Consider the following 288,358-nt stretch of genomic DNA (forward strand, 5'->3'; position numbering starts at 1 on the left):
GTTGATTTGGGGTGAACTTTTAATTTTAAAAATGCAATATCTCACAAATAGTCGAATGTAGTAACCAACTTGTGCCAGAAACCTGAGGATTTATTTCAAACATGAAAAAGAAACAGTAACATTTATATGGCTTAACAATATTTTCAGTCAAAGGTTTTTTTTATAAGGTTTCTGGGCTTTTTCTTCACAAAAATCAACAGATGGAAAAATAAAACGAACATGGTTGTTCAAATACACATAGACGGAATAAAAGGCAAATGTTTTAGATTTTCGCATAATTTATTAAGGTGATGTTCTGGAAGCACTGAAATGGTTTGTAACAGAACTGTCACATGGTGCTATAAAGGCGATTCTGAACGAAAATATGAAACTAATTATTTATAGATGGCGCTTTTATAATTTTTTCTTGAAAAATGCCATTTCTACATTTATTTTCAATGGAAATTTTACAAAACTTGTTTTGCGGAAAATTTACCCTAGATTGATTGTAGCAAATACCATAATATAATTTAAGTCCTTTCCTCAATATCGTGTACAAACCAAAAAATACGACAAGTATTTTTTTCTTTGTACACCATTTTGTGAAAAGGACTTAAATTATATTGTGGTATTTGTTACAATCAATATAGTGTAAAGTTTCAGCAAACCATGTTTTGTAAAATTCACATCAAAAATAAATATAAAAATTGCATTTTTTAATAAAAATATAAGAGCGCTATCTATAAATAATAAATTTCATATTTTCGCTTAGAATCACCTTAACCCTTTATAGCATCATGTGATAGTTCTGTTACAAACCATTTCAGTGCTTACAGAATCCAAAATAAACACCAAAGTTCATTTTAAATCAATGTTACACTACAGGTACACACCATTCAATGCAATAAAGTTTATTTCCTCAGATTATGTTGATTGCTAGAAAGTTCATTTGAGGTTAACCACTTGCCATGAAACTGACAGGGGGCGCTTAGTTGAAATATTCTAACAATCTAAAATAATATTTACAGTCCGATTTAGTACATATTTTGCGCTATGCTAAAACAAGCGAAACAGTTGTTTCAAAATATTTCATACTTCTTATACCTACGCTTGAAAATACTTTGAGGCATTATAACACAATGTGACAAATGTCACATTCCCCCTTTCTAGCATTTATTTGTACTGAAAATTTGAAGTGGCAAAAAAAAAGTGATATGTACTCGCGAAAAGCTATCAAAACATGCATTTAAAAAAAAGAAGTAACGTTATAAAGGTTAAAATATTAAAATACGTTTTTTAAGAAACTAAAAAAAATAAAAATAATAAGAACATCTATTTGCGTTAATTCAATGTTTAAGCCAATTAAATGGTAATTATAAATAATTTTTCAAATACATTTAAACGTAAAATCACAGCAGTAAAAATAATCAACTAGGGATATATACATACGCCTCGTGGTGTTGTGGTTGGCACGTTCGCCCATCATGTTTGAGGTTCCATGTTCAATTCCTGGCAAGACTGACATGAAATATTAAATTAAAATGTAGTTTTACACTGCAATATTTTATTTCTACGAAATCTCTTCTCTGAGAGAATGTGCAGAATGGTTGGTAAATTTTGTATATTGTCGAAGGAGTCCAATGTCTCTGGGTATGAACTGAACTAATATTTTTTTATTTTTTTATTTATTAAATCATACAATTTTTTTTTTGTACTCCCAGGACTTACAACAAACTCATTTTGGGACAGAAAAATATTTACATATAGGTATGGTAACAATAATAATATAGCAACAAATAGTAATAAAGTAACAAGTAATAATATGCACATAAAAACTGACATAAGATAGCAGGCAAATCATATATCTGCTTGCCATTCTTTGAACAATCCATAATAAAAATAAAAAATAAAAATTATATATTTACATATTGCAAGAAAGAAATATTTAAGGGAAAAAAAAGAACTTAAAACTAAATTTCACCCTCCACGTACCTCCTCAAGTAATAATTTTTTTAATGAATACAATTATTTATTGACGTTCTATAGGACTGCGGTAGCCTGTTGTACTCACTACAAGCAAGGTATAGCAGAGACCTTAGACCATACCTTGTCGTGCGTGATCCAGGTACGTGAATATTTTGACGCTGTCGCGTATTATACTGATTGACTTTTGTCTTTTTTTGACTGACTTTCAAAAGGAAATAGTGTTGCTTTTCAACCCCCTTTTTTAAGCCAAAGCCCTTATAGATTGGCATTAATGAGTAATACTTAATTTTAACAGTCTTAAAATCTACTTAAATTTACAAAATGTATAATTAACAAAATGTATAAATAGGTATGGCATAATCTATGCGAAAATGGCAAGTGTGACATCGCGCGTCAGGAGAGACAACATCGCTTGCTTCTTAAATGCCTGCCCCTGCTGTAGGAACACATCGACAGTACCGACTGTACAATACTTTGTCTCGAAATCGTCAAACGTAGTACCTGCTTACAATCATTTTACTGTGACTTAATTCAATTGGTGTAGTTCATAACTTTTAAATGAGCGGTGCATGCACGATTATAAAATTTATTTTTTGGTGACTTGTATGAATGGCGTTGGAGTTTAGACATTAATATAAAATTATAATAATCAGGTAATTTGATGGTATTAAATTTTATAAAAATACTGTAAATTACACCGTGAGGCATATTAATAATATTTAAAGCATTAACTTTGTGGTAAAACATTTTACAAAATGTTTTAAATATTTGGATATGCCGACTTACCGACTTTTCTATGTCTACCGGTTTTGAGACACCCGTCTCTTCGTCAAGACACCAATTAAACCAACATGCAAAACCCACTATACACCTTCACCATAGTTGTTGCACAAAAATATAAATCCAACACGACATTAATTTTAATACATGCGTCGTTGTTTTACGATCCCGACGATTTTATTGTAGGTACAGTGAAGTTTCTCAAAAATGTGTGAAAAAAATAATGAAAACCGTTTGAATAAAAATGAACTACTTTGAAATGTCACAGATTCTTGTGTGAACAATAACTTATTTTTTATGGCGTTATATGTGTGTGATAGATTTCCGATTCCCGGGTGGGTAGCTATGCTTTCAACATTTAGTGTGTTTTGACAGGTACGGGGTTCTTCTTTTAAATGTAATGAAAACTTACCGACTTAAATTAGCGACGTCACACATTTAAAAATTAAAAAAAACTTTAAAAATCATAGCGATGATAATAAGATACAAAAAAATTAAATACACATTTTTTTTCTTAGTTTCATAGTCTAAGTTATAGCAAATAAACAAAATAAAAAAACACTTAACTTTCTTATTGTTCAATAGTTTTTCGAAAATCATTTATCACACGGAAAATCTTCAAGTGAAAAAAAGAACCGTCAAAATACCAACTGAGTATAGGAAATGTTAATTATAAAGTGATTTTCTCAATCCTGGGTGTTCTGTAATATAATTCACCACTGGCCTCCTGGCCTGTAGTGGTGCAAAAAAAATGTAACCCGTTTAAAAAAATTGAGTCCCATCGAAAAAGCTTAGTAGGTAACTAAAATTATAGCGTGGTTCAAATATAATCAATAAATGCTTTTCTGCATCACCGAAATAAAAAAGAAACGCTATTTTATTGTTCACCCAATATCTTAATTCATTACGGTTAATAATGTCTTCACGTAGGTATTATAATTCACATTAGAAAAATGCCTTGTTCTACATTGAAATTCTTTTCATAGAACCTCTGCAAATGGGCACACAAATGCCAGTCATGCCAGACTTCGAGAATAATTATTATGAAATGACTTTCGGCATGGCCGTTGGTATCTACTTTTATTTCTACGAGCTAGTCACGGATGTGATTAGAATATGAAGTAGAAAATGTCCACTGTCCAACTATGATTCCTCAGAGTAGGTACCAATCCTACGTTCCATCCTTCCTAACGGATTATTCAAAGGCATGGGTGGTCAATCATTTCGAAGACCAAAAGTTTACGCGTAGAAAGTATAAACTCTTAAAAGGCTGTGCTACACAATTTATTTACACTAGGTGATGTAAAATCGTGTTACCTCGAGCAAAAGACAGAATATTCTGACGTTCAGACGTTAAAAAAAAAGGACGTACTGTTAAATAATTCCCTTTCGGTAATTTAGAAAAATTACAATAAAATTTTAGGTCTATTATATTAAAATAAATAAAAAACCATAAATACGCCGTTCATATAACTAGCGCGCACTCCCACTTACTTCCAATAACCGACTGATTGAACAAATTTCTCCTTTTGTTTTTGTCTCTTTCACACAAACACCGGCCACAGAAAAGCGTCTCTGTCTTTCTTGTTATAAATTCTATTCTCGTGTTGTTTCTAATACAATATAACATATTTATTGTGGCATTGGTATCATTTTCATTCGTATGATTATTCTTCGCATAGTAAGGATAAATATTTTTTGTATCAAAATCCAGCATGTTTACATTAATTTTTCGTTCCAAATTCGATGTGAAAATGTTCATTTATATAAATAAGAGAGACGTATCAAGTCTGGTATCCTATGTAGATTTGTTTTACACCACACCCACCTAAGAATTAATGTCTGCGTCCGTGGAGCATACCATGATTGCTGAATTTTATACTTAAATCAACTTAACTTTAAAAAAAAAAGATTTATTAATAAAATATGACACTCAAATACGTGTTTAAATTACAATGAGAAGTTAACAGAGTTATCTTCAGTTGTTCATAAACCTAATTTTGTACGAAAACGGGTAGGTACATATTTGTTTGAAAATAAAAAGTGTCTTTGTCGGTTATCTGTCTCATGTGAACAAAATATATTTATTATTTCAGATAGAAAAATAATTTTTACTATCGAAAATAATTGTGATGACTTTTAATTGTAATCAGGCGTCGTGTCGCAATTGGTTAGACGAACAACTGGGAAACTGGCGTCGCGGGTTCGATTCCCACCAGTTGCAAAAAATAATCAGAGAAATATTGTTTTCTCAAATGGTCTGGGTGTTGTGGCGTATTTTTTACGACTTTCTTCTACTTCATCTCATTCCTATCTGCTGACGAGCCTCTTAAAAATGAGGCTTAACGGGTTATTCCTATTAAAAAATGGAAAATTGATGATGGATACCTAATGAGTTTATGGTAAGAAAACGAGGAGGGATTATTTTAGGTTTACATCAGTGCGCAGTGTTTAAATTTAAGAAAACTTATTTTATTTAAAAAATAAACTAATTTGATAGGTACTGAAACAAATAAATTAACCTTTCTTTTTTTTAAATATGTAATTTAGGGCCACCAAATCATTCAAATTGTCATTTTACAAGACGTGTGTATGTTGGTGGGTTATTTGAAGATATTTGATGCTGTCGACCAAAACGGAGCGTGGAGGAGACGGTTAAACCATGAATTAAATGCATTGTACGGCGAACCCGACTTTGCACAATTCATAAAAGAAGAAGATTACAATGGTTGGGCATGTGCACAGAATGAATGATAGCCGTGTCCCAAAAAATATTATTTATTATTACCACTCCGGAAGGCAGACGAAGCAGAGGCAGACCAAAATTAAGATGGCTAGATAGTGTGGAAAGTGACATTAGAGCAATTGGTCTGACGAACTGGAGAAGAGCCGCAGGGTGCAGGAAGGAATGGACACATATTCTGGAGGAGGCCAGGGCCCACAAGGTAGCGCCTTCGAAGATGATGATGATGATTATGATGATGTATTATGGGTAGGTTGTGTTTTTAATATAGTTTTTATTCGAAGTTTATTCACAAATTACTACTTTGCCTTTAATCATTTCATTAATTTTAGGGTATCATCATGAATGGTACAAATTAAATTTTGTTTAAGTGCAGAAGATATTTTTTTTCTTTGGTTTTTTTCCCCTGCGGCACGTTTCCTAGGTCCTGTTGACTTTAGCGGCCTCACGAAATGGCAGCATATTCGTGGGAGCCGTTACGTCACAACCTTACAGCCAATCGTACACCTCCATCGTTGTGTCTCATAACCCGTCTTTGCAGGGTTGAACATTCTGTATTAACAAAAAATAAAATATCTGGAAAATTAAATTTCCATCTTAGGAAAACTAAAAAAAAAATTCTTAAAAAAGAATATATTAATGACGCCATTAATATCAAATCTAATACGCACTTAGACGTATCATATAATACTTTTATCAAATTACATCAGAGACGGAGAACACTTTGAAAATAAAATATGGAAGTCTAGGCATTTAAAAGGTTTGTGACCATTTGGCTTTGACGTATCATATAAAATTTTCGGTGGAATCCAGACAAGTTAAAGGCATATCAAATGCATATAACTCGCCTTACTGTTGATGCAAAATTGAATATATTGAAATATTAAAATCCTAACTAGGTGACAAGTATTTGGCATTGAAATTATTAAATAAAATATGGTTAAATTCAGAAACGTACAAATACAGACAAATTTAATATGGTAATGAATATGAATTTAACCCATAATAATGGAAAATTAGACACCCATACATTTTTTACAGTTTATACTGTTTTCACACTATTATTTTAATTGTAAAGATGAAAAAAAACAGATTAATATATTTATTCAAGCGATTGAAGAGGGTTAAATAATATTTTAATATCTTATATAAGGTTGTACAGTAAATATTATATTAAATTAGATAAAACTTAAGTTCAAAATTGTTATATTAGATAAGTACCAATCAAAATTATAAAGCTTAGCAAAATTGTACATTTACCTGTCAGGGGCGTACGGTGAGGTTTTCAATTAGGCAAGCAGTTAAAAGTTTCATATCGCCACGATTAACCACAAACTATTTTTAAAAAAATATTTGTCGTAGTCACTAAAGAGATTTGTATATAGATGATTCTTTTTACGTACAAAAAATCAGTACTGAGTGTTTAATCAAATTTTTAGGGAAGCATTGATTCTATACGTGATAAATATGAGTTGATTATTTATTTTTTTTATGTTTGTTCTACAAAGTGTAGTAAAAAATTTGATCATTTCATTACTTAAATTAAAACATGTCCTAATTATGACCATGAAAACACAAAAAAAACTATGTTTCAATTCAGAAGCTAGTAAGTCCACAGTCCACATGGAAATTGTGGTGAATTTTTGTAGACATACTGGCGTTTGATATTTATCAACTTATATATCTAATCTTTTAACGGATCACGTATAGTATATATCTATCTACAATAACATTGTATCGCTTTTTACTGATTTTGTAGTAATTTCTAGCGCCTAAGTTTTGCAAAATGCATAACATCAAAGAATTGTTACAGTTCTCAAAAAATCCCGAAACAAAATATTACAATATTATGTAGGTACTTACCGTTACTTTTTAAATGTAACTTTATTTTTTTCCAATAATTTCTCACAACCCTGACGTTTGTTTGATAGCGAAGTGCTTCACACGAGCCTCACTTTCTAAACACAAATCTTAATTCACAAGACACGTGAATGCCGACTGTTGACAGCATCACTGCACAGGGAAATGAAAAGTATTCACCATTACCATAAGGATGGGAATACGACGCGATGATAGCTCACGATTTGTTATTCTTGTGACAAGTTTATAACACGGTGGTTATGAAAAATAATCAACAATTTCTTGAAATGGTAACAATAAAATTCGTCGACGTTCGTTGTTATTTATATTTAGGAATAACAGGTTGATGATAAAATTAATTATTTTTAACCGCATCAACTGATTAACTCTGATTCCTTATTAGACTTAATCTAAAATCATTTTTACGAAATTAAAAAAAAAAAAAAACTTGCGATAAATGTTTCATTCAATCATTGAGGTTTACTCAATTAGAGTAAACATGAGCGTTAAAAATATGTTTCCCTCAACCTGCGGCCAATTGGCATATGTTTGATAGAACGGACTGTAGTCTTTTGCGAGCATTCTCTGGTTACTTTTCTTAAGATACTGCATAAATCGATCTGGAAAAGATAGAAAAAGCGATGTTATAACCTTTCACCGGTAACCGGTAAGCGATGTTTTTATCTTAATCAATACTTGTTTAAAACAGCTATTTAAATGCTAAAAAACGTTTTATTAATATGTTACCCATCGTAAGCTATTTCCTGTCTCTGTCCAGCTCAGTTAGTCGGGCGTATAGTGAAACGATAAACAAAAGTGACGCGTATGTGAAAGGGAGACATACTGAATAGAACTTACAGTAGACCGATGTAAACAGTCCGTGCTTTTTACTGTACTACTTGTTTTGCTCGTCAAAGTCAACGTGATTTGACGTGACAAGACTTACTGCCTCCGCTGGTCATTTCCTTTCCTTTGGGGACGACTTTTTAGCTAGGATTTATATGGAGTGTTATATCTATATATATTATATCTCAATGCATTCGATATCAAATTTATTAGCTGATTGATTTTGCTTCATTATTAGACTGAACTAGTTATTAATCACTGAAAATTAAATTCCAAGGCATTTTTTCCAAAATGTTTTTGATTTTAAATCAAAATTTACTTTGACCTAATATTATTATTTTAAATACTTTTTTGACTATTTACAACTAAACGCTGATCAAAAAAGCAACCACTTTACTTAACAAAAATATACAAATGTTTGAGTATGTCCAAATGACTGGATTTCTTCCCTAGGGAGTTATTCATATTTAAATTTATTTCAACAGAGAGGGAAAACATTTTTGAGAAGGGAATATGGAAGTCTAGGCATTTACAGGGCTTATGACCTGTCATTGGCTAGTTTAAGTGGCCACTTTACATACTGTGTAACATTCACCATTCTGCTCATGTTTCAACATCCACATTTCCTCAACTCTTCCATCTGTTGATTTTTGTGAAGTAAATGAGCTGAAACCTTTATCAATATCGTGTGTTAAGTGGCCACTTAAACCAGCCAATGACAGGTCATTAGCCCTGTAAATGCCTAGACTTCCATATTCCCCTTTCAATAATGTTTTCCCTCTCCGTTGAAATAAATTTAAAAACAAAAATATATTTGTACAATTTTATTATGTACATTTATTGAGAATAATACAAAATTGAATGAAACGTCTTTTACGCTAAAAAATAGGTTTTCAATATTTATTTGACAATTTTTGTTATTTAAATTATTTTTATTTTCTCTGTATGTATCTGAAACTATAAACAATACGGACATATTTTCAATAAGAATATGAAATAATTGTTGAAAAATATTGTTTTTTGGCATTTCTCAATTTATAAGCCTACTATGCATCATATAGTTATTAACTGTCGTGCATTTGAATGCAAACTATTCAGAGCCTACTTTTTATTCTACGTAAATGAAATCATGTTGAATTATTTTGATAAAAGCGATTATGTTATAATAATGTCTAATGGCGAATAGAAATGCCAAATGCAGACGTATAACATATAAATTTGAATTAACCACGTAACTTCGAGGCTCTGTAAAAGATACAGTATAGTATTTGGCATTGCTCTTTGTGCGCGTAAGTAGGAACGAGACAGAGCTTTTGATTCGTGTTTTGAAATTTGCAGCCGCGAGATTCCCGCCCAGCTAACTTCGTACATTCTCGCCAGTCGCCAAACAAACTCCGAGGCGCGTGTATCGCGCTACCGCCCAGACTTTTCCGCGAACTGTCTGGAAACTCGACCACCCTAAAACCGATTTGAAAATAATGTTTTCTAACCACGATAAGTTTCCCAACTCGTAAGCTCCGTGCACGTTCAGGTTCAAACATGCGTTATAAAGTTTAGTTTGGTATTTGTGCGACTTTCTGTGGGCCTAGCCATAAGTGGTCCGGCCAAAAGTAAATCAGTAGTTTACAGAAGTGAGATAGCGATTCAACAGGTGAAAGTCAATACGCGATTTCTTCCGATACTTCGAGACCGATTGGATACTTCGGCAGCTGATAGTGGCCGAAACTCCAGATCGAGTGTCCGAGTAAATACACAATTGGTGAGGACTTACTTTTAAATAAATACGATACACATAATCTTCAATTTCAAATTATGTCATTCTGAATTTTCCCTACCCTTCTTGCATTTGAAAAATCAAGAATAGATAAAAAGTATGTATTTGATAAAATTTTGGCATGGTTTTTCGCTATTGTTACATTCGTCTTATTATCCGCGTTAAAAAACATATATATCCATTAAGTAGGGTTAACATTATTAAGGATCTCGGGGTTTATTTTGACACAAAATGAAATTTTAAACATCATATAGATTACATAAATCGTAAGTCACTTAAGCTACTGGGGTTCCTTAAGAAAATAACCAAACCCTTTAAAAAACCGGAAACTGTTATATGTCTATATATGAGTTTGATTTGCAGTAATCTTGAGTATGCCTCATGCGTATGCAGTCCGCAATATCAAAATCATATAAATTCAATAGAATCTTTTCAAAAAAAGTTCTCAAAGTACCTTTTGGATAAGTTTCAAATTTCTAACCCACGTTCAGATTCAAATTAAGAGTAACTCTTTTTCATTTCAATTCTCTGATAAAACGCCGCGTTGTTTTCGATATAAAATTTCTGTATAAAATATTAAACTGTAAAGTAGATACTAACCTCCTAAATAAAATACAAATATATGCGGGATTGAGAACACTCAGACATCGAGAAATATTTAAACTGCCTTTATTTTCAAATAATGCTACATACAACACACCTATGGCCCGCATGTGTCGGGAATGTACTGCCGAAACAATAAAATCTCTTAGGAATAAATCTTATTTAATAAGTACACACGTACAACTTATTTTTTATTGCATTGTATCCTGTAGAAATTTAAAATATATATATATGTATTACATATTAATATATAAATCTATTTTGTGTAATTCTATAATTGAAGATATATATGCATGTAAAATTGTATCGACGAATGCTTTCAAATTGTATGTTTTCAAGTATGTATCTTTGTTGAATTACCTAGTAAAATAAAATTAAATAAAAATAAAAAAAATAATAAGTATTGTGTCATACCAAAAAATCACTCGGTAATGTGAATTATATATTATTACTTACGGTACTATAGGTTATAATTTTATAAATAGTATGTTTATAAATGCCATAAATACAGCTGTTAGAACTTTCACTAATCTCGTAGATTTATTTTATTTTGTTTGTTTACTTTTCGTATATGTAATGAATTCAATAAGTTTTAATTGTTGGGCAATCGTTCTATTTTACTACTGGAGGGAATTTACCCGATAAATATCAGTTTCGAAGTTAGGTATTCAATATTTATCCGGTTTCCTAACACCAGATTTATGATATTATACAAATAGGTATAATATCAGAAATGTATATTTTTATGTGTACTTGCGTAAATTTGTGTCATTATTTATTTTAAAATTATGTTGGAATTATTGCAGTATGCGAAATAAATAAATTGAAGAAAAACAGTGTTTTTATCAATTTTCTTTCTCAGTACTTAAAATGAAATGAATATTTTTACTTAATATGCAAAATCAATTATTTGACCGGAGAAAACTTCACTTGAATAAAATTTTAATTTTAGAATTTTGAGCATTGCATAGATCTTTCGGGCAGTTTATAAAAATGTATAACTTTATGGCTTATGAAATTATTAATATTAATTAATATGAAAGACTTTATAAGCGTTTACTTGAATTTTAAAAGGGTCAGTAATTATTAAAAGATTACCGAAAAAGAAAGTTGTTCCTTTTTTAAATACATACTTGTAAGGTTGTAAATTATATTATTTATCAATGGTTTTACAGATTTCCATAAAAAATAGCTGTCAAACCTTGTCTTTTTAAGTACTGACTGTTTTTAAAGTATCGTTAATTATACATCAAATTAAATTACTAGGGTCTTTAAAATGAAATTAAATCACCCGTTTTAAAAAATATTTTATATCAATCGGTAAACGAACACACTCACGTTTAATGAGTAGACTCTAGAGGTATCAGATGTAGGCAATATTGCATAGGTCATTAACAAAAAGTGTACAGTGAACGGTGTAATTTTTAGGAACTGTACTGCTTCAAATAATTGGCGAATTAACACGATCATGACATTTGAAATGGCACACGCTAAAAAGGTCAGATAATCAAGGTGTTTGTGAGCAATTGCATGGGTAGAAAATGAAGTATAAATAGCCTTTTTGACAGCAGCTGACTAGAGCCTTCCTTGATGACTCACGCAGTTTCATTATCCTTTGAATAAGAGTTGATTCTCGAGAGTCAGCCATGCCTTCACCCACAGAAAGTCGGCCTTGGTACAAATAATCCAACTCCAGACTCTTTTATGTCGCTTTTGTAACCTTTTGATATATACCCGGACACAAAACCCCAATGAAAAATGACGGCGACCTTCAGCTCAAGTTTTTGCTCCGGTTTGACAGTCGCCAGAACGCTTCATGCTTTCGTTTTTCACGATCAACTAAATAGTCATCGAATCACCATCTTAAATTTGAAATGACACAATTTATAAGTCGAAAAGAAAAAAAAAGAGAAATTGTGACTATTTAAATATTTGTATTTCTATGATGAATCGTTTTTCTATTAGTCATTCAATTCCCACGAATGGCAGTACATTTCACCTACAGCGTATTCATCTGGAGTGTTTGTTTTATTTGATATGAAAATTTTAATGATCGAATAGTTATCATCGAGTTAATGACACGCGTTTGCATATCGTCAATTAATTCGAAATATCATTAAATTATAATAATTTTTACTTTAAATTGAAAATTGAAACTTCAAGTATATTACTTAATTATCTCCCCCTAGACCTGGAGGCATCTTAACTTCCATCCCCTGTGTTTGCTTTCGTATATAATATGTATATTTCACTCCCCGCAATCTCTTTCCTGCACTCGTTTTCTATGCACCCCATCCCTAATTTTAGATTTTTTTCAAATTGAATTGTTTTTTTATTTACATTAAATGATGTTAGTCATGATTTAAAATAGTCAAAAAAATATTTTTGCTGACCGTTTGTTTTTCTTATTTACTTTAGTTTTGATTGGTTGAAAAAATCATTATATGTAGCAATAAACATGCCAAGTATTCTTCACTTCAAAAGAATCAAATAAAATAAAAGTTATTGCACACAAATCAGTTGAATGTTCTACAATGTTTGAGTATGCCCAAATGCTAGCAGACTGGCTGGATTTCCTCCCTAGAGAGTTATTCATATTTAAATTAATTGCAACAGAGAGGGAAACAATTATTGAGAAGGGAATATGGAAGTCTAGGCATTTACAGAGCTTTTGACCTGTCATTGGCTGGTTTAAGTGGCCACTTTACACACTGTGTAACATTCACCATTCTGCCCATCAATATGGGTTTCAATAAATATCCACATTTTTTCAACTATTCCATCTGTTGACTTTTGTGAAGTAAAAGAGCTGGAACCTTTATTATGTGGGTGAGTTTCAACATGGGCAGAATAGTGAATGTTACACAGTGTGTAAAGCGGCCACTTAAACCAGCCAACGACAGGTCATAAGCCCTGTATATGCCTAGACTTCCATATTCCTTTCTCAATAATGTTTTCCCTCTCTGTTGCAATTAATTAAAATTCATTTGAATATTTTTTAAATTTCAACCTTTTATTAGGTTATTTAGGTTTACCTTTTTAGATTAGTAATCAGCTGTGGCCGACTTGACAATACAATTTTAACAGACGAAAATGACTCTGATTTAGCGTTGATACCACGATACTAAAGCTCAAATTCCTGTGCGCGAGTATAAGGGACAGATGCAATCAATCAATTCTAGCGTATTAATATTATAGATAGTTCCATGTACGGGCAGATGTAAAATACAGTTCTGTTTGTGAAATAGAACAAGAATCCTGGAGGTATGTTTTGGACTCTATGGCTACTCACAAGTAAAAACAATAATAATAAAAGGAAATTGAGTAGTGGTAGGTAGTAGTGTAGTGTTGGCGCTTAGCTACAAACATGGAGCATAGCTTATGACAGGAATGGTTGACTGTACAGAGCTGCTTGGTTTAATAACAATACATGTGCCAGCCAGGATTTGTAGACGGTACCACCTGTTTCATGTACCAATAAGTAAAACATCGTATGTTAAAAATGCTTTTCTTCGTAGGACTTTTTCAGTGTTCAATACAAAATTTAAAAATATAGATTACACAAACATCACGTTGTCAGATTTAAAATTTACACTAAAAATGTATTATGTAACTTAGTAGACATTATAATAATAAATATGTACATCTCCCCTCCCCTCCTTATCCTCTCTTCAAGCATTTTTGTCCTTATCCCGCCCAATTTACAGTAACTTAATGTTCTTAAAATTAATATTTAAAAAAATCTTTGATTATTGAGTACATGAAAATAACATTTTTATTTGTATAAATTAAATGTATTTATTTGATATGTAATATATTTTCTTTACTAACTTTGTATACTATGTGGAAATCTATTATTAGTTGGCGGCCTCCGTGGTGTAGTGGTCAAGACGCTTGACTCACGCTCGGAAGGTTCCGGGTTCGATTCCCGGTGAGAACACAAAAATCAAAATGAATTTTTCTCAAGCCTGGGTGCTCTGTGATGTAATTCACCACTGTAATTGGGCCTACTGGCCTGTAGTGGTGCAAAAATAAATGAAAAATTAGTTCTGAGTTTATACACTATATCTGTTTGTTTACTAAAAATATGTATGTAGAACTGTTGATTTCCCTAATAAAATAAAATAAAATAAAATACATGATTACAAATTCATCACCTTCCCCATATGTAACAAAAATGATCAAGAAACGCAGCAGTTGGTACATCAATAAAAATAAATTTCATCCTTGTCACACCCAGTAGTGCATAGGGCACTGTGCTCATCATCATCCTTTTCCACATCGGATGGTGCATATGGCACGGAATTGGAATATCAATTGCAGCGTACGTGAATTGTTTATGTGAATTGTTCTTACGCTTCAGATGGTAGTTCATAGTAAAAATACCAAATAGTTATTACATTTTTTTGTCGTAATTGTATTTTAAATGTGCATTTATCAGATCTTTACTTTTGAATCTTTACTTTTTTATGATTTATGCGTACCCAGGGGTCATGGTCAAAACACAGTTAGACTTATGCAAGCGTGAAAATTATTTATAAGATTTCCTTTGCCGTTATACGATAATAAAACATCTTTTAATTACGCTTACTAGATTTCAATAAGATGAACTGATCGATTCGAGAAAGTCAACTTTCTCAGGGTCTGTAGCCTCACAAAGTGTGATTGTTTAAAAAAAACGTGAGATGTTTTTAATTATTCAGAAACAAAAAAATACAGAATTGTAATTTCAAAAGAGTGTAATGACAATCAAATTGTAAAAAATTACCGCTGTTTTTTCGCTTTCACGAGACATTAGACATAATACTCAAACGACACACATTTTGCGATTATGCTCTTAACACTTTTACATTTTTTGCCATTCGAAGGTAGTCAACAATCTTAACAACTAAAAAAGTGTGCTCATTTATAAACACGGAATTTAATAGTATAACTTTGTCCATATAAAATACATTACGAAAATAAACCATTTAAATTTTTGTGTTTGCTCTGCAACATGTATTAATTATACCTACTATAAAAATTCTGTAAACAACTAGATAAACTATCGTAGAGACTATCACTCGCTGTCATTTCTGTTCACTGTACTTCATCGTCCTAACGCACTAATATACCTCCGTGAAAATTAAAACGCTTATCATTTAATGGTTTATCTCTTCGTTCTAATTCTCAAAGCACTCTCTTAATACCCATCCACAATTCCTCTTACTTCTCTAACTCAGATACAATAAAGAGAGGTCTCAGCAAAATGTCCGTACAAGGTTTTCCCTGAACACGAATTATGTCATACCCAAAACCCGTAGAGATGTCTTTCTCATTGGTCGCACTTAGAATGTTAAATATTTTGGAAAAGAGTAGTAAGCTCTCAAGGACTCAAATAAGACAATTTTTGCTCAGCTTTTCAGGCTGAACTACTCGCAATACGAGAAACTCTCGAATGATTATTAAAAAAACCACCAGAGAGGTGGTTTATTGCAAAAATATTACCAGATTGTCGTTCGGGCGTTCAAGCTATAACTGATACTCGGTCGGTAAATCCATTAATTGTAGATATTTAGAGTATAATTAAGCATCTGAAAATCAGAGGCATGATTATGCAAATATGCTGGATAAGAGGACATGCTGGTATCGTAAGAAATGAGATAATGGATGAACGAGCAAAAGCCGCAACTTGTAAAAGAACAGCACATTTTTTCTCAAAATTTTCTCTTGGCTTTGCTAAACGCAGTATAAAACGAAATACGCAGCAGCGTTGGGAGGATCATTACCGCGCTTCTTCTACTGGTAAAATCACTCAAATGTTTTTACCAACGCTGGCTGATGCAGCAAACTTCCGTCGTCATCACCAAAGTACTTTCGAAACGACCCAAATTTTTACCGGACACAGAGCTATGAGAAGTTACCTATATAAGTTTAAGTTAAGGAATGATGACTATTGTCCATGCGATGATATTTTTTCACAGAGTATCGAACATCTGTTATTTTAGTGCCCATTTTTCAGTTTACAATGCCATAATCTTGAAGCAGAATGCAGGCAAGATAGAATATCCTTAACAGATATCCACACTGCTGTTAAAAGTAGCTATCACGCGCAATTGTTCTTGGACTTTGCAACAATGGTGATTGGACTCATAAAGGTAATAAACCAAAATCAGTGATCAAACATACCATTTCTAAGACAAACAAAAACGATTTTTTCCGAGAAACTTAGCCTTGTACATGACACGTAGGGTTACTTAATAAAGTGGTCCAAATATATATATATAAATATATAAAAACTCTCAAAGACAAAAACTGTTTTCAAGAGAGGAGTTAAGGACTAGATTTTCCTTAGTGGGAGGGATTTGAGCATGAAACTCCTTGATGATTTTCCAAATGTTTGAGTTTACTGTTTTTTTTATAATTTTTTGTATTTTTGATCCTATATTCGTGGTGATATACTCATGTGTCTGTGTCAACTAATTGCTCGTCTCATCTCATCACAGGACTTTTAGTCCCATGGAGTTGGGACTTATGTCTCAAATAATGTGTAATAAACTACATGCATGTAAATAAATAAATAAATATGATGTCCATGCGGCTTGACTGCGAAATCATCTCCCATGTACTATCAAAGATGTTAGTACAGTATCTCTGTTTAAATTGCGCCTGAAGAGATATCTCTCCTTCTTAATCTCTCCTTTCTTCTTTCCCCTTTCTTTCTTTTTCCCATTGAGTAAAATAATTTAAGGTAATTTATATGCAATAACAGTTATTTCTTGTTTTGTATTTCTTGAGCTTTTTATTTTACTATCTATTGTATATGTATTTTTACTTAAATTATGTAAATAAAACATTTAATTTATTGGTTGGTTGGAAGAAATTGCAATTTGGTAATAAGCTCGTTGTGTAAAAAATAAGGTTCTCATTTTTTTTTCAGATTTAAGTAATTTTTTATTTGAACTGAAAAACACATCATAGGAAAGCTTAATTTCTTAACTATTTTTCAACATAATCACTAGATTTTTCAACGTATTTTTGTTACGTATTTTTGTTGTGTTTTAAATCGAAACAATTTTTCCGCGTTCCTAGAGGAGTATAGCAATTTACGTCTAGTTGACGTGTATTTTGTATCTATTATATTTAATATATATATTTTTTAATGTAGTGTAATGAATTAAACGAAATATTTCAAATAATCACGAAACTTTAAAACAATAAATTTGAGTTAACATTTTTTGTGAGTAATTGTACTGAATCCTTCACACGTATGATCACATTGGTTCTTGCCATATACAAAGGTTAAATAAATTAATAAAAACTTGAATTACAACTTTTTTTATCAAATCATGACCTCTTACCGCAATGAACAAATAATAATGTTTTTTTTCGCATCAAAGAAACGGCACGTGGCTTTTTATGGCCTTCGTTTCTCCATTTGTTTTAAATTGAGAAATTTTAATTAACAGCTATCCACACGTTGCTAGCCATCACGTACCGTTTGTATATGCGATGGTATTTTCTGCATTATCATTGCAAAGCGTCGAAAACAGTTCACCATGTTTTTATGAACATGTCCAAAACAATCATCAACATGAGCCGAGTTGTGGTCCTGTGGTAGTGTTGTGGATTCACGTATCGATTCCGGATCCGAAGTTCAAATCCCACATTATTACATACCGAATCCCCATTTTTCCAGCGCGAGTTATTTACGACTTTTAGAAAATGGTCTGAAAATTAAAATATTCAGATAAATAACAAAAACTCAAATATTAAAAAATAAATTCGTCACCCCCCTTTCCGCATTCAGTGGTGCATAAGGCACTGCATTGTTTCTAAGATTGTCGCATATCTTCTGTGCTTTAGGGGTGCTATTCTGAACCGCTCTTACGGCACGAGAAAACGGTTTTTCTCGTGTATTTTGTACGTAAATGCGAGATAATACAGCCGTAAGAGCGTTTTGAATACCACCCCAGGTACCAGTCCAGGAACTAAATATCGCCAAATAAAAATGCCGTTTTAGATTAACATGTTTTTTTATTTATTAAATATTTTTTTGCATTTTATAGTATACATATGTTACAATTACAAAATACACTATCACATAAACACTAAAAAATCCACAAAGGTATGGCCTGTGTGCGGGAATACATTTTATTCTAAATTTTAATAAAGGCTACTGGAAGAATACGATATATATTAAAAAGCGATAATTTTCAAAATGGCGAAGTATCGGTTTCTTCCCTGTACCAATGACGCTATCAAGCCGAGTTATTCGGATATTAGTTCATCATTATAAACTTGCTCGAGGAACACTTGCCATTTCGCAACGAAAATGTACTTGATTACGAGTATTATGAAAACCTGATTTTACAGGCAAATAACTTTTAATGAACACACGAATGTAATATTTTGACTGCTAAAGATTACCACGACATAATAACATACAACTAGTAATAGGAATTATTAACTAGCAACATGAAGTATATAATTACCTGCCGATATTTTTGTGGCATTTAGGTAGAGTAACAAGTCACTTTTACTCACTTGCAAAGCAGCCATTAAAAGTTTCTTACTGATTCAACTATTTAATAATTACACAATTTTGGGTACAATCTTAGGTTAAATTTTAAATGCGTAAAATTAAGAATTAAGTAGCTCAAACGGTACAAATCTTACTGTGTTTTTTCTCATAATTTAAATTTCAATGTTGTCAAAGACAATTTTATTGCAAGATACGTGTATTTGTTTATCTAAAAGTACTTTTGAATTATAACGATTACGGTCAACTATTTGATTATTAAAATGAATATGAATTTCTTTAATTTATTTTATTTATTTTCCTCCAACCTTCTGTAGACTTGTATAGAGAAACGTTCTCAATTTTAGTGCTATGAACCTCTTAACTTAAATACCAAAGATTTTATATAACAGTCTTTGTTTAAAAAACCCACTGTCGGAAATAAGAAAAATTGTTTTTACGTATCGGCCAGTAAACTTTTTTTGTATGCACAATTAGTCACAGCAGTATTCAATACTTTTTGTAAAGGAATTACTTTGAACTGAGGACAATCGATAAAATATTATAAAAAAGAGGGTAAAAACGATTAATAGAAATCAATTGAAATAGAGAGTGCTTTTTTACTTTCTGTTTTATTATATTCGTTTATAAGAATTACAGTGAAATAAAAAGCTTTCGTTGAATATTGCTAGTGATATCGTATAAATCATTTATATAGAGCATCAAGAATGTTTGGTTATCATGATAAAATCAATCAATGTGTGTTAAAGCTCTTACCGTATACAGAGTCATATCTGATTGGAAGTATAAACGTGAATATGTATTTTTCTCTGTTCTCAATAAAACTATCGCGTTAGAATGTTATAATTGCCAAATTTGGGTTTTAAGTGTATGAAAGGCTATATATATCCTGATTTATTTTACTTCACAATCTTTTTAAAAATAAAAAACCAAATTGAATTATTTTTTCCATATCATTTCAAGTAAGAAAACCATGAAAAAAATCTGCATAATAATTGATAAAAATGTCAAATGGAAGGAGCCAACAAACAATATTGTAAATATAGACGTGTGCTGAAAATATGGCTTTTAGAACGTGGTTTTTTATATTGAATTTTTTAATGTTATTTTTTTTATTTGGACAAATTTTTTTTTTTCTAAGTGTAACATATTTTCGATGCACATGGGAATACATATTTTCTTTTTTTCCATAGTAATAAGAGTTTTAATATGTTATATAATTTAGAAGATAAGGTTATGTATATAAACTGGAACTTAATTATAAGCACTTGCTGACGAACTGCATTTTATGCAGTTTAGTAGCACTTGATAGTTTGTATTTTAGTTTTTATATTTATTTAAAAAAATTATATAATGCACAAAATACAAACATTTCTTTATCACAATAACAATTTTTTATGTCCCGACTTGTTAGAAAATTCCGTGTTAAGTCGGGACTCTCCTATTTATAAATCAAAATAATCATAAACGTATTAAACAATATACAAAATAATCAAAACAACATACAAAATAATAATAATAAAAAAAATACAAATAATTAAAATTTATTCAAGCCAAGAAAAGGAATGCAGATGTTTTTGAAAAATAATAATGAGAAACGTTATATACCTATGTATTTATTAAATAATGAAACAAATTAATAATCGAAAAATTAAAATCAATTTACTTTAAATCAGCCCAGAAACGTAAATACGAGTCCTCAAAATTAATACTTACATAGTAATATTTGTCTTAAATTAATTGAACAAATGAAATTAAAATGCAGCCAGGAATTCCACATATTTAATAAATAACTCAAAAATTATATTCATTACTATTTTTAATGTAACACTACGGAATGGAAAATAATTTAGTATCGTGTTATCTATGGAACCACGTAATGAACGGTTACAAATCTTTGGTTCCGCGTCAAAATAAGAGGATATAGAATTGAATATATTTTCCTAAGCGGAATGTTTCAAGGTTTGGCATTTTTCAGCTTCATTGTTTACAAATATCGCTGTTTAGTAGCGAGATGAACTAGGAAGGCAAAGTTAGCTATGGAAAATAAAATTTAAAGGTCAACTGAACTGCAGGAAGACAAAATAAACCAAGATGCCGTCACGGGAACAAATTAAACAATGATTTTTTTGCGGTTTACGTTTACAACGATTGTATGCAATTAATATTCTCCCTGCCAACTGCCTGTCAGCAGTTCGTTAAGTGTTAATTGCATCAAAAATTAACTTGAAAATCAACATACTAATGAAATTTTGAAATGTGTTTTCAAATCAATGTATGGTTCTTGTGTTTTAGTTTGAACGTTTGGCTACCACACATCAAGTCACGAAATCGATTACCTACTTGAAATGTTTCTTGTTTTTTTTCAACTTACATCAAAAGCGTAAGACTGAATTTTCCTTTACGACAAAAAATCCTGTTGGGTGGCCAGGTAAATTTATTTTTATGAAAGATTTTGTAAATAAATGTATTTTAATATTTTATTTTATGGAAAATTCAATAAACCTTTAAAGCAGATTTGGGATTCGATTATTATGTCATTATCGATTAGAATCAATCGTAAGCGCTTAATTTAATTTAATTTTAATTTAAACTTAATAAATACAACACCATTACACGAGATTCCTTCTATGATATTGTATTAATAAAATCTTTATTAAATCTAGCAGTTTAAACCGCTTTGTCTCGTTAAAAAGTAACCGCCATGAACCGAAGATTCTTCATTGTATTTCTAGCAAAAATACACGTTTCTCAACCAAACGTTTCCTCCTCGTGGTATTCGCTTTAATTTCCTGCGATTGTTAAATTGATTGAACCTGAGAAATCAAAAGTCCACGACTACACTGACCTAGTCCCCATTTCGATCTATTTTTGATCTCGGAATAGGGAATCTTGATAGCCAGTTCCTCAAAGAACAATGGCCTAAGGCTTGTGAAGATGGCGGTATTGTTTTCGCTAATAACTACATCCATTGAACCTATTGTGGCCAAAATACTCTGTTTCGTGAATGGAGAAACTAAAGCTGCTTGGTTTTTGTTCAATTGAATTCTATCACAAAACTGTAATGAATCAAAACCACAATGTTGATAGTAAAAGTGTGGGAGAAAGTTACCTAAAAATTTACCTTAGATCACGATTATAAGTACAAATGATTCTATTTTGATTTCGTTTACCTGTTTATTATCAATTCAATGAAAATAAATCGATTATGCACGATTGGAATAATAACGAATGTTTTTAGTATTCATAACTTTATTTGGTTATAATTGACTATGTATATAAAAATCTTGATGTTTTTTGTTGATATTTCTTGATAAAACTCCATAGTTAATGATTATGATAAAATTTTAAATAAACTTATCAATGAAACTTCTTGGTTTAGTTTTACATTTATTATTTTGACCAACGAGCGCTTTCGCCTAAGTAGGCATCTTCAAGACTGGTGACACCATTATATTTCACTGGATTCTACTATTTTTCTATCAGTTTTTACCTTCTTGGATTTTTTTCTACATATTTTTGTCAGTTTCATACACTTTGACAGTTCAATTTTTTAGCTACATATTTTTTGAATATTATTTCACCTTTTCGAAGACTTTCATATTTAAATCTTTGTTAAGACTACTAAACAATACCAAGACTAAATATGCTGTATTTTATAAAAATAAATAAATGCTACCTACCTTAGAGCAGGTTTTTAGCATACCTTGTGAGGATAGACAGTATCTAATATGTTTGCTTATAATTTAATTTCACATAATTCTAAAACATCAAATAATACTTAATTGTATTCTTTTTCACGGTTTTACAAACATAACATATTGTATTATTTACTATTATAAACGTCGATTTTCGGCACTGAAAAGAACTGACTTAAAGTTCTACATCTTATTCCGTGGAGTTTTCTTTTACTTTTTTTTTTATATTTGGTCTACTATTTAAAAAAAAATTGAAGTGTATTCTTTAATTTTTGAAGGTAAAATGTAAACAATAAGAATTTGTGACTTGGAGCTTATGCTAACTTTTCTCTATTAATTTCTTTTATTAAAACAAAAAGCTCAACTAAAAATTAATCAATCAACACAATTGTGCAAATATTTTTTTCTTCGGAAATATTCCAAGTAAACATCATCGTTTTTTCACCAACCGCACCTAATGGTGCATAGGGTACTGGATGCAAACAACAACTGCAGTGTATTTCTCGATATTTTTTTGTTACATGAATGTAAGATGATTTGTCTGATTACGCTCAGGTACCAGAACAGGGGACTGTGAAATATTCTTGTGTAGAACACTTTTTATAATAAATATTTAATGTTAACCGTCGCGGGAATTAAACTCGAGACCTTTTGCACGGTAAGTAAATGAGTTTATCACGTGACCACGAGGCGGACAATGAACAACATCTTTCTTTAATTATTTTTCGTACCTGCGTACATTTGTTTTCAACGTTTATTAATGCAAATTACCCGACTTTGAGATCGGTAAATAAACGTAATGAAACGTCATAAAGCGTACGAAGGTTTTCTAGATCTTTTTATTTCTTTCATTGTTATAATACAGTCGTTAACATTTTCCAAAAATAACAAGAAATTGAATGTGACACTGAACCGTGGGAACTTTTGCCATCGGTTACATACTAAATGAATGTTACAGTGAATTTGTGCGTATAGTACATTGACAACGTAACGACGGCTATAAAATGTTTTTGTTTGTGTTTAAAAAACACTGATTCTGTAATCTTGATTAAAATACTTTTTTAAATCGAAAAAATTGAAGATATCCAATTTTCTTTACAGCTGTAAACTAATTGATACATTGTAAAAAATTTTAATTGAAAGATATAAATAATGTAATTTTATTCCATTTCAAATGCCTTTAATTTATTAATTTTGTAGAAAAATCGTTAAAACGAAAGAATTAGTTGTTTCAGCTTATCAGGTTTTAGTGATATCAATATAATTTTTTGTCATATATTCGTCTGATGTGTGAGTGTATCCTACTTACAAGACTCATAGGTTTGAAAAAAATTAACTAATTATTAATAATTTACTTTTTAATTACACAGATAGGTTAACAAATACATTGTAACTGCGGGAGTTTAAATACACATTGTATGAATTGATTACTATGAAAATAATACAATTTAGGGTAATGTAACACCAAAATGTCTTGATTCTTATAAGATTTCACTTCACTAAAATCAACAAATGGAAGAATTCCAGTAATACGGATGTTCAAACATAAGCAAAATTGTGAATGTTACACAGTGTGTAAAGTGGCCACTTAAACCAGCCAATTTTTACATTTACATTTTTTTTGCACCACAACAGGCCAGGAGGCCTAATTACAGTGGTGAATTACATCGCAGAGCACCCAGGCTTGAGAAAAATCACATTTTAATATTTGTGTTCTCACCGGGAATCGATCCCGGAAGCTTCCGTGCGTGAATCAAGCTTCTTGATCACTACACCACGGAGGCCGCCAATGACAGGTCATAAGCCCTGTAAATGCCTAGATTTTCATATTACCTTATTTAAGGTATTCTCCATCCCTGTTGTAATTTGTTAATAAGTAAAACGTTATAATAGTAACATAAGTCGTACAGGGGAACTTACCGATTCTAACTTCAGTTTTAGTACCGTCAGACTGAAAGAATCAGGAAGTTATTAAAAAAAAATATAATTGTAATGTGCAACGAAAATCCAACAGGGTCTTAACAAGTTTTACTGACGTTAGACTGAAAAAATAAGGATTAAAAAAAAAATCTTTGTAGCACTAACTTTGTGGGTCATTGCTATATATATATACTATATATATACTATATATAGAACCGGGTTGTGGTAGTATTGTGGACTCACGGGCCACAGGTGCGAAGCTAAAATTCCACTCTGCCACAACTCGATTTTAAGGAAATAGTAAGAAAATAAACTTAAGTATTTCTCTTTCAAAAAAAAATGATATTGTTTTTGAGAGTTAATTTGATTTAAAAAAAAGGAATAACCCGCTAAGCCTCTATTTTGAGGCTTGTCAGCAGGCGTAAAAGGGGGATATGGAAGGAGGTAATAAAAAATACACCAATTGAGAAAAAAAAAATTCTTGGATTTTTTCTTGCAACTGGCGGGAATCGAACCAGTGAATGAAATAACTTTGTTTTATGAACCACTTCATTCATTTTCCAGAACCGACTAGTTTTGGCAACAACACATTGCACTCTTTGGGGTTGTTTAATAACTAAACATACATAATTTACTCGTATAAAAGAAACAGTGAACATACTAGTGGGTGTCGATAACGATAGAGGAGGGGATAATTATGTTTAAATATTAAAAATGGGTCTTTTACTTGAGTTTAATTGATTATTTACAATTTTGAAAAAAAAATTGGCGACTTTTTTTATTTACAGAATTTTCAAATAATTTAGTTTATCAGTTTAATAATTTAAAAGCAATATTTCGGCTCCACATTCAAAAGTAATGAAGTGGTTATTTGTCAAAATATGGTAGGCAAATTCCGAAAAATTGTTATTGTTGAGACATATCGTGGGTTTCTAATATTAAATGAACGCGATGTTTTTCCTATATAAAACATCACCATAAACCCCACCAGAAATTCCACCATCAACACAAATACCCCCTTCCCTATCCTCATCAACACCCACTAATATGTTCACCGTTTCTTTTATACATAATGTATGTTTAGTTAATATATAGCTCAGAAGAGGGCCACGTGTTATTGCCAAAACTAGTCGCTTCTGTAAATGGATAAAGTGGTTCATAAAACAAAGATATTTTTTTTAATTTTTTTTTATTTAAATCTTAAAATAGGGCACACATATCATACATATTGTTATGTGTGTTCTAATAATAACATTACAAATATATTTAATTTATAAATTGTTTATCACATATGTCTTGACCATTATTTTAAATTTTGATATGTTTTTTTCTTCATAAATATTTTTTTTCATTTCGTAATACTTTTTAATTGCTTTAAATAAAATTGAATTTTGTGACTTTGCCTTTTTCCTAAATGGAAGTCTAATTTTGTTCTTTTCTCTAGTATTGTGATTGTGTTCATGCTGGTTCCGATCAACTTTTTTCCAAAATTCTGTTCTATTTTATGTGTCTCTCAAAAATATTATCTATATAATCAGGTAGTTTTTGCGTTTTTCCGACTCTCGTATCTCGTCTTTCTTGTAAATAATTTTTACCGTCTGCGTCTGAAACATTTCTGTTGCTCTACATTACTTATCTGGAAAGTTTGATATAATGATTTTCGTATCGTCTTTTAACCGAAAATGATTTGTGTAAGAAAATAGAGAACTAATTGATTTTAAGTGCACGGTAATCGTATTTAACCACCTGTATGTGCATAGTATTTGATTTCAATTTAATAGCAATAGGAGAACTGGTGACCTGGTAAATTATTCCAAGCTTGTTTCTTTATTTATTTGTAATGCGTGCAAGAGAGAATGAGAACGAGTTGGTATTGCAAGTTATAAAGTTGTATGAAATCGGACACAGAGAGAGCCGTATGTATGGCACGCGAATATTAATTATATCACGACGATTGTATGTGTGTATTATCTACCAGCATAGTTAAATGTAGTATTTTTTATTCAATTATTTTTATAGAGTTAAAAGTATTCATTCATACGTTCAATGTGCTAATTTTTGCATCGTTATAAATTTAAAATTGATTAATTCTAATAAATAAATAATAAAATCTCTCACCAAACAGTTTATGGCATGTGTTTCTTATTCAAGATCTTGAATAATATAATTGAAAGTACTTATATCTTAAAAAAACATCAATCTAAACTGCCCTTCTATATTTACCAGACAAATCCGACTTTTTTACAATCCTTTTGCAATTAATAACTTCGCTCAAAATTCCTTCATTAACCGTAGCTGCACAGAATATAACAAAATTTGTTCCCTCCCTTCATATATTTGATTCATAATTTCATAATTTGAAAAAATACATATTAGAACTACTTTAATTAAATATGTATCACTATCACGTTATTCTCCTGTCTCTATTTTTTATAGGCATTTTAAGGGTAATCTCCTCAACAGAATCCCTCCTTTGTCCTATTTTATCCCAATCTTTTCATTTCTCCTAACGCTTTGGGAACAAAATAATTATTATTTCATTCAACGCTTTCGTATGATATTTTTAAACACTCGTACATATTTTTAATATGTTCATTAGTGTGTATAAAAAAAATATTTAGGCTGATTAATGTGCAATATTATTGTGTCTTAAAAGTGCGATATTAGTTTCAACTTTATCACGATTGTCAATTACACAAAACTGTAAGCTCGTAAATTATTTAACTCAATATTTTATATGTTTCTTAATAAGTTAAAACAGTGTAACATTTTAAAGCTTTGTTCAATTTTAAACTTTGCAAGATGCCACATCATTTGTTTTATTTAGCTATAGGTATTATTTTCACACCTTCGTCCTTTGTTGATCAATGAGATAGTTTTTTGTTTAAATATTCTAAATTATCAAAAGTCACATATCACTCGGATGTGAATTCCTTTTTTCTCTGTTGTATAAATAAAATAAATAGATGATTCGTTATATAATAACGAGTTATGAGTTCAGTAGGTTAACATTTCTAAAAGAGATGTAATAAAAAAATCTTTTAGTTGAAGTTTCTAATGAATATCCGGATTATATATAAATCATGCGTGTACATTATAATATTAAAGAAAAATATCACAATATTTACAAAAATGGTTACATAATCAATTTATCATTTTGGTTAAATAAAAAATTAGGTGCCTGCATATGTTCGCTACTACTGATTTACCTGATGACATAAGCAATTTTATTTGCTTTTATATATCTTGATATTATCATTCCAATTTTGTTTTTATGTGTATACTCTTTTTCTATTGATTTCAATGATTCTACTGTTTTGTTTTTTTTCAATACATATTATATATTTTACTATTATTTTGTTGATTTTGATGATACTATTATTTTGTATATTTGATTTTACATGAATCTAAATTTGTACAATTTATATTTGATTATCTTTTTTGCACTGTATTCATTGGAATTTTATTATTTATACCTTGTTTTTCTAGATTGTTATACTTTTGCATCCCATGTCATTATAATTTTATCTAATTAATTTGACTATGTATTTTTTATTGTTGATTATTATGGCTTGACACGGGCATTGCCTAAAACGCCTTATTAAGCTCATTAATATTTAAACGAGTGTAATTTTGAATTAATAAATAAATTGTCTTGCCACAAATTTGTATACTTATGCTGTGATTTAATTCTCTACATTGAACCGTTATAAAAAGCGAAATAGGTTAATGCAATATTTAACAGTTAGCCTTATCATTCTACCAATCGTGGTTCTATACCATTTCAAGTAAAAGCAATATTTCGTAATGGCGTAATGGACTGGATTCAGTGAATACTAGTCTTTTAGAATGCAACAGTGCTGAGATTTGTGGATTGATATGTTTGTAATCATAAATTGGTATTGTAAAGCAGTTGCGGTTTTTGTGAAACTAGCATTTTTATTCAACACAGTTGAAAATAAGAATTCGCTAGTTTTTAAATATAACTCGATATAACTTTCTAAGGCTAGTACATAATCATCATTATTATTCCCTTTTCGCACCCTATGGTGCTTAGGGCACTGCATTGGTACACAAATCGCAGCGTATCTTGATCATTTTTTGTCACACTTGTTACAGGTAAGATGATCAGTCTTACGCTTCAGGTACCAGTCCAGGGACTATGAAAAATTCTATTGCGAAAACACCTTTTTAATAAATATGTCATATCAAACATGTCGGGAATCGAACCCGATACCTCTTGCATGGTAGGCAAACGCGCCGACCGTTACTCCACGAGGCCAACACAATACCATTATTTATTTATTTAATTAAATACTCAAATTTCGTCAGTTTAGTTTCTGTCTCACTAAGTAAGGCAAGAATTGCGGACAGAAAATAATCTCATGCGGACATAAAATAATCTCACGCGGACATAAAATAATCTCATGCGGACATAAAATAATCTCATGCGGACATAAAATATTTTTTAGATATGTCCGCATGAGAGTATTCAATATTATCACTCGAGATATCATGTCTAATATCGTGAGGTAATTTCTGCAATTAGGAAACTTCTAAATCCGCATTTTTGAGTTATCCACTAAAAACATACATTTGAACCTTCCTCCATGAATGCTGCAAATAGAAAATAAGTGATTAATTACAATCATATATGGATGATTTTAATGCATGGCTTGTCTATTTGAGGCATTCATGTACGAGGATAAAAAAATGTGTCTCACAAATTCTGAATTTAAAGTTGAAGTAATTACCTCGCCATAAATTCTGCTAATTAGTCTGGTAGGCTGGCAATAGACTTCTGAGTACCATTTTTATACAAATATTTTTACGAGAGCTTATCGAAATAACGGGTAAAGTAATGTTTTACAATCTACATAAATAATATTTTTATGAAAATTATTCACATAAATCAAGAAAAAACATTAGTCTACAAGATACGAAGTAAGCTAGCTTTACATAAATGTGAGAGTTTTTTATGGTCAGGGGAGGAGTTTTGTTTTCAAGCCAGTTAACTTAGAATTTCATGAAACAAAAAATGTGTTACCGTAATTTTTTAATTGGTTTATTTCCATTTTTAAATAGATTTCCCACACATGCGCAATAGAATTGAGTAGTTGTTTAGAGTAAAGTATTTCTAAACGTGTCTTTTGTGCCTATATAGTACAGATAATATTTCATCGTGAGTATCTAGCTAGCGTTTCATATTATAATATGAAACGCCAGCTAGATACTTTTATCATCATTATCCACATTTCATAAAACGTTTAATCATGCTGCAATAAAAGTACTCGGAATCAAAATTTCAGTCATAATCTCTCGTAAGAACGAGAATATTTGCAATGAAATGTCTAAATACCAATTTTTGTATAAACTATGACGGCGCAAGACGTATAATTTGATCGCGTTGTGAAATTCCAACTGAGATGCGGAGAAACAGGTGAACTCGCCAAAAAAATGCGCATTCAGCCCGCGAGATTTAAGACCTGGCGACGATGATGTGACTCGTCGGTTCGTTACATCAAGATTGCTACTGCGGATTATGGTAAACTAACAGTCGTGTATTCGATACAAAGTAAGACGACCTACTTTTACTAGTAGAAGACTGCGGTTCTTTGAGGAAACCTTGAGTTGTATTGAGCATGCTCTTTTCTCCATAACATAAATATACTTGAACATCCTCTCGGAAGGTACCAACTTGATCTGGTTTTCAGATTACACTAAGATAAATTATGTCACGCAATTTTGAAGGTGGAGGTGTGCGCTATTCTCGGCTATCCATCATTGAAAACTGACTACCGAAATTTAATCTGTAATTCTTTCAAAATTTCGTTTACTAATATGTCAAATTGAAATGTTCATAAAAACCATTTATTTTACCAACTCCAACATGAAAAATCACAAATTTAAAACTTCAAATATTAATTTTAAATAATGATAATATCAGTTGAGGCATTTTTCTATTTTTACTAAAAAGTAAGCTCACGTATGTTTGAATATATTTTGGTAAAAACTGTTACCAATTTGATTTCATTTAGATTGACATCGCTGCAATAATAATAACTGGCAAATATGTATATATACATATTTAAATGTTGGTTATCTTTTAAATATTAGGAAAAATCATCACTTCAATACTGTTTTCCAATCGAGAAATTCAAAAATATATATCATGATAATAACTGAGGATCTTTTGTTTTATTAAAAGTATGATATAATCAACATAATCAATTATCAATTAGGTAAAATAGCGGACATAAATAAATAATTGACAGTAAAAAAGTAGGTAGTATTTTCATCGAATATTTATTCAAATTGTATCATTTGAATTATAAAGTATTATTTATCCATCAAATATACTTTTTCCGTTAAAATAAAATTGGTCGTGTAAATTAAGAGTTCATATGAAAAGTATCGCAAGTTTAATTTACATTTTTCAGTTATGCGCTTTTTTACGGTTATTTTTGATTGAAATAAGTTAGCCTCCATTTAACTATTTTAGAGGCTTCAGCTATGAAGGAAAGGTAGGAAAGAAAGGACATGTAAACAAGTTATGAATAATACGCCACAACACCCAGACAGATCCTGGAAAAATATTAGTGAGATATTTTCTAGTAACTGTCGAGAATTAAAATACTCGTACTATATCCAACTGCCATCCATGCTGCGTCTTTCTTATCCGCAAAGTGTACATAAGTACGAAAATATAACTTAATATTTACTGATAAAAAAGTATTTTCAATATATCTTTATATGTATAATTCTTCTGTACGTGTGATGTCACTGAACTCTTAAACGGCTTAACTGATTTACGTGCGGTTTTCAGCGAAATGTAGATCTTTGAGCTGCGCGTGTTTGCAAATATTAAATTTTTCAATCAAATCTGTAAAAAAAAAATAGAAGCTTAAATCTTTTTTTCATCGACCTACCAGGGTTGCATTTGAACAGAATGCACATACAAAAAAAACTGAAGGATGTTGTTTTTTGTGTTTAAAAAAAGTTTGTTTTTTAACGTTTACGAGCAACATTCACTTTTTATGGATCTTAATCAGATTATATCCTTACACTCCTTATAATTTCTTCCCATTTACGTATTTTTATTGGATTTTTGGTAATTCTAAAGCAATATTAACTGACATTCGATACTTTTTTTAAATCGCATTCATGAATAATGTGCACCCCTGTTGGTGAGAAGAGGCGAGTTTAACATTTGCAAAAAGGATTCTATATTTAAAAATAAAATTATTTTTATAAATATTCCAATTTATTAAGAGTCGTCAAATGAAGTCGGAAGATTCATAGACGAAAATAACAAATTTGCGCATGCAAGAATCACAGAAAAATAAGATGGCAGCATTTAAATACTGTTGTTTTTAAAAGGTTGTAACATGTTCACGTTGTGTAAATCGGTATTTAGGAATCGGTAAATATTTATTTAAAGGTTAAACAAAATATCAGTTCCCATAGAACATTTTAATTACTAAAGTGAGTTTTTGACGATCGAATTTATTGTAATAAACAGGTTGGCGCGTTCGTCTTACAAAGGTCATATTAATGTGTGGGCATCTTTACACTCACTCTTCTGAGGAACCTTCAAATTTTATTAAGCCTACACTTCAAAAATCTAGTTTATAAATAGATCTGTGTCCAGGCGGATGAAGAATACAGTTCTGTGTGCAATTTTCATGTATGTTTATATGTTTTTTACCACAACAGGCTAGGAGGCCCAATTACAGTGGTGAATGACAGCACAAAATACCCAGGCTTACGCAATATCATATTATTTTTTGTGTTGTCACTGGGAATCGTACCCAGAGTGTTCTGTACGTGAGTCAAGCGTCTTAGCCATTACACTGATAGAACCAATTTAAACCTTGGCGAGTTTTCGAAATGTTCTCAGATGAAAGTCCTGAATAAGTAAATCGAGTAGAGAGAAGTTCGCCTCGATGTGTAGAGGTTGAGGCGATTGACTACCATTCTTGAGGTTCTGGGTTCGATTCCTGGCACAGTGGACGTGAATTATAGATTACTAGCCTCTTTCATTAATAAAGGTAGTCTGAGTTTCATGTTTAAAGTTACCTCTCCGATTTTGTTCATTTATATGAAAAAGTAACTAAAACACATTGCAACAGAGACGGAGACCATTTTTGTGAAAAGAACATGGAAGTCTAGACATCACAGGGCTTATCAGTAACTTTGGCTTAACATCAACTAATTAGTTTTTTCAATATAAAAAACCATTTTTGTTGATTGCAAAATTATTATTATACTGGTTCTTTTACTTACGTAAATATTATTTATTATTTTATTGTTTTATATTTATTTATTATTGTACACAATACGGCACAACGCCGTTTATGTTACCAGCTATCTCCTGTCTCTGTCCTGTTTAGTTAGTTGGGTGTATGGTGAAACGATAAACAAAGGTGACGCGTATGCGGAAGGGAGCGAGATACTGAATAGAACTTACAGTAGACCGATGTGAACAGTCCGTGCTTTTTACTTTACTACTTGTTTTGCTTCTCAAAGTCGACGTGATATGACGTGATGATACTTGCTCCCTCGCTGGTCATTCATTTCCTTTGGGGACAACATTTTAGCTCAGATTTGTATGGAGTGTTACTGTGATCTGTATATATTATATCTCAATGGTTATCTATGGCTTACGTGTCACTTTTAAACTTCAATTTTATTCCGCTCTATATTGTTTATTGTCAAAATTGCTCCCTTCGGGTATTTTGTGTATGTTATACTTTTATGACAAAAGAAAAAGTCTTACTGAGACACAGCAACCCTCAACTCGATATAATACATATTGACATGTTATATGAAATATGTAATACCTATTTGTTTAATAGATTTTAAAAGTTTATTATTTACTTAAATTACATTATATTAACATATTACAACAGAAATGAAGAACATTTAAGAGAAGGTAACATGGAAGTCTAGGCATCTACAAGGCTTATGACCTGTCAATGGCTGGTTTAAGTGGTCAGTTTACACACTGTGTAACATTTCTGCCCATATTCGAACATCTATATTCCTTCAATTCTTTCATCTGTTGATGTTTGTTAAGTTAAAAAGACCTGAAACCTTTATTTATGCTTTTATCTACGCATGAATAAAAATTAATGCGTAGATAAAAGTATCGAGGGGCTCTAGACCCGTCGGTATAAAATGATGTACTTACATCAAAACTTGATGGTGGGGGGTATCGGTACTATACATTTGTAGTCGGTCGGGAGACTTTAATTTTCAACTTTGACATCATACTGAAGCTATGTCATTTTAGAGCGTAGATATGTGTACCGTGGCATACGCTTCCCCTTGTTTCATATCGATGTACTTACCCAAAACTTGAAGGGGGGGGGGTCGGTAGTTTATCTTTATAATCGCTAGAGGGAATTTATCATCAACTATACTGTCAAGGTGAAGGTATGTCGTCTTTATCTTCCCATCATAATCGAGGCCTAGGTATGACCTGGGTGCCGTTTCATATCTAGGAATAGTAATATTTTTTGCGGCCCTAGTAAATGAAAGGCTTTTTTTAAAAACTTTTTATTCATTATAATGAAAAAGAAACCATTAGTGAGTTTTTTGTCGTTGAATTGAATTTACTAAATCTTTAACTGAAGTTTGGTATTTAGAACATTTTAAACAAAAGCAAGCGTTACAAACTTCATCGGTTATTTGGTTTTAATTTTCCTACTTTTTTTATTTAAACTGATCAACAGGTTATTTAATAACTTTCCATTGTAATACTGGCCCTGGAACCTTTCGTGCGTAAGTCAAGAGTCTTAACCACGACACCCCGACACCACAAAGACTTAATACTTAATTAAGAACAAAACTTACTTATACCCACTTCCTTTTTATAAAATTTATGCTAAGTCATGATTCATAAGTCTATTCCTGATGCCAAATGCAGTTGAATCTAACTAATTATTATGCAACGCCACTGTTAACATTATTTAACAACGAACTTTCTTAACCTTTATTCGGATAAGAATACAAGTAGCCATTCATTTTAGGTTTCGTAATATTACGTAGCTGTAATATTTATTCTATGCTTAATTTAAATGGCTGAAAGTTCTGTAATTTTTTTAAAAATTCATATTTGTTTTTTATTTACGTAGCAAAGTTTCCAGGTAAATTAAAAAGTTTAGTGCTACGTGAAATTGGATACGAAAAATGTTTTTCCATACGCGATAAAAAATAAAGCATTAAATTGTTGTCGCACACATACATTTATGTAAACTCTTTCCTTATATTACATTATGTATTCTTAAATTAACCGTATTTATTTTTAATTAGTCCTTTTATTTTTATTAAATTTTTTCTATTGTTATGAAAAGCTTTAAATATCCTCATAAAAAAGCAAAATAAATTACATTCATTACTACGTTTATTAGAAAAATTTTCGATTTTTCCCTAAGGCAATTTTTTCCTCAAAATTCAAATGTTTTTTCAAAAGAAGGTAGATATTTTAAACATATTACGTTTTTTATTCACTACTGTACCACAAAACAACAAAAACTTAATTTAATCGAGAAGTTCTCTTTATTTTATTGAAAAACTGACTTTTTTTTTTTTTTAAACCCTATATAAATGTATATATTTGTGTATAATCATTTAAAACTTTTCTATGTCTACCGCTTTAAGACGAACCCGTTTTTTCTTCAGGACACAAATTAAATTACCATACAAACTCTAGTGTACACCTTCGCCATAGTGCCCATAGGCAGACAGAAAAGTCGTAATACAAAAATATTAATTAAAATTTATTAAGTTAAGTAACCAAAACGTTAACGCTCTAAATATGGATTAAACCAAAAATATTCATATTTTTAATTTAACTTCAAAGAGGAAGGATTTTATTCACGTTATATTTTATTTTCATAATGCTCATAAAAATTTAGTAATATTTTTTTTTGTGTAAATAAATTTCGTCGCGTAGCCAATTTTCTCAGTTAAAAATTTTAATGAAGGAAATTGAGTGGACAAACGTCCGCCTTGAAGTTTAGTCGTTGGTTTGTTTGCCTACCATGATTGAGGTCCCGGGTTGAATTCCTAGGAGGGATGACACCAAATATTTATTTTAAAAGTTGGCTTCACACTGTAGTATTTTAATGTTCCTAAAATCACACCTAAATCGTAAGACTTTTCACTTGACCTTCGTGTATCAGATGTTCGAGATACGCTGCATTTGATTTATTGATGCATTGTCCTATGCATCATCAGGGTTTGATGATGGTGACAATTTTAACTGTTTTTTAACAACGTTTATAACAAGCAGATTTTTATTACAAATTTTCATTTTATTTTTTATACTATTGTCAAATAGTAGACAGTGGGTATTACAAAATAAGCTTACAACAGAGCCTAGTTTTTCTTAAAAAAATATGCAAAAACGCAAACATCGTTACTCGGTTTTCATGTTTACAATTTCTTGCGTACCATAACTAATACAACAGCAAATACTCACAGTCCATGAAATCCGAGTAAATAACCCGAGTCGGTAGCCTTCTGCTGAATATATTTGTATGGAATCAAAGTAGACAAATCCAATATTGATGAAATGAAGATAGGTGAACGCTAGTGTTCTACTATTGCTGAAGCATACATTTACTTGTTTGCATATTAACATATCCACGCTGGAAAGGAAAAAGTTTCCAAGTGACATGTTGCAACTTTACAGAAGTTAAAATTAAGGTTTTTTAAATATTTTTTTACTATAAACAAATCTCATACAATCGTATTATTTTGGCGTGATTCCTAAATAATTTAAAATACGAGTCTTTATTTTTAATACTACAACTTTAATTGCCTCTTGTGTAAAGTTGCTACATGTCGGATGGTAACTTTTTCCTTTCTAGCGTCGATATTATGATTCTTTAATTTGCATCTAAATACTTCAATCAAAGATTATCACTAATCGTTTGAATATACAAAAAGTTTTACACATCAGGTGCCAGCCCAGGGAATATTAATCGGCATAGTGAAAAGCCATCAATTCAATGTTTTAAAGTAGAATTTTACATAAATATTTCAGTTTTGGTGCCATTTTCAATTAGTTGTGTACAACACACTTTAAGAAAATGGTAACCAAGTGGTGCTAGAGTAGGGTTCGAAGCTTTGATCCCTGAGTCCGCGACGTTAGCCACGGGACCATAACCCGATTAAACATTTCACGTCGACCTTTCGGGAATCGATTTCGAGACCTTATTCATGTTAGACAAACAACACGAACCCCCTGGACCACAAGGCGGTCAATCAAAGGAAATAATCACTATGCAAAATATTACAAATAATTATTCCTTTACATTCTATTGAATTAACTGCATTTCAGTCACCAGAATGTAAGAATGTAGAGGCAGCGAGGGCTGTATGCAAATAAAGAGTGATATAGCTTTCTATCCTTACTGCCTACCCCATCGGGGTGATGGTTTGCTTTGTTTGTATGTACATACGGTTGTCCAAATCCTAAAAAGTGTACATAAGTAATCAAAACTGAATTATAACATGTTACAACAGAGATAAAGAACATTTAAGAGAAGGTAATATAGAAGTCTAGGCATCTACAGGGCTTATGACCTGTCAATGGCTGGTTTAAGTGGCCACTTTACACACTGTGTAACATTCACCATTCTGCCCATATTTGAACATCTATATTCCTTCAATTCCTTCATCTGTTGATGTTTGTGAAGTTAAAGAGCTGAAATCTTTATTTATGCGGGTGAGATTCATCTAATTGAATTATTTCACCTACATACTAGGCAACGCCTGAAAATGTTATTTTTACAATTTCTATACTTCTCCATGGACCAGGTGCATTTATCAACAATATTTTGAGTTTGTCCAAATTTTTGTAGACAAGGACTGGATTCAACTCCCTAGGAAGCTGTTTATATTAACATATTACAACAGAGATAAAGAACATTTAAGATAAGGTAATATAGAAGTCTAGGCATCTACAGGGCTTATGACCCGTCAATGTTTGCTACTCTCTTGAAAAAAGATTTTGTCCGTAATCCATTAATTTTTTTTTTCGTCTAATTTTATTGCTTTTAAAATAAAACAGCCAATTAGAATCACATTGTAAACTTATTTAAAGCCAGCAAAGTTTATTGAACGATTAAATAAAAATTAAAAATCTCTCCTTTATTTTTTTTATTTCCTGATAACAATCTGGATATTTGGCAGTACGGTTGACTGGAGTTCGCATAAGCGGAGCTCTTCTGTACAAACATACATCAACTATCCGAAATCACCAACTCCATGTAAAAATTGTCTAAATAAAATGAATGTGCATTTAGCTTCAAGTTATTGGTGGCGGAAAGACCACAGGATTTAAGAAAAAAATAACACCAATCAACGGGAACACAACAATAACACAAAATTACCGCCATTGTGTTTTTACCTTCCACCTTCGGACATTAGGTATTAGATACATTGCATTCATACCATAACAAGTACTGTGTAGTTGTGTGCGAGTAGTCTAGTTTGATGTGGTGTGGGGAAGGGGATCATTATAGCAAGTGAGGTGAAGGAGGGGGGGACCCAAAAGTGAAAGTAATCGGCATTACAGAGAACTGGTTCTTTGCAGGCGGACCAAGGGAACTTGGACGCTGGCGCTGGTCAGCCAAGTGTGAATTCTGCTGTGCCACGTTTTTCAATGCCGACTTGAATTTTAAAATTTCAGTTTCTGCTTTTTTTTTGTTTATAGACTGCGAAACTAAGCCACAGTGTTTTTTTTAAATATATATATCGTATTATCAGCGCTACGATTTTTTAAAGTTTTGTATTTTTGAAATACTCCGCGTGTGACGTTTCAAGTTCTCTACCGCTTCTTCTCGGTCAGTTTTGCCGATCGGTCCGTTGACGGCAAGTAACCCGGAAACCTTCCACAACTCTTCTATCATTGGTTGATTCATACAAACTAGTGACGTCGCTCAAAGTAGTTCGTTTTTATTAAAATATTTCAAAATATTTTTTTCGTATATTTTCTTACTCAAATGAAAGACATAACCCCTACAATACATCAAATACAAATAATACAATCACTTGATCCTCAACACATAGACAACTTAAACAAACACAAACTAAAACCACTTTCGGACAAAGGGATTTTGAGTATTATTCAATTAAAATCCATAACCTACTTCTACTATCTATTAAAACAATAAATAACGAGAAAATATATAGAAAATATAAATGATTGTGGAGCTATGTAGAAGTAAAATGGATTGTCTCATTCGCCCAAACCAATATTGAATCAACTACTCCACAACTGTATAGCTTATGTTAGGTTTTTGTTATTTTCATTGTGTGTTTTGTAACATAAATATATAGATGTACATAAATACCTTGTTTTTAAAACTGTCTGAATTTTTGTTATTTATCTTCGTTTTTTTTAAGTAAGTCTTCTTTGTGTATTCTCAAGTGTAATTAAAAAAAGTATATTGTTAATTGTCCTCGGCACGGGAAACCCCAGTGAGGTCACATTATTTTTATTATTAATTATAGTTAGTAAGCAAAAAATATGAATAAATAAATAAAATGTAAAAGATCTTTCTTCATTTTTTATTTTTTCAGTTGAAGATCTTTCGTGTTAATGATGGTTTGAGGGAGATCATTGAACGGCCTTGGAACAACGCAATTTAATGTTCGCTCTCCGAAGTAATTTGTAATTCGGGAAACGATTAGGGAGCCTTTAGTTTTTAATCTAGTGTTGTGTATAATTTAATGCTCTTACTTTTAGCACGCGTATATATTTTGTATCCAATTTTCGGTTGGGCTAAACTTCCTCATTCAGGTTCATACGAGCTGTGCGTTTTATTGTTCAGGTCGGTTACAACTATTATGACATGTAAAAATATCGCAAATTTAGGTCTTCTGTAAAATACGTTAAAACCTGTAAAAATACCCAAAGCATAGAAATGCATTTGCAAATATGCAATTGCATATCATCCGGTGTCTAGCCATTACTATTGACGTATACAATGCCTACATTCAGATGGTTGTACAAAAAATAAACAACTAGTAATTAATTATTGGTAGAGAAAAATCTAAAAAAATGTTCAAACACATTCTCAAATAATAAATTATAGCATAAATTAATTGTATGATAGTACAATAAATTGACTAGTTCGTAGTTATTATTTAATTATTTTGGTTTACGCATAAGAAAGTCTCCCTTAAAACAGGTTGTATTGAGGCTGGCATTAAATAAAACATCTCGATAAAGAAAAAGACTGCCGGATAACAGGCTTTGAAGAGCGTCATATTTGTCATTCATACATACGTTTTTTTTTTTTTTTTTTTTTTTTCTTTTTAAAACTAGTATTTTAACCGTATCTTATTTTAAAAAAAAATTATAAATGGTATATTCTGTAATTTATTTTTGTTCTTCAATTTTTATTATTATCGGTATGTTTTCCAATTTATATTTTTGTTTAATTTCTTAATTACTCATTTTATATATTATAATGTGTATTTGTGGTTCAATTTTTATTATTATCGGTATGTTTTATAATTTATAATAATTGTGTCTCATTTATTTACTATTAATGGCATATTTTCTAATCTATTTTTATGATTCAATTTTTATTATTATTACTTGCATGTTTTCTAATTTAAATTTATATTGATTTTTTATATTGTTATTATTATTCTTTGAATTTATTAAGCATCATTTAATGAAATTAAAAATAAAAAAAACACATGAATAAAATAAGGTCCTTCCTAAACACAGGAATTTCCTAGCTAGTCGGGACCTGAAACAAATAAACTCTGTACATTTTAAAACTGTGAAATACTAAATAAATAAATAAAATAAAAATTTTAAAAAATACAGATACCGGACTCGTAGGACAGAGGCGACGCTCTACAAAGTCGGCTTCTGAAGCCCGGTGTACTTTATTTACTGCCGGGCGCTGTACCCAGTTAGGCCGACTGAATTTAATCTAGATAAGTTTATTACCAAAACCATGATGTTGATAAATCATCATTATATTTATATACATTTTTAATAAAAACCTTCATAAGCATAAATAAATAATACATTCAGTAAAAAAATGGAACACTTAAGGTTGAACTTGCCAAAAAAGAGTCTGGCTCTTGTGTTTGGCATGTTTACAAAATAACATAAAAAAGAAACAAAAAATGCGAAACAAAATAATAAAATAAATAAAAAATAAAAAAAATTTAAAAATTGAGAAAATGTAACACTAAAAAAATAATTAATTATATTATTATTTGTATAAACAATATTTTGTGGTCAAAATTTTATTTAATCTTTATATATAAGTCCTCTGTACGTGTGATGTCACCGAACTCCTCCTAAACAGCTTAACCGATTTTCGTGCGGTTCTCAGAGAAATGTAGATCTTTGCGCTCTGCGTGTTCGTATGTATTGAAATCGTCAATCTAATATGTAAAAAATAAGTAAGAACCATAAATGTTTTATTCATCGATCTACCAGGGTTGCATTCCAGAAGAATACATTCACAAAAAAATGGAAAGATATTGTTTTTTAGTGTATAAAAAAAGGTTGTTTTTTAATGTCGCCAGGACACTAATTACACCAACGTGAAATTCCCACTATACATAGTTGGAGTTACACAAACATATAAAACCAGCGTGCTGAAAGGAAACATGCCGTTAGTAACTGACAATAACGTTCATTATTGGTGTAATTATCATTTTTGTGTAGTAAAAAACCTGAAAATCAATTTCTTGAACCAGTCGGTTTAACCAATTATATTTTAAGTATGTCTAAATGTTTGTAGATAGATGCAGGATTTCGCATTCTCGACAGTTTGAAAAAAATGTTTAAAAATAAAAGATCTCTGTAAATACCAAGAAATATTTTTTCTTATGTTCTCTATCTCAGTAGAATATTTAAAAAAACGATAAACTCCCTAGGGATTCAAATCCAGTACGTGTCTACAAACATTTAGATATACTTTACATAAAATGGTATATGTTTCTAGGCATATTTAAATCTGACCAATAAAAAAATACAAGCAAATAGGGCGTGAAATTACCAAATACTCGTATGCGTGTTACAGAAAATAATTACACAGAAAAATCCAATCATTTACGCATGAGATTTCTTTTAGCCATATAATTTTGATAATTTGTACATAATTACTATTACAAAGTTCTAATATTTCAATGGAAATAGTGCCTTATCAAATAATATATTAGTACCTGTATATATTGAAAACGTTCACCTCAATATATATATATATAACCATTTTTTAACAGCTTTTAAGTAGGCTAAAGCAAATAGTAAATGTATTAGTGTAGAACAAAAAAAGGGGTTATCATCAGCTGGTTACCCTATTTTGGTGTATAATTTTTTTTATTTATCCCTAATGATCACATTGTACACTTGGTTTAAGTTTCAATGCTGCAGAGCAGCGTTTATTTTACAATTTAAAATACATAAAACAAATGGTTACCCACCAAGTCTAAAGACTTTTCGGTGGGACACATTTTTTTTTAATGACAGGTTTATTTTACATTATTTTATTTACGTTATAATTATTTATTTATTAACAGGCACTATAAAGCATTTAGAAGATATTTCTTCAGTTCTTTTTTTTAATTTGAAGATCCTTCATGTTAATGATGGTTTGTGGGAAATCATTGAACAACCTTGGAATAACGCAATTTAATGTTCGCTCTCCGAAGTAATTTGTAATTCGGGGAACGATCATGGAGCCCTTAGTTTTTAATCTAGTGTTGCTAGTGTGGGAAACTCTTTTTTTATATTCCGGATCAACAAAGTGATCTACAAACAATTTGTAGTCACAAAGTTGTTATACCGGCAGGACATAACAGAATTTAAAATGTACACCTATATAAATATACATTGATGGCTTAAGCTGTTTTATCTACCTGCTTGCAGAACCAGCCTGCCAATGGTAATGCCTGTAGGAAGAACAATGTCTTTACTCAACCGTATTTCTTTATGTATCGGTATAAGAGAGGATAGCTTAATTTTACTTTAATTACTAAGTATTTTCATTTAAACATTATTTCTATTTGCATTCTAAGAGGGAAATATCACATACAACGAACATCGATAAAAATATGTTAAATGCATTTAGAAAAAAAAATGTATTTTCAAAATCAATATAGATGTTATGAAGAAATGTTTTCATACATAACTTTCAAAATAAAAATGTTAAAAAACAAACTTCACAAAAACGCGACATGTTAAACATTGAGGATTGTGACGTCAAGATTCTTGACGATTTTCTATTTTAATTTAAACGGTCACAAACAAAGTTCAAATGTTAGCCAAATCGTTACGATTAGCGAAGTGGCCAAGGCAATGAATGTTTTGTAAATTAAAATATATTTTTTATGCTACTAATATGTACAAAAAAAAATTAGTTTTTACTCTACAGTATTTTATTGACCCTTATCAATTTAAAATTGTAAAAAAAAATCCTGGTAGTTCCCTATTGTCATCATCAACATTCACTTTCCGCACCTACTGGTGCATAGGGCACTCCATTAGTACACCAATCGCAGTGTATATTAATCTTTTTTTGTTACATGAAGGTAAGATGATCAGTCTTACGCTTCGGGTACCAGTCCTGGACTTTGAAATATTCTAGTGTGAAAAACACCTTTTAAATTAATATTTCATATCAACCATATCGGGAATCAAAACCGAGACCTCTCGCATAGTAGGCATTCGTACTGACTATTACACTACGAGGCCGAGTTATGTACGACATGAAATGTTTATTTTGGAATGAATGTAAAGTATTGAATAAATAAATAATTTGAAATCGAAAAGAAAATATGTATATAAATATTGATGAATAAAAAATAGATTTTCAAAAAATGGGGTTCATAAAATACCGAAGTTCTTAACAATTTACGTTCAACCTATGGTTATCATTATCACCATTTCTCTTTCACGCCCAGTGGTGCAAACGGCGCTGCATTGGAACTATGGAACATCAAATGCAGCACTGGATACTGATGAAAAACAAAAAATCCCGTTTAGAAACAAGCAAAGTGAGGTAGATCAAGAATTGTTAATAAATAACTTAAATCGAATAGTGAGGCAGGTTTATGCAACAAAAGAAATGGAAAAAACATATTATAAGTAATGAAGATCATTCTATGTCAAAAATCGGATGCCTTGTGAAGAAGTCGGTTGTTAGGGGGCATCCTCAATAAAATTGGAAAAAATACGATAGAGCATTTAGTTACAAAAATTATTTAATTTTATCATATATATTAAATGGCGAGAGAGTGATAAACTGACCGTAGATTTTGCTGTTATTATTGCATTCATTTATCGGTCGCAATACTTTGATAAAAAATTGGAGCAAATTATGTACCTACCTATAATTATATGCAATATTCGATTATGGATTTAATTGCCTGTTTCATATCGCTTTTGTTTTCTATATATGTATTCGTAGATGCAATAAATTATGAATAGAGATTATCTTTATTGAAATTTGAAGGATCAAAAAAAAACCTAATTGTTTCATTTTAATATGCCAGGACTACCTAGGTGAGTAAAAAATCAAAACAATAAAAAGTAATAATATATTTTAAGTAAATTGTGGGCCCAAATAAAGATTAAATCTTATTTTAATGCGGGCAAGGTCAAAGTAATAATTCTTGCGGGTAATGGGCACTTACTGAGGTAGAATTTTGCATGCGCTTTAAGTACGAGTATGTTATTATTGGCTAATTTATAAAGCGACGTTTTTTATGGAAAATTACTTCAATGTTGCTTTACAATACTAGTTTGCTAGTCATATATTATAAAAAACACTCAAATATAAAATGAAATAATTGAAGCGCTTTGCCAAAATAATTTGTGTCTTAAGCTTAAAGAATATTTAACAGATATGTAATTTAATTCTACGAGTACAAAAAATTAAGTAAATTAGTATTTTTATAGGTTTTATATACGATGTAAACATATTTTTTAAAGAATATTCCACTACACTTCTACTTTAAGAGGCTTGTCAGCAGATGGAAATTAAGAATATGAGAGGAAATTATGAAAAATATGCAAAACTTAAAACAACTGAAAAAAAACTTCTTATGTTTATTTTTCAAAATACTTAATATTAAAAGTGATGTGTCATCTATGTTGCCATCAATTTCTTTTTATGTTCCCAACCATGTCACCAGAAGGCAAAATTTGCCATTTAACTAATCTTCTGAGCAACATTTGTTTTTATTCCTCAATGTCCAGAATGTGCTGATTAGTCAATTTGTCTCACTTGGAATTCTTTGGGATGAACTTCCGGCTTTTCATAGATATGTTCGCCACTCAAAACAGTGTGGGATAAAAATGGATTGGCATGGTTATGCTCGAAGACTTGTATGTTTATCGTGTTTATGTTGGATATCATTATTTTTTTGCCTTTGTTTGTCTTTGCTTCGTAGTTTTATGTTCTTTTCGTTCAGTTTTTAGTACATATTATTATGTTTCTTTATATAACTGCTGTTGTTGGCTTAGGCTGTATATATAATAAATAAGTGTAACATCTATGGGTATAAATTAAGCATTTTCATTGTTTAACATACCCAGGTATATATTTATTTCATATATAGAAAAGAGCATAAATATAGGTGCAAAATTAAGAGAATTCTTTGGTGGGTATTCATTATTTCCATATTTAATATACAGCAGAACTACGTTTATCCGAACTTAAGCCAAATATCCGGATTGTTATCAGGAAATAAAAATAAAAGAGATGTTATAACAACCTCGCTGCTTGTAATCGAGTTTATTTGTCAGAGCAATTAACTTTTCTGGACAATTTGAAATAAGTTTTCAATGTGATTCCAATTAGCCGCATTATTTCAAAAGCAACGAAAAAGTAATCTTACAATAAAATTTGCATTTTCTTCTAAAACACTGCCTTAATTTACTATCTGGCAAGCATTAATCCGGATAGTTAGAGTTTTACTGTAATGAAAACAAACGCTCAGTCAAGCACTGAACTTTATATAGAGTAGGTAACCTTTTTCGCTGAAGAAAAAACTTGTTTGCAATTTTCTGTACACTTGGATCTACTGTTACAAATAAAAACCTTTTCACAGCATCTGCTAGTGAAAAGATGCAATTTAAACAAGGGTGACTTTCAAGAAATATAGCTCTCCGTTTATCTGAGGCATACCTGTCTAACTTAAATGGAAACCTTTTCTTTAAAAAAACATATAAATGACTACAATAGACGGTTTAAAAATATTAACTGAAATTTATTGTTGTATAATGATAATTTAAAATGAATTGTAGCTCCGTGGTAATGCTACGGACTTTGTATCAGGAGATTTAAGGTTCAAACACAGCTTCATAACAACATTTTTCCTATTTTAAACATAAATATAATATTCACAATTTAGAGACAAAATATTTTGAGGTTGTCCAAAAATTTGTAGACACGGATTAGATTTCACTACCTATCGAGCTATTTAGATTATTTTCAAGTCAGTAATACAAGGCTTATGACCTGTCATTTACTGTTTTTTTTTTTAATAGAAAAAATAAATATTTGCGTTCTTACGATTAACCCAAACATTTAATTTTGAGAGCCATTGTCAGCGAGTTGTAAATAACTCACTATTGGAAAATGGGAACCAAGTTGGGGTGGAGTGGGATTCGAACCACGGACCTTTGAGCCGTGGGTCCGAGACACTAGCCACGGGACCACAACCCGAATTAACATGTGGCTATTTTACACACTTTAACATTCACCATTCTACCTATGTTTGAACATCCATATTTCCACGATTAATATTGGATTTAGCCAAATGGTCCAAGAAAAAGCGTAAGAAAAAAGAAATATTTTCATGCGTTATTTATTATTATTATTTATTTTTTTATTTAACACTTTATATACATATACAATATATAAACGTATAAGGGTGGGCATATTGCTTTAAAGCCCTTTTTTCTACCTGCCCAAATCGTTTAGTTTGAGAAAATTACAAATACATGGACATATGGAACGTGGAATCTTACAATTTTATACAAAAATTAACAAAATAAAAATACATAAACAAATAACACTTTACTATGAAGAAAGGAGAGCATTGCATGGTAGGTATGTGAGTGAAATAATTAATTCGGATGAATATCACTCGTAACAATAAATTTTCCGCTCTTTAAGTTCACAAAAACAACAGTTGGAGTATTATATGTTAAAACATTGCAAACTGTTTGCAAAGATAGAGTGTTGTGGCGTTCTATCCTCTCTGCCTACCCTTACGGGGAAACGGCGTGATGGTTTGTTGTTGTTGTTGTTTTTTCATTGCAAGACGGGCTTAACTCTACACGATTTCCGTTTTCAGGAGAGCACTCATCGAGTCAAAATACTCCCGCAGGTAACTTACTATATTTCGCAAACAGGACTGTATTCGTTACCTGCCCGGAAAAAGATTTTTATAATGAAAAATAAATATTTTTTGAGTTCTTATTTACCCAAATATTTCGATTTTCAGACCAATTCCTTTAAATCGTAAATGACTAGGGCTAGAAAAATAGGAATCGAGTTGTGGTCGAGTGGGATTTGAACCTCGGACCTTTGATCTGTGGGTCCGCAACACTTACGCTGGACTACAACCCGGTTGTGTAATAATTTTGATTAATTATTCTGAACATTCAAATGGTTAATGGAGCGCCATAGGACTATTGTAACTTGACTAAACACGTAATCTAAACAACCCACGCCCACGTTACGACGGAAGAATTATCTCATATTCGTGACTTATGATTCCAATCAACTGTTTGCGAGCTTTTACAATCGTAAATTATATTATGTGTTACGAAATTCTAGCCTACGAACAATACAACGGTCATTTTTTATCTAACTAGGCCTTCACTCATATCAACAAGTTCTGACGTTATAAGATAATACTTCAAAAAGTTTCCTAATTAAAAAATATATCCACGTTATCAAAAACTCAGTGTTTAATTTATCTTATGTACATTACAAAAGATATAAAAATAATAATTACGTACACATTGAGTAAACACTTTGATAGACTTTGATAGGCCTCAATTTCATTACATAATACGTTTGTCAGAAGCCATTTGGAATTCGCATCTCAGATATGGAATCCCCAGTATGCCATAAATGTAAGAAGAATATAAAATATTTAAACCAAATTTATAAAGTATCTAAAATACAAACCGGTATTTATTATGTATCAACTCTCACTGCCTCCACCTACCATGGAATCACTTCCCTACAATACCGCAGAGTGTGTGCGGACCAACTACTGCTTCACAAAATTATGACAGGAATAGTTGACTGTACAGAACTACTTAGTTTAATAACAGTACATGTACCAGCCAGAATTTGTAGACGGTACCACTTGTTGCTCATTTGTGAATAGTTTAATCAGATTCAGTTTGATGCGGGTGTACGGTTTCTGGACTATTCTAATTCTATAATGGTAAAAACAATTATTTTTTATGTGTTTTGACAAAAAAACATACTTAAAAGTTTTATAATTATTTATTTATAATTTTACAATTTTGTATCAATTTTTTTTATCCAGAATAATGTTCCCTCGTTGGGATTGTCCGTGCCAAGGGAAACATTTTACAATAAGTAAAATGAAATATGCCTTAAATTAGTTTTTTGACATAGTTAACATAGTAAGAAAATAAAAACGTAATGTATCAAATTAATTTTATTATCATCGTTAACATAATAAGCAAAATAAACTAAAGCAATCATAAAAAACCTTAATAAATTCATATAAACTTGCAGAGAAAATTTCATAATCAGGAAACCATTTTTTATCTATTTGGCTTGATCCACTCATCGATCCGTGCGCAACCCACTTCCACTATCCATTTCTGAGTTGCAATTTTATATTGAGAGTACATACTTATTATCCGTATGGACCATAGAAGTAGATTGTACACTTAAACCGAGTATTAGGCCAATCCTCTTTGACCGAAAGTTGTATTAATCAGGGTGGAGTATCTAGTAACTCTTGCATTTGTGTAATGAGTTATGAAAGCTAGAGAATAATGTTTGGGTGCGTTCAGTAACTGAGCTTTTACATAAAGTTGTTTTACAGATGTAACATTAAGATTTACGAATATAAGAATAAAGATAATTTTTATTAAAGCATTTTGTGCAATGATTATTTGTTTGATCAATGTGTCATTAGCACATCCTCATCTAATTATTCCTTATTTCAAAACTAATAAGCTTATTACGTTATATATTTTTACAAGTTATTTAAGGCTGATTATATTTTTAACGCCTAACGGGCATTTTTAGGACATATGTATACATAGAAAACTATTATAAAATATAGTAGAAAGACACAATGGTATGTAGGTGACTTGGTGGGAGTGGAAGTAAGAGAGAGGTGTTTTTAATTAAATTTGATTTAGTGATCGTATGAAAAAAGACAACTTGTTATCAAAGAAATCAAGACTGGTATGTTTGTTGGCAGAACTAAGTATTCTGGCCATAGGGGAATGAAAACCATAGTTAGCTCTATGGATATCGGTATGAAAGAGTAAGTTTTGTCTGAGTTTTCTAGTTGGGATATTTAATTTTATTGAGCTCAATAGTTCAGGCACATCAAAAAGTGAGTAAACAATTTTAAGTAACACTAGAGGTTGAATTTGTTTCGACGGTCTTGAGGAGAAGATAAATTTAAGCTAGTTATATTGGACTCTGGATAAGCCCAACCTCCAGCCAATTTATATAATTGAAGTATAATTACCAATTGATCTGCAAATCTGCCTCTTCAAATTAAGACTAAATTTAGGTACCTACATTGATACTCATATAAAAACAAAGTATTTGAGTAATACAAAATCGAATGGTTTGAAGATAATGAATTGAACAGGAAAGTTGTAGAATAATAAACTTATATTTAAAAAAAAAAAAAAAAAGATACAAGTCGTTTTGGCCACACAAATAAGGTGGTATTTTTAAAAAATTGTTGATAAAATAATACCTTCAAAAATCTTGAAAATTTAAAATCAAAGTTTCTTAAATTTTAGGTCGCGAGGAAGGGTGATCGCCAGCTTTTTCTACTTATAAGGGTGTCGCGTATTCAAAAAGTTTAAAAAAATCTGATTTAAATTGTTTAAACAGTTTTGTTCATACCCTTTTCTATGGAATCAGTTTTATGTTTATTTTAGGAAGATTACTTTGATTGTAAATATTTCATTTATAAAGTGTATTTTTATCAAAATCTTAATGCCATCGAATGGCCGTTATGAATATTTTTTAGTATCTTTTTCATCGAAAATACCATAGAAATCGATTGTTTTTATTTTTTGATGTCGCCATTTTCAAAGGTCAGCGTTTTCAAATGGCCGAATCGTATGATTTTTTTTCTTTTTATTTGACTACAGCTTTTAATATCAATACTGGTAATAAAATCAATTAAACCTTGTATTTGTTTGCAATAAAATTAACTTTCTTACTCAAAATATGGCTGTTTTTTTCTCGTTTGTAACCTAGAAGTAATTGATATACTTTTCGTATTTTTTAAAAAAATATATAAAATTTCATAAATAACTGCAGTAATACGTCATTATATACTTATTTGACTTACGCTTAATTTAACATATCGTATACAACAATTCAACTACGTAATCGAACAGGAACCATTCTAAATTTAAATTTGACAACAAGAACACAACACACACATAAATACATTATATATTAATGTGTGCATTAGTAGTAAAATGTCGTTTGTCGCGGCAGTTCCCACATATTTATACCGGTTTTAATTCGCAAGCAGTCAACAAAAACACTCGGAGTAGCAAAATCGAAAGTGTAGCGAATCCCAAAAAACGAATGATTTGACCTTTTTACAACTTTGAGAATTTTACAAGGTTTTTATTGCTACAGTTCTGTACGTGTATTGAAACAATGTGGTTGTCCTCCGGATCTTTCCCCCACTAGTATTTTTGATAGCAGCTGTTTTCCCCTTCACCCAACTCCCTCCTTAATGACGTCATAATTAGCATTCACATTATGAACGATAAATTCAAAGTAGAAAAAGCATCTGCTCAATTAATTTGCTTGCTAATTTTAATGTTATTTTATTACAAAAAGTAAACAATAGCATTTTTTAACGAAGTTGATAACTCGTTATGATGTTAATAATAATATGATATATATCGTTTCCCTTTCCACACCCAGTGGTGTATAGGGTGCTGCATTGTAACATTAAATGCATCCTATCGCGATCGTCACGTGAAGTTAGGGAAATCAGTCTTACGATTCAGGTGCCAGTCTATTTTGCAATTTTAGCAATTTATTATAGCAAATGCAAAATTATAATTTTCGTTTGCTAAATTAAGTGAATTCCTTAATTATTAATTGCCTTCACTACTCCTTCTTATGCGAATGAACGATTTTCCCTCTCTTTCCAATAATACCCCCCACATTCTGAATTCTGAATCGTCCATTCGTACATCGACTTCATTCCAAGGTTGGCACCTAACTGCAGCGTGGGTGTTAGATGCACTAAACAAATCAAAATCAACTAATACAAAACACATCCTGCAAAAGGTTACATTAATTACTATTCACTGCTAAAGGATTTAATATAAACAATAACAAACTTTTGATTAATTTATTTTCGAGACGTCTGGTCGTGACTGGGTGGCTAGGGATTATAAAAAAACAAAAATCTACTCGAATGTCTCGATTTTCAGATTTGTATTGTGTATGATTGGCATTGGTCACATAAAGGTCAAATAACTGTTATTATATTATTGAGTTCCGCGTATACGAAAATACAAAATATTTGATAATAATTACATAATTATGTTGATTGTAATAGATATAGGCAATCTAAAGTATTCTTGTATTACAGTAGCTGGAGACTGTATGAAAAGGCGTTACTTCTCTGTTCTCGGAACATTAAAAATGAAAATCTAAGAGCTCTGGTACTGTAAAAATCCACAAAAATGGTCCGATGAGCATGACTGTTGTTTCGGGAGCTAGGCAAGCAAGCAAGCCAGTAGCAAGAAAAAGGAAGATTCTATTTCACTGCCTTATATTTTATTTTCATTTTATTTTATTAATTTTTCACGGCCATGAGGCTTTTACATGTATGGAAGTTATATGAAACATGGGTATATAAACAACATAAAATTGAAAAATACAATATAAAGCGATAAAAAATAGAACAGTGTTTAGAAGTAATGTTGGTATAAAAAATAAAATGAGTTTATAAACAACACGAATTTAAAATATTCAATGTAAAGAAATGAAAGATAGAAACAGTGTTAAGAAGTATAGTTGGTAAAAAATAAAAAGATGAGTGTATTAACAACAAAAATAAGAAAAAAAACAATTTAAAGAAATAAAATATAGAACTGTGTTAAGAAGTACATATAGTTGGTTTAGAAGTAGAAGCTAAATATTAAAAAAAAAAGAAAAACAAAGAAAAAAACAAATTAAATACAAACATATAAAAAAAATGCGGTTTAAAGGTTTAAAGCAACGATGATGTTATAAAATAGAGCGTCTGTGGGTAGCCTCACATAATAAACCAAAATATGTATCCAATGCACCGGAACCTACTCCCATCTGTGGGTAGCTTCCTCTGTTTCTGTGTACACCAAATCTAAAAAGGTAATAGGGAAATATCATGTTTTTTTGCTTACAATTTTTAATTGATAAGGGTCTATGAAATACCGAAGAGTCAAAATAAAAAATAAAAAATGTACTTAACAGTAGCATAAAAAATAATTTTTTAATATCGGTATTCGTAGTATGTGATATTTTCGTATTCTATTTGATTCTACTGGATCTGGATAATTAATGTCATTAACGAAATTAATAAACAATGAATAATTTTTATCATCATTGCTATTGCAAAAACATAGATTGAGTGCAAAAATCAAATAAATTCATAACAAAAACACGTTTTAAGTGTATCTTGAGGTAGGTAGGACGAAAAATTTTTATAGGGGTTTTACTTCATAGACCCTTAAATTATGCATTATCCTTATACGCGCTTTTTATAGGAACACAAATAATTTCACATTATTTTATATATTAATTTATTTAGTCGCATATCTCGATGATTTTTGCCATAAATTTATTTTACATCTACATAGTTTCCTTTTTTTCTTTTTAGTGTTTGATTTGATGTTGTTTTTATACTCATTTTTTATTTTCATTCTTAGGGGCGTGAAAATGTATAAAATAAAATTAATAATATATATACACTAAGACAAGGTGGTAAATTCTATGCCTTATGTGTCAGTCTATTAAAAAAAATAAACGCCTTTTAAAAAAAAAAAAAAAGACAACCACATCGGCAATCGAACCTGGCACCTCTTGCGTGGAAAGCAAATATACTGACCATTAGACTGTAACTGTAACAAATTAAAACTATTGTAATTCCATTCATTTACAAGTATTTATTAAGGTAATATTATTATTTTTGGGTGACTATCGCTGGACGGTCATTATATTTTTTAAAAAAAACGAGACGACCTTGCAATTTGCGCATATGAAAAAACGTAGATACAAGGAGTATGTAAGAATGTTGGTTAATAAAAATTCAGTCACAATGTTAAATACAGCAGTATAGATTATAAAAAAACGCCATGGTGATATTGCGTCATTTCTACTCTAGTGATCTTTTTCACAGTTTTACGAGTTAGATAAGTTTTTGCATGAAAATAGTTAGTGTTTTTGTTATTCAGGAGATGAAAATAAAATAATTTTTTTTTTTAATCGAAAAACATTGAAGTTTTATATGGTCAAATTGTGTGCAGTAAAAAAACACAAAATATTGCGTTCGTGGCACTTTGTATAAATTTATTGATTGGTCTTGTGAATGTCAAAATTATTATTTGTCATTTCAAAAAACATTTGCAGAGGTACAATGATATTGATCAATTGATTGTTGAAAAAGTAGTGGTCCTTTGTTTCCTTTTTTTTAAATTTTTTTTTTGCACCACAACAGGTCAGGAGGCCCAATTACAGTGGAGAATTACATCGCAGAACACCCAGGCTTGAGAAAAATCACAATTATTATTTTTTTGTGTTCCCACCGGGAATCGAACCCGGAACCTTCCGTGTGTAAGTCAAGCATCTTGACCACTACACCACAGAGGCCGCCGTGTTTCGTATGTATGTAAGTAATTCAGATAATCAAATAATTGATATAATTCAATGTGAGGATTACAGTGTTAATTCAATTAAACAATGTATTCTGGTAAAGTATTAAATAAATAGACAATTCGGTAGTCACAGAAATTACTGATAAAAACATTTATTATAAAAGTTCATTTGATTAAAAACTAATTCATAATAAATAACGTCTTGATTACAAACTGGCAATGCCAGTTTATCTTTGTTGTCATTAATTTTTAGGACATTTAGTTTATTTAACATTTACCAACTTATTATATAAATACCATTTCATACTGTATTTCTGTAAAGATCCATATCGCAATAGAGCGATTAAAGATATACCATTTTTGTCGATATTTTGCCCCAAATTAGTTAAGAAAACCGTATCGGTAAAGGCAACTCTACAAGGCAACTCTGCACATTGGCCAGTACGCTGGCGTGCGTATTGGCAACGAAATCGCTAAACTACCCAAACGTTGGCGAGTCGTTCAGTATCTGTCAGTGCGGGTTAATGTATTTTAGGTATCATCATTCTTCTATTCACACAGTGGTGCACAGGGCACTGTATTCATATATCAAACGCAATGTATCGAAGGTAAGGTGATCGCTTCAACTACCTGTCCAGTAAAAATGAAATAGTGCAGAGAAGAACTGCCTTGAAAATCAATATTACACACCCATCCTGCCAGGAATCGAACCTAGAACCTCAAGCATGGTTGGCAAACTCGCTCCACTCGACTTTCAGTTTTCAGGATTTTTGCCTGAAAGCAGCTAACGAGTCAATAACATAAGTGCACGTTTGTGGTTCTATTTCACTTACAGAACTGTATTCTTCGTTCATCTGTAAACAAACAATATTTTTAGGTATTCAATTGATTGTTATTAGTATTTTTTAAAAGAAATGTTTGCATTCTCATTATCTACCCAAATATTAAAAAACTTGGGGTCATTTTTAATGAGTTGTACACAACTCAATATTAGAAGATGGGAATAAAGTTGGGGTAGAGGGAAGTTTGAACCTCGGACCCCTGATCCTTGAGTCCGCAAACCCAACTACAAAATTACAACCTGGTTCATTATTCGTAAATTTATTTTAATTCCACTGTAATATATAATTTGCCCCTAATTTGTTCAGATATTATTATTTTGGCAAGGAAATGATATGTGCAGGTAAGTATTCACTAATTTCGGTGTCATAAAATTGCCAATCCAACAATGTTACCAGATGTGATTCGAAATGATTACCTTACTAAAATAACATCTAAAAAAATACCGGCTCAGCCACCTTGTATGCATATATGAGTATGTGTATGTAACGCAATTGTGGATGTATGGTACAGTAATTGTTTGAAAGCCACCCTGTTTGTCATTGGACCAACTTCCGTAAGGTATCAAGGTCTTCAGCCTTTCTTGGCCACCGAGTACCTTTCTACCACACCTACGTATTGTTAAAGGTAACCTCATGTAATGCACAAACACAATCGACACTTCTTACTTTAAAGATTTATTGGATGTCCAATTTCAAAAAATGCCTAAGTCCATTTTTGTAGTTCTGAGATATTTCATGTGTAAGTGTTTATTTTGTTTCTGAAATGTTAAATGACAGAATTTAAAAAAATTGAAAACACGTACTGTTAAGTTTTTCTTCTTCTTGATTTAAAGATTTAAAAAAATATAAAACTGTTACATATTAAGTCACAAAATTATTGCTTTTAAAAAAAGTGGACTTAAGCCTAAGGTACGGAGAGATTTTTTTAACGTATTTAAAGAACTGAGGGATTTTTTCTCAGGGAAAAAACTCTTGGACTAAGAGATTTTTTGGACTAAGGGATTTTCCGAAATTGAATTAATATATTTTAAATCATTTTTCCAACACCAAATTCAATATAAGTATTCTTTATTAAAAAATGAATTAGATAAATGTATAGTTTACAAAATGCTCTACATGGCAGTGTTGCAAACTCAGAACCGATCAAATTGGACTTGGCATTTTTAAAAATTTCATTGAGGCATCCAATTATACATAACACGTTAACGTTTGTACATACGAATACTATAACTGAGATCTAAATTTGTTGCAGCAGAGAGGAAAAACAGTTTTGAGAATGGAATATGGAAGTCTAGGCATTTACAGGACTTATGACCTGTCATTGGCTAGTTTAGGTGGCCACTTTACACACTGCAACATTTACTATTCTGCCTATGTTTAAACATCCATGTTTCCTAAACTCTTACATATGTTGACATTTGTGAAGTAAATGAGCTAAATCTTTTATTATGTGGTTGAGAGAAAAAAAAATCGTTTTTACTGTCCCAGGAATCGAACCTAGGACCTCAATCCATTGCAAGCCAACGCGCCAACATACTTCACTACAAGACGGACTTTTTTCACTCGGTTTTCCTTTTCTATCACAATCTACTTTTATATACTTAGTTAATTTTATAACTGTTATTTTCCAAAAAAGTGCATGGAGAGTGACTTATGTTCACTGTTTTAGTTATTTAATAATTTGAAGTTATTTAATTTCAAATATACACGAGGAAAAATATAAAATAAACGAAGAAAAAATAAAAGTAAAATAACAGTAATTATAATCAAAAAATAAATACTGTTTTTACTTAGGTTCGAAAAATTCTTTGAACTTTGAATTAACTTAGTGATATATTCGTTTTAATAGTTTTTAGTTTGTTGGGGAGATTAATATAAATATTTTTCCCTTTGAAAACAAAACTGTTTTGACCATGACTGGTGTAGAATGTAGGAAAATGTGTCTGAGTGACTTATTCATGTCAGAATTTTTTTTTCTTCGTTGTAAATGTATATAATATAATTAATTTCGTAAATAGTGTCTACTGTATGAACTTAAAATAATATATTCAGATTTTCCGTACTGAATGTTGAGGGTTTCTTTAAAATTACTTTAATAATTTATATTTGTACTATTTCAAAAGGGTTTAGTATTTGGCATATGAACCACAATAATTGAAATAGTAAAAATAATAAAAATTATTGTTTATTATTACCCCTACATATTTGATTTCTTTTACTTCATCTGTATTTTCCACGTGAATCTTAAATTCATTACATTCCTTATTCTTTTTATTTTTATTTTTTACCATCATATTTTTACTTTTTGAAACATGTAATGTTAATTTATTTTTATCCAACCATTAATAATACTATATTTGCTATTATGGAGGCACATTCTCCACATATTTGAAAACCATTTTAAAGACCGAGGGTCTACCTATTAGTTTCGCTTATACCAAAAGATTTTTTTTTTGCCATCTAACGATTTACCTTTTGAATTTTTTATTTGATACACCGCGATTATAATTAACTTCTCTCTATTGCTTTCATTGTGTTTGAAAAATTGTATAGTAGGCTTATGTCGGATAAAAGTGTTGTCGTTCTTCCTCGTGACCATATTGCAATTACACAGATAATATCAAAAACTGTCGTAATTCACTAATTTGATTTATTTGATTAAAAACTACAAGATATAATTAGTATTATAGAGTAAATAAAGACCATTAAATACATAAATATTCGGTTTCTATAAAAGGCGGCACTATGTTTCACGGAAATAACGTATTATTTTGTTATAGTTTGAATTGACAAAATATCTTTACATTTTTAAGCTCATAAACCAACTTACCTCGCACAAATATCAATTACTTCCTCGCCCACGTTATCTAGGTACAGGAAATAGTTAAAATTATAATTCAAAATTCAATTTATCATTACTGGTTGTATTTTGCTAAATACATTCAAGAAAAGTTTATGAAAATCGTTCATCATTCCTTGATATGCTCCTTAACCTTTCCGGGCCTAAGCGTGAAAAAAATTCGCGTGTTCTTGAGGAGGTTACTAAAAATACCTCAGCTAAATTGGTATAAATACGACTCGTTATGATTGCCATGGTAGTGTTTATAAAACTTTTTCAAAATATTTCGAGTTTTCTTTAAAATTCATACATTTTTTCATAAATACTGTTGCGAAAGGATGTTTTTATATATACTCTATACATATATATAAATAAAATAAAAAAAATATAGTAAAAAAAACTGTATCTATACTTTTAAAAGTATTCTATTTTCGTGAAATTTATACTAAGTAGCTACCTTTTTATTTATATCCTACCTATATGTCAATTGTCTTTAATTCTCCAAATTACAATTTATCAGATTATATAGAATAAATAACATTTTGATATTTTAGAAGACAAATTTCTAAATTAAAATAATCGAATTATACTCGTAGTAACCTATTCGTGGAATTAAAAAAAAAAGTTAGAGAAAAAAAAATTGGCGTAATATTATAAATACATACTAAAAACTTTTGGCTATGGGATATTTATTTATTTAAAAAAAAAAAAAAAGTAAACATACAAAAATATTCTTATAAATGCTCTTATGAAAATTTTCTTAATTTCATTTATAAGTTGTTTAACACATTTTTCTAAACCTTCCGCTTAAATTTCGTTTTTTTTCTTCTCATATCATATTTTTTGTCTTATTTAAAATTGTATTTTGTGATTTCACCTTTTTTCTAAACGCGATTCGAATTTTCATATTTTCTTAGGTATTGTGATCGTGTTTATGTTGGCATTGATATATATATTTTTTAAATTCTGTGTTTTAAATTTTTTAACATATTTATCTTTCTACTAATATTACTTATCATACATTTACACGGAATTTTAGTTCATTCGCTCGCGGGTTTGTGTCTTGTTCTACCGGCGCGGTCACCGTATATGAATGCATTTTGTTACTCCATACTTGGTCAGACCGTTGCGTCGCGTCAGACGGGACTAGAATAGGATGACAAAAAAGCAGAGAGATATTGACATAATAATTAATTATGTTTTTAACAAGATATTAAAACTTCATTTTTTATACAGGGTGTTCGTTGAACCCTGTCACATCCGAACCCACGATGATCAGTATGAGCAAGAAGACAAATTGGCAAATTAAAATATTTTTTTAGAACGAACAAAATTTAAAAAAATAAAATATCAAAAAAGCAAATGGTTGTTAACTTCTGCAGGGGTGAAACGAGGAGGAGGAGGGGGGAGTCTGATACTGCTACTTTTTTCCTGCAGAAGTAAGCAACCGTTTGTTTTTTTAAACATTTTATTTAAAAAAAAATTCTTTGCTCTAAATATTTTTTTATAATGTGCTAATATGTCTTCTCGCCCATACTGATCATCGTGGTTTTGGATGTGATAGAGTTTAAAGAACACACAGTATGAAGTAAATATCTTTTGGTAAAAAAAAACATAAAACTAATAACTTAAATCCCTGTTTTGAGTTAGAACACAATATACCACAAAAAGAACTAGAGATATGAGTCATAAAAATATATTTTTTAAAATCGGCTGTGTTTAAGACAAAGGCTGCCAATAAAAGGTAATTCTAAACGAAAATATGAATCTAATTATTCATAGATGGCGCTTTTATAAATTTTTACGTTTATTTTCAATGGAAATTTTACAAAACTTGATTTGCGGAATTTTTACACCATATTGATTGTCACAAATACCATAACAGGAACAACATTTTTTTTCTGTAGAAATTGTAAAAAGTAGAAATATAGAGATATTATAAAGAATGAAGCATATAAAAATTTCAACCTAAGTTAAAAATCATCATTCCTTTTTCTCACCCAATGGTACATTTTAACCTCTTCGTTCTAATTCTCAAGGCACTCTCTTAATACCTATCCACAATTCCTCTTTCATCTCTAACTCATATCGTGTCCATGCGGCTCGACTGTGGAATCATCTCCCACCCACCATCAAAGATGTTACTACATTATCTCTGTTTAAATCACGTCTGAAAAAACATCTTCTTTCTCTTTCTTAATCTCTTCTCCTTTCCTTTTTCTTCTTTCCTCTTTTTTCCTTTTTCCCATTGAGTAATAGTTTTGATTTAAGGTAACTTATAAACAAATACGTTTATTTCTATTTTTATATACTTTTAGCTTTTTAATCTTTTTTTTTCTATTGAATATGTTCTGTAACTTGAATTATAAAAATAAAACTTTTATTTTATTGGTTGGTTGGAAGAAATTGCCATTTGGTAATAAGCCCGCCAATGTACAAATAACATTATGTACAAAAGTTAAATAAATAAATAAATAAAAATACATAGGGCACTAAATCGGTACACATTTTTGTTACATAAAGATAAGATATTTGGTTTTACTCTTCAGGTGCCAGTTCAGGGACCATGATATTTAAGATTAAAAACGCAATTTTAAAAATAGTTTCTTTGATGAAAAAAGAAACATAGGCAAAGATAGTATTTTTTTGGAAAATAACAACTTTTAAATTTAAAAGAATATTAAAAAAATACACTGTATACTAAAGAAAACATGTATCAGTTATGTAATCATGTAAAAATCAAGAATTAAAATAATTTTCAAAACGCCCTTCAGGTACTCTAGCGTCAAGTTATTTGAGGTCTTAGATAAAAGGCAATTATATATTTTTAGAATAATAATGTTTGTAAAAACAAATTATTTTACCAAATCCCAAAAAGAACACTCCCACACTACTAAAAGTCAAACTAGAGGATAGGTCATAGGGTCTAGCACAAATGCTGAATTCGGGCGAAATAAAATCAGGTTTTTGGGCCCCAAAATATTTAATATGTTACCCAAACATTGCAAATTAAATCAATTAGTCAAAAAATTGGTTACTGGGTTAAGGTCGAGAAAAATCGGAAAATTTACTCAAAAACATTCTTAAATAGTAAATAGTAAAAGTTTATATTGTATAACTGTATAATATATTAACTAGTAGGTAGTAATATTATTGTTTGTTTTGCATAACAATGTCTGCCTTAAAACAGGTTGAACCTAGTTAGGCAGACTAGACGTGATCCAGAGAAATCTATTATCTAAGTATTTATGAAATAGATAAAGTAATTGTTATTTTTGTTAATAAACCATGATGATTATTATTATTATTATTAATTATATAAATTAATAAAAAACTGCGAAAAAGTAGTTAATTTAATGGAAAAATTGAATTATCACTTTTTGTACACTAGTAATTAGATAGTATGGTCACCCTATAATCAAGCCACAGTGAGTCGGGGTGTCTTTGTCATTACATTGCTATTCACACAGCGCCTCTTACGTCAGACTTCCCCACTTGCTTTTGGTCAATTAATTCCATAAGGTGAATTTTGTTAGAGGTTATTCCCATTTCACTTAATAATATTTTGTCGGTCAATAATTAATAATGAAAAATATCCTTGGTAGATTAATGAAAAATATTTCATATTAAAATTAAAAAATAAACAATAAAATGAAAAATTCGCATAACTCATCATCAAAATAGATTTGTTTTCAAAAGAATAGAAAATTATAATAATCTCCCCAATGAACTAAAACTATTTAAAGATGTAAAAAATATTATCATTAACAGTAGAATGTGAATTTTGTAAAATGTTTTGTTAAATGAATGTAACCTGTAAGGGTTTATCAATTAAATTTTAAAATATTTTATTTTTTTTAATATACAAAATTTTGGGGGCATTATCAACGAGTTATAAATAACTTAGTATAAGAAAAGGGTAATCATGTTGGTTAGAGTGGGGATTGATCCTCGGATCTCTGATCCGTGAGTACGCAACACTAGCCACTGGACCACAACCCAATTCAATTAATTTTTACTGTTACTTTCCCCGATCACTGGACTACCCAGTTTATATCAGGTCATGGTAAATTTAATCAAAAATTATTTGTTTTTAATATTATTGACTCCTCTTCGTGCTGCTGCGGATATCCTAACGAATCTTCTTAACACATCCTGTGGTCTTGTCTCTTTCCCCATTTCTATGATTACCGAATGGAGCTTCTCGCTATTATCCGTGGCCCTGTTATAGATTCTGTCAGATATACGGATCTAGTGGCTTCTAAAAAGAATTTCAAAGCTTTTAAAAAGTTTTGTAATCATTTCGGCGAATTGATCATGTCCAATTAATTTAATCCTTGTTTGTGAAAAATTCACTTTCCTCTCTTCTCAATCCAATGAAGTACAGAAGTACTTCTGGATTACTTTATTTCAGCACAAAGATGCTATTTCAGAGAGCTCCTTCGGGCAACTTTTCTCGTTTGACAACGAGCAAATTTTTCGTGTATGTGGGCACCACCAAGGAGACTCATGTCCTCAGATGCGGTGTGCGGTATGTGGTGGGCAAGCTGTTACTTTTAATTTTTAACTTTTACCAACGATCAAACTACCCGGCTTTACAGGGTTTGAGTACAATTGACGAGGTACAAAACAGATCTGAATCATCAACATATTGATTTGAAATTTTGTTATTCTTAAAATCACATGTCATGATTACTTTATACCTTTAGTATAATATATGTTGTTATTGTATAATACATAAAAATGATGAGATTCCTCAATGTAAATTCTTAGGTGACCTTTGACGACGCACACGCGAACTTACACAACTGAATAATAGTGATTATAATCAAGTATTTGATATCGTTTTATTACTCCTACTTCTAGCAATGTTCTTGTGACCCCATTGCCTACAATTATTAATAAAATCCCAAGAAAAAAAAGGTTCAACATTAATATCATTCGATATCTTTCACAATTTTTTAACCTTAGCGAATCATTTATTTAAATTAATACAGCAATTATAAATGAGATTATTCACAAAACTACTAAGCTTCATATGTTACAACATGCCTTCGAGAAACCTGAGACAGAAAATTAGTTAGGATTACTTTTCATTTTATTTTCTTTAAATATTTTGTTATATAATTAGTGACGTTTGCAATTCTAAGCTAGTATTAACTCTGATGATAAAGTAGTAAATGAAAACGAAAAAGTGTTTAAATGATTTATTTATTCATTCAAAGATAATTACAAAAAATCCAATAACGTATCCCTAACTATATGAGGCCAAGAGCCCTAAGTTGAGTTGAAATACAACTTAGTGGAAAGTGAAAGCATACATATTAGTTAAGAATACCAAATATTAAAAAATATTGGACAAAAATAACAATAAAATATTATTACATAAACATACATATATTTCAAAGGGCATCTGGAAAACACGCTTAATAGTATATAAATCTATACAATGTCTCGCAGCAGTTTCTTGAAACGGTATCTTCCCTAAGACAAACTTGTACACTTCTGAAAATGATTCGATGTAAAATGTAATGGATTAATCACAGGAAAATATTTCAACAAACATGGAAAACATTTTTAAGAAGCAGATATGGAAGTCTTTGTATTTACGGGGCTTGTTGTTAACTAATTTTTTTTACAATCAAATATGTGCATTTGAATATGAGTCCCCACTTAACAAAGTTATAACCATTTATAATAAACATACATTAAAGTTTTATTTAAAAGCTCAATAAGATAGCTAATGTGTTTCCATTATTGCCTTTTCAATGAAGATAATGACGTAATAAGTTATGCATATAATATATGCCAATAATATCTTATACTTATTTAATTTTGCGAGTTCTACTAATTAATATATGCTGACATACGTTTGATTTTCCACCCCCCACATCGATCAAATATTGTATCTTAAGCGAGTAATAAATCAAAAATCTTTTTTTGCAGAATGATACATGAATCAAATTATAGCTGTAATCATTAATTAACATCTGCCTGATTAGGCAACAAGTTATATTTGACCACTTAATATATTTATGAAAAAATTAAGTTCTTCCTATGTAAGCTATTATTTTCCAAATAAGGTTGTTTATGCGTATTTTGATCAAACAGGAATAAAAATGTATTTTATAATTAACATAAAATTAAATAGCAATCGAACAAATCATGTTACTTAAAAATTAAAATTAATTTACGGACTTCAATGATAAAATTTGAAGTAGGATTTAATGCGTGAAAAGAGTCCTATTTTAATTATCAGTTGTTTTTCTTAACCCTTTCTGCCCGGGTGTTCATTAAAATATACACAAATTACAAGTTTTTTTTACTCTCATACCTACCGAAATTCAAAAGCGGCGATTTTGTTTATTAATGAGGAAATCCAGTGTTTTTTTGAAAAAAAAATTTTTTTTTGATAGACTTTAAACTAAGCCAATCAAAAAAAATCGTATTATCAGCGCAACGATTTTTTAAAGTTTTGTATTTCTGAAATTACTCCGCGCGTGACGTCTCGAGATCTCTTCCGCTTCTTCTAGGCAGAAGCCGGTTAGTTTTTTGAAGGAAAGAAAGAAACTTTGCCGTACAATGTAATGCTCTTTTTCCAAGAAAACATTTTGTTTACCCAATTTCCTGTAGGGCTGCATTTTTTTAATGTTGCAACTCCTAAGTACTGGTAATCAAATTTTGCACAATTATAATTATTGCTCATATATTGTTCATTGGTAAGGAGTCAATTATAATGAAATTCTTCAATTAGGTCACCTCTCTATGGTATCTACCCATTGTCATAAAATTGAAAAAATCCAGCTTAATTTTCTCTGGTTCATAAATTTAAAATTGCATTTACCACGAGAAAATATAATCTTCTCTTAAATGTACCTATAATCTTCTCTTAAATGTATTAAATTTACTTAAAATTGGTGACATAAGAATATTCTCTGATCTGTTTTTTTAAAAAATAAAGTTGTAAATGATATTTTTGATGATCCTGATTTGGTCAAATGTGCCTCAATGGGGCATGATATTTAATTTAGATATATCAATATATCTAAGTCAAGTTCGGACATTAATTCTCTGTTTCCGAGAATTTGCTATCTCGGGAATAAATACACTGATGACCAAAAATAAGATATATTTGCTTAAACTTTATCAAATTTCAAGAGCCAATCATTTAAAAAGAAAAAAAATAGTATTTTAATTTCTAGTATTTTTATTTGTTTTTTATGTATGTATTTTTTGACTTTTTAATTGTATTTTTATATTTGTAAATTGTATGTAACCTCTGTATATGTAAAAGCTCTTTGGGCGTTAATTAATAAATGAAAAGTTGTAATTCTTAAGCATTCTTGGTATTGGTGGAAAAAAAACAGTGTAGTTTTAGCTGTATAGTTTTCTACAAAAAATAAAGTTTAGTGTTAGTACGAGTAGTGCAATTTGGAACATAGACGTTAATTTAAGATACAATATCTTGAAAAACCATCTTTCTGCATATAATTATATGCATGAAAATGCCAAATAGAGCGTTTAACTCGTATACTGCCTGTTGTTTGCATTAAAATGTAATTAACTTATGTATTTAATAGTGGCGGGACGAGAATGTACTGGTTATTTAATTTATACTGGCGCGTTCACAAAACTCACACAAACGCATTTAAAATCTACAGGATGTTGATTTAAAAAAAGATTATATAAAATTTTAACCAAATGTGCTATATTTATTGTTTATTAATAAGTTTGTATACATATTTTCTCTAATATAATTTGTATTGTGCACTTTAATTATACTGTTTTAATTATTATTATAATTAACACAAAATATTAAATAAAAAACATGCTTGTTTTAAAATAAATAAACATAAACAATTTCAAGTGTTTTTTTTTCGCTCTAATTCAAAAGGGAGTTTTTTTAAAACATTTAATATTTGAAAAAAAAATAATCAAATAATGCTGGACTACCAATCATTGTTGTGGAGGAAAGATATTCGTTTAGGTGTTCACTTTCTTCAACTCATTAGTGGTCGCATACATAATTCCGATATTCTGAATAAATTCGGTCTATTTGTCCCTGATAATTATCTTCGACAAAGGCAACACAGGTTGTTCTACCTACCACGATGCCGAACCAACCTGCCTATGGTGATGCCGGTAGGTAGAGCAGTCGTGTCATTCAATCGTATCGCCTCGGATGTCGATATATTTCATGACAGTGGGATTTCTCTTAGAAGGGCAATTTTTAAATTGTAATATGTATGTCCATTTCACATGACTTTTTTTTCTCTTTTCTATTTAATAAATCTGATATGTATTTTTTGTAATGTGTTGAGAACTAATTGAATACTCTGTGATGTTCTTGATGTAACTTAAAAATAAATAAATGAAATAAAATAATTAAAATTGAAATGTACCATTTTTGTTTTTACAGATCATTTAAGGAATCATGGCGGTTAATGGACTACGTAACAGGGATGACGGCAGCGATGACAACTCTGATGATGAAGCCACACCCTTTGGACATGAAATTTACGGTGGCAGGTAAGAATCTAATGGTTACTACTTAAAGTGTTATTCTCAAACGTTGTTTTTATTCAACTGACAGGAACTTATCTTCAAATCCAAATGTTTTTCGGCAAGTAATGGAACCTCCTAGGATATAATTACAATTGATAGCTTTAAAAATAAACAAATCCATTTCGTACAAAAAAAGATAGCACGGAAAATCTCTCATTCGTGCTGTAGACGCATTTTCAACTAAAAAATAATGCACATACATTCAAATACTTTAAATGATATGTAACGTGCATAGCTCATGTCAGTGCCTCATTTTAAAGAAAATATTCAAAAAACAATTTTGGATTTATCGAATATTTTTTTAACTTTTTTTTATTCAGATAACAAATCTAAATACAATATTACTACTAAATACAATTTTTACATTAATTTAATAAATATATTCACATTAACGTTTCCCTTTACGTAAAATAAAACTAAACAATTCTTTTGTACATAATGGGAAGTGACGTCTTACAATAGTTTGTTTATTTTATTTTTAATTATTAATTTTTTAAAGATAACATACTTGTATATAAATTAGAAAAAAATATATATAAACAGTGTTTTTAATCATTGCTACACAAAGAAAAATTGTAAATCTAACTTTCCACTTCTCTCTTAAATATGTTGTATTTCTGACTATCGTTTTCATTTTCATTGTCTATTTCATTAAATGAAAATATTTCACTGTAAGTACAATGATGTTGTGCTGTAGTTCTTTTTAATTTGGGAATTAAGATATTACCACCTGTTCTAGGTCGCGTACTTACGTTTTGTGACCTAGAAACACTACTATTTATTTTGTCTTTATGTATTTGAAGCAAGCAATTCTTTTTATAAAACAATTTTATATCTAAAACCTTAATTTTTTTAACTAGTTGAACAGTGGGAAAAGTAGACGATTTTTAAAATAACTTAAATTTTTGTATTTTTTCGACCGGTAAAATATCTGTTTTAAAAGCACCACCCCATCCGATTATTACGTACTGTAATATGGACTGGGCTAATGCAAAGTAAATTAATTTTAATTTTTCGATAATTAATATATTGATACTTATGTAAGGATTTCAGCATTTTTGAAAATAAGTATATTGAATTTGTCTAATTTTGACAACGATCCTTATTTGGTGTATGTATTTAGTTAATCAGTGGCGCCCGTGATTAACGTTTTTAAATTGTTAAATTAAAATAAGCAATTCAACCAATCCAAACTTATTTTAAGATATTTTTAATTGAAGAAAATGAAAAACAACAAACAAAGATGCTTGAGAAATGTACGCCCGTGAATTTTACTTGAATAAAGTGTGAGCTCAATTTAAACTGATTTTCCTCGCTTTTGTTGAGAACACATCCAATCTCCGGGATATTTTACTCTTCCTTGCTTTCTTGAAATCAAAAAAAGCAATTTTACTAGCCATATTAAATAAAAAACTTTCTATAATCTACATAACTCTGGAAAACTGAAGACACGCATGCATAGTCGATATTAAAATGACAAGATTAATAGCGGCCATTATGCATAATGGTCGCTTGTGTTTGTTTGAGAGAAATTTGTCCATTTTCGATACGAAACCATGTTAGATTTGCTATATTTAATATCCAAGTACATTTTCAATTTTCGTTTTCTAAGGATTTTGTGTACATTTGTCTAAGTTTGATACGTAGAAGTGTAGAAAATGGACATACACGAAAATTAGATTTTTGCATGTTTTTTTGTCAAAAATGGATTCATCCATTTATGTTACATATTTTAGTAAAGATAAATATTTTTTTCGTACTTCATAAAAAATAACAGTGAAAGCACTGTAGGTAGCTATATTCTCAAAAACTATTTTAAAGACCAAGAGTCTTCCTATCTGCTTCGCTCATCCTTAAAACATTGTTTCTAAAAAAATGGACTTGAAGAGGTAATAAAATTACAGAAATATAAAAAATTAAAAAAATAAAATTGATAATCAGAGCCCGTTGATGTTCGTTTCTTATATTATATATCCTTTGAGCACGTTTATTTTATTTTTTCTTTCGATCACTATGGTGAAATATTTGTTTTAAAGGTGACTTAACACCGCAGTATTTCACTGTCCCTGGACTGGTACCTAGAGCGTAAGACTAATCACCTTACATTAATGTAACGAAAGATCGAGGTCTGTATTTGATGTTCCAATGTAGTGCCCTTTGCACCATTGGCAGATAGGTGATGATGGTGAAGCTATAAAGTGGGATTTGCATGTTAGTGTAATTAATATTGTTTAATAATTATGATAATTTTCTATGATGTTTTTTGTATTGGAAACGCACCAATAAACTTTTATTTATGGATTTCGTTAATTTTTGTCTTTAAATAAAATCTTAAAAATATCTATCCTGACGAAGAGACGAAGGGTACAGTTTATATTTTAAACATTATTAATATGAATGAGTTTATTTTTTATTTGTTTTTTTATCCATTTCTAAGTATTTAACGTTTCCATAAGTTTTAACTAAATGCACGTTAACGGAATAATTTTGTGAAAGTTATGGTTCAAGATTTTTCTTTTATAATACCTATTTATCTTGATTTACAATAAGTTTCTCTTTTCAAATAAGTGTCAGAACTGTAAATCGTTGTCATTAAAATTAATAATTTAGTAGGTACGTTTCAATTTACCAAACCTTTTGAAATGAAGTAAAAAGTTAATACGTCCATTTAATTTAATTTAATTAAAAAATAAAAGGATTGCGTGAATTAAAACATATAAAACATGCTTTCGAACTTAGTATAATTGTTGCCATAGAATTAGGAATAGTCCAGAAACCGTATACGCACATCAAACTGAAGGCGACTAAACTACACATAAATAAGTAGGTTTACGTTTTGACCCATTAATTTCTTTTTTTACGTCGCTCAGTACGCAACTCCTGATTTGAATTCAACAATGCCGTGTTGTGTCCTATTAAGTGTAGAAATACTGCTAGGATCTTAAAGAAACAGGATGGGATCACATTTCATGTGTAATTAGCAAATGAATGTGTGTGTAACAAATGCATTACTTAAAAATAGAATTATTTTTCCATCTGTCAGATTGTCGAAGAAACAAAATGAACACTTCGTTAGTGTTGCCAGGGTAGTATTTTTTTTTACCCTATTTTGCTCATCTAATGAGAGAACTAATGAAAATTGGATCTCAGATTAAACTACTCTCGTGGACATTTGACCGACAGTATCTTTAAAACATCAAATATTATTTGACATGCTATAAAAATATCAGTTTTTTAAAGTTTTATATTTAGAGTTTAAAGTTCATTAATTCAATTATTCTTATTAAATGACTCTTTACTTATCTACTCTGTTGTGTCAATCAATATTTCCGCGTGCACAATAACATTTTAGAGAAACTAACAGATAGCTTTTTTTTACATTACATTTGTGTTATAGTTATATTTTTTTCTCATCGTGTAGCGGCATCATGAATGCGCGTGGCGAAAGTGAGGCATAGTGGGGAAATTATTGGACGCAGTCCGATGTATTCAAATATGATTCTACGCTCCTTCTGGACTATTCTTAATTCTATGTTCTATGATTATTGCATTAAAAATCCAAAATATCAATTAGCCTGTGGGGTTTAATAAATGGACACATTATTCCTATACTTACCTTATCAAAAATAAAGCATTTCCCTCATTGGCATATTAATACACATAGATATGTCCTACGGCCTCAAAAATGACGACACCTAATTCAGCCATGCCCAACGCATATTTAGTCGTTCTTCGACCGCTAGCCAGGCGTGACGCTTAGAATCGAAGCCAAAATGTCTACTTTCGTCTTGAAAGAGTGTGAAAACCTTTCAGATAAACATTGTAAAAAGGATCGGGTAACTTTTCCTTGGTAAATATTTGTTCATGAGTGATTAACAAAGGTTAAAATTATTAATATTCAAATACATTTTTTTTTCTAACTTCAAACTACGCCTAGCGGCGCAATTGCGAAGCTCTTCTTAAGTACAAGGGTGCACCAATAAGAATACATTTTTAAATTTAACAAATGTGAGTTAATATTATTTTTGCATTCCCTAAAATCCAGTGAAATAAATGGGTCGAAATTTTAGGGAATTTAAGGAAAGAATCTGACTGGGATCCATAAAAAATGAATGTTGTTTGTTAACATTCAAAATCAAACTTAAATACGAAAAAATAGCACCCTCCCAATTTTTTTGCATATGTATTCTCGTCGAATGCAACCCTGGTAGGTCGATGAATAAAACAATCGTTGGTTGTTAACTTTAAAATACATTTTTTTTTATTTACTAAAAATGAGTACCCTCAAGTTTTTGGTATTATATGCATGCTCGTTGAATGCAGCCCTGGTATAATTAAACAATCTCAGTAACGAGGGTTGCGTTTTCGTGTCATTACTTTTAAAAATATTTTACTCTATAGGGCGCGTCTATGTATTAATAATATGTCAAAACTGTCAGAATTAAAAGTGGAATTGCTTTAAAAAATACAAATTTATCATATAAAATATTAGCTAATTATGTACTTACTCCATAAGTTGGGAAGTATTTGTGAATAAAACTATTTATGTTTTGTTTTTCACGATTGCAGTTCAAATTAAGCATCTTTTTGTCCCGCATGACGGAATATTTCTGCGTAGCATCACATCTGATCACTTGAGAGGACGCAAAGGAGTTGGCAGCCGATAGAAATGCACGGAGGCTTTTTGTGAATCTAAATTTCGTTTTTTTTAACAAATTGAAATTTGAAGATTGAAAGTACGTATTCACATCTATCTTTTAAATATACTAAAATAAAGGATTTAACTTTTGAAGTCTAGGAATGTCTGCAAAAGCTACTGTAATAAAAGCTTTATAAATGTTTATAGTTCACTGTAGCAACAAACAAAGCAAATGCCTGGGATCGTCCTGATTCAAAGCGAAGGTTTTTTTGCATTAACCACAATACATAACTGACCGCTGACCGCGCAATAAAACCTCCTTAGCTCTAGCGTCAGGAACCCTGCTACAAATGCCAAGGTTGTCTGAACTCAAAACATAAGAAATAAATAATATAAGTAAAGCTTTAAGTACGCGCCTTATCCTTTGTCGACTATTCACGCGATATTCACTAAATGTCAAATAGGCAATTTTATGCCGATGTTAAATACTAAAGCGTTAATAACAGACAATAAAAGGCAATTTGTTTTTTATCGCTAGTAGAGTATAACACCATTTTGATTTTTCGTTTTTTAAGTGCTATTAAGAGCATTATTATTTTTACAATTTCAGGCGCAATAGGGTAGGGTGTTTTAAGAGTGCGCACTTTTTGGTTTTGTGCAATAAAAAATATAAGTATGGTCATCAATAATCGCCAATTGGAAATCAAAGAAGAAAAAAAAATTTAATACAAAATCAATAATTTTCCGTACTCTTACGGACCCATGTTGCAAGAGTACGCACGGTAGTTCGACAAAAGTACGCACTATACCAAGCGATCGCACGCACCACATTTAAATTTCTCGATGCGAAAGTACGGCATGCAACCATTGTGCCACCATTCAAACCGTAATACATATTGAATTCATCTTTTATAGACTAGAATTCTAAGCATTCATTTCAAACCCTGTTTTTAGGGGGTACTTTTGGTTTTCTAAACGTTTTACCTTAAATATTAGCTTGTTCTTTTTTTCCTTCTTCTTCTTTTATTTGAGGATATTTTTTGTATAACAACAACAACGCCTTATCATACACACCTCGCTTTCTCTACATTCATACATCTTTTCATCCACGCACGCCGATTATTCCTACTTTTGACATGTCCACCTTCAAGTATTTGATGGACTTGATCGTGCCATGTCTTTCTCGGTCTTCCTCGTTTTCTGCATCCATCAACACTTGCATCGTAGATCCTTTTAGCCGTTCTTTAACTGTCCACTCGCTCTACATGTCCAAACCAACGCAGCACCCCTTTTTTGATTCAGTCGATAATGCATGTCTCAGCCTTACACAGTTCACGGATCTTGACATTTGTGCACCTATCATACATCGTTTTACCACACATTCGCCTGAGGGATCGCATTTCGACCGCATTTAACCTACTTTCATCAACATTTTTCCAATTCCATGCGTTGCATTGTGAACTGCTAGTTTAGCCTTCTGTGATAAACATTTGTTTGTCTAAGTTGTTTTTTTATAGATAACTATATATTCCTTTTGATTTCAAGCTTCTTTTGCTGGGACTTTGTTTTATCGAGTGTATACAGGAGATATGGTCTAAAAAATAATGAAGTTTGTGGTTGAGGCAACTAGCGTTTTTAGTGGTAATATTGAAAGCAATGATGGATGCAAATATGCCTACTCAAGCAAGTCGCAACACAATTATTTTATGCCAATTGCGAAGAGTTGATTCAGACAAACCTAATTTAGCGGGTAGATTTATTTTGTTTTTTTCTTCTACTTGTTTACTTACTGGCTTACTCTATGGTGGTCATACTACAATTTATTATATAATATTTTTTTTACTTTCAGACATCTTCAAGTATTATATATAACTAAGAAAACATTTTAAAAACAAAAAAAATAACAGCCTGCAGTACAAAACCATTAATGGTTTGCAAATTCATAGTGTCAACTCTTGCAGACTACCCTATTTATCAGAAATAATTTGAGTTCTGCTTGCTATCTAGTTGGCGGCCTCCGTGGTGTAGTGGTCAAGACGCTTGACTCACACACAGAAGGTTCCGGGTTCGATTCCCGGTGAGAACACAAAAATTACAATGTAATTTTTTTCAAGCCTGGGTATACCGTGATGTATTTCACCACTGTAATTAGGCCTCCTGGCCTATTGTGGTGCAAAAAAAATGATCTCCTTATTAAAAAAAGATTCTTAAACATGCTTCCGAATTCAGTCACTAACTTTACATAGACGTTTAATTGAAGAAAAAAAAACATTCAAAACGGTTTTTACGTAAAATTCCACGCTTTGCAAATAACAAAAAAATTAAATGTATGCGCTCTCTAGGACCATCAAAATAGTACTAAAACGTAGTCTTGTTTTTCAATAATGATTGATGTGTCATACAAATAGCGTCAGCATTTTAAAAATCTGGAGCTATCTTTCCTCCGGGATGTCTATTTTTCATCTCTTACTTTTTTATTTTTTCTTACTTGTACCTGCGATGTCCGAATTGAAAAACATTGCTCTGGTATATTTTTTTTGTGAAACTTTAATTTAGCCTCACATATTTTTTATATTTAGTTTCCTGCCTTAATTGCCTTGAGTTTATGTGGCTTAAAACTTAAGAATTTTTCGAAAAATCTTAAATTTCTCTCTCAAATTATTAAAAAATCAACCCCAAAATTGACATTTCAAGATTGACACAAATATTAGTGAATAAATTACATTTATTTTATATTAACATATTACAACAGAGATGAAGAAAATTTAAGAGAAGGTAATATAGAAGTCTAGGCATCTACAGGGCTTATGATCTGTCATTGGCTGGTTTAATTAACCATTCTGCAAATATTTGAACATCTATATTCCTTCAATTCTTTCATCTGTTGATGTTTATGAAGTTAACAGTCAACAGATGAAAGAATTGAAGGAATATAGATGTTCAAATATGGGCAGAATGGTGAATGTTACACCATGTGTAAAGTGGCCACTTAAACCAGCCAATGACAGGTCATAAGCCCTGTAGATGCCTAGACTTCTATATTACCTTCTCTTAAATGTTCTTCATCTCTGTTGTAATATGTTAATATAAACAGCTCCCCAGGGAGTTGAATCCAGTCCTTGTCTACAAAAATTTGGACAAACTCAAAATATTGTTTATTTTATATGTTTATTTATTAAAATACAAAAATTTAACTGCATTGATTGAACATATTTCAGCTCTTTATGTATAAACCAGTGTTGAGCTGAAATAAAATTTAAATATTCTAAATAACAATGACAAAAATAATTATTAAAATTTACATCTTAAATTATAAGACAATATTAATAAAAAAATAAAAACTAGAATTGCAAGTAAAAATATACAATAAATAGAAGAAAAAATAGAAAAAAAATTCGTGTTAAATAAAAATATATAAATTTAATTGATAATTTAACATAAAACTGCGAATCAAAATAAAATTAATGCCTATATATTTTTTAATAATTCATTTCTTTGCGAGTATTTTTACTGGACAAATGCCACATGCATTATGATAAAAATATTTATAATTAATCCTCTTAATTTCCTTTCCAACACAAAATTGAGTCGAGTAGGATTTTATAATATTAAAATTACAAAGTGATGGAGAATTAAATAAGTCGTAGTGAGTGGATTTTTCTAATGTATTTGATGTGCCTACGATGATCAACAAAGAAAACACATCGGATTAGTTCAGCATACCGAAACAGATTATTTTTATAAGTGACGGCGAAATGACATGAGTAGGTACTTGCAACATAGAGTTAGTCAAAACATTTCAAGGTTGTTTTGCATAAAATTCGATGGATACGGCCTTCAATGTCGCCTAGTTTTTATGCGAGATAAAAACTGGATCAGTCAATTTATTAAATTCACAGACGCCACTTATAGCCCACGACCCGAGTGATTGAAAGCTTTTAAGCCATACACCGGATGAGGAAACAGACCGAAATTAGAAACAAAACATTTTAAAATCGTATTAATTAAATGAAACTGCAGATTTAAAGCGGTTAATCGGCACTTCATATGTATTTTAATTAAAGAAAAATGACAATATAGGTATATAATACAAGTACAGGTAGATTTTCATATCAACAAAGTTTATATTTATCACGTTTCGACCATTTTAATATAGTAAAATGCTCGTGTTTAGAGAACGTTTTTTACAATGTTTTTTAAAGCTTCTAATTTTTTATTTTTTTTATTTATTACAAAATAACATGCAGTGCATAAAATAGTAACGTTTTCTAAACTCAATAAAACCAAAAGCTCTTTGTTGAGTTGGGACAACATAAAAAGGGGAAGCCTAAAAATACAGAAAATGCTGATTTCATGTCGCCATCTGAACAAGGCGCCGCACTTGTGTGCCCCATATTTTGTTTTTCAATCAATGCCTCGCAGCGGTCTCCTGCAATAAAAAGAAACGAAATCAAGAATTAGTGAATACATCAAATATTATAGAAGTTGGGATGAACTTTGTTTGATGCGTTTCTTTATTTATCTATTTTTATTTATTTATATGTACGCCCAATGGGCATTTTTATGAACACATTTATACATAGAAAATTATTATAAAAACGTTTAAAGACTCAATGGTTTATAGTAGACTTGGATGGAGTGGAAGTGGGAGTGATCGTTTTAAAGAAGACAACTTGTTATCAAAGAAATCAAGACTGGTATGTTTGTTGGCAGACCTAAGAATTCTAGGCCTATGCCTAGAATTCTTAGGTTCTATGGTTATTGGTATGAAAAAGTACGTTTTGTCTGAGGTTTCTAGTTGGGATATTTAATTTTATTGAGTTCAGTAGTTCAGGCGCATCAAAAAGTGAGTTGAGAATTTTAAATAGGACTATAAGGTCGAAAGAGAATATATATTCGATGTAGTTTCTAACTCATTATACGTATATAGGTCTCTGGATAAGCCCAACCTCCAGCCTATCTTTCTTTTTTAAAAATCGATGTTGAACTGATTCAATATTTTTGATGTGAACATCATAATATGGAGATTAGATAACAGAGGAATATTCTAGGTGCGGGCAAACTAGCGAACAGAATAGAGTTTTAAGGGTATTGATATTTTTGAAGTTAGCTGTGCTTCTGTTAATAAATCCAATAAGTTTTAAGGATTTATTTATAACATGTTCAAAATGAATTGTAAAAGAAAGTTTGGTGTCAAGTATAATACCTAAATCTCGTTGAGTTTGGCTTTTAATTTATATTAGTACTTTTGAAATGATAATGTTGCCTTTTGAATCGACCCAACGGAACATTGATGACAATATTTTAACAGCAAAATAATGATATCATTAAAAAAATACGATAAATGTTATTTATGTTCAAAGCATTAACTTTGTGGTCAAAGATATTTATTAATGATAGAAAATATTAGTATTCAACCACTTACCAAGTTTTCCTGTCTACCGGTTTCGAGACGTACCCATCTCTTCATCAGGACACTCACTACACCAACATGCAAATACTAAAATACACTATCACCTTTACCGTCACCGTAGTATACATAGTATTCACGATTGATAATTTATTAGGGGAACATTAATTTTTAATGCTTTTTTAATGTGAAATACCCCCCTTTTTTATTAAAAAACTAACCAATCGTGTAACGTCCAATTTCTTAGCTCCTCATCTTCTTGAAACCCACCACCACAAATTCCGCAACATATCGCTGAATATTATTAACCTCATTTTAGTGCATGTTTGGACATAATGGTGTCTGCACCCCCTTTAACTCTGCATGTAATTTATGTATTTCTTTCTTAAATACTATGTGATGGTAAAAGTGAAAGTGTATTTTAGTATTTGTATGTTGGTGTAGTGAGTGTCCTGACAAAGAGACGGGTACGTCTCGAAACCGGTAAAAATGAAAAGTCATTAAGTGTTTTAATACTAATATTTACTTAAATTAATTTCGATATATCTATTCATGTAGTATAAAAAATGTTGTCAATATAAACGTATTTATCGTTAATTTCAATATATGTTTTCTTTCATGTCTGATTACGATTAATTAGGCTGATATTTGTTTGGCAAGGAAATACAGTTAGAGTCTTCAATGCGGACATGAACCGACCATTCTCTTCTGGGTGACCTAGCCTTGTGGAACCCAATAAGAACGCAGCCTGAATGGAATTGGATTATTATATTATATTTATACTGGTCATAATATTATAACATTCTGTTACACCGTCGCTAGTTATAGTGGGCATTGTACGATACATTACGCACACCGTTACTTAATCGTGACATTTATAAGACGTCATTAGAAATAAATCAAGAATAATCATGTATAAAAATAAAGATGATATTTTATTGTACTCTATCAATATTAACCCTAGGATAGTAACACATTTTATTCAAGCGTGAATGGTAACTGGTGATCGGTTACCCCAGTTTAATTTAAGGAAAAAAACATAGTTTTGCGAGTAATTCACTCTGAATTTATTAACTAAACACACAATTAGGAACTTTTCTTCAGATCAGTTTTCAATAAAATGAAATTGAAAAAAACACGAAAAATAGGTATCTAAACACAATTCAAATCAATTTCCTTTAGAAGTTCAAGACAAACCGGCTTTTTTACATTTAATGCAATCAATTTTAACTTATTTATATTTTTTTCGTGAGCATAACCCTTCACCTGGCTTGTTTTTGTAATTTAGATAATGGCAAAAACCCTTTCAGAGTGTTTAGAATAGCACAAACAGTGCTTGCTATTTCACGAGGTAAATTTGACTGTAAACGCCGTTTCATATGTGGTTCAGCCAATTGCAACGCCAAAATTTTCAAGGAGCCACTTCTATATTTCTTGGCTGATACATTAGAACGTTTAGCCTCTAGGTGAAATATCATAGCATTAATGCTTGTTTGATCTAGCATCCCAAAGAATAGCAATATTCATTAGATATCGTTCAATTTCTTTGATATTGAGCAATGCCATTTTTGATCTAAAGAAATCGCAATTTAATTTGAGTAGGCATACAAAAATACACTCGTAATAGTAACACGCGTCACCCCACATATACCCGAATCTCCGAAACCACACGTCCTTTCGCTACCCACGTGCAACAGCTATTAATTACACACAGCAAAACAAGAGAATCGGTGAAATGTTAGAACGAGACAATTAGTAACTTTCGAGATATTAGAGCGTGATTGGTTGTCTGGGGTGACGAGTCACTCCTGTTACCATTCTAGGGTTAAGTCGAAAACACATTTTTTTCCGTACAAGTATTAAACATTTATTTATTTATTTAAAATTACACTCGTTTAAATATTAACTAACTTATCAAGGCTTTTTAGTATATGTCCGTGTTGAGCCATAATAATTAACAATAAAAAATACGTAATTAAATTAAATAACAATGACATGTGATGCAATAGAGTAACGATTCAGAAAAACAAGGTATAAATAATAAGTAATAAAATTCCAAAGAAGACAATGTTAAAAAAACAGTAAAATTTAAATAATAAAATACATATTTTACAAATTTAGATTCATACGTAATCAAATATACAAAATAATAGTTTCATTGAAATCAATAGGAAAAAAAATACAAAAACATAATTGAAATGATAATTGAGAAATAATTTCTGTAAACTAACTCTAAATTGGTTTTGGAGCAATAAAAATATTTTATAATATGCATACTCTTACCTTATACAAAAAAAATGGTTGCGCGTATTTTTACCAAGTATAGTAGGAGAGAGTACGCAGAAAACGATAAAATTTTGTTGAATTATTAACAATACATTATTTTCATTCCGAAAATATTGTTTTTTCCTATGATTATAATTGAAAACGAAAAGTTTGTTTAGTGCGCACAATTAGCTTGCTTTACCCTATAAGCGTTCTCGGTCTCCCCCCAAGTCCCCCGACCCGTTTTAATAGATTTGTGCCCTTTTCACACATGCCACGCAAATCCACCCGGCCCGGTAACTTTACCGCGTTTATCCTACAAATGCATACACAATGTGTCACCTTTTGTAGGGTGAACCCAGTAAAATTATCTGGCCGGGTGAATTGGGGTGGCTTGTGTGAAAAGGGCCTTACACAGAACGCAGTCACGCCAGGATATTATTTAGCTGACCATCATCTGTATGAGTAAGAATATCGCTAAATTGCTGTAGGTTTACTTTTGTATTAAAAAAATATTACTTTTAAAAAATTCAATGTGTGAGCGATAAAATAAAAAATAGTTCAACAAGTATGCGAGTAGCGAGTAGCGAGTAGCGAGTAGCGAGTAGCGAGTAGCGAGTAGCGAGTGGGTACTATATTTAAGTAACTGAAGGCGAAGGTGGATTACATTGTAAGACATAAATGGCAGGAATCTAACCGACCTTGGTTGCCTAGTCGTCTAACTTTCCATTCTGTATACTTGCCGTAAGTATACCGAACTGTATCAGATTATTACCTCTTATTGTCGAATAATCACGAAGTAGTCGATTTGCGCAACAAACTGAGCCAAGCAAAAACTTGACAAGACTCGTTTTTGCCCCTAGACATTAGATTCCAGATTGCGTTTTGCTAATAAATTCAACTTCCTTGTCTGAATGAAAATATTCGTTTCTGTAAATAAAATACTTTATTTCATAAACAATTAAAATAAAGTTGGTAAGTTTAATAAATAATAACAATAATAAAACTTACCAAAATAACAATTTCCATGACATGTTTCTTTTACCCAATACTTAATTCGCTTATCTTACAGCGAGTTTTTTTTATTGCCAAAAACTCTTTAGAATAAATTTTTATTGGGTAATATAGTCTTAAATAAATCAACAAATCACAAGTGCGAATAAATTAAATTATTATTTTATTTATTTTTAAATACACACTTTTTTTTAACGTTCTGTGAGATTATCGCGAAATCAAAATTCGCGGGGGGCGATTATCTTTAAAGTAAAGCCAAACTTTCTATACAGAAATAGATACTTTAAATTTCAATACAAATATATACATTTTCGTACATTTTTAAAAACTTTATGGACAATGAGGTAATAATAAGTTATTTAAGTAACTTTATGTACGAAGTTTTCTCAGAGCATGAATTATGTCATACCCGAAACCCGTACGACTTTTGCTCAGAGACATCTCTCATTCATCGCACCGAGAGTGTTCAATATTTTGGAAGAGCGTATTAAGCTCTCAAAGACAAAAACTATTTTCAAGAAAGTAGTTAAGGTTTTTTTGAGGGAGGGATTTGAGTAGGAAACTCCTTGATGATTTTCCGAATGTTTGAGTTTACTGTTTACCGTATTGATGTGCCATATATATATATATATATATATATGTATTTTAAAAAAAAATATTTTTTATGTTTCTGATAATATATTTGTAGTGGTATACTTATGTGTCTATGTCAACTAATTGCTAGTCCCATCTCAACACAGGACTTTTAGTCCCATGGAGTTGGGACTTATGTCTCAAATAATGTAAAATAAACTTATGTATGTTAATAAACAAATAAATAAATTTATGATAACTTTGTTCCTATTGTAATAGGGGCACAGGATGTCAAATATTCAACGGATTCGTTAGCTGTACCACGATTTATTTATATGACTAATAGAAAACGTACATAAAATAAAAATATTTCAGTAAATCATAAATACAAAAAAAAAATCAGATAGAAGATCAAATTTAACAACGTTTTATGTGAAAATCATATAGTGAGACATATTTGGATATTTATTTTATACATAATATATTTTATGTTTTTGCATTTTTTTTATAGGCATGTTTTTAGAAACGTAACTGAAAACATTTACGAATGCATTTACCAATGTTAGTTGATTATATCGACAATGGGGAAGTAAAGTAGTTCAAAAATATATGTATATATTTGTTAATAGACTGTCGAAATAAGCGAAAAATTTTAAAAAAAATATTTTTTATGTTTCTGATAATATATTTGTAGTGGTATACTTATGTGTCTATGTCAACTAATTGCTAGTCCCATCTCAACACAGGACTTTTAGTCCCATGGAGTTGGGACTTATGTCTCAAATAATGTAAAATAAACTTATGTATGTTAATAAACAAATATATAAATTTATGATAACTTTGTTCCTATTGTAATAGGGGCACAGAATGTCAAATATTCAACGGATTCGTTGGCTGTACCATGATTTATTTATATGACTAATAGAAAACGTACATAAAATAAAAATATTTCAGTAAATCATAAATACAAAAAAAAACAGATAGAAGATCAAATTTAACAACGTTTTATGTGAAAATCATATAGTGAGACATATTTGGATATTTATTTTATACATAATATATTTTATGTTTTTGCATTTTTTTTATAGGCATGTTTTTAGAAACGTAACTAAAAACATTTACGAATGCATTTATCAATGTTAGTTGATTATATCGACAATGGGGAAGTAAAGTAGTTCAAAAATATATGTATATATTTGTTAATAGACTGTCGAAATAAGCGAAAAATTTTAAAAAAAATATTTTTTATGTTTCTGATAATATATTTGTAGTGGTATACTTATGTGTCTATGTCAACTAATTGCTAGTCCCATCTCAACACAGGACTTTTAGTCCCATGGAGTTGGGACTTATGTCTCAAATAATGTAAAATAAACTTATGTATGTTAATAAACAAATATATAAATTTATGATAACTTTGTTCCTATTGTAATAGGGGCACAGAATGTCAAATATTCAACGGATTCGTTGGCTGTACCACGATTTATTTATATGACTTATAGAAAACGTACATAAAATAAAAATATTTCAGTAAATCATAAATACAAAAAAAAAACAGATAGAAGATCAAATTTAACAACGTTTTATGTGAAAATCATATAGTGAGACATATTTGGATATTTATTTTAAACATAATAAATTTTATGTTTTTGCATATTTTTTATAGGCATGTTTTTAGAAACGTAACTGAAAACATTTACGAATGCATTTACCAATGTTAGTTGATTATATCGACAATGGGGAAATAAAGTAGTTCAAAAATATATGTATATATTTGTTAATAGACTGTCGAAATAAGCGAAAAATTTAAAAAAATATATTTTTATGTATCCGTATTACCATCGCTTTGATTTTAGTAAGTTTTAAAAATTGGAAATTACTCCACTCGTGACATTTAAAAGTAGAACCCTGTCACTGTCAAATACACTTAACGTTGAAAAAAATGGCTTCTTGGAAACCGGAAATCTATCACAATGCATAAAACAACGCTATAATTGATTGGCTATTGTTCACAAGATCCTGTGACGTTTCAAAGCAGTTCATTTTTTTTATACATTTTCGAGAAACTTCACGGTACAAATAATTCGTACAATTACCGCGTGTAAGAAAACATTTTTTTATCCAATTTCCCGTAGCACTGAGCTTCCTCATTATTATTGATAATCTCTGGCATTGTAATACCTGTGGATCCAGGAACCAATTGTCATGTTCATTTCTGTATTTTCACACAAACATTTTAAACTGAATACCTCAAAATGGCTGGTTAGAATTTCAAATCACGTAAAAGCATTGTTTATGGTTTTTAAAGGGATATTTAAGACTTTTCGTATCATTTCTTCATAAGTTTGCATTCTCCGAAGTCCAAATCGTGCGAAGAATAATGTGTGATGTTATTTTTGGAGAAATTCGTATTATGAAAGGTGTCAAAGAGCCTGTGTGTGATTTGCATTGAATCGCGTGGGAACAATCTTTATACATTCCATTTTGAAAATGGTATTTGTAGTATTTGAAAAGAAAAATTAATTTCCATATTTTTGCTCTAAGAATGGACGTTAATATTTAGAGTTTATGTTTTTGTAAAAATTATGTGTTTGTTTTTAGCATCAACAGTAATTAGGCAATTTTTGGTTGAATATAGAAGTCGCGATGATTTTTTAAAGTTTTGTATTTTTGACGTTTCTGCGCGTGTGACATTTTAAGTTCACTTCCCCTTTTTTTTGGTTAGCTGTGCTGATAAGTCAGTTGACTTAACGTAAACTGAAAATCTATCAATCTCTCTTATCATTGGTTGATTTGGACGAACTAGTGACGTAGCTCAAAGCAAATGGTTAGTTATTATTAAATTATTTTTTTCGTACATTTCCAAGAAACTTTGCCGTATAATTGAATGATTTAATTTTTACCGAGCGCAAGAATACATTTTATGTATCCAATTTTCCGTAGCGCTGAAATTCTTCATTGTACTGTATTTATTTTATATGTTTTTTTCTTTCCTCATTGTTTACGAGACGTCTTTTGATTTGTGTGGATCTTACGCGCGATCTTGTACCATTTTCTAATACATGTAATACGAGCCTGACATGGCATTTTGCGACGAAAGAACAAAGAAATTGTCACAAAAATTCGAAAATGTAGGTAGGTACTCGTATTAGATATAAAAAATGCAAATATTTGTTTTTATAATAAAAATAAAATAAATTAATTCATGACATTACAGGCAAAAATGTCACAACCACCACGCCGCCGAATATACATATTATAAAATGCACTTATCAAGTTATTTTGCACCGCCACTAAACAAATTAATGACACAAGAGTTACATCATGTTCTTCACAAAGTATCGCTCAAATGTCAAGTCAACAGGAAATATTTACAGTGTTAATACGAGTATTATAAATATATTGTGAATGTAGTCCAGAAAATGGTGGGGTGGACGACCCCGCCTCTGCAAATTCGGGTTCAGTTGCTGATCACAGCTCACAACATACAGACTTCTTGTTAGTAAAGTACCTACCTTATGATTCTGTGGGACGAAAAATACAGGGTTGAACTATAACCTAGTAGAACGGTTGAAAAGTACAACATTTCCCCAATATTAAATCTAACTAATATGCTGTCATCGAATAATGATTTATGTATTTATTAACGGGCATTATTCATATCTACTATGTATGGGGTTTAAATATTACAATAAAAGAATAGTTAGAAACATTTTAAAAAAATAAAAAAAGCATTGACAAACAAAAGGGACATCAAGACCAGATATGGACTATTTATTTAGTGCTGGTTTAAATCGCTGTAAACTTAAACAAAAAAGTCTAGATCTTCTCTTGAGTTAACAATACGACAAAGACGGGTCATTGGAGAATTAAGGTCATAGTTTGTTCTATGCTGATCATTTAACAGTACTTTATTGTTACTCAACCTACGAGTCGGAATATTGAATTTTACTTGTCCCAGTAATGATGGAACATCGATTATACCATTTAGCAATGCCGAACATATATGTGGAATTAATATTAGTTCTACGTTTTAGGAGACGAGAAATATTTAACATTGACTCTATATCAGCATAAGAATAATTACCTCTCTCTAGTCCAAGCATCCACGCTACTTTTTGAAGCAAACGATGTTGGACTGATTCAATGTGATTTATGCGATTGACAATGGAGATCAGACCGAGGAGGCATATTCTAGATGAGGGCAAAAAGTTGAGCAATAAAGAGTTTTGATTGTACAGACATTAGTAAAATCAGAAGATATTCTGTTAATGAAGACAAGTAATTTCCAATTATTTACTGTTTAATCTATATGCTCGTTGTATGTCAGTTTATAGTCCAAAAGAACTTCTAAATCTCTGATGGACTTAACTACATACATTTTGGAGTTTTATAATTCTATGTGTGCTGTATTATATGAAATTGAATAAATGCTGCCTATCTCAGAACGGGTATTTACTATCTAGTGAGGATAGACAATATCTAATATCTGTACCTAAGGATAACACACGGGAGTCCACTTTTTACCGTTTTGAAATAAAAAAAGCAAAAATTATTGTCATCATCGTAAGTCCATCATCGCCGTAAAAATGATTTGAACTAAAAGTCTGAATTCCACATTGTTTTAATGCAAAAAAAAAACGTCATTAGTCCCGATACGCTATTTTAATATGTACTATTATTATTTTTTTATTTTTGTTATTTTTATTATTAATAAACATATAATACATAAATTACATATTATGCTCCCAGGAGTTATTAGAAACTCATTTATTATCACAATAGTAATTATTTTACATTAAAAATTCTCTATACGCTTAAATTATTATATTAATATTATTTGATTAAAAAGTTATAATGTTTTGGAAATCCCAAAATTTTGTTCTCTTAACATTTCATTCAATGTGACATTTAATTTGACGTAATTGTACTACATAAATATTGCTCAATTGTACCTCTTTTCCCTGTTTTGCAAGCATAACATATTGTATTATTTACTATGGTGAACGCTGATTTTCGGCACTGAACTGAACCAAACTGAATATGATTTATTCTAATTAATTTTCATTATTTTCTTCTTATCGTTCCTCTCCTCGATGGAGGTTGGATATCATAGTAGAAATTCTCACTTTGTTGGCAGCTACCTTGAACAAGGACAGAGTGCTGCAATGGAACCAGTCACGCAAGTTCTTTAGCCAAGAGATGCGCCTTCTACCTGCACTGAGTCTTCCTTCAATCCTTCCCTGTAGAATGATTTGTAAAATGTTATATTTTTTGCCTCACATCACATGACCAAAGTACTCAAGTTTTCTTTTCTTTTCTTTATGATCTTCAGTACCTTTTGGTCGGAGAACGTCATGGTTTCGGACTCTGTCCACCCAGGAGATTTTTAATATCCTCCTGTAGCACCACAGCTTAAAGGCTTCTATCTTTTTTGAAGTGCTTTGGGTGAGTGTCCACGTTTCGACGCCGTAAAAAAGCACTGAGAAAACGTAAGATCGTACAATGCGCATTCGGAGGTCTAAATTAAAGTCTCTACTGCAAAGAAGGTCACTCATCCTGAAAAAGCAGTCTCGCGCCATCTCTATTCTGACTTTGATCTCTTGTGAGTGATCCCACGCCAGCATCCCAAATATTTATATTGATTAACTTGCTCAATAACCTGCGCTCTAAGTTTTAAAGTCATTGGGAAAGTTCGTGCCTTTTTTTTAATAACCATACATTATACTTTAAATATATTGTTCAAATTTAGTAGTTACGTCGTGAGGCATTTTAATCCCTAATATCAACTTTAGTATGGGTAATTATTGACAATGTAATTAATGATTTAAAACGTAAAGTGGTGGTATTAAACATATATGGAACTCTTTATTCCACTTTTATAAAAATATTTTAGAAACGCATTTGTAGATATCGATTGGATAAATACCATTTGGAATTTTCTCAAGAGACATGAATAAAATTTTCATACATTTTAAGGTGTTTCCTATTAGACAAAATAGTAACTACATTTATTTTAATTATAAAATTTTCTAAATTTGGTCATTCATCGTCATCATTCCCTTTCCGTACCGAATGGTGCAAAGAGCACTACAATGGTACACCAATTGCTGCGCATCTTGATCATTTTTGATCATTCATGTAAAAACACCGTTTTATTTTATTTCATTTGGGAAATCAACAGTTCTACATACATTTTTATAGTAAACAAACAGATTTAGTGTATAAACTTAGAACTAATAACAGATTTCCACAAAGTATACAAAGTTAGTAAAGAAAATATATATCATATTAAATAAATACATATAAAAATGTTATTTTCATGTATTCGTAAATATTTTTCAATAATCAAAGAATTTTTATAATTTTTTTTAGATAATTTCGTGAAGCAGTAGTTAGTCCGTACACACTCTCCGATATTGTAGAGAAGTGATTCCACCGTAGTGATTTCAATCAATATTTCATATAAACCATGTCGGGAATCGAACCCGAGACCTCTCGCATGGTAGGCAAACGAGCTGCCCATTATACCACGAGGCCGATGGTCTTGGTCATTTGAAATTAGATACGTATATCTTTAATAATGCTTAAAAACCGTTTTAGGCGTTTCCGAGTAGGTAAAATATTTCAATGTTCTTTCAAGTACCTATCTTCCGTATATTTATGCACATTATTTTTTCTTGTTACACTTTGTTACAACTTTGTTAAATCTTTTATGTATGTGGGTAGTTTTATTTGTGACAATGATTAAAATAATACTTTATATTTGTATTGAACAGGTACTTTCAGTTTTTTGGAGGGCTACTTCTGATAGTACTTTTTTCAAATTTTATGAGCTCGTACATCCAACTTTATTATATTTATTTTGTACGAATGTTTAATTTATATGTTTGTCTCGATTTTGTTTGTGTTCAATTATTCATTGTATTTTTGGGTTTTGTTGTTCTTAAGATAAGATTAGACATAATATACTTTTAGTAATGATTTGCATTATATATTTACTAATAAACATGCAACTCATGTTTTTACCGATTTTATCAAGTAAGAGAATAAAAAGGTATTAAGAATTTTTAAGAGATGATACTTAACTCGGTTGGTACTTAATCGTATTCTTTAAATGACGTTTTAAACAATGTACAAAAGTTGCAAGTAAATTTGTTTTGCTGGCTTAAACATGATCGCTCGAGCTTCTTATCAATGATTAATTAATTTAAAAGGATATTTCGATCCTATGGGCGGCAAATCCGGCTCTATATGATGGTGATACAGGACAGTAATACTCCCGAGTTGGTTGACTTCTACAAGGTCATCGACAGTCCCATTGAACCCCGAAGGTTGCTTGGCAAATATAATCAGACCGCTAAATATTATACCTAACATTTGCCTTACTCGAGATGAGGCAATTACTTAACATAGGGTCCTTAGATATTATTGCAAAGGATTATTTAAATGAATATTTATTTCAATGAGGAAATATGTCGATTTTTATTTTTTTTATTTATTTGTTAATGGACTATCAAATTTAGACATTTTTAAAAAAATATGTGTTTATGTATATTTTTATTTATTTTTAAAACCAACACAGTCATAGTTATAAACAATACATAAAGAATAACAACAAATAACAAGACCAATTATTACGGATTTCATATAGGAACAAAAATATTTAAACAAAACAAAATGTACAGTTCGCTAGGGGTGAAAGGAAGTGGGATGGGAAAATAGGAAAGGAAGAGATGAAAAAATAGTAATTAAATATAAAACAATGAAAAAAGAAGTAAAAATGTGTATAAATGTGCACATTTAACATACATACATATGCATTCACACATGCATCCATATATTTATTTATTTATTTATTATATCCATACGGCCTAAGCCAATTACAACAGTTACATAAAGAAACATAAATGCAAGAAACTGAACAAAAAGAACATAAAACTATTTAGCAAATACAAACAAGGGGAAAACAATAATTGTATACAATATATTAAAAAAAACGAAAGACCAAAAACTTTGAGCTAAACCATGCCAATCCAACTTCATCCCACACTGTTTAGTCGCGAAGAGATCTACGAAAAGCCGGAAGATCTATCCCAAAAAATTCCAAGTCGTGTGATGAATTGACTAATCTACACATTCTGGACATTGTGGCATAAAAACCAAAGTTGCACTTAGAAGATTTTATAAATAGCAGATTTGACTTCTGGTGACACGGATGGGAACATGAAAAGAAATTGATTGCAACAGAGATGGGACATCACTTAAAGCATTAAGTATTTTGAAAATGCATGTAAGGTCCATTTCAGTTCTACGTCTATCCAATGAAGACAGATTAAGAGATTGCTCTATTTCAAAATAAGAATAATTACCCCTTTGTAATCCGAGCAACCATGCCACTTTTCTTAGAAAACGGTGTTGGACAGACTCGATATGGTCAATATGAGTCCTGTAGAATGGAGACCAAATAGGAGAAGCGTATTCTAGATGGGGTCGAACTAGTGAGCAATAAAGAGTTTTGATGGTATTAATATTTTTAAAGTCCGCCGTCACTCTATTGATAAAACTGAGAAGTTTGAGAGATTTGTTTACAATATTATTAATGTGTTCACGATATGAGAGTTTAAATACATATATATATATATACATACACACACATACATACACACATACATATACACACATGAACATATATGCATACACTAATGCACATACATACGCGTACACAAATATAATAATTAATAAAATAATGAAAACTAATAAGTGAAACGTAAAAAAAAATAGTCACTAAAAATTTCGCTCTTGTGACGTCTCCATCGCAATTTCGATATATTTCTTAAAACAGTATTTTCTTTCGTTGAAAAGATCTATCGTGCTCAAATTTTTATCATATGATCATATTTTTATCATATCATATAATTCTATGATTTCTCTAAATTTTTGTGAATTTGAAATTACTCCGCTTGTGACGTCACAAGTTCTCTTCGGCGAGTTGTCCTGATTGGTGAGTTGACTTCCCAATAGCCGTAAATCTATCACAACACTATTATTGGTAGATTTTGAAAACAAGTTACGTCGTTCAAAGTAGTTGTTTTTTTTTCAAATAATTTTAACTGCATACATTTTCGAAAAGCTTCGCAGTACAATTGAATGCTCTAATTTTTACCGCGTAAAAAAATATTTTTTATATCCAATTTCCCGTTGCACTGAACTTCCTCATTGTAACCCAAAATGGGTCCAGAAACTGAGTGAGGAAACCACCTCAACACGGGACACTATAACATATTTGAATTATTCAAATATTTATTTAAATCACTAACTTTTTTATTTTTTTATGTCTTACAACGTAACTATTATGTTTCTTTTGGTGTAAAATCACTTAATTCAAATTAACATCTTGATTCCTATTTTTAAGTGCCATTAAAAAGCAGGTAGATTTATAACAAAGAACTCTCAAGTTGTGGGAAGAATTTATTAATCTATACATTCTGGACACTGGGGCATTAAATTCAAACTAGACCCTAAAAGATTTGGTCAACATTTTTTTTTTCTTGTGACACGGTTGAAAATATAAAAAGGGATTGATTGCAAAAGAGATGTCACTTTGCACGTAGCATTGAGTAATTTGAAATTACGTACAAGGATATAAGATCTATCTCTATTCTACGTTCCATTAATAAAGACAAATTAAGTGCTATATTGCAACACTATATAACTGGAATTTACGAAAAAAAAAACGTTGTTGTAAGTAAAAATATGAGCATAGTAATAGACCAACTGTTAAAAATAGTATCCGTGCAATATAAATGTTAACAAAATGAAACGATGCATAGTTTTTCTTTGGTAATGTAGAATACTGACGTAACTCGCAACTAGACCACATTTTTCCCAGGAGAGTAAAGGAAAAAGAATGTCTTGTAAGGTCGTTTGGTTTATTACCATTTTTAGGAGTAGAATGACACATCACATGGCATCCGGATCAATGGCGGTAGATGAACTTAGTCACTTCTATTCTGCTATTGTTAACCACAAGGATAAATATTACTCAAGCATGATGTAAAACTGTATCGATATTTTTCACATTTATTTTCTTGGATCGAACGCATAAATTAGTTACACGTTATTGATTCCTTCGAATGAATCTTTTGAACAAATCTGATCTTTAATATAAAATTACAAACAGTGTTATAATAATGCTTCGATATCTTCCTAAACTGTAAGACACCTTACGCAAAATATTGACTATTTTATTTCTCACACAGAACTGTATTCTTCACCCGCACGGGCAGACAGTATAGTAAAAAGTGTTGATTTTATATTATAATTTACTTAATTTATATTTTAGTACCTTTTTTTCTCATGCTAAATCGTACATTTTACTATATAATTGAATTATTTTTTATTGAATTTTTTCTCCTTAAACCTTAAAAACCAAAATATATTTATAAATATATAATTCCTCTGAACGTGTGATGTCATTGAACTTCTAAACGGCGTAACCAATTTACGAGTACTTTTCGGCAAAATGTAGATCTTTGCGCTGTGCGTGTTTGTAGATATTAAAAATTTCAAACGAATATTTGAAAAAAAGTTAGAAGCATAAATCTATTTTTCACCGAGTCACCAGCTTAACGACCTACCTTTCAACGAAAATGCGTATACAAAAAATGGATGGATGATGTTTTTTTGTGTTTAAAAAAAGTTTGTTTTTGAATGTTGTAAACAACATCAACTTTTTATCTATACCAATCAGATTCTTTCCTTACATTCCTTATAATTTCCTCCCATTTATTTATTTCTACTGGATTTTTGATAAAACTCAAATGATATTAACTGATATTAAATACATTTTTGAAAATCGCATTCATGAATAAAGTGCTCGCATGTTGATGAGAAGAGCCGAGTTTGATATTTGAAAAAAGAATTCCGTATTTGAAAATAAATTATTTTATGTTTTGGAATTCAACCATAAACAAGTACCTAGGTACCTCCCTACTTTAATTCAATATTTGAATATAAATAGTTTTTAGTTTTGGAATTCAATCATAAATTAGTATCTAGGTACCTACTTATCAATGGAAAGTCTTTTTCCAAGGTAATAGGCAGGCAATCCAACGTTTGGGCAGGACAATGTCTGTCGGGTTCGCTAGTTTTTTTTATAGAAATAGTACATAATATTGGCTTATTAGGAGCAAATTTAGAAATCTCCACCAAAAACGGAAAATTGGTTATTGATGCCAAAATAAACTATACATAAAACCCTACCTACCTAATTAATAGCGCAATAGAAAACCGTCTATAAATCTTGCAAAAACGGATTTCAATTATAATACTTGACACCACAAATTTAGCATTCTCCATTGAGTTGGTGAAGCATAATTAGAAATCTCACAATTCTTTTTTCGTACATTCTCACAACTCCCTTAATGGAGATTCGTAAGTTTGTTTCTGATACCCTGATATTTTCTACTATTAAACGATCTGGGTAGGTTTTGAGAAATTTTCTTCGGCCATTATACCTGCCTTTTTATATATCACATAAATAAACTTAGTGTAAAATAAAATTAATAAATAAATTCTCCGTGTGACTACATGAATACAGTGTTCAATACTCACACAATACAGTCAGTTGTATCTTTAATTTAGTTAAATGTACTAAATAAGGATTTATAGTTCCAATGAACTCTTTCTTATTCCGCGTACTCGTGATCTCAGAAAAAAAAACCGGTGGCGATTACAAAATATTATTGTGATATCAAATTTATACAAGGCTCATTCGCTTCCATGAGACTAATATAAAAATGACCGAGCTAGAGGGACTAAAAAATTAATGAGAAATAGTAAAGACAATTAAGAAAAGAAATAACAATTTAACGTAAAAATCATCCCTCTTTATTCAACAATCTTTCCAAACACATAAAATATTTTCAAAACCTAATCAGTGCATGTATGCATGTCGGCCTCGTGGCATAATGGTCAGTGCATTCGCCTACAGCGCAAGAGGTCTCGGGTTGGATCCCCGACAAGGTTGATATTAAATATCTATTTTTAAATGTGTTTTTTCACGAGAACGGGTTATGGGGTCCACCACAAACTCTGAATTCGGGCAAAGAAATTTCAGGTTTCTGGGCCCTAAAATATTCAGTATGTTACCCAAACATTGCAAAACCATGACTCGGGTTTGATTAAATACATTTGTAAAAAAAATGGTTACTGGGTGTAGAGAAAAATCGGAAAATTTACCCAAAAACATTCTTAAATAATAAATTGTATTAACTAAAATTGTATAACTGTATAATAAATTAACTTGTAGGTAGTAATGTAATTGTTTATTTTGCATAAACATGTCTGCCCTAAAACAGGGTTTACCTAGTTGGGCAGACTAGACATGATCCAGAGTAATGTATTACCTAAGTGTGTATGTAGTAGATAAAGAAATTGTTATTTTTTGTTTATAAACCATGATTATTATTATTTAGTAAAATGTTTGCTCTCAGTGTAAATGCTTTAAATATTCTTCTTCTTGCGGTGCCTTGTCAGGTCCTCCCGACGTTGGCGATCACTACAGCGAAAGCATCTCGATCCTACGCTACTCTTGTATTCCGCAACCAGGACAACTGCTTATTGGATGTACTCGCCACAGTGATTCCTGGGAAAAGATGACCAAAGTAGTTCCTCGTTGCTTTTTCCGGTGGATTTTTCTGTCGGGGTTACCTTCCCTTAGCTGGTTGGTTCTGGTTTGGAGGCGCCAGAAACTCGCCTTTTATCCTCTCATTATCTGCTGTGATCACACCGTTATGAGTGTGATCCCATTGCCCAGGGTTCGCGACGTGGACGCTAACGAGTTGGACTAGTCAGTAGTGTTGCCGGTGAAATGCAACTGGGCGTCCGCAGCATTTTAAATAATCACACCCTCCAACAAGATGGGACTCTCTGCGACCCTAATGACAGTTTATACTTTAAACGTTAAGAATTGTAAAATTGTTATTTATTTTTATTTCAAGTTCCCTATTGGAAAAACAAGAATGAAATAAGGTTGAATGCGGTTGAAATTCAGTCTGTCGAGATCTGTGCATTTTTTAAGGCTGAGATTCGCACTAACGACAAAATAAGTACTGTGTGGTACGGACATATAGAGCGAATGGACAGCGAAAGAACAGTTAGAAAGATTTACAATGCGAATGTTGATGGTTGCAAATTCAACAAGTATTTGAAGTCGGACATGTCCATTTTCAGAATAATCGACGAGCGTTTAAAAATATTATAAATGTAGAGAAAACAATGTTTGTATGCAAAGACAAAGAATGATATGCGTTCTATTATATTTATCTACCGTTACGGGGAAAGAGCGTAACGGTTTGTGTCTTTGTTGTTTGTTTTACTCGGGGCAAAAACAAATAATACGAAGTAGTTTTATTTGTCACCTTTATAATGTACTACAAAATTATTATTGTTTTTTAAATAAATATATTTTTTATTTTTTATATTTATACTGAAAATTTTGATGATACGCCTGGCAGGTAGGCAACTTGCATATCACCTCAGTGTTTAATCTGTACCTCAGAGGCAGACGGATGCAAGTCCAGAATTTGTTTATATAACATTTCGATTTTCGTATTCAGTTTATGAAAATGTCTATTAATTTTGTAGAAACGTAAGTCTTTTAATGAAAGAAACATTGTATTAAGATACTGAAAACACAAATTGATGCTATAAATTATTAGAAATCACTTAGAGAAAGTAGATTCTTTAGGCTTTTTTGAACATTTAAAAAAAAAAAAGAAGAAATATTTGCGTTTTTATGATTTACCCAAATATTTAATTTTGAGGGCCATTTTCAACGAGTTGTAAATAACTCACTATTAGAAAATGGAATCGAGTTGGGGTAGAGTGGGATTCGAACCGCGGACCTTTGGTCTGTGAGTCCGAGACACTAGCCACAGTACCACAACCCGATTTGACTTTAGGATTTGCATCCGTCTGCCTCTGAGGTACAGGTCACTTATGTATTATAATATTATGTATGAATTCTTGCATTATACCTACGTATGCGTTACGTTTATGCATAGTGCATCCAAATATAACCTTTAAGTTATAACCTAATAGTCGCTTATACGGACAAAAACCATTCTATGATTATTGACCACGAAGTTAGCTACAGATTTCAGCAATACAACGGGCCAAATATACTCGGATTGAAAATTGCGAGCGCAAACCGAAACCGTTCATTACACGTATGTTGTTAAACTAAAAAAACAAACTGAAAATTTTAAGGCTTGTGTTCTATACAATAGATCTTAAGGGCTTCTCTAGAAAATTATTACTTTGAGAACATAACACATTGTCATACAGTGGATATTGTATCCTGTAGATAAAAACACGAAGTTATAGTAGTTATTTATAATCAAGACAGTAATAAAATCAAATACAATTTATCAAGCACTTTAATATAATAATAAAAATACGTAAATAGTTTTATTCCACTTTTATTTTTAATTTTTCATCAGTGACCGGATTTTGCCGTGACTGACATCGTCAGACTGGGGAGACTACACAATTTGTTTATGTTATATACAAGTGCAAGCAGGGGTTGTAAATCATGATTTTATATAATTATGGAAATGATAAAGAGTGTGAATAAATAAATAAATAAATAAATAAAAACAGTTTAAATTTAAATAATTTAAGCATTAAGTAATAACAATGGTATGAATTTAAGAAAATACACCATGCGTTTGTGTAAGTTTTGCGAACGCGCCAGCTTGAAATAATCTACCAGTACGGTCCATTGTTTTGCTGTGAACCATAGATAATTTCGTGATTGATAATCCTAGAATGATTTTTGTCCGCGTGGGCGGCTCTATAGCGGTAACAGGTTATTACTCTGAGGGATATGTCCACCTCGTAGTCTACGTTTACCGCATTCGCCCACCATGTTAAAGGTCCTGGGTTCGATTAAAATTTAATTGACATGATCCCTCACCTTATAAATTTGGTATTATGGCAATTTTTTGAATAAATATACGTTTGTGAAAAGTGATTTATTAATTTATATTTTACAATTTCATTGCGAAAGTATATTTTATTTTCATGTCTTGACTTAAAAAAATCCGAGTTTAGTTTGGACTCTTAAATATCTAACCAATGTACACACACATCAGTATAAAAAATACATACTAGTCATAAAAATTAATACATAATATCAAAATATAATACAAATAAGTAATTTTATGATATTAAAAGTAGCATTATACGGATCATGTAACTAAAAATTGTAATTATTCTATCAATTTATCTTTTATTATTTTCTTTTTTTTTTTTTTATTTTCCCAAAAAAAATTATCGAAATAGTACGTATTATACAGTTAAGGTTATAATTGTTTTTTACGTTTACGCAAAGTTGCGATATTATTTGTATTACTTTTAAAGAATTAACGAACACCTATCACATTTATGTATGTACATAAATGGATTTTGTTATTTGTGATTGTAATGTTTTTTATTAACGGTATTGCGGTCATTTAACCTGAGGGGGTACCAGGAGTACCCCAGCTCAAATGATTAAATACATTTTTTATAAAAATGTTATTATGATAGCCGTGTTTATAAAACTGTTTCATAATATTTAGCGTTTTTGCGAAATTCATATATTTTTTCATAAAATACTCTTGCGAGAGGATGCTAAATGACACCACGCCCCTCTCGCTGCTACACGTTGAATAACAATGATCTATTTGACAACGCAATCCGTTAGCGAGGAGATGGGAGGGAGAACGCATGAAAAATCTAACTTGCTTGTTATTGCTGGATAAACGACCAAATAGCAAGAAGTGCGAACGTGCGAAAAGACCAACGTATTAAATATTATTTAACTGTAGTGCGATGAATCGTAATGTTTGCTGTTCTAACGGGGAAAAGTAAAAACAAATGTGAATTATTGTTGAAAGAATTCTGCAATAAAATATTTTAATAATTTTGATACCTTTTTCAAATTATTATTGCTTTATTTATTTATTTATTTTTATATAAATATTTGCGTTCTTATGATTAACCCAAATATTTAATTTTGAAGGCCAATTTTGACGAGTGGTAAATAACTCACTATTAGAAAATGGCAATTGAGTTGGGGTAGAGTGGGATTTGAAACACGGAGCCGTCAGTCCGAGACACTTGCTACGGGACCACAACCCGATTTATTTTAGAGTAGGGTTATGTAAGAAATTAAATCAACATGATGATTAACAAAGTTATTCAAAGTTATATGCTCCTGGGAGACCCCAGACACCCCCATGAGAAAATGGCAAAAACATCTATGGGCATTAATTTCCTGAATTCAATCAAAATTCAATCACGCTAAAGAAAAGTGCTACAAGTGTGAAACTTCCTTAACCCGAACAAATATAATTTTATTAATTTGTGTAATCGGGTAATTATTATGGTAATTATTGTTGGATTATCATGTCCTATCAGATATGTCAATGAAAATTTGCCATTAATTAAAAACATCGTGTCAAATTTATTTATGTCTAACGCACGCAATCTTTTTCCAGCAGTTATTAACTTTCTAGTTATTGAATGAAGCAAAAAGATCATTCTGCCATGCAATCAGCAATCAGCTACTAGTCAAATTGATACAAAGTAGTTTTACGATTTCGTAATTTCAATCAGTATAATTTTCTCATACATATGGCTCTTCTGTCCAAAATCACTCGCAAACGAGTGAAGGCGCATAAAAAAAGGCAGTTCTGCTTTTTAAATTTTTTTCACTCGTTTGCGAGTGATTTTGGCTCTTTTTTTTTTTTTTTTTTATACGCCTCCACTCATACCCACGAAAAAATTTAATATAATGTGAGGGAGTTAAAATCAGTATGAAAGAGTTATGTGACAATAAAATATTATTACCGTCTAAATTAAACGTAAACATAACTTGAAATTTTGGGCCAAAAGTAAAGAGGGACATTCAATTAGACTTATTATTTAAATTTGTCAAATAATATTAAACAAATTCAAATAATTTTATTATTTGTCCTTAAGAATTTAGTCAGAAGTAAATAAGTATCCCAATCATTCTGGGTGAGTAAAAATTTTATGTTAAGAAACAGATAGTCTTAGATTGTTTTTTTTTAGATTTAAGATACATCAATTCAAAAGGACAGAATAAAATTAAAGATATATTTATTTTTTTAAGCGAAAGAGAGGGTAAATTTATTTTGTAGAAATCTCGTTGTGTTTAAGAAAGTACTATTAAAATAAATGTTCCTTATGGTCATAATTTCTGTACCTTAGAGGCAGACGGATGCAAATCCAAACGCCAAATGTTCCACATAAGCCTAAATAATCTACTATCTCTAAGTGATATTTAATAATTTATGGCAGTTATTTATATTTTCAGTATCTTAATACATTGGTTCTTTCATCATAAGACTTTCAAAATCAGTGGACAAGATCATAAACTGGATACGAAAATCAAAATGTCATTTCATAAAATTCAGGATTTGCTTCCGTCTGCCTCTGAGGTACAGATTTTAAAATCCCAAAAACGTTTCACCCAGATCCTGTATCAAGAATGTATAGATTATAACTATAAATTTGTTAAAAGCGCGGATGTTTATATTTTTAACAGCAGATTTTTGAGATTTAAGAAATGTATGCAAGATAAGTTTTTATACTAACGTAAAAAAATTTACAGGAAGTTTAATAATTTTGTTTACAGGTACATTAATAATTTATTTATTTAACACATTGATTATTGTCTTTAAATTTAATATGTATATTTTTTAATTGTGTTATTTTGGTGTTTGCATACAGGAAAGTATTTCCACGTTTTTAAAAAATTATATTAAAATACACAAAACACTACGATGGTAACATTAATATTATTGTTTTCATGCGACTTCGGATATTTTTTTTTACAACGCAACGGTTTAAAATGTGTACGTTTATTTTGAATTACCTAAAAACGAGACTTTTCACACCCTATGGGACAAACAGCACGTATTATGTTACTGCGCCATACTTGTAGGTACGCAATGTTTGTTAGAAGTGCAATCGACAGGCATGACGTGCAGCGTCAAAATAACGTGACGCCAACTGCGAGCCGTTTTTCATGTGTCCGTTTTTCAATACGAAGATTTTAAATAAAAACTTGTTTAAATATTTAGTATTTTTATTTTCATCGTTATTCCTGAATTGTTAAAATACGGTATTGCTGAAAAATATGTAACGTCTTTTTTTATATAAGTTCTGTTTTTATTATTATTTTTATTGTTACTAAACAGTGGAGACCAGAGAGTAAGAGCATTCTGATCTATTACAACTACTGTAGCCGGTTTTAAATAAAGAACATCGGGCTTAAGAAAGAGACTGCCAACCTAATCCGCTTTGTAGAATGTCGTCTTTGTCATTCATACATATACCAGACTCGTGCGACAGAGACGACGCTCTACAAAATCGGCAGCCTTTTTTTTAAGCCCAACGTACTTTCAATAATGTTTTTAGTGTACCCTAATGTTTGCAGACATGTAAATGCCTAGGCTTCTATATTCCATTCTCAAAACTGTTTTCCCTCTCTGTTGCAACAAGTTTTGACCAATCTACTTTATTTACTGCTATATACTGTACACATGTAGAACGAATGGACAGCGAGAGAACGGCTAAGAATATTTACAATGCGAATGTTGATGGATGCAGAAATAGAGGAAGACCGAGAAAGACATGGCATGACCAAATCCAACAAAAACTTAAAGATGGACATGTCAAAAGTCGGAATAATCGGCGCGCGGGCATGAGAAGATGTATGAATGTAGAGGAAGCGAGATCTGTATGCAAAGATAGAGTGTTGTGACGTTCTATCCTCTCTGCCTACCCTTACGGGGAAACGGCGTGATGGTTTGTTTGTTTGTTACTGTACACAGTATTCGTTGTTTTATTTGTGAAACCATTGCATTTTCGTGTGTTCAATAAACCTGAAATTAAATTAACTTTAAATCTTTTACTTACTTATTCCTGGGGGAAAATTCATTAAATCTTGTTTTAACATTAACCAGAAGTTAAATTTAACATGCTACAAACTGGCAGATTATTTATACAAACCTCTACAATAAATTGAACTTCTTTTTCAAATTCGCTCGTAAGTGGAGGAGCGTGTGGACATCACCAGATGCCTCCGGGAGACTTTATCGCCAGCCAGCACTCTCGCCTCCCACGTCAATCCCGCGTCCCTTAGTTCTACCGAATAAACCCGAAAGATCGTCATCGACGGCCTTCCAGAAGGGCGGGAGCCCGCAGGTGTAAAGAAGAGGCCACATGGGTTTAGGTTTTCCTGAGGCATGCGTAGCACGTCTCCAAGACAGGCCCACCACCGCATTCTCAGAACGCTCGTTATCATAGGCTGCTGCGTCGGTTCTCAGACTTCAATGTTAGTTACGAAATCGAACCACCCTTTGCCCAATATTCCCCACAAGCACTCACTCTCAAAACTCAGAAGTTTGGTGTTTTGAGCTTTAGTAAGGTGCCAAGAAAACTAAATACTATAAATAAATCATAAAATAACTTAAATTAAAAACCATCAATTTTTTTATTATGAGCATAAACAGACACAACTATATTTATTATATTGTATACATTACTACAAAGCGTTTTGAAATATACGCTCAATAAAATCAGGTAAGGCTGTTAACCAAATCTGCATTTATGTAATTTACGAGGTTCTTTGGTTAAATGGATATACCTCATAATCGATTGAGCATAGAACAACGCACTGCTTTCACTTTCGATACTAAAAAGATTAATTACCTTCTAATTACAAATTAGACAATACGGATAACTTTCATTACAAAAGATGGATGTATGAACATATAGAATACCCATTTTACTTTTTTTTTTTATAAAAACTGGTTTCTAATATAAACAGGGATGGAAAATACTTTAGAAAGGGGAATATGAAAGTCTAAACATTTACAGGGCTTATGACCTGTCATTGGCTGGTTTAAGTGGCCCATTTACCCACCGTAACTTTCACCATTTTGCCTATGTTTGAACATCCATATTTCTTTATTTCTTCCATTTGTTGATTTTAGTCTTAACTTCCTCATTAATACCAAAAATCTCAGAAACGTTTTCTCTTTTAAAATTTATGGCGGGAAACGAGAGGCTCAGACAATCTACGTCACCGGATTCGATTAAGAAATAAAAAATATTTCATTCTTAACACTTAACACGTGAAATAACCAAAACAAAACTTGACGATAAAAACCTTGATAAAAAATGATAATTAATATTATTCAGCAGCAAAAACTTTCAAAATTTTAATGTTTGTTATTGGATTTAATTTGCAGAATGTTTTTTATACAAGGTCGAAATAAATTAATTTACGCATTTATTTACTAGAGCGTCTTCGGTTTAAATTATATTGTTTTTACACAATACGTTGTAATTTGTAAATAAATACGAGCCTTTCTAATGATTCGTATATACCCGAAACAACTTTACGTCAAATCGATTAATCAATCATTTTTTTAACAAACGGCTAAGCTTTTATTTTAGAGACTTGTCAGTAGGAAAAATAGGGGATATGAAAGAAAAAATAAGCAAATTTGAACATGCTTCACAGTTTATGTAAAATTAACCCTATCCCTCAGTTCATGTACGATTTAAAGAGTGGTTAGCGACAAAGCGTGAAAGGTACTTAATAAGATGCCCAAAAACTCGTTTTTTGTCGGTAGATGTATCAACAATACCTCAAGTTACGCGACATCCGTCCGACTCCAATGCTTATCTCAAAATAGAGATTATATAGATCAAGAACTGAATTTTTAAGACTATGTGTAAGTTCCACAGCAAATAATTATTCACCTGTTTCACTCCATACAAATTTATATGAAAATTTATGAGAGAAATAAATGAGAGAACAAATGCATATATTCACCTCTAGCAACCGTTGAGTATTTGATAACGGTTCAGTATATGAAAAAACTGTTCAGATATAATGAAATATATTCATTTTAATGTCTTTCAGCCCAATAAAACTTTATTGACTTTCACGGTGTTATTGAATAGCCATGATTGAATATATCTCGTCGAGTTAACATGGCAATCGCTAAAGGCATTCGCCGTAAAGGCAACGCGCGCAGCGATGGGGAAAAATAGAAATTTTCATTCTTGTTGTGTGCTTTCCGTAAGTATTATGAATGGATTCTCGGTATTCGCTGGACATGAGTCTTCTTCATAACGCGTTCGGAAGATCATTCACCAACACGTTGTCAAGTACCTACCGCGGCTATCTACCTTCTATCGCGCTGCATTATTTGAATCTAGGAATGTCTTGTCAAAATTCGGCGGGAAGATTGCTTTTGTTTTCTAAATATATTTTCTGTGGTGAAAAGTTTTTAAGTTTCTCCATTTTGTGCATTGAAAGTTTTTAAAATTACGCAGATTCAAAAAATAAAAACTAAAAATAAGCGGAGGTTTTAAAACTCACTATGTGATTATGAATACGCGGAGTGTATTTTTTTTATTGTGTATTAGTTTAATTTTTACATATTACAATAATTATAAATTAAATAATAATAATAAATAAATAATAATTGTGGGAATAAAAATAAGATTTCGTGAACAAGAGGTTCCACCGATATCTTCGAATTTCTGAAGATTTTATTGTCACGTCTAATCAAATGCTTAAAAATATATTTTTGTGGAATTCTGTTTTGAATGATTATAATAATATAAGCTAGCAAATATCATTAAAACAGTTCATATTACCAAAATCAAAGTTCTCCAAAATTCCTTGTGTAAAAGTTATGTAGGTTTTTTGAATTTTATTCTTAGAACCTTCAGATAACTGCATACTTAATGCAAAAAATGGACTGAAGTTAAAATAATTATGCTTGGTTGAAGTGATAAAGTGATTTTCCAATGCGTAAAATTAATCAAAGTTCCTATCTAACTTGATATTTTGTTTCACATGGCGCTTTGGCTGATAATATAAGCGCGAGTGCAACAGTTTTACATTAAAAAGTGCACGAAAATGGAAGACATAAATCATAAACTGCCAGAAGATGATTACTACACAAGAAACAATAAAGATTATTCACTATACAGCTTGGGAACCTTACAATATTGCAGTATATACAGGTATTTAAGTACAAGTTTTAAGATAATGCGAATATTTCTTTACAATATGAAATTGAGCGAGGGAAAACGCAACGCAGATCGTTCCTTCTGAAAGAGCAGCCATGTCAAAATATGAATTTCGTGACGCCACCCCTCCACACGTTCGAGACTGCGAGAAATCGCCATTTTGTTTTGCAATTATAATATTGTCGTAATTTATAATTAGATTATATTATCTGACGCTGTGTCGCATGTTCAAACGAAACTACGCTCGACTTTATATTAACCAATTATATACGGCAATATTAAAATAGGCACTACACAATCAAATATTATAGAAATGAATCTTAAATGAGCAGAAACGATATAAAAAAGTGCATATTCTTAAATCTATGAAAAGCGTTAGTGTTATAGTAATTTGAATATGTAAAAAGCGTGAACGAGCTATTATTCAATAAGCTGATACATTTCTTAGATTGCAATTACAAGTCACTGAGGAATAATTTTACAAGAAACCATTACTTACTGTGGCGAAAGTTATCGGCTATAGAAGGTACCTTTATATTTTTATTAATTGATTATTAACACAAATATTATCATATTAGATATTATGACTGATAGTTAATCTATTCAGCATTAGTTTGTGTAAATTTACGGTTGGTCCATACCAGTAAATAGATAATACACGTCCATACCTAATATATTTCAAATATACCAAATAACCAAATGCTGGGTACTTAGATTATTTGTTACATGACGTCAAAGCGATCAGTCTTACGCTTCAGGTGCCAAACAACCCTAAATAACTTTAATTTCAATCAAGATATCTGAGATCAACACTTGCACATGCGATGATGTTACTCTCCAAGATGTCTCTCATCTATTGATGCATTGCCCCTTTTTTAGTCTGCAGAGAATGCAACTGGAGGCGCGATGCAAAAGTCTAAATGAGGATTTACACGATGTGCATGTAGTAATTAGTCATAAGAACTTGTCAAGAGAGGTAACATATACATGATAGATATAGTAAAGGCAATAAAAGGCATCAATGATAGCAGGACACGAAATGCCGAACACTCTTCAAGTGGATCGGAAGATCTGTTGACGAATTATAACAGTCCGCCCTCTTCTGACGAGTTTTCTGTGGTTTCCTCGTCACTAGAGCAAATGCGGAGAGGCTCCTGAAACAGGCCACAGCCGAAATCTTCCATCCGATTCTTACATAATATATCGACTAAATAACTTAACACAGTTTTCCATTGAAGTAAATTTAATACATAAATTTTTGTTTTGAAGTAAACAAATAAATTACTATCCCTTTGAAGTAAATAAAACCTCTTTAAAAAAAAAAATAATCGGCATTCACTTCGTAACACTCATTATAAATTATTATGAAAATAAAACTTTGTTATCAGTGTTACACAATTTTATTATTTTACAAGAACACAACTTTAGTTTCGGGAGAGCACTCCTCCCATCGACGGCTGATTAAAAAAATAAAATAAAAAAACTCTTTTTTCACTCCTCACATCGACGGGTGATATAAAAAAAAGATTTTTTTTATATCACCCGTCGATGGGAGGAATGCTCCCCCGAAACTATAGTTGTGTTCTTGTAAAATAATAAAATTGTGTAACACTGATAATATAGTTTTATTTTCATAATAATAAAATAAAACCTTGTACATTACAAGCAAGGTGAAAAAATAATGCAACTCACGTATTAAAAAAAAAACTTTAATTTAGTTATGTGCATTTTTTGGATACCTTCGAGTTTTTTTTAACGAAAGAAAATATTTTCCCCTCAAAATTGATAGCTTGGGGCATTGCATTGTTACATCAACCGCGGCGTATTTCGATCATGTTTTACTGCATGAAGATAAGATGATCAGTCTTACGCTTCAGGCGGCATTTAATGATCATGAAACAAACTAGAGAGATTGGTTTCATGCAAAAACGTTTTATGGTACAACACTAAAGTCGATAAGATATTTTTTGTATTTTAGCACCTTTCTACTCTTTGCCAAAAATTATAACCGCTAAAATCGTGTTGAAAAACTTAGTGTGTACAATTTACACACAAATTAATTGCGTACAAATGCTTGAATTAAATACCTAAAGCTAAATGCGGTTTAATTATAAACATTTTATTTAGTGAGTATTTATTATAAATAATGATTTTTGTATCTTTTGTTAACTAAAATAACAATAAACTTTTTAAGAATCTATGGCCGACATTATTTTAAAAGGAACCCCACGTTATTTTTTTTACTCAAACGAGTGTATTTTATGAATTGTAACTTTAACATTATTAAAATTACGATAATAAATCAAACATGAATTACATAATTTAAAAATATACGTTCTCGATAAATTTGGATATTTAATGTGATGTACAGTGCGTTCAAATGTCTAATAAGTCTACGTTAATGTGTTTGTGCCTATCAATGAACCAAGTAAACATCCATTTTTTGTTTGTGTAAGGACTCTCATTTTAATGCTTGGGGTATTTTTTAGTCCATAAATGGATTGCTAAATGACTAGACAGGAAGCTGGGGAATATGTTTCATATATCAGATAAAATTTTAGTTTCTTAAAAGACCTTTCTCATTTTATTAATGTACGTATGTTTTAGAATCTTTTTCCATATTAAAAAAAATAATTACACAACAATTGATGGGAAAGTATTTACTATTATGTATGAAATAAATAATCACTGACACTCTGGAACGTGCCTGTGGGCCAGTGGAGTGGCTACATCCATAAATAAAAAGGAAATTATTATGAATGTCCTTAATATATAAACATTTCTTTTGTAAACTATGTATTTGTATTATATATTGGATTAAATAAATAAATAAATAAAAGGTTGTAAAATTTTTGTTTCGCGCACGTAAGCAAAGTTTATTATAAATTTGAATGAACTGTGGCTACATCAATTTGTTCATTTTTTTTGCCTTATTGTTTCAATTAGTTCTGAAGATCGATAAAGCATAAATAAATATTACACAATTATTATCATGACGTACAATTAATGACAGAAATTACATAATAACAAGACTATGTACCTATGTATATTGCACACATAATTACTAAGTAGCTGCGTACATACATACATATGTACATTCTTAATTTGTAAATATAAGGAAATTAATTAACATTTAATAATAATGAGTGTTAACTAATTTTACGATCTAATTCTTGTTTTATTTGTAAATAATTATTTTAAAATACCACATGTCTGAAATGCACGTTTTTGAATAGCGACATTTCTTAATCAGTCGTTGCGCATTTTTAAAAAACCAACGATCTTTAAAAATGTATTGATCATTATTATTAAATATTTAAACGATAAAAAACATAGTTTGTACCCACGCAGTTGTTTTAAATGCTTTTTATGTACCTACATATTTTTTTCGACCTGCCTATATAACCGTTTATCGAGAAAATTGATATTGAACCAAATATTATTTATTTAAACACTTTATACACATTCTAAATTAAAAAAAAAAATTAAACTTCATTGATAAACCCTTACGGGTTACATACATTTAACAAAATATTTTAAACAATATTTTGAGTTTGTCCAAATTTTTGTAGACTAGGACTGGATTCAACTCCCTGGGGAGCTGTTTATATTAACATATTACAACATAGATGAAGAACCTTTAAGAGAAGGTGATATAGAAGTCCAGGCATCTACAGGGCTTATGACCTGTCAATGGCTGGTTTAAGTGGCCACTTACATTTTTTTTTTTTTTACATTTTTTTTTTGCACCACAACTGGCCAGGAGGCCTAATTACAGTGGTGAATTACATCACAGAGCACCCAGGCTTGAGAAAAAACACATTTTAATTTTTGTGTTCTCACCGGGAATCGAATCCGGAACCTTCCGTGCGTGAGTCAAGCGTCTTGACCACTACACCACGGAGGCCGCCTACACACTGTAACATTCACCATTCTGCCCATATTTGAACAGCTATATTCCTTCAATTCTTTCATCTGTTGATGATGACCTGATGACCTGGACTTCTATATTACCTTCTCTTAAATGTTCTTCATCTCTGATGTAACATGTTAAAATATTTTTACTTTTAAAATTCACATTCTACTATTAATAATAATATTTTTAACATCTTTAGTAAAGGTTGTCTGAGTCTTTTGTTTAGTTTTGTCTGGTAGTTTATTGTATAATTTCAGCCCATGGTTTATTAGTCTCGATTGTCCTTTTCTCGTTTTAAAAGGTTGTGTATAATATTTTTCTGATATTCTCGTATTGTGTTCATGTTTACTACAGTTTTTTTCAAGTTTTAATTCTTCGTCTACAATTACATCAGTGGCTAATTTATGAATAAATTTTAAGGATTTTAGTTTAAAGAGTTCAGTTACATTTAATTGTTTAGTTTGTTTTAAAAGTTCTTTAGTTGCTGTTAGATAGGGTAGGTCGTATACTAACTTTAATTTTTTATTTTGCTGTCTTTGTAGTCTGTTTATGTCATTTTGATTTCCTGTTCCCCATATTAGTTGCATATAACATATTTTAGTCTTTACATAGGCTTCATACATTTTATTTATTTTCTTTATTGGAACAATGTTTTTGATTTTAAAAAAAATACTTGATAAAGTCGCCACTTTGCTAATTAAATGGTTGACGTAACATAAAGGTACAGTTTACATACTTATCTCGAGGACTTTTCGCATGAGGTAATATCATACATGGTAAAAATAGTAAAGGTGATTGTTGAAATAAATAAAAATAGGACACAAAATGCCGAACGCTCTCAAAGTGGAACGGAAGGTCTGTTGATGCCTGTCAATAGTCCGGCTTCTCCTGAATGAGTTTTCTGTGGTTTTCTCTTCTTAAGAACCATGAAAAATTCGGAAAAGTTCCTTAACAAGGCCACAGCCGATTATCCCACCAGATCCTCACACACATATCTTTTGCAGTTAATACATAATAAGCAAGGGACAAAATAAGCAACTCCCATAGATAAAAATAATAATAAAAAGTTTACTTATATAGGCATAAGGGCGGGCATATTACATTAAGGCAATTTCTTCCTACTTACCCAAACTGTTCAATTTGAGAAAATCAGTGGTATATGAACATATGAACATATTGTAGGAATATTTATAATATTTTCATTGTATATATTTTTAAAGAATAACCCGCAAAGCCTCTATTTTGAGGCTTGTCAGCAGGTGGGATAGAGGGGATATGGAAGGAGGTAATGAAAAAATACACCACAAACACTCAGACCAGTTGAGAATAAAATCTTTCTTGGATATTATTCTTGCAACTGGCGGAAATCGAACCCGCGGCGCCAGTTTCACAGTTGGCCGTCTAACCAATTGCGCCACGGCGCCTGTCAAATCAAAAATAGGTTTTCAATATTATCCATAAATATGTTAGATTTATTTATATAATATGTACGTTTGTAAAATAAGTATGCACCGACAACTTTAAAAAAAGTAGTTTTAGACATTATTTAGGTACCTTTAAAAAAAAATTTAATTTAATTTTACGTCAGTTTTCATTATAAGAAAACCAGATGTAAAATTTTAGTTCTTCGATTGTATTTTACTACGTAGTTGAACTCTTAAAAAGTAATTTAATGGCTTAAAAATATTTTATTTAATTTTCGCAACTAGAGAGCATAATATTGAAAGTATGGATGTAATAATAATGCCTAATTTTCTCTTTTTCCTTGTTTTAGTCAAAGAACTGTCCAAGAAACAAAAGGATGGGATGTTTTCCGGGATCTTCCAACGAAGGCGGACTGTTCTATGGAGAGCCAGAGGTGTTTAGAGTTCACTGTCCGTTTGTGCAAGGTCTTCGCCTACATCCTCACCTTTATCATAGTGCTTGGGTCTGGAGTCATAGCCAAGGGTTCCCTCCTTTTCATGACGTCACAGATCCAAAAAGATAAACCGATTGCTTTCTGTAATCAAAAGCTAGGTGAGTACGATTTATTTAATTACTTTTAACTGATAAAAATCTCGTTATGAGCTAACATTTTCACGATTTAGTTCACATTTACTTTATTTATTTTTCGATTTTAGGATGAATATTTTGGAAGAAAACATTGTTAAAATATATTTCTGGCCTACGTATTAACTTTAACAGTCAGGACTAAACTACCTAATCCAAACCAAAAGTAAATATTTATTAAGACAGAAGATTTAAAACTTTTTTTAGGCTTTAAAGTAAATGATTTTGAAGACTTTTAAAAAATAAAGTATGTAAATAAGGAAAAAATACTGTTACTCGCATTGTACAAACTATCCATTGCTACTTCAATAGCAAAAAGATAAATGAACATATTACAACACAGAGGAAGAACATTTTAAAGAGCGGAATATGAAAGTCTAGGTATTTACATCGCTTATGACTTGTCTTTGGCTGGTTTAACTGACCACTTTACACATTGTGTAACACTTATCATTCTGCTAATGTTTAAACATCCGTGACAATAGTTAACATGAGGCACTTAATATATTATCTACTATTCTATTCATTATCACTAAATCATGTTCTCCATAATATATGAGTTTTTTATGTTAAATACAAATAATGTTCAATAGATGATGTTTCTGTGTCCAGGCAAATGAATAATACAGTTATGCGTCTGAAAATAACTAAAATCTTGGACAAGCGTTTTTGACTCGATGGCTACTCTCGGGTAAAAAATCCCGAAAAAGAAAATCGAGTGGAGATAAGTCGGACTAGCAGTGTAGTGGTTGGCGTTTTTGCCCACCATTCTTACGGTCTCAGATTCGACTTGAAATATTTGTTTTAATAATGGTTAAAAACTGCAATATTTCACGGTCCCTGAACTGGTACCTGACGCGTAAAACTGATCACCTTGCCTTCCATGTAACAATGGCTCGAGTGCAAATGCAGTGCCCCATGCACTATTGATAATTCTTCACAATCCTTGCCCTCCAAAATATCTTGCTGAGAATTTTATTTACCTTTCTGATAGTGGTCTTTCGCTTCGCTCTTCTCAGGAGAGAACACTTTCCATTCCTCGACATAGCACATCATTTTTCAGCTATTCCTTTTCCGTCCAAGCCGCTAGACTATGGAATGAGCTACCCCTTCATATAAAAAATGCACCTTCTCTAGCCACCTTCAAGAAACGCCTGAAACATTATTATATATCCCCAGAATCCTGAACTCCATGAGTTTTTACTGCTTTTTTTTCTCAAATGTTTTTTTTTTATCCCTTTTTCTTTTCTTGGTTCCTGTTTCTCTCTCCCTCCAAACTCATTATCTGATCCCACATTTTCCTCATCATTTATATAACATAATGTACTTTAAAAAATAAAATATAATTGTGAATATGTGCAAGCCTTTTCTCCCAATTAAAAAACAGCTGTTTTTAAAAATTAATTAGGTTAATTTTAATATTTTATTCCAACATATGTTTGCATCTTTTAATATATATTTATAGTTTGTTAGTACAAATTTTTGACCAATCTCTTCTTTTGGTTGGCTGGAAGATATTGCTTTTAGCAATAAGCGCCAAAGTACTTATTCTTTATACTTGAAGTTTTAAGTTAGTAAATAATTCTTCTTTTATTTTTCGATGGAGCCTTATTATCTTCACTGCCTCTGCCAAACGTCTCCATTCCTTCCTATCACCCGCTTTCATCATCCATGTTTTACCGGCCATCGAGGCAATGTCACCGACCCATCTTTTTGTGGCCTTTCAGCACTTGTTTGCCCATTGTCTCCACTTTTTTTAATCTGGGTATCAACCTGCCATCATTTTGCCTGACCGAGTGTCCTGCTCACTGCCATTTTAATTTCGCAGCACGATCCATGATATCCACGACTTCGGTTTGGCACCTTATTTCTTCACTTATTCTGTCTCTTAGACATAAACCGAGCATCTGTCTTCCCATGGACATACTTAGCACTATGACATATGTTTTTTTCGATTCTAGGTAGAGACAAGCAGTTCATCACGGTATTACCAGATACAGAGAGGATAGCGTGGATGTGGTGCATCATGTTTGCATTTATGGTTCCTGAAATTGGGACTCTCATTCGTTCCATCAGGATATGTTTCTTCAAAAGTTGGAAACGACCAACTACAGGACAGTTTTTGTTGGTGAGTTTTCAATATAAATTAGTTTATTTGAACATATTTACAACAGAGATGAAAAACATTTTAGAGAGGGTAATATAGAAGTCTACTTATCAACAGGGCTTATGACCTATCATTGGCTGGTTTAAGTGGCCACTTTACACACTGTGTAACATTAACAACTCTTTACAACTCCTTGGGGCGAAGTAAACTCGAGAGTGGCTCGATGATTTGGGGGCCACATGAACTGAAGTACTCTCTTATAATAGAGAAAATCCAAAAGAAGTTTCTGAGATATCTCTACATGAGAGAGTGCAGGTATTATCCTTGGCTATACCCGACCGAGTTTTTCCAGGGTATGCTTGGCTACATCAGTTTAGAGACTAGAAGGAATGTGTATTTGACAACAAATTTTTATCGATTGTTGTGCGGTATTGTCGATAATCCTGAGATTATGATGAGCATTGGTTTGTATGTTCCTGATAATTACCAAAGCAAAGATTGTTTCATATTCCGATATACAGGACCAAACCTCCGATGGTTATGCCTGTTGGAAGAGCTACCGCTATGCTGAACAACATCGCTCTGGATATTGATCTGTTCCATGTATCCGAAGGGGTTTTCCGGAGCAGGATTCTCCTACTACTTTGACATGAATCTCTTTCATGTATTTTTTTCTTTTTTATAATATGTACGTATTGAATGTATGTTTGTAATGTATATGTTATATTTAAATCAATTAATTGAATTCACCATTCCGCCCACATTTAAACATTTATATTCCTTCAGTCCTTTCATCTGTTGATGTTTGTGAAGTTAAAGAGCTAAACCTTTATTTATGCGGGTGAGATTCACTTAATTGAATTATATCACCTACATACGAGGCAACGCCTGAAATTGATTTTTTTTCGATTTCTATACTTCTTCATGGACCAGCAGTCTGACTCTAAGTCCGCGATAATTTAACAAGGGCTCGTGTTAACAGGGGTGCTATTTTGAACCACTCTCGAGGCACGAGAAAACAGTTTTTCTCGTGTATTTTGTACGTAAACACACGAGATAATACGGCCACTAGAGCGTTTGGAATACCAGCCTAGAATACGGATTTGACTTTACATTCGAAGTAAATCACGGCCGTGTTAATTTCAGAGTTAACTTGCGATACCACAGACTCAGAATTAGACCGCTGATTTGTATAGACAAGGACTGGATTGAACTCCCGGGGAGCTGGTCATATTAACATATAACAACTGAGATGTTAAAAAAATTGTCTACAAAAATTTGGACAAACTCAAAATATTGTTAACTAGTATTTTTTTAAAAAGAAATATGAGCGTTTTTATAATTTACCTGAATAATTCAATTTGGTAAACATTTTTAATATGTTCCAAATAGCTCACTATTAGAAAATGGAAATTAAGTTGAGGTAGAGTGGGGTTTCGAACCTCGGACCTCTGATCCGTGAGTCCACAACACTAGCCACGGGACCACACCTCGATTCTTTACGATTTTAAACATTTAAACCGTACATTATATTTAGTGTTTAGATAAGATTTTTTAAACTTTTATTATGAAAATTGTGTTTTTACACTAGAATATTTTATAGTCCCTAGACTGGTACCTGAAGCGTACGACTGATCATCTTACCTTCATGTAACAAAAATGATCAAGATACGCTGCGTTTGGAGTACCTATGCAGTGCCCAATGCACCATTAGATACTGAAGGGATATGATGATGATGAAAAACATCGTTTTCAATAAATATTTCATATCAACCATGCCGGAAATAGAACCCGAGACCTATTGCATGGTAGGCAAACGCGCTGACCATTACATCACGACGCCGACAAACAAAAAATGCTAAGACCTGATATTATTTTATTTTGTGTTATTTATTTTGCACCACAACAGGCCAGGAGGCCTAATTACAGTGGTGACTTACATCACAGAACACCCAGTCTTGAGAAAAAAACCCATTTCATTTTTGTGTTCTCACCGGAAATCGATCCCGGAACCTTCCGTGTGTGAGTCAAGCGTCTTGACTACTACACCACGGAGGCCATAGTATATTTAATATGCTAATACTTTTCTTATTTTTTACATTTTCCGGCCTTTCTTAAAACAATTTTATTCCTTTATACATTCTGGCAGTTCTTTGACAGTTCTGGGACATTGTTTTTGATTTCTTTTCCAGTCTTTTAGAAATAAAAAAATACATAAATAATTTAATAATAGGTGTCTAAACAAAATAAATAAAAAAATAATCAACGTCTTCGTTTTTAACACAGTTGAATTATTTTTCAGGTGTTCCTGACCGAAACTCTTCACACAATAGGCCTGGCAATTCTGTGCTACGTCATCCTTCCCGAGCTGGACGTGGTGAAGGGGGCCATGCTAACCAACTGCATGTGCGTGGTGCCAGGTGTCTTGGGCTTGCTGTCCCGGAGCGCCAAGGAGTCCAAGAGGTTCGTCAAGGTCATCGTGGACCTGGCTGCCATCGCTGCTCAGGTCACCGGCTTCGTGGTGTGGCCTCTCTTGGAAGGGAAGCCCAAGCTTTGGCTGATTCCTGTCGCCTCCATATTCATCTCCTTGGGCTGGTGGGAGAACTACGTCTCTAAGCAAAGTCCCCTGGGTAAGAATAATTTATATCTTCGATTATTTTTTCAATTACTTGTACTTGTTCAATTACTTACTGGTTTATATAAAAAAAACTAGACTAGTTTTTGACACAGAGTAATAATGGACTTAGAGGGATTATGAAATATCTTACTGAACCCAATCACTTGGCAATTTCATGGTTAGAGATCGTCTATAAAAGAAGCTTCTTAAAAAAATAATTTTTCAATGTCTTAGTATATGAATAAAATAAATGTTTTGACAGTCCCTTAATAGACTATCATTTTGTGAGGTTTTCACAAGAGTAAAACAAACCTGGATATTTTTTTAAGAAGCTGTCAGATACTGTAGAATTGCCAATTGTCTATTGTATTTCGAGACCCATTTTTGGCAATTCTACAGTATCTCATAGCTTCATTGAAATAAAATCAAACTTTGTTTTTGCCTTCCCTTTGCAAAATGTAGATTTGATAGTATATGTGGGGACAGTCTGTTTAGGAATAGATTTTCATAAAAAATCTTGAGAAATATTTAATTTAAATTTATCTAAATCCCAAAAGTACTTAATTTTTTTTAAGTTTCGAAGAGAACTTTGAATTATAAAGAAATTTAATTACCTAGAAATAAGGAAACTCAAATTAACGAGCGTTTCCTGTAGTATCAATAAAGAACTTATATTAAAGTAATACATCTGCAGACTATTTAGTTGGTCTGGGTATTGTGGTGTAATTTTTATAAATTCCTTTCATATCCTTTCTTTTCCCACCCGCTGACAAGGCTCTAAAACAGACGCTCATCGAGCAAGTCCTAGAAAAAGAGTGATTCTAGGTAACAGTTATAAGTACATTGAAATATTTGGTCTGTTTTGCAGGTTTCATGAAAGCGCTCGGTAGGGTAAAGGAAGAGATGAAGTTCACAAGATACTTCACATACATGTTTGTATCTGTGTGGAAAGTGCTAGCGTTCCTGTGCTCCATACTACTGATACTCTGGATACAGGGAGATAGCGTCACTGACTTCTTTGGACTTTTCTCAGAAAGTTTCGCGCCCCATCCTATCATTGTTGAAGAGGTATAATAATATTTTTTTATTTAAATAAAAGGCTGAACAGTGCAGAGCTAATAGATAAAAATATGTCTCTTTTTATTTACTTGTGATCTCAGCAGGAACCACACCTAAAGAACCATCTCAACCATTTGACTACTGGGGTCATCTAATATCTCAGTTGACCAATAAATATGATCTGACTTGATTACTAACCCAAGTAGATCTGAACCAAAAGAGGACTGATTTTCTTACCTGTAAATTCAAATACAATATTTTTTACTGATTTTTTAAAATAAATTGTCTCCCTTCGTGATACCATTGAAAAAGCCTAAAATATAACCATACCATTGATCTTTCTTTCTCAATTCATGCCTTTTTTCTTAAATATTATCGAAATATTATTATTGTTAATTGTATTATCGTAAAAGAATGGCTGCTCAGACTCGAAAGAAGTCATCTGGATAAGGCCTTAAGAATAAGAATTTAATGCTGCCTCCAACAATCAATGTTCATTTTTCATTAATTTATTTTATAACTTTTTTATTTCCTTTTTTGTAATCTGTAAATTTCTTTACTTGGTTTTGGTTTTTGGAATTTGGGCTGTTAGTTGCCATTTTTCAATTTTCAAAATTGTTCATAAATCTCAATTTTATTTTATATATTCATTATGTATTTTTTATATAATATTTTTTATCTTTGTTTTTGATTTTTTCTTAAATGTTTTTAGTATTCTATTTTTGTAATTTCTTCATTTTTATTACAATTTCGTATTATTATTATTATGCTGTATAAAATAAAGTATATACTATATAATAAATTAATGTAGATTTAGAACAGGAATTTTTGTAAATAGTGAATCTGCTAGGAATATTTTCTTGCAATTTTTACATGTCCAACACTTATTTTGTATTGCAAGTACTTATGTGCTTTTTTTTTACCAATAAACACCACGCCGTATTTTGGCACTGAACTGAATTAAAAATAAAATATGTCAGGTAAATTTAAATTTTCTTGTTTAATTTATTTTTCTGTTTTATATTTTATTGCTTGAATTTACTTGTGCATGGTCCTTTTTGTTAATATATATTTAACATTAAATTTTAATCGTTTACCAACCATATTTGCTTATGTAGAAATGTCCCTTGGGCCGAGCCGTCTTTTACATAAGGGCACGCGGGGCACGAGTCAGGGCCCCTGGCCTGATAGAGGCCTCAAAATGTCACAACAGAAATTCACATTTTTTTGCTTTCTAAAAGGACCCTAAACTCTATTTTGCCTGAGACAGCCCTTGCCTTTGGGCATAAATGAACCAAATAGATACATAAATGTATTATGATGTATTTGTTATATTAGCTTTGAGCATAAATAAAAACTATTGAATATGCTTTTGAAGTTACTACCACAAGGATGAAGATGACTTCAGGACTTTTACTTATAGTCAGATTTATACTAATGCATAAACAAAATTGTAAAATGTTTTTCGTAATAAAAATAGTTCCTGGATTCAGATTCTTTAATCTTGATTTATTTGCTTTTTTTCTTATTATGAATGAACAATGAACTCGTTACATTTTTATCCTTCTAGATCAAACCTGTACTGAGTGGAACAGTCCTTCCTGACTTATCTGACATCACAAAAACAGGAGACTCCGTGGACATGATGTCATCGCACAACACACCAATTTACGTGTTGCTCATCCAAATCGGGGCAGCATACCTATGTTACGTGTTTGGAAAGTTTGCTTGCAAGATCTTGATTCAAGGATTCAGTTATGCCTTCCCAGTCAACCTAACAATCCCGGTTTCTATTTCACTTCTGATTTCTGCTTGTGGACTGAGAAATGAGGATCCATGCTTCTTCCATGACACGATTCCAGATTATCTTTTCTACGATAGTCCACCAGGTTATTATTTTATTTTTTAATTTGTTAATTTGTGACATGGGCATTATTAAACAAAAAGAATGTATGTTAGTAATAAAATAAGTCAAGTATTAGTTTTTATTTGATCAAATAAATTTTACATAAAATAAATTATTAATGCAGATAGTCATATCGATTCAAACCCACTTTTATCACAGTAAAAATAATTCAAACATTATAATTCCAAATTTTGAGTTTAAAGGTAGTTGTCTAATTGGTAAGTAAAATACTAAACAATCAATCACAAAGATATTTCTTTCCATTTTAGTTTATTTCCTGAATGACTTTATTTCTCGACAAATGGCGTGGGTTTGGCTTTTGTGGTTGCTGTCGCAAACATGGATTACTCTTCATATCTGGACACCAAAATGTGAAAGATTGGCGTCAACTGAAAAGCTGTTTGTTGTCCCCATGTACAATTCTCTCCTCATTGATCAGTCGATGGGTCTCAATAGAAGATGTGATGACCAAACTGATGTTAAAACGGAGGTATGAGCTAGATAAAATTCTCCATAAAATTTTAGAGAGAACTAAGAAAATATGTATCAATTTGTAAAATATTAAATATATTTTGTAGGATTTGGCAGAAATCGAAAAGGAAAAAGGTGATGAATATTATGAAACAATTTCTGTTCACACTGATGGTTCGAACTCTACTCCAAGAACAGTAAAATCTTCAGACCACATCACAAGGTATTTTTTTGCTGGTTAATGTTAAATTCAGATTGGAAATGAATCTGACTACTTTTGATGAGCTCAAACTTCTTGCATTTTTTACAGAATCTATGCATGCTGTACTATGTGGCACGAAACAAAAGATGAGATGATCGAGTTCTTAAAGTCTATTTTGCGTCTTGATGAGGATCAGTGCGCTCGCCGTGTGGCTCAAAAGTACTTGAGGGTTGTGGATCCTGACTATTACGAGTTTGAAAGTAAGAAAGCGATGGTTTTCTGATATTCTACAATTACTCAATATACGCATATTACACAAATATACTAAAAAGAGTTTTTATTTCAGCTCACATTTTCTTGGATGATGGCTTTGAAATTTCTGATCACAGTGACGACGATTCTCAAGTAAATATCTTTGTTAAGCGATTGGTTCATACAATTGACGAAGCAGCATCCGAAGTTCATTTAACTAACATTAGAATGAGGCCACCAAAGAAATACCCCACACCATATGGTGGAAGACTAGAATGGATACTTCCGGGGAAAACTAAAATGGTTTGTCATTTGAAAGACAAGGATAAGATTCGACACAGGAAACGTTGGTCACAGGTATAAATATTTCCTTTAGTTTTTAAAAATTGGTCACATTTACATTCACATGTTATTAAAAGAACTTAATAAAGTTTAAATAATCAAATATTTTTATTAGGTAATGTACATGTACTATTTGCTGGGGCATAGACTTATGGAGTTGCCAATTTCTGTTGATCGAAAAGAAGTTATGGCTGAAAATACCTATCTGCTGACTCTTGATGGAGATATTGATTTCCAACCTAATGCTGTGCAGCTGTTAGTTGATTTGATGAAGAAAAACAAAAATCTGGGAGCAGCTTGCGGTCGCATTCACCCTATCGGTTCAGGTAAGCTATCTCTATAAGACGAATAGGGAAATAAATATAAATAATGATAAACAAAAACAAAATTTGAATTTTTCAGGTCCTATGGTGTGGTATCAAATGTTCGAGTATGCTATTGGTCATTGGCTCCAAAAGGCCACTGAACACATGATTGGCTGTGTACTCTGTAGTCCCGGGTGTTTCTCTCTCTTCAGGGGGAAAGCTCTTATGGATGATAACGTTATGCGCAAATACACCACTAGATCTGATGAGGCCAGGCATTACGTACAATACGATCAGGGTAAACATTATTATTTTCACATTATTAAAATCAAACCGAATGTATTGTCAAAGAACCTATATCTCTAAGCCCAATATTTTCTCCTTTTATGTAGGTGAAGATCGTTGGTTGTGCACTCTTATCTTGCAAAGAGGATATCGTGTGGAGTATTCTGCCGCTTCTGACGCCTACACTCACGCTCCCGAAGGATTCAATGAGTTCTACAATCAGAGACGTCGGTGGGTCCCCTCCACTATGGCCAATATCTTCGACTTGCTTGTGGATTATAAAAAGACTGTTAAAATCAATGACAATATCTCTATGCCTTACATTTCCTATTTGGTAAGCAGTTTTTAAACACATTTCAAAATATGTAACAAATTTGCCATTGAGAAAAAAGTAGGTCTTTTTAAGAAGTCAAAAACAAATTTAAAAAAATAAAAAGTGAGTTGAATCAATGAAACTTTTTCATGCTTTTCTCTCTATTTAGCACATAAAAATAATTATGCTGAAAGCATTTCGAATACTCAAAACACTTTATGTTTTTTACAGATTATGTTGATGGGTGGTACCATTCTTGGTCCTGGAACAATTTTCCTTATGTTGGTGGGTGCTTTCGTAGCTGCCTTCAAAATTGACAACTGGACATCATTCCAATACAATATTTTCCCCATTTTATTCTTCATGTTTATTTGCTTCACATGTAAATCCAATATTCAGGTGAGACTTTGTAAAAGTTTCGATAAAAGATCATCTTAAAATTTTCAAACTCGTTATTTATTTTGATTTTTTTTTCAGCTTCTGTTTGCTCAAATTTTATCAACGGGGTATGCTATGATAATGATGGCAGTAATAGTTGGTACGGCTCTCCAATTAGGAGAGGACGGAATAGGCTCACCATCGGCTATTTTCCTTATTGCATTATCGGGGTCATTCTTTATAGCAGCCTGTCTCCACCCGCAGGAGTTTTGGTGTATAGTTCCTGGTATAATATACCTTCTCTCCATTCCTTCTATGTACCTGCTCCTGATTCTGTATTCCATTATAAACTTAAATGTCGTATCTTGGGGGACAAGAGAAGTGGTTGCTAAGAAAACCAAAAAGGTTTGTGTTGTGATTTCTGCATAACCAAAGGTGGTGGTAAATAAGGTGGGACTTCTGAACTTTTCCTATTCCTGCTTTTTTTCCCTTTCATAAAATTTTTGATCTGGGAAATAGCTCATTTTTGCAAGAATTTTGTTCTTACTTTTCCCGAATAAGTTCATAGTAAAATTTTAAGTGTTAATCTCGTTAAAACTTATGTTGTAGTAACAGAGATGGACGAATGTGTGAAACCTATAGTAATATTTGATTTTTAAATAAATAAAAATTCTTGCAGTTTTTAGCACATTAATGTTCTAACATATTATGTGTACTTCTAAATATTTACTTAATTGATTCCTAAAAGTGCTTGTAAAGAAGACATTTCAATAAAACCAAGGTGATGGATAAAAACGGGGAAAGCTTAAAATGAACAAAATGTGATTTTGAATAATTTCATCGTTGGCGTTTTATTTATCTTTCAATAAAACTTAAACCTTTATTTTTCACAAAATTAGGAAATGGAGGCCGAGAAGAAAGAGGCCGAGGAAGCTCAAAAGAAAGCCAAGAACAAGTCTCTACTTGGACTATTTGGTGGAGGAAGTAATGCTGAAACTAAGGGATCCATGGAACTGTCATTCGCAGGGCTTTTTAAGTGTATGTTCTGTACACACACAGAGGGCGGAGAAGAGAAAGCTCACCTCATTCACATCTCAGATTCCCTGAGTCAAATAAACAAGAAACTGGAGGCAGTAGAAAGGTATTAAAATATGCTTATAATGTAATTATTATAAATAGGTGCAAATTTGACTCAGATATGTCACTTTTTTGACACACACTTCTGAATTGCACAAATAAAGATCAATTACCGCGAAATTGGTACCAAATTTACTGAAATCAAATGGAAATATGTTTTTTTAAAGGTTGATCATAGATTAGACTGTTTGGGCAAAATATCCATCCAGGGCAAAATTGGACGGTTTCGCGTTACCTTAAAATAATTTAAATAAATTTTGACCAATAATGTTATATTTTAATCAAATATAGGATCGTGCTACTGAACTTTCTCTTAGATGTTTAAGAATAAAATATATTAAAACACTGTTATCAAACAAAACTTGTTAATATACCTAATAATAGCATTAGGAGGATTTCTGTCTAAAGTCAATTTTTTATCATTGTAATGTCATATGCATAAAATTAAAATAAAAAAAAAAAGAATAATCCAGAAAGACCATAGAATCATATTTGAATACATCGGACTGTGTCCAAAAATCCCCCCACTATGTGTCATTTTCGCTGCGCTCATTTGTGATGTCGCCGCGTAATGTTGTACGATGGGAAAAAATATAATTATAACATAAATGTAAGGTAAAAAAAACAATTTGTTAACTTCTTTTAAAATTTTATTGTTCGCGCGGAAACATTGATTAACACAACAGAGTAGAATAAGTAAAGGGTCATTTAATAAGAGTAATTTTTAACTTTGAACTTAATCAACGTTCGCATATTGTCAAACCTTATTTTATTGTTGTCATTTTATCGTATTTACTGCATTTTGTGGTTACCTACCGTATCGTATGGGACTCGTCGCACATTATTCATTCGATGTGTATCAGTTAAATTTTAAAATAAAATGCTTTTTTTTGTTCAGAATACGGTTTTGAAATTTAACATGCTTTAAAAAAAAAAATACAATTTATATTATTTCTTGATTTGAATTTTGACAAAAAGGTTTTCTAACTTTTTACTAAGCGCTTTATTGTATCATTTTTAATACAATTACAAGTTTTAAACAATTATTTTTTTATACTTACGCACCCACACACATGCACCCTCTCCCTCATTCATTCCCACACGCATATGTATCCTCTCCCTCATTCATTCACGCATACACACATTCACATACACATGAATACAAACGTCACACAAATACAATTACTAAACTTCTTTTCTTATATATTATGTGTCATTATATTTACAGTGGATTTTTTTAATTGGCTTTAGCATTGTTAAGATTTTTCTACTTATTTTGTTTATGTAATAGCTGTAAAAATCCCAAATAAAATAAAATAAATAAAATATAAAACAAATTTTATTTTACATAAAAATAATATTTTTATCTCATATAATGTCGGACAAATGTCCACCACTGAGTTGTTTGATCCGAGGTCCAATTTTCATTAGTTCTCTCATTAAATGAGCAAAGTAGGGTAAACAAATTTACTACCCTGGCAACACTAACCAAATTTCCATTTTGATTTCTTCGACAATCTGACGGATAGAAAAATAATTCAATTTTTAAGTAATGCATTTGTGACAAACACATTCATTTGATTACATATAAAATGTGATTGCGTTCTGTTTCTTTAAAATCCTAGCGGTATTTCTACACTTAAAAGGACACAACACGGCATAGTTTAATTTAAATCAGGAGTTGCGTATTGAGCGACGTCTACAAAGAAACTAATGGGTCCAAACGTAAAACTACTCATTTATGAGTAGTTTAGTCGCCTTCTGTTTGATGCTCGTATGTGGTTTCTGGACTATTCTTAATTCTATAGTCATATGCATGATTTTTTTTTATATTTACATATTTAGTGCATAACGTATTAATAATAATTAGATTGCTTCAATTGGCCAATTATTAATTAAATGTTAGTTTACACCGTATTATTTGAATTTCTAGATGTTTAATTATTTACTTTTATTTAACAATTATTATTTAATACAAAAATAACATGACAAAATACATTTCCATACTTACATAAATATTAGAAAAAAATGTTTGCAGATCAGATTTAGACGTATTCTAACCAATACGCTTGACATAATACATATAAATTAATCCAAATATTAAAATTGTTTCAGGACTATTGACCCTACTGGAGCAAGCTTCTCTAACAGGCGAAGGTCTCAAATTGCAGGAGGATCTTCACATCATCACCATGGCCTAGGATCTGTCAATGAAGATCCTGAACATGGACTGGGCGATGGATCAGACAGTGAAACACTTTCTACTGTACCAAAGGTCAATTACTTATAAATAAACTTATTTTAAATGTACATAAGAAAACCAACCAGCATAAAGTTACGCTTTGAAATGACTGATGATTTAAGGCTTGGATGATTTTCAAAAAGTAACACTCAAATTAAAATCAACACAAAGCTCATAGGATATTTTAAATACTAAAAGGATAGTGGATTTTAAACAAACTAGATTGTTTTATTTATATTTTCTTTACTTTAATACCAATAAACTTTATTGGACGACAGACAACATCATTTGTATTGCATAAATTTTATAATATTATAAGGGAGCATATTTTTTCTGTGTCCAAGTGGATAAAGTTTACAGTTTTGTATGTGAAATAGAACCAGAACCATGAACGAATGTTTTCAATTCAATGGCCACTTTCTGGTAAAAAATCCTGAAAAGGGAAATCGAGTGGAGATGAGTACGCCTCGTTTTTGAAGTTCTTTCATTGGGTGGTTTAAGTGGGCAATATACACACTGTAACATTCTAACTGGCCACTTGAACCAGCCAATGACAGTTCATTAGCCATGTAAATACCTAGACTTACATATGCCTTCTCTAAAATTTTCTCCATCTCTGTTCTAATATGTTAATTTTTATGACTCCCTAGGGCAGTGGGTCAAATTTTGTAAATGAATTATTTTTAGTACTAGCTCCGTGGGTAACTAAATCAGCTGCGAGGGAAGATGGTTAAAAACTACCATTTTAGTTCTTACTTTTAAAATCCTCTAAAAAGTTTAAATTTCCTTTTTGTTTTAAAACTTTTACTTTTGCAAGTAAAGAGCAGAAAATAAAGGTCGGCATCAAAAAATTTATATAAATATACACAAGTGGAGTGATACGATAGAAAACCAGCTAGACAATGTCTATTGATACATTGTCTGTTGATACATTTTTTTATAAATATGACATTAGATGTAGGTATGTATTATATTATTGAAATATTTTTGATTGTCTGTTCTCTCTTTTGTGCGTGAGTCATATAAAAATCCTGCATGTTGGACAAACTAAAAATATAGTCAAATTTATATTATTAAAATGCGTTTTCATTACAAACAGGAAGAGAGAGATGATCTCTCCAACCCTTATTGGATTGATGACCCTGAGCTTGGTAAAGGGGAAGTAGACTTCCTTTCTGATACAGAATTACTATTCTGGACTGATTTATTAGCAAGATATTTGTATCCTATTGATGACAATAAAGAAGAACAGGTATGCCAAACAAATTAATTTCTTGGAAAATTTTTGATTTTCATGAAACTATTTACAGTAAAAAAAATTGGTTTGATTTTAATGTTTAAAAATTTAAAAAAAATAAATGCTGTAAAATTTTCCAGATTTTTTCGAATACTAAAAAATGCACTACTACTGAATTTCATCAATATCAAAATCATTAAAGTTGTCTGAGAAATAAAATTTTGTAAATATTTCTGGTTTCAAATAATTTAATAGGATAGATATTTAAACATCAGTAGAAATAAATTTGAAAATTAAATTGAATGGATTTGAGTACTTTTCTTTCAGCAGAGATAAATCGATTTCCAAAATTTTGTATTTTACCCAATAATTATATTTTTTACAGGAATTTAAATAAAGGTGGACCACCACACTAGTAAAAATAATTTTACTTATTACATTTGCATGTGGGGTCATACTTTTATTTAATACATTATAAAACTCGCAAAGTTCTTTTCGAATGAACAAGGAATTAATATTAATGAATGTGTTTTATGTTTCATATCCATATATTGTATTGAACGCATTCTTGGAAATGATTTTAGGCACGTATTGCCAAAGATTTGAAAGAATTACGGGACCAATCTGTGTTCCTTTTCTTTATGCTGAATGCGTTGTTCGTGCTTATTGTGTTCCTACTCCAATTGAATAAGGACCTTCTTCACATCAAGTGGCCGTTGGGAGTTAAAACTAATATTACTTACGATGAGAGCTCCCAAGAGGTAATGTCAGCTGCTATTTCTACAGGGAGTCACTATTCAAAAAGGACTATAGGACTTTGCGAGTAATTGTAGAATTAAGTTCCCCATTTCGTGTGTCCTCGTCATTTTTGAATTTTGACATTCTATTTCGCTTTATTGATTGTGTTTTGTTTCTGTGCCGTCTTACAGGCTCGCATCGCAGCCGACTTGAAGGAACTGCGGAATAAATCAGTTTTTGCCTTCGTCATGTTCAATGCGTTATTTATATTGATCGTATTTTTGCTACAACTGAACAAAGACCAACTCCACGTGGAGTGGCCACTGGGGATTAAGACAAATATCACATACAACGAGGAGACAGGAGAGGTACAGCTGGAAACGGCTGCAAATATATTGACTGTGCTACTTTCTTATCTAACGATCTAAACTATATCCCGACATGACCCGCATCCTTCTGGCACAGTTGCATGAATATGCAAGTGTTCTTAACAACTGGGAATGGTTTCTTGATATATGTGCATCTTGACTAATGGGACAGGGTATACGTTATACTGCTCCCACTTCCCTTCACCCACTACCGTCATCTACCCATCCGCTCTATGCTCCTTCCCCTCATCAGTACATGGCGTGAAATCCTTCATCGAAGACACATACATACCTACTTATTTCTGAATGGAGATGGATGACTCTATCATAAACTAATCTCTATCATAAATGGCTACTTCATAAGCAAATGAAGATGTATTGAATGAGAGACATATTTATTTTTAATTTCTTCAATCATATTCATCTACACCCCCTCTTTCACTTTGAATATACGTATCATAATAATGGATAATAAAACCATTTCATTACTAATTATCGATATTACGTGTACTCCACTTACACTTGAGCAGTTTCTTCCTTATATACAAAGTATTCCAAGCCCCAGCTTCTACAATAACTACAAAACAAAATATTTATCCGACTGACCCGACCACAACGAGGTTTAGCTGCAATAATAAATGACTTTCTTGTTAACAAACTTCGCGAAATGATCGAATATCTCAGGAAGTGTTCTTCGGATATTCCCGCTTCTGATTCCTATTACCATGTTCCCTACCTATGTATATTATATATATATGTATGTACTGTGCATAACTTCAGAATACTTTTTACTTACCTGTTCTGGTTTAATAGGGTTCTGAATGTGTGATATAAATTATTTGTAATTAAAACATCTTTCAATTTTTTATATAATAATATACACATTAAAATATTTGGTGTTTTGTTAATATTAAGACTTATAAATATCTTTTTAAAATTTTCTATACATATAAATAAATATCCACATACTATTTGAGGTGTCGGACTTTACCATTTTTAAAGAGGAGATATTGTTATATTTTTACCATCACAGTATTAATGTGTATTATGTATCATACACAAAGCACAAAATTTTACTAATTTTTTCATCTTTTGAAATTTATAAGAACACAATATTTAGTTTGAAATATTCGCAAACCACTTGTTGAATTTTCACTAATGTGTTTCGTAACTTTTAGGTTCACATATCCAAGGAATATCTGCAATTGGAACCTATTGGATTAGTGTTTGTGATGTTCTTTGCTCTTATTTTGGTTATTCAATTTACCGCCATGTTGTTTCATCGATTCGGAACTCTGTCACATATTTTGGCATCAACAGAACTCAACTGGTTTTGTTCTAAGAAGGTATTAAACAATAAATATAAAATTATCTTATAATAAATTTTTTCAATGATCTTAATTCACCCACATTACTATTTGTTCAAAATGAAACTTGAATTTTTTTCAGACTGAAGATTTGTCTCAGGATGCCCTGCTGGATAAAAATGCGATTGCTATTGTGAAAGATCTTCAAAAACTTAACGGTCTCGATGACGATTATGAGAATGATTCTGGTTCGGGACCAGACAGAGTAGGCCGAAGGAGAACAGTTCATAATTTAGAAAAAGCACGACAGAAAAAGAGAAATATCGGAACATTAGATGTTGCATTTAAAAAGAGATTCTTCAATATGAATGCTAATGATGGACCAGGTACGGTGATTCAATTGTAGACAAGATGTTCATCTTTTTTTTAATACAGTAATTATATTGCGTGAATTGTTTTTTTAGGAACTCCTGTGCTGAATCGGAAAATATCTATGAGACGTGAAACCATCAAAGCTTTAGAAACTAGAAGAAATTCAATTATGGCTGAGAAGAGAAAATCACAGATGCAGACTCTAGGCGCAAATAATGAATATGGTCTTTCTGGGGTAAACATTTGACCATTTTTAAAGATTTATTAATACTAGCGGGCAACATGCTGTATGTTACATACTGGAAAATTCTGTCCCATGGCCCCCATGTAATTGACCCCGGGGGCTTGTTTTATCGGCCCTACGGGCCTCAGTGGATTGGTTCTTAAGGCCTTAGTTAATTAGGATCTCGGATGCGTTATATTAGTTTTCCATAATAATAAAAGACCTATTGTGTTATTTAGGATACAACTCGTCAGCCTCGTAGTGTAATTGTCAGCGCATTTGCCTACCAATCAAGAGGTCTCGGATTCGATTCCAGACATGGTTGACATAAAATATTTAAAATGGTGTTTTTACATTGGAATATTGACTGGTCATCAAACAAAAAAGTTATCAAGGTACACTGTGATTGGTATACCTATGCACCATTAGGTGTGGAAAGAGAATTATGATGATGAAAAAGTAACTGTTTAAAGTAATCTATGAATATCTCCAACTCATTAAAATTTTATCAGCGTACAATTAATTATCCTTGACTCATTTTTAAATTTTATCAAAAAAAAAGAAAAGATATTATTTCAAATTATTTAATTACTTAATTGAGATATGATAAAAAAAATAAGATATGATATCAAATTATTTTTACGAGATAAGCGACAAGCGACAATAAGCGACTCAATTAATTCTGAATAAATAATAATCTATTATTAAGCCGATAAAATCAGCAATAATCTCTAGGACTTTGGCAAGTTAATATAAACTCATTATAATGTATCTTATCATTTGTTGTTGAAACAAAAAATAATACGTAATAAAAATGGATTATTTTGTCTAATCCTTCACAAACATACTTATTGTTGGCTGGATGCAAAATATTTTGAGTAACATTTTAACATAAATAATTTTTTTATGTATCCACCAACGTACTATTTACAAAATTTTATCGATAATTATTATTTGTGTAGAAGTATTATAAGTAAAAATGTATTTAATTTTCTATAATTCATGTTTAAATTGCTCTCCTGAAAATAACAGTAAAATGCAATTAACGGTACTGCATTCCATCCAACGATATTTATGATACTGTGAATATAATTACATTATTTCCATTTATAGCTTAAAGTATTAAAATGTTGCCATAATCAATGAAAAATTCAGCTGATGTATCAGATCTGTCGTCACTCTCAATTTTGTAGCTTAAAAATTACCAGAATATTTTTAAATTGTGTGTTATATATAAATTATTTTATAATACATACAATGGGCACTTGCATCACAGGACACATCAAACTTCAGGTGACAAGACGCAACACGGCTCTAATGACTGGAAACCTAAGACAGACGCCCCCCCAACCACCATTGATTCCAGTTACCTTCAAAATGACATGAGAGTTTTATTTACAACTCAATTGACATATAATAAAATAAAATACAACAAATGAACACTGAACAATACTGTTTGAACCTAGCTCCAATCTCCATAGATTGGAACAATTTAACGTATAATATTATAAGAGAGAAACAATGTCCTATTGAACGCCACCGAAATCAATGGTGGTCAGGGTCAGGGAGCGTCTGTCTTTGGTTTCCCGTCGTTAGCGCTGTGTTGCGTCTCTGCGATGGCAGGCTTGTCACCTGGAGTTTGATGTGTCCATTGTTGCAAGTGCCCATAATACCTATTAGTCCAGAATGATTAGATTTAAATTAGCCATAAACTGTCAACTCTCATTTAAAATTGTGCATTTATTTTATTGAAGGCACGTTTACTTATTCAGCAAATATTGTAACTATTAAAGAATTTGCATAGCGCCGCCGTCGCAGTAAGCAAAAGCCATCTAAGTACGTCTTGATAGCGAAGGAATACTACTCTTTCAACATGTTCTTTGCAATAAGTAAATCCACAATTCAAATTCCATGCTCAAATTCTAGCTGCTAGCGTTCAAAAGTAATAAGGGTTTAAAGCATGTAATATACCACTGGACAACCTGTATAATACTTTATCTCAAAACGCAAGTGAGAGAGGGGTGGGTAGTTTTGAGTAATGATTTAATACCATATATATAAAACACATGCACAAAAAATCGGCTGATTATGACACATTTTGCTTAAAACCTAAAATTCCTATATTCAAAATTAAATTCCTAAAATACTCTAGAATGATTCAATGACTAGGCTTAGTTATAAGTAAAATTTCGAAATTACGTTGTTTTTAAATGTATAGACTAGTATTTTCTTTGTTTATAATGGCCAAATAACATAGATCAGAAAACTGAACAAAAAATAATTAGCAATGCAAACATACATTCAGAATGAAAAATTTTAATTTTGAAATTTAATAGGTGGTAATTTTGCAAATTTTTAATTGTATTACACGGGTTATATTTGTCGGCCTCGTGGTGTAATAATCAGCCCGTTTGCCTACCATCTAAGAGGTCTCGGGTTCGATTCCTGACATGGTTGATATTAAATATTTATGTAAAAGGGTGTTTTTACACTAGAATATTACAGTCCCTGGACTGGCACCTGAAGCGTAAGACTGATCATTTTACCTTCATGTAAAAAAAATGATCAAGATACGCCGCGATCGGAGCATCAATTAAGTGCCCCATGCACCATTAGGTGCGGAAAGGGAATGATGATGATTAATTATTAGTCTTCGTGTAAAAACAATAAATATAATATGTTAACTCACACAATATGTACTAGGCAGATCCAGTCTGACAAAAAATAGTAGAAATCGATAAAAACTGGAATTAGATTAGATTTTTACGTAACACTATATCTATAAGTGTTTGCGAGGACAGCCATAAAAAACCGCTGCCCTCAAATATATTCTACTCATTTTTTAATGATTTTTTACAATATTTAAAAATATTATTCTGTTCTTGTTAAGATCAACAACAATGTCGGCATACCTGCCCGGAGCATGAGAACGTCGAATGCTGGAATATCGGTGAAGGACGTATTCACAGATCCCAACGGAGGACAAATTAACAGAGCGTACGAAGGAGCACTGGACGAAGATGACACCAACTCTCTGAGACTCCAGTCGAGGCCACAAGTGACATTCCAAGGACGATATCAATAATGAGATTATTTCTTAGCCTATGTATAAAACATATTTTCAAGTCGAAATAGTCAATCGATTGAATCTGCGCTAAAAACAATAAATTATTACTAGGCGAATTAGTATTATAGTAAAACATAATATTTCTTTATTCCCTATATATTTTTGTATCTTTTTTATAATTTTTCTTTTTATCTCTATTGTATTGTACTGCCTTATTTTAATGTTTTATCTATCTGGAATTAACTTTCCAATATTTATAAGATATAAACATTGAACTGAATAAAAACATTACTGCCAATTTTTTTAAATGAATGTTGTGATATTTTATCATAATAATTATACTCCTTTAATATAATTGACTCGTATTCATACTGTCGAATTCTAATTAATGATGTAATTATTGAATTAGGTAAATTTAAGTTAAATAAATTATGAAAACAAGGAAATGGTTTGATTTCTTCCAAGCTTCAGCTTCAGCTTCATTAATTAAGTGCTAATTTCATACAAGATTATAATAAAATGGTTTTTTTTATTGTGAGATCAACATTTTCCTACAAAAAAATTCAATGGAAAAATTTCAAAACTACGTTATGTGTTATATTTTGTGTACATTATTTTAATTATAATTATTTTCAATACATATAATAAAATGCATAATAAGCATAAGTGGAAAATTAAAATACTAAAATTAAAGTTTTTTAATACTGGTTGTTGGAAGACAAATAAGATAGTGATTAATATTTAAATTTGACTACACTGGGTCTTGCCTGTGGCATTACATCATCATCATCATCATAAGCAGGTTCATATCCTCTGTTGATCTGTGCGCCATTCGGCTCAACAATGGAGGACCTCATACTGCGTGCCGGGATGCCCGTGCTATTATTAATCTGAAATGTAGAAAATATATTATTAACTTTCATGTTATTTCATTTCAAAAGAAAACAAATAAAAAATTACTGCTAAATCTTAAATCATTTAAAAGTTATTAAATATTTGTGGTCATTTGATGGCATATCAAAAGAGATAAAGAATGCTAATAATTATTAAGAAAATGACATATAATCATTTGATCATCGCCCTCCACTCAGAGTAATAATTTTCTAGAGAAGCCCTTAAGCTCTATTGCATAGAACAAAAGCGTTCAATATTTTTGGTTTGGTTTTAGTTTGGTTTTTAGTTTAACAACAAACAATAATGGACGGTTTTGGTTAGCGCCTGCAATTCTCAACACAAGTACCTACGGCCCGTTGTATTGCTGTAATTTGTAGCTAACTTCGTGGTTAATAATCATACAGTGGTTTTTGTCCATATGGGCAACTCTATTAGCCAGTGGCGTATTATTACTCTAAGGATTCGTTTGAAAGTTGTTAGGTTGTGTTAAGTCGTAGAATTTGAGAAAGAAATTGAGTCACAGTTATTTTTTCCCACATAACATACAAATCTTTTTCTATCTTTAAATAACCGAAGATGAAGTAGTTTTACTACATTATAAAAAAAGGCAAAACAATGAGACTTTTTATCAAATATACTAATTTATAAATATTCTATCAATCACCAAGCAGGAATATTAAGATATTGCAGGCAAAAAAATATACTTTTATTAACACTATGAAAATATGAAATTTCATTGAAATATAGCTAGTATTAATTAATGTTAGTATATTTATTTATTTATTTATTAACGGACATTGTCCATGTATACAATTTATAAGGTTTAAATATTACAATAAAAGAGTAGTTTAAAACATTTAAAGAAAAAAGAAAGAAGCATTGACAAACATAGGGGACATCGAGACAAGATCTGGACTATTTATTTAGTGCTCGTTTAAATCGTTGTAAACTTAAACCAAAAAAGTCCAGATCCTGTCTTGAGTTAACAATACGACAAAGGCGGGTCATTGGAGAATTTAGGCCATAGTTTGTTCTATGCTGATCGATGAACAGTACTTCATTGTTTCTCAATCTACGAGTCGGAATATTGAATTTTACTTGTCCCAGTAATGATGGAACATCGATTATACCATTTAGTATGCCGAACATATATATGGAGTCAATATTAGTTCTGCGTATATTTTAGTACTGAGTATATACATATATATATACTTATATTTTAGTATTCTAGTATATATTAGTACTGAGCCACTTACCGACTTTTTATGTCTACCGGTTTCGAGACGTACCCATCTCTTCATCAGGGCACTCACTACACCAACATGCAAATACTAAAAGACACTTTCACCCTAACCATCACCATAGTGTAGTATACACAGTATTTACGAAAAAATACATAAATTACATGCAGAGTTAAAGGGATGCAAATACCACCATGTCCGAACATGCACTTAAATTAGGTTAATAATATTCAGTAAATAACATTAATATTCGGTAAAGGTGAAAGTATAGTCCTGACAAAGAGACGGGTACGTCTCGAAACCGGTAGACATAAAAAGTCGGTTAGTGAATCAATACTGACATTAATTAAAATGTTTGACAACAAAGTTAATGCTTTGGACATAAATAATAACTAATATTGTTTATGCTTTCTATCTACAAGCCAAAAATAAAATTTTAACATAACTATTTTCACTTCCGTCTTCTTCATTCTTTTTTTCCATAAATAATAGGCATTTTGTAAAGCAGAGATAGATTATTATGCGAGGATAACTACGCATCTGATTCCAATCCAGAGATGAAGCCCTGGAATATTATTTGAAAAATTCTAATGAAACCTTTTTTCATTATACTTTATCACGTTTGTACAATTGATGTATTCAATATTTTTTTATATTAATAGTTCTAATATAAATGCTATGCTTTTACTTATTTAGAAATATAAAATGCAGTAAATATTTTTCCTCTGTTAAAATGTACATATCACACCTGAACAATAATAGTGGCACACGTCTATATTTTCATTTTTGAGTTGCATAATTAAGGGCATATTTCGTTAAAATATTTTCATGGCTTTAAAAACCAAAATGACAATATCAAACAATAATTTTAACTCAAATTCAAGAACTCATAGTGCCACAATGACCATTATACCATTATTATTTCTGAAAACTAGATGGCGTAAGTGAGTGAAGATTGAGTTGTGCCTTTGTTTTAAGCAATAAATGTTAGTTTACTGATAGCGCAGGTGTGAATGTAACTGCACTCCTGTGAAAATGTATTTTTGAGTTGCGCCACTATTATTCCCGAGGTGCGATGTACAGATGATAAACAAAAATAACAAATAATAGAACTGCAATAATGAATATTATATAGGTGTTATTATAAAATCAATATCAACAAAAGGAACATAATAAATGGCTTTTTAGTCTTAGCAGAAAGCACAGCGAAGGTTTGAAAGGCATTCATATAAAAGATTAAAAGAAAAATGTGTTCTTGAAAGTACAGAAGTAGCATCACAAAACAAGCAATACAGAAAAATATAATAAAATAAATAAACTGAAATAGTAAAAATTCATTGGTTAACTTATACAAAAATATAAAAAATATATTGAGTTTCTCAACAAACATGGTAGAACTCTCAGAGTAATAACGCGCTATCGCTTATAGAGCAGGCCATACGCACAAAATTGATAGAGGATTATCCATCACGAAGTTAGTTATATGACCTAATCCAATTACAACAATTAATTATATGGAAAAACATATTATGTACAAGAAACTGAACAAAAAGAACATAAAACTATGTAGCAAAGACAAACAAGGGCAGTAAAAGTTTGAGAGATTTGTTTACAATATTATCAATGTGTTCACGAGAAGAAGAACCATTGAAAAGAAAATATTTTTTAATTGAATTGAATTGTATAGGTTTTTTTAGTTGTGAGTAAGATTGTAATTACTTTGAAATAAACTTATGTGTTTATTTACTGAAAAGGTAGGTGTTATATATTATTGCGGGGTTATTCCAATTTAAATGTCTATGATATACATATATTTTATAATCTTACATAAGACGTATTTTGTATAAATTTTTATTTTTACTATTTTACACACCAAAATTTTCATAGGGTTATTATGATTGATATTTTTGGTATTTTTATTATCTATTTATTTATTTATTTACATACATAAGTTTACTGTACATTATTTGAAACATAAGTCTCAACTCCATGGGACTAAAAGTCTGTGTTGAGATGGGAGTAGCAATTGTAATATTGAATTGTTATTATCCTAAAATATAAGAATCATATTTAAAAAACCTCAAGTAATAACAAAATAAATTGTTTTACTTAAATTTCTATTCAAATTTAATTAATAATGCACATAATCACTATTGTAGTTTTTTTAATGTATTATAATAAAGAAATTTCCACGCAATTCATGAGCAAAGCCAAGCACAGCAACGAAAGTGTCCGTTACATGTCTGTTGTCAAATCAAACAATAATGGCCAGCAGAGTGAAGTTGTCGTCAACCAAAAGTTTGCAACAATTTTGTTCCATGCATTCCAGCATCTCTATAAGTGGGTAGTGCGTTATTACTCTGAGGAACTGCATTTTAATTATAAAAAAAAAATACTCTTCCAATGGTATTCTATCGAGAATAATATGTATTTGTAGAAAATATATCAATTTAATAAATGGTATAAAATTTGCTATTAGAAAAGCGGTCATTAATTTTTCACCTCTTGCATGTTGGTAGCAAAGAATAAAACTGCAGTTTTAGTTAAAGCTATCATATCACAAATTTGTAAATGTGTGTCTTGGCTATTTTAAGTTCAGATAAATAGAATATAGTAATTACCCCCGATTGTCTGAACTCATTGTTCCCACTGGCGCTGTTGAGAGTCAGTCTTTGCGTTTGTCTCCTTTCGGCAATAACAGAATTTCTCCTGGTCTCCAGAGCCTTCAGGGTCTCACGTCGTAGTGTTGTCCTACGCCCATCTATCATCGGAGCACCTTTAAAGATTTTTATTTAAGTATGAATATTATTAAACTTGTTATTAAACTTTTTATTAAACTTTTTATTAAATTGATAGTTTAGTTGAGACCCAAAAAATCAATTAGAAATTAATATAATTTCTTTTTCGAAAAAAAAGTATTACAATAAAACAGTGAATAACTTATATGCTCAATTAAACAATTCTTTTTTATTATTTAAGTTTTCATTATCTATGAAGACATGGCATATTTTGAAAAACGAAAAACATTTCCGAAGAAGTAGTTCGAAATAGTTACAGATGTCATTTTTCATTAAGTATTGTCAATGTAGGTAATCATAAACTGTTTTTTTATTTATTTATTTATTGATTTACACGCCCAATGGGCTTTTACATATTTTAGAAATTACATTTAAGTGCAGCAGTGAAACATAAGTATGTAAGTTTGGTAAAAATAAAAGATAACATAAGAAAAGCTAAAAGATACAATAATAGGTAAAAATCAGGAAATGTACCAACATAGGTATATGGTACATAGAAAAATATTTTTAAAATTTACATATGAAAACATACACGCATACATATACATACATATAAGTTTATACATTATTAAAGAGATACATGAGAAAAAGAAATAGTAAATAAAGAAAAATATTAAGAAATTTTACATAAATTAATTTATAACCTTTTGAATACTTAACCTATATTTATATAAAGACAGACAAAATATATCAACTTCACCATACTCGTTACCTAACCGGTGTAGTCTAGGTATTGGTGAATTGTAATAATAATTGTGACTGCCAGGAGATTCAAAAAATAACGTTAGCTGCCGAGTATTTCGAAGAGGTACTTTCAAGCTGATAACACTAGTTAATTCCGGGACGTCCAATACGCCATTCGCTATTTTATATAAATTTAATAAGTCATTTATAATTCTTCTTTTACATAGAGTTGACATATTTAGTGTACATAATAAATTATCATAATCAATATTTTCAGCGGGTATATTAAGTTTGTAATTGATGAATCTAAGGAATTTACGTTGTACTCTTTCTAACTTTAAAATATGAACATTGTAATAAGGTGACCAAATTGTTGAATTGAATTCTAAATTACTTCTAACCAAGGCAGTAAATAGCACTTTGAGGGTAGTGATGGAATTAAAATCCTTTACAGTTCGCTGCAAATATCCGAGACATTTCATTGCCTTATTAGTGATGGTATCAATGTGAGGAATAAATGTCAATTTTTCGTCAAAAACTATCCCCAAATCCTTTATTTGTGTAACTCTTCCCAGATTGATATTATTAATGTTGTAATCGAATATTATGGGTTTTTTACTTCTTGTAAATGATATTACACAACACTTGTCGACATTTAAATAAAGTTCATTTTTCTGGCACCAGTTGTACAGCCTTACCAAATTAGACTGAAGAACTCCACAATCGGTATCAGAGGTAACAGTTTTTGAAATTTTAAGATCGTCGGCAAAGAGAAGAATGTCTACTTTCTCAAATATCGACACAATGTCATTAACAAACAAAGAAAACAGTACTGGTCCCAGGTGGGAGCCTTGGGGTACCCCACTAGATGCCTCAAACTGATACGAGTTATAACCGAATACTTTTACTAAGATTTTCCTTGATGACAGGTAGCTTTTAAACCATTCCAAGATATTACCAGTAATTCCCAGTGAACTAAGTTTGTGTATTAAAATTGTATGAGAAACCTTGTCGAACGCTTTACTAAAGTCAGTATAAATTGTATCAGTCTGATGACGTCTCTCCATTGATGTGATCAACCGATTCTGATGCAACATAAGGTTTGTAAGAGTTGATCTACCAGTTATGAAACCATGTTGTAACGGAGTGATAACTTTACTAATTTCATTGGTGAACTTAGTTAGCAAAACAGATTCCAGTAACTTTGGAATGGCTGACTGAATACAAATGGGTCGGTAATTGGAGACGTCAGTTTTATCTCCTTTTTTATAAATGGGGGTTAAGTATGAGATCTTCCATTTCTTGGGAAAGTTTCCAGTTTTCAAGGACAAGTTAAAAATTTTTGTAAGTGGACCAGTTAAAGAGGGACAACATTGTATAAGAAGAAGTGTAGGGATATTGTCTGGCCCAGCGCTTTTTTTTGGATCTAAGGCACAAATCCCCTTTTTTACATCAGAATCAGTAAATACACAGTCGTTAAAATCAATTAAATCTGTATTATCAATACTGTGTAACCTAGAATTAGAAGTAGAACTATAAACACTGCTAAAGTAATCAGCAAATAAATTGGCAACTTCCTGTGGTGTGTCTGCCATTTTGCGTTTGTAATACACTGTGGACGGAATTCCAGATTCCCTACTGTTAAGAATCTTGGAAAATTTAAAAATATGTTGCGGCTTAGATGCAGCCTCGACTTCAAATTTACTTACACAGTCTTGATAACAGGTTTTAGAAAGCTGCTTAGACAAAATTCTCAATTTCGAAAATTCTTCATAATCTTTAATGTCTCGAGACCTTTTAAAATTACTATGAGCAATCTTTTTATGTAGTATAACTTCAATAAGTTTTTTACTAAACCATTTAGGAAAATGACTTGCTATGAATGTAGTTTTAGGCACAGATGACTCAATGGCAGTATCAAGGATATGATAAAATTGTGCAATTATATCGTCTACATTTAAATTTTGATTTAAAAAGTTCCAATCACTGCTAAGGATAAATGAGTTAATGGCAGGAAAATCTGCTTTAAAAAAATTTAATCTAACATCAGAGGTTTTGTACTTTGCTAAAATAAGGGTTCCAAAATTAATGCATAAAGGTGGATGGTATCTATCAAATGGTAAAATATTTTCTTTTGCAAGTTGCACTGAAATGTTATCTGAATTAGAAAAAACAAGATCCAAGAGACGAGTAAGACAATTATAAACATAATTTGCTTGACGGAGATTTAAAAACATTGACATTTCAATTATCTCACTTGACCCATGGTCTATGCCATCACTAGATTTAGTGTTGATACCATCTGGATCCCACTGTATATTGGGTAAGTTGTAGTCACCCGTCAAAACTATAGCGGCCTCAGGATACCGCCTTCGTAGACATTCCACTTCCAAATAATGATCTTTGTAGGTTTGCGTATCAGACGAAGGGGGAATATACACACAGCCTATTATTATTTTTTCTCGTTTTGATGAAATCATTACAAAAATTTGTTCAAAATTTTGTTTTTTACATTTGAGCATTCGTGATGAGAACTTAGTCGATACTGCAATCAAAACTCCTCCTCCACGAGATCTGTTAGAAGCAAGTTTATCCCGATCATTTCTATATATTAGGTGGTTGCTAAAACCAAGTTCGGTATTGTCGATGTTGTTGTTCAACCATGTTTCTGTAAATGAGTAAATGTCGAAATCCGTAGTTGGTAATGCAGTTTTAAGTGTTTGTAGTTTTGTTCTCACCCCCCTTACATTTTGATAGTAGAGTTTGATGGATTGTCGTTTTTTGTAAACATTTTTACTATTTTAGGATTGTTATTTATGTACTTTATTGTGATATCAGTCTCGCCGCTTGCTTTCCTACTATCAAGTTCATTACGAAGTTCGATAAGCTGTTTCCTTTGTAATGAAGACTGATCCTGGTACATGCGAATATTATTTTTTAAAAGGTGCTTCCTACTCAGTAGTAGTCGTGACCATTTGACCTCCAAAAATTCAACTTTAATTGCTCGAGGCCTCTCTCCAGTATTTCTTCCAAGTCGGTATATTTTTATTTCTTGACTTTGAACAGAGGAATCAAGCTCAGACAGTATTTTCTTGACAGCAGAATCATCTTCCTTAATAGCTGTGGCTCGGGTCGTAGATTGACTCTCAGGTAAGTTACATAAAACAATATTTTTCTCCCTGTAACTTCTATCTTGGACTTCGGATACTAGATCACAGATATTAAAGACGTCGATATTAGTTGAAGAGGAATACTTCTTAATCGTAGCAACCTCAGTCTCTAATGCGCTCATCTTTACTGCCATTTGTCCTATTGTGCACAAAATTTCGTTGGTTTTTGGGACTACTTTCCCGAGTTGTTCTTTTGTAAATTTATTATTAGGATCCATTAGCAGTGTAGTCAATGCATTTATAGCACGCTTAGCATATTCAACGAAAGATTGAGCTTCCATATTTACTTTTAGTTTTTTTTTTTTTTTTTAAAGTATAAAATACTTTTTCGTTTTTTTTAAATTGAAAAATGGCACTGCTGTGTTCGCCTGAGTTTGTAGCGGACTTAGCTAGCAAGTACCTACTCAATGCGGCGCTGTCAAGTAGACCTCAGCCGGGACAATATGATTTATTCTAATGTAGGTAGACTCAACACAGATTTTTTTCGCATAAAATTTCAAATCCTTCGAGATTACAAGTAAACTAGTTGTAAAATATCTCACCAGGCAAAGATCGATTCCTTATAAATACGTATGTTTAAAAACAATCGTAAATATGCACCTTTAAGCTTTACTAACTGAATTTAAAGCGAGAGCAAAAATATTAGTACTTGCACTCTACACGGTTTACACAATTTTAGTTTACTTAGTTTACTTACTTTTATTTAGTTTAATTTACAGTTTTCAGGCATTGTCGAAATAATTATTTATCTAGATGAATCTCACCTATACCAATAAATGTTTCAGCTCTTACTTTAAAAAAATCAACAGATGGAGGAGTTAAAGAAATATGGATGTTCAAATATAGGCAAGATGGTAAATATTACACAGTAGGCAATGTGGCCACTGTAACCCGCCAATGACAAGTGATGAGCTCTGTAAATGCCTAGACATCCATATTCTTCTCTTCCCTCTCTGTTGGATCATTAAGACACATTAAGATCTTAATAACTCCCTAGGGAGGAAATCCAACCAGTTGATGAACGTTTGGACATGCTCAAAACATTGTTGAATAATTATGTACTTACCTTTTAAAAAATTAATTACATGACATCAGGGAGAGGAAGTGTGGAAAATGAGTACAGGAAGAGAGTTGTGAGAACAGTAAACAAAATGACAGGAAGAGTTAGGGAGGAAAGGGGTAGTGGTAGGGATGACTGAAAAAATGGTTAATGGTCTAAGGAAAGGTAGATAAATTTTGTTTTATCACTGGGTGAAAAAAAGAGCAGTTACCCATTTCACCATTTTCATCCGGAAAGAATCTCTTTTTAAATGCTACATCTAACGTTCCAATATTCCTCTTCTTCTGTTTAGCTCTGTCCAGATTGTGAATTGTTTTCCTTCGCCCGACTCTATCGGGTCCAGTTTCATTCTCCATTTCATTTTCGTCATTCAAACCGCGAAGTTTTTGCATGTCTTTAACGATTCCAACAGCATCTCTTTGTAATACTGCGTCCAATGACATGTCTTCGGGCTGTAATCAAATACGTATAGCTGAGCAATGCAAAAGTGGCCTCGGTTATTTAATTGTAGTGTTTTCGCACTTATAGTTTACGCAGACAGGGTATAGTCTAAGCTTATAACTGAGGAATATATGATGGGAAGATAAGGATGTCATACCTTCACCATGACGGTATAGTTGAAGATAAATTTTTTAGAGGGATTACGAAGATATACTACTGATTATAACAGATAGGAGCTAGATTACAGGACGTCTTGCAGCTACAGAGCGCATAGACAGTTAGAAATTTAGCTCCCATTAACACATTTTAAAAATTGACAAATAAGTTTATTGTATTAATGATATTTGAAAAAAATAATAATATGAGTAATAAAAAGGAATAAGATTACAACACGTCTTGCAGCTACTAAGCGAAGATACAGATAGTACAGAAGTTAAGTATACCGTCTTGATATGTACAGATGAATATAACGTTCATAATCGAGGCACTGGGGGGTTAGTGACAGATTTCTTAGAATTTAGCACCCCTTTGCCTTGCTTGGGGGCACGACCCACAGATCGAAAAATACTACATTCAAGGAATAATATTTTGGATTTTATACATAACATAGTTCTAAAACTATAAATATATTTATTTAATTTATTTGTTAATGAATAAATTTCAAATTATTATTATTTTGCCACCATATTACATATGTATTTTTTTCTCCATAATATGTAAATATCCAAATTACGTCATTAGTTAGAATCAATGTATTGCAATACTTATATTTGTAATATTATTTCAGAATTATGTATTGTAACTATTACATTGCCTTTTATATTACTATGTTCTGCCCCGAAATGAGTTGTAGTGATGTAACTCCTGGGAGTTCAATATTTTTATATGATTAAAAAATTATAAAAAAAACGTAATGTAGTTATTTAAATTTAAAAAAAACGTTTTTTTAAATAAGAAAAAATTGCATTACCTTCTTGGAGCAGTACCAATCTAAAGATGTGGTTGAGAGAATATGTGAAAATGTTCCAAAGCGATGGAATAACATGGCTGTGAATTGAACTATTAATATGGCGGCGAAAGAAAACACAAAAACAAGTCCAATTGGCTCCAACTCCAGGTAAATTATGGAAATGTGAACCTAAAAATAAAATTAATAGGTACAATAGTACATTGTGCCATTTTATAAATCAATGGCTTATAATCTATAATCAACTTAACAAAAGACCAATGGTTAGATTTGGAACAATTTGAATGCAATGATGTAGAAAGTTTGATAAAAAATTAACGGAATATTTTAATTTCTAATTGCATAGAAGGGACTAATTTTATCCCTAGATTAGCACAAATATTAATAATTAGTCTGTTATGTTTCCGCCATTTTGAAATCATAGTTGTTGTTTGACAGAAAAAATAGTAAGACACGTTTTGATGTGATCCGTGAATTTTCAAGATTATTCCAGAAAGAAATTGACGGTGTAAAGTTTTATGTTGAAAAACAAGTTGGAGACTGTCTTTGGACTGTCTGTCACGAAGAAAATAGTAGTTTAAGATTGATATTGAATTAAGAATAGTCCAGAAAGAGCATAGAATCATATTTGAATACATCGGACTGTGTCCAAATAGCCCCCACATTGCCTCACTTTCACCACGCGCATGCGTAAAGTCACCGCGCAATGTTGCCAGATCGCGAAAAATATAATCATAACACAAATGTAAGATTTTTGTTATTTTTAAGTTCTCTAAAATGTTATTGTACACGCGGAAAAATTGATTGACACAACGGAATAGATAAGGAAAGGGTAATTTAATAAGAGTAATTGAATCAATGAACTTTGAACTTTAAATATGTAACAAATTTTATTTTACATGAGGCGGATATTTTTATGTCATGTTAAATAATATACGATGAGCAAAGTAGCGTAATAATTTTTACTACCTTGGTGAAAATGTTACTTACACAAATTTCAAATATTTTTTATCAAACCTTGTAAATACAACACACTTCACGTATATGAAATAAACTATTGAAATTTAATTAATAGTAGTAAATATTAGTATTGAACCACTTACCGACTTTTTTGTCTATCGGTTTCGAGACGTACCCGTCTCTTCATCAGGATACTCACTACACCAATACGCAAATACTAAAATTGACTTTCACCTTTACCATCACCGTAGTATAAATAGTATTTACGAAAAATATATAAATTACATACAGAGTTAAAGGGGATGCAAGCACCACCATGTCTGAACATGCACTAAAAATAGGTTAATAATAGAGTACTGTATAATAAGTGAGTGTCCTGACGAAGAGTCGGGTATGTCTCAAAACCGGTAGGCATAAAAAGTTGGTAAGTGGTTAAATACTAATATTTACTAACATTAATTAAAATTTAGTGTACATTTCATGGTTTTTGGTGATTAAAACATGTATTGGCATACTTCTGATTTACATTTTCAGTTAGCCATAAATGTCAGAAAATAGAGAGCAAATTGCGGCGTAGTAGGGTTGAAACTTCAGACATTCGATCTGCAGTGCGCATTTTTACCAGGAACCACAACTAGATTGCTTTAAAGAAATGAGCGAACTGAAAAATATGTTTCGTTCAATTAATAAATGGTTTTCAATTGTGTACTTAAATAAATAGAAAATTCACCTCCTTATCGCTGTCTAAGTATGTGATGTTTGTTTTAGCACCAAATGGCCACTTGAGGTGGAGAACATCTTTCTTCAATTGCAGTAGGAAGACAATAAGAACAAACAGTGCGTTTAACATAAAGAAAGCGAATACAGATCGGTCACGAAGTTCAATCAATTCTTTGGATATGCGTTCCTGTAACAGTTAAAATCATTTATTAAAAAAAACACCTAGAGATAATAAAACCAGAGTTGCATAAGAACCAGGGTGTACATAGGCAAGTTTAGTTAACTCTCCCTTCCCGGTGATGTGTAGTCAGTACTTGTGGCATTTAATAACAATAATATCTCTATAGATATAATAAATACTGGGTTTAAGAAAGAGACCAAATAATAAATCATTATTGGGCACAGAAAAGCATCTTAACAGCACACAATGTATCAACTTGTAGTGTGACGTTTCAGAAACTCATTGTACCGCGGAAGAGAACTTCTTTCGGACAGAGATCTTTTAGCTTTACGGCTCCTAGAATTTTTAATAAGGTTAAAGATATTTTACTCACCCAACACGATAAAACTACATAACAAAAAAATTAAATAACCCACTGGCTTATTAAGTTAGGAAGAAAAGAAACTGAAAGGTTTTTAAAGTACATTTTAAACTACTGCAAGGTAAGTTATATTAATATTAATATTATTAACGACAATTTTAATACTTTACAATACAATGACAAGAAGGATAAAATTTATTTATGATTTACCCAAATATTTCAATTTTAGGGCCTTTTTTAACGAGTTTTAAATAACTCACTTTTAGAAAATGGGAATCAAGTTGTGGTCGAGAGGGGTTTGAACCTCCGACCTCTGATCCGTGAGTCCGCGATACTAACCACGGGACCACAACCCGGTTCTTTGACTTTAACTATAAATGTTTGAAGCAATTGCCTATGTATATTCTATTTTTCCTGTTTAAAATCTCTCATTTTTTGCATGCGTATTGACTACATAGCATCGCAATGCGCGGATGTTTTTGGCGCAGCTAGGGAAGGGTTAAGGCTGTAGTCTGATTAAACGAACGCAAAATGAGGAAATTATACGATTTCGCTATTTTAAAACGAATGTTTTTTTTAATTGCACAATAATAAAAACATAAATTAGATAAAAACAATAATTTTTAGAGGTATTTCTGTTAAAAAATATACTTAAAAGTTTTATGCTTCTAAAATATAATTACTGTTAGACCGGCAGATTACGCCATTTCAAATTTAGACTTAACTTAGGTATCTGGGATCTCAATAAAGACTAAATATTGAACTAAAATTTGTTACGATAATTTGAAGATAATAAATTGAACATGAAAGTGGCCGCAGCAAAATTTTAAATTTTTGTTTTTTAAAAGAAATACAAGCATTTTAAATCACATACGTTTTTGTGATATTTTTCTTTATTTCTATGTGAAATTATGCCTTCGGTAATATTAAAAAAAATATATATTTATTGAAATATTTTAGTTGAGACATTTTTTTATAGAATTGCTTTCTTTTTTTTTTTTAAAAAGAACATAATTCTGGTTGTAATATTTAATTTAAAACAATATCTTATTAACTTTTTTATGACCTTCATACCTGCCCTTATCGTTCAATACTTATTTAGTCTTTATTTATATTTAGTCTACATTTGAAATGGTGTAATCTGCCGGTTCAAAAGTAATTATATTTTATTTACATAAAACTTTTAAGTATATTTTTTAAGAGAAAAACCTTTAAAAATTATTGCTTTTATCTAATTTATGTTTTTATTATTGCGCAATTAAAAAAAACATTCGTTTTGAAATAGCGAAATTGTATAATTTCTTCATTTTGTGTGGGTTTTACCAGACAGCCTTAATCGATGAGAATCAGAATGTTAGCAAGTAGTGTGTGGTTAGAAGCTCTTGATTTTTTTTTGCATTAAGTTTTCGCAAATGAATGTTCCGTGTATCATTCACACTATTTGTCGACATTTCGGATCATGTTGTGGCATCCATCATCAGGGTTGGAAAATGTTTCAATCAACTCTTATGAAGGATGGTGCAATCCGATCCGGAACATCAGCAAAGAGTGCCAATTACACACGGCACAATAATCCAAACAAAAATTAAGGTTTGTCTGAACGGCTCGAAAATCTAAGAAATTTCATATTTTTTTCTTATTAAAGAAATTTTACAAACAATTACTTTTTATTCTTACCACCATTTTATCGTTTTAAATATAATAAAATACATATCGTGGGTATACTGGCAAAAAACGTTAACTCGAAAATATGCAGATTTGACTTAATGATGCATGTTTTTAACGCTCTACAAACTGGCAAAATACACTAAGTCATATTAAATTATCATATATCTGTAGTTTTAAAATAAATTTAAGGTTAAGTCATATACTGGGTATTTTATTCAGGCTAAAAGCTTTATATAACTTAATATTTACTTAATATAAAATAAAGAAATGGAACAATTAAAAACATGTTCTTAAATGATCACTTAACATCCAACTATACTTAAATAAGAAATAAACAAGTAAAATTGGAACAAAACTTAAATGCTTAAATTCTTAAAACAGGGATTTGAGAGACAAAGTTTTTTTACAGTATACTCATGATATATGGGACCCAGATACAAATATGCGCTTATAATGCAATCTTTAATTATGTAAGTCATCATACAGCTAATTATATTATATTTTCTTACAAAGAAACAACTCACCCTCTCAGATTTGTTCTCTTCAGTTTCCCCATCAATAGGGTATAGGTATTTAGCGAGCAGATCTGTCCAGAATTGTACTTCAGATTCACAGAGGAATTCCACTTCCCCTTTGCCAAGCTCTGGGTCATCAATCCAGTAAGGGTTGCAGAGATCATCTCGTTCTTCCTATAGTAGCAGTAATATGTTTTTTTTAATACATAAAAAAAATACAAAATTTACATAGACCCGTTTTTCCAAAACCATAGAAACCATAGAAACCATAGAAAAAAGTCTTTGCTTGAAACTTTTCATTGAAATTTCTTAAAACATGTACACTCTTTAAACATTTTTTTACAAATTGACAATAATAAATGGTGACTATAGTCTTTCAAATATAGCTTGATTAAAATAACAGCTGCCAAACTAATGTCACTAGTGATGAGAAATTACTGATCATGTACCGATCAAATCGATTTACTCAGTCTTTTCATGCAAACATGATACTCTGTTTCCGAAAATTGATATAAAAACACAAAAACAAGTCTATTATAGTTGGTTTGACAATTATTTACTAATAAATAAGACATTAAATACTTTTTTTCATGGACAACAAATCTACATTTTTTTTTATTTGATCAATTTGTCCCCTCTCTAACATTTTTGCAAAATGATATAACCTTGTAAGAACGTCGTTAATAATTAGGTTTATTTGAGTTTTTTTTTAGTTTTAAAGCTGATTTTTTATAATTATGATGATTTATTTGTCAAGCATTGTATTAAAAAAATAAAGTAACATGCCAGATCCTAATGATTTTTCGTGTGTCAATATACGTTAAACGTGTGTCCTTAGATGTTACTACAAAGTTATGCCGTCACTTTTGCTGACAACAGTCTATATTTTAAGGACTATAGTGAATGCTTATGTGTCAACGGTTTCTTTTGCAGTTCTACATCAACTTAAAAAAATGTATACCTTGGGAGCAGAAGATGGAGTTTCACTTTCGGAATCATCAATGTCATTTTCAGGATCCTCAAGAACGGCACCCAAGCCCATAAGATTCATGCTATTTCCTCCTACAGTTGTTCTTCTTCTAATTGGAGCTACAGAATATGATGGATCCATAGTTCTGAAAGAGTATAAAAAAATTATACTTGTTCTGAAATATTAGATTGCAGAGATTATAATAGGAAAATATTTTTTAATTTTATTAATTTACAATTTGAAAATATTTTTTAAAGGCCTGCATTAAAATACAAATAAACTGAAGTTAAATTTAAGGTAACGAATCAATTTTCATATTTCATATATTTTTTCTCACTTCTGTTCAATGTACTTCATGGTCCTAATGCACTAATATACCAACGTGAAAAATTTCCACGCTTATCAGTTCATGATTTACCTCTTCGTTCTAATTCTCAAAGCACTCTCTTAATACCCATCTCCAATTCCTCTTTCTTCTCTAACTCATATAGTATCCATGTGGCTCGACTGTGGAATCATCCCCCATCCACCATCAAAGATGTTACTTCAGTATCTCTGTTTAAATCACGTCTGAAGAAATATCTCCTTTCATTTCTTTAATCTCTCCTTATTTTTTTATTTATTTTTCAAAAATATTTACAAAAAATTCTTAAATTAAAGTCCTGCTGAGTTGCATACATACAACTCGACTTCAACGACTTCGACTCAACTTCTTCGCTCTTTCCTCTTTTCTTCCTTTTCCCATTGAGTAATAGTATTGATTAAAGGTAATTTGTATACAAATACGTTTATTTCTATTTTTATATATCTTTAGCTTCTTAATCTTAATTTTCTATTGAATATGTTTTGTAACTTAAATTATAAAAATAAAACTTTTATTTTATTGGTTGGTTGGGAGAACTTGCCATTTGGCAATAAGCAATGTACAATTAATATTATGTACAAAAAGCTAAATAAATAAATAACTAAAAAAATAAAAAATATTTTCATTCCTATACATTAAACAATTTTGGGATTCCATATTTTTTCTAATATACTAGTCTTATTGCATTATTTTTCTTGTTATATAATTATAAGCGACCAACCAAAAAAGATTTGCAGCCCAAGCCCAAGATTAGCACCAGAATCCTAGATGAGTATTTTCGACTCGATGGCTACTCTCCGATTAAAATCTTTAAAAAGGAAATCAATTGGAGACAAGTCCACCTAGTAGTGCAGTAGTCAGCACGTTCATCTACCATGCTTGGGGTCCGAGGTTTAGTAGGGTTTTAAAGGTGTGTAAACACTGCAATATTTGCTATTATACATTGCTACTGTACTGATAACAGAAACAGAAGACTGAACTTCCTTCCATACAACAAAAATGATCCACGAGATCCCAAGCTCGATTTCCAACAAAGTTGACATAAAAATTGTGATCAAATTAAGTTGAAATTTAACTACTGTAACTCCAATGAGGAACTTCAGCCCTACGGGAAATTGGATACAAAAAATGTTTTCTTGCGTGCGGTAAAAATTAGAGTATTAAATCTACGGCAAAGTTTCTTAAAAATGTAAGAAAAAAAAAAAAAAAAACAATTTAAACAAAGACGCACTACTTTGATTGACGTCACTGGTTCATATGAACCAATTATTGATGTGACAGCTGTGAAGGATATCCGGTTGGCTTACCATAAACGGACCAATGGGAAGAACTAACAGAGAGCAACCTCTGACGTTACATGCAGAGTTATTTATTACTATATAAAAGTTTAAAAAATCATAGCGCTGATAATACGATATGTAAAAAAAAATTTTTTTTTGGCTTAGTTTAATAGTCTATTAACAAATATTTTTTTTTGAAAAAGACACTGAACTTCCTCATTGTTACTTTCGATTTTGTTAGATATTGAACAAATTAATTATTTTATTATTTTATAGTAAAAACGCTCTGTAAAATGGTGCAGCATATGTAAATATAATGAAGGCTTCATAAATCATTACAGTTATGAAAAACATATTAACTATAAATAGCAATTTTTTATCTTATTCTCATTTACTCATAGTGCACAGAACATTAACTGGATAACTTTTGTAGTGTATCATTATTTAAAAAAATCAGAAACTATCAAAAGTTGCAGTGAAACAAAATGTATAAAATATAACATAAGATGTTTCATATAAATGTTTAATGCTTCTTCAATTGAACGGTTAGCTGGTTATAAAAAAATTAAACATGTAAGATTATAATAATATCCCGATTAAAAACATTGCAAAAAATTAATATAAAAACTGTAAAGAAAATATTCCTACTTCTCAACACTCTCCAATTTCTTGTTGATTTGATTTAAAGATTCGGAGATCAAAAGTAGGCGAGCTTTCTCTTCTCCTCCTTCAGGATGAGTGCAGAACATGCACTTGAATAGTCCAGCAAACGAAAACTCAAAAGAGCCTTTAGTTTCTGATGGCTGGTTTCCTCCTTGGAAAAAATCAAAGTAGGACTTCTTAGCAGCTTTTTTCTTTTCTTCCCCAGCTTTCTTTTCATTTTCAGAATCCTGAAAATATTACACACATGTCAAAATACGAAAAAAGTAGTTATAATGAGCCTAATTACAATAATCTTTATTTATTTCACAATTACAATAACAATTTACATAATTTTTTTCAATTCACACAAATACAGTACCCGGTAGTAATAAAATACGCCGGGCTTAAGAGTGAGACTGCCGACTTTGTAGAGCGTTGTCTCTGTCGCAGGAGTTCGGTATCTGTATGCATGCATGTATGACAAAGACGACGCTTTACAAAGCGCAGTTTGCCGATTACGCCGGCAAGTCTCTTTCTTAAGCCCTTTATATAATGCCAACTACGGTACATAATTACATATATATTACACAAAACATGGTCAAAATAGATTTGTTTTCAAAGAAATAATGTCTCCCTAATGAACTAAAAACTGTTTTATTTTATTTTATTTTTATTTTATTCAGAAAACATACAGTCATACAAAATAAGTATTAAAAACAACAATTTTTTAACATAAAAAGACCAATTAAGTTTTCAAAAATTAAAAAGATATAACCATTAAATGTGACAAAAAATAAATAAGAGTTTTAAGTGAGAAAAGAATAATTGTTGACATTTGCGTTTTCCATGGAGGTAATAAATTAAAATAAATAAAAATACCGAATGTATACTCCGAGACATCCACGCACACACATGAACGCACATATAAAACATACACAAACAATAAAACTTATACATCACTAAATAAATTCAAAGTAAATTTAAAGTAAATTCAAGGAAATTTTTTGAACCCGAGTAAAACTGCATTCTATTTTTATTTATTAGTATTACTGTATTATTATTTTCTGTTTTTCTTTTTATTTTGTATATTTTTTTCTCATATAAATTTGAAATGATTTAACTTCAAATTACTAAATAACTATAACAGTGTAAGTCGCTCTCCAAACACAAGAGATCGTCTCCTTTTTAGAAAGTTACAGTTAAAGCATTAACTATAAAAGTAGATTGTAATAGAAAAAAAAACATACATCATTTTATGTAACTATATCAATAAATAAAAAAATAAAAAGTAAATTACAAAATTCCCAACTATACAATACTTTTCTTTTGGTATTTAAAAAAAATACATTTCCATAGTACTTAATATAAACTACAATGCATTTTTAAAAATATATTTTATTATATATTATTTAAATACGATGCTTTAGTGTTTATTTTCCCATATTTGTTTTAATTGAATTTATCAAAGTAGGTAAACCCATTCCAAGAGAGATGCAAGTTGTATGATATGTGTGGTGGGGTATCAGTAGGGTATCGCACCCACAGCCCCGATAGACATCACAGCAAGGTGATCCACTATCACGTGCTCAAATATTTTTATATTCTTTCAAACTATTATGGATCACAACTTACCATAAGTATAATGAACAAAAAAAATTGATAATAAAAAATCAATTAACAAATAATTGGTTTTCAAGGGGATTACACCTTATCCATGAGCCACATCGCCACAACTCTAATATGTATTTATATTTTTTTTTTCTAAGGTGTGCGTGCGTTCAGAACACGTATGTTAAAATTTGGCAGTGCACATGTTTCCAGCCTTCACATACAGAAATTATGTAAAAAGGCCTGAAAAATATTATGTTTATCAAAATTATAAAGTATATTTTGAGAATCAAAAGAAGATTCATAAAGTCTGAATTCCGGTGATGAAACTTTAAAAGAACGTCACTCCAATTTTAAAAGTTACATGTATTTATTATGAAAAAGGCCAAATATCGTCAGGTTTGTGGCACAAGTCGTAAACTACATTTTACTAGTTATACGTTATAAGATGTTGCAGTTTTAAAAAAGCTTATCTTAAATCAACAATTCAAATTGTTATTTGTATTTACATGCATATTCTAATATTTCTGGCTGTTAATTTATATATGTTATTCATTGGTTTTATAAATGTAAATAATATTTTATAAGTTAAGTAAAAATATAATCTCCACCAACAAGCTACAGAAAGTGGCTTGGCGGGATTTTAGTTGTAGTAAAAATATAACATTAGAAATTTAAATAAAATTGTAAAAATGTGTAATTATATTATTTAAATAAAAAATAAAACTGTAAGCCGAATTATAAAATATTATTTTTTGTATTTATTAAATGTTTTCATTCACTTTTTAAATAATGATTAATTGATACCATTTATGAAGACATCTCATTTTGAAAAAATTGTAGTTACCAATTTGTGCCAGAAACTCGATGAAATGTGACATTACAAAATTATAGAACTCGACAGACTTATAGGCAGAATAAACAAAAATTAAACAACTGCATTTTTCATTTATTTTTGGAAATGAAGGAGGTTCGGTTCATATATACTAGATATCTGGATAGTCTAGGCATTTACAAGGCTACGACATGTTGTTAGCTGGTTTAAGTGGCCACTTTATACACCTCTTAACATTCACTATTCTGTGTATTTTTGAACATCCTTAATTCATCAATTCCTCCACCTGTTGTTTTTTGTGATGTTGCTGAAACCTTTATTAATGTGTATGAGATTCATCTCACTGAATTATTTTACCTACATACTAGGCAATGCCAGAAAACATTTTTTATATTTTTACTTCTTCTAGGAAGAGATTTAATATCACTTTGACTTATCTTAATTAATTTTGGCGTATCAAATAAATTGAGGACTAACCTCTGGCTTCACGGCAACTTTCTTCACCGGCCCCTCTCTTGTTCCCCAAGTTACGTTGTTCATATTGAAGAGAGAGAAGATGATGAGCAGAAGGTACATGCTAGGGATGGTAATGTAGTAAACTACGATGGCGGGAAGGCAGTACAGCTCTTGCGGGTGGAGTAAGGCTGCGATAAACATTTCACCAATGACCGCCAAGAGGAAGAGACTGGATGGAGCCATCCACCCATCTTCCATGATCTGCAGCCCCAGGCCTACCAGAACGGCCATCATCACGAGAGCATAAACTACCGATATTAAACCAGCAAAGAACAACTGCAAACAATAAAGAAACGAGTACAACACATAAATAAGTAATCATAATTTTGTAGTAAAAGTACTCTATAGGTTTGTATTACAAATTTACAGGTACATAATATTTATAATAAATAATGATCAAACATAAATTTATTTGTGAAGCAACCAATTCAGACATTAACTTATATTAAAATATGAACAAAATAGGCATATTTTTTTAAAACTATATGAAAAATTTATAATATATTGCTGCTGAAGTTTATCCCAAACATAATTAAATGCAAATTATAGTCACAAAATGAGAAAAGTTATTTACACATTCAACTTTATTATTTGTTTTGTTATTTTTTTGAAATCTTTAGAGCTTGTCCAAAAAGAGCGAATTTGCTGCAATTCTATCGTGCGTAATGCGCGTGAACATTGCGTCCAGAAGGAGCGTACCAACGCGCGAGCATTTGGGGACGAATTAAGTCAGCAGAAAACATGGAGTTGAATGAAGCGCCCTTGATATGTAAACTCGCTCTGCAGTGGTATTCTGATCACTCTCGACACCCACGAGATGATCTCGACTTTCGGACGAGAATATAACGTGGTGTAATTTAGGGATTTTTATTTTTTGAACGCGGTTAAACTTGGTTTTCTATATGGCAATTCTGATGATTACATGTCAAATTACGTAAATGAATTTGAACACATAAAACCAAAAATAATGATTTCACGCGTTCACGCGTCAACTGGACGCAACAAGGCGTCTCTAATATCTAGACTCGCGCGCAATACGCGCAAATCAAGCGCGAGTCGAGAGTCTGGCGAAGTGCACGCGATTTACGCGCGTATTTTGGATTTACGCGATGTTTGTGGACGCGATGTATTGGCGCCTAGTATCTCGCTAACGCGCGAATGAATTCGCGCGAAACGTTTCGCGGCGAATTCGCACCTTCTGGACCACCTCTTAGTTGTAGGTAATAATTTTACAAATCATTACTTCTAGTTATAAATTTGTATTATAATACAACTTAAATATTAAAATAGCAGAAATAATTTATCAAAAATAAAGCATTTCAAATAGCTAGATAACAAATTTGTTCACTGTTTTGCACACCAAAAACCATTATATCATTTTGATTCCTGTAAAAACAGTATGAAGCAAAAACAATTTGCCATTATGATTAATTTTTATTCAAACCTAGTAAATTTTTAAAATTTCAAACAATACATACCTGTACATCATTTTTGCATGTGTAGCAAATTATCATAAATATTACAATAGGAACAATGTTGAATTCAAAAGATGTCCAATTGTCAATTTGAAAAGCTGCTACAAAGGCACCCACCAACATAAGGAATATAGTTCCAGGTCCAAGGATACTGCCGAACATCAGTGTACCCTGAAAATAATAGAGAATTCGTATGTTTTAATTTGCTAACAAACACATAAATTAAAAAAATGTTTTTCTCACATATAAATAATTGTTCTAAACACAAACATACTTTGTTTAAAAAAAGTTTACTTTTGGGATTTTAAAAACATATTTACTACATTAAGTAATACTGTAAAAAGCTGCTTTATTAAGCATATATTAACACATTTGTTTGAATAAAAATATTTGTGATCATTTTATACAATACCTATTTATGTATTTTTTTAACGATTTGATGCTACAGTAGAACCGCGATATAAAAAATAAAAATTCGTAATAACGAATTCCCAGATATAACAAAAAAAACATACTAGGTATGTATATGTTACGCGCCGTCGCAAAAATTGTTGAACGGCTTCAAAAAACAAAACAGACGGACTGACGTACTCGGCAGTATTCGGAGAGGTTCGGAGGTTTTCCTTCACACACACGCTTACATACATACATACACACGCACATACTGGAAAACGTTTGTGTATTTGTAATTCTATCCCCAATTTTTGTACAAATGATTTATTTCCGTCGCTGCAAATGAATGACTATATATTACATATAATACTTTTATGTAATACGTAATTATATTACGGAGGAATACAAACATTCTGAGCCCGTTTTCTTCAATATCATTATTTTTTTGTGAAATTTATGTAACATTACATACATGAATTTTATTGAACACGAACAATATTTTACACTTCCAAAAAATCATTAAAATTAATTACCATTGCTTTCGAAATATCATGTCAGACGGAACTCATCAAATGCATTTCCCAAAAAGCGCCTTCGAATCATTTTATATTGAAACATTATCAAGTCCGAATTCATATTTCGATTGTTTCGAAAACAATTTCAAATGAATTCACTCGAGATATCTCGATTATTTTTTGTCAAGTCCGAGTGAACTCGATTAATTATAAGCATTTCAAAATGTCTCGATCTTTTTAATAATCGAATATTTTAATTAGATTATTCCAGCATTAGTCATCATAGAAGCCTTGACGGTTCTGGGTGTCGACAGACCGCCATAAAACCGTTCGCATACGGCGGATGCAGCAGCGGCGCGACTTTAAAAGTGCGAAATAATATTTTCGTATTTTAACATTTTTTATTTCGTTATAAATTTACGTAAATGTATTGGCATTTTTTCGTACGGGAGTTAATGATTTTATTATACATATTAACGGTAATTCGTTATATAAATGCAGTTTTGTATGAAAAATTGGTTTTAGGGAATAATTTATTTTTTTTCTTCGATATACGCAATTTTTCGCTTTATCGCGTTTCGTTATATCGCGTTTTTACTGTATTTCAATATTTACAATATTACACTTGATTTAGATTAGTAAGGGAATAAAAAAATATAGATGCACATAAATAAATAAAACTGATATATTACCAAATAAATTATGTACAATAAAGAAATATTGTCATTGACTTCGATAGTTCTCTTGAAATCAAATAGCAAATCAAAGATATTTGCCATAGTGGAGGGGACCCATCGACGTCTCTGATTGTAAAACTCATTGAAACCTTCAGGAGCGTGAGTGTAGGCGTCAGAAGCGGCACAATACTCCACACGATATCCTCGCTGAAGGATGAGAGTACACAGCCAGCGGTCTTCACCTGGTTTGGAAGAAATGCCATAATCAGTGAAGATAGGTTCAAAGTATTCTAAACTCCCACCGATTAAGAATATGGGCAAAATCAAATTAACTTCAAATTAGAAGCACTCATTATAAGAAGTGGTATCATACAAAGATAGAGTAATAAAGGCCATTGATAAAATAAATAATGGTAGGAGACAAAAACACTTCAAGCGGAATGGAAGGTATATTTATGTATATTAACCCTTTCAGCCCGGGTGTGCAAAAACATGAATTTCTTTTTTTTTTTACTCTCAAACCTATCGAAATTCAAGAGCCACGAGCTTATTTTTTAATTACTGGAACCCTTAAGTATGTTCGATTTTTTTGTATACGCCGGTAATCAGCATTTCGCAGAAAAGTTAATTTTTTACTTTTGGCTTCTGACTGGTTTGCTTGTTTTGGAGTGGATTTCTGTCGTCTTTGTAGATGATTGTAAGGCAAGTTTCAAACATGTTTCAGTAAAATAAAATTAATTTGATTGAATAAACTACATTAAATTTTAATTAGTATGAATGTATTATTGTTTTATGTTTTTTCTTTATATATCCTATGTTTTTATTTTTTTCTCATGTACTCGTATTTAAAATTATATAAACTCTTATAATAAATAATAAACAACTACAACCGTGTAAGTCACTCTCCAAGCACAAGAGTTAGTCTCTTTTTTGGAGAGTTACAGTGATAACATTTACTAGATGTGTAAAAGTAGATATGTATAGAATTTAAAAAAAAACATATACCTTTTATGAAATTTATTAATATCAAAACATATTTTGTAAGATAATAACACATTTAAAATTAATTTTGTCAGTTGACTATCAGTTTGAGACCCATTGTTTATAAACAAGGAAGGTTAAATTATTTCTTAAGTATAAAAGATAAAAAAACATAAAAAGTACCAAAAATTTTTAAAACAATTTCTTCAATGTACACAGAAAAAAAAATTTTTTTTTTACGATTTAAACCAAGTGGGTACTTAAGGAAATGGTTCGGAGACAGATCAAGAGATTTTTGTAAGAGAACTGGAGTAGGGTAGAAAGGAGCGCAAACTGGAGAAGGATAGCCAGAGACGAGAGTTGATAGAGAGCGCTTTTGTGGAGGAAACCAAATTCCACCCTAGGGATGTGGCACCGAGAAGAAGGAACAGCTAATATAGGCCTTGTACATTATAAACAAGGCAAAAATAAATCAACGTCAATATAAAAAATAAATAATTATTTACCATCTTTATTTCTGCAAATTTATTAATTATACTTTAGAGTTATAATCCGTCAGTTGCCGCTAGCACACGCATATGGTAATTGCACAGCTTTTATTAAGATTACTCACCCTGATCGTACTGCACATAATGCCTGGCCTCGTCAGACTTGGTGGTGTATTTCAACATGACATTGTCATCCATGAGAGCTTTGGCCCGAAAGAAAGAGAAGCACCCAGGACTACAGAGTACGCAGCCGATCATGTGTTCAGTAGCTTTTTGCATCCAATGACCGATAGCATATTCGAACATCTGGTACCATACCATTGGACCTGTGAAATTATTCTTCAAATGTAAAAAGATATAGCCTCTATAAAACTGTAAATAGGATGTCCTGTGGCAAATTTCAAAAAGTTATAGAAAAATTCATAGATAAGTTATATTTTTAAGCCACTGATTCATTCCAAGTGCATGAATGCGGCTTTTATTTTTAAAGACAGCATTTTCTAAATGTTGATTTTTAAGATGCAAACACTTTTCCAATCTTTCACGCATATTTTCAAAGATGTGTTGGCAGAGAATGCCTGAAACCGCAATCTCCATTAATTTGTATATTTTATTACAATTCGGTGATAATGTCAGTTTGGTTTTGGTAAAAAATGCTCCTGAGGTAGCCCCACAAGTCACAGGGACTCAAATCAGGAGATCCTACTGGCCAAGAGATGTCAACAAACTAAGAGATCACTTTTCGTAGAATTCATAGATATGTCCGCACTGTGTGCAGTGCCACCTTTTTTTTTAACCCAGCTGTTTCTGTTGAAGAAAGAACTATTGCAAGGTTCTGCTTCAAAAAAAACTGTTGATAATCTCACAATATCTCTCAGAATTCGCTTATTGCATAGGAACAATATACGAATACAATTAACATGGGAGGTTGGAAAAGGTTACGACACTTACCAGAACCGATTGGGTGAATACGCCCGCAAGCTGCTCCTAGATTCTTATTTCTCTTCATCAAGTCGACTAAGAGATGGACCGCATGAGGCTGGAAGTCAATATCTCCATCTAGAGTCAGCAAGTAAGTGTTTTCAGCCATAACTTCCTTCCGGTCCACAGAAATGTTAAGATCCATGAGCCTGTATCCGAGGAGGTAGTACATGTACATGACCTGAAAAACGGGTATATTTGACTGAAAAAAATAACATTAAAAAAAAAAGGAATAACCCGCTAAGCCTCTATTTAGAGGCTTGTCAGCAGATGGGAAAGAGGGAATATGGAAAGAGGTAATGAAAAATACATCACAACACCAAGACCAATTAAGAAAAAAGTCTTTCTTGAATTTTTTCCTTGCAACTGGCGGGAATAGAACCCGCGACGCCAGTTTCCCAGTTGACCATCTAACCAACTGCGTCAAATTAAAAAACCATGTCACAAAAAAATTCATAACAAAACATTGAACTTTGTTTTCTTTCAAGCTTGGTGAATAAAACTGTTAGGTATTTTATGCTTAGCAAAAAATCTTTTTAATTTCAAAGGATCAATTATCAATGAATACGAATGTACTCCATTTTGAAGAGATTGGGCCGGAACAGAAAGCGTAAAAGAACGGTTCCGGATAGCCTAAGACAGAGAAACGTATGTAGTTATCGCCAACGTCGAGAGGACCTTAAATGGTACACAAAGAAGAAAAAGTACTCCATTGGTATGAAAGATAAGCTATTATTTTATAAAATTAAACGGAAATCAAAAGCTTTCACTGGTTTCATAAAAAAAAACCTTCCAATAACATCCTTCTTAAGGTTTGATATATTTTTTGTTATTATTTATATTTACGAACCATCTCCATTTTTGTTGGTTTATTTTAACATTTTAAATACAGCATTATATTAAAAAAGTTAAAGTTTTAAACACAGTGATCAGTTCTCTGTCCATGCAGATGAAGAATATAGTTCTGTGTCTAAAACAGAACCAGAACCCCATTAAAATCTGATCAGATTTCTGATTTGCATTAACAGCTTATTAAAAAAATTACCAACCTGAGACCAGCGTTTCCTATGCCTGATTTTGTCTTTATTCTTTAGATGGCACACGAACTTAGTTTTTCCAGGAAGACTCCACTCCAACCTGCCTCCGTAAGGTGTAGGGTACTTCTTAGGAGGACGAATCCTGATGTGTGTCAAGTGTACTGCAGAGGCTGCTTCATCCATCAGGTGGACCAAACGCTTTACAAAGAGGTTGACTTGGTAGTCGTCATCACTGTCATCCATCTTGTCAAAACCATCGTCCAAAAATATGTGGGCTGAAACCAAGTTATTTGTTTATTTGATCTACTATTATCACTTTAAAACAAATTAAAATTAAATATTACCATTTTCATTCCGTTCCTGCACCTAATGCATATGGCATTGCTTAGGTACACCAACCACAGCGTATTTTAATTTTTGTTACATTTAAGACAAAATGATCATACTTGCACTTCAGGACGAGTCCGGGACAATTTTTTATTATTTTTATTTAATGCACAAAATACACAATTTTATCATAGAGCACAATTTTATTTTTTATGTCCCGACTTGTTAGAAAATTCCGCATTAAGTCGGGACTCTTCTATATATAAATCAAAAACATTTATTAACATATTAAAACAATATACAAAATAATCCACACAATATACAAAATAATAATAGAAAAATATAAATAACTAGCGGACCTGACAGATATTGTCCTGCCCGAACGTTGGCTTGCCTGCTATGAGCTTGGAAAAAGACATTTCATTGATAAGTATGTAGGTACCTAGGTATTTGTTTATGGTTGAATTCCAAAACATACAATAATTCATTTTTAAATATGGAGTTATTTTGCAAATGTCAAACTTGACTCTTCTCACCAACAGGGTTGCACTTTATACATGAATGCGATTTTCAAAAATGTTTTGAACGTCATTTAATATTATTTTAGTATTACCAAAAATCCAGTAAAAATATATGAATGGGAAGAAATTATAAGGAATGTGAGGAAAGAATCTGATTGGGATCCTTAAAAAGCGAATATTGTTTGTAAACATTCAAAAACAAACTTTTTTAAACACGAAAAAACAACATCCTTCCATTTTTTTTTGTATATGCATTCTCGTCGAATGTAACCCTGGTAGGTCGATGAAAAAAAGATTCGTGAGATTCAATTGAAAATTTTAATATCTACAAACACGCGCAGCGCAAAGATCTACATTTCGCTGAAAACCGTACATAAATCAGTCAAGCCGTTTAGGAGAAGTTCAGTGACATCACACGTACAGAAGAAGTATTTATATAAAGATAAAAATTTATACATGTCGAAAAATGGAATGCAGAAAAGTTATACAATAATACATAGCAATATGTTATTAATAATTTACATTAATATTATAATTCAATTCGGTAATTAATTGATAGTAAAAAGAAATACAAAATAATACAATAAAGTAATAATTGTAATACATCTACATATATGGTAGAATATGTAATTTAATAAACATAATTATAAAGTTAAAATATATATTTACAAATAACTATGCATCACTATTATATATATGACGATGATATACACATGTACGATGAAATATTTTGGTGTAAGAACACCCTTTAAAACTAATATTTTGAGTAATCCATGTTGGGCATCGAACCTTGCACGGTAGGAAAATGCGCTGACGAGATTGATAAAGTTAAGTGTATGCTGTACATTTTATTGACTTAGAGCAGAGAAAATGTACATATAAAGAATATAAAAATTATATAAGAAGAAGGGTGAACTTACTACATTTAAAATACTTCAAGTTTTATGTTTTCTAGTATGTATTTTTGTTGAGTTACCGTATAAAATAAAATAAAAATAAAATAGTTTGCGATTCATAAGAAACTTTCCAACAAAGCTGAAATCTAAAGGAAACTCGCATACCTACAACTACATAATATATTATTATATTGTCTATCTGAAAAAAAGATCAATATGAAGTAGTATTTTTTTTTAATATATTTATTTTTATTGTGTTTTAATCTGTATTTGTTTTCACAGGGATTCAGATGAAATACTTTTTGAACAGTGAAGTATAGAAATAAATATACAGATATTATACCTCGCATACCATTTGAAATCATTTTTCACAGTAGTGTTTAAATTAAATAGTCTTACTTTCAAATTCGTAGTAATCAGGGTCCACGATTCTCAAATATTTTTGGGCAACTCGGCGCGCGCACTGGTCCTCATCAAGGCGAAAAATTGACTTCAAGAACTCGATCATCTCATCCTTTGTTTCGTGCCACATAGTCGCACATGCATAGATTCTGAAAAAATCATAAAAAGTTAGGTAGGTACATAGATTATTTATGTATTTTACGAAAAAATATAAACAGGATTTTTTTTTCATATCATCATCACCATTTCTCTATCTACACCCTGTGGTGCACAGGGTACTCCAAATGCTTAATAATTTTTACATGAAGGTAAGGTGATCAGTCTCGATGCCAGTCTGGTAACGATGAAATATTGCAGTGTAGAACCATCTTTAAAACCAAAATTTCATGTCCACCCTGCGAGGAATCAAACCCAGGATCTCAACACGGTAGGCAAACGCACCAAACACTACAATAGAAGACGGACTTATCACAAGATGATTTCCTTTTTCAGGATTTTTACCTGAGGGTGCCCATCGAGTCGTAGCATTCGTCCTGGGTTCTGGTTGTATTTCGCACACCGAAATGAATTTGTATAAAAACAGTAAGTAACATAACTACAATAATAGAATCTTTTTAACTTTTATATTTCATGAAATTTTTTAATTAAATTATTAATATTATTATTGTTGTATTTGTTCATTTTTATTGGTTAGACTGTATGAAATTGTGAGCGGCTATAAGTCGGCCATTTATTCATGTATTTGTTTACTATTGTTATTATAACAATATTGCAAATTATTGTGTATACAGATTTTTTATTATTATTCGTCAACAGAATGTCAACAGGACACAGAATAGGCAAGCATTTTTCATATCGGTAAATTTTATTACTGGGAAAGGTTATACCACAAGGTCCCTACATAATGTAAAATAAAGTAATTCTTGTTTATGATAATGAGAAGTGGCGTCTTATGAATATTGTGTTTTTTTATTAGTTAAGATTAATTCCATCCAAAATTTTTGATAATCCATTTTAAAAATACTCAAATTAACTATAGTCCTTAAAATATAGCTTGATTTGAATGACAGCTGTCTAACTAATTTCATTAGTGATGGAAATTACTGATCACTAATCAAATCGATTTTATCAATTATTTCATACAATCATGAAACACTGTTTCCGAAAATTGATATGAAAAACGCAAAAACAAGCCTTTCCTAACGTGTTTAACACAATTATTCACCAAAAAATAAGACATTTATACTTTTTTCATGAAAAACATCAAATGAATTATTTTTTTATTCGATCAATTTACATTGATCAATTTGTCCTATCTCTAACGTATTTGCAAAATGATGTAACCTTGTAAGAACGTCGTTAATAATTAGGTTTATTTTAGTTTTAAAGCTGATTTTATATATTAATGTTGATTTAAGTGTCAAGCATTGTATTAAAAAAAAAAATTAACTCGCCAGATACGAATGATTTTTCTTTTTAAATAACTTCTTTGACATTACTACAAAGTTATGTCGTCACATTTTCTGACAAATGTCATTCTAATCAAGCTTTATTTTAAGGACTATAATGTAGGTATATCCTAAAGCAAAAAAATAATTGCTCTCTCTATTTGAGGGTGTTAAATGCAAAACCACTGCTGTGAATGATCACTGTTATTAGAAGACCAACTAAACCAGAAAAAGAAGACCGTCTCTTCGTCAGGACACCAATTGAACCAATATGCAAAACCGACTAGACACCTTCACCATAGTTGTTGCACAAAAATATAAAACCAACATGCTATGCATTTTAATAAGCACATGCACTGATTAGGAAAATCATGCACAGATTAGGTTATGAAAATATTTTATGTAGTGGGAGAAAAAGTTGTAAAAAAAGGGAGGAGATGAAGGGAGGGGCATGAGTTGATTAGGTACAGGGTGACCATCACAATGGAATATCGTATAATGGGCTATATTGAAAAATTGTTTGATTATTGATTAAAGTTACATTATGTTTTAAAGCTTTTCTAATGTTACAACTATGGAAGGTGTCTAGTGGGTTTTGCATGTTGGTTTGATTGATGTCCTGACGAAGAGACGGGTACGTCTCGAAACCGGTAGACATAGAAAAGTCGGTAAGTAGTTATGTACAAATATTTAGTAAAATGTTTGACCACAGAGTTAATGCTTACAATACTAATAATATATTTTTTAAGTTCAATGTACAACCCGTGCGTGGTATAACAGGTAACGAAAAGACTATTCATTTCAAGTTGAATGTGCACATTGAACTTAAAATAAAAAGTCTACTAAATAGGCTACAGGTTTTGTTGATCTTCCCGTAAATAGTGATCATGCACAGTGGCAGTTTTGCATTTAATCCCCTCATTTCTTAATAAGTTTGCATGCTTTATAATATTATATTCATAAAATTACTCTGTAAGTATAGTGATGTTTGTTTAATTTAAGTAGGATGTTTTAATTTAGAGGTAGGTAATGAATGATTTTATCTTACCTTGTAATGTGATCAGATGACTTAATTTTATCTGTGGGTGCTGAATCATTTGAATTGATTGATACTGTATCTTCTTGTTCTTTATGCATTTCCAATAATTCCTGAAAATAACATACACACAAGATCAAACTTCAAGTATTTTCCACCCGGGTAAGGGAAACTGACTTTCACATTCCCTCTTCAAAAAGATTCTATATCTATGTGTGAATATGTATCAAGAATATACTTAATTTGTCTTTGCTCTCTACTTACCTCTGTCTTTACAGCTGTTTGGTCATCGCATCTTCTATTTAGAGCCATCGATTGATCAATCAGAAGAGAATCGTACACAGGAAGAACAAATAGCTTTTCTGTAGGTAACAAACGTTCACACTTTGGTTGCCATAAATGGAACGTTATCCAAGATTGTGAAATAAGCCAAAAAAGCCAAATCCACGCCATTTCTTGAGACAGGAAATCGTTGAGGAAATAAACTAAAATGATAAAAAATAGAAAAAACCAAATAAGGTAAAATCACTTAAATGTTATTCCCAACGCTAGCTGATGCAGCAAACTTCCGTCGTCATCACCAACGTACTTTCGAAACGACCTAAATTTTTACCGGACACGGAGCTATGAGAAGTTACCTATATAGGTTAAATTAAGGAATGATGACTATTGTCCATGCGATGATATTTCTTCACAGAGTATCAAACATCTGTTATTTCAGTGCCCATTTTTCAGTTTACAACGCCATAATCTTGAAGCAGAATGCAGAAAAGATGGAATATCCTTAACAGATATCCACACTGTAGTTAAAAGTAGTTATCACGCGCCATTTTTCTTGAACTTTGCAACAATGGTGATGGACTCATAAAGGTAATAAACCAAAATCAGTGATTATTCATCCCATTTTCAAGACAAACAAAAGCGATTTTTCCGAGTACCTTAGCCTTGTACATGACACATAAGGCTACTATATACAGGGGTCCAAATATATATTTTAAAAAATGTTACTAAATAAGGTCAACGGTCAGTAAATATGTGATTCGGAATAATATGTTTTCGGGAGTCAAATTGCCATTACAGTATTTATTGTACCAGTCACTATATTTGAGGTAATATTGTTACCACTGATGCACGATAAGTAAATACCCATGATAACAGCATCTCAATCTCAATAAATAGTCAGTACTTGAAAATATATATCAAGTTGTGATAGAGCGGGATAAAAACTTTGTGCATCTGAATCGTGAGTTCACAATATTACCAGGGAACCACAACTCATGCTACACAAAATCGACTTAATAAATTCACTTCAATCAACAGTAAAAAAATATTCAATTTTGCTATAGACCCTTAAATAGAATCACATATTATATGTTAAGGGCCCACCCTTATTGCACATTCTATAATGTCTCGTCAAATGTATTCAACATAATACTACCGACACGAAAACAATGCATGTAACTGAACTTTTACCCTGTCTTATTTGTTTTGCTCTAATATTATTATAATTATAAGCAAATGTGACAAAACAAAAATGATGACACAGAGCAGAAACCTATCGCACAGAGCAAGAGGCTGTATCTAATACAAAAATAACTACTCCTTTAAGTGGTCGAGCAATTCACCTACCTGGGCTCCAGTATAACTGAGAACAATAAGGATCCAGCAGAAATCAGCAAAAGAATCACCGCAGCCAACAAAACATCCTTTTCTTTGCTGCCACTGTTCAAATCACATAGCGCCCGCAGAAAAACCAAAATTACCATATACAAAACAATTATACGTACTGTATTGGCATATGGGTATGAGGCGCTAACACTGACAGTAAAGATAGCTGAAATGCTGGACACTTTTAAATGAAAAGTACTCTGCGGACCAGTGAAAGAGAGTAATCAGTGGCGCATTCGGTATAACTAAGATCTGTACAATATATACCAGGCCCAGAGCATCTCGGCACATACAAAGTTGCTTAGATTAAGATGGGCCGGACATGTACAGCGAATGCTTGACTCACGTGTCCCTAAAAGAATAATGAGCTAACACTCGGGAGGAAGGAGATTAGTGGGAAGACCCAGGCTGAGATGGGAGGATCAAGTGAGAAAGGGTGCAGCGCAGTTCCTCCAGGTGGCAAATTGGAAGACGGCGGCTTAGGACCGACAGAGTTGGAGGCGAAAGTTTAGGAGGCCAAAGCCCGATATGGGCTGTAGCGCCATTGAAGAGAGACAAATAACAAAAGCATAATTAACCTAACCTAACCACTGAAATTTCTAGAACTTAAAGATATTAAATAAGAAACATAAAATAACAAGAAAGTTTTCTTTTTCCAGCAGCTGTCTACAGTAATCTGCAAAATCCCATAACGCATATTTCAAACACGGTGTAGGAACCAATGAACTGAGGCACCCGATATTTCTTCAGTTTTCAATAAATTTCATTCATGTTATCTAAATAGGTTTCCAGAGGCCAAAAAGCACGTAAAAATAATGTTTATCATCAAGTTATATTAAGAAAACGAAATTGTTACCTGTTTTGAGATTTTATCAATGTTTCAGTTTCAGTACTGCAGAACAACGTTTATTTGATATTTTTTAAATACATATTAAAATTTGTTACCCACTAAGTCTAAAGACTTTTCGGGGGGACACATTTTTTTTAGGACTGGTTTTTTTTAACATTATTTTATTATATTATAGGTACATATTTATTTATTACCATTTAACTGACACTATAAAGTATTGAGAAGATATTTCTTCGTTCAGAGTTCATTGAACCACCTTGGAATAACGCAATTTAATGTTCATTCTCCAAAGTCATTTGTAATTCGGGAACGATCAGGGAACCTTTAGTTTTTATGAGTGTGGGAAACTCTATCATTTCTATGAGTGTGGTGATCTACAATCAATTCGTAGTCACTAAGTTGTTTTACCGGCGGGTAATTACAAAATTTAAAACTATGCTATTCGGTACTATCCCCTTTAGCAGTCTCACCTGAATATCATACATTTTACCCAGATGAGACTGGAAGGTGAGACCCCAGACACGCAGCTTTAAAAGCAACTTTGTCTACAGCAGAAGAATGATATTCACCTGGTGGGCTGATAAAGAACAGATGAGGTGGAATCGTATCATGGAAGTAACAAGGATCTCCATTACGAAGTCCACACGCCGCAATCAGCATTGACACAGCTATCGGTACTGTTAGGTTTACAGGTAGGGCCATGCTGAATCCTTGAATGAGGATCTTGCATGTAAACTTTCCGAAAGCATAACATACGTAAGCTGTAATAATCTGGAGAAACAGGACGCACATCGGAGTGTATGGAGTCGATTCCCTCGCAAACGAGTCACCAGTCATGGTCACGTCTGATAAGTCAGGAAGAACTGTGTCACCCAAGACAGCTTTTATCTAAAAAAATAAATAATCTAAATTATTTTTTTTTAAATTTACTAATTTATATGAATCATAATTCTTTCCTCCCAACAAACTAATATACTGTTGTGGCTCAATTCTGGAATCATCTCCCATCCACACTTTATATAATCCCAAGTACATTTGATCGAGCATTACATACATTTCATATCTACTCCATAAACACTCCCCTCTACCTTACCTTTTATTTCCTCATTCGTATTGAAGATCGGCATCAAATGAATTTATCATTATTTTTATTTTTTTACTTTTCCATACATATATTTACATAGAAATATAATTACAAAAATACACTTTGGAAAAATACATCTTAAAATTAAGCTATAACATAAATTGGAAAAAATGCCCACAAAGACTTCAGCGTCTGAGCGTGGGCCATTCCCTTTTTTAGTTATTAATAAGTTTAAAGCATATAAATATGGTATGACATGACCATGAAAAGTAAAGAAAAGACAAAGAAAAGAAAAACAAAATTAACATATGCTGATATTAAGAAAACATGATTTATTTGCAGTATGCATTTTTTTTTTTTGAGAAAAAGTCTATCTGTTTCTTCCATGCTAATCCAAGACCTCAAACCTGCTTTAATTTGTACCAGTGATTTAATGATTTTATTGTTATTTGTTGTTGTTGTTGTTGTTATTGTTACTATATTATTATACTATTTTAGTATCTATCTATTTTTATCTATTCATTAAGTATTTCAATGTTTTCAGTTGGTTGGAATAAATTGCCAATTGGTAAAGTTAAATAAATTTAATTAATTAAAACTTATGAACATACCTCATCGACTTTGATTTTGTGGACATCGAAGCCTTCCGAAAACAGGCTGAAGAAATCGTCAACATTTTCCCCTTGCACATTGAGGATGACGAGAATTGAACACAGGAAAACCAAAATTTTCCAAACTGATAAAATCATGTACGTGAAGTAGCGGGTGATCATGAGATCTTCTTTCACCTTTGAGAGCATCTGTACAATACCTTTAACAAGATATTAAATCAAACATAAAAATAATTTATAAATTCAGTGATTCACTGGGTTTTATAAATAGTTTTTGGTATCTCAATTTAATGTAGTTATGCAGAAAGCACACTTTTGTGAAAATAGTAAATAATCTAATCTACATAACAATTGGAATGTTTTTTACTTTGACAAATGATTAATTGATGCGTTAATTTTTAAAATATAAAAAAGATTTTAACTATGTAAATGACAAGATTTAATGATATTTAAAGTCTGGCTGAACACACAACCTAAGGTGTGCATTTTGCAGAAAACAGCCAGCCCCAGTAACACTCTGATGTGTGTTATGTCATTATGTATTGTTCATATTATTTTATGTTTATACTAGGATAATTCATTATAAAGAATCACTGAATTAATTTTTTAAAAGAATTTTGATGATTTCTCTAAGTCTGGCCAACTACACAACCTAAAATATGCATTTTGCAGAAAACAGCCATATAGAATATTCAATGAAACCTCATAAAAACTCTAAACGTATGATGTGACATTCATTTTCGTGACATTTTGACATCTTGAAATTTTCAGAAGGTGATTATTACAGTTTTTTTTTGTATGACAGTGGCCTGGCTGTTTTAAGCAGAACATGAAATTGACCTTCCTGAATTCAATAACACCAATATTATTTTTTTTAATTGTGGATTGGCTGCTTTCGGCATAAATACATTTGATTTATTTTTGAGGGAGTGATAATCGTAGTTGGATTAAAATGGATTAGATTAAGTACCATCATTAGCACTTAACTATATTATCAAAACATAATATATTTTCATAAACCATGTACATAAATTAAATGCGAGCCGACCTTCACTCAGTAGTTTCGACTAGTGTACAAGCAGTCCATTCTGTGTGGGTAGTTTTCATATAAAATATTCAAATACGTGCATCAACACAATTTACTTGGTTCTTTGACGGGCTAGTGCACATTGGCTGTTGGCATATTGGCTATTGAACGTAGTATAAACTTAATACTAGGTTATCATGATAGTGTGTGTGTCTGGGCGAATAATTCATACAGTTCTGTGTTTGAAAAGAACCAGAATCCTAAACGAGTGTTTTTGACACGATGGTTGCTCTCAGGTTAAAATCCGGGAAAATTAAATGGAGCGGGGAAACATTAGGTCCTGGGTTCGATTTCAGATTTCCTGGAAGGTTAATGTCATGAAATATGTATTTGTTTTTAAAGGTGGTTTTCCGTTGAAGTATTTCGTTGTTCCTGTACTGGCTCCTAAAGCATAAGGCTGATCACTTTATCTTCCAGTAACAGATTATTTAGATACACTGCATTTGTTTTAATAATGCAGTGCCCTATGTACCACTGGGTGAGGATCCTTCATCGTAACAAATGGTCGAGATATGATGTTACTGGAATCTCAATATAGTGCTTCGAGGAAGCTTGTAAATATGATGGTAACATAAGTTTTTTTTACATGAAAACGGATCAACTTACGGAACGGACTTTCGTGAGAGATAAAATTCTCCCACCATCGAAGGGATATGAGGAAGAGAGCTATTGGAATAAGCCAGTGCGAAGGTCTTCCATCCAGAATTGGCCAAACAATGAATCCTGTTAGTTGAGCAATGATAGCCATGACGTCCAGCGTGATCTTGAATTTGCTTTTCGGGTCCTTAGCATTTCGTGACAGCAGGCCAACTATGCCTGGTACCAGGCAAACGCAATTTGTTAACATGACCCCCTTAACAACATCCATGTCTGGTAGGATCGCGAAAAACAATATGGCAAGCCCGATCGTATGCGCTGTCTCTATTAAGCCAACCTGAAAAACAGTATTTAAATGATCGCAATAATTTATGAAGAAATATTTGCATTTTTACTTTCATAAACAATTCCAATTTTCAAGCAGGGTAAACTTTACTGTTCAATATGGTAAATTTTGAGTAAGTCTAAATGTCTGTTGACTGATGCTGAAAATGAACCCTCAGAGACCAATTTCCCAACATAGACTAAAGAGATAGAATGAGGAAGTTCAGTGGTTTTTTTCAAATTTTTTATTTGTTAATAGACTGTTAAACTAAGTCAAAAAAATTTTTTTTTTTAATTTTTACATATCGTATTATCGGCGCTACGATTTTTTAAAGTTTTGTATTTCTGAAATAACTCCGCGTGTGACGTCAGAGGTTCATTTCCGCTTACTCTCATTCAGTTCTTCCTATTGGTCCAGAAGTGACAAGCAGACCGGAAATCTTCCATAGCTATCAGATCATAGGTTGATTCACATGAACCAGTGACGTCATTTAAAGTAGTGCGTTTTTATCAAAATATTTTTTATTATTTTTTCTGTACATTTTCAAGAAACTTTGAGCTGCAATTTAATGCTCTAATTTTTACCCCGCGTAAGAAAACATTTTTTGTATCCAATTTCCCGTGGGGCTGAAGTTCCTCATTATTTGAAAATGTAGAAATCTAGACATTTACTGGGCTTGTCACCGGTTATAAGCTAATTTCAGTAATCACAGAGCAGTAAATATATGACAGCAAAGAGTTAGAGGAAAAATGGATGAACGTAGGGATGATTGAAAACTGGTTAAAGGTAGTTTTCCAACATACATATCTTAAAAATACACAAGAATGGTGCATCTTTTACATTTTGTGTTAAATTAATATTTAAATAATTAAATTAAATTAATATTAAAAATAAATGCACCGCAGCCTTTTACAATAATAATTTCTGAGCTAATTTGATGGTTAGTACTAAAGACAAAAAAGATAAGTTTTCCAATTCAGGAACTTATCTTCTTAATTGTAATGACTAAAAATACATGCTACGTAGGCCAAACGGGTAGAGCCTTTAAAACACGCATAAAAGAGCACAGACAATCATGGTCTAATAATTCAAATTTAACCAATAATTTAATAGAAAATAAACATTCCTTTGATTTAAAAAATAATGTAAAAATAATTCATATTACACCTAAAAAATTGACAAACTAGAAGTTCTCGAAATAAATAGATTAAAAAATAAACCGTAGAATTACTTAATGAAGAGATAACACACGTGCATTCTCCATTACTATACCCATTAAAATATATTTTTTACTAATGACTTTTAAAGCATTATATCAACTCATTAGTTAACCCGAAAAAATGTTGATAATGATCCATAAGATAAAAAAAACTTAATTTAATTTACTTTCATATAATTTTGAATTCTCTATCCTTACCTGTGTTTTGTATAAATACATTGAATTCCTTAATATAGATACCAGTCTCAAAGATGTCGCAGAAGCGATGAAACCGGTCACTGGATATTCCAAATTTGTAGATTAAAGTATCACTTGTCTTTTATTTATATAATAAATTAATATTTAATTTAAAAAACAAAAAAGTGTTTTATTAGTTATGATTTATTATCTTACCGATATGAATTGAAGCAAAGTTGGAACTTTCCAATTTTTGAAGAAACATATTCGCAGGGAACGCAGAAGTGTTCCCAGTTCTGGTGTCATGAAAGCAAAAAAAAGACACCACATCCAGGCAAACCGTTCAGAATCCGGTAAAGATGACACATACTGTTTTTCTTTATCTGAAATTTACAAAAACTCGTCATTCAATATTAAATTATATTGAAGTGTAAAGTTCGATTATCACCAATTCTTTTATTAAAACATGTTTTCACTAGCGATATTTCTTGTTTTTCCCATTGAGGTATATAACTAGAGTAAACCTAATCGGTCAATATGTAGTCCCTCAACCTGCGGTCAATTGGCATATGTTCGATAGAACGGACTTTAGTCTGTTGCGAGCATTCCTCGGCTACTTTTGAACGTTTGTGACTCCTCGCAATTACTAAAATAGCTACATGTACGGCGTACGCTAAGACACTGCACTAATCGTTCTGGAAAAGATAGAAAAAACCTTTCACCGGTAATGAATGTTTTGATCTTAATTAGTATTTGTTTAAAATAATTACTTTAATGTTAAAAAAAAACCTTTTATTATTATGTTGCCAGTACTAATGCCCAAATGATTTAGTTGAAAAAATATTATCAGATTGTCGTTCGGGCATTCAAGCTATAACTGATACTCGGCCGGTAAATCCATTAATTGTAGATATTCAGAGTAAAATCAAGCATATAAAAATCAGAGGGATGATTATTCAAATATGGTGGATAAGAGGACATGCTGATATCGTAGGAAATGAGAGAGCAGATGAACGAGCAAGAGCCGCAACTTGAAAAATAACGGCACCTTTTTTCTCAGAATTTCCTCTTAGCTTTGCTAAACGCTGTATAAAACAAAATACGCAGCAGCGCTGGGAGGATCATTACCGCGCTTCTTCTACAAGTAAAATCACTAAAATGTTTTTCCCAACGCTGGCTGATGCAGCAAACTTCCGTCGTCATCATCAAAGTACTTTAGAAACAACTCAATTTTTACCGGACACGGAGCTATGAGAAGTTACCTATATAAGTTTAAATTTAGGAATGATGACTATTGTCCATGCGATGATCTTTCTTCACAGAGTATCGAACATTTGTTATTTCAGTGCCCATTTTTCAATTTACAACGCCATAATCTTGAAGCAGAATGCAGGAAAGATATCCACACTGTAGTTAAAAGTAGTTATCACACGCCATTGTTCTTGAACTTTGCAACAATGGTGATGGACTCATAAAGGTAATAAACCAAAATCAGTGATCGAACATCTCATTTCCAAGATAAACAAAAATGATTTATGTAACAGTCTCCTCAATACTCCTTATCAATGTTTCGGACAGCGTTTACAGCATCCATCATAACATCAACCCATCAAAGCTGTATATTCATAGCAATAACTGCGTAACAGTACAAATCCTAAATACATTACGTTACCTACATATTCCGCCAACAGTAAATAACAGCAACCATGTGATGGACCCTGTAATGCGGTCTGAAACTTCAGAAAAGAGTAATAACGACACAGAGCATAATAACCGAGAAAAACACATTAAACGGCTGTGAAAATCTGAGAAGCCTAGACTTTCAACTTTCCTTTTCAAAATATTCTCAAATTTCACATATCGCCACTTTATCTTAACGGTTGAATGCAGAAAAAATCTTACCGATATCTTTGTTGCAATATGAAAGAACTTTTCCTTTTTGTATTTGCGACGTCATGAACAACAGAGTTCCTTTGGAAATGACTGCACTTCCCAGCACTACAATAAATGTTACAATATAAGCCAATACTTTGGATATCTTGACAGACATATCTAGATATACTTGGCTCTCCATAGATCCACTCTCTGTCTTGATCGGGGGATCCCTGAAAACGTCCCATCCTTTTGTTTCTTGAGCCGCTCTTTGACTGCGAAAAATATAAACAAATCTGGATTATAAAATTAAAAATACATGCATGTGTTTGTTTGTTTGTCCGTCACAAGAACTCTTCCATAACAGTAAGACGTAGCGATGTGAAATTTAGACACGTCTCTAGATGCAATTTCTAGGTCAACGGTGCTATTTGAGCTATTTTTTTCTGTCCCTTTGGTATAGAATCGAACTCTTTAATGGTAAGTAGAAGAAAAGTGAAATTTAATATCGGTATTTAAAATAACATTTCTAGATCAATAACATAGAATTAAGAATGGTCCGGAAACCGCATACGCGCATTAAACAGAAGGCGACTAAACTACTCTTAAAGGCATAGAATTAAGAATAGTCTAGAAAACGCATACGCACATCAAAGAGAAGGCGACTCAACTACTCATAAATGAGTAGGTTTACGTTTTGACCTATTAGTTTCTTTGTAGACGTCGCTCAGTACGCAACTCCTGATTTGAATTCAACTATGCCGTGTTGTGTCCTTTTAAAGTGTAGAAATACTGCTAGGATCTTAAAGAAACAGGATGCAATCACATTTCATGTGTAATTAGCAAATGAATATGAATATAACAAATGTATTATTTAAAAATTGAATTATTTTTCCATCTGTCAGATTGGCGAAAAAACAAAATGGAAATTTCGTTAGTGCTGCCAGGGTTACAGCTATCCTATTTTGCTCATCTAATGAGAGAATTAATGAAAATTGGATCTCGGATTAAACAACTCTGTTCTGGACATTTGACCGGCATTATCTTCAAAACATCAAATATTATTTAACGTTTTATGTAAAATAAAATTTATCTTATATTATAAGTTTAATGTTCATTAATTCAATTGCTCTTATTAAATTACCCTTTACTTATCTACTCTGTTGTGTCAATCAATATTTCCGCGGGCACAATAAAATTTTAGAGAAATTAACAGTTTGATTTTTTTTACCTTACATTTGTGTTATGATTTTTTTTCCCTATCAAGCAACATTACGTGACGACCTCACGAATGCGCGTGGCGAAAGTAGGGCATAGTGGGGGAATTATTGAACACAGTCCGATGTATTCAAATATGATTCTACGCTCCTTCTGGACTATTCTTAATTCTATGCTTAAAGGGGTAGTTTTACGTTTTGACCAATTAGTTTCTTTGTAGACGTCGTTCAGTACGCAATTCCGGATTTGAATTCAACTATGCCATGTTGTGTTGTTTTAAAGTGTAGAAATACTGCTGGGATCTTACAGAAACAGGATGGGATCACATTTTATGTGTAAGTAGCAAATGAATTACTTAAAAATTTAATCATTTTTCCATCTGTCAGATTGTCAATGAAAATAAAAAAATGACATTTTGTTAGTGTTGCCAGGGTAGTCAAATTTTTGCACTTCTTTTCTCATCATATATTATTTAACATAACATTAAAATATACAATTTATGCCAAATAAAAATTGTTTTATTTTTTAAGTTCAAAGTTCATTAACTCAATTACTCTTATTAAATGACCCTTTCCTTATCTTCTCTGTTGTGTCTATCAAATTTTAGAGAACTTAAAAAAAAATCCTTAAATTTGTGTTATTATTATACTTTTGGCGATCTGACAACATTACGCGGTGACTTCACGCATGCGCTCGGCGAAAGTCGGGCAAAGTGGAGGTTTTTAAGACACAGTCCGATGCATTTAAATATGATTCTACGCTCTTTCTGGACTATTCTTAATTCTATGATCAATAGTGTTGTTTTTGAGCCAAATTGTTCTCGCATTAATTATTTATTTTATTATAAAATCAAAGATTTTAATGGTGAGTTGTAGCGATGTAAATGTCTCTAAATGATGTAATCACTAAGACACTTGACTCACGCACAGAAGGTTAAGGGCTTGATTCCCGGTGAGAACAATTTTTTTTTCTGTTTATAATTCACCACCGTGATTGAGCTTCCTTATGAAAAACCCCACTATTCTAAGATGAAACTAGATCGTAATGCACTCGTATACAAAATTAAAATAGGAGGACCGATTTTTTTATAACCTCTGAAAAATTATTTACCGCCTTCTATTTGGTTAGTATTTCTAGGTGATTTTGAAATTGAACTAAACACCATTAAACAAATTGCAATAAATAACGGTTACATCGCAAAATCAATAGTTTAGTGAGTGCCCTGACGAAGAGACGGGTGCGTCTCAAAACCGGTAGACATAAAAAGTCGGTAAGTGGTTAAATACAAATATTTACTAGTATTAATTAAAATTTAATTTATTTCGATCCCGCGAAAAAAAAATTTTAGTCTAAATTATAAAACAGATTCGTGTGTTTGTTTGTCGTCACGGTGAGTTGTTTTCAACTCACGTGTAAAGCTAGGGTTTCCTAGGACAGCGGTGCCCGTATTTTAACGGCCGTAGTGAACGGTGATGCAGTGGACAGCCGTCGTAAAGGTGATTAGAGAGTGGTTTCCTAGGAAAACGGTGTTAAATGGTGGTGATAACACCGTTTTCCTAGAAAACCACACTCTAGTCACCTTTACGACGGTTGTCCACTGCATCACCGCTCACTACGGCCGTTAAAATACGGGCACCGCTGTCCTAGGAAACCCTAGCTTAACGGAAAATAAAAATGGGATAAAAATCTTACTTTTTTCACATACCTAGTTAACCCATTTTGTCTATTTGAAAAAAATGCGTTAAATTATTTAAAATTACATATTTTTATAAGAGCTTTTTTGGTGCAACTGGCTCTAAGTAAAAAAAAAATCAGCAGCTTTTGTACCTTTCTCCATATTCCTGACCCAGTGGTGTACTTTCGTCATCTGAGCTATCGTCGCTCCCATCATTTCTATGACGGAGCCCACTTGTGTCCATGTCTCTTATTTTCTGCAAAATGTCAAAAATAAAAGCACTTATTGTAACAGTAATAAAAGTACAAAAGATAATTTCTCAAAAGACCTAAACGCGCTCCATTAAAATATACAGAAGCTTTCTTTTGGTCTATGAAAACACCAGCATTATTTTTTTATTTAAATTTTACGCCATTTTCAATGAGTTGTAAATAACTCGCTATTAGAAAATTGAAAGCAAGTAAGGGCAGAGTGGGGTTCGAACCTCGGACCTCTGATTCGTTAGTCCGCAACACTATCCTTGGGACCATACTCCGAATCCTTGATCCAAAATCACCTCGATCCATGTAGTTCTGGATGGTGGAAATGAAATCAAACGCTCCATTTTGAGTACTTGAATGCTGTCTGAAGCCGCATTGTGATGGAGTCAGTAAATTACAACAATACATATCAGGGATATCAATAAATCCCGTCAGGAAAGAATCTAGAATTTGTCTACAAATACATGAACATACCCAAATATTGTTAATTTTATTATCTTTATGTGTCTGCTTTTGACGCATACTTAAACACAAACAGGAAACGATTACAGCACCTATCGAAAATAATCAACTGATGAGATAATTGTTAAAAGGTTCTGACAATCTTATTCATAAATCGAAATATTTTAATTAATACCTATCTATTTTTAAAATAGGTAATATTTCTTGTTTACTCAAAAACTTCAATTAATTCCTTGAAATTACCGCTCTCCGGGAAAATTCGTAGTTACACTCATGTCCGCACTATCAATAAACTATGTAACATTAATTCGCAAAAACAAAGGCACAATACATGTTTAAAGTTCACTCACTTGTGACATCTAGTTTTAAATGTTTTCAGGAATAACGTTGGCAAAATATTGATATTTTTTAACTGTGACGCTAACTATGCGGATGCAAAATACACTTGAGCGCTTTTCACACATACCCCGCCAATCCATCCGGCCAGGTACCGGGCTCACCTTAAAAAAGGTGACACATTTTGTAGGCGTTTGTAAAATGTACCCGATAAAATTACTAGGCCGGATTGGCGTGGCATGTGTGAAAAGGGCCATAGGGTCATTTCTGCTTACTTTAACTCAAAAACAATCATTTTAGACTTGTGCCACTCAGGGCCACGATTGCAATGGAAAGTTATTGCAACATTTATCTTTAATTTGATCTACAAAGTAAAATGAAGTTTTCTGTATGAAAAGCAGAATATGCGTACATTGTTTTCTTCTAAACATGTACAATAAATTATCGGTTACCGACAAAGATACTTTAAATGTTCATGCAAATATATTCATTTTTGTACACAAACATAGTTTTTTATTTATTGACAGTCGATGATAACTCTTCCCATTGTAATCGGAGCCCAGGTGGGTTATAAATTCGGATGTTTTGATTGTGTATCTGTTTATTCTCGTAGGTAGTAAAACGAACCACATTGGTGCTTCGAGTAATATGATTTTTGGGGCCAACTGGATCTAGATTTAACTTATTTTAGCCGAGCAGAGTCAAGGATCGGGATGCAAGATAAAAAAGAAAGATAGGCAAATCGGAATTTCATAATTGCAAATCTATGTTCTGCCATTTGCCTTAAAGGCGGACACCTTCAGATAAATCTAAAAGTGCAGGCTCGACTCGAGAAAATCCGAAAATACTCGTTTTGTTATTTTCTAAAAAGTAAAATGATTATGTCAACCTACTTACCTCAAAATATTTTTTTGTTAAAACATGGTCCACAAAACACAAACACCTGTTGATTTTAAAACAACCGTAATATTTTTTTGTGCGTTAAGACAAATGATTGTTTAATCAAACTCGTTATCGATTAATTCATACATGTGACGCAGAATGATAACAGAAAATCCATCGATAAAAACTAATCTTTAAATTATCAGTGAAAGATAAAATATTCCAATTTATCATGGAACTGATAAACCAAAAAAATGGTGCGTTTAAGATATTTGTTTATACCTAGAATGTTACGAGTATGTGCGCTGTTTTTTATGACGAAATGTTCTTGACGAAAAAATATTAATGTCATGATGATGACTTGCTCTTTGTCCAAGCAGATGAAGAATACATATCTGTGTTTGATATAGAACACGAATCCTGGAAGAGTGCTTCGACTCGATGGCTGCTCTGGGTAAAAATCCTGAATACGGAAATTAAATGGAGATAAGTCCGCCTCGTAGTGTAGTGGTTGGCGCATTTGCCTACCGTGCTTGAGGTCCCGGGCTTGTTTCCCAGAAAGGCCGATATGAAATATTGATTGAAGACTGATCACCTTACCTTTAAGTAACAGATGATCGATGTACGCCACATTAATTACACTAATGCAGTGCCCTATGCACTATTGGGTGCGGACAGAGGGAGGATGACAATATACAAGTGAAATAATAAAATCAAAATTTTCGTTATATTTGATTTCAGAGTGAGAATTATGTTTTAAATGTTTGATTACATACTTATTTTTGTGTATTTCAAATCATAAGCAATGACCCATAATTTAAAAGAGACGTCACAAGCGCACAGAAGTTGGCATTTTGATTTGTGGGCAATTGCCTTCCTTCCTGTCATTCTATAATTTACTTTCATCGTGATAAGACCTGACGCCACAATGCCAACACTGCGCAGAAAAATACCGTCGTACCTATGTGATGAGAAAATAATTTATTTTATGTTAGGAAGTCCATATAAAGTATCAGGAAATAGGCGTTTTTATCTTTTTTTTCTGGTAAAATTTTTTCTGGTAAAATTTTTCTGGTAAAAGTAAATTACTTCAGTATGCAGGCAAGGTAATCGACATAAATGTCAGGAAATCAATGTGTATGAAATATTTTCTGCTAATATTGAAATACTACACTTGTGATTGTCAAATGATGTATTTCTATTGTAGAAAATAAATTATATATTGAATTTTTCAAATATTGAAACGTTATATTGAAATTAAAAACTACTTCACAGATAGAACGGTGCAGTTAGATAAAGAAAAAAAAGGATAATTGTAGTTTCCAGACTTAAAGACAAGAAAATAAATAACAATAATGGAAACTGGAGAAGTCCTACAGGGATCGGCAATGGGACCGACCTTGTGGAATATATTATATGACGAAGGGATGTCAATTGAAGTTCCACAGGGGGTCTAATTGGTATGTTATGGAGATGATTTAGGCATCTCAATAACAGCCAGCAAACAAAAAAAGATGATATCTAAATCAAATGAGGCAATACAGATCATAAATCTGCGGATGCACACACATAAATTAGAGATTGCTAAAAAAAAAAACAGAAGCCATTATTTTCAACAGAAGAGTGAAAAATGGACTGATAGACTTTAACTGTGACGAGGTCACTATTAGACCAGAAAAAAATTATTAATACTTAGCAATTAACCTAGACTCTGGTATGTGCTTTGCAACACATATCAAAATAGTCTGCAACAAAGCCCAAAGAACGGCTAAAGCAATGGGAGTTATTTTACCAAACACACGTGGCCAAAAAAAAAAGAGAAGAATGCTAGCCCTGGCAATCCAATCTATAATAATGTATGCTGCGCAAATATGGGAGAATGCGCTAAAAAAAGGTGAACCACGAGAAAATATTTAGTATACAGAGAGCTATAGCCCTTTGAGTGTGCGGCGCATATAAGAACAACATCAACTATCGCAGTACTGATAATATTAGCTAATCTGGTTTCTTTGCACCTCTTAAGGATAGAAAAAGAAGTCCGAAGCTGAGAGAAAAAATGAGGAAGCTGACATTAGAACGATGGCAACGACAGACAAGTCCAAAAGGTCGATAGATTGAAAGACTCATAAAAAAAACTTGAAGTATGGACCGGTTAGAAGCAGAGCCAACTGAATTGCTATGTGATCCAATGTCTAACCGGACACAGAGTGTTCATGGACTACATAACCAGAATAGACAAGAGAGATAGACCGAATATACTGTGAAGAAATGGACAGTGATAAGGACACTGTGCTCAGATGCCCGAAATGGAGGTTCTAACCGGGTTGTCCGCATTAGATCTGGAAGTCTAACGACAATTTGCGAATTTCCACTAAAAAGATAGCATTCCTCTGTTATTGCTGGTGTCCGTCTACTCTCAACTGAAGGAATGTCTTAATCGGATTTTTCAAAAAATGTCTTTAAGTAGTATTCTTCATGCTTGGCAATCACGATGGAAATCTTCATCTTCAGGAAGAGTAAAATTTATTTTTTTCTCTACAATTAGTCAGCGCTTAAAATGTTTTACGTTTTCCCTGATCACTGGACTAGCCAGTTTTCATCAAGTGATGGTATGATTTTTATCAAGTGATGGTATGATGAATTTAATAAAAAATTGTATTTTTTTAATATTCGATCCCCTTCATGCTGCTGCAGATATTCTAATACCAAATGGAACTTTTCGCTATTATCTGTGGCCCTGTTATAAGTCCTGTCGGATTAACAAATCTAGTGGCTTCCAAAAAGAATTTCAGAGCTTTTCAAAAGTTTTGTAATCATTTCGGCAAATTATTTAATCAATTTAATCTCAGTCAGCGAAAAATTGACTTCCCTCTTCTCTACAATCTAATGAAGTGCTAATAATGTACTTCTGAGTTACCTTCTTTCAGCACAAAGACGCCAAGACTACCAGATTACAGAAAGCTCCTTCAAGTAGCTTTTTTCTGTGTATGTGGGCACCCCCAAGGAGATTTATGTTCTTAGATGTGGTGTGCCGTATGTATTGGGCTAGCTGCCCAAAATGGAGAACAATACGGGAAGGGGTAGAAGAAAAGTTGGGAGTCATGACTCCAGAAAATATGGTACAGAAGATGCTGGAAGGAAAGGAAAAGTGGGCATACATTACAGACTATATAACCAATACAATGAAGGAAAAGAAAATAGAAGAACGTTGGAAATGAAATCACTGATAAAAAAGTCGGCGCGAGCAGGCTAGAGGTCAAGAGAGGTTTTAGTCGGTATGAGTGCGGCACTACCCATTAAGCTAGGGTTTCCTAGGACAGCGGTGCCCGTGTTTTAACGGCCGTAGTGAACGGTGATGCAGTGGACAGCCGTCGTAACGGTGACTAGAGTGTGGTTTCCTAGGAAAAAGGTGTTATCAACACCATTTAACACCGTTTCCCTAGGAAACCACTCTTTATTCGACGTTACGACGGCTGTCCACTGTATCAACGTTCACTACGGCCGTTAAAATACGGGCACCGCTCTCCTAGGAAACCCTAGCTTTAGAGTGTCCATAAAGGATTACCCTATCTTTTTCGTAAATAGGTACCTACCTATCTTTTCTGTAAGTACTCGTAGTTTACCTTTTACATAAACATATGTGATAAATCATAGCTTATGATTAGAAACAGTATAGTTCTACATTATCTCTGATTAGAAATTCCTAAGCGGATTTGTATGCATGACGTCAAATTACAATCAGAAAAGTAGTAACCATCGCCAACATAATGAAATTTGACGTATGTCCCTTATTCATATTTAAAACAGGTTTCCCTAGTAAAGAGGACTCTTAAATTAATTTTGTCAATAAAATATTTCATTTCGTATAAAAATAAATAAATACATGTATATATTAATATCCCTTTGATTTTTTCGTCAGAATTTTTTTCCCGTATTCGGAATTTTCGTTCACTTTAAACGCCGTATTTAAATCAATGGCAATACAAGAAAAACCGTGTATAAAGTACTAGAGGGTGAAATTCAAACTTGATTTTAAAAAAACCACTTATTTAAGAACAGTACGATTCTAATGATATAAGTTTTTTTCGCTGCTTAGCAATCGTCAAAACAAGATCTGTTTTTTCTGCTTCTCTTCTGCTTTCTGTAATTTTAAAATTATTTTTAAAGAATTTATAATTTATTCTGATATCTTTTCTTAATTTCCTGCCCTTTTCAATTTTCAATCAATTTGCCTGTGTGTTTTCTTTTAATTGTTAGGTAATTATTTTTTCCTCCCGCTAAGGACTTGACAGCCCATAATGGAGGATCCCGCGAAGACGGCTGCGATGCCGTCTCCCGCACCAGTAGACGATCATGATTATGCCGGCGCGAGAAAGAGGCGCGATGTGGACAACAATGTCCCACTTAAAAAACCAAAAATTGTACTCCCCGAGGCTAGCTACAAATCTTCTGACTGTGGTCCATTTATTGTACATGTACAATAAACCTTTACCGATGCATTCTATCTCTTTGGGTAGCTTTCTCTCCCGACACAACTTCAAAAACATTTTACCCGAAGGGGCAAAATCTCTTGGCTAATTTCGTATTACCGTTGAATTCAAAGATTTCAAATCTACCCACGATTTTTAAAATTCTGTGACCAATACAAACAACAATTTTAAGGCGTTAATTCCCTCCTTCCAAATCACTCGTTTGGGTTTAATTAAAGGAGTACCGACAGAAACGTCGGACAAAGATGTTATTTCTGAATGTCGGGTTCCAAAAACTTACAAAAATATATTAATAGTCACCTTTCGTAATAAAAATGAATTGAATTGTCAATAATAGTTTGACGAGCAGCTACAAATAAACTTGATATAGTGGACTTATAAGATAGTAAAGAATAGGACAGAATGTCTGCAGCCGTTCCATTAGTATTACCTAACCTATGCAGTCTCGGTATCAATGAATTGTTTTGTTGGTTGGAAGAAGTACTGGAGCAATGAAACAATAAAGTACTCCTAGTGTTGACAGCGGGTACTCTAAAATTAATCAATTTAGGAAAAAAGATATAAAACTAGCAATGTTTAAAAAATGAGTTTTTATTTATAATTTTCAGGTTTAAAAATGAGCACTAATAAACATTCCGTACAAGTTTGGGCCAAAACGTCATACGTGCCGTTTGTCCCGCAAGGCGCGAAACATCTCGTTTTCGGGTAATTTAAAATAAGCACATTGAACACCTTTGTAAAAAATTACCCGACGTCGCACGAAAAAAATATTAATACCCTTACTATTGTAATTTATTGCTTACTTAAAAATAAAAATAAAAAAATGAGAAAAGACTCTATTCTTGGTTTTTCTGATTATATTGTTCGCCTGATTTAGCACCGTGTGAGAGACCGCTCCGGGAACACCGTTTTGACACAATGAGGAAATTGGATACAAAAAATGTTTTCTTTCGCGCAGTAAAAATTAAAACATTTAATCACACGGCAAACTTTCTTAAAAATGTACGAAAAAAATTGAAATATTTTAATAAAAACACACTACTTTGAACGACGTCACTAGGTCATATGAACCAACCAATGATATGAGAGCTGTGAAGGATATCCGGTTTGTTTACCGTAAACGAACCGATCGGGAGAACTGACGGAAAGGAAACTTTGACGTCACACGCGGAGTTAATTCAGAAATACCAAATATTAAACAATCACAGCGCTGATAATAAGATATTTTTTTATTTTTAATTGGCTTGGTTTAATATTCTTTCAACAAATAAAAAAAACACTTTCATTCATCATTGAAGAGAAAAAAAACGAATCGCTGTCGCTTTAAAGGCCATTACAAAAACAATGAGCAATAATCATGGATTTTTTTTATAAGCTAATAAATTAATCTAAAAAAAATCACAAAGGTACTATTCTTATTAAAATTTGTTAAAAAATAAGGGAAATATAAAGGATTAAATTCTAGTAATTTGAATGGTGCCAAAAACAAACAATTCGTGACGTCATCAAGTACGACGACTTCGGGTATTTTGCGACGTAATCGGATTTTTTTTCATTAATGTCTATGGATTTTATAGAGGATTGTAGGTAGCTTCCTTTTTCTATGTGTCGTTTGTTTACATTTACGGCGTCCTGTCACTTATCACACAGTTGTGATTTATAATTTTCATGATAAATTGAATTAATTTAGAAGAAGTTTAAAACCATAAAATAATAAAAGACATTCGAGATGTAAGATGTAATCCGTTTTCACTTTCATCTGTCAGTACCTGGAAATGGAGTGTGGAGTGGGTAAGGGGGGGGGGGGCTTAAGATAATATGCATTTACAAATCTCCTTATATTTTTATATGTGGCCTGTGGCATTACCAACATTAAAATTAATTTATTACTCTTGAACTTCTATGACAAAATTTATTACCAACTTACGAAACGATCGTTTTCAAAAGACCTTATTTTCCAAACGAAAATAATGAATGAAAATATTAATTGTAAGGCCTTATATAAACACTAGGAGAATCTTTAAAAAAATGTTTGTAGAGAAGGTTAAATCCGATATTCCTCCCGAGTGATATTACCCTATTGTTTCGAGGATTAAGGGGGAGACTCACATACTTCGACTCCTTGAAATTTCTCGATTTGGCGATCTAGCGGCAAAAAATATAAGCTTTCAGAATGAACCCAAAAATGAAACCATTTTATGGTCATTCTAGTTTGGGTGTGTTTTCAAAGGTGTCTCTGAAAGTCACCGTAGTGACCGTCAAGGTAATTGTAAACGAAGTACTATGAAAAAACAAAACACCGCAACGCAAATATTTTTTATTTTTTTTATTCTCGAATAAACCAAACACAAGATAATTGATAGTTGCCACCTTTTCTGACAGTTCATCGAATGTTTTCCGAGCTTAAACGTAAGAAAACAGCATCTACAACATGTTTGTGTTTTGGAAATCTACCGAAAAATATTAATAAAGTTACATTATACATCTAACTGCACATATCATAAAGTGACATTATTGAATAATTTTATTTTTTCTGAATTAAAAAATAAATAAATCGATTCTAGAATGCGCTTTGTAGCTGCAAGACGTTTGGTAATATAAGCCTTTATATTACGTTAATTCACCAACTAAATATATTCTTCAACTTCTTCCATTGAATAATAAAACTTCCAAATATAAATGTAAAGTGTAATAACAAAGACAAGCATCTGTCGATTTGTCATGTAGATGAATTATATAACTAGCTAGCATAACTTTAAATACTGAGGTAGGTAGTCTGTGGCTAATTTTTTGCTTTTGCGCAAAACAATTCTTTTACGTAATGAAACTAAGCTGATTTGGTATTTTTATATCACAATCAGCAATGACAGATTATTAGCCACGTGACCCAAACGATTGACAGATAAGTGATTTTTTAATACTAAATCAATGAGTAGATATCCGATTTTGAAAGCAACGTCGATTTTTTATTGCGTTTTTTCTCCATGCTTATTACACGTACACAATACTATTCGAAAGTTTGAGTGAAAAACAAAAATCAATTTTTGCATAAATTTTGACTTAAATGACAGATTCTGCGAGAGTCTTCTTCGTCAATGACAGTCTTCTTAAAGTTAAGTCATGTTCTTCTCGGTCTTCCTTATTTTCTTCATTTATTAACATGCATTCGCATGGTAAATCCCTTAAGTAGTTTTTTTGCCATCCATTTGCCCTACATGTCGAAACCAACACAGAACTCTATCATATTGCAAGGATCTTGATTCGGTCACAAAGGCTTGTCTCAGCCTTATATAATGCGAAAATCTCGACATAATTGGAATCTGCTATTTATAAAATCTTATATGTCCATAATGCTTGTCCATTATTTTTCAAATTTTTGTATTGCCCTTGTTTGTCTTTGCTACATAGTTTTATGTTCTTTTTGTTCAGTTTCTTGCATATACTCGTATGTTTCTTCTAGTAACTGTTAATTGTAATTGACTTAGGCCGTATCCATAATAAATAAATGAACATGTTCACCTTTAATATATTGTTTTAGCATACATTTGCCTGAGAGATTGTATTTATCAGCTTACTTTTATCTTTGTTTTTCTGATTCCATACCGCACTCTCATTCATAAATGTCGGCACCAGGCGGAATTGCTAATTATGAACTGAATTGCTAATGTCAACCATGCCGGGAATCAAACCCGAGACCTCTTGTATGTCAGGCAAATGCGCTGAATTTGTTTTATACAGTAAAAATGCGATGTTAATAAAATATAATACATATCTGTATATTTATGTATATATAAACACTAAAAATAAAAATGAATGTAAAACAAACTCCCTCTCTAAACATTTTCAGTCAATTAGAGAGGTTAAAACGTTATTATTAATTATGTGTGTACAAACTTTTGTAATTTTATACTTATTTTTTCATGATTCTTTTTCAATAAATAAATAATTTTAAAAACACGTTACCGCGTTTTTCCATCCGGTGAGTGACGGTGAGATCATATTTTATCATGGGTTCGATGAAGATAATATGAATACCAGAAACTTAAAAGGCTCTATGTGCCATGGACAAAAAAGGAAAGCAGACGGGAAATTAAAAATACACATAATAATTCAAAGAAAACATTATTTTATTTTTATGCCAAATCAACAAAAGAGCATATTTTAATGTAGTTTAGTAAAAAATATATAAAAAAGACATATTAAACTAAGTATAAAATCAAAAAAACAAATAATTTAAAAGAAAGTCTCATGTACCGTTGTTAGTTTCTTTTAAAAGGGCCAAAGTGCCCTGCTCTCTAAAGCAATAAAGGTGTTAGTGCCTTAGTGAGAATAAAGAAATAGGTACATCCACTGTTTCATCTATCTATAATAGTGATGTGACGACGATGAAAATTCCCATGGTATTTATAATTCAGTATAATTACTATTTAGCACCCAACATCGTGTATATCTAAAATTCTATTATAAAACTGTTTATGTTCTTCCGTGTGCAAGTAAGGTATTAGATTTTTGAGATCTTTTTTCTTATCTTCTGTTATTTTGCTCTTGCAATTCAGCATGGGTAAGAAATAATTATCTAAATCCGATAACTTTTTGTTCTTCTTCAATAATCTTACAATTTTCCAGGGCTCCATAGAGTTGTGGGTCTCTTTCATTTTGACAACGAAAGGATTATCACTTACGAATTTCAAGCGATGAGCCTTCGATATCTGCATTGTGGTAGTATTCAAAAATGTTTCGGCAGCCAATTTAAAATCCATGAAATCATGTGATGTCAATGAAATAACATTAAAAGGCTGCTTGTCACGAGTATTTTTCATCATATCAACAAGATCTGCAGGAACAATGGAATGTGTTACTCGTTTCCTTTTTTCGATTAAAGCAAAGTCCCTGTCGCAGCTAAGGAATGAATGCCCGCTCATTAAAAATTTATGCTCTATCGATGTAAAAACTTTTTTATACACAAGATATGCCCATAAAAATATCATCATTTTATTTTTATTTTGTCCACTACAATTGTCACTCCACATGATGAGATTCTCCTTTCTTATAAAATTATTAGAAAACATTTTGTAAATGCAGGATGCTATCGCATTTCCCCCTCTTCCTGTAATAGCTTCATGCCACATAAGCATATACCCATCACCGGTATTTTCGATATGCACACCCAAATTGAAATTTGATAATTGTCGCGAATAGTACATGGGCCCATGAGTTAAAGTTGGTGTCAGCAAAACTTGTTGCAAGTCCATGGCGGCAGTGCATATATTACTACTCGGCATCTGTGATTTTTTTATATCAAGTGACATCTGTTTTGTTGCTTTTTCTGCTTTTCGATGGTGTAATTCAAGTTGATTCTTCAGTATTGTTTTATTAGATGGATCGGCATTTATTTTAGCAACATAGAGGTCGCACGTTGCACATGTATCAGTTCGTTTCTGGCCAAATTTTAAATTCGGAAACTCCTTTCCAAAAATTTTAGAGTAGAACTTATATGTGACTTTTGACTCCGGAAAAGATATCTTAAATGCTTTAAACAAACGATGTATATTTAAATCTGGACTTAAGTATTCTTTCTCTGATCTCGCTCGACCATAATGACTTACAAGTCTGGGAAACATATTTACATGTTGTTTAATTTCATCCTCATCTTCGTCTGAATATTTTCGTTTTTTCTTATTGATGTTTCCTCTTGATTCCAAGTAGGTTGTATGTCCTTGTTTCTTTTTATCGAGTAGTACTTGAATCTTTTTTGGAGAAAGGGAAAAAATGTTCATGAACGTTGCTTTGCACACACCGACAACATTTCCCTTGCCATCTGGAAGCATATAATATGCGGTGCATTGTCGCCTACTTAGAGCAGGAGATTCATAGGTTCCATGCCTTCTTCTTTTAATTTCTGTCAAATGGATTAATCCCATCAGAAAAGAAGATTGCTTTTCATTGTTTTTTAACGCATAGAATTCCGTGAACAATGACATCTTTTGTTCGAAAGGTATTTCTTTGCAGTTATAGCTGCATTTGCAGATACACTAAAATAAAAAATGAAGTGAATGAAAGCAACATAGATAATATAGGTACGCAACCGTGGGCGTATCTTAGGGACTTAGGGTCAATATCTATCACTCAGTAGAAACTAAACTAGAGGAACTAAATGTGGTGGAGTGTAATAATGATATAGTAATTTCTCCCGGTTGCAATCATTAGGGCGTAACTTATTTTCTGATATGCCGTTAACATAGTTATTTACACATTAATAATAATATTTACGAAAATATCCATGAAAATATAATTATTAAGGTTTAATTATCTTTAAACGAATTTATAATAAAAAATATATTTTTAAATTCTTTTTTTTGCTCTCCTAAAAACAAGTAAAAATAAAGTTTCACCCAAATACCTCTGACCGGGAGATTTAAAAAATTGAATTCAATACAAATACTCCATTTAAACTATGTCATGGTTGGCAGAAAATTACAGGTTGGCACATCCCTAGCGCATGATGAGTGACATTTTATCTAGTAGAGACAACCGGTGAAGATTTAAAACAATGTACAAACCTCTTGATTTGGGGGTCGTTTTGCAGGAATCAACTTTCTATTGGATGTAAAATATTCTTGTCCAGAATCTTTTAGCTTCTTTCGGGCCACTTGGGCACTTTTTTCCCCCTTTTTACGTCTTTTAACGCCACCACTATTCACAGAGACCGGTTCATTGTCAACCATTTTGATACAAATAGCATATGACTGGCGATGGCACTTAACACCTTTTAAAGGAAAACAGATGTTGGTACTTACAACCAACGCCATCTTTAGAATTTTTTTATAAAATATTATTTGTACTACAATGGCATTTATACCCTTCTGTAGGACATTGGCCTTGGCACATACTATCCATTTCTTAAATAAAATCATTTTCGTTATTTATGGCACTTACACCCTTTTAAGTTTCTGGTATTCATATAAGAAATACTACATACAAATAAAAACGACCCGTGAAAAAAAAAATTCTAGTATATCAGTAGTCTAATCTGAGAGTAAAAAATACTTTGTCATTTTCATTATGTTGCCGGTAACATTCATGTACACGCTGTTCAAAAACACTGAATAGTGTATGGAGTTACACACAAAAAGGGTAAAACATTATAAGATGGTTTACAGAATAGACTTACAATTGTAATATACTTTTTAAAGGTATTGACGCAGCAATATTTGATGACTACATCCAAAACAAAACACCGGATTGTCGTGTTTTATGATTATTTCTAGAGTTTCCCACAATCGCCACTGGCAGCAGCACCTCGTGGTTAAATAATTTTAATTAATTTAAAAATGTGCTTGCATTAAAACTCCGTAATATATATTTTTCATGTAGTTAGCAAATTTTATAAAAATAATTCAAACAGCGTGTTGCTGACGTTTTTTTTTTTTTTAAAACTTTTTAGTTTGAAAAGGTAATTGAATTAGATACAGATTCAATAAATATTCACAACACGTCACGTATTTTTTAATTCTTTATTTATAAAAAAAAAATTTTTCGTCAATTCACTCTTTTTTCATTTATTAAACACGATTTGAAATTTTCCACTTAATTTTTTTAAAATCAAAAACGTGCTGCGTTTCAATTTTTTAAACTATTTTTTTAATATACCTTGCTACACCATCTATCAACCTACGTTACTTGCCCGAAAATCTTTTTTAAAATATATGTGAGGAACGCCCTTAAAGAAAACGTTGACAAAGTGTTTTGTATCGGGAATCGGGAGGGGGGTACTTTGAAGGCGATGAAATAGATTTAAAAGAATAAATAAAGATTTAAAAAAATATAAACAATTTCACTTCAGTTTTTGATCAAAGTATTACATTGTTTTTTCTTCCTACAAATTCTGACATCTTTGAATGAGATACAAAACAAAGATGGGCGTTTTTAAATAATCGAAGTAAAATATAAAGAATACTATATATTTTTCCAATAAAATGCAGCTGATGAAAACATGGAAGCCTAGGCATTTACATTTAAGTGGTCAGTGATAAATGAATATCAATTATAATCCGAAGAAAACTATTATTTACGATTTTTGACGATTTACGAAAACATAGATAGATATGCAGGTGAATATTTTTGTTGATTGTCAGGAGACAATGTACACATTTTCATATATATTATAAATAAAGTTTACACAAATATTATATAAAACCACACAGAAATAGTTTAAAACACATATGTCAATATACTCGTAGTTTTTATTATTACATTACATATTATATGAAAAAATATTATATTGAATATGATACAACCGTTTTTTCTTGTTTTCTCAAAACAAGGTACCTACCTTCCTACTCATCAAATGAGTCATATTTTACGTGCAACGACGATGGTTTAATAAATGATTTTCAGCATGATTAGACTATATCATAACGTCAACAATGTTTTGAGTACGTCCAAATGTTTGCAGACAGGCTGGATTTTCTCCCTATGGAGTTACACAGTGTGTAAAGTGGCCACTTAAATCAGCCAATGACATGTCATGCCCTGTAAATGTCTATACTTCCATATTTCCTTCTCCAAAATGCTTTCCTTCTCTGTCGCTATAAATTTACAACGTAATGTTTTTCCAATAAAATGATATCTATTGAGAGATAAGATATGGTAACCATCCAGCAATAATGATAATAATAAATAATTACTAGGAAAACACTGAAATGATAAAATATATGGATTACGTATTACATACTTACTCTTTGTACTTATAAAGAAAAAAATGAGGTGTTTATTTTTCTTAGTCACTCGATGAAATTGATGTTTCAATAAGGTATATAAAAAAAATATATTAAATGTCGAAGAAAGCTCACATGAAAATTTGCAAGTAGAAGAGATTGAGGATAATCTTAAGGAGGATAAATCATTGAGAATATTCTGGGTAGTAAAATCTAAAAATATAAAAAACACTTGGAAAAAATAAAGTTGCGGAAAAGCAGCGACCACTGAAGGTTATATTTCCCGGCAGAACTCAACCAAGGGCGGTAATATTTTCTCAGTGTCAAAAATTAAGAGGCTGCAGAAGTCATTATAAACTATCTAAAGAGAGAAATAAAGAAACTATCTCAACAACGTGCGCAAAAATGGAGAGCCAAATTTAACGATACGGTACTTTGACGCCTGTCCGAAAATCACAAATAAGACCAAAAATTTACCACTTGAATATCACTAATAGAATACTTGTATTTGAACAAATACCCATAATATTAAAATCAGTCGATCGTATATTACTCCTCTACTTCAGGAATTACACTGGCTACGTTTTCCACAGAGGGTCGAATACAAACTCTGTTGGCGTATGTATAAGTAAGTCACTGCACAACTATGCTCCAGAATATCTAAGGGAACTCTGCATTTCAGATGAACTAGCTGACAGACGTCTTACGCTTAGATCAACTACATCTACGTCGAAAGAAAAAGTTATTATACCTCTCACAAACAGCGCACTAAATTCGGCGAACGCGCATTTGCGGTCGTAGGCCCTACGGCATGGAATGCTCTCCCAGCAGAGGTGCGAAACTGTGAGAGTGAAGTGATGTTTCGGAAAAAAACTTAAAACCCACTTGTTCTTTAAATCATTTGAATAAATATGTGGTGACCAAGTACGTTGTTTTTCTTAAATTAAAAAAGGTTAGAATTAAATTTATATTTTTATATAATCACTTACGAAAATGGCGCTATATAAGTTATCCATAATGATAATAAAATATGATTCCTTAGTACTTGCAGACTCTCATTATCCACCCATTATATTCCGTCTAGTATCGCTGAAAACAAACATTTGCCAAACATTTAAAAATAATTTAATATCAATATAATTCCACATTTTAATGATTTTTATTATTTTATTGAAATAATGAAACATCATAAATTAAGTTTTGAAAATATTAATTGTTCTCGTACTTAAATTACAATCCTTAATTTTACAAAATAGTCTTGTAGGTATTAAGTTGGTAGGGAGTAAGTACATATCAACAGAGTAAATAAAATATAAATAAAGTTTTATATCGCCCGTCGATGGGAGCAGTGCTATCCCGAAACTGTAGTAGTGTTCTTGTCAAATAATAAAATTGCGTAACACTAATAACAAAGTTTTATTTTCATAGTAATTCATAATGAAGTGTTACGAAGTGAATGTAGATTCAATTAATAACACTGCACCATCTAAATCGGTCATTGGAACTTGGATAATAATCGTTCTTTGTGTCCATGAGAACGGTTTTGTCGTTGCTCTCACTACAACTATCTTCTTTCAGCGTTTTGAGAAAATAATTTGTTTACGTAATTTATTTTCTTTTTGTTTTTTCTGATCTTCCAAAGTAGTCTGCGGTACGTGGAACTGGCGCGCTGCTTTCGTGTATCCCATCAGCATCGCCCAGTTTTAAACAGTGTCTATGAAGTTGCTATGTAAAAAAATATTGTTTTAGTTACATATTTAATATTTCCAAACTGAAGCCTAACACCGGATATCCAAAATAACGACCTGCGCGCCATTTAACGCGTCCCCGGTATTGAGCATAAGATGCATATTTTAATCTCAACAGAAACATAACAGAGCCAAGACAAGCCAAAATAATGCACGTTAAGTCAAGTTGACCAAACTCATTGTTATAATAATTGATAATCAACCTTTAAACACTTATTATTAATAAAAAAATACACCAAAAATGTTTGTTGACGAATAATTTATTGAACTATTTACGTAAATGTCGCACACTTCACGACCGAGCGGGTGACGGCGATCAATATCCGCATCACAGATTACAGATATCTTAATGGCCAATGGTAAAATGGGCATGCCACACACTCGACGAATGGCATGGGAAGTAGCGAGGAAAGGAGTCAGAGACGGAGTGTGGCAACATTACTCGTCATGCCACACGTCAAGCTCCTCGTCGTGTCCACCATTCCCTTTTTTGTCGGTTTTTGAGCGCGAGTCAAAGGACCGGTAATCAGTGTTGCCAATTTAGTGACTGTCGATAGATTAAACGATATTTTGACATTCAAAACTACTTTTTTATTTTTTTAGCAACAAATAAATTCTAGCTTCTATTTTTTTGAAATTTATGTTATAATTATTTTTATATTTTATATGCATTTCGATAGTTTCCTGAAATATATTGTTTTAAAACAAATATTTAAAAAAATCTGTACCTCAGAGGCAGACAGATGCAAATCGAGATGGTAAAATGATATTTCGATTTTCGTATCCAGTTTATGATCATGTCTATTGATTTTAAAGAAATGTAAGTCTTATTATAAAAGAACCAATGTTTGCTACTACTACTACTACTACCATCACGCCATTTCCCCGTAGGGGTAGGCAGAGAGAATGGACCGCCACACACGTCTATCCTGGCATACACTCCTAGCCTCTTCCACATTCATACATCTTGTCATACATGCCCTTCGGTTCTGTCTGCTTTTGACATGACCAGACACCAATGTTTGAAGATATTGAAAATACAAATTAATGCTGTAAATTATGTTATGTTTAAATTAGATAGATACAGAATTTCTAAAAATAATATATTATTATATATTTAAATTTTCCCGCAAATGGCCAGCAGCATCACTTGTGTCCATTATGAGAACAAAAATCCCGAAGTACCAACACAGAAGTGCTGCTTTCCACAGCTGCAAACCTGACAATGTATAAATTAAAGCAACAGCGCCACTTGTGTCCATTATAAGAACTAAAACGCCAGTATTACCAACAGTTTTATTATTATTTATTATTTATTTTTGTATATATTTTTTTATAAATCTTGGGTAAAAGGTAATTCATGTTTTAAAAAAATAAAAATATTAATCCAAATATGTTAATATTATAAATGTTTGTAAAAAGCAGATTTGCCGTTTATGTTTATAAAATAAAATAAATAAAAGAATTGAAATTCCCAGAGAGCAAAACTTAATAAAAATAACAAACAAACACGACAGAGCCTTTCCGCGGGTAAATAACAACAGTCCTCGGTGCGTCTTCAAAAAGGAAACATCTTCCCTTCCCAGATGACTCCTCGGTCGATCCGCCATCCTTTTAACCCTTATACTGAGATTCAAACCCAGCGCATCTTTTCCACGAGTTCAAGCTAGTAAATATCATCTGCAACTTCAAGTGGCGCGGATTCCGTGTTATTTCACCGCAGGCCAGACGCTCGCAGTCAGCGTGCTGCTACGGATTAGAAACTCGCAATCGGGCCATTCAATAAACACGTCCAAATATCAGGCTTCCCCGATCAACGCCCATGCGGTCGCGGGACGCGGCCCTCTTCCACGTGACGCGGTGCTTCCGCACAACGGGGCCTCGACAACGCTCCTTGCACCCTGCGTAATCTGTCGCATCCGCATCCAAAAGGACACCCCAGCAACTCCACCGGCCCCGAGAGATCCCTTAAGCCATCGGGGCGGGACTATTCTCTACTCCGGCCCGTCGGCTCGCACCATGCGCCCACTCGATAGCCCGACCACGAGTCGTAGCTCGGCTGCCTCGCGCCAGCGAACTGGAGTTCGCCCTGGTTATCGGGACTCTTCAGGCATCGTATCATGGTGAGATCGACACGTAGGATCTAGCTAGCTTTTTGTAGATCCGAAGTTCGCGCGGGATCGTGTTGTTGCCTGTTCCTAATCCCCCCGAAATGCTTATTATTTGTTTATTAAACCGGCTCTCCCGAGTCCTTAAATTACAAAGGCTGTTTAAATTACTTGTGATTCCCTGTGGTCCCCGAAACCGATGTCCAGGAGAGGGCTCGAAGGTCAACGAACCATCCACGCTTGTTTCCCCGGAGACGGGAGTCTTTGCTCTCAGATTAGTTAGCCGGGCAAAATCAAAACCTGTTTTCCGTCTCAGTAGCAATCATGGTTGTAACAATAATTAGAAATCACTTAGAAAAAGTAGATTTTTTAGGCTTTTTTTAAGATAAGACGTTAGGATTTGCATCCGTCTGCCTCTGAAGTACAAAAATACACAAAATAATTAGTGCCTACAAATGCATAGCACTAACCCCATCTAATAATAGAAGTCACAAGTTTTATCATATTACACTAATATCAAAACCCTGCACATACATTATATACAAAAATCGTAATCGTAAATATCTAAATATCTTTATTTACGTGATTAACTATCAAAATAATGCTTCAATTTAGGTACCTAAGGAGAAGAAAGGACAAGAAACGGAGGATTAATCAAAACAATTTGATTAGTGCGGGTGTTGTAAAAGTTTATTGGTTGGTATTAGTAGGCAAAAATGTGGATTTTACAATAAATTTTATCGCTAAATGATAATAACACTACACAATAAGCTGAGTTTTAAAAATGCAATAAAATCAGTTGGTCAATATAAAAAAATGTTTTAAATTCAAAAGTGTTAAAACAGAATTAATTATTTAAAACAGACATCAGTTTTTTTAATGCTTCCATTTGAGGCGTTGAGAGTCAGAGGAACTTAAGCGAAAATTAAACGGTATTTGGAAAAGTGGCATCCAAACATTTATGCATTTTTAAATTACTAAGACCGGTTAATGTTACGATTTTTAAAATAAATGAAAAGGAAATAAATTATGAAAACTGACAACTCATGAAAATTTGGCGGCCACGTAACTCTTGCGTAATTTATTTGTGAAACATAAATTTTGCCACAGACACAGAATTTTTGGTTTATTTAGCTAACAGTTTTAATATTACCGTTTGGGTTAGTGTGGTTAAAACATATGATTTTTTCATCTGCCTACATAGGTACTCGATTTAAACTTATGTTAAAAGGCTCTAAGCGCCTCATACATAGTTCACAAAAAGCTTAAACTTATTTCGGTTCTATTAATTTAAAACGCTTTTTTTATAATTTTTTTTTTACTATTAATAAAACATATAATACATAAAGTAGATATTATACTCCCAGGGCTGGTATCCCGAACGCGTACGTACTTTTTACGTACTAAATACGCGTTATAGCACGCTGTAGATGCGTTCGGAATACCAGCCCAATGGTGGTATTCTGAACGTAAAAAAAAGCGCGAAGAAAACGTATTTTTAACGTGTATTTACGTACTAAATACAAGCTAACTGAGCGATCTCTTCGCGCGCAATTCCGTTCAGAATAACAGCCCAGGAGTTATATAAAAACTCATTATAGTGCCAATAAATAATATCTTACATAGTTAAAACAATCTAAAATAGTAAGAAACATAAAACACAGTACTTAACACTTTCTATATAAATTACATTAATATCTATCAAAAATATTTAAATAATAGTTTATGATATATGATTTATAATGCACTAACGTTAATTCTTAGTTTGCCTACGTTAACTCGGCACAGGTACCATGGACTTTAGAACCATTAGAACATAGGTAGTTGGTATTTAAATTCTTGTCATTTATGTTTTAACTCTTGGTATTTAAATTTCTCTCCTGCTTAGCTTTTAATTTTAACATTTAATTTTATATTTTAATTTTAGCTTTTTAATTTTAACTTTTAATTTTGACTTTTAATTTTAATTTTAACTTTTAATGTAAACTTTTAATTTCAACATTTAATTTTTAATTAATTATTGTTGGATGTGAATTTTACTAAGAAATATAAATGCTCATGGAAGCGGAGAGGGGAGGAAAGTACAGTTGGAGCTATATAATTCTCCCTTTTTATGTTCTTTTTATTTCATATTTACATTTTTATATATTTATTTATTTTTAATTAAATTATTTTTTCCCCTCTCCTCCTGCATTCATAATAAATTTATGTGAAATCTGTAATTGGTCTAACTGTTTTTAATTTTTCTTTTGTACCTTGTATTTATATAAAGATAATTCTTAATCCTTAATAAATATAAAAAATACTGTGCACAAAAAACTAAATTGAAAAACACAAATTTACTTCAGGCATGGTAGGCCAATGCGCCAACCACTTCACTTACGGAGTGGACATATCTCCAATCGGTTTCCTTATTCAGAATTTTTACTTGAGAGCAGCCATCTAGTCGAACGAACTCGTCTAGGATTCTGGTTCTATTTCATAGACAGAACTGTATTCTTAATCCGCCCGGACAGAGAGAAATCTCGTTCTATACTCATGGGAATCCTTATTATATTTGATAACTTCTAATATGTATCCAGGAAGCGGTTTATTTTTCAACTTGTAAATAAAGTCATTGAAAAATTTGCAAAATAAACACATTTCTCGGAAGTATTTTTTTTAAACATGAACATATTGATATCTTTCGTTTGAAGCAAGATTATTCTTGATATTTACATTTTGATAAATGAAAAAAGCGAAAATTATCAATAGGTATTTCGTAGTCCTTAGATTATGAAATACTGATAAACCCACAAATTGATAACCAATTTTAGTAGGTACAGTTTTACGTAAACATTCGCTACCGCAAAACCGTCCAATTTTGCCCTGGATGGATATTTTGCCCAAAAAGTCTAATCTATGATCAACCTTTAAAAAAATATATTTCCATTTGATTTCGGTAAATTTGGTACATTAGGGACGAAAGTAAATTCATGTCACTAACTTCCCTTAGAAGCTTTAGTCACTAACTTTACTCAGTGGCTTGTCAGAACCTGTCAAAGTCCGCGTGTAATTTGTTGCGGGTCAATTACGACTCTGTGTTTTTTAATATACTGCTCGATAGCAAAGACAAAGGTAAGTTTTTCTTGTTGCATAATATAGACTATAGAAAAAGGTTTTCAGATCATTTCCTGTTTATATTATGTGCTGTCAGTAGCTTAAATCAAGTATTATGACGATGGGCAAATTATAAGGCATAAGTTGAGCCTCAGGGTTGTCAATTTTGCCCAAACGAAAAAATGTGTTAGGGTTGTCACTTTCTTATTTTAATAATTAGTTTAAATTAAATCAAAACTATTATGAAGGTTTTGCACACATTAGGTATTTTAGATTTTCAAAAATATTATCATTATTGTGGATAATTTAATTTTATTCTTTTTTGCCTGTCCTAATTAATTTGATAATCTTTTTTTATATTCCTTATATTGCTTTTTAATAGTTTCTGAAGCCTTTATAATTTTTTCCAAGGTATGCAATTTGTTTTTATATTAGATCATTTTAATTATATCTGGAGTTAACCAGCCTCCATCATTATCCACCCTCAAACGATATTTTTTCACTTTCGTAGCTATGGACTTTGATTCCAAAAAAAATATGTTTTTTAATTAATTTTTTAATAAATTAATTTTTTAAATTGATGTCGTTTAATTTTAACTTTCCTAGTTGTTCATTAACTATATTCCTGAAACAGTTATTATTTCTCACAACATAGGTATAAGTATTTGCCATTTCGTTAAATGTGTGTACCTACCTGATATAAAAAAAATCATTTAGGTAATTAAAACTAGGATTATTGGTAATGTAATTAAATAAAACATTTCTTTAAATAAACAAGATTTATTATTTTTTCTTAAGTTATTAACCCGATTTTGACAACCCTAAGCCCAATAAATTGCTTGTATGAAAACAAATAGAGTTCGGCAGGTAAATTTGCCCAATTGTTTTTAGACGAATATTTTATTAGTTGGCCATTGAAAATATGCTCAAACGAAAATTTTTCCCTTGAATTAATAATGCAACAAAGTAGTTCTTAGACAAGAACGCCATAAGAGCTACAGTTCAACAAATAATGGTTGGCAAAAGCGGGCAAAATTGGACGGTTTCGCGGTATCTATCGATTTTAGATAATTAATTGCAAAACGTCGCCGCAAAAACGCAATCGCAAACATGACTTTTTATTATATATTAATAAGTAGTTAAAGGTGATTTGAATAAATTGAGTTAGGTGATTTTTGCTAACATAGATGGTTGATCTTTCGCCTGCCAAAGATGAATTAGCTTCAACTTTGGCAGGCGAAATTCGAGGGAATTTGGAATTTGGAATTAGAATGAACAGAAAAATGTTTATAAAAGATACCACTTAAGAGAAGTACAATTTCACTAAACCTGTACGGGGTTTGCGGCAAACTGGACAAGTCATCAAGGACAGTGCACAGTTTTGACATGTCACAACATGGCCGCATGGTAAAAAACACATATTCTTCACACCATTGCAGCAGATTTTGCAAGTGTTTGATTCCTCCAAGTTTGGAGGCACTTCTTCTGTAGGAAGGATTTCGGAAACACCGGGTACTCCACTTGAACTGCGAACACTTTTTGCCTTCTTGATAAAATCTTCGCCTTTCATGATGAGCAAGAACGGACACTTCCCAAACCAAGTTGCGTGCTCTACCCACGGATCGTCGTTGTCTTCCCAGTTGTTTAGGCCTCCACCGCAGTAATAACACACCGTCCTGTCTCCAGTTCCCGTATAGAAGAACCCCGCGGCAGCCAGAGCTTGAGGCTTCTGGCGCATCCTCACGGGCCAGCACTCGAAGGATGCGAGGCGAGAGCTCAGAGACATGTAGGCGTAGTGTGCAGGCGATTCGGCCCCGGCGATGGTGCCAAGTTCACCTTTTCCACTTGGAATATTTCCGACGGGCTTACCCGTCAAGAAAGGGCAAGCTGGTGACTGTTGCTTGTGTTCTCTCACTGGTTCAGTCACAGAGTCATCGAGTTCAAGGCTGCAGTAATGGCAGCGGAGTACATGACGATTCTCGGAGTAATATAAACCAGCTTGCGACATTTCTTCCTTGATATTGGCGATACCGTTCCAGTTCTTCAGAGTCTCCAAGCGGAGGTCTTCGCGGCGAAAATCAAGACTATTAAAGGATGCGGCAAAAGCAGTTAGAGGGACCGAATCAGTAATTGGTAGGTTAGAAATAGATATGTCAATAGCTGGTTTTGACACATTCCAATTTCGCCCACCGGAGCTATAATTACATGGATCCATGATTTTGTTCTTGTAAAGCGAGTCTGAACTATGGAGTCCACTGTATAACTATTTTAACTACAAGTGAAGCTACAATATATTTAGCAAACGTTATCAGATGATAGGACGCAATCACTGAATAGATAATACAACAATGTTATTGACTGCGATATGGCGACTTGGCCATACAATGACGATCGTTGTGAAACGAAAAACTGAGCATTGTGGCGAGTTTTTATTTTTTATTCAGAGCGTTACGTAACATATTGTCTTTCGTATAGTTTTTGTGTTTTACTATTTTTTTCTAATGGAAAAAGATGCTAAAAGTGCATATTTTTTTAAAATATATTTTTTGTTTTTTTAAAGTACAGTTATATTATATGTTTTGATGATAAAAAACCGAAAAATAGTCAGTATTTTTTTATGTTTTTTTTTTTAAAACTGGTGAATATGTTTATTTGCTGGGCTGTGCTGGGCAACCAAACCCTTACCAGAGATAAAAATAGTCCTTACTTGTACTGGATTAGTAAAAAAAACCTTAGGCATGTTTCCGCTTTTTCAAAAAAACACAAAAAATAAAAAAAAATATCAAAGAAATTAAAATTTTTGTGACATTATTATTAATCTTTTGTTGACAGAGACAGACAAAGGAATAGAAAATATTAGAAAAGTGACAAAAATACATGTTTGACATCATGCAAAGATGATGTATTCAGAAAAAAAACTTATAAAACATACAAAATGTCTTAGTGAAAATCTTTTGATTCTGAGGCGTTCATTACAAAATTCTAGATACGATTTTACAAAAAAGTTAGGAAGATGTAACTTATAAAAAAGATCGTTTCATAAAAAAAATTAAATTGCTTTCGTATTGTGTTTCATTGCCTACCAATAAATTATTTAAATTTGGCCGAACCACAAAAGATTTCTCGGAAATTTATGCGAAAGTAGAAAGCGACGAAAAACGAAAGATTTGAGGGAAAATATTTCAACTGATAAATTGAGCTATGCAACCATTATGAATCAACAATCTGCTGGGCACAGTGAGGTTTCAAAACTGTTCAAAGACATCACAGCTACTCCAATACGGGCATCCAAATGTAAAAAAAATGTTCACTCTGCAAACCAAAAATTTGCACACAAACTCACCCCATCTGAAGCTTTAGAAATATTTGTAGAAGCTGATTTAATCAAAAAACAATGGAAAATCATTCAAGGAACTAATAAATGAATTTAAGAGGTCTTTAGGGCGCTCCCTGTATAATAACTAGAAGAACTTGGATTACTTACGAAATGGGGTTGTGACAAATCCAAACAACAACAGTTCAAAAAAAAATCCAGAATAATACAGACAGTGACGCTAATAGAATTTCCTCCTTCCCTCTTCTTTCAATTGAAATATCCAAGTCCTTACATTTTTTAGTTGCGTAGGAAATAGCTCTTTCCACTATTTGGATACTTTGACTTTGAAGGAAAATTTTGAGCGCTTTAATTTTTATCACACTTCTCCAGCGATAATACTGTATGTACTTTTGTGTCTGGTTAACTTCTTCTAGGACTTTACACCAAAAATAATGGTAGCATTGAAAACTAAAACAAAAGCCGGTAAAAGTGTGGATGCTGCTTCTCTTGTGTAAACGTTTTATCTGCTGCTGCTGGGATCACACATCTCTGTGTGTGGAAAATTTTACAGTTTAACCAAATAAACTGTAATGTTTCATGTGCAGTTTGTTAACTGTCTCGTATAAAGCAAAAACTGTATGGAATATTTAATGGTCGACGCGACGTTTGGCTGACCTGACAGTTAAAGTTTTTAATGTAAAAGTTTAAGTAGATATTGGATATTTTATGGTTTAAAAAACGTAAAAAACAAAGAACATATTTACGTTATTAGCTATATTAGGTAACAATTTCCTGCGAGTAAACATACGACAATAACTTACGTATCGCGCTTCAAAAATATACATATTTGTGTCTTATATGGATATTGGAATGAATAATTCGCTCGCCCACCGCGCTCACCCCGCTTGTCGCGCGTGCTCATGGTTGTGCGAGTATTTTTTCTAAACTGCACTGTGGACGATGTCACCCCTTGGTGCTTGGCATCCGGGGCGGACCGCCCCCCCCTTTACGCCGTCACTGGTTGGACGCCTGGAGTGCCCTGCTGCGAACTCTATATAATATATTACCTCTATGATCAGAAAAGATATTCACATAGGTACCCCGAAACCGTCCAATTTTGCCCTTATGGATATTTTGCCCACTGAGTCTAATTTATGCTCAACCTTTAAAAAATATATTTCCATTTGATTTCGGTAAATTTGGGACATAAGGGAGGAAAGTAGATTTATGTCATTAACTTCACTCAGAAGCTTTTGTCACTAACTTTACTCAGTTATTCAGTGGCTTGTCAGAACCTGTCAAAGTGCGCGTGTAATTTGTTGTAGGTCAATTACGACTCGGTGTTTTTTAATATACTGCTCGATGGCAAAGACAAAGGTAAGTTTTTCTCGTTGCATGATATAGACAAAGGTTTTCAGACCATTTCCTGTTTATATAATGTGCTGTCAGTAGCTTAAATTATGACGATGGACAAATTAACCCGCAGAAGTTGAGCTTCTGGGGTGTCAATTTTGCCCAAACGAAAAAATGTGTTAGGGTTGTCACTTTCTTATTTTAATAATTAGTTTAAATTAAATTAAAACTATTAAGATGGTTTTGCATTCATTAGGTATTTTAGGTTTTCAAAAGTATTATTATTAGTGTGAATAATTTATATAGCGCCATTTTTGTAAAAAAACACCTCAAGGGTGCTGTACAATAAATATCCTAACACGCCTCTTTATAATTATTATGGATAACTTATATAGCGCCATTTTCGTAATATTAATACCTCGAGGGCACTTTAAAAAGTGATTATGTAGATGAATAAATTAAATTTAAAAAAATTGAATTTGTAATTTAAGTAAAACTCCGCTTCAGATTTATTCAAAGTGCAAGTGGGTTTTATGATTTTTCCTAAACATAACTTCACTCTCACAGTTTCACACTTATCTAAATTATTTAACAACAATATTTTTGATAAATTACCTGGTTCATGAAGAAGTATAGAAATTGAAAAAATAATATTTTCAGGCGTTGCCTAGTATGTAGGTGAAATAATTCAATTCGTTGAATCTCACCTGCATATATAAAGGTTTCAGCTCTTTAACTTCACAAACATCAACAGATGAAAGAATTGAAGGAATATAGATATTCAAGTATAGGCAGAATGGTGAATATTACACAGTGTGTAAAGTGGCCACTTAAACCAGCCATTGACAGGTCATAAGCCCTGTAGATGCCTGGAACTCTATATTACTTTCTCTTAAATGGTCTTTATCTCTGTTGTAATATGTTAATATAAATTATTTAAATAAATCCTTAAAGTCGGGTCTCAAAAGTCACTTTTTGATTTTATTAAACTGATTTTTTTAGGTATATTGCCTTTTAATAGTTTCCGAAGCATTTCTTGCATGGCATACAATTTTTTTCTATATTTGATCATTTCCATTATATCTAGAGTTTACTAGTTATTATCCGCCCTCAAACGATATTTTTTTACTTTCGTAGCTATGGACTTAGATTCTGAAATAATTTCTATAAATTTGAAAAATTGATGTAGTCTGGTTTTAACCTTCTTAGTTGTTCATTAAATATATTCCTGAAACATTTATTATTTCTCACAACTTAGGTATATTTATCTGTGACAGTGTTAGGTTATAAGATTTTACTTTCATTCATATTCCACATCTATTTTATAGAAGTATTACACAAACTTTCATATTTCACTTATAACTTATTGAGTAATTAATTATTTATTTGCCAGTAATCATTATTGTTTTATGGTGATTACAATACATAGTTACACTTGACACCGATCAACCTCAACAAAATTCACTGGTTTGAAACAATTCTTGCCTTATAAGCTTTGCACATTATGTGCTAAAAACAAAGTAGAAAATTGATAGTTAAACTTTAAATGTTAAAAACAAAAAAAATAAAGATCTGATATAAATTCCCTTCCCCCTTCAAAAAACTAACAACACACACGAACCTGTCGGAACCATTATTTCTTATGACGATCTCACAATGGGGCTGACGTCGTACAGCTGGGTAAAGGAATCCCCGTTTTAGAGATGGCATTAAATACATCGATATTTTTTCGATACAGTACAATAACTAAATGGTTATATATTCTAAAAATAATATTTTCCATTACACATTTATGTGCAGATAGAGGCAGGCATGACCGTGCTACATACGATGGAGTCAGGCAATGCCAAATGGAAGTCTAGAACTATGAGGAATTTGCAGCAATACCTTATCGATAATCCAATGTTAGCTATGTCATTGAATGTAATGACTATGGAATTCAACTTCCAAAAGCACTTCACGGTACTTACACCGGATAGGGAACAATGGATGCCCGATAGCCCCCTACCCCACGGAGAAGGAGACATTGTGTGGCACACCGATGGCTCCAAGAAAGATGGGCACACAGGTGCTGGGATACACGGAGTTAGACCCGCTAAAAGGTTTTCCATCAGCCTAGGGCTCTATCCCACTGTCATCCAAACGGAACTCTATGCCATCTATGCCTGCGCACATCAAAATTTGCGCAGACAATTCAAAAACTAAATAATTTATGTTCTCTCAGACAGTCAGGCTGCTCTAAAAGCACTGAGTTCTGTCGAGATCAATTTGAAATAAACCTTAGAATGCGTATGGGTGCTTAATTGTGTCGGTGAGTGTAACAATTTGACATTCATTTGGGTACCTGGACACTCAAACATCGACGGTAACGAGGCAACTGATGAATTGGCAAGTCTGGAAGCTGAGACAGCCCCAATAGGCCCTGAGCCCTACTGTGGGTTGCGAGCTTAAGTCATGGGCCAGGAAGCAGAGCATAATGCTTTGGCAAAAAATACCTGGTTAAGCACCATGCAAAGGAACTGATAAAAGGTTAATCGCAAAGGTTTGCCTTCTGCCTAATAAAGCCCAGCCGAAATCAAGTGAGGGTTATCACTAGAGCCTTTACAGGGCACTGCAAATTGAACAAACACCTTACTAGAATGAACCTTTCCGAAACTTCTAGATGTAGGTTCTGCAGTGCAGATGAGGAAACACCTTGAATGTGAATGTGATGCTTTAAATCATAAAAGAAGCCTCATCCTCGGGGGAGTATAGAATAAAATTAAAATAAACTTCCGAAGGGGGAATATGGAAGTCTAGGCATTTACAGGGCTTATGACCTGTCATTGGCTGGTTTAAGTGGCCACTTTACACACAGTAACATTCACTATTCTGCCTATGTTTAAACATCCTCATTTCCTCAACGCTTCCATCTGTTTACTTTTGTGAAGTAAAAGTGCTGAAACCTTTATCATGTGGGTGATATTCATCCAGCTGAAACAATTCACCTACTAGGCAACTCCTGAAAACAATTTTCCAATTTTTATGCTTGTTCATTTACCAGTTAATTTACTAAACAATGTTTTAAGTATGTCCAAATGTTTGCAGACAGGCTGGATTTCCTCCCCAGGGAGTTATTTAGTTATGTTACACAGAGCGTAAAGTGGCCACTTAAACCAGCCAATGACAGGTCATAAGCCCAGTAAATACCTAGACTTACATATTCCTTTCTCAAAAATAAGTTCCCTCTCTGTTGTAACAAATTTAGATTTAAATAACTCCCTGGAGAGGAAATCCAGCCTGTCTGCAAACATTAGGACATACTCAAAAAATTGTTAAAATAATAAACTTGTAAGAATTGGATATTTAATAATTTGTAAGTGTGAGACTGATCACCTTACCTTCATGTAACAGATGATCAATATACGCTTCATTTAATGGACTAACATAGTGGCCTATGCACCGTCGATGATGATGATGTTTTTATAATTCATCATTTTGGCAGTATCAATTTTGTATTAATATATTTTAAAGTGCCTGGTAATAAATATAATAAAAAATATTGAAATTTTAGAAAGAATTTATTTTTAAAATTAAGAAATTATAAATAATTGAGATCCATAGCTAGTTTTCCAAGAACGAAACAAACTCTGTTAGTTTGTAAAGCTGGTCTTCGCTGGAAGTAACCGGTGCAGGGGAAGGCTGAGGTTTAGTTGGTATTATCATTTTCTCACCATCTTGGACAGCCCAGTTCTTATCTTTACACAGGGTGAGAACTTTCTCGTTTGAGAGTCCTGTCATTAACGCAACTGTTTCAACTGAAACCGAGCTGTACGCCTGGGCGATAAGATAAATCGCTCTCTCACGTACCTTTTCTGAAATATTACATTGTTCTTTAGCACAGACCAGATTCATGTTTTTCTAAAATGAATTACCATATAGACATTGGACACATTATCGTTTCAATTCATTCATCACGATGGTTTCAGTACATATATTTTTTAATTTCGAAGTAAATGCCAATTCAAGATTATCAAATTTACTTTAAAAAGTTTCTACGTCCAAATTTTTGTAGATATTTCTTTTTTTCTTAAGTTAGCTTATATTACATAGTATACAAACTAATATTTACACTTTCTTTACTTACATATCTATTTCATTACATATCATTTTACAGTAAACAACACATTTATTTTTAAATTCATTCAAACTCTTTTCATTCTTCATACATTTAGGCATCTCTTCATACATTTACAAGCCTTTATACACAATACAATTTTGGGATTCTGTTCTTTTTTTTTAATGGCAGCCTTATTCTGTCCTTATCTCTAGCAATATACTTGTGAATTTTTTTACTTAATTTTTCTATTACTATTAAATAATCAATATTAAAACACTATCTTATTAATTAGGTATTTGGGCATTCGATTGTTTAACAAGTTAAATATAAAAACAAGCATATTATATATCAGTCTCTTTTTATTGCTATCCAATTGAGTTCTTCTTGCATTTATTATACCTACTTTTCTTACACTATTCTCATGGCTCTATTTCGAAGTACTTCTGATTTATTCTAATTTCCGTCATTGGCTAAAAAAAATACTTTAGAGCAGTAATCTACATGCGGAATAATTATAGTTTTATATATGAGTTCTGCAGTATTTATGTCTAATTTATTTCTCAATCTACCGAGAAAGAATATTTTTTTAGATATTTTTTTTAAAACATTCAAAGTTTGCATTCATAGTTAATTTCAAGTCTAATATTATACCCAAATACTTCATTTCATCCACTTTCTTAATAGTTTCGCCATTTATATATACATTCATCACTAGGCTTGGTTTTTTTCTTCCTATTTACGTGTATTTGGTTTTGCCAAAATTCAGTATTAGGTTGTTAATTTTAAGCCATTTTGATTTGCTGTTTATCATTTCCTCATTTAATCTGTTAATAGTTTTAGCATAATCTTTACCTGCTACATAGATTAATATGCCATCGGCAAATAGTTGCACTTTGCAGGGCTTTATTAAATGGGTTATGTTGTTTATGTATATGATAAATAAAATTGGTCCTAGAACTTATCCATGGGGAACTCCTAGATAAGATTATTGATGCAAGAAACCAGCCAATGACAGATTGAATTCTATATTCCCCTCTATAAAAAGTTATGTTTTTTTTTCTCCATAAACCAGTTTTTCTAAAATTTCCAATTTTACATATTGCGATTTTCATTGAATTTAATTATACTAACTTCACCGGGCTTTTTTTGGATATTGTCGTTAATCCTCATGACCAAACTACAAACACAAATGGTAGAAAAACTGTGTTTACTTGTATCATCACAAAGATCAACAGATGGAAGAAATGAAGGGCTATAGATGAACATGAATTACAAACATAGGCAGAATGGTGAATGTTACACAGCGTTTAAAGTGACCACTGAATCCAGCCAGTGACAGGACATAAGCCCTGTAAATGCATAGACTTTTATATTCCCTTCTATACAATATTCTTCATCTCTGTTGTAGTATATTAATTATTTTTATAAATTATGGAAAATAGATTGTTAAACAAATATCATCAAACGTGATGATGGAGCCGTAATGTGATCTGAAACGACAGAAATTAGTGCAAACGACACACGGCATAATAACCCAGAAAAACTCATTGCGCAAGTAGTTAAAATATTTTGGCTGTTAACCATCATAAATCTCTTTAAACAAACCTTCTAAAGACTTCATAATATCAGCAATGGGGTCCGACCAGATGGCAGATGATAATGCTTGATAAGTTCCTGGTAAGTCTTTTTTCCACATTTTTTGTCCTACCAGCCAAACAGAACATAGCTCTGGGTTTGTGCTTTGTATACTTTGTGGGATTCTTTTCCATAAATATTTGGCATTGCATCTGAAAAAAAAAACACTAAAACATGAAAAATGCATTCAAAAGATTTGCAGTAGTGTATATTCTGTCTGTGATTAGTACTACAGTCTCCTGCCGATAATGACAACAGTGTTTTTTTACATTTGATGTCTAAACCAACACTCAAATTAATAATAGAATACCTTACACTCAAACACCCCTGCTAATAGTGGAAACTTACTATACAAATCAGCGTTTAATTCGCCGGATATATAAAGCTCTTTAAAAACCATGAATTTCCTGCGTGACAAATTTAGCAACAACATTATTTCCAGAAATGGACCTGTTTATTGGCCTTCTTGATCCTGTGATTTAACGCCATTGGATTATTCCATATAGGGCTACGTTAAGTCCATGACCCATGGAAACAAACCTATGACTCTTGAATCATTGGAAGCCAATATAACACGCAAGCAGGATTTTTTTGAAAAAGTGGTCAAAAATTGACAGAAAGTACCATACAATTGCTAATCACGGAGGACATTTATCGTTTATCATTTTCAAAAAATAAATTAATATTTTTTATTCTTTCGAACACAATGAAAACAAACTCATTCCGAAAAATGTTTGCTTCTTTGAATTTAATTTGACATTGTATTACGCTTAAAAAAACATCCATTATAAGATTAGAGATTATTACTACTACAGAATTAGTAATGATATCGAGAAGACCAATATATCGTGGGTATACTGGTAAAAAAACATTAACTAGAAAATATGCGGATTTGACTTAATGATGCAGTTTTGTTAAGTTAAAACGGGCAAAATACACTAAGTTATATTCAATTTCATATATCTGTAGTTCTAAAAATTAATTTAAGGTTAAGTCGTTTACCGGGCATTTTATTAAGACTAAAAGCTTTAAATAACTAAATATTTTTTTATTTTTTTTTAGTAAAAAAGAAATATTTGCCTTCTTATAATTTACGCAAATATTTCATTTAGAGGGCCATTTTCAACGAATTGTAAATAACTATTATAAAATGGGAATCAAATTGGGGTAGAATGGTATTCGAACCACGGACCTTTGATACGTGAGTCCGAGACACTAGCCACGGGACCACAACCCGATTATTTACCTAATATAAAATGAAGAAACGGAAAAATGAAAAACATGTTCTTAAATGAGCACTTAATATCTTACTATATTTAAATAAGATATAAAAGAGTAAAATTAAAACAAAACTTAAATGCTTGAATTCTCAAAACAGGGATTTGAGAGTTCAAGTTTTTTGCCAGTCTACTCACAATATTATAGTCTTGTTAAGCCAGGTATTCATCGAGCCTGATTGCATTTTTAACCTCACAATACACGGATTAAGTTTTCTGTTAAAATTATTATGAAAATAAAACTTTACGTTTACGTGTTACGAAGTGAATGCCGATTCAACTAACGATATTTTCTGTTTAAATTTATTATTCATGTATAAGCAAATAATAATTTTAAATAAGTCAGTAAATAATGTTACAATTAAATAAATAAATGATAATACCATTTAAAAAGTAAATTGTTACCCGAATACATATTCAGTAATATTCAACATACTAACAAAATTCATTGCTATACTACGAGGGCAGGTGAATGTTCTAGACTCCTAAAAACAAGAATAAAGGCAACTATGAACAACCTGTAGTATGAAGGACAGAAGATGTTTAATGAGTTGCCAAAAGAGTTAAAGGATGCTGGATCCATCGCATCATTTTGTGGGTTAGCGGTGGTTTTCGTTAAAAAAAAAACATATAGGTAGCTAGAGTGTTATCAGAAAGCCTAAATTAATAAAACAAAAAAATTAAATTAATGTTGTATACGTAGGAGTTCAGGAAATACGAGTTGTTAATTTTTTTATGAACAACTATCTGAATAAATACATTGCATGCATATAAATTATTTGTTTAATTGTAATGAATATGTTGCAATTGTTTTATAATATTTTTACAGAGTTTTCACTAAGGTAAACGGCTGTAATACTGACCGTGCCCGTATTACTGATCTATTTCAACAAAAACAAAGATAATAGGAAAAAGCAAAAAAAAACACATTTATGAATATTGGCAACACTAGAACACAGCATCTGTTAATTGTTCACACTTGTTCTATGGTTGACATTCGAATTTTTCTGTTTAAAAAATCAGTTAGAGTTTGGACACCCGGTGACTAACAGCAGTACACAGGAAATCCTTACGAGGTAAGCCTAATTTTCAAAGTTTACTTTAAACCATATATTTTCTGTATTCAATTGTTATTCAGTTATATTTCTATTCAGTCAGTAGGATTTGACTCTTGATATTTCATAAAACAAAGTATTTGTAAGATATTTTTACTATTTGTATCATAAATTTTAAAAATAAAAGTGGTCAGTATTACATCCAACCATTTTTTTGACTGTTTCTTTTACTGACCTAAGCAGTCAGTATTGCATCCGGCTGATATTTTAGTCGTTTTCTTTACTGACCTATGGGTCAGTAATAAGTTCAGTGAGAATATTTCAAAAATTTAAATTAGTTTGATTGAAACAAAATTAAAAACACATTTTTTGTGTGATTTGTAGAGCACAAAGAATTTTGAATTAGGAAATGTAGTTCTGACTTATATATTTTTGCTTTATTTTAATCTTATAAATGAGTAAAGTTAGTGGTCAGTAATAGAAACAAATTTCGGTCAGTATTACATTTTATAATCTGATGTCAGTATTACATATTATGTCAGTAAATAAGTTCTGTGCCGAGACATATTTTTACATATTTATTTTGATTTAAAATAAAATTAACAAAGTTATTTCCAATGTAATATTTAAATACACATTTTTTAAATAACGGAACATAAAACTTAAATTTTACTTGTAAATTGATCCAATATCTGACTACCAAACACTATTGTATACGATGTATAAATAACACAAGATAAAATTAAGTAAAACTGGATTTCAAAACATACGTTTTAAGCTACTTTAGATGGAATTTTTGAAAATATAAATTTCATAAACCTTTTGTTTTAGATATGATGGCGCCTAAAAGAATGCAGTATAGTGAACAGTCAGTGAAAGATGCGTTGTTAGCTGTGGAAAAAGGAATGACAATATACAAGGCCAGCAATTTGTATAAAATCCCAAAAACAACATTGTTATACAAGAAAAAGGGCAAGTATCCTGTAGAAAGAATAGTTGGACATCCTACAATTCTAACTAATCACGAAGAACGTCAGATAGTCGATTGGATAATATTTATTGGAGAAAGGGGATTTCCGGCGACCAAAGACCAGTTACTTGACAGTGTTCAATTACTATTATTGAAATTAAAACGCGAAAATCCCTTCAAAGACGGAAAACCTGGCAGGCGTTGGTACGAAGGATTTTTAAAAAGACACCCTGGCATTTCGCAAAGAGTGTCACAAAATTTAATTAGAGCAAGGGCGAACGTAAGCGAAAAAAATTTAAGGCAATGGTTTTCTACTGTTAAGAACTATATCGATGAAAATGATTACACAGATGTTTTGAATGACCCAAAACGCATTTATAATTGTGACGAAACTGCTTTTTTTTTAAGTCCGAAGGAGTCGTCTGTCATAGTGAAAAAAGGTTCGAAATCTGTTTATAATTTTATACACAACGATGAAAAAGAATGTCTTACTACACTTGTGATGGCTAATGCAGCAGGAGACCTCCCCCCCCCAATGATAATTTATAAATATAAAAGAATACCACTTTCGCTAGCCAGAAAACTGCCACATGGTTGGGGAATGGGCAGATCTGATTCCGGGTGGATGACTGGAGAAGTGTTTTATGAATATATAGGAAACGTTTTTTTTCCATGGCTCAAAAAGAACCAGATAGTATTTCCTATAATTTTATATGTTGACGGGCATTCGTCGCACATGACTTTGGCGCTCAGTGAGTTTTGTAAGGATAATAAAATTATATTGATTGCTTTGTACCCAAACGCAACTCATATATTGCAGCCCCTCGATGTAGCCCTATTCCGTCCAGTCAAATTAGAATGGAAAAAGAGAGTTCACCAATGGAAAATTGATAATGAGGGTAAAAAGCTTATGAGAGAAGATTTTGCCCCTTTATTAAAAACTGTATTAGAAACAGCTGGTAATATGAATACTCTTCAAAATGGATTTAGGACTTGTGGGTTGTATCCATTTTCCCCAGAAGGAGTCAACTATAGAAAACTTGATTTTAAAAAAGCGCGTCCTTGCACGTCAACACCATCATCGTCTTGTCCTAAGCACGTCGTTACTTCTCAAAATCTGTTGAAAATTCCTAACAACAAATACAACGCCGTATTTCTACGTTTATTTGAAAATTTACTGACAAACAACCAAATTGATGCATTTAATGATCAAACAAATGATACATGGAATGGTCCAAAGGAAGACGAAAATTTGTTCTACATTTGGAAAATTACGAAGAATTTAGTCAATGAAAATATCGGATTGGTCACAGGGAATAATGACAAATGTCATTTAGGGTATGAAACTTTCGTTAACAACGATACGTTGAATGAGTCTCTCATAGCGTTTGACGATAGTTTTTGGTCAACAACAGGTGATGAATCTGAAATTATGACAATGGTGGTAAAAGATAGTGAACTAATTCCCGAGAAAAACAGTGAACCAATGTCCGTTTCTCTTACCGCAAATTTAGATCGAGAACTCCTAGAACAAGCGGGCACAAGCGATACTAATCTCAATGAAGCGACGCCTTGTAAAACTCCTAATTCTAAAACAATTATTAATGCTCTTACGCCCTTTAAGCAGTGTCTGTTTTGGCCAGAAGATAAAGTGGTAGAGAAAAAGAAAATTACAAAAAGAATTCCAACTGTCATTGTTTCATCAAACGATTATATTAACTACCAGCAAAAGGTCAAAGATGACAAAATGAAAAAAGATGAAGAAAAATTGGAAAGGAAAAGATTAAAAGAGGAGAAAAAAAATGTGGTGCTTGAGAAGAAACAAGGAAAGATAAAAAAAACAGAAGTGCAACGGAGTTGTTTAAATGACTTTGGCGGTTATAAATTGAATGAGTATGTAATTGTAAAGTTTGAAGAAGAATATTTTCCAGGGATTGTGGTGAAGAGCAAAGATAATGGTTCCGCCTTAGTCAGAGTAATGGTTATGAGTGGCCAGAATTGGAGGTGGCCAGAAAAAGAGGATACTATATGGTATTCTTCTGAAGAAATTATAAAAACAATTCCAGAACCGGAATTGCTGAATGCGAGGGGAATTTACTCCATCCCTGATATAACAATATTACGCTGTTCATCTGATAAGTAAATCAATATTTTAGGTATTTCTTTTAGTAAAAATTATTTTACTATTTTTTTTAGTTACCTCTATGATTATTAATTGATATTTTTCTTATGTGTTGTTAGATTTATTATCAAATATATTGAATAAATAAATCAAAATCTTTTATTTCACTCCCGGTCAGTAATAGGATCACCATAGGTCAGTATTAGAGTGAAATCCATTTTCAGTATGTCAGTAATGAATACAAAATCTGGATATGTTTAATATTTTTTATTTATTTAAATTGCTTGATTTTTTACTTTTATTTTTTTAACGTATTGAAGTAAATTCATCAATTTTAGAAATAGACAAAATTATATAGTTTCAATTACCAGGTATTTAAAAACAAAAAATGAATAAAAATGTCTGTCAGATTAAGACACGAAATGGGTCAGTATTATAGCCGTTTACCTTATTTGAGTATTTATACGATTATCCTACATAAAAAGAAATAAATTTTGGTATGGTAGAAAAATAAGTATACAGAATGTCAGCCTCGTGGTGTAATGGCCAGCGCATTTACCTTCCATGCTAGGTCTCGGTTTCGATTGTTGACATGGTTAATATGAAATATTTATTTAAAAGGTTGTTTTTATACTAGAATATTTCATGGTCCCTGGACTGGTATCTGAAGCGTAAGACTGATCATTTTACCTTCATGATTTTTTTTATCAAGATAAGCTGAAATTGGTGTACTAATGCAGTGCCCCATGAAAGGGAATGATGATGATGATGAACATAAAATATGGACTGTAGTTTTAAAACACTCAATTGATCTAGGTTTTAAAGAGTTACCTAGTAGGTAAATAATAATTCCGCTAGATGAATCTTACTCACATGATCTCCGTTATACTCTATTGCATGTTATTTTCCGATGTTATTCCGCGGAAGTTAACGCCGAATCAAGAAACAGTATGTATATAACTTAAAGAGATTGTATATTAATTACGAGCATTAAGTAGACATTAAATGTAGCTTGACCATTATGAGCTAAAAGGTAATATAAAAACAGAAAACATCAAAATTTAAATCGGGCCGTCAAACTTACAAGTCATTTTGTTGAAGATATATTGCTAATAACTGAGAGTAAACTTGTGGTGTGGCGATTCCTTTAGGTGACTGTAAATTGAAAAGAGAATTAAAACAACATTTATAGGAAATATTATTTCAAATTTAGTACGATGGCTGGATTATAACCTCTAATTCTTGTTTTTCAAGATCCGACGCAAGCTTTAATACATTATTGACAGACATGGTTTTCATTACAAAGTATTGATAATTTGTTCTTGGACTTTAAAATCAATCCTTTTCTACAGTAAAACGCTTGTGAATAAAAACCGCACCAAAGCACAGCAAAACTATACAAAATACAGATAGCAAAATATAAAATATCACTAAAGTCTGCGAATGTCACTAAACGACCACAAACTAAATATTTAACGATTAAACCACAGATCAGCACAACAACAAGTAACAAGGATCATTGACAATAATGACACTTCTGTTCGCCATAGACAAATAAAACAATAAAATAATATCGTTTATAAAGTGTGACGCTCAAACCAGTAAACTTTTCTGAGTGGATTAAAATCTTATATAATATTTTATAACGCAACATGTATGTATCTGCTCTCATCTCACTATTATGTTTATGTATTTATTACATGGTAAAACATTCAGTTGTTGTGTAAAATTGTTACATGTAATTTTTTTTTATAAAAATTCAAAACATTTTGATTGACAAATGATAAATAGAATAAATATTTTCTGAAATTACAAAACACGTTGCAACAACAAATCACGGGATTCTAACATGTTTCTAAAAAAAAAAGAATTCATTTTAAAATACAAAAATAAAATCAAATAAAATTTGTAAAAAGTCTAACTAAAAAAATAAAAATATTATGTATGGCATTATCATCGCTATGATCATAGTTTTGTATTTTTTTTATTACTTCGCGCGTGACGTCGTTAGTTCTCTTTAGTGATTTGATCTGATCAATGAGTCAGGTTCCCGGAAACCAGAATTTTATCACAACACTCTATCACTGGTTAATTTAGCACTTGTCACGTTATTTAAAGTAGTTCATTTTTATGATTTTTTTCATACATTTCAAAGAATTTTTGCCGCACAATTAAATGCTTTAATGTTTATCGCGTGTAAGAAAACATTTTTTTGTATACAATTTCCGGTAGCATTGAACTTCCTCATAAAAATAGTATTCTCGATAAAATTTTCAAAATAATAAATAGCGGCAAAACAAGGTAATGGTAGGAAGAGAAAATAATGAAAGTGGTAGAGGATGAGTGAAAGAAAATAGGAGCATAAAATAATTGTGTTTGATTTGATGACAAGTGTGTTAATTCTTTTCTGTACCCACTTTATGGAGTTTTACATACATCGGGACTATTAAAATTATTGTTTTAATATTTCACATAATATATACATGGGATAGTAGAATGTTTCCGGTGATTAATTTTTATGTTAGGAATTTAGAAAACATCAAAGTGGTTCTTGAGGGGACACGGTAAGCAAATAAAGTCATTAGTTCTGGGGAATCAAACTTATTGTTTACAATTTTATAAAGCAGTTTCTAATCTGAGGGGTACTATCCTGAACCATTCTCGTGGCTGGAGCACAGTTTTTCTCTTCTATTTATTCGCTGGTGAATCAAGATAATAAAATTTTGAAGAAGCTGCTTTATGAATCACACAGCCCATTTAGTTTCTTTTTTCTTTTTTTATATTTCATTCTTTTATTGCTGCAGAACAGTGTTTTTTAGTTACCTATAGTCACATTTTATAATTTTAGTTACCCACCGAGTCTATAATATAAACTTTTCGATGGGATATAATTTATTTTTGAAACTGGTTTGTTTTACATACGTATTCATATTATTTTTTTATCATTTATTTTTTCATGGTTTCCTTCTCTGTTCCAATGAATTTCCGATAATCCATTAGTTTAATAATAATTTAATTTGTAATAATTACGTGCTCGCAACGATTTATCTATCCCCTAGAGAGCGAATAGAATCACGCTTGTAGTAGGAACTGATTATAATTTTAAATAATGGAATTCGCTTGTCCTGTGTCTGTGATACCAGGAATTTTGCCTTACCAATGCATATTTTTATTTCGTTTTTGCTCTCTTGCGTTTATTCTTTAAAATGTTTAAAATGTATCTTCATTTTAAGGTCATGTTTTTTTTAATTTTACTCGTACAAATACATACACATTACAAAAAAACAAAATTATTATTGTATTTTTTTACGATTAAGTTATTACGTATCTCAAACTGTATGAGGCCAAGGACCTGTGTTGAGTTGGGATACAACATAATGGAAAGTGGAAGCACGTGCATAATTAAATAATAGCAAAAAAAGCGGGCGAACCAGGGAACAGAAGAGAGTTTTAAGGGTATTGATATTTTTGAAGTCAGCTGTGCTTTTGTTAATAAATCCAAGAAGTTTTAAGGATTTATTGATAACGTGTTCAATATAAATTGTAAAAAAAGTTTAGTATCAAGTATAATACCCAAATTTCGTATACTAGACAGAGATGATAATATTTCATTGTTCAGTGAGTAGTCGTATATGATTAGATTTTCCAGACAAAAAAGCTCATAACCTTGCACTTACTTAAGTTGAGATGTAGATTATTGGATGAGCACCAGGTGCTAAAAGACAATAAGTCAGATTGCAATAGTGAACAATTGGAAGGGCTGTCAATCTGTTTGAGAATTTTAGTGTCATCAGCAAACAGCCAAATTGATGAAGTAAGAAAAGCATTTTTTATATCATTGATGAACAGATTGAATAGCAAAGGAGCAAGGTGAGCACCCTGTGGTACACCCGAAGATACATTAATGTTGTTTGAGATATAATTATTTACCCTTACGAACTGTTTTCTTTCACTGAGATATGACTTAAAAAAAGAAAACAATAGATTACGAATTCCAAACGAAGACAGTTTGGTCAATAGTATTTGGTGATCGACCTTGTCAAAAGCTTTAGAAAAATCGGTATAAATCACATCGAATCGTTTATTTTTCTCCAGACCCCTAAAAACAGTGTCGGTAAAAGACAAGAGATTGGTCGTGGTTGATTTACCAGACCGAAAACCATGTGGCTGATCGACCAAGATATTTTCGAAAATAGGAGTAATTTTATTCGTTCATATTGCTTTGAATAGTTTAGGTATGTGAGATAGAATTGAGATTGGTCTATAGTTAGTGACGTCCGATTTGTTTCCAGAAATGGAAACTCACCAGATTGAAGTGATAGATTGAAAATGATAGACAGGGGTAGTGAGATAACACATCTACAATTCTTAATTAATATTTCAGGAATACAATCAGGACCAGTATTGGTTTTACCTTTGAGAGATTGGAGAGCAATAAATACATCTTTGGTCGATATATGGCAGCAACTAAGGTCAACTGTATTATTGTTGTCAAATGTTTTGATATAATTCAGTGGACAGTTAGAAGAGTATATGGATGAAAAGTGGAAGGCAAGAAGATTAACTTTGTCTTGTTCATTGTTAACAGACTGATTTTCAAAGACCACACTGGAAGGAAGTCCATTTTCTTTCCGCTTCTGAGAAACAAATTGCCAGAATTTTTTGGGATTTATATAAGGTTATTTTCTGTAGTGTTAATGTAAGACTCATGACATGTCTGTCATCCAATTTTAGCCAGATAGCGGAAATGGGAAAAGGAGAGAAGGTATTGTTCAGCACCAGTTTGCTTAAACAATTTGTGAGCTTTTTTTCTCTCAAAGATTAAAGATTTTAATTTAGGACTAAACCATTTAGAGTATTTTGGGGGAAAGAATATACCTGTTGGAATAAAACGATTTAAAGCTTTGACTAAGTGGTCGTCGAAGATATTTACTGCTGAATTGACAGTTTTGTTACTAAGTATAGATACCCAGTCAATAAGGGCGAGAGAATTACTCATACCAACGTAATCACCTTCAGTGAATTTGAAGTATTTAGTTTCATTAGGAACAAGGATGTTAGGTGCAGATGGTAAGGAAATATCTAAAAGTAACGGTGGATGATAGTTGTCAACTAGGACTAAAGGTTCAGTAGATATAGACACAGCTACATCATGCAAACTACTGAAAATTAAATCTAAACCAGCGCTTTTATAATTTGTAACATGATTGTGTTGAAACATATTCATGTTTGCATAAAGGTCGACAATTGTAGCCGCTTGCGCTGATAAAGGGCCAATAGACATAACTCCATCGTCGTCATTAGCAAAAACAGTTTTGGGTAAATGATAATCTCCACAAATAATTACGGTGTCAAAATTTTCAGTCAAAATCTCTTCAAGCAGCGCACTATGGGATTTAAATGTTTTAATGGAAGACGATGGTGGAAAGTATACAAATCCAAATATATATTTTTTTGTACCTATCCGCACGCATAAATGTAGTTGTACGGATGAAATGTTGAATGTTTTAAGAATAAATCAGTTCAATTTTTTTTACACAAATCATGACTCCTCCTCCTCTGGCATTATTGGCACGGTTGCATCGAAATATATTGTAGTTTACCAAACCTAGTTCAGAAGAACATACTTCATCTTTAAGCCATGTTTCGGTTAGTATAATAAAGTCAACATCTTGAATGGATGCGTTTAAGATTAATTTTTGAAGTTTGGTGTTCAAACCGCGAACATTTTGATAATATACGCTAATTTTTGTAAATTCACATATCTCTTTTGAGAACTTCTTTCTTTTTTTATTTAGCCTAAAAAATCTCTTCAGAAGCAGACCATTTATGGTGGCTTCTTTCACGTGCGCGGAATCGGTGCCAGTCGAACTGATGAGCCGCACTCGTCCTACACTCTCTCCTTTTTCCATCTTCCTCTTTTTGATGAATTCTCCGGAAGTAAGTCACGTCTTTTTGCATTCTCTGCATCTGTTTCCCTGGTTGGGGTTGTCATGGCAGAACCAAGCAATATGCCCCGACTTCCCGCAACGGTGGCAACTCACCGGCCTCTGCGGTCTGGTGGTACATACTTGTCCCCTCTGTGCTTGGCGGAACGCATCTCAAATTGGTCAGGCCTCTGCAGTGTGGCAACTCCCCTTTGCGTCTTAGAATTGCCACTGACCTTATAATTTTCCTGCATCGCTAGGAAATCAATATACAACTCTTTAGGCGTGCTGCATTTGAAGCTCCTGGCGAACGCCTGAAGTTCTTCCCGTAGCCCCCTTATGATACAAGAGATGGCAGCCTCTGCATCCAAACATTTCTTAGCCAGCAGTTGCTTTGCATGGTAATAGTGCGTCATGCTTTCGTCTTCTCGCTTGCGGCACCGCATCATCTCCTCTAGTGTATCCGCATACTCCACCCTACGCGGGAAGGCATTCTCCAACGCGACCTTCCATTCCACCCGAGAGAGGTCATACTTGTCCAGCTGGTCAATCCACCTTCTGGCAGATCCCTTCAATTTAGTCTGCATATAGAAAGATTTTGCATAGCCATCCCAGCCATGGACTTCTCCCAACAATTATATTGTGTAGATCCACAAGGACACTGAGCAGTCTTTGTCGGGATTAAATATGGGGACAATTTCTCCCCTCACGGTTGAGTACAAAGCCGACCCACCACTCGGTCTTCGTTGAGGTTCTGTATCCTCCCTCGCCTTCATATACTTCGCCAATATGTCTTCCAGCCGTGTCTCCAGTGGCCTCTCGAACGCGGGAGAAGTATTTGAAAAAAGAGGGAGGGCATGAAGGGAGGAGGGTGAGGTGAACATTACAACGGAATATCGGATAATGTTCTATATTCAATATATTTATTGAGAAAATAAGGTTAACGAGGAAGTGGTTTTGAAAAATAACTCAATTGTTTATAGACTGTCACTCGACTTCTGCTGATTGGTGCATTGGATTCCCGTAAACCGGATATCGCTCACAATACTCCATTGGTTGATTCGGAAAAACTAGTGACGTCGTTCAAAGAAGTTCGCTTTTTTAAATAATTTTTCTTCATACATTTTACCGAAATTTTGCTATTCAATTTATTGCACAATTTTTTACCGCGTTTAAGATCACCTTTTCATATCAAATTTTCGGTAGCACTGAACTTTATGACAGCATGTATAACTCGGATTTAGGGCTGGTATTCCAAACGTTCTCGCGGCTGTATTATCTCGTATATTTACATACAAAATGCACGAGAAAAACTGTTTTCTCATGCCGCGAGAGTGGTTCAGAATAGCATCCCAGGTGCTTTGTTGGAATAAAAAAAAACTATTAAGGCCTTGTTACGTCTCTATTTTGTTATACAAAAACGTCATGTAAGTAAAGTAAAATGTAATGATTTCATTTGATTCCAACTATAAAGAGCACAAAAGAAATCGATTTCATAATCCTATTTGTTTTAATATTGCACTGTATCTAATGTCATTGTTTTATGCGATAAAATTCTAATGTGAAATAATGCAACTGAAAAATTATTAATAAATGTTTTCTAACCGTTTCGATCCGGCATTTGTAAATCATTGTTACGCCATAGAAGTGTCATTATAATTAATTTATATACCTACGTCACAATGGGAAATTATATCGTCTGCCTTCCTGTTTAAACATAATCTTAGGCAATAATTTCGTATTATTTGTTTTTACTTGCATTCGCACAGATGACGGAATAAATAAAAGATAACACATGCCAACAAAATGAAAAAAAAAATGCTGCCGGAAATTCAACAACTGATTTCAAATATTTTTTTTTTAATAAAAAGAAAGATTTGCGTTTTTATGATTTACCCAAACCTTAAATTTTGAGGACCATTTTCAACGAGTTGTAAATAACTCACTATTAGAAAATGGAATCGAGTTGGGGTAGAGTGGGATTCGAACCACAGACCTTTAGTCCGTGAGTCCGAGACACTAGCCACAGGACCACAACCCGACTAACGGATTTAATGTGCTGATTTCAAAAACGCCGCCAGATTTTTACTATCAGCTCTAGTTTTTGAGATACTGGTTAATTGATGTTAGTTTTGATACTAGTCAAAAATAAAGCAATAAATATATTTTTAACGGCCAAAATATAAATTTCCTACTCAAAATTAAAATCTTATTAGCCAAATATACACCTGGAATTATAACTAAATAAACCTTCTTATATTAGGTTAACCGGTCCTGCTCAATCTTATGCTCTAAATTATTAATTTATTCTTGAAATTTCATATGACCCTCCCCTCCCATAACTGCTTCATCCCCGCTAATTTTAAAGTCAGGAACATCGTTCCTTGGTCGTACTTGATTAAGTATATTATTGAGTTTTCGCAAGTAAAGTTGTGCTATCATTTTGTAAAAATTTCCGTCGTTTGGTATCATGGTATCAAAACACTGCACCAAACCAATGACATCCACAAGTAGACTGTGTAAATCATTCTGATGTTTTTTGTTATGATATGGCGAATACACTTTAAAACAAAGCAGAAAAACTATTTCTGACTTTGTGAAAAGAGCTTATTTTGCCTATTTTGACATTCATTTGGGAGATCTGGATACATCTTGGTCCCCACATTTCGTATGTAAAACATGTGTAGAAAATTTGCGACAGTGGACAGTTGTAAAAAGGAAATGCCGCAAAACCATCATAACGATTGCTATTTTTGTCTCGTTAATATTAAAGACATAAATAGAAACAATAAACACAAATGAACTACTGTTGGAGCCTTCAGTGAAACTACCCTACTAAAACTTACGCTAGAAAGTCATACAAAAGGAAAAGTTTAAGTTATAAGTGACTAATGTATGTAAATTTTGTAATAAATACTTAAATCCATGTGTTTGTTTTAATCTGGCGATAGTAATAGTTATGACTTGAAGTATACACAAGTTGAAAATGTAAAAAAAATATGTAGCATATCTTAAAAAATAGAGCTGATTGACAAAATCTGAGGCTTTTTTTGGATTCTGCACCCAAAAATTAACTAGGAACAGTTGAAAAATCGCGGGCACCAAAATGTTTGTTGACCTGTGAAATCGATTCTATTAATTATGCCGATGACACTGACGTGTAAATATTTATAGTATCTAGTACGAATGCCGAAGAATTGTGATTAATTTAAATTTTTTCATTTATTTTTTTTATTTCTTATAAATAAAATTCATATAAGGTACATGTTTTTTAAAATTCTATACATATCTGAATTTGTTGCAACAGAGAGGGGAAACATTTTTGAGAAAGGAATACGGAAGTCTAGGAAGGCATTTACAGGGCTTATGACCAGCCATTTATTTATTTACATACATAAGTTTACTGCACATTATTTGAGAAATAATTCCCAACTCTACGGGACTAAAAGTCCTGTATTGAGATGGGACGAGCAATAGGGTATTATCACGTTTTTTTTTATTTTGCCAAAAAATAGAAAAAAAAAATACGATGGTAATTGTAAAGTTTTTTTTTATGTCTACGTGTTAATTTTTTAGAGCAGTTTAAAAACGTATACTTTGAATTGGCGCCAAAACGACCATTCGGATACCAAATGACCGTTCAAACAAATTCATACATTGTATAGCCTACGTGTTGTTTTTGTTGTAATCGGTTGTGTTAACTAATTAACCCGCATAATGTGTCTTTAGTTATAAGATACAAGTACTGTTTAATTCCGATGTGCACAAACACTACGGTGAAGACGCCAAATAAAGCTTTTTTGGCCATTCCTAGTACCTATGAAAAAATGGTTGAACGCATTTGAACGTTATGAAACGAGATGTAAAAAAAACAAACCACCATACTTTTTTCCGTAGGTCTTTTTCAGTACAAAATACTTGATTTAATGATGTACTGTACATGATAGTAGCAGACTATACAAATTTACTATCAGTAGGTACTGAAATTAGCACTTATAAAGCTTGACGGGTACGTTAATATTTTGACCCAGTATTATACTGGTGGATATTACTAATTAATGTATAGCCAATATTAGTGAGAGTTTTCATTGGAATGTAATCACCAAAAATAGCAGAATTTCAGTAAGTTTGTAAATGTATTAGGCATGTGTTTTCATTGGTACCTATGCCGTATATATTTCTTATAGCTATATTTTATATAACTTGTGTTTCTGATACACACTTTTTTGTGACAACACACGCAAGTATACCAAATAAGAGTGTATCGTTAAATAGTAAACTGCTTGACGTAGTGAGATCGGAAGAACTCACATAAACCTTTGCAATATACTAGTGATCAAAGAGATTTTAGACAACATAATCAAAATAATATAAAAAGAAATATAATTTAAAACCAATCACACAATAATAGGTAAAATAGAAAAATCATATTATGAAACAAATTTGACATCCTATTAAACTCAAATTGGTCGCGTATTTAGGGAGGCACTCTTGCGTCGCGTCTGTCTGTATGGAGGAGTAAATTGCATGCCACTCGGTAGTAATTGAAATCGTGAGCTTCTCTTTTATATCCATCTACATCTAAAATTGGGTTCAGTATTGCCGTTGCGTGCCGAACTGCCGGTGTGTCGATCGAGAATCGAGATTCTATCAAAATCTAAAAACACTTCGAAAACTTAATTTTACTTGCAACTGAATTGATTTTAGATCGTCTGGTTGATATTTCCACCTCTTTGAGAATGGAATATGTAAGTCGACGATTGCCTTGTTTAATTATGTAATCAATTTAGTAGGGGAGACTGAAGAGGGTTGAAACAGTTTTTACATTACCTAGTATATCTCAGCCTAAAACAGACTAAATCTTCAATAAATTTCATATCTTAACTTCATCAATTTTATTCACTATATAATCTAAACAAAAAACAGGAAAAAATTATCGGGGTCAATAAGAAAATTGGCTGTATCTGAAAAACCCCCTGCGTTACAACTCTCCTAGTACCGAGGCAAGTTGAAACAGAGGTCAAGGTAAGTTGTAACAGTTTGAAATTAGGGGATTAAAAATAAATAAAAAAAAACAATACTATTTTTTATAAAAATAAGAAGAATTATTTAGAAAAATACGCGTAAAAAACAACCGTTGGTGTGTTCATCAATAAAAATATATTGGTTAGAATGATGTAATAACTTATATTTCCATATAAGTTATTCATTTAAAAAATACTTGGTACACTTCCACTTATTTATTTTGACCAATCAAGAATTATCAATAAATAATTTAAATGAAATATTGGTAAGGCTTTATCGTGTGGTTATTTTAAATTATAGCAATAAATACTTTCGTACATTTAGATTGGGCATTCGGAAACACGAGCAATTAACAATTCGGTGTCCAAATTCACACCACAATTTTTTTTAGTACTAAAGTAAATAAAAGAGGAGAGTTTAAAAAGCTGTTACAATTCTCCTAGGCCTAAAAAATCAGGCCGTGTTCAGAATAATAGATTTTTAACTCAAAATTAGAGGCGAGCTATAAAAAAATAATATCACGCTTTGAAACTTGAATAATCAGTGCATATTGAAAATAATATCACGTCAGCGTTCATGTAATACGTATCGAATAACAGGCCATCAAAATACTGGCCAAAAACTTACTTTTGGTATTTTTTTCGTCCAGATGTCGTATACACCAACCACTCCCCGTAGACTGCTGTTGCCGACTCCATCAAGTGGCACGTCAAAAAAACAATAAATGTGTGATGTTGTCAGTTCCCTATCAATCATAGATTTCTCGAAATCGCCATTTTTTCAACTTTCCTCGGTCTCCCTTTACATTCACGTTTCTGCCTGTTTGAACATCCCTGTAACTTTTTTCTATAAACAAGTTCAGACTTCAATTTTAGTTGATAAATGTTGTATTAAAAAAAAAAGTAATTGATGACAAATACCATGGCGCAGTTTGTTAAATGGTCAAATGTAAAACTGGCGTCACTTATATTATCTCGTGAGTTTACATTCGAAATACACGAGAAAAACCGTTTTCTTGTGCCACGAGAGTGGTTCAGAATATCACCCCTGGATCACGCACGACAAAGTATGGTCTAAGGTCTCTGATGTAACTTGCTTGTAGTGAGTACAACAGGCTACTGGAGTCCCATAGAATAACAACAAATTACAATATGAATTTTTAAAATTACTACTTGAAGAGGTACGTGGAAGGTGAAATTTATTTTTAAGTTTTTATTTTACCTCAGATATTTCTTACTATAGGTGAATCTATCCTACACTAAATATAGAAGATTCCTTATAAGTGTTGATATTGCGCCTGTTTAGTTATATGAGTATGTTCATTATTATTGTTTATGCCTTCTCATATTATAATATGTATATATATATATCAGAATTAACTATGTTGTCACAGATTGGTTTGAGGTCATCACCGGAGTTCGCCAAGGTTGTGTCCTTGCACCGTTTCTTTTTATAATCTTTGTAGACTTCATTCTTAGAAAGTAAATTCCACTGGATTGAGGAATATCCATCTCCCCCTACCAAAAGCTCTGCGACCCAAAATATGCTGATAATGCGGTTCTAATTGAAGATTCAGTCGGGGGTCTTCAGGTCATTGTAGATAAGCTAAATAGGTACCTACTCCACATGCATGGGTTTAATAATCAGTACTGCAAAAACCCATGTACAGTGTAATATTTCTTGCTTTGATGCTCAAAATCCCGTGACTATGTCAAATGAAATCATCGAAAGGGTTGAGAGATTCAAATACCTGGGAGTAAATGTTACAGAAAATGGCTGCTTTCAAAAAGAACTGGGAATGCGGTTAAGAGTAGCAGGCGCCACACTCAACAGTAAGAAGGCTGTCTGTAGATCGGATATTTACTCAGTGAAAACCAAATACCACCTATATAACGCCTGCATAATATCTATTCTCCTCCACGGATGCGAATCGTGGCTCCTCACTAGGGCCCAAAGTAGCAAAATTTTGAGTATTGAGAATAGGTGTCTAAGAAGAATCTTGGGTGTGCGGTGGTTTGACTTTGTGAGGAATGAGGTAATAAGACAACGGATGCAGCAAACTCCGGTGACAACTGTCTCCAAGCGGAGGCGATACGGTTGGCTTATACTGCGGATGCCTCCCGAGAGCCTCAACCACGCTTGCCCACTTTACAAGGCATCAGGTTCTCGACGTCCTGTACGTCCATTACTGACAGTTCCTCGGCAGTTTATGTCAGAACTTCGGGACGAAAACCTGACTTGGGAGGCCGCAAAAGAGCTGGCAGCCGATAGAGATGCATGGAGACTCTTTGTGGATACCATATGCTCCAACTAGGGAGCAGATATGGAATGATGATGACGATAATGGATATAATTTTTTTAATATATTTTTTTTTATTAATGTTTTTTTTAATGTTTTTTTTACAATAACAACAACAAATTATCATGCCGTTTCCCCCTAAGAGTAGGCAGAGAGGATATAACTCCACATTAATCTATCTTTGCATTCAAATCTCGCTTCCTCTACATTTATAGATCTTCTCATGCACGCGCGCCGATTATTCCGACTTTAAGCATGTATTTGTTGGATTTGTTCATGCTATGTGTTTCTCGGTCTCCCTCTATTTCTGCATCCATGAACATTCGCATTGTAAATATTTTTAGCCGTTATTTCGTTGTCCATTTGCTCTACATGTCCAAACCAGCGCAGATCTCTTTTTTACACATTATAGATATTTATCATTGGCGTGTCCCGACATTATTGGTTGTTTTGTTCTTTTTAAAAAAAATGTTTATTATGGGAACTAGAACCATCGAAACCCGTGAAAAGCACAGTTTTATCTGCTGTCTTCGGGCGCACGGCGCACGGTAGGTATACAAATAGAAATATTTTTGAAAAACGCAAATCATACCGACACAGAAAACAAAAAATAATAAAATCGGTTCAGTTTTGAGGTGCGGAAAACGGTACAGCGAAACGTCGATTTTGTCTATTCTAACAAAAGGTCTGACATGCAGTTGTCTTTTTCGCACAGTATCGGGAATGCATCTGCAAGACAGTGACAGGAAAACAATGTGCGAACATCTATCTATCAACATTCTCTGTCCTCACAATTTATCTAAACCGAAACACAAAAATAATAATGAATACGTACATATCCAATTTGGACTAAATACAATAACTGATGACAAACTTTCGATTGTGTTCATTTGATCTGTAGAACTCAAATCTAGCAATAGCAAAGCATTGCCGGGTTCAGCTCGTAATTTATAAATAATCAAGAGGTCATTTATTGTCTTCCTGCTTGACAGTAATGGTAAATTTAAATCAGTCATCAGGGATTTATAATTTATTTCTGACCAATTTAAATTGAATATATCTTTATAACTTTCTCTATTCTTGTTCAAGATCATATGAGTTGCAGTAACAAACAGAAATCTAAACTGCAGATGCATACTCTAGCTTACAATATAATAAAGGATTTGGGGATAGTTTTTGACGAAAAATTGACATTTTTCCTCACATTGATACCATCACTAATAAGGCGATGAAATGTCTTGGATATTTGCAGCGAACTGTAAAGGATTTTATTTCCATCACTATCCTCAAAGTGCTATTTACTGCCTTGGTTAGAAGTAATTTAGAATTCAATTGAACAATTTGGTCACCCTATTACAATGTTCATATTTTATAGTTAAAAAGAGTACAACGTAAATTCCTTAGATTCATCAATTACAAACTTAATATACCCACTGAAAATATTGATTACGATAATTTATTATGTACACTAAATATGTCAACTCTTAGTAAAAGAAGAATTATAAATGATTTATTAAATTTATATAAAATAGCAAATGGCGTATTGGACGTCCCGGAATTAACTAGTGTTATCAGCTTAAAAGTACCTGTTCGAAATACTCGGCAGCTAACGTTATTTTTTTAATCTCCTGGCAGTCACAATTATTATTACAATTCACCAATACCTAGACTACACCGGCTAGGTAACGAGTATGGTGAAGTTGATATATTTCGTCTGTCTTTATATAAATATAGGTATTCAAAAGGTTATAAATTAATTTGTATAAATTTCTTAATATTGTTCTTTATTTACTTTTTTTTTCCTCATGTATCTCTATAATAATGTATAAACTTATATGTATGTATATTATGTATGTGTGTATGTTTTCATATGTAAATTTATTAAATATTTTTCTATGTACCTACCCTATACCTATGTTGGTACCTTTTCTTATTTTTACTTATTATTGTATCTTTTAGTTTTTCTTATGTTATCTTTAAATTTAACTAAATTTACATACTTTTGTTTCACTGCTGCACTTGAATGTAATTTCTCATTTATGCAAAAGCCCGTAGGGCGTGTAAATTAATGAATAAATAATAAATATAACGAAATAAAATTACGATTGTTTCAATATTTTGAAAATGCTAAGTGTTACGAATAATAAAACCTAATATTTTCATAGCCTTATTGGAGGTATTTTCATAGTGATGTGAGAAATTTATTGCATTGCCGGGTTCAGCTTGTAATGTATTATCATACGTTTAATAATAAATATTTAAATCAATAAAACAATAAAATCTGTTTTTACAACCAAATTATTTACGAAGGTACTTTTTTTAAGTCGCTGACTGGACCGTTAAAATTTTTCATTCCACTAACGTTCGTTGCGCAAAGAGTTCGGCTTCGTCGCTTTCACTTCCTTGTACGCGTGCCCAATCAGCGTCCGGCGTCCTCCCCCGCAGCCAATGGGAGCCCGGTGGTCGCCATGCCCCGCCCTCTGGTGACAGTGAAATGGAAAACTGTGGTGAGGGAAAACAATAGAAGCGGAACGGCAACTTATTGGCGGGAAACAAATACGGGGGTGACATTGAATACTTAATAGGATGGTTGATCGATAGAGGGCGCCGGGTGCATCGAAAATATAATAACAATTGATATATTTTACATACTCCTTAATTTATTTAAAAATAAATTAAGACTCATTCTTTCTGGCTGCGATAAGATCCCGCTTGCTATTTAATGATGCTCACACCTTCACACACCTGAACACTAACTCCCACACAAATACACATGAACACACCCTTTTGTTGTACCACAATTAAATAGGTATGATTCTTATTTAGAAACATCGCTGGTCTGTCTTTAAACTGTATCGTTTTGATGTTATTATAATATCATTGTCTACTGTTTGTTTCTTTAAAATAAATAAACAACACGATGTAACTTGTATTGTATTTTGTAATATAGATGCACATAAATTAATTATAAACATAAATACGTAGTGTTAAAAACTGTCTGAATATTTTGTTAATTATATCTGTTTATTAAGTAAGTCTTCTTTGTTTATTCTCAAATGCAAAAATATTTAAAAAAAAGTATATTGTTATGTGTCCTCGGCACGGGTAACCCCTTAGAGTATGTACATATATAGAGGGATAACAAAACATTTTACTAATCCAATGCATGTTGCCGGTTATAGCGGACTCATTTTTTACAATATGTTCTAAATGAGAGAAAGGGAGACAAAAAAAATCTGTGGGTATGGTCCTCATTTTTTGTTTTGTAGTCGATTTTAGAATTTTACGATGCTCATTTTTTAAGTACGCTGCCAGTATTGTTTTGAACTGTCAAACGCTCTGTTGGTATTTTGATGATTGTTTAACGTATTTAGTGCTAATTATATCAAAATTCATTATACCGACTTGTGCCATGTAAGGATGTTCAAATAGAACTGGAAAGGGAGAAAACGCTTCAGTTATCACAGGTATTTATCAAATATTATACATTTTCAAATTAATACGTTTTTTGGTAGTTTTCAACATAAATGCACCACTATTTTTGTACTATCATTTGAGCAATTATTATAGCATTTGTTTCTGTGTAATTCAAATACCTTATACATTGGATTTATGTGATTTAAATCATTTTTTTCAAACGTTTCAATCCAAATATATCTTAAAATATTCAAAACATGCAAACTCGACGACCTTTTACCGAGTCAACCGACATCTAGAAATTTTTTTCTCTTTTTATATCACTGAAAGAATATGAAATTGTCGTTTATTGAATGTAACTAAAAGAGATGACAATACATCTGCGCCGATTTTAAATGGTATTTTTTTTACCACTTTTTAGGCGGTTCTTATAATTAAGAATGCCAGGGCTGTGCATTACCTTAAAATATTACGTATTCACTTAAATGTTATTTATTAGTGCAATCATTTTATCATTAAATTTATAAGCATAATATAGTAATTCAAGGTTTATTTTTTTGGATTCCCGATAGATGAAATAAGGCGAAATAGATGGACCCCGTTAAGCCAGTTTTTAAAGATGTAAGTTACAACCTGCCGTCAGAGTAAGCCAATATTTGAACAAATTGGTTAATTTTCAAAATCAATAAATTTACTTTATTGCAGTTTTACTTGTTTATTATATGTAAATGCATATTTGTTTATAAAATTAATTTATGTACCCAACAATGTCATTTATAATGTTTATTATTGCTTACTTTAATGTATTAAAAATGTTTTTAGTAAACTTGTTACTAAATTAAAATAAACGTTTTTATTGTACTTCCTACTCCCTACCAATCTCTGTAAAAAATCGCCTAAGTCGTGCGTTTGTCACAACCCTGTTTTATAAACATCTGAAAACGAAAAACGTCTTCACTAAACAAACGACCACGCCCCCTTTTCAAAAATTCTTACAAACTTTGGAATAGTACGGACTCTAAGATATATATACTCTAAGGGTAAAGTGAGGTCACATTATTTTTATTATTAATTATAGTTTGTAAGAGAAAAAATATGAATAAAAAAAATAACTTAATGATTGTCTCAAATATCTAGCGCTGCTATTTTTTTTTGTTTATTCAGAAAAACAACAGCAATACAAAAAAATATACACAACATTAAAAAAAAAAAAAACATAAAATAAAGCCAAATCAGTTTTCCACATAAATACAATTATAAAAATCCAGTTCAGTTAGATATTAATTCATAGAAGTGCATGTGTGCGAGTTTTTTTGTGTGAGGATGCGTGTGTAAAAAAGTGGAGTGTGGTTTTGGTAGGTATGTGAATATGTGTGTGATTGTATATGGGTGTGAGGGTAGGTTTATGGACAGGGTGAGTGTGTGTTTGATATGAGTGAATAGAAACAACTTAAATTTATAATGCAAAAATATTTTTTTTTATAAAGAAACATATTTTTTTTCATATAATAGTTTTTTAAAAGTGAGTTTACTGCAGTTAAATATGTCTATGTTATTGAAAAATACATTATAATTACGCGTCAAGCGAATCAGAGGAGAGTTCTGAGCATAGTTGGTGCGAACTGTAGGTACATGGAAAAGAGATAGATTAGATAGATAGATAGATAAAGAAATATCATTTGACTTCTTATTTTTTACAATCGGCTTTCGTCTGCAGTTACATGCTAAAAAAATCTGCCTTTCGAACATCATGTAGTATTATTATCATTGTGGATAATTTATATAGCGCCGTTTTTGTAAAAACTACCCTTTAAATATCCTGTAAAGCGCTGTACAATAAATATCCCAACACGTCTTGCAGCTGCGTAACGCATTGACGGTTGGTATTCAAGTTCCTCGTTTCCAATTATAATTAAATTTAATCATAGCTAACAGATAGGAGCTAGATAACTTGACATCTTGCAGCTACAGAGTGCATGGACGCTGTGAAGCATAACCCCCATTTATTTTATTTAAAATTTGAATTTTCGTTTTTCTGATTATTTTTTCAAAATTAAAAAAAAATCATATTCAAAAAAAAAAAAATGTAAGTAAGAATTATGTGTGCGAGTTTCCATAAATCTGGAAAGCTGGAAATCTTTTAAATATGACGTGCAAGGGTTTAGCGAGCTGATGAGCACAGTTGATAATGAATGATTTGTGCCCAGTTCAAATAGTTTTGGTTTGATCTCAATTATGATAATTCAATTTTTCTTAGCTTCTGAGAAACATAGTTTGTGTTATTTGGATTCGGTGATGAAGTAAAAACAGAGGCATAGTATTTAGAGAAAGGAGTATTGGTGATCTTTTTCGGCTTAGTAAAACTCCAAAACTGTGAATAATTAGTATGGAATGAGTTTTTAATAGTTAGAATACAGGATTTAACTTAGCCGCGCCGAAGTGGGGGATTCGAATTCCCCATAGGCCGATTTTGTCAATTTCACTTTATGTACATAAGCATTTGGCAAACTAGCAAAAATGAATAAAATACACGAATATGTGTACGCGACATGAATAAATTATTGCACGGTCATAAACACTTCCAACGTTTAATTCTCCTGATGCCATATACAAGTAGGCGGTGGGGTCGTTTGGTCCCCCCGTTCGGATCATGTGTAATTTTCGGATGCTTAGTGAGGAAAAGGATTTAAAGCATTCTTGGATTTCAATTTTAGTTCTGGCTCGTAATTGAGAGAAAACCCTGTTATCTGAAGGATTGTTGAATTTTGGTATCTTTTTTTATACTTTTCTTTTTCTTTACTTAGATTTACCCACCCAGTGGTGCATAGAGCACTAAATTACCAAATGCGACGTATCTCGAACGTCTTTCGCTTCAGTCTTTTGCTTCAGGTACCAGTTTAGGGACAGTGCAATTAGACAGCGTAAACCACATGTAATAAACAATGTTTTTAATGAAGTCAAGAATAAATTTTAAGTATATCCAAATGCTTGTAGATAAGGCTGGATTTCACTCCCTCAGGAGTTATAAAGATTCAAATTTATTGCAACAGAGAGGGAAAACATTTTTGAGAAGGAAACGGACGAAGGACGTCTAGGCATTTATAGAGCTTGTGACATCTAAAAAAAGATAATTTAGTCATATAAATGGTTTAACTCGATAAATTAATATTTACTCAGCGGTATAGTGGATAAATTAAAAGAGTTTCTTCGCTGCTCATATTCAGGTCGTTATCTTGCCGAAAACCCGAGAAAAATAGGCGAAAAAATACAAAAAAAACGTATACTCGACAGTTCGTGACGTTCTACGTAGCTGGGTCAGCGCAGCGTAGCCAACCTTCATCGGAAAAAAATAGCCGAAAAACGCCGTGAACGGGGAAGGAAAAACGGACAATATTCCAGTCTTCGGGAGCGCATGTACCAGCACGTGTACCACCTCTGCCAACCACAATTCCTCCTTCTAAACGTTTGCTAATGCGTATTTGCCAAGGCACCGGTGAACGTATTGGCCAACGTGCAGACCTGTCTATCCTACCAACGCTTCTGCATAGCGTATCCAGGTTTGTCTTTCGACGCGACGTCGAAAAGGGGAAATGCATCAACAAGATGGGAATATATTTAGGGGTTTTATCATCATAATATGGACAGCTAATGATCTCAACTTACTGGTTGTTTAACTAAAGCTGGCGCGTTCGCAAAACTCACACAGGCGCATTTAAAATCTACAAGGGTTAATTTAAAAAATGTGCTATCTTTATTGTTTATCAAAAAGTGTGTATGCATATTTTCTCTAATGTAATTTGTACTGTGCGTTTTAATTACACTGTATTAATTATGATTAAAATGAATACAAAATATCAAATAAAAAACATGCTTGTTTAAAAATAAATAAATATGATATTTTCTTAAGTGATTGTTTTTTTCGCTCTAATCCAAAAGAGATTTTTAAAAACATTTGATATAATATCAAGATTTTTTAAAATCAATATTTTAGATATTACAAATGTATTTGTGCAAGTTTTGCGAAAGCGCCAACACTATATAATCGACATATACACGATTTGATTAAATGAAAATACATAAATTTTTATAAACCGGTGTTTTTAATATATAGCTTAATACATATACATCGAATACATAATATTGTATTTTTACTATTAAGAATCGCAGCAAAATCCAGACGAACGCAGAAGCATCATGTGTAGATATATTTTATTACCATATTATTTGCAATTAACAAAGCAATAGTTGTCTATGTCACGCTCATAAGCGCAGCGCGTCTGAGCGCGAGAGAGACACAGATTATTTTCAAAATTCGAATGCCGTGCGATGTCATACCATGAGCTTATTCTCAGATACTACACAATGCGTTTGTGTAAGTATTGCGAACGCGCCAGCTTTAATAAATTCACCAGTACGTATACGGTAAATTAATGAATGACCAATAATAGTAATGTAAATCCGCTAAAAAAATGTGCATAATAATGTTTGAAAATTTTGCCAAATCGTCGCTTCAGTTCGTTTTTGTCCAACAGACCAAAACACAATCTGCAGAAATAGAACTATTTTTTTTGCGAAATAGGAATTAATAATGACCTCAACTTAATACAAAATTCGTTAAAAACCCCTTAAACAATTTAAAAAAAAAACATTTTTTTCATTTGAATTTTATAAATAAAGGCTTTCTCAGAACTCCTGTATATTTTATTCAATTTCGTTAAAAATGTTCTGTTAAACGAAGACAAAGATGAAGGTACTGGACATCAGACGATTAAAAAAAGCGTCATTGACACATTTCTGGTCATGCGGCTACAAGAGTAGATCCCAGCAGAGTGCTCGTTCGAGGTTTTCCAGTAATTTGAATCATTTGATTCCAAAAACACGTACGATGTTTGCTCAGAGGAATTTCTCTTTTGTAGCCCAAGAATGATCAATGTCCTGCATGAACTGGATGAACATATTAAGTTCTCCAAAACGAAATCCATTTTCAGGAGGGTACAAGTCTGGATTTTGTCTAAGGGAAGAGACCATTGCAGGAGACTGCTGCGAGATATTGCATAGATTTATATACTATTAAGCGTGTTGTCCAGACGTCCTTTCAAATATATGTATGTTTATGTAATATTATTATATTTTTACTTTTATTTAACTATGTACGTTAGGGTGGGCCGATATTTTTTTTTCCGAATTTAGAAATGAAAGGGGTCTAAAAAGATGCCTTTTGGATTACTCAGAATGCAAAAAATATTTAAAAAAATATTCGATACTACTTTTGGCCCTCAAACAGAGCTTGAAGTTTTCGAAAAAGTCGATTTTTTGCTTTAAGCCGGCTGTCATTTCGAATTTGAGTAAGTAAATCAGTCCAATTAAATTTTATAATGTGTATTAAATCTTTTTAAATAAGCATCTAAGGGCGTGAGTTGCACTTTGTTTCGTAATAAATGGGTAGCATTGTTTTAATGGGCCATTGTTTTCGTCAATATTAGTCAGGCGCTCGACGGAATCAGTTCCGCGGAGTGTAAACTTTTTGCATTTCGGTAGTTTTAAAGCGTGTTCGAATTCGTTATGTAATTAAGTTATTTATTTACTGACAAAAAATAATTTTATTAATATAGATAATTAACAAAATGTTCAGACAGACAGTGATAAACTTCAAACCTCGGTTAAGGGCCAAAATATTTTTTTAAATAATTTTTACGTTCAATGTGATTTAAAATGCAACTTTTTAGACCACTTTAACTTTGATGTCTAAGAAAATAAAAAACCTCATACATTATCGGCCCACTCTAATGTACGTCCTTCCACTTTCTAATATGTTGTATCTCTTGGCCTCATAGAGTTTGAAATCCGTTATTATTGTAATTTTTTGTAATATGCATGAAATAAATTATACTGAAAAATGTAATTATGATAATAATATACTAAAGCGACGACGTAATATAAAAAAAAGATCATTATAATTTAGATTAAATAGATTAAATTATATTGATCGTTGAGACCTTGTTTTTTTTTTGGAACAACAATATTTACTGTTTTTAATTCTCATAATTCAGATATCGTTTTATTTGCTAATCTACTCATGTCTTTGTTATGTGTCACTTATTTTATCGATGTCCAAAACAAAAGGAATTTTAGAAATATTGTTTCGTGAAATTCGTGGTAAAACATGTCAGTAAATATCAGTTTACAAACACTTACCAACTTTTCTATGTCTACCGGTTTCGAGACGTACCCGTCTCTTTGTCAGAACTCATTTACGCTAACATGCCAATCTTAATTCCCACCTTCACCACAGTAGTTGCTCATAAATATAAAACCTACGTGCTGATAGGACGAATGCTACCAGAAGCTGACACTTAAAATTGAAATTGACGTTTACGTCATTTTGTTTTGGAATTATTAAATTATGTACGCGCTTCCATTTTCCATTATTTTGTATCCCAACTCAACACATGGCTCTTGGCCTCGTAGAGTTAGAGATACGGTATATTTTTTTTGTGATGTGTATCTTTATATGAATAAATAAATAAACCACGTCGTTTCACCGTGGGGTTTGGCAGAGAGGATACAACGCTTTTTTACTCTGTCTTTGCATACAGACCTTCATTCCTCTACCTTCATACATATTCTCATGTATGCACGCCGATTATTTAGACTTTTGACATGTCTATCTTCAAGATTTAAAAAAAATTTGATCATGCCATGTCTTTCTCGGTCTTCCTCGTTTTCTGCGTCCAACAACCTACGCATAGTAAATCCTTTTAGCCGTCCATCCGCTTTACATGTCCAAACTAACCCAGCATACCATTCTTGATGCTGTCGATAATGCTTGTCTCAAGCTTGCTTAATGCACAAAAAAATTCGACATTTATTCAGCTACTAAATAAAAAAGCTGCTTGCAACTTACTTGTTAATAAAAACACAATATACAAAAATGCTAAAAATAGCAATTCCATAAATAAGTTGTTGTTTAAATTTCCTTAAAATGGTAATAATTGTTTGCTCACATAAACAAAAGAAGAGAAAAATTGGAAAATGAAACTTCGACAGAAAAACACTTACCCAAGATTCTGGTTCTATTTCATCTATAAAACTGTATTCTTCATCCGTTCTTATGCAGAGGAAAACATATTTAAAATATTGACAGATACAAAATTATTTATTAATTCATACAAATACATATCTACATATTACAAAAAAATATAATAATAGCGTATCCTAAACTCTGTGAGTCCAAGCTCCCTGTGTTGAGTTGGGATACAACATAATGGAAAGTGGAAGCACGTACATAATTAAATAATATTAAAAACAAACATGAAACATTAATACGTAAACATACATATATTTCAAAGGGCGTCTGGACAACACGCTAAATAGTATATAAATCTATGTAATATCTCGCAGCAGTCTCTTGCAATGGTATCTTCCCTTTGACAAAATCCAGACTTGTACACTCCTCCTGAAAATGGCTTTCGTTTTGGATAACTTAATTTAACTACATTGTGTTTTTTCTCCTTAGGCAATCCATCCAGCGCGGAGTAAAAAAGGCAGTTTTCAAACTAAACTTCTAATAAACTTAACATAAAATTTTGAAATAGGCCAAAATATTGACCATGTTATAATTTGACTTACGGGTAATACAGGTCAGTTTGACTGGCATCGCCCGCCGAGAAACATTTCTGTAAAAACATTTTTAGGCTAAAAACCGGTTGAGAAGACTTCAAAATCGAAGATTACTTTAAATGCTTGATAATTAGACTAGAATAATTATAACTAACAATGTAGGAAACGTAATAAAACAAACGCTCACCTCTAATTGTTTGATGACGATAATTTACATCAACAATGTTTTGAGTATGTCCAAATGCTTGCAGACTGGCTAGATTTTCTCCCTAGGGAGTTGTTCATGTTTAAATTTATTGCAACAGAGAAGAAAAACATTTTCGGGAAGGGAATATGGGAGTTTAGACATTTACAGCGCTTATGACGACCTGTCAACATTATCAAATTCTAAGTTTAGTGTGTAAAAAAAAAATGTGGAAACAAAACAATTCAAAACAGTGTCAAAAAAGTGTTTGTTTATTATTTTTTTATATATTTCGTTATCAAAAAAGGCTTGATTTATTTGTATTTAATTTTCTTAAACTTTTATTTTATCAACATATTACAACAGAGATGAAAAACATTTAAGAGAAGGTAATATAGAAGTCTAGGCATCCACAGGGCTTATGACCTGTCAATGGCTGGTTTAAGTGGCCACTTTACACACTGTGTAACATTCACCATTCTGCCTATATTTGAACATCTATATTCCTTCAATTCTTTTATCTGTTGATGTTTGTGAAGTTAAAGAGCTGAAACCTTTATTTATTACCTACTTCTATATTACCTTCTCTTAAATGTTCTTCATATCTGTTGTAATATGTTAATATAAACAGCTCCCCAGGGAGTTGAATCCAGTCCTTGTCTACAAAAATTTGGACAAACTCAAAATATTGTTTTAATTTATTGATACATTTAAGATTTTTTTATATTTTATGCAAACATTATTATATTGTGTTACCTAAATGTTTAAGGAAAGAAATTCCTCCAAAAAAACTGCTTTTGCAGTTTGGCGGGAATTAAAAAAGTTGTTTAGAAGAATGCTTATGTGAAAAAATTTCAAAAAAAAAAAAACAGGTGGACGAGTTGAGAAAATGTGGATATTCAAACATATGCAGACTGGTAAATGTTACACAGTGTGTAAAGTGGCCACTTAAACCAGCCAATGACAGGGTCATAAGCCCTGTAAATTCCTAGACTCCCATATTCCCTTCACAAAAATGTTTTTCTTCTCTGTTGCAATAAATTTAAAATTTACATAAATTAAGCGTGAAAACAATTGACGCACATTCATCCCAAACGTGAGCTGGGAACTGAGTGGCTGCCGGCGCAGCGCAGCGGCACGGGATAAAGTTACGCCACCCACTTTATATGTGTGCGTGCGCGGTAACATAGTAATACGAGTGATATTGTAATGACCGGTATTACCTCCTGACCGGCATTACCCGGTTTTACCCTACATTCGCAAAAATGTAAGTTTTTAGAAGAGCAAACAAAACGTTATTATGAACCTATTTTTTCAGCAGATCACAGATCATTCCATCAATGCAACCATATTCGAGTAATTTGTGTAAATATTAGAAACATTCCGGATATACTACTTGAACTATTCAAAATGAGACAGAGATTGGTCTACTTACTACTTATACTTCTAGAACTAATTTATGTTATTTGTACTACTCAATGTATGATAGAAATAAGTCTACTTATTTTACTGAGACCAAATTGAACTATTCATGCCACTGGAAAAATGATACAGATGCGCATACTTATTTTGATAGGAACAAAGTTGTTTAAATAAACGTAAAAAATTCGTTTGATAAAGGTGAATACCTTTAGGCAGTGACATATTAATAAACATAGACTAACATGTATTCTTGGCACATACATATATACTTTATATTTGTATAATAACGATTTTTAATTTCTTGCATTTGATAAGCTAGGCATCTATGATTAAGTAGTTATTGTTTTTCTTTTTTATGTTATTGTTTTATTAGTATAGGACTACTTATGCTCTTAAGATAAAAAATCTCCACCTAAGAACATGCTGAGCCATGTAAGATGGAGATTATCATAAACAGAGAATACTCCGTTTTCATTTTACATTAATTAGTTTTATATAGATTCCCTAGATACAATTTTTTTGCAATAAATTTATTAAAAAAAAAAAAAACATGCCCTGAGCCTTCAAATATGATGACACTTAACTTATGCTCAAACGCTTAGTCATGCCCGACGTGTATTAAGTCGTTCTTCAGCTTTTGGAATCGATACCAAAATGTCTACTTGTGTCATGAAAGCGTATAAAAATCTTTCGTATTAACATTGCAAAAAGGAGGAGTAAATATTTGCTCAAGAGTGATAAAAAATGTTTAAAACAATTAATATTCAAATACAAATATTATTTTTTGCAATCGTCGAGTTTCACCTAGCGGCGCAATTGCGAAGCTGTCCTTAGTTACAGGGACTGATAAGACTACGTTTTAAAAATATAATTAATGGTTAGGCCGTTTGAAAATGTGTCACAGCGTAAATAAATTCCTATACCTGTCTCCTTTTCTCTCGCCCACTTGAATCCTGTCCCTTTTTCATCTTTATAGTTCCAATAACTATTCAGTTAATTATTTTGCCACTTGGGGTCACTGTCCGCTTTGACCGCGATTGAAGTGCATGTTCGGTTTGGAGTTTTGCCGCTTAAGCAGAAAAATAAGAAAATCTACAAAAAAGGTCAGTCCATTCACTGCATTTCCTTGTATCCGTTTGCGCTGTGTCATTTACAAAATTTAACATACCTACTGTCGAGAACCAGCTCACGCATCGCCAATTGACGTGCGTTAATATTACTATTGTATTCCCCAAAATCCAGGGAAAACAAACTAATGGGTCGAAATTATGAGGAATTTAAAAAGAGCAACTGATTGGGATCCACCGAAAACGAATGTTGATTGTTAATGTAACATAAAAAAATAATCCAGAATGTAACTTTAGGTTTTTTTATGTATTTATATTTGCATATACACCATAAATTTCATAATATTTTTTATTTTTTTAAATTTTTTTTTTTTATTATATTGAAAACATATTATACATAATTATATACAATATTCCCAAGGAGTTTTTTAAAAAAAAAACTCATTTAGGGACATACAGATAACAATTTTTTTAAAGACGTTTTTAAATTTTAAACTATTATATTATTTACAAAAGCAGAAAAATTAAAATTATGATATACTACAAATTAAAAAAGGTATGAAAAATACTTGAAAATAACAAAATAAACAGAATACTAGGCATGGAAATAAATTCAAAATAATGTTTACATTATGCAATCTGGGAAAGAAAATTGAAAAAGTTTAAAAATTACATGGATGTATATATATACATACTGAACTAGTACAAAATAAAATATTTTTTTTTTAATTAACAAAATATGCGCACACCCAATACAGGTTAATTTTTTTTTATCAATAAATTTCATATTAAAATATTTTTTTTTATGTACCTACAATAAATTGTTTTCTACAATTTTTGGGAGCATATGTATGCTCGTTGAATGCAGCCATGGTGAAAATAAACAAACTTAGTACTATGGGTACGTTTTCGTGTCACCACTTAAAATATTTTACTCTATAGGGCGTGTCTATGTATTATAATATGTCAATGCCTTTTAGGTAGTCGTATGAATGTACTTTTAATACTCTAGTCAGGAATGCGATTTTCAAAAGTGTATCGAATGTTAGTTGATAATATTTTAGTAAAACATAAAATCCATCGAAAAGCAATAAATAGGTAGAAATTATAAGGAATTCAATGAAATAATCTGACTGGTATCCATAAATAAACGAATTTTGTCTGTAAACATTAAAAAAACAGTTATTTTATTTACCAAAAAATAACCTCCGTCCATTTTTTTTGTATCCGCATTCTCGGCAAATGCAACCGTGGTGATGGATAAAAAAAACATTTACGCCAGTAACTTTTTTTTTACTTAATAAATTGTAGATTTTATGGCTAAAAACCTTCTCGTGGCAAAGATGTACATTTATCTGAAAACCGCACGTAAATCGGTCCGGTAGTTATCGAGTCCATCGAGGACAACCATTCGCACATTGCCTTTTATATATATATAAGAAAATAGAAGATGAGTCACCGACGTGACGTCTTGGTACTTATTGCCCAGAGTATGAAGTCATTTGATGATTGCATTTTTACCAAATGTTACCACAGCGTTTGTAGGTTTGCCGAGTTGTCCTTTTCCATACATTAAAATTAATAAGGGTTCAAATATCATGGATTTATTTACCTATAACTACACCTACGTGGTTTTTTATTACTGTTTCATAATATTCTTATGTCCAAATTTATTTTGAATACTTACTAACCGTGTCGTTTTGTCCAATAATGTATTATAAGCAAAAAAATCAATTGGACAAGGAAATAAATTTATCTTGTTTGCGGGTTAAGCCGTCGACATGCCAATACGCAGCAGTTCTTTTATCTTAAATTTTATCTAAAAAGTAGAATTAAGTTTTCTGTATAAAAAATATAATTTGTCAACATTTTTTTTAAACATGTTTAATTACCGGTTACCGACGAAGACACTTCGAATTTTCATACAAATATACACACTTTCGTACATAAATATCGATATCAGTTAATACCGTCTCAGTATATACCGATGAAGATAGCCGTGCATAATCGCGGCCCAGCGGTCTGATTTGAGGCCGCGCTATCGAGTCCGTGGAAACTAACACAGCCACGCTTTACTTCGAACGTAAATTTAAATCCGTATTCTGGGCTGGAATTCCAAACGCTCTCGTGGCCGTATTATCTCGTGTATATACATACAAAATACACGGGAGTGGTTTAGAATAGCACCTCTGTTAACACGAGCTCGTGTTAAATTATCGCGAACTTAGAATCAGACTGCAGAATTATTTTATCCGGGCGACACGAAATGCCAAGATGAAATGTAATGAGTTATTCCTACACACGGCGTTTAATATCTTGTTCGAGCTGACGTTGCAGCGGACTACGTGTTGTGGGCCAAAGCGGAGTTCGGATTCGTCAACCTCACGGCTGTTGGTCGCATTTTGAAATCTAACCGCAGTAAAAAAATAGTATGAAAAAAACATAATAATAAACTGTAGTGCCTCGTAGTCTATTAGCCAGCGCGCTAACCTACTATGCAAGAGGTCTCAAATTCGATTCCGGACATGGTTGACATGCAATATTTATTTTAAAATGTGTTTTTAGTCATTTTAATAAATATTTCATATCACCCGGACTGGAGGCTTGAGACTGGTCATCTCACCTTCATTTAACAAAAATGCAAAGTCCTATTCACTATTCGGTGCGGAATGATGAATTTGTTGGGTAATATCTGTATACGCTTTAGCGTAATAATTTTCTGGAGAAGCCCTTATAGTCCAGTCAAATTAGACAAAAATGATACCTTTAAAACCCCCCCCCCCTCCTCGATCTCACCCCCTACCATTGTAGACTTTTGACACACATCAACCCAAGTCATAAGAAAGCATTTAAGACCATTTTCAAAACTACATGATTTTTTCCACCGATTGCCCCTTTTGTCTAATTTGACTGGGCTATTAAGCTCTTTTGCATAGATCAAAGGGGTTCCAAATTTTAAGTTTGGTTTTAGTTTGATTTTTAGTTCAACAGCAAACGTGTAATGGACGTTTTGGTTAGCGTTCGCAATTATCAACTCAAATACCTACGGTCTGTTGCATTACTGTAATCTGTAGCTAAGTTCATGGTCAATAATCATAGAGTGGTCTTTTTCCGTACGAGCGACTGAATATATTTAATAGATTTATATACTATTAAGCGTGTTGTCCAGATGTAAATTGAAATATATGTTCATATAATAATTTTTAATTATTATTTTTGCTATTTTTAATAATGTACATTCTTCCACTTTCCATTATGTTGTACCCCTACTCAACACAGGGCTCTTGGCCTCATAGAGTTAGGGATACGTTATTTTTTTGTTGTAATATATATGTATTTGTATGAATAAATAAATTTAAATATAAAATATTAGTTTATTACTCTAAGGTATATACTAAGTACCTATAGTAGGATGGTAAACATGTTAACTTTATTTCTGAGATTATTCTATATTCTATTCTTATCAGGCAGCGACATTATTTTTCAAATAATTTTAACAACAATTAATAACTAGATAATAACAAAAAACAAACATAATGTTTACACATAAAAGTATGTAAACAATCAAGGGCACTTCAAGAAGGTTGATGATAATGAAATAAAGTTGATGAGACGCTTATCAAACTACAGGAAACATGACGCTTATCAATTTGTAGTAAACATGACACTTCTCAAATTACAGTAAATATGACACACATTTAACTGGAATAAACATGATACTTCTCAAATAAAAGTAAACATTACACTTTTGAAAATATGGTAAACATGAGACTTCTTAAACAAAAGTGAACATAACTGTAAGGTTTCTTTTTAACTTTTTGTAATTTATGTTTACTATTTTAATTATTCTTTTTTTTCATACTATGTATTACATGATTATTGTGAACTGCTGTGATTATTTCTGTAAATTATTATTTTTTTGTAAAAGGTTTTTTGAACCGTTGATATATAAACTGATAAATAAATAAATAACATTTCTCAAACTACCGAAAGCATGATGTTTCTTAAAAACGACGCTTTTCAAACTATAGTGAGCATTACACTAACTTCTTAAACTGGAGTAAATATGAGACAACTGAAACAGTAGTAAACATGAGATATCTAAACTCAAACTATGGTAAACATGAAACTTTTTAAATCAAAGTAAATATGACACTTCTTAAACTAGAGTAAACGTGACGTTTCTCAAACTACAGTAAATAATACACTTTTGAGACTAGATGACACTTCTCTAATATAGGTTTTTTCGTCTCTCATTTAGGTAGTCCCCTTTTCTCTGAATATAATATTGTGTATGATTAAATGAACTGCCCGTTGAAATGTTTCACGCAGAGAACAGAGCTTCTCGTAATACACTGTCTATTTCAATCTCAACACCCGGATGCCAGTCGAAAATATATGATAATAATGAGGAAGTTAACGTGGCGGATAAAAATGTTAGCGAATCCGTGGCCGATGCCAAGTAATTCTGAGATGGCCGGCGAATTGTATCGAAATTAGATTGCGGCAGTCGATATCGCGCGGTATTGGAATAGTGGACGGCCATTCTGCTAACGCGAGACTTGGGGTTCGAATCCCGCCTTTTTATTAAAGATAAATCGCTGGTGCCAAATTTGGCTCAGTACAGTACACGCACGCTTCAAATGGGTTACGAGCTGAGCACCGGGGCTTCAATATTTGTATTTATTCAGTAATAACTTTGTACATTATGTTGACTAAATGGACAAACACAAACTTACTCACACTTAATGAAAAAAAATGCAATATTATCCATTTTGAATCTAGAAAAGAATGTCACAGAGTAGATGCTTACATAAATAATGAATGACTAACTGAAATTGAACATGTTAAATGCTTAGGACTAATAATAGACAGACAATTGCCATGGAAAATTCATATCAACAATTTAATTAGCGAAGTGGCGTCTTTATCGAGTCTTTTTTTAAAAACCAAAAACTTTAAAAAAATTAATGTATGAAGCCTATGTAAAAACTAAAATATGTTATATGCAACTACTATGGGGAACAGGAAATCAAAATGACATAAACACACTACAAAGACAATAAAATAGAATATTAAATTTAGTATATGACTTACCCTATCTAACAGCGACTAAATAACTTTTTAAACAAACTAAACAATTAAATGTAACTGAACTCTTTAAACAAGAATCCTTAAAATTTATTCATAAATTAGCCACTGATGTAATTGTAGACGAAGAATTAAAACTTGAAAAAAACTGTAGTAAACATGAACACAATACGAGAATATCAGAAAAATATGATATTCAACCTTTTAAAACGAGAAAAGGACAATCGAGACTAATAAACCATGGACTGAAATTATACAATAAACTACCAAACAAAATTGAACAAAAGACTCAAAAAGCCTTTACAAAAGATGTTAAAAATATTATTATTAACAGTAGACTGATTTTTAAAAGTAAAAATATTTTGTTAAATGTATGTAACCCGTAAAGGTTTATCAATGAAATTTAAATAAAAAAATAAAAAATGGAATTGGAAATTATTAACGGAACCAGAATAACGGATATTATGGATCGCGTAGCAAGACTGAAGTGGCAATGGGCAAGACATGTTGCGAGACAAGACCCCACAAGATGGATACCTAAAAATTTAAAATGGAGACCTTGGGAGAATAAGCGAGGCGTCGGAAGACCTCAAAAAAGATAGTCCGATGACAAAGCTGCTGTAGGGGGAAAAAATTGGCTTCAAGTAGCAACCGACCGAGAAAAATTTAAGAATATGAAAGAGGCTTATATCCAGCAGTGGAGGACAGAAGGCTGAAGAAGAAGAACATTGCACATACATTTATAAGGGACAGAGTGATGGTTTTTGAAAGGGATGAAAATATAACTAAATGTGAGATCAGCGTGAACGGAGATATTCTGAATCAGGTAGAAGAATTTGTGTACCTGAGAAGTATGTTTACTAGGGACGGAAAGGCCGAGAAAGATATTGAAAGGAGGGTGAGTGCCGGGAACAGGGTGAGCGGTGCACTAAAATCTACTTTGGCAAACAAATGTTTATCGCAGGAGGCAAAACTAGCAGTTCACAACGGAGTTCTAGTTCCAACTCTAATGTATGGGAGCGAAGTATGGAATTGGAAAAATAATGATGAAAGTAGGTTGAATGCTGTCAAAATGCGATCCCTCAGGCGAATGTGTGGTAAAACGATGTATGATAGGTGCACAAATGTCGAGATCCGTGAAGTGTGTAAGGCTGAGACATGCATTATTGACAGAATCAAGAAAAGGGTGCTGCGTTAGTTTGGACATGTAGAGCGAATGGACAGCGAAAGAACGGCTAAAAGGATTTACGATGCAAATGTTAGTGGATGCAGAAAACGAGGAAGACCGAGAAAGACATGGCACGATCAAGTTCATCAAATACTTGAAGATTGACATGTCAAAAGTAGGAATAATCGGCGTGCGTGCATGAGAAGATGTATGAATGTAGAGGAAGCGAGGTCGGTATGCCAAGATAGAGTGTTATGGCGTTATATCCTCTCTGCCTACCCCTACGGGGAAACGGCGTGATGGTTTGTTGTTGTTGTTGTTGTTGAGACGGATTTTATAGCGACACAATTAGGAACGACCCCTGCCTGTGAACTTGCCTCGACTCGCTTGAAAATCCGTGTCGAGTCATTTTATAGAAACGTTTTATTATTGTAAGTTTGTCTGTACATTTTGTACTCATTTTGATAATATCAATGAAAAATCCCTAAAGATTTGTATTCTGAATATGTAAACCTTTTAAATCTGTATCATCGCTAATTTGTTTATTCAATTAATTAGTTCGTATAAATTAAATATTATTAATTATATACGAACTAATATACGAACTAAATTAATTATTAAACTTAGACTCGCTCAGTACCTTGTGCCGAGTTAAGCCGAGGGAACACGAGCTAAACCGAGCGTATTGTGTAAATGTAGGTACACCCCGAGATGATACTTACTTCGACTCGCCTGATTCCCGTTGCGAAGAAAGCCGAGTTACTACGTGACGCGTTCATTAGTATTTTATAAATATCTGTTTTATTCTATGATGGCTGATACTATTATCAGCCATCAGCTCTATAAATGAAGGAAGAAATAACCGCCAAATCGTCATAGCTGTCTCATTGTACATCCGTGGAGCTTTTGATCATGCTTGGTGGCCATTCTTAATATGTCAAATACGTCGAAATACTGCTCTAAAAATATTTTGGAACAAGTTATTGACTATCTCGAAAATAGAGAGGTCAAAATAACACACGCAGATATTACAAAACACAAAAAGACTTCACAAGGATGTATTCAAAGTTCAGTTTGTGGTTTAAGCTTTTGTAATATAATTTTAGATGATCTTTTACAAATATATTTTGAAAATGGAATTGCCATACAAGCGTTTGATGGTGACGTTTTTCTGACAATTAGAGCTCAATTTATGTCTGAAGCCAAAGAAAAAATAAACCCTGCCCTTCCGACAATAGCTGATTGGGGAAAAAAAGTCAAACTTAACTTCTCAGTGGAAAAAACAATCTCAATGCTAGTAACCAAAAGAAAAGAAATTCTCCCTAATTTATTCATGAAAGGTATAAGGCTAGCTCTTGCTGACTCTAGCAAGGTATTAGGTGTAACTATAGACAATAATCTCAACTGGTCACTTCATGTAGATAAAGTCTGCAAGAAGGCTGCCAATCTTTCTGGAATGCTCGAGAGAGCGGCAAAACCACCATGGGGGTGCTCTCCTGCGGTAATGCAGCAAATATGTTATGGCGCTATTGAACTTCTTGTTACATATGCGGCCAGCTTATGAGGTGAAGCGGTAAAAAAGAAATGCAAAAAGAAAAAACTTGACAGCTTACAAAGACAATTTCCCTTATATCTTGTAGAAGATACCGAACAATTTCATTCGTCTCAGCTCAAACCGTTAGACCTTAAGATTCAAGAAAAACACTTATAACGTCAAGAAATTTTGTAAGCTGTGTTCCAATCCAGATGATCGCAAGTATCAAGGAACTGCAAACTATTTCGATTTACCTCACCCGTGCGAAAGGATTCCCGAAAGTATTATTTTACTTTACAAAGATATACCTCCTTGTGCTCCCAATGAAATAAAAATATTTACGGATGGTAGCCTGCTCGACGGCAAAGTGAGAGCGGCGTTCGTTCCTTTTGAGGGTGATAAAAAAATAACCAGGCAGAACATTTAAATTAGACAGTTTCTGCTCAGTTCTTCAGGCTAAACTACCTGCAATACGAAAAGCTCTCGAATGGTTATTAAAAAAACCACCAGAGAGGTGGGTAATTGCAAAAATATTATCAGATTGTCGTTCGGGCGTTCAAGCTATAACTAATACTCGGTCGGTAAATCCATTAATTGCAGATATTCAGAGTAAAATTAAGCATCTAAAAATCAGACAGATGATTGTTTAAATATGCTGGATAAGAGGACATGCTGGTATTGTAGGAAATGAGAGCAGATGAATTAGCAAGAGCCGCAACTTGTAAAAGAATGTCTCTTTTGTTCTCAGAACTTCCCCGTAGCTTTGCTTAACGCTGTATAAAACAAAATACGCAGCAGCGCCAGCGTTGGGAGGATCATTACCGCGCTTCTTCTACAAGTAAAATCACTAAAATGTTTTTCCCAACGCTGGCTGATGCAGCAAACTTCCGCCGTCATCACCAAAGTACTTTTGAAACGACCCAATTTTTACCGGACACGGAGCTATGAGAAGTTATCTATATGGGTTTAAATTAAGAAATGATGTCTATTGTCCATGCGATGATATTTCTTCACAGAGTATCGAATATATGTATAAAAAAAAATTGATTCTACATTTTGTTTAGAGGTACTCCTGACTGTCTTCTGTTGGCGATTGAGATCGTATGCAATATTTTATCATCTAACCTTCAATAATAATATGGTGCACTTCAACGCCTTATCACGTATGTTAAGATTGTATAATAATGTAGAAAGTAATGCTGATATTGATATCTTTAACGATACATTTAATAATCATAGGAAAACTGTAACGCAATTTATAAAATCAAATCGTCACTTATGTTAGTTGATTAAAATAATTTTTAATAACCTGTTAGTAATATTTTTTTGTAATAACTTTTAAAACAATTATAGAATTCAATTAAGCTTGCCAATTTCAAAAAAATATCGTAGATAAACTTTTTTCCCCTTTATTTGTGCACGCTGTGTTTACATATAATTGATGAAAAATACCTAAAATAACAATATGTGATTATTATACCGATGTCATATGTATTGTTCATTGTTTGTAAACCAAAATAAATAAAATAAAATAAAAAATAATATCAATGCATTACAAAAGAGTCCTTTACTACAAAAATTTGGATCAACTCAAAATATTGTTGAAAAAACTGGGCACGTATTCTGAAGGGAAGTTTAAATTTATCTTCAATTTTATCTACAAAGTTAAATTAAATTTTCTGTATGAAAAATAGAATATGTTTACATTTTTTTTTCTAAACTTGTTCAATTACCGGCTACCGACGAATATACTTTGAATTTTCACACAAATATTCAGTCTTTCGTACATAAATATCGATATTAGTTTGTACCGTCTCAGTATATACCGATGAAGATAGCCGTTCATAATCACGGCCCCGGACCAGTCCGAGAAGAAATATAATATAAAAATTGAAAAATATTTTCAGGCGTTGCGTTGCCAAGTATGCAAGTGAAATGATTCAGTCAGATGAATGTCACCCACATCAATAAAGATCTCAGTTCGTTAACCTTACAAAGATCAACAGATGGAAGAATCGAAGGAACGTTGATGTTTGAACACAGGCAGGATGGTGAATGCTTCACAGTTAGCAAAGTGGCCACTTAAACCAGCCAATGAGAGGTCATAAACGTTGTATATGCCTAGACTTCTATATTATTTTCTCTAAAATGATATTTATCTCTGTTGTAGTAAATTAATAAATCCAGTCCCTGTCTACAATAATTTCGACAAACTCGAAATATTTTATGTTTTTTGTAGTTGCAAATTATTTGTACCTTGCTTTTGTAATATGCAAGGTTTTATCAAATATATTTATCTTAAGGTTATATTCAGTTGACATTATCATTTTTCACCGCAGATAACAATAATAAAAATAAAAGCAGAATCAGAATAAACAAAATAACTCTAGAAATATTGCATTAACAAATAATAAAAAAAAAACAGTCGTAACACTTGGATACAAAAAAACAAAAGGAGCTAAATGCCACCATTAAATAACTTAGTCTGCTTGCTTGTCCCTGTAATGAAACGAACCGTTTCTCTTCGTGTATCATTACAGTTCAGAAGCTCAGCTAGGTTATTCCGAGTGTTTAGTTTGCATTCAAGCTCCCATCTTGGCCTATCGAACACTAGGCAGTACATAAAAATATGTCCTACAGTCTGTTCAGTGATGCCATCACATGGACAGCAACTATCGTCTCGCATCCCAAAGCGATGCAGATATTCCCCCGTGCATCCATGCCCCGAGAGAGCCTGAGTTAATTCTTAAACTTAACTTCAAATATTATAGTTTGAAGTATTGATTAGAATGCACTCATCGTTAACTGTGGAATTTGTCACCTTTAATACCTAAACTGCCTAATTAGCTTATTTTATAATCGGACAGTTCAGCTCGATAGACATCCTTATATTGTGCTGTCGTCCTTACGAAGAGTACAGTAGCTATAATTTTCGAAGACATTTAGTTAAATACAGATTCGGAATGGAAAAGAAAGGATTTTTATTTTAGTAATACTCCCGTATTAATATTCCTTCAGGAACCCTGAAATTCAGAAAACAAAACTGCAGTGACTAGATTTTCAGTTAATAATTATATTTAATTCAGTTTAATTCCATTTATCCTTTAAATTTAAATACTTATCTAAATATACCCGCCACAGATCCCCTTTTTGTTCTGCAAGTTCTAGGACCAACTATCACATGCACTCGCCTATCCCTAGGCTCCACAGATATGGTAATTAGTATGAGGACAAGGCTGATATATTTGGTTCTGGACTTGAAAGTTATAAAACGAGTCTGATTTCTTTTTATCTTGCAATATAATTCTTAAACTTTTCTTTATATTTGATAATGTTTTCCTTTTTTGCTTTTTCATATTTATGTATTTATTTCTTTAATATTTTTGGTTGCTTATGTACTTACCTACTTGTTACTACTGTTATAGTAATGCAATTTTATAATTTTTTGTTATGTATTTAAATATGTAAATTTTTTTTCATACTTATGTTCAATAAATGTTAAAGACAATTTATGCAGTTTATGTAAAAAGTATATGAAAACTAAATTAATCTCAAAGTTTTTTCTTTTATTTTGATGCATCCAGATGTTTTTTTTTTTTTTACCTATTTTTGCGCATTTGATTTCAGCCCTGCCCGACTGAAATGACATCTATTTATTTCAGTAGAAAAAAATTCAAAATGTCAAAATTTTAGTAAAAATAATTTTGACTTACAAAAAAGCGTACCAAATTAAAGTAAACTGGACAAATTTTTCAAACTATGCATAGAATAAAATTATTTTAGTAAATTTCTGTAATTTTTCGACTTTTCTGCTCTCGGGTCAAAATCCAAAATAAGTAAATCGAGTGAAGATTATTCCTCACTGTGTAGTGGTTAATAATTCATCTACCATTTTTGAGGTGCTGTGTTCGATTCTTGGCAGAGAGGATGTGAACCATTGATTTTGAAGGTTTTTTAAACCGCAATACTCCATTGTTACTGGACTTTCACCTGAAATATAGGACTGATCACCTTACCTTAATGTAACAATCATTTATAAAGTGTCATCAGATTAAATGGAAAAAAATAACCGTAGCATAAACAATTTTCGAAATACTCTGCATTTGATTTAACAATGCGGTGCCCTATGCATTCGAGAGACCGGGGCAAGTGGACTCAATTTAAACTAAGTAATTTTAAAAAAGGGGGAAAATAGCTTTTTACCGATGGAATGTTAATACAATATTATAAAATTTACATTTGATTAAGTGATCATACAATAAAAAAGTTAAAACATCTGCCTGTAGAAGGACAATTATTTTTACAGAAAACTCCTTCCAGTGGGTCGACCAACCCCGGGTGTGGGGCTATTAGACTCTAGATAATATTGGGTTAGTTTTCTCATTCCAAAATAAAAGGACAGTGTTAAATAAATCAAGTAAAAAATATCATAAGGCATTATTTATATTTTGATTATTTATTTAAAAACAATAAATTATTTACTTACATAATAACATTTTAACATTTGAATAAAATAAAAAAATAATTGCACATAAATAATTTAAATCAAAACTTCCTTTTCGAATTTATAAAAAAATTTTGCTTACAGAGGAATATTTTTCTATAATGAAATGAATGAAAAAAATAAAAAGTCCAGTCAGGAATACAACATGTTTACGAAAGAAGTAAAAAGTTACATTTATAATTCTTCTTCGTGTAGAACTAATTGAAAACACCGTTTATATATTTTTTGTAATTTATATATGTCATCCCAAAAATATTAATGATTAAAAATAAAATTAAAAAAACTAGTGTAAGACGTCACTCATGTACACGAGAATTGTTTTTTTTCTTTTACGTGATGGGAAACGTTAATGTAAATATATGTATTTAATTCATGCGAAAAATGTATTTAGTAGTAATATTGTGTTTATATTTTTTATATTGAAAAAATTAAAAAATAAAATATAGATATTCGATATTATTAGGTAGATTTGATTATGTCATCGGAATTACAGTGAGTCGAGTAACCCCAATGCCGCTGAGTCGACTAACCCAAGCCGACAGGTTTCATTTGAAAGCATTATTTCCATTAAACGGAAACGACAAGAAAAACAACTACCGCTATTTACTCACGAAAGATGCGAAATAAGCATTTGCCATACGTATATATGATTATTTTTACTTAAGGGATAGTAAAAAAAACATGAAATCGAAGTAAAGAAGTTACTTACTTTCGACAAAATATTGTAAATCAGCACTAAGTAAACCGACACATGCGTCGCGATCCAAAGAAACACAAATACTAACCCACACCGACCACGTTCCAGACGGGAAGATCTTTGAGCGCCCCGTGTTGAGAACCGGAAGAGTTATCACCGATGAGTCTACTAAGGCCTATAGTCTACTAACCCCGTTCTCCCGTACTGAGTGCGGGAAAGGTGGCTATTAAGATGATTAAAAGCCAAATAAAAAAGCTTTAAAAACTGTTTTTTTTACATAAATAAAATATATCAGGAATGACTATAAATAAACCAAAAAATGTTAAAATAATATATTTATGTAGGCACAATATGAAATGCATCGTTCATATTTATTTCAATAGATATTCTCCATTTCTGTTAAAAGGTCTATTCAACCATTCAGAGTTTTAAAAGAACTAATAAATTAATTGAACCGTAGTAACTAAAATAACCCACTACAAAAGCGAAATCTTAAATAAAAAACCATGAATGGGCTTTTATATAAATCGAGAGAAATTTTAACAAGTGTAAAAATAAATTATTTATAAAAATTTATGGCTACGCGCGTACTTTTGACGAACATGATTTAGTAAAAATTTTAATTTCAGTCGTAAAATTAAAATAGGGATTCTGCAGAAGATCGAAATGATAAACGCTCATTAGGGACCAGAACGAGAACGGAGTTTTAACAAAACGAACTCTTTAAACTTTTTTTTCTTTCAGTTTTTTTGATTTTACATCTGGGCCCGTAACACAATGGGAAGTTACTATTTATCTTCATTTCATCTACAAAGTAAAATTCAAAAAAATCCCTTTAAAAAATATTATTGTTTTCAATTTTTTTCCAATATATTGCATGGGTTTTTTTTCTCTCTACGAGTGCAACCGCACTACAATTAATGATATGAATAATTGCGTTCGAAGATGAACAATTATTATCTATTTGCCCATTTGATTTCTGCACTGCCCGACTGGTATAACAACAATTTATTTAATTAAAAAATATATTTTAAGACGTTAAAATTTTAAAGAAACGCGGTGGTTTCAAACCGCGCGATTTTAAACTAGCCCTAATACTAGCTCAGGTATTTATAGAAATATATATTTTGGAGTATTATTTACTTATGTTAAAACTGTTATTTTTCATTTTGATTATTCAAAAAAACAACAGCAATACAAAAAAAAAATTACACAACATTAAAAAAAAAAAACATAAAATAAAGCCAAATCAGTTTTCTACAAAAATACAATTATAAAAATCCAGTTCAGTTAGATGTTAATTCATAGAAGTGAATGTGTGCGAGTTTTTTTGTGTGAGGATGCGTGTGTAAAAAAGTGCAGTGTGGTTTTGGTAGGTATGTGAATATGTGTGAGTGTATATGGGTGTGAGGGTGGGTTTATGGACAGGGTGAGTGTGTGTTTGATATGAGTGAATAGAAACAATTTAAATTTATAATGCAAAAATTATTTTTTTTAAAAGAAAAATATTTTTTTTCATATTATAGTTTTTAAATTTGGTTTTAAAAGTGAGTTTACTGCAGTTAAATATGTCTATGTTATTGAAAAAATACATTATAATTACGCGTCAAGCAAATCAGAGGAGTGTTTTGTGCGTAATTCATAAAGAGTATTTGGTCAACTTTGCCTATTCTTATTAGTTTCTGGAAACAAATCGCATCTTTAGGACGAAAACAACTCAACTAAAAAAAACAACTTTTTGGGAAATTGCAAAAGAATGATGTAAATTGTGACACCTTCGTATTCTTTCATCGATTGTTTCGTATTTTTCAAATTAAGCACCAAATTTTGAGTTTAAAATTATACCATAGGCTTTCAGCTATGAATCTATGAAAAACAGCGTGGTAAAAGTAAATGATTAAATTTTTTTTTTAAAGAGTCATGATTAGATTGAAAAAATAACAAAAGCAGTTTGATACATAAGATAATGAAATAATTTTTATTAGGTCAGATCAGGTCACCAAATACATGTTTTTATTTACTCACGAATTGACATAAACGTAAATAAGTCACTGAGATGATCGGTAAGTCGAAACAAAACAATCTCAAAGTTAAATTTGTCGTTTTAATATTTTTTTATATAAAGTATACATGCTATTTGTATCGGAATAAAATCGACTCAACTGGCTTTCGTTCACTATATGTTTGTCTGCGTTGCGTCCTTCACACAGCAATGTAAACACAACACTAATTGCGTAGCTTACATCGATTGTTTCGTATTTTTCAAATTAAGCACCAAATTTTGAGTTTAAAATTATACCATAGGCTTTCAGCTATGAATCTATGAAAAACAGCGTGGTAAAAGTAAATGATTAAAATTTTTTTTTTAAAGAGTCATGATTAGATTGAAAAAATAACAAAAGCAGTTTGATACATCAGATAATGAAATAATTTTTATTAGGTCAGATCAGGTCACCAAATACATGTTTTTATTTACTCACGAATTGACATAAACGTAAATAAGTCACTGAGATGATTGGTAAGTCGAAACAAAACAATCTCAAAGTTAAATTTGTCGTTTTAATATTTTTTTTAATAAAGTATACATGCTATTTGTATCGGAATAAAATCGACTCAACTGGCTTTCGTTCACTATATGTTTGTCTGCGTTGCGTCCTTCACACAGCAATGTAAACACAACACTAATTGCGTAGCTTACGTATTGACACGGAATCTAAATTCTTTGAGTAATACAGAGATCGATGTAACGGTTTTGTCCTATTCCCACCCGAATGTCGCGTTTTTATAAATATAGAAAGATGGATAGTGTTCATTGAAATCGTATATGATCTAAACTCATTTTTAACTTTTTTTGAGTTAAGTCGTTTTCATCTTAAAGGTGGAAAGTTGTGGTAAGTGGGGTTCGAACGTCTGACATCCAGATCCGATTGTATTGACTTGTTCCATTGTTGTGTTTACATTGCAAACTATATCACATGTACCATTCTGACTACGTTTGAAAGTTCACATGTTTCACACCTTTTTGATTCCCTATGTTGATATTTTAAAATTTAAAGAAACTTAAACCTTTTTGATGACAGGTCATAGGCACCGCAAATGCCTAGATTTACATGTTTTCTTTTCTCATTTTTTTTCCCTTTCTGTTGCAAAAAAATTAAGTGATTAAAATTTAATGCATTGATGTCCTTTACGAGAAATAATAAAAAACAATCACGTAAACAAATGCATAAATAAATAAAACGATAGTTATCACAAGAGCCTCAGACTGTTCGCTCGTATGTAGCGGAAACGAGAGCAAAATACGATTTTAATTGTGTTAGGTTAGAGTGAGATAAATATCGCACATTCAATTCCAGGAGAGTAAAAAAACTAAAACCATTTCTTTTCTTATCACCATTAAAAGCAATGCCAATGCATAACATCTAGACTTGTCTCGACTTGTCTATAAATCTCGATTGTCATGTAGAAAATGGTCAAGATATCACTGTATGACGTGAAGTTTGCGACATAAAACCATCAGGCCTTAAAAATCATGAAGCTAGAATTATGTCTACCTTTTAAAAAAGTATTTTTTTTAATAAGTGTACCTAACCCGAATTCTTTTTTTTAATTTTTATGGGTCTATTTTATGGGATACAAACAAAATAAAAATATGACATACATATTCAGGGGTCAGAATGATACAATAGGTGTCAAGCGATCCCATAAATCACTCAATGACAGATCTTAAACCCTGTAAAAAAACACTCAAGCTTCCTTCTCAAAATGTTCTGATACTTTTGATTTTGATATGTGTAAATGTATCACGGTTAAATAAAATCTATTAAAAAGTAGAAATCTCCTTTTTCTTTCTTCTTTTTTTCTCTTCCCGTGCGCTGTGGTGCAAAAAAGTAATTCAATTGACTTGTTTCGGTTTTATTCTGATCCAGCGGGGGAAAATTATATTTGAGAAATCGGCCCCATAAAATGTTATGGGGATTGCGAAATAAATCTTTGAATATTCCCGCTCAGAAAACCTCTCAATTTGCACGGAACAATTACACTTCATCATAATTGTTGAGAACATTTTAAGGAGACGAGAATTGCATCTTGAAGAGTTATTCTTGTTACGAAAGTTGGATTCAGTTGATGCGTAAGCGATTTAATTTTAATTGAATAATAATCATAACGGGGAAATAACTGTTTGCATCGTGGTGTAGTGGCTTGCGCGTTTGCCTACCATGCAAGAGGCCTCGGGTTAGATTCCCGACATAGTTCACATGAAATATGTTTTTTTTTATTACTTTTTTTTGTGTTTTTTACAATAAACATAAGAGGTAAAACAGAGTATTAAAAAAATAAAGGATAATTACATAGCAATGCTATACATATTAACAGTAAAAATAGTAAACGAAAAATACCACAAAAACATGGCTTGTTCGTGGGTATACAAGAAATGTTTACGAACTTTTGCTCCTATAATAAAAATACAGTTATAATATTTTTGTGTTATATAAGAAAGAGAAAAGAAATATTCTGTAAAAGATAAGAAGGTATTTTTTTAATTCATAGTAATTAAAAAAGATAATTAAAAAATATAAAAAATTCCTTCCATAAAAGAGTTAATATTTTTAGTTTAAATTCAGGATAGTGCGTGTTTTTTAAAAGAAGGAAAATTTTTAAAGTTTGGGAACCATGAAATATTATCAGTAAATAAAGAATTTTAAAAAAATGGCCCTACAAAATATGCATGTCTCTGTGCTAGCCTCGTTTTACAATGTGGTATTTCTAGCACACGATTCCTTCATTGACTAGATCTATTTGAATGACTTTTTAATACATTTTGGTTCTTAAATATATATTTTAATCATAGAAAACAATATTCATGTCTTATTTCCGAAAGTTTATCTTCTTGGAACAATTGGAAAGAAGAAAAGACGCGATTTTTGTGAAGCATTATTTTTAAGATAAATTTTTGATAGTTTCTAATGGTTCAAAATTTGAAAAGGTGTTTTTTCACTAAAATATTTCAAAGTCTTTAGTCTAGTGTCGGAAGCGTAAGACTGATCATGGTACAATCAAGGCATACTGAGGTTGGTGTAACAATGTAGTGCCCTATGCACCATTAGGTGCGGAAAGGGAATAGCAATGATGACAATAATAATATTAGGTAAAAAACGTTTCTTTTTCAATTTGAAATTGATTTATTTATATTACTTACGGATTTCATACACCTAACAAAATAATTTTTCTTCCTTAAATTCATTATCTATCAATGATATTATTATAAACACAAATTGGACAAACTCATATATTGTAATGAAACCAACTGGTCCAAGAAGAAGTTTAAAAATTTGCAAAAATTGTTTTCAGGGGTTGCCTAGCATGTGAAATAATTCAGTCTGATGAATCTCTTCACAATAATAAAGGTTTCAGCTCTTTAATTTCACTTAAATCAACAAATGGAAGAACTGATGAAATATGGATGTTCAAACATAGGCAAAATGGTGAATGTTACTCAGTGTGTAATATATAGTATAGTTCATCCAGTGCCCGAAATTGAAGAACATTCAGATCATATTAAAGGTAGGTATCCATTCCATGTTCCTATCCTTTCTCAAATATTTCCAAATCACAAAACTGAATGAAATTCGTTTTTCATTTAAGTAAGTAAGGAAGTATTAAAAAATTATGCCTTACATCTAAACCTCAAGGTTACCTTGTGATTGTAATTTTTATGATATAATGATTTTATTATTTGACCTTATGATTATATAATCTCTTCTGCATCAAATGATAATATTTGAAAAATTAAAAATCGTAAATAAAAAAATGTGATTAAATAAACGATGCTGATATAAAAACATTCCTTTCTCTAGAACTTCTTCGTCCCGGTCGAGATATCTATCTTTTTTGCTTGATGATTTAAAATTCCAAATTTATGAAGCGAAGTTAAATCTTAAAACTTTCATTTCATATGCGAAATTATATATAGTGTTTCATTGTTCAGTAATAAATTATGTATTGACCCTTTCAGACCGGGTGTTCATTAAAATATACACGAATTTTAAGATTAATTTAGTATCATACCTACCGAAATTAAAAAGTGGCGAGTTCGCATTATGTATTTTATCATTTACATCATCATCCCCTTTCCACACATAATGATGCATAGGGCACTACATTGGTACACCAATCTCACCATGAATTGACTATATTTGTTGGTAATAATAAAAAAAAAAAAAAAATATTTATCTACTCTAAACGTGATGCATATCAAATAAAAAAAATACAAAAAATGTGTACATCTTGCTCGCTCCATTCAAAAAACGCATGGAACCATTGGTTTCCCTAAATTGAGCTATATAATGTTTATAAAATAGCCCATTTATAAAGTTTATTATAAACAATGTTTGAGTTTATCCAAATGCTTGCAGACTGGCTGGATTTCCTCCCTAGGGAGTTGTTCATATTTAAATTTATGCAACAGAGAGGGAAAACATTTTTGAGAAGGTTGAAATGTGGATGTTTAAACAGATGATGATAGACGTTCAAATATAGGCAGAATGGTGAATGTTACACAGTGTGTGAAGTGACCACTTAAACCACCCAATGACAGGTCATAAGCCCTGTAAATGCCTAGACTCACATATTCCCATCTCAAAAATGTTTTCCCTCTCTGTTGCAATAAATTTAAATATGAACAACTCTCCAGGGAGGAAATCCAGCCAGTCTGCAAGCATTTGGACATACACAAACATTGTTGAATTAACTACCTGGTAAAAGAAGAAGTTTGAAAATTGGAAAATGGTTTTCAGGTTTCGCCTAGTAGGTGATTTGGTTCAGCCGGATGAATCTCAACCACTTAATAAAGGTTTCAGCTCGTTTACTTCACAAAAGTCAACAGATGGAAGAGTTGAGGAAATGTTGATGTTTAAACATAGGCAGAATGGTGAATGTTACACAGTGTGTAAAGTGGCCACTTAAACTAGCCAATGACAGGTCATAAGCCCTGTAAATGTCTAGACTCACATATTCCCTTCTCAAAAATAATTTCCCTCTCTGTTGCAACAAATTTAAAGTTAATTATCAGTAGCAGTTCTTAACATTTAGGTTAGTAAAAACAAATAATATAATATTAGTATATTTTCAAAACTGCGATAAACCTCGGAAGAATTTAACTATCGCATCAATTTTTTTTTATTTAAAAGCAACATAACCCCCAAACAGCGTTCGTCATTCGTCAGCATTTGTCAGCGGTGTCTTTTTTTCGTTGAAAAGTCATGTTTTTTAACAAAATAATATCTATTTTGGTTTCTCTGCATTTAAGTCAAATAAATTATAACGCCACAAAATACTTGGCAGTTATTTATAATAATAGTAAAATTGGTTGATTTGTTATAACAATTTAACACTAGACATGTAAAGTTATTGTACTTATTTCAGATATAGTTTTAAGTTTGACTTTAATTTCTTGGGCAGTGTGTATTTTTATATACCTAAATATTAATTGCTTCCTTTATCAAAATCCCCTCCGCACGCCCCCGATGGACATGGTTGAATGGCAGACTTAATGAATCTAACAATTTCTCCTAGTCTGACCAAAACCTATATAATAAAAAAAAATGATAAAAAAAATAAACAATTTCCAAAAGCTTAAATAATACAAGTAGTAATGGTGTAATGAGAAACTTCAGCCCTACGGGGAATTATATTCAAAAAAAAATCTAGCGCGGTAAAAATTGGAGCATTAAATTGTGGAGCAAAGTTTCTTGAAAACTTACAAACAAATATAAAAAACATTTTAATTAAAACTCATTACTTTCATTGACGTCACTGGTTCATATTATGAACTAACCAATGGTATGAAAATTGTGAAGGATATCCGGTTGGCTTACCGTAAATAAACACATCGAAAGAACTAATAGACTACAACCTCTGACGTCACTCGCGGAGTTATTTCAGAAAAAAAAAACTTTAAAAAATCATAACGCTGACAAAAAGAAATATTAAAAAAAGAAGAAAAAAAATAGCTTAGTTTTAAAGTCTATAAATCTATTGCTTACGTTATTTACATTTAATACATTTTAATTTGTTTAATTCATCCAAATATTCATTTATATTAATAAAGTTTTAAAAAAAAACAATTATGAACAATTGGAATGGTTTTGCATTCAAGATACAAAATATTTTTTAATCGGAATCAATTCAGATATGAAAGGGTCAACACTTCAGACGAGACTGTAATAAGTGTGGGTATTGCAAAGCGTTGCATTTCGCTTTAATAACGTATTATTGAAAATAAATTTCCTACGAGGTCCTCCTGATTTTGGGGGGCGGCGCCGTGGAAGAAGATAAATTAATTAATAAACAGAGAGCCGTTGTAATGTGTGCTGCTCAACAATAGTAGGAGTTCTTGCGCGGCATAGTGACCCCAGAAAGAAGACGGTGGACCCCCAGGCGGGACATCTTACGTAGCAACCATGCGCCCTCTTTGTAACGCACGATTGTGCAAGGACTTCGCGAACAAAACTTTCAGGACCTGCAGCATGAGCGAAATCGTTAAATCGCCCGATTTCGACGACGACGAAAACTGCGACGCAATGTTGGAGAACGTTTATTGTAAGATGCTCAGAGTAACAATTTGCTAGATAAGCCCTTTCGCTCTATTGCATGGAACCAAAACGTGCCAAATGTTTGGTTTGGTTTTTATTTTAACAACAAACGTGTAACGGACGGTTTCGGTTTGCGCTTGCAATTCTAGACCTGAGTATCAACGGCCCGTTTTACTAGCGTAAACTGTAGGTTACTTTGTGGTTGACTCAGTAATAATGCGTGAATTTATAGATAAGCCTATGTTTCATAGAACGCAAACGATGTTGGTTTGTTGGTTAGCAACCAATTGGTGGCCATTTTGTTTTGTTCGACAACAAAAACATAACGGTTCGATCGAATGCTTTTATAGCTGTGCTTGGCTTTGTTTGTAAATAACTTAGATATTTACGTTATAATAAATAAAAATCGACCATGGTGAATTGCAGTATGTTTGGTAGCAGAAGTAGGAGCGTCAAAAGTGTTAAAGGAGTCAGTTTTAACAGGTAATTGATTTAGAATATTTTCCCATGATTTACATTGATTTTTGGCATTTATTGTCCCGACACGTGTATTATGTTGCTTAAAAACGTTCCTTATATCAACATATTTACTTCAGATACTATTTTTTTCTCAATTCGGGAGGTAAATTTGTGAATTAAAGTATGTTAATTGTTGATAATGACAGTTGATTACGGGCAATATGTCGGGGCCGCACTAGGCATCCATATAAAGTTAAAGTTTTTATTGAGTAGAAAATAGAAATGTTAACTTTGAAATCGCATCTTAAATGACGTGTCCAAATTTCAGGCCGCTACGACTCGCCATTTCGAAGATGTGACGGACAAACAAACAAACTCAACACAGGACTTTGGTTCCATGGAGTTGGGATTTTAGTTTCAATAAATGAAACATAAGTTTATTGTGAATAAAATGAATAAAAAAATAAACACACACATGTATTATCAGTTTTATAAAATAAATATAGGCGAATTATAAAAAAATTATGTTGAAAAAACCTTGCAATAATAAATACACAGGTTCATATTAAATAATATCATCTTGAAGACATAAAACGCCACTTTGAGAATGTTTCTAGTATTATGTACAAATATCCTGATGATTTATTCATTCTACTAGGAGACTATAATGTACCTAATATAAATTGGAAATCTAATTCTGAGGTTAATTACCTTTCTCCGTGTGAATTTAACGATTCACTTAGCACTAATTTAATTGATAAAATAAACTTTTTGAATTTCAAGCAATTTAATTCCCAAAATAATAGTAATAATCGCATACTTGATCTCATTTTAAGTAACAGTGACCTGTGCAATGTAATAACCTGCGACGATCCTCTCGTTACAGAAGATGTTCATCACAAATCACTTTGTATTGATATCACTGCAAGAATAGAATCAAATGACGCAAAAAGTGGTTCTAGACTTAAATTTTCATATCATTCGGCAAATTATATAGCTATAAATGAACTACTCTCGGAAGTAAATTGGAACGATAAATTTGAGGGACTAGATATAGAAAAAGCGACATCAGTATTTTACTCCATACTTAATGATGCAGTGACTTTATTTGTACCAACTAAGACGGTGAAATCTTGTGAAAAATTTCCAAATTGGTATTCCGCATCACTAATAAAAATAATAAATGAAAAACTTAAATACCATAAAAAATGGAAAACTTATAAAAACCTTGCAGACTATAAAACATTTTCTCTTCTCCGTTCACGCCAGAAACAAGAAGCCAAAAATTGTTATGACCAATACATTGATCAAACTGAATTAGCTATTCAGAAAAATCCTAAACAATTTTGGTCATTCGTTAAATCGAAAAAATCTCTAAGTTATTATCCAACTGAAATGTTTCTTCATGATACAAAGAGTGATAACGTGCAAAGCAGTTGCGAGTTATTTTCTACCTTCTTTCAGTCTGTTTTTATTAATAACGACATTGATTTACCTATTATGGACTCTAGAAATGTCATTGACATTCAAACTGTAACATTTAATTCTAAATTAGTTCTTAAATATTTAAATGATCTAGATCCTTCAAAAGGAGCAGGACCTGACGGATTTCCTACGTTTTTCATAAAAAGATGTGCAACGCAATTGGCATGTCCGTTGTCATATCTTTATAACCTATCATTAAAAGAAGGTAAATTTCCAATGTGCTGGAAGAAATCTCACGTTACTCCTGTCCATAAAACTGGTGATCTACACAATATTGAAAATTATAGACCAATATCTAAAATTTCAATTTTTAGCAAATTAATGGAAAAAATCATCACTGAACAAATTTCTCCAGCGGTGAAGCTCTTCATTGATCCAAACCAACACGGTTTCTTTAAAATGCGAAATGTTTCTACTAATCTTGCTGAATTTACAGATAGGGTTCTAAACGTAATGGGCAGCCGACATCAGGTCGACGCTCAGTATACAGATTTTAGCAAGGCTTTTGATAAAATCAGTCACAAAATCCTTCTTCACAAATTAAAATGTTATGGCTTTCACGGTAATCTACTACGTTGGATTGAATCTTATTTAAAGTATCGCCTCCAATCAGTTGCACTATTAAACTATCAGTCTTCATTTAAACAATGCTATTCCGGTGTACCCCAGGGATCCCACTTGGGTCCATTATTGTTTATTCTTTATATTAATGATATGGGTAACGTCTTTAAATTTTCCGAATACAAAATATTTGCCGATGACACAAAAATATACAAGAAAGTTACTTCCCTACAAGATTGTCTTGATATGCAAGAAGATCTTGAAAACTTCTCTACTTACTGTGTAAATAATCAGCTCATATTAAATCCGCTTAAATGCAAAACAATTACCTTTACGAGAATAAAAAATCCGATGGATTATTCGTATTCTCTATCGGGTACAGTCTTGCACCGTGTCCAAGAAATACGAGATCTAGGTGTAGTTCTGGACTCAAAAATGACATTTCAATCACATATTGATAAAATTATTGAAAAAGCATATAAAATGTTAGGTTTTATTATAAGAGTATCTAAGCCTTTTAAAAATGATCTAACAATAAAAAATCTTTATTATAGTTATGTAAGAACCCATCTTGAATTTGCGTCTATCGTTTGGAATCCACAATACATTACTTATATTGACAGGCTGGAGAAAGTACAAAACAAATTTTTAAAACATTTGAATTTCCGATGCTCTCTTATATTTCCAAATCATGACTTATCTGGACGTTTTCACAAACTGATTAACCTCGAAAAAAGGAGAACATTAATGGACCTCACATTCCTCTATAAAATTATTAACAGTCTAGCTGATTCGTCCCAGCTCCTAAATAAAATTCAAATTAACTGTCCATCACGTGCCCTACGAAATCACCCAACCTTTAGAATACCTAGTGTCAATACGAACTATTGCCAGAATTCGTTTTTATACAGATCGTGTTCCACTTTTAACAGCTTTTTTAACCATATAGATATATATCATACAGGATTACAATTATTTAAAAATAGTGTATTGAAAACTTTTGAATAAAACTCCGGTTGGTCCCTTTTTCTCTTATATCACTCAAATTACATACATTCTTATTATTATTATAAATTAAATTTCTCTTTTGAAATTTTGTATTACTTCTAAAATCGCTTTAATGAAATTTTATCGACTTCCCTTGGTTTAAAATCTTCTCCTTATATTGCTTTTTCAAATTTTAAATGATTACTTGCCATACTTGTTATTCTTTCTTTATTTTTTCTTTTTTCTCTGCTGCCATTGGCATGTTTTTATACTTGTTATACTTTTAAACTACTTTTAATTACTTATATTATATATGTTAATAAAATCAATATATTGCTGCTCTTACTATAATGTGTCATTAATTTTGAAGATGTTTTTTAAATTGACCTAAATTTAAATTTACTGTCTTATATTTCACTTAAAGATTCTTCTCATCGTTTCTTTGAATCCCTTAAAATAAATATGTGTTTATGTTTTTCCTTTTTTTAAAAAAAAAAATGTTATTACTATTTTATTTTATTTTTACATCTGAGTATGTTTTTCATTCTTCATTCATTCTTTATTTCCATTCTTAATTCTTAATTACTCTTACAAGTTTTCTTCATTTTTAATATTATTTCCATTTGTAAATACTCACTACAAACTGCAAACCTTAAAATATATTTTTTTTTCACTTAAATTTAAATTTTTAAACAACTTTCATTTATGTTTTCTTTTTCCTTCTCTTTTTTATACTTTCATAATTAACATTAGATTTAATTGCTTTTTAATATGGAAACTTCACTGGTCCATTAGAATTAAGTCCAATTGTGTAAAATATTATACTTTGTAACTGTACTGTATGTTTCCTGAATAAAAGAAAATAAAGAAAATAAATAAATAAATAAATGCAAATTAATATCCTAATAGTCATATAATGGATTTCCTACGTTTGGGCTCCTCTATAGCTTGGCGCATTTTTGAGGTGGTTGATAATCATAGAATGGTTTTTATCCGTATGGACAACTCAATTTATTTATGAATAAATTTGTAAAATACACTTTTTTTGGGATTTTAATTAATAATCTATTACATAAAAAAATTAGTAAAATATATTTAAAATGTTGAAGTCAATTAAAAAAGTCCACTGGTAATCTAATAATACTTAGACAGACGCCGTGGCGCAGTTGGTAAGACGGCCAACTGTGAAACTGGTGTCGCGGGTTCGATTAGTTGCAATGAAAAAATCTAAAATAGGTTTTTTTCTCAATTTGTCTGGGTGTTGTGGTGTATTTTTCACTACCTCCTTCCATATCTATTCTATTCCACCTGCTGATAAGCCTTAAAATAGTGGCTTAGCGGGTTATTCCTTTTAAAAAAAACTTAATATATAAGAAAAGAGATGTGTGCGACGTTTGTATTTATGTGTGTATGTGAATGTGGGTGCATGTGCGTATGTGACCTGATGAGGGAGGGTGCGTGTGCTACTACTACCACTACTACTACTTCTACTACTACTACTACTACTTAATCAAATCTGCACAATCAAGGAGTATACACATTTAACGTGTCGCTTAATTTATTTAAAAATAAATTGCGACTAATTCTATCTGGCTGCGATACACTCACGTACACGCTTACATATTACACCTGAAAACTTACTCTCATACAAAATACACACATTCACACCCTCTTACATATATATATATACGCAACCACACATTTGAATGCACCATAATTTTACATGTATGATAATAATATAGAAGCTGGTCTGTCTTTCAGCTTTATCTTTTATATTTTTTTAATAATTTAATCATTGTTTGTTTCTATAAAATAAATTTCATAATTCATAGCGTCGTAGCATCGTCAGATTTACCTTATTTATTTGTTTTAGATTGGTACAATATATTATGTATGATAATTTTTTTTTGTCATTCGCTGTGAAAAATGTATAGATTAAATAAACTTTTTTTAGAATTAACGTTTCTATTATTTTTAAATTTGTTATTTTCCCAACATAAATGAAATAAATAAAGCTTTTACATGAATTCCTCATGTTTCGTTTTCTAAAGTTCTCTGGCATTCTTCACCATTGTATCTACGAGGATAAATATATAACTACTTTATTCTGAATGACAATCTCTTTCATTACGCACCTACTCTTCTTCCATTTCAGTCATAAACAAAAGTAGGTATATGAAAGTTATAGAAATCATCTTTAAATTATTACAAAATGAAAGATGGCCTGGGAAATGCGCAAAACCAAAGATGATTTAACTGTGACATTAAAATTATTATTATTGGTTCTGATGCAATGCGTACAGAAGCTTACTTTGTTAAGAGGAGAGTTCTGATAAAGTAAAAATGTGTTTATTCGTATTTAAATTAACTCGTATTCACAGGCGGCTACCTACTCCTGACCAAAAATACTGGCAGTGCATCTCTTTTTTCTTTATATTTTGTCAACATGTATATTAAGTTGAATAATATTATAATACGATTAGTCTGATATGGTTAACAAGCTATAAGAATATGTGCAATGGCAGCCCGCGCTTTGGAACCAGATCAGAAACCTTAATCCGCCTTGTTTTGTGTGCATACTGTTTTATACACACATTTTTTGTAAATCATTTAAAAATTCTGTCATTACGCATATTCAATATGACGTTACAGGAGTTTTTTTTAAATATTTTCTATTAATTTGTGTAATAACATAAAATGATTCGCGTTTTTTATTCTATTAGAATCTATTTATTTATAAAATTTTGGTTTTATTAATAAATTTTATAAAGGTCCTTTTTTAAAAAAAAATCTAAACATATCTACTTTTACACATCTAGTAAATGTTATCACTGTAACTCTCCAAAAAAGAGACTAATTCTTGTGCTTGGAGAGTGGCTTACACTGGTTATAAGATTTCAAATGACGAAAAATAGTGTTAGAGATGTTATTTGAGGTTACAAATATACACACACATATACATACACACATATATGCATACATACATATATTCATACGTACATAATATTCATACGTACATAATATTCATACATACATACATACTTACATATATACACACATCTACACACATATACGAGTACATACATAAATACAATGTAGCAATTTAGAAATAATAAAGAAATTATAAAATAAAATCGTATGTAAATCAATTTCAATTCTATGTCAAGTATACACGAGAGTAAAAAAAAAATTAAAAGATTTAAATATTAAAAAAAATATATTATAATACTGTTAGGTGCTAGGTGGGTGTGAATAATAAAAATGTACTTTCTTCTCAAAATAGCATTTAATTCCCACACAAAAATACTGAGGTTATGCTTCTAGTGACTACTGTAGTGTTCTCTCTGGGAATGGGGTTTACATGCCCTTATATTATGATATTATACAAATAAGATAATAAGGTCTGGACATAGTTTGCTGCCTGACCATGCTCCGTGTACATGTATTGACATGATACATAATAATATTAATAAAGAAACTGGATACAAGATTGTATGGTGTACATGTACTGACGTGATACAGGGGTATTGATAATAGGGAAGTTATACAAGATTATGGTGTAAACAATGACCGTTACACGAATCACAGAATAGAAAAATAAATTAGAATATTCAGTAACTAAGATAAAAGAATAAGTAGAAAATAACATAACAATACTAAGATTTACGGGTATGAACCAAAGCTTTTTTTGCTCAAGCCATGGTTTTAGCATACCTGGAATTTTCATACAAATTCAGGGTAAAAGCTCGTGTAAAACAGAACATACACAGTGACGATTGCGAAAGCGTAGATAAAATAAGAAAATCGACCGCTATAGTCGATATCGATACGATTGATATACGAAATACAGCGTCCCCTGATCATTAGTTAAATAAAGATAAGGTGGTCAGTTTTACTCCAAGGACAATAAAACACATAAAAGTTGAACAGGTTTCAATTGATACTTCATTTCATTCATGGGTCTAAGGTTCGAACCCCACTCTACCACAACTTAATTCCCCCTTTTTAATAGTGAAGTACTTACAATTCATTGAAAATTGTCGTCCTTATTGAAATATTTGGGTAAATCATAAGAACGCAGATACATTTTTTTCTAAATGTCAGGAATTGAACTTGTGAGCTCAGGCAAGATAGTCGAATGTACTTATATACTTTACATCCAGTCAATTTCCTTTTTTTATTACCCGAGAGTAGCAATAGTTTCGATAATACTTGTTCAGGTGATTTTATTTCACAAACATAAAAATATGTATTTTTTATTCGCTCGGCCGCGGATATAAATGTATTAGAAAAACGTGTACTTACCTATATATTATATCCATAGACATTTGTGTATATGTATTTTACCTAACCCCTTAAAGATCGCGGATAAGATGCTTTAAGATAATACTAGATCATAACGAGAAGCTTCTAGATAGATAGCTCGAGGAAAAGATCAACCGTTAGATTGAAATCAGCCATTTTCACATTGATCTATACTTCAGATTATTATATCGTCAACGGAAATTTAAAATGCTGTAAGGGGCTAATTACAAATCCGGCGGAAGGTTAAAAGAGTAAAGACTTAAATATTACATATATGTTTCGAATAAAAATTTATACTTATACTGAAATTGAACATGTTAAATACTTAGGACTAACAATAGACAGACAATTGACATGGACAATTCATATCAACAATTTAATTAGCAAAGTGGCGACATTATCGAGTCTTTTTTTAAAAATCAAAAACTTTGTTCCAAAAACGAAAAAAATACTAATGTATGAAGCCTATGTAAAAACTAAAATATGTTATACGCAACTACTATGGGGAGCAGGATATCAAAATGATAAAAATAGACTTCAAAGACAACAAAATAAAATATTAAAGTTAGTATATGACCTTCCCTATCTAACTGCAACTAGAGAACTTTTTAAACAAACTAAGCAATTAAATATAACTGAACTCTTTCAACTAGAATCATTAAAATTTTTCCATAAATTAGCCACTAATGTAATTGTAGACGAAGAACTAAAACTTATAAAAAAATTGTAGTCAACATGGACATAATACGAGAATTTCAGACAAATACCATCTTCAACTTTTTAAAACAAGACAAAGGCAATCAAGACTAATGAACCAGGGACTGAAATTATACAATAAACTACCAGAAAAATCTAAACGAAAGACTCAGACAAACTTTTCAAAAGATGTAAAAAATATTATTTTGAACAACAGAGTATGAATGAAAAATGTTTATATTATTTTTTTGTAAAATGAATGTAATAATCCGTAAGGGTTTATAAATAAATTTTCAAATTAAAAAATAAAATAAAATCGTGATAATATTAAATTTAGTGAACGTGTACGAACGAATCACCATCATATCCTTCCTATTCGCACTCGATTGTTCATAGGTAATAATATCACATCGATATCATCACTACGTCTTGGATATTTGCAGCGAACTGTAAAGGATTTTAATTCCATCACTACCCTTAAATTGCTATTTACTGCCTAAGTTGGAACTAATTTAGAATTCAATTCAACAATTTGGTCACCTTATTACAATGTTCATATTTTAAAGTTAGAAAGAGTACAACGTAAATTCCTTAGATTCACCAATTACAAACTTAATATACCCACTAAAAATATAGATTACGATAATTTATTATGTACAATAAATATGTCAACTCCTTGTATAAGAAGAGTTAAAAATGATTTATTGAATTTATACAAAATAGCAAATGGCGTATTGGACGTCCCGGAATTAACTAGTGTTATCAGCATAAAAGTACCTGTTCGAAATATTCGGCAGCTCACGCTATTTTTTTAATCTCCCGGCAGTCGTAATTATTATTAAAATTCACCAATACCTAGACTACACCAGCTAGGTAACGAGTATGGTGAAGTTGATATATTTCGTCTGTCTTTATGTAATTATAGGTTAAGTATTCAAAAAGTTATAAATTAATCTGTGTATTTTTTTTTATATTGTTCTTTATTTACTATTTTTATTTCTCATGTATCTCTATAATAATATATATACTTATGTGTATGTATATGTATATGCATATATGTGTATATATATGTAAATGCATGTATGTATATGTGTGTGTGTATGTGTGCATATGCATGTGTATGTAGGTGTGTATGTTTTTAGATGTAAATTTATTAAATATTTTTGTATGTACCCATATACCTATGTTGGTATATTCGCTTATTTTGACTTATTATTGTATCTTTTAGTTTTTCTTACGTTATCTTTTATTTTAACTAAATGTACACACTTATGTTTAACTGCTGAATGTATTTCTAATATATGTAAAAGCCCGTAGAGCGTGTAAATTAATAAATAAATAAATAATATTATTACTATAGAATTGATTGATTGCCACTGTTCCTTATACTCGCGGACAGGAATTTGAGCCTTATTATCGGTGGTATTGTGGGGTAATATTCCATACTCACGTGCTAAATAATTTCACCTGAAATTATACGGCGACAACCGATGAAGCGAGTCAGCGTTTTCTGTTGAATTCAATTCATTACATTTTGCGAAACACGAGATCAACGTCCTGCAGTGCATTAACATCCTTCCTACCATGGAGATATGAAGAACAAAGTACCGTGGCCTAGAAATAAACCACAGGTCGCAGTCAACGCCCAGTAAGTTCAACCAGTCCAAAGACTCAGCTCAATGCAGTGACTCAGTTCCAGCATGTAGTTCAAGTGCAGTCTCTTCAACACATCATCTCCGTTACGCTTTCGCTTTCAATCAAGTGCTATACCCACAGATATATTGGCGGTACCTAATTTGCTTTGTAATAAATACGCATTAAACAGAAAACTCTTGTCTTCTGTTAATCTCTTACTGGGATAGAAGCTCCAGCTCATGACAACTAAAATCCTACATTATCAAAGCTAAATCAGGGTCATTTTCATTTGTTAAAATTGTTTCACAGCTGACTATTATCTTTTATAATTACTAATTCATTTTTTTATTATTTTAATCGCTAACTAACCAATATTTTTACGTAGATATGAAATATTTCGACAAATTTTGTGTGAATTTTGTAGCATTATTTTAAGAAAGCGATTATACTTTATTACATTTAGATTACTCCGAAAAACAGACAAAAGGTGACTACAAAAAAGTAGATTTGGTGGTAAATACTTTCAGCAATTTATGTATCTAAAGAACTTCGTAGAAGCTGAAGTCGCCTCAATAGAAGTAGATAGATTATATAAAGAAAGGCGTTTTTTTGTTAATTGTTGAAATTATGCGAGAATTTATTTTCAATTCCTGCTCATAAAGCCATAGTGTAAAAAGTAATATTTTTTATGGCGGCCCAGTGCCGTGAACCGATACAAAATGTCGTCTGCTGCATGGAACTATAGAATCAATATTGTAGTATGAGGTTAGTTTTGAGTCGTCAAAAAAACATGGCCAGCAAGTACTTTGTGCGCAAAATGCACCACATAAAATGTATCTGTCCTCTTTGTTGCTACATTTCTCCATCCCAGAACGTCTCGACGAGACCCTAGCGAAACTTGGCGACTCTAGGCAGGTAAGACAAGATGTTTGAATGTTTAAGAAGCTTGGAATGGAAGTCAGGGACGTGTTGCGTACCGCGATGATAGCAGAAGCAGAGGTAAAAAAGAAAGTTTACTGGTGATAATTATAAAACATAATATAAAATTTCTGATTTTATTTTATAACGTAATGAAGCCAATATTACAAGTAGTTAATATTACTTTATGGGATGTAATTACTCCTTATTCGTTCCGTGTTATTCAATCCTATAAAGTAACCACCTGACAGATAATATTATTTCCTTATCTCTTCTGAGAGAAGACGCATCTAGAAAACTCTTGTTGGAATATCATAAACCATCCACGAATAACTTGTTTTGTTGGTTGGTTGATAAGAGTTTTGGTCAAGACTCCCAAGACACTTTCTTTATGGACAATAAATTGCACGTGTACTTTTAAATTAACTCTTAAAATACTGTGGTAAATAATTCCCTTGCGCGCGGCAAGCAAGCAAACTACGAAAATTTCAGACCATTTATATAAGAATAGTCCAGAAGGAGCCTTGAACCATATTTGAATACATCGGACTGTGTCCAATAATTACCCCACTTAGACACACTTTCGCCGCGCCCATACTTGAAGTCACCGAGTAATATTGCCAGATCGCGAAGAATATAACCATAACACAAATGTAAGGTAAAAAAAACAATTTGTTAATTTTTCTTAAATTTTATTGTGCATTCGGAAACATTTATTGACACAACAGAGAAGATAAGTAAAGGGTCATTTAATAAGAGTAATTTAATTGATGAACTTTGAACTTAAAATATAAAACAAATTTTATTTTACATATAACGGATATTTTTACATCATGTTAAATAATATTTTATGTTTTAAAGATAATGTCGGCCAAATGTCCACCACGGCGTTGCTTAATTCGAGGTTCAATTTCCATTATTTCTCTTATTATAAGAGCAAAGTAGGGTAAATTTTTTTACTACTCTGGCAACACTAACGAAATTTCCATTTTGTTTCTTCGACAATCTGACAGATGGCAAAATAATTTAATTTTTAATTTATACATTTGTGACAAACACATTCATTTGATAATTACACACGAAATGTGATTGCATCCTGTTTCTTTAAGATCCTAGCAGTATTTCAACACTTTAAAAGGACACAACACGGCATGGTGACATTCGAATCAAGAGTTGCGTACTGAGCGACGTCTACAAAGAAACTAATGGGTCCAAACGGAAACCTACTCATTTATGGGTAGTTCTTTTCCAAAATGTATAATTTGGCATTGTTAAGGATAAATAAATTAAAAATCATAAATGCGAAGATCTCTTCTTTAGGACACTAATTAAACCAACATCCAAAACCCACTATACACCTTCACGATAGTTGCACAAAAATATAAAACCAACACGACATGCGTTTTAATAAGCAAATGCACTGATTAGGACAAACATGCACTGATTAAATTATGAAAATATTCTATGTTGTTTGAGAAAAAAGGGGAAAGGATGGAGAGAGAATGGAGAAGAATTCTTTATTTAAATACTATATCCACAAATGTTTACCAAATAATATCAAACCTGCTTTTTATACAAATAACAATATTGATAAATTATTGCTTAGAAATAAAGACAAAATAGTTTATGAAATAATTCAGGTGTTTACCAATTAAAACGAAATTGATGTCCTTCAGTTTACGGTTGAAGAACATCAAGATATTTTGATATTCGTGTTAAAGAACTTATGAGGTGTCTTCACAATAATAATTTCTCTGAATTCAAAAATCACCGAATCAATTAAAATCATGACTTTAATAAAAATACAGGGGTTAAAATCTTGCATATAAATAATAAAGGGTTAAAAGTAAATAATATGAAAATATTTGACATTAGGAAAGCTTTAAAAAATAATGTTCCTTTCATCAATCATCAAACAAACTTCCAATATAGTCCTTTATACGATGTTCCACCCTCCAATTAAACCAACATGCAAAACCCACTATACACCTTCACCATAGTTGTTGCACAAAAATATAAAACCAACACGACATGCATTTTAAAAAGCACATGTACTGATTAGGACAAACATGCGCTGATTAAATTATGAAAATATTTATTTGTTTGGGAATTAATGAAAAAAGTAGAGGGGATGGAGGGAGGGAATAAGCTTAATAGATTTAATAGGGTTTTGCATGTTGGTTTAATTGGTGTCCTGACGAAGAGACGGGTACGTCTCGAAACCGGTAGACATAGGAAAGTCGGTAAGTGGTTAGATACAAATATTTAATAACATTTAGTGAAATGTTTGACCACAAAGTTAATGCTTTAAATATTAATATTAAGATAAAATCTCGAATGAATGAATGTTTTTGTAGACAAAATATTTAATTTTGAATGACTTAATATACACTAATAAGGGAATTTTTCTTGTGTTCTAAGATTTGTTTACTTGAAGATTACAAAAAAAACGTGGTTATATTCATAGTGGTTGCCGAGATATTTATGAATTAATCGCAATTTGCTTAATTTACAACGCCACGCCGCCGCCGGTTAAATTGATTTCATAGTCATTCGAAAAATAAATATAAATAGGTACCACTTATTTTTTGATTGTAAGAAATATTATTTAATGTTTCATTTAATATGAGGTACTAATACGATTCGCAGTAGTTTGTGCTTTTGCGTAAAAGTTGGATAACATATTGCATTGTCTGCACGCTTTCCTTTATTTATCTCGGATTAAAATCTTCGAGGGTAATTTAAATATTGGGATGCGTATCAAAATATTTGTTGAACTAAATTTATTTCAGTGTTCGAAGCCCAAGCCGGCGCCTGAGGCTATGGCGATGCAAGAGGCTGAAATCAATTCATATGTAAAATGTAGTCAGGTTTAAGAGCCAGTCAATTTATTGCATTTTATTTGTTTATATTTTTATCCGCCCAAAAAGCTAAAAGGCCGAATTTTAGCTTCTGTTCTAGTTTCAACTGAAATCGAAACCGAAACTTATTTAAAAAAATATATACATAAGTTTAAAATGTGTTTCAACAGAAAGGGAAAATATTTTTTGGAAAGGAATCTCTAAGTCTAGGCATTGACAAGGCTTATGACTTCTCATAGGCTAGTTTAAGTGGACACTTTACACACTGTGTAATATTCACAAAAATTCCTACTATTGAAAGCGATCAGAATGAAGTGTCGAAAATGCTTCCTTTTGTCTGCTTGACATTCATTTTTCAAGGCTTGTATTAAAATAAAACAATATTTGTAATGATGTTATAACTTATATTTACATATAAGTTATTGCTTTAAAAAATACTTGGTACACTTCCACTTATTTATTTTTACCAATTAGCGCTTTCACCCTCTAATGGGCATCTTCAGACTGGTGAATATTATACAGTGAATTATCAAACTATGCATCACATTTAAATGAATTTAAACATACTTTTGATACAGCAAAAAACATAAAAATTTTACATTTACAACATAAACGTCAAAAGTTAGATAGATTGGAAATTTTAGAAATAAATAGGATAAAAAATAATAGCGTTAGAATTTTAATAAATCAGCAGTTAGAATTTGAAAACTCACCCTTATTAGCCCCCTTAGTTAGACCCTGTACATTGTAATAAAACAATAAATATTTTTCATATAATAGAATATTCTTTTAAAGTACACCGCCAACACATGTTTCAATTATTTATCTCACTCTGTTCCATTGCAATATTGCATATTGTATATTTTTCAACTTATTTTTATATGTACCTACACTTAAGATAATATTTAGTTTTATATAAATTACCCATACACTGTATAATATTCACCAGTCTGAAGATGGCCATTAGAGGGTGAAAGCGCTAATTGGTCAAAATAAATAAGTGGAAGTGTACCAAGTATTTTTAAAATTAATAACTTATATGTAAATATAAGTTATTACATCAATACAATGAAATTCCATCAATAATTGTCAATAAATAATACAAATGAAACAATATATGTAACGTCAAAGCAACATAATATTATACTATTTAAGTTTACTTTTGGTGCCAATTTTAAAATTTGGAAGATAACGGACACAACTAATGGCAGTTAAAATTTGTCGTTATTTTAGAAAATGCATACAGAATATAAAAATAATTGTTTTATAATTTGTAAAAAAAAATCTTTTTATATTTTCCTCTGTAAATCATGTAAATTCTTAATCAGTTACAAAACACACCCAAAATTTCCAAGAAGCCTTGAATAAACATAAATATATTTTATCAAAACGTATTAATTGATAATTAATATTATAGTGATAAAAAGTGAGAAAAAATACAGTCAAATGTAAATAAATAAATTAAGAAAGAAGAACAAGAAAAAGAAAACAGGAATTGTATACAGTTACACTTAAAAATAAAAGTATCGGGTTGTGGTCCCGTGGCTAGTGTCTCGGACTCACGGCTCAAAGGTCCGTGGTTCGAATTCCACTCTACCCCAACTTGATTCCCATTTTCTAATAGTGACTTATTTACAACTCGTTGAAAATGGCCTTCAAAATAAAATATTTGGGTAAATCATGAAAACTCAAATATTTCTCAAAAAAATATATGAAAAATAAAGAAATGAGAAAAAATCTCAAAACGCTAATAGCGCACCCATCCAACCACCCAACCCCGTCGTTAACATATAATAAACTCGTGCTATATATAGGTACACACCTCAGAGTAATACTCTTAATTTGGTAGAGAAGCCCTTTGGCTCAATTTAGGTTCAGTGCCAAAATACGGCGTTCATTTGCAAAAAAATAAAGTTAATCCGTGCAATACAAAATAAAAAAAATAATTATTTGACATTGAATTGAATTGCAAGAAAATAATCCTAGCAGTTTCACTAGATACAAAAATACACAAAAAAAAGATATTTATTTATTTGATACTTTATACAATTTATATACATATAAGGCGGGCATATTGCCTTCAGGAAATTTATTCCTACCTACCCAAACCGTTCAGTTTGAGAAAATTTCAAGTACATGGACATATTGAATCTTACAATTTTATACAAAAATTAAAAACAAAGATTAACAAAATAAGAATATATATTTAAAAAAAATAACTCTAAACTATGAAGAGAGGAGAGGGGATCGGAAGGAAAGAAGAAGGATAAAGGAACAATTTAAATATTAAGATAGTGACATTTCAATCTTGACCTAAATATTAATAAAAAAGGTACGTGTCTAACATTAGTGGGTAAATTATTTCACAATCGAGCTGCTACTACTGTGAAAGAGGAGGCAAGAAAATTAGAGCGATGAAAGGGTATTAAAAGGGTTCTCTTGTTACCAAAACGAAGAGGTAGTCCGTGTTGTGACAAAAGTTGGAATAGCTCTCTTAGATAAACAGGCGAAGTGGGATTATTTAAAATATTGCAGAGAACAAAAGTGTTCTAAACTTTCAGTTTGGTTTTTAGTTTAACAACAAATGTGTAACGATCCGTCTCGGCTTGCGCTTGAGATTCTCGACCTGTGTACCTAGGACCCGTTGTATTGCTGTAAACTGTAGCTGACCTCGTGGTTGATAATCACATAATGGTTTTTGTCCGTATTGGTGACTCTATTACCCAGCGGCGTATTATTAATGAACTCAATCTGAATATTGTTCTGTCTTGTACGTCTGTGAATATATCTGAATGTGTGTGTGTATGTACGTTTATGAATACATTGCAAGTGCTCCAACTTTCTAACGATTTACGGATTTTCTAGCGAGTCGGAGCAGGTTTACAGATATGGGTCGCTTTTGGCACAGTCGTTATAAATTATACGCAGTTATTCAGAAAGCAGCCAGTCCACAGTTTAGAAAAAATGAAATATTGATGTTATCGGGTGCATTAAGGTTAATCCCATGTTCTGCTAAAAGCAACCAGACCGCTTAAATACAAAAAACCGTATTAATCAGCATCTAAAATGGTTTCGATAAAAAAAACATGGCATTTCTCAAATTGCAGAAAACACCCACAACACTAGAAAAATCTTGCGATACTTTTAAAATCATTGAAACTAATAATAAGATTTTTGTTTGTAGTGTAAAAAACTAATGCTTTCATTGTTTATCATTTATTAAAGTCAAAAACATTCCAACTCTTGTGTAGATTTGATTTTTCACTCTTCTCACAAAAGTGCTATTATTTCAGTTTCAATTTTCTATGGCTGGCTGCTTTCTGCATAACTACGTTCAACTGAGTCTCTGTAATCAACTAATGTAAGTTAAATCTTATCAATAAATATATAAAAAAGATTCACACCCAACATATTTGTGTCAAGTACCCACTTTTAACAATTTATCAGTTTATTAATGTTGATTGTACGATTAAAATTCCAAGAATATACACCATTTAAACATTACTATATCAGAAATAAAATTATTGTCATTAAGAATAACAAATACAGCATGATTCTACTTAACGTTGTATCCTTTCTTCCGCTATTCCCTTATAATATACCAATGGATTCCCGTTTCAATACCTTCTCACTTTTGTGAATATATTTTTACAAGATCCATTAAATAAACAAACAAAATGCGTGACATCCACATGATCAACTAGGGGCCAGTTTTTAATCCAAATTATTTATATCTCTTCATCTCTTTTATATTTATTTTTTACATTTAATGTTTTCCAATAATTACAATCTAAAATAAGCAACACTAATTAGTTACTTATAGACAATCTTATAGACAATTTAATATACCAGGCCAAAACAGAGATTAGATAAGTCCTTGTGGGTGAGTTAATAATGAAGTGATATTGTTGTGATGTTGGCTTCGTGGTATAGTGATCAGCGTGCTCGCTTACCATGCAAGAGGTTTCGGGTTCGACTCCTGTAATGGTTGACATGTAACATTAATTTAAAATAAATTTTTAGACTAGAATATTTTAAAGTCCCTGTATTGGCACATGAAGCGTAAGACTGACCGTCTTACCTTCATGTAATAAAAATGATCAAGATGCACTCCAATTGGTGTACCAATTGGATGCCTTATACACTATTAAGTGCAGAAATAGAATAATGATGATGATTATTGTGATTGGCCAGAGATTGTACATAGAGATGTAAAATTTAATCAAATTTTTAAACAATAAAATTTTAAAGCTACTCTTACTTAAAAATCCTTTAAAAGAAAATCGACTGCACAAAAACGCTCCCTCGTAGTGCAATGGTTAACGCGTTCGCTTATCATGATGGAGGCCTCTGCGAGGGCTGACTTTTTTATGGAGAATCTACAGCTAGCTAAGTGTTTATTAATTTGTCCCTACATAAGCCAAATAAAATGGCAAGTCTGATACAACATTATCGCTCTGCTTTTGCTGAGAACAAAATACTTATTTTTAATAATAAAAAATTACCTATCATTTTTTTTATCATTTATCATTTATTTATTCATATATATGTACATTACAAAATAAAATATCTTAATTCAAACATATAGAAATAATTAGGTAAAATTAGGTATATTTAAAAAAAAACACATTAGTATACATAATATTCAAAGAATAATTTGTTAAAAAATTCAGAAAATCTTGTAACGAAAAACTCCCTCAGAGACGTGAAAAATGTCAATGTCCAAAGTGATATTGTTCAACATAGAGATAGCCCTTCCAACAGGCCTATAAAACCTTTCGATATATTCATCACTCTTTTTAGCATGTTTTTGTCTTGTCAGATGACTGCATGCACGACTGTCGTTAAAAACAGTATGTAGCATAAAATTCAAAAATATCGCGAGTACTCCAAGATCCACAAAAATATTTTTGTAATTTTCTATAAATATTAGTTTCCCTTTCTGCTTAATTATTAAAATGTAAAAATAATATGAAAATATTTTAAATACCGGTATATTTGTTCTTGACACGTCAAAGATGCCGCTTTCTACATTAAATCAGGTAAATGACACAACTGGTGGTCATATGTTGATCGTATTTTTTAAAGGGAAAAAAGCCTATTTTTAAAAAAGAAAATCTTTTAATAATATTTATATGTTCAAGCTATAAACTAAAGTGACTTTAATAAGTTACTGTAATTACTAGAAACGGGCTGCACACGCAATATTGACACTTGTATTTAACATATTACAACAGAGACGAAGAACATTTGATTTATTTTTCGACTGAAATACAATTGCTGGCGATAGTGTTTTTTTTTTCAGTAAATACTATCAGTATAAAACGTTAATTTGATAATAAAATATTATTTTTAATGTTTTTTCATTACGTATTTTTGTATTATTTCATTTAGTTCTCACTGATATTTGGTATATTATTTATGTATCTAATTTTTACGATATTTCATAGTAAAGAGTGAGTTTATCGAAACCGTATCTCAATTTTCATTTCATTTATGTTTTTGTATTTTTTTCTCTTGGTTTCGATAATACTATTATTTTGTTTATTTGATTATGCACGAATATAAATGTTTATAATTAACATTAAAAAAAATATTATCTGATTATTTTTTTACATCGTCTTCTTTAGAATTTTATTATTTGTACCTTGGTTTTCTGGGTTGTTATTCCATTATATCATATGTCATTATAATTTCATTAAATATGTATTTTTTATTGTTAATTATTATGGCTAAACACGGACACAGCCTAAAAAGTCTTAGTAAGTTCGTAAGTGTTTAAACGAGTGTAATTTTCAATAAAAAAAATAAATAATAGTAAGCTGTGCATAGTCGCTTATATGGATCATTTGCCATTGGATAGAAGTTCCAGGTTGAATTCCTAGCATGGTTAACACGAAGCAATTGTTTAAAGGGTTGTATCAAACTGTAATATTTGATCATTATTAAACTCGCACATGAAGCATGAGACCAATCGCTTTACTTTATACAGAATGGTTGCGATTATCTGCATTTATTTTATCTCACAGTACTTCATGTTCCATCAGGTGCAAATAAGGTCTTAAAGATGGTAATTTTTATCAAAATATAATTTCAAATGTATATTTAGAAAATATACATGAATACACAAAAAAAATTAAGGGGTATGGCGTTCTATCTTCCCTGCCTACTCTTTTGTAGAAACGTTATGATGGCAATGTACCCAATTAGTTGTAAGAGCCTTATTTTCTAATAGTATATTACTAGATATTATTTAATATTATTATTTTTCAATAAGCTTAAATGTAGGCATGCAGTTATTGCAAAACAATGGGGAAAAAATAATGTTTATTTGTAATTTAAAATTGCAGTTTTAATGATATAATTTATTTCCAATAATAAAAATATTTTTTATTTCAATATTACACACTTGACTAAATCTGAAAAATTGACCCCTGATCTTGGATCTTGGTTGCAGGTGTTCATTTTGCAGATAATTATTACCACGAATTCCCGTATTTCTTCCATGGATGAAATGGCACTTGAAATTTAGATTTGAACACGACGAGGCCTCTTAGCCAATCACATGAGAAGATAAAACAAAAAATTCACCCTTATTACGAATATATAAATCGGTAGCTCAAAACAGGCCAAAATAAATAACGTGTGTCCTAATTTTTGAAAAAGCGTTTATTCAACCAGCTAATAGCAGGCAAGCCAACGTTCGAGCAGGACAAAGTCTGTCGGGTCCGCTAGTTTTTTATTAAATAAACTGTAAACGGCGGGGGATTAGGACAGGGATCCATGAAGAGAGGATAAGGGAGGGGTAGGAGATGTACCAACGTACTTATTATTATGGTGTCTATAAAGTTACATACATAATGCATTATAAGGGTCAAATTTAAATCTGACATAGAGACATTTGTGTAGTCTATGTCTTTAGATTTGGTATTGTGCACTGAAAAAGTCCGACGAAAAAACTTATTTTTCACAAACGATGTTTTACTCATTGGTACATGAAACAGGTGGAACCGTCTACAAATCCTGGCTGGAATGTGTATTGTAATTTAACTTAGTTATTCTGCATATTCAAGTAATCCTGTAAAAAAAATGTGAAGCAGTAGTTGGTCCGCATAATATGTACATAATATTCGATATTATTATATATTAGTCATGCCTTGTTTCAATTATCTTTATTTCACCATAAAAAAATAACGATTTATCTATCTCCCACTTTGATATTTTTTCATGTTTCTATATTGTTTATGTTTTTGTAAAAATCGTTTTCAATTTATATGTACATAGGTACAAAAAAATGTTTTCACATAAAGATACTTACACGTGGGTAGAAACACAACACGTACAATTTACGTATATACATTATATATGGAGTAAATATATGGCCACCCATAAATTTCAAGCCTAATGAACTTGTAAATTTAATTTAATATTTTAGTGTCACTTTTTGGACATCGTTCGTTTTTCACCTGCTCTCTGTATTAACAAACCCTTTATAAACCTTAACGTAAAAAAGTCCAAAAACAAATTAAAAAAAATATTGTTTGATATTTTTTTATTGTAACAATTCCATCTTGTTTTTTTAAAATATTTTATCTTTGTTCGGGGGTATGTAAAATTGCACCAAAAGTCTGGAAAATTATTTTCGACTCGATGGCTGCTCTCAGGTAAAAATAAGTCATAAGTCCGCCTCGTAGTGTGGTTGATGCGTTCGTCTACTATTCTCGAGGTTCTGGGTTCCATTTCTGGCAGAGTGGATGAGAAATATTGATTTTTAAGGTTTTAAAAACGACTTTATTTTATTCATTCTGGACAGGCACCTGAAGTGTAAGACTGACCACCGTGCTTTGATGTAGCAGGTGATCAAACTAAGCTGCAATCAGTTTACTTATGTGATGCCCTGTGCACCACTGGGTTCGTAAAAGGGATGATAAATATATACGTATATGTTTTATTTGAAGAAACAAAATCCACGATGTTTTAAGCCAATTAAAAAAAGCTGTTATATCGATTAACAAATTATTAAAGCAAGTTATTGGAATAAACTTGTATTAACTCTTGTGTGGCTGTGATGTCAAACTAGTCAACATAGGACACAAAACTTGATATATCTCTCTTATTTTTTTAAATGATGAACTCAGATTTTTTGTAATCTTCAAATGTACATTTTCACACCGTATTTGGAAAGAGAAATTTGTATAACTATGCTAGATGTTAATACAAAAAATTTTTATCCTTGCTACGCGAAGAATGAATGTCCGCTAATTCAGCAACACATCTGTATAAGAGAGAGCACGAAGATATAAGTCATAACAAGGAGGATTAAGTCAGTTTATGACAGTGGTGGGGGACGCATCCACGTAATGTGAGCGGGGTGTTTATGATTTTTAATTTATTTTGCTACAACAGGGCTTAATTATATGTTTATTGGCATAAAATATGGAAAAGGAATTATAAAACAGTATATCTCCATGTTTTTTTACAAACGTCTGAACTTCAGAATATTCCGTCATTTAATAGTGGTACACGATGTTACAGCACCGCGCACAAAGGAATTATTTACCACAGTATTTTAAGAGTTAAAGCTTAATACAGTATTGAGTATATTACGTCATTCAAATTTCCTTTTAAGTTTCGTAAAGAGTAACCGGATGTTAAAAAAAATGAATTAGAACATTGCTACTTTAATTATGAATAACAGACTTATTCATGAAATTTATTTATTTATTTTACGCTCCAACAAGGTTACAGGCCCTAGGTTTAAGAGCAATCAATTTGTTTATGTTCTCATCGGAAATCAAACCCGGAGTCTTCCGTGCGTGAGTGAAAGGTCTTAGCCACAACGCCACGGAGTTCGCCAGTGCAATTTTTTGATAATCGATTATTTCCACCGACAAACCATAGAACAACGGCGGATGTGTGAAAAATACGCAATATATAAAACTAACCCAAGTTTTAAATTATGTACTTATCAAGATGTGAAATAAAGTGTCTAAAAAAATTAACCGCTCAATAGAGCGGCATCAGCAACACTGGAATTGCAACAGCAAAGTTAGAAAAAAGCATATGCGTCGTTGTTCTACAATCATAACGAAATATATTTATTTGATATCCATAAGCAAGAAATGGGTTAGAATCAGAAGTTGTTTTGTGTATGGAAGGTAGGTAATCGGATATATTTGGAGTTGATTAAGTACCCGCATGAGAATGAAATAAAAAATAAATTAATTAAAATCAACAATTAGGCTTACGATGTTCGAAACACAATCAAATTAATTTACAATATTAAATATTAAGGCCTCCGGTAAAATATTGCCATAGGTTTATGTGGGCGCAATTATATTTATGATTTTAAATTCAAAATCTTAAAATTTTGAAACAACTGCAAAGAACAGAAATTCCGTAAGCACAATATTATTGTGTGGAAAAATAACTCAGAAAAAATCGCCTCAGAATATGATATAATCGTAAGGTGGATTATTTTTTAAATTTTAATCAATGCAGAATCATGAACATCTTGCGCTATTTATAAGGGTTGGCTCGACAAGAATAATGTTTATTTTTCCTATTATTTAATAATCATGCTTCCACTTTCTATTATGTTTTATTCCAACTCAACACATGGCCCTTGGCCTCATAAAGTTTGGGATAGGTTATTATTGTTTTTTGCAGTATATTTGTATTTTGTATGAATAAATAAATAAATAAAAATAAAAGCTTAATTTTATAATATGAAAATTCAAACTTCACAGTGCAAACGGGAGTTTTTGACTGAAATAGAGTAGAGAAAAGCCCGGCCTGTAGTGCAGTGGTTAACGTGTTTGCCTAACACTAGTCCCCAGTTCGATTTCTGGGAAGATTCACATGAAATATTTGTTATATAGGTGTTTTTTTATATATATAGAAGTGAAAACACAAGACTCTATTTACAAGTTTATTGTAAGGAATGACTTCTAGTTCAAGCTGTTGATTCTAGAAGAGACAATCGTGGAATGAACTTGCTAGAATATATTGGTATGCCAATACTGTGGTATGTTGTTGTTGCCAATCGATATATCTCCACCTCTTACAGTTAACATTATATATTCGTACGTTTGATGACAATATCTTGAAATGTAAACCGTTTTATTCATATTTTTTATCATTACCGTATCTGCACACGATGGTGCAAAAGGCACTGCGTTGATACGACAATTGCAACGAAGTTAAATATTTTTACGTGGGGGTAATGTTATCAGTTTTACGTTTCAGGGCCGCAATTAGAAACGTAAATTACAAAATTATCTTCATCAGTAGGTACATACCGAGACGCTATATTTAACCTTTTACTCTTTGTACCTTTTTCGGTATTGCGAATTTTGATCTAACAATATGTCGATACGCGTTTTCATTACGTCATCTCAGATGTCATGTGATCGAATTCAAACAATTAGTGACTCTGAAACTTTACTTTACTTTTAAGGCTAAATTGAAAATTATGATATTTCTCTTTCATATTTTAAATCGGCTTATGTTATCACACTCGAGGCTTTTATCTAAAGTGTACACTTCAAAAGGATAAAAAATTCAGATGAATCGCAATTAAAGATCGATTTTCATGTTTGGCAATTCCTGGGACGAGATGGTTAACTTTTCGTCCGTATGTATCTACCGAGGTATTACAAAGTCAGGTCTATCGACGTCTCGATACGTGCTCTCAGAAAGATAGGAAGGATGTGGGAAAAATATAATGATTATATATTTTTTTTTTAATGGCAATATTTTTACCAAATCCCAAAGGTCACGTGATCTTTCGTATTCTAAATAAGCTTTTAAGAAAAAAGTGGTCACCTCTAAACGATTATTTTTTTAATAAATCATAGGTCGATAGTGTCTTCGTAATCACTCGGGAGAATTTATCTTCAAGTCAAGGTGAAGGGATGATGTCCTTAACTTCCGAGTGAAATCGCAGCCATGCTGACAGTCCAAAAACAATTAAATATTGCAATTTTAAACCACCATAAACAATATTTCTCGTCCACGCTTCCAGTAAACGACTCAAAGCATGGTAGACTTAAGCACCAACCACAACACAAAGAGGCGGATTTTTTTTTCGGAATTTTTATCTAAGAGTAGCTATCGAGTAGAAAACACTCGTCTAGGGTTCTGGTTCTATTTTACTCTCAGAACTATATTTTTTATCCATTTTAATGTTCTGTTTTGCATATTATAATTTCAATTCCTTTAATGCCTCGATACTTTTAACCTTTCCGAGCCTGTGTATAAAATATCCACGAGTTCCAGAGGTGTGTGTTAGGAATACCCCAGCTAAAATGCTATAAATACAACGAAACAAAAAAAAATGTACATGATTATGACTGACCTGTAGTGTTATAACACTGTTTTCATAGAATTAATAATAGTCCAGAAACTGCATTCGCGCATCAGACAGAAGGCGACTAAACTACTTTTAAAGGAGTGGTTTTATGTTTAGAACCATAAGTGTATTTGTAGATGTCATTCAATACGCAACTTCTGATTTAAATTCAACTATGACTATATTGTGTCGTTTTAAAATGTAGAAATACTGCTGAGATTTTAAGAAACAGGATGCGATCCCATTTTATGTGTAAGCAAATGCATGTGTAAGTAACAAATTGGCATTTTGTTAGTGTTGCCAGAGTTATAAAGTTTTTTACGTTACTTTGCTCATCATATATTATTTAACATAAAAATATCCACTTTATGTAAAATAAAATTTATTACATTTTTGAAGTTAAAGTTTATTAATTCAATTACACTCAATAAATGAACCTTTCCTTATCTACTCTGTTGTGTCAATCAACTTTTCCGCGTGTAAAATAAAATTTTAGAGATCTTTTAAAAATATGTATAAATATCTTACATTTGAGTTATGATATATTATTCGCGATATATTATTCGCGATCTGGCAACAAATCGCGGCGACTTCAGGCATGCGCGCGGTGAAAGTGGGGCAACGTTGGGGGATTTTTGGACACAGTCCGGTTTATTCAAATATGATTCTATGCTCCTTCTGGACTATTCTTAATTCTATGACTGTTTCAAAAATAATTTAATGGGATAAAATATTAAGGGGATAAATAAAACAAACAATATAATAAAATACAACCAATAATGTTTTACATATGAAACTAGAGATAAAAAAAGATAGGATTACCTACCATTGAGGAGAAAATCAGAGTCTCAAAATTCATAACTTTATCTCTGTTGTAATATGTTAATATAAACAGCTCCCCAGGGAGTTGAATCCAGTCCTTGTCTACAAAAATTTGAACAAACTCAAAATATTGTTCATTTTACAAGAGATTGAAGCTGTATAATGATGTACATGAAGAAATAGAAAGCATTAAAATATTTCAAATTAATTTTTAAAAATATTTTCTTCAGAAATTTTTATTAATTGTAAGGTTATGAATTTTTTTATTAGTTTTTAAGATGTTATGAACTAACTAAATTAAACATTAATAAATAAATTACAATCTTTTGAGTATTCTGCAAAATTGTTGAATTTTTTCGTAAAATACTTTTACGAAAGGATGCTATAGCATTTATATATGACATCGCGCCCCTCTTGCGGCTACACGTTGAATAACGCTGATCTAAAGTCACGCAAGCGGGGAGTTGGGTGGGGGATTTTTTTATATTTATTTAAACCCCTTGTAGTCTTTTACATGTTTTACATACAAATAAAGAAAGACTCGTATTTTACACTAAAGTGGCAAAAAACAGATGATTTTTAGAAAAAAAAAAATCATCTTTACCTATTAGTATAAAATATATGGGTTTACTAAAGATATGGTACATACATATATTGCAGTCGAAATAACAGAAGTGCATTTTTAAATATAAAGACAGACATGCATTTTACAATTTTTTTATTATTTTTAAAAATGCTACCTGGGGGACCCTAGATACTAGATACCCCCTTAGACCCAGAGGGGTTAATGCCTTACGTAAATAAAAATAGTAGTTTTGTCAAATGTTAATCTCGCTCCTGAATAAATCAGCAAAGGCATTGACAGAATCGTAAAATGATTGTTTTATGTTTCCACTTATCCAGTAACTTAGTATTAACTTCACATTTAACCAGTTATGCAAATTAACACAGGAAAAAATATATTTCTATGTTAAATGATGTATCACAAACCAATTGTCTGGATGTCAAATAGTAAGTAGTTATACGCCTCTGCATACGGAAGAGAAATAAATTTATTACACATAACCTAAAAATACACAATGTTTTTTAAGCGCTTGGTTAAAGTCTTTTGATGTTTTTTTTTTGTTTTCAAAACCGTATGTAGAACAACAAAGTAAATCACTTTTTTTGTTTGATTTCTGACCGTGTAAACTCATTAATTTTTTAACTATTCACGATTATTTTAGTAATGTGTCAATTAATTTATTAATATTTTTTTTGTGATCTTAAAGGGCGTAAAACAGGGTTGTGTAATGTCACCATTGTTGTTTAGAGATTTTATGGCTATTGTAGTGAA

At 31.7% G+C, this 288,358-nt stretch overlaps 4 protein-coding genes and 1 long non-coding RNA gene across 7 annotated transcripts; 1 reads left to right on the plus strand and 4 right to left on the minus strand.

Annotated features, from left to right (window-relative positions):
• The first annotated feature begins 9,572 nt into the window (after positions 1 to 9,572).
• On the plus strand, positions 9,573 to 129,468 carry kkv (hyaluronan synthase-like protein kkv). 2 transcript variants are annotated; one of them, XM_088223728.1, is made up of 24 exons: positions 9,573 to 9,953; positions 65,951 to 66,060; positions 107,825 to 108,066; positions 110,061 to 110,227; positions 112,509 to 112,836; positions 113,692 to 113,891; positions 115,453 to 115,771; positions 116,058 to 116,278; positions 116,367 to 116,482; positions 116,570 to 116,721; positions 116,808 to 117,070; positions 117,171 to 117,381; positions 117,458 to 117,658; positions 117,753 to 117,979; positions 118,190 to 118,357; positions 118,436 to 118,741; positions 119,236 to 119,477; positions 121,589 to 121,748; positions 122,815 to 122,967; positions 123,537 to 123,713; positions 125,237 to 125,404; positions 125,508 to 125,751; positions 125,830 to 125,972; positions 128,851 to 129,468. In XM_088223728.1, exons 2-24 carry the CDS (start codon positions 65,966 to 65,968, stop codon positions 129,043 to 129,045), a joined length of 4,698 nt encoding a protein of 1,565 aa, XP_088079854.1. In that variant the 5' UTR covers positions 9,573 to 9,953; positions 65,951 to 65,965; the 3' UTR covers positions 129,046 to 129,468. The 2 variants fall into 2 exon arrangements, with proteins under 2 accessions (XP_088079854.1, XP_088079853.1); XM_088223727.1 differs by lacking the exon at positions 123,537 to 123,713 and adding an exon at positions 123,882 to 124,058.
• LOC148283285 (chitin synthase chs-2-like) lies at positions 129,460 to 176,544 on the minus strand. 2 transcript variants are annotated; one of them, XM_088223730.1, is made up of 24 exons: positions 176,418 to 176,544; positions 174,615 to 174,718; positions 171,600 to 171,844; positions 169,914 to 170,080; positions 167,986 to 168,313; positions 166,293 to 166,492; positions 165,167 to 165,485; positions 162,344 to 162,564; positions 162,092 to 162,192; positions 159,593 to 159,744; positions 157,462 to 157,724; positions 156,383 to 156,593; positions 155,557 to 155,757; positions 153,978 to 154,204; positions 152,381 to 152,548; positions 150,864 to 151,178; positions 147,950 to 148,191; positions 145,649 to 145,802; positions 144,697 to 144,861; positions 141,973 to 142,149; positions 140,286 to 140,453; positions 139,086 to 139,326; positions 133,784 to 133,938; positions 129,460 to 129,917 (listed from the first exon to the last, which is right to left on the minus strand). In XM_088223730.1, exons 2-24 carry the CDS (start codon positions 174,704 to 174,706, stop codon positions 129,762 to 129,764), a joined length of 4,668 nt encoding a protein of 1,555 aa, XP_088079856.1. In that variant the 5' UTR covers positions 174,707 to 174,718; positions 176,418 to 176,544; the 3' UTR covers positions 129,460 to 129,761. The 2 variants fall into 2 exon arrangements, with proteins under 2 accessions (XP_088079856.1, XP_088079855.1); XM_088223729.1 differs by lacking the exon at positions 176,418 to 176,544 and adding an exon at positions 175,535 to 175,553.
• Positions 176,545 to 185,882: 9,338 nt separating this feature from the next.
• LOC148283286 (uncharacterized) lies at positions 185,883 to 187,625 on the minus strand. The gene is made up of 2 exons (XR_015821883.1): positions 187,453 to 187,625; positions 185,883 to 186,924 (listed from the first exon to the last, which is right to left on the minus strand). It is a non-coding gene; the product is annotated as an uncharacterized LOC148283286 (long non-coding RNA).
• Positions 187,626 to 194,104: 6,479 nt separating this feature from the next.
• On the minus strand, positions 194,105 to 198,839 carry LOC148283287 (baculoviral IAP repeat-containing protein 7-B-like). The gene has a single exon (XM_088223731.1). The coding sequence runs from the start codon at positions 198,777 to 198,779 to the stop codon at positions 197,868 to 197,870; it is 912 nt and encodes a 303-aa protein (XP_088079857.1). The 5' UTR covers positions 198,780 to 198,839; the 3' UTR covers positions 194,105 to 197,867.
• Positions 198,840 to 204,774: 5,935 nt separating this feature from the next.
• CSN8 (COP9 signalosome subunit 8) lies at positions 204,775 to 213,857 on the minus strand. Its single transcript, XM_088223732.1, has 4 exons — positions 213,625 to 213,857; positions 213,476 to 213,546; positions 206,938 to 207,119; positions 204,775 to 205,087 (listed from the first exon to the last, which is right to left on the minus strand). Exons 1-4 carry the CDS (start codon positions 213,688 to 213,690, stop codon positions 204,837 to 204,839), a joined length of 570 nt encoding a protein of 189 aa, XP_088079858.1. The 5' UTR covers positions 213,691 to 213,857; the 3' UTR covers positions 204,775 to 204,836.
• Positions 213,858 to 288,358: the final 74,501 nt, after the last annotated feature.

This window comes from Micrasema longulum, unplaced genomic scaffold (genome assembly GCF_059751315.1).
Source record: "Micrasema longulum isolate JH-2025_06_02 unplaced genomic scaffold, ASM5975131v1 h1tg000250l, whole genome shotgun sequence".
In the NCBI taxonomy this organism is placed as follows: Eukaryota; Metazoa; Arthropoda; class Insecta; order Trichoptera; family Brachycentridae; genus Micrasema; species Micrasema longulum.

Excerpts from the sequence above, each read along its gene's own strand:
- LOC148283285 (XM_088223729.1), bottom strand. Across the intron at positions 162,193-162,343 it reads AAACAGCTGTAAAGACAGAG|GAATTATTGGAAATGCATAA; the intron begins GTAAGTAGAGAG and ends TGTTATTTTCAG. Across the intron at positions 144,862-145,648 it reads CTCCATCTTCTGCTCCCAAG|GAAGAACGAGATGATCTCTG; the intron begins GTATACATTTTT and ends CTGCTACTATAG.
- CSN8 (XM_088223732.1), bottom strand. The coding sequence starts at position 213,690 with ATGAAAACCATGTCTGTCAATAATGTATTAAAGCTTGCGTCGGATCTT. Across the intron at positions 207,120-213,475 it reads TATCTTCAACAAAATGACTT|ATGCAATGCCAAATATTTAT; the intron begins GTAAGTTTGACG and ends TTTTTTTTTCAG. Across the intron at positions 205,088-206,937 it reads TATTATGAAGTCTTTAGAAG|AAAAGGTACGTGAGAGAGCG; the intron begins GTTTGTTTAAAG and ends GTAATATTTCAG.
- LOC148283287 (XM_088223731.1), bottom strand. The coding sequence starts at position 198,779 with ATGGATCCATGTAATTATAGCTCCGGTGGGCGAAATTGGAATGTGTCA.
- kkv (XM_088223728.1), top strand. The coding sequence starts at position 65,966 with ATGGCGGTTAATGGACTACGTAACAGGGATGACGGCAGCGATGACAAC. Across the intron at positions 66,061-107,824 it reads CATGAAATTTACGGTGGCAG|TCAAAGAACTGTCCAAGAAA; the intron begins GTAAGAATCTAA and ends TCCTTGTTTTAG. Across the intron at positions 123,714-125,236 it reads ACGATGAGAGCTCCCAAGAG|GTTCACATATCCAAGGAATA; the intron begins GTAATGTCAGCT and ends CGTAACTTTTAG.